This window comes from Cygnus atratus, chromosome 1 (assembly GCF_013377495.2).
Source record: "Cygnus atratus isolate AKBS03 ecotype Queensland, Australia chromosome 1, CAtr_DNAZoo_HiC_assembly, whole genome shotgun sequence".
In the NCBI taxonomy this organism is placed as follows: domain Eukaryota; kingdom Metazoa; phylum Chordata; class Aves; order Anseriformes; family Anatidae; genus Cygnus; species Cygnus atratus.
Genome location: NC_066362.1, coordinates 45,227,760 through 45,479,355, shown reverse-complemented (window position 1 = coordinate 45,479,355; position 251,596 = coordinate 45,227,760). Strand labels below are relative to the sequence as shown.

Sequence of the window (251,596 nt, the reverse complement as noted above, 5' to 3'; positions counted from 1 at the left end):
AAGCACCCCTGACAGAGATGGGGCTGTGGTGTTTGGACAAATAACTTGCCCCATAGTCTGCTCTCATTTGTATATGGAGGATCTTTTATTAGGATGACAGTAAGGAAGCAGGTCACGAACTCAGTGAATTTTTCTGGATGGCAGATGAAGCCCTGATCTACATGCTTCCTGAATGGACCCTCATATAAAGATTTTGGTTAATGTTACCTCCGTTGTGTTGCTAAGTGGGAGAGATTAGCAAGGTTCTGCCTAGGTGCCAGGCAGCTGAAATTTACATATGGGGAGTGGGTTCCTAGTGGATCCAGTACTGAAAGGCGTAATGCTGGAAAAGGGCTGGTCTGAATACCTAGTGCTGTCCCAGTTCTTAAATGCATGTAATGCTTGCTGACAAAGGACTGAATGTGATCTGCAGTAAAAGTATAATCAAGTATATATCATACTGTTGATTGTATTACTCTTTTTTCATTGTAAGTATTGTAGTACATAAATATAATTTACTGTAACTGATGTAATCATGTTGACAAAAAATAATGGGCTTGAAACTCTGTGTTGATGCTGAAATCTGAGCAAAACGGATTTCTTACCTCCCAGAGCATTCTAATCTAATGGCTCATCCTCTCAGCCTGGCTGGGTGCTTGTAGCAGCCACAAGTCCCAGGATAAGCACCATTCCTAATGTCTACTCTGATGGTGACACTTATAAAACAGGAGTGCTATTGCAAATTGCTAATCAGTCCATGCAAAGGTAAATGTGATTTTCATTTATCTATATTCCTGGTTCCGGTTAAGAGCAGTGTAAATCTGCACATCCTGTGCACAATTCAGTATCCTTTGTATGAACTTCATGACTGTATTCTAGAAGCTTAATTTATATATACATATTTTACCCCCTGTTTTAGTGATAGAAATAATGAACGTGCCATGAAATACTTCTTATCTTTCCCATGCAAGGAGTGATGACTCCCGTTTTAATTGCTCGCATGCTATGAAACACCTTCTCGCTACTTTAAGGTTCACAAGCACCTGCCACCTAGAGGTGATATTGTGGAAGGACGGAAAAATACTAAATAAGCATAGTAGCATAATAAAACTGTAATAAAGCCCGATAAGAAACTGCTAGCCCTGCAGAAACAATTTCCTGGGTCTGAAGCATGGCTACATATAGCCATGGGTGTCAGCGTGATCTTATATTAGCAAGTCAAATAAATATGCCCTAAATATGTTCTTTATTTAAGATGTTAGTGTCTTTGAAGAGATCATGGTGAGATGTTTAGAAAAGTATTACACTGAAGAGCAGCATAGCAGCCTGGCTGGCAGGGCAGCACAGTTGGGTTGAGGCAATGTCCATTCCCAACAGGGTGGGAGGTGCTGGTGCAAAGTATGACTCGTGGCCCAGGGAGATACAGCCTTCATCCTGAGTTAATTTCCTGATTTCTAAATGCACTACAACAGCTGATAATCCATGTGATTATTTTAAATCTAGATGCGTGTCTCCTGCTGCAGACGTGAGGGTACTTCGTGTGAGCATGGTGAAGTGCTCCTATCTACTGGTCAGTTGTGCTCTGCCCTGCTGCCTGGGGGCCCAAGAAGTATATGGTGTGACTGGATGTTGTGGCTGCAACACCAGTGATAATCCTTACCTTATTATAACACTTCTAACACAAAAATTTCTTAATTTTTTTAAACATTACCAGCTTTCAGGGACTGTCTTCCCATGATTAAGAAGCTTATTTGCAGCAAAGATAACAGCTGTTCAACAGCATACAGCAATTCTCTGCAAGTTCAGGCAAGAGTACTGCGTCAGCTGAAATGGGTGATCTTTTGAAAAGACAGAGGTAGATTGATTAATGAGGTAGAGTATATCCTAAGGCTATATCCAGGCTCATTCATGTCCAAGACTACTTGATCAGCTTATTTATAGGAACTTGATATGAAAAAGAACACCATGCCATGGGCTTGCTGTAAAGCTACTCTCTTGTGAATTTATATCAAATTCTCTAACCTTAACATTATCAAAAAAGCAAACCATGTTAAGCCAGCAGTATACAATGGATAGATGCATTGTCATTTCAAAGAATTATTTTTTATCTACTGATGCTGGGAAAATTCTGGCTGCTTCCTCCGCATGTTCAGAGCCTTGTAATAAGCTGTGCTTGGGAAGTTTGAGATGAATTTCAGTGTCACAATAAAACTGTGCTTTAAGACACTCAGTATGAAAGATGTAGAACTGCAGCTAATAGCATTTGGGGAGCAGATTTCAGTGGGTGCTTTGTATACTACTTTGAAACATTACTTTCAATTTGGTACATTTGTTGCTTCACAGTATTCTGTAATGATAGGTTATCTTCAGAGTAGTGACAGATTTTGTCCTTGCATATTGGAGTATAATTGACATCAGAAACAATTTTCTGTACTTTGGGAAGGAAATCTTGAGCTTTTAATGTTCCTTATATTTTGAAATAACATTTTTGAGAGGATTGCACTGATTAATAAAAAACATACTTCTGCTTCGAATGGGACAAAACATGAGGAATTATTCTGTACTCATTTCCCGGCTCAGAAATCTTGTCAGGAAGAAAAGAGAACAACTTAGTTTTGATAACTATTTGATAACAACATATCAGTTTTTGAACTGGTTCCCAAAGAGTTTCTGTTGATTAACTTTGTCTGTTATTATGTTCGTTATTCAACGCTTAATACATTAAACAATATATTTCAGAATACCCAGAAAACTGCTAGACACCACCAGCTGGATTCTGAGTGATAGATTTGCACTGAGCCAAAAAGAATTGGGAAGAATTGGGAGCTGAACATTACATTTATTATGTAAATTTCTGGTTGCAGATAAAAAAAAAAATATATATATAAAAAAACCAACATCAACAACAACAAACAAAACCAGCTAAATGTAATCCACTCTGCTATTGTTGTGTGGGGCGGGACAGGAAGCTGACTACACTAAAACTGGAAATGCATGCATGCATATAAATTTAAATATTTTGTTATTCCCTGTTGCAGATATATGTTTAGTATCCCTTACACTATAGACATTTACTAATATTTATCCTCAATCTTCTTGGCTTCAGAGTTAATCCTGATCAGTATTGCCTTTCCTCTCCTCCTTCAGTAGACTTGGGAAATACCTCACCTGCTACTTGCTGCACAATTTTTCAATGATGGGACATTGTTTTCATAGCCAAGTGTAGTTGTCTGTTTCCCAAAATTAACAAACCTGATCCTCTTCCCATAGGCTGTTTTATTTAAACATTTTGTCATCATTTTTGCCCTTTGCTGAGCTTGCTCCAGTTTGTCTTCATTTTGAGTGTTGTGCCTAGGACAAGGTATGATTTTGCAATGAAAGTACAACTAGCACTAATTAGTGTAGAATAGTTACCTCTTCAGTCTGTTACAAAGACACAAATTAGTATTTCCCTAGCTAAAATGTCTTTTTGAAGAGCACTGTTACTGACTCTATTTGCATTTGTTTAGCAGCACAACCTGCTAATTTCTCTTCATCACTGATATCATAAGCATCTATTCTCCTCTAAGATTCTTCTAATGCATTTCTATCTTTTTTATTTTTATTGTCTTTGATCTTTAGGCCATTCCTTCACCTTCATGTGGTTCATTTGAAATTCTGAACCTGTCCTACACGTGGCTTACAATACCTATCAAGTTTTGACCATCTGCAACTTTTAAAGAAACACGGAATACCATAATTCACAAAAATATTCAATATAACAAGCCTCTGTCATCTTGAAATTATTTCTCAATATTACTACTTATAATATAAATCTTTTCTTTCAACCATTTCTGAGCTGAAATTAGTGCACCTTCATCTGGACTGAATTTCTCTTTTTTATTATAATGACTTGTCCTCCTCATATACTAGGTCAGCTGTTTTGAAACCAATTATATTGATTTACCATGTATTGTTCCTGACAAATCTTTGTTATCATCTTGTTTTCTTCAAGGTGCTTACAGACTGCTTGATTTATTACTTGCTTTCTAACCTGTCATCATTTCTTTTCAAATATTGACGTTAGGCTGACTGCACTAATTAACTTTATTTTACCTGTACTTTATTTGCCCTTTTCCACTGTTAGGGGAACTTACCTCATCTTTCTTTGGCTGGAGTACTCCTTAAAATGTTTATAGGTTCCTAAATCCCAGTGAGACAACTGAAACGTGAAATAGGCACCTCTGTGCCTTTCCTGGTCTGTGCCTGAGTCCCTACTGTGTGAATGTACAGAATGGAGCACTTTCAAGAGAACTTGTATTCCCAACAAAGACAGAGAAAATGCAAAGGATGCAAGTCACAGGATCCTCTTCAGGGATGCACCCATATTTGTCTTGTAGCTGATGAAAAAAAATAATAGAATTATTATGCTTGTGGTATACAACTTTTTGCAAGCGTAACATGAGAACCTTAAAGAGTGTTCCAGCTTCCTTGCTCAAAACTATTGGAAGGCTGGTTGGAGCTCAAGTCCACTGTTTCACCTGCATTCTTGCCACATCCCTGTTTTATTTTACCTGTGAGATTATAGCATCAAATATTTTCCATTTGTATCTATGCTGTAGGATGTAGTTTCACAGTAATATTGCCATCTGCTGTGAACACTGTATGTGACATGGACAAAACTCAAATTAACTTAGGTGTTTCTTGATACTGTGCATTAAGTGCATGCTTAACTGGATTATTTGATTCTGCAGCTTCCATATTTTTTTTTTTGACAGAGCTATCTTGTCTCATGCAGCTTTTAAGGCCTGTTTTAAGTCACACAATAACATTAGGAAGCTATATAAAGAAATAATTTGTGACAGTGACTCCTTCTTAGTATGGTGCAGGACTCCAATTTATTTAATAAGATAGACATAAAGGAAGTGAGTGCAATTGATCTAATGTTAGCTAATTTCATAATTCTGCTAATTCAGGTAATATTGGACTACCTAGGAAGTTTTTGTTTGTTTGTTTTTCACCTGGAGAAAATCAAGGCTTAGAATAATTATAATGTGAATGAGGAGATAATTGATGGGGAGATGACAACAGTCTTGGAAAAGGGAGTACTAAATGGGAAGAAGATTAACAGTAGAGTTTCCCCAGTATTGGTCCTGGAAAAGGTTAATATTTTTATGTATGATGTCTGCCTGTAAAGGAGGAATGCACTGATGAGCTGTGCTGGTGAGTCTAAGCTGGAGACATCATTACTGCAGAGGAAAATCTGAATATTGTGTGGGAAGAAACGGATGGCTTTGGGGAACAGAAAAAGAGAAATGTGATAAAATACAACAGTGCAGATTTCCAGATTGTACATAAAATGATTTATTTATTTTTTATTTATCCTGTAAGCTGGGAGTCCTCAGCTGGAAATGGCTGAGGAAGATAAATCCAGCTACTAATCAGGAGTGTGCTGCAGCTGTGAAAAAACAAATGGAAGCCTGGGATGTCTCAGGTGAAATATTTGCTGCAGAGGGAGAGATTAAAGTTGTTTATCCAAATTGACTGCTTATTTTCAAAAAGGATAGAGATCTACTGGAGCTTAAGCAGAAAAGAATTACTAGTACAATATGGGAGAAGAGAGCACACCTAATAGGAAGAGAGTAAGGAAGCTTACTGTATTTAGATTAGCAAAGCAAAAGCAATTAAAAGTGAAAAATGAAAAAATCTCTCCAGTAGGTTTCATTTTCTGCTTATTTAATTATTTACTGATTTTTTAAGTTTGGGAAATAACTATTACAAAAAACAGGCATCTGATATGTTCATTTATCCTGATCAGCAGCTTTCTGAGTTTGATGAACCTGTTAAGTGACCCCAGCGACACGACTGCTGGTGTTAGTACTTAGAAGTTAATGGGTTCCAGTTGCGAATCTTAATTTGAAGGGCTCATAAACTGTCTGGCTTCTTGGGACTGCGTACAAAGGTGAAAGCCACGAGATGGTGCTGGCGCTCCTTATCACAGCTGGAAGCATTATGAGAGCAACGGAGCAATGTGTTGGCCTTGGCGTAATCGTTCAATGCGGAACTCAGTGCTTGTTATCCTGTCGTCAGTGGCTCAGTTTGATCTGAAGCTCGTAGTTATGTGCTGATTCTTGTTATGGAGTCTGAATACAAACTCTGTATATCACAGGAAAAGAGGAAGACAGAAAGAAAGGAATTGGAAAGGTGACAGTTATTTCTTTTGAAGTTGTGCCTTCTTTTTGCTTGTCTTTCAGCTGCAAAGAGATTGATGAATTTACAAAATTGAGAAGTAGAAAGAAAATACAAGTTTCTGCTTAGACACATGGGGATTCTGGTTAGAATCCTCACCTGAAGATCCAGATACTACCTGCTCTGTCATGTGTTGATGCCAATGGTAATATATGCTGTGCCTACAGTGGTCCTGACTGCTTCTGCTTCTTTGCTTATACTCTGTATGCTTACATCAAACCAGGGACCATTTGGGGAGGTTTGTTTGGTATTCTTTCTACAGGGTCTTTAGAGGGATTGAAATAGAAATAGCTTTCAGCAGTCTGGGAGCTCTGTATTAGACGGTCATAAAGATAGTGAGGTTTGTAAAGAGGAAAAATACTACTTCCAAAAATGCAAGTTGGAAACTCTGAAGTCAGCTGAACCCCAAAAAACAATGCAGGGCAGGTGGTAACTGGTGCCCTCACTGACAGAAACCTGCCTTAATTACTGTTGTGTCTGCTAACACAGGCATCATGTCTCTTTTTATTAACCAGTGTGGCCAGGGGACAGGTTTATCTTTCTCAATTTTTTTCATCCAGCTGCCAGCAGAGTCTCCCTGTGTTACGAATGGTAACTGCTAACTACTTTTATCAAAATTAGGGGGAGTGCAATTTGTTAATGGAATACCTTTCCCGCAATGCTGTATTGTCTTTTGTTGCTAAAATGCACCATGCTTTTTTTTTTCCCCTGCGTAAAATGAGACCAGAAGTGTTTAAAAATGTAATGGCTAAAAAGCATGCTGCATTCAATAAGCATGACAAATTAGGATCTGAAAAAAGAACATTGAGTATTTTGGTAACATCAGCATCCTTGCTGACTCTCAGGACACAGAGTATCGTTAAGTCTATATTTTCAAATATCTGAATGTGTGTATTTAACCAGTTTCAAGATCCTGTCTACCAACAGAATTTCTTTTAGAATTCAAAGATGTGCAATATTGTTTCCCAAAATTCATGGCTTACAATAAGTTCACAGATGATTCTAAAAAACTCACATTTACAGAGAAGGAAAGAACAATTTTGAACCTTCATTGTCTTCTGACCTTATCATAGGTTCAAGTCTAGAAGCTGCTGAGCTCCCTGGTTCTGATCCAGCAGAGCATTTAAGAATATGCTTAATTTTGGACTTGAGAGTTATGCCACTGAAATCAATTTATCTACTTCTCTAATGGTTCTTCCCACATAGCAATGGGAAATTCAAATTTGCTTAAGAACAATGAGTTGAAAATTCCTTTTATAAGGTATATTTTTAGAAATGCTAACCAACATGGATCATGCTCTATTGGTTGAAGACGTTTAGCACAGACAGTGCTAACACATGCCTCTTGTGCTGTATCAGTGCTTCAGTGTTGTTTTTTTAGTGCATCTTTAGAGCTGGAAGTGCCTTTACTCCAGCCTTTTCTGCTAATTTTTCTTCTGAAATTAACTACAAGGCCTTTCTTTTTATCTGGAATGTGGGTATTTGCCTTTTTTGCTGATCTGAGGTTGGCCCATTATTGCACAAACTTAAACTGATGCTATCACCATTTGCTCGTTGCTGGTGCTTCATGTGAACTTAAACTCAGTAGGGTCTGGAATATAGAGTCTCCTTCTAAAATTTCTACATGGCTAACACTGGCTTGGATTTACAAGTTTTCATTCCTTTTGCTTGACGTATTCTTTGTTGCTGACATCTAACAATGTCTATTGACCACAGGTGATGCAAAGAAAAAAAATTACATTGAATTTCAGATTTCATGGAGATACCTTTTCTCTGGGCAAACAATATTTTGTTTTTGTATGGTAGCTGGTCAAAGTAAAAAAGTGTTAGGATGGAGTTATGAATGGTACCAGAAGAATGTGTTTACATAAGGATGTCTCTGAACCACTTTTTCAGTTGCAGTCCTGTAGCACTATGGAGTCTTAGTGCAAGATGGAAGTGTTTAATTAGCACTTTAAATCTGATAGAGACTTACTGATGGTCTGCAAAGCAGCAATCTGTTTCTCTTTTCTGTCAATGACATGCCTTTCTTTGTGAACAGTGTGCCTATCTTGCATATTTTATAATCAAATTAATAGTGCATAGTAAAAGACAAGCATAAAATTATTATTTATGTAAAACGTTATTAACTTTACAGAACCAAAATGGTGCATTTCCCTACTATATCTCCAGAAAAATTAGTGTCCAGAAGAAGAATGTTCTTTTTTTTTTTTTTTTTTTGCTCATTAGTGAGTACTGCACAGTTAAACCTTGAAGTGTTGTATCTATAAGTAGCTGATCTGTCCTTCTTCTGGAAATCTAATATAAATAAAAAAAAAAAAAAGTCTAATGTCTGTGTTTGATGTTCATGTTGAAGAGAGTGAGCCAGAAGAAAAAATAATGGCTAATGTGGGAAAACTAGAAAGAAAACACAAATTCTTAATGATTTTTTTTCTATTCAATATGGGTAATGAAGTCTCGGTCTTTTGAAAGAGAAAGGATGTGTCAGAGTTGCAGATGTCAAGTAGGAAGCACTCAAATGTAGCACTACAGTTCAAGACTGAGACAGAGAGCAGGAGCCGTATAATTAAAATGGAAAGAACTATGCAGATTGAGCTCCAATCAAGCCCTCATTTATTTTGTTCCTCTGTCTTTACAGCTTAGCTTAAGATAACTTGTTTTCTTTCCCCTCAGTCCCCCAATTAAAAGAGGGATTATCAATTTCCTGAAAAAAAATGAATATGCAAATTTGAAATATGCAATTCTGTCTACTTTCACCTACTTCGTTTCCTTCTCTTTGCTTATTTTTTCTTTCATTTTGTATTTCTCCCTCTTCAGTCTTTTGCCTAATATTTATTGCATACCTCTCAGAATCTCTTCCTCTTCTCCTTGTCCTTCCTCTCAGCTTTGTCCTCTATGTATACGCCCTGCGAATTTGTACACACACCCCCTTTTTATTTATTTATTTATTTATTTATTTTGCTTTTTGTCTTTGATTGCCCTCAGCATGCCTCTGCTCAGCTCTCAGGAGCGGACAGCCTGGAGGAAGCTCCATGTAACACCTTTTCTCTTATGCTGGCTGCTGCAAGAGAAGTGGTTTCCCAACTCCTGGCTTACAGTCAACAAGTTTTGCTTTGCTTGTGGCTTCAGGAAATTAAAAGGTTAAGACTGAGAACAATAAGACCAGCAAGCCATGGTGCTGCCTGTGGCTCCTGTGTAGTCAGGATGGACGTCCATGGGCCAGAGGAGATGGCAGGCTGCTGACCTAGCTGGTGAGGGTTGAGGGCAGAGCGGGTCACCACACTCTGTGGCAGCTGCCAGCCTCTAGCTGGAGGAGGGAAGCAGGGGGCTTATTTGCCACTTGCTGACCTAGTGTCCAGTAGACTATCTACTGCTTTGTACTTGTCTGATCAGTTCTAATACTTCCATGGCATTTATGCTGAAGCAATGTCTTTTGGTTGAGAAGGCTGAAAAGTGCTTATTTTGAGGGAAAAACCCCAGACAGACTTCTGAAGTCTACTGATACACTTGTGGTTAAATCCGTCTTACCAGAGTGCAAGAACTTCTTTACTTTGATTTTCAGTTTGAAATTCAGGGCTCTGTTTAAACTACTTTGGAATCAATGGGAAGACCAACTTGGGCTGTAGTGTAAGGTAATATAATCCAGGATGAGCAAAACTTTTACTCAAATTTAACCTAACTTGCTCAAGCATATGTTAGAAGCATGCCCTGCTGCCTCCTGTGTAAGTTCATGTATTTGAATTACTGTGTTTATAGAGCAACCTCTATTTTGCTGTTACACAACTCCTCTCTCTGCATTGCCTAAGATTCCTTTTGCCCACTTGTTCCCCTATTAACCTAGAAATAAAGCTGCAGAAATCCCCTGAAAGGGGTACTTCTTTCTTGTTGTCTGCATAGAAAGAAAATGTACATATAGGATACTACTCTGTGGATACGGAAGTAATTGCTGCATTGCAAATGACAAGTTCTCAAAGCCCAGTCACCTTTTGTATGTCGAGAATAAAAACTAGAAACACACCTGAGGCACAAGAAGTTGCACACTTCTTTCTTCTAAAATACTTCACCGTGATGCTTCTTTCTCTGTTGCCAAAAATTACACAATTCACATGCTTGGAAAACTTCTTTCTTTAAGATGAAAATACTGCAGAGGAAAAATAAGATATTTGAGAAGAAGCTTGTGGGGGAAGGGAGAACATCACTGCAGCTCCATACATAAAGATAAAAACAAGCTGCACAAAATGCTTGCTGAAAATAGGCTTCAGGGTGTTTTTTTCTGTTGTTAATTTTTTTTTTTTCTGCAGAGGTATTAAACTGTGCCATTATTTAGATGGTAGGTAAGTGAGGAAGAGACAGAAAGGTAGAGCAGTTATCAAAATATTCTGCAAGGTCACAAAGGTAGTTTTTGACAGAGGCTGAAATCAGACCCCTGTAGATGATCTTTAGGATAGTAAACAAAATATTGTCTCTTCTGTTATTAGTAGAGCTAATAGTTTATAACCTGCATTAGTAAACACCCTTTGTTCTGATGAAGCAAAAGGCATCTCTGCTATAAATTATGAGCAAGCAATGAAACTGTAACATAAAAATTTCTAGCTGTATGTTTTGTTGGGTTGAATTATATAATCTTGAACTGAGACAGCAAGACAGTGAGGATGAAATTAAATGAGTCATTGTTAAAAATAGGATCTGGATCTGAATTAGATGTTGAGTGAGCTGGGTAGCTGAATAGAGGATGCAATTTGCTGTGATGAATAGGTTGTGTCTACACTATATAAACTCTGAATGCTACGTAAGCTCATAATTATTAGGGGGTTAGTGGCAATTTTAGTTGTAAAAAATAAAATAAAAAACCTTCTTAAAATGAAATAATCTGGGAATTGTGGGTATTGTTACAACTGATCCAGCAGAGAAAGAAAAGCATCTGCCTGGTCCACTGTTGCCCCCTGCGCAAGATTATAGAATCATAGAATCATGTTGGAAAAAAACTCTAAGATCATCTGGTCCAACCTTCAACCTAGTACTGGCAAGTCCACCACTAAATCATGTCCCTAAGCTCTACATCTACACGTTTTTTGAAGACCTCCAGAGGCGGCAACTCAACCACTTCCCTGGGCAGCCTGTTCCAATGCTACATGAGCCTTTCAGTAAGGAAATTTATCCTAATATCCAACTTAAACCTCCCCTGGTGCAACTTGAGGCCATTTCCCGTTGTCTTATTGCTCGGTACCTGGAAGAAGTGCCCGATCCTCACTTCACTACAACCTCCTTTAATGTAATTGTAAAGGGCAATAAGGTCTCCCCTGAGCCTTCTTTTCTCCAAGCTAAACAATTCCAGTTTCCTCAGCTGCTCACAGAGCACTTTTTAAATCGTTCTTTCTATTAAATATCATGAGTAGCAAGTGTTGAGATAGTGACTAAATAAGTCACAGAGAAATAGCAAAAATAAAAAGCAGCTATATTGGCAAATACAGGAAATCATGAGCTCAACTTGGTTTTAAGCTATAGCTAGTTAGAATGGAGGTTGTCTCACGGCTAGGAAGATTCCATTAATAGGGTGTGGGAAGAAGAGATCACTTCTAAACACAGCAGGAAATGATGACCTCTGGCTATTACCGTGGACAGAATGCTCCAGCAAGTGGATTAGAAATGCTTCTAGTCTGACCCAACATGCCAAATCGTAGGTTATATTTCTACACTATTTAAAGCTGTAGCTCTATGAACTTGAGTAGTGGTTCACCTGCTTGTCACTGTAATTCAGGTGACTTAAAGAAAATTCATTGAACATTTTCCATAACCATAATAGAGTAACTAATAGTAACTCTGTTGCATGTGTAAGTATTCATAATCAGATCACATCACTTTGGATAAAAAACACCATGTATTATGCCAGTGCTGTGTAGGTATCCAAGTCCTCCACTTGGTTTAGATACTGGAGGGGGAAAAAAGTGTGTTTCTTTGAGCTTATTTTGCATCCTCACTGTAGAGATGGCTGTAATTGAAACCAAAGTCTTGAAAAAACAAAACCAAACAAAAAAACATCAGAGGACTTGCTGGTCACCTTGGAAACAAGACTTTTGATGAAGAGGTTGTATATTTGGTAATACTTTTTACTGACTTCCAGTTACAATAAACATGCACGTGTTTCAAAATGTTTATCTCCTCTTCAGTGCTCTAGTTTGATTTTCATGTGTTAGAGAGGAGTAAACTTCTCAAAATACAAATAATTGTCTTTAAAGCATAGTAAAGTAACTTAATAAACATTATAAATATATAATAATACTATAATAATAACCCAGTTTGCTGAAATCAGGTTTTTATGTAAGGTTAAAACATACAAATGAGGGGTATACCAAAGTAATTCAGTGCTTAACTCTTTGGACATGTGTCAAGGTTAAAGGCCAATTGCTTCAAAGCATGGTGGAGAACTCTTTCAATTAAGCAGTGGCTAACATTAGTCATCTGTAGTAATACCACTACATTTGTTTGTAAATATCCAGACATCCTACACAGGGAGACTCACGAGCTCAGTAAAATTATTCACACACTTCTGCACACTGCTGGCTCTTTAGTCCAGAAATACAATCCTTGCCTAACTTACTTTTATTTTTGAAAAGTTTAATTTTCCTTTGTTTTTTAAATTAAAATATTATTGAAACTTGCCATTAATGGTTTTTCTCAGTGTGGGTGTATAAATCAGTCAGTGCATAATCAGAAACTGAACCAGAAGAATTATCAATGATTGAATAAAGAGGGCTTTGCTTAAAAACCTGAGGGTTGACTCAAGTGAGCATCAGTGAAACAACTCCAGATATACTTTGGAATAACATCAGATCAGGTTATCTTCACAGAAATGGGACCCTGAAATTCTCATTTATTGTGCTTATGTATAGGAGAACCAATACAGGACTAAAGTAGTTTCAATGCGTATTTTAGGATACAGTCTTTCCATCATCTGTAGTTTCACAAGCTCAGTGATATTGTCCTTGGACCACGAATATACTGTTTGCTCTTATTTAGAGTGACTAATTTTTGTGGATAATGTGAATTGTGGATATTAAAGTGATAGTAAATCTACCTTTGAAAAATTGTAATTGCAAACTCTAATACATGTAGACTTGACTAGTACTATACACGTCTATAAATAAGGAATTTATGTTATTTATTTATAAATTCGTTATCAGTATCAGTGTCAATTAAACTTATATTTTAGTATAATTGTAACACATTAGTGTAGTATACACTAACCTCACCATGTGATACAATTCTGATCAATGCTGTTATCTGACTGTGATACCATCGTATTCCATTACTTCCATGCTAGTAATCAAACATTTTTATTGGTAGAATCCTTTTTAATGACAATGTATAGTCCCTTGTATAACAATTATTTAAAATATCTATGAGTCTCAAAGGCTGCATTTTTTTTTGTTGTTTTCAAGCAGTGTTTAAAATTCTCTTTGGCAGCTGAGGAGAAGCTGCAAGACTTACTAGATGTATTTTATTCTTAATGTTGTTTTATGGTGATTTAGGTTTCATCTGAAACCACTTAGATGTATTTCACCTCAAGCATGCCAGTTGTCTAGAAGTTGTTTGCATGCATGAGTACTTGCAGATTTGGATATTTCATTTAAAATTTGTTATATCTGTTTCAATAAGTGTAATAAACATTCAGTTGACTCTGCAGATCGTGTGCATAGTTGCTTAAAATGAATCCTCCAGATCTGTATGCAAGTCTGTACAACTGTATTGGTTTTATTGCATATGTTTAAAACATTTTTTTTGTTAAATTCCTCCCTTTCTTTCAACCTGTTACTTCCATACAAAGTAAAGATATTCTTGCTTTCAGCAGTGCATTTGTTTAATTAATTCTGAAATTTCTATGATGGTGACAAACGTATTAATTTAATGAAGTGGGTTAAATTTGTATATTAATATGTTTATATGCAGAGCACTTAGGAAAAGTAAATAATTAATCAGTGTAAATGTGTTTATAATCCATTCTGAAAACACTAACATCGAATTATTCATGCTTATGTTTTTTAATATTATTAGAATAGTTGCTTTTTCTTTTCTAACCAAATTAAAAGATAGGTATATCAGAGACCCTTAATTTTCTTAGCTAAAGAAGCCAATGGATCATGTGTCCTTCTAGTAATATAATGGATGATCTAGCAAAACATTTTAGCTAATGTGTGCTTTTGAGCATAGGACTAATCTTTTGACTTAAGTGGTGCTTTCTTTTTCTTTAGGATTAATGTTAAAACATTTCTGTTTGATTGGGGCTTGAATGCTCAATATCTTAGTTGATATTTTTGCAGTGCTGGCATTTAGTCTCCTGTGCGCATGACCTCAGATTACACCTTTGCTAGTTGCAGGGAAGCTTGTTGGTGTGAGGCTTTCTGGAGGTTTCACTCAAGAAAACTTGGTCAGCATTGAGAAAGAAAAAAAGTCCTTCGGTGGTGCTACAAGTTTGCCAAGAGGTAGGACTTAACGTTCTCAGAATGCATTTATTCGTAAGGAATTTTGACATTTTTTAATGTTGGGTACCTGTCAAAACACTTTCAGGCATTTAAAAATCTCTATATGCCTTCTGATGATTGACTTCCACTTTCAAACTTCAGAAAAAGTGTTTTTTTTTTCCCTCATCTTATTCAGTAACAGCTTTCTGCTGACATACTCTGTGCTGGACTCTGCTGGTGGCCGGGGGTGTGCTGAGGAACTTAGCCTGTGCAGGGAAAGCAAATTTCTCTGTGGACCCTGTTCAGCAGGACAACTGTAAGACTGCTTTTGCAACCCAGATTTTATTCTGCAGTGTGGTCACTATGAGAGGACAAACTGCAAAAGGCAAGTTTTATAAGGCATGTGTATGACAAACATTTGTGATGGTTTGCTATATATGAAAAGGCAAAATGGTCCTGAGCAGTGCAACCACCTGAAAAGCTAATCTGGCTAGGAGAAACATATTAGTATGATGGCTCTGTCTGATCAGAGAGGCTGCAGGGACAGGAGAGGTCTCGCTTCCTGCACTTTCATATCCTAGAATTTGGGGCTGAGACTTGGAAAATGGTAGAACAGTTGTTGAAAAGGGGCATGAAACCAGGGGTGGCTTTCCTGTATGTTAAGAAAGTAGATAATACCACCAACAACAGAGATACTGTGAACAAATGTAGGTATGAGAACAGGGAGGCTTCGCTTGAGCAGAAAGGAAGTGGTCTGGTGCCCCAGCCCATCCGCTATCTGTAGGGCTCTGCTCTCAGGGGATGCAGTAGCCCCACTTTTTTTTTTCCCCTACAGCAAAAGGGGTGCTTCAGGAGTTTCAGGTGACAGCTCAGGGAAGGATCTGTCAACATATAAAATGGGTTTTGGTTCTTCTGTTCTCTTCAGCACCTTTGTCATCAGGAACAAGTCTTTGGCTCTGACAGAATGAATTTGTACTGGTTTCACCTTTTCAATCTTGTTATTGAAAATGAATCCCAATGAAGCTGGCAACCTTAATGTACGTTACGCCTCCAATTACAGTGAGTACGTATAGACAGCCACTTGGGAGGTGCAAGAGGAGGGAATGGGCGACTCATGCCAAGCTGCAAGGGCAGTTTAAGGACTGATACTATGAGACGCCAAGTTACCGGGAGAAACTGGGAAGTCTGGCATAGATTAGTGTGTCCTCACAAGGACAGGTGGCCGAGAAACATTCTGACCTTTCCTTGGCCACCTCATGCCGTGTTTGACAAAAGGTGTTGTAGAAAAAAGGTGTTGTAGCTGAAATGGTTTCACTTCCATGCCAGGCTGTCAAGAGCTTTTGATTTTTGCACTGAGGAGACATTTGTGCTGTCCTGGTTCTTTTGTTCATCCTTTTTTCACTGCTATGCCACTATTACCTTTCCTAGTAACTGCAAAAACCAACCCTGTTTGTGGCAAGCAGAGACCGCTGAGTTGCCAATGCAGCAGAAACTCTGGAGGTCCCTTTTGTGCTATGCACTGTCACTGCATCGCTGGCAGCAGAATATCTTCAGTGGGATTTGTGCCTTGGAAAACTGTAGCCCTCTTCTGCCCAAGCAAGTCCTGCTGCCTGGCCTCAAGAGGCAGGGAGGCAGTGGAGGCACTCAGCAGGGTGTGCCCAGAAACGCCTCTGCACAGGAAGAGGGGCAGCGCTGTGAGGAGGCACACACACTGGCCCTGCAGCATCCACAATGCAGATGGATCCATGGCAACACGTCAGCTTATTTCCACATCTGCCTAGAGAGAAATAACAAAAACAGTGTTAAATGTGAATGTGTGCAACGGGCAGGGTGGCTAAGCTCAACCAAAGGAGAGAACATGGGCACTTGGTTAGCGTGAAATGGCCAGGTGCAAGGGCATAGTGTTGTGCTGCTCTGTACATCCTTCTACACTTAACGTCTGCATCCAGGTTATCAAAAAAATATCCTGAAGCATCTTCAGAGTTATGAAATACCTTATTGTCATTGAACGAACCCAGAGGCAGAGAGGCAAGGTGCAGCTCTCGGCTGAGGCCTGCCAAAGCTGAGGAGCTGGATGCAGGACACTTAGCAGACACCTGCATCTTCTTGCTGAAGGGAGGAAGGGAGATGGGGAGCTGGGTGCTCTGTGCATTGCCAGCAAGCACCAGAGCCTATGCTGCATATCAAATTGAAACCTGAACTTTCAGAATGTTTGTATTATTTTCACTGGCTGATAGCGTTCCAAAAGATAATTAAAAATAATAATATAAAAAAAATCTGTGCAAGTACTTGCATTATCAGGGAAGTCGGGGATTTAATCACATGCATTCAAGCAGGACTGAGCACTTCGTGATAAAACTGAACGTCCTGAAACCCAGCTGTCTCCTTGGGAAACCACCTTTCATATGCCCAGAGATGAAAGAGGGGCTCCCACAGGTCCGTCAGGGCAAGGCCCTGCAGCCTGTCCCACCACCCAGCGGGGCAGATGGGGGTCGTGCACCTCTCTGGGGACAGGCTGAGCTGGGACATCAGCCCAGGGCTGGGGCCAGGATCAGGCCCAATGAGGACCCTCTGCAGGCTCACAGGCTGGCCTGGGTGCTGTCCCTGCAAGACTCCTGGTGGTGATCTGCCACCTGCCTTCCTCACTGACCTGGCTTCAGTGTCAGGGTGGTTTTGTGACTGCACCAGTCGAACCCTGGCTGGGATTGGAACACGGAGGTGCTTCTGTCCTCTTTAATTATACACAGACTCCAAATGTCTTTAAACTTAGCAAGATGTGTTTCTGAGTTTACAGTTACGAGACTAACTGTTCTGCTGCTTCCAAAAATCTTGCAAATTTTTTTGCTAGCCCCAGGCAATGAAGCAAATGAAATGTGAGGGAGGAATGTGGAAGAAAATAATAATAATTGCTATAATTATCTGTTTGGCTTATTTTCTGTGTTCCTTAGCTGCTTATAGCGATCATTCCTTCATTTTCTTCTTACATCACATACTTTGCAATGGACTTTTAGTGTAGAAATGTCCATTAATCTGAAGAACTAAACAATTGCTTCTTCCAAGGCCATACTAGCACTTCAAATCCACGCCTGATAAATATAAAGATGAGCCAAAATAGCAAGTTAGAAAATTGTTGTTCTGAATCTATGGTTTTGGAAAGTGTTAAACATGTCAAAATGTTGGTTTGGGAAATGCAAGCAGTCTTTCTCAGGGTGAGATGGGAAAAGAGAGTCAGAGCATGTCTGGCTACAAAAATCTCATCCTCCTTTCAGGACTGTCTTCAAGTTGTGTTTAACATCAGGTGGTAATAGTATTGAAGGTGCAAAAATATAAGAGCAAATGGCCACTGGTACTTCCAAGTATGCACTGGCCGTTAATCAGTCTTTGGTGGTATTGGAGAACTGATGGTGTATCGTAAGCAAGAAGTGTTTTTGTTTATATTTCTAGTCTCTCTTGCCCAATTATCTCCTGTACTGTGCACAGGATTTCCCTTCACAGTGTGCGCATGGGGAGTTGCAGATGGAGCATTGTGACATATCATTAGTGCCAGCTGGACATGGCTGCTTGCATGGTGCTTTACTGCTGTCTTGCAAAGTAATCATCACCAAAGTCAGCAGTCTTTTGACCCAATGTTAGTTTCATGCAGTAGCAGGAGTAACAGTTTCTCATAATAACAGGGGAAATTTTATTGGTTTTATTTAGGTATGAGAAATAGTTTTATATGTCTGCTGTAATGGTGATCAGATAGCTGCAGAACACGAAAGCCATCATATTAACAAATTCCTTAAAAATGGAATGGCCTGGATTGAATTAAACCATCACTTTAGAAATAAAGAAGGTATGCCTCTCATTGCATTCAGGTAGATGATTCATTTCTCCCTTTCCGTATCTCATTTCTAGATGTTCTGTATCTTTCTTAAAATGTGTACCTTCCTTCCTGATTCCAAGGAGGTATATGAATTTAAAACCTTTTTATCAAGTCAGTTGTATTACTTGCATAGGCATGCCTAAAGAGTATACCAGCCTTTAAAGTGGATAGAAAGTGTTTGGCAAGGAACCTGTTTTGCTCTGCGGGGGCTTACATGGTCTGGCCAAATGAAGAAGGTGACTTGCCCAGAAGCAGAGGGAATGGCAAAAAGCATTTGACTGAGGAATACCCATACCCAGCATCAAAGGGCTTAAGAAATTGAGCCTTTCCAACTTCTTTAATTTTCCAAGTTGTTCAAGTTGCAGAGAGATTCTCATCATTCTTACAGCATTGTGAAGGCACAGATGGGGAGGTGGAGTAAAGTAGAGGACGACATTGGTGTCGTGCTCTATCAGGTAATGTAATGGTTAGCTTCCTGCATGTGAAAAAGGTTCTGAGACATCTTGTACATGAAAGGAGAAGAGGCAAGCTGAAATCTTTACCGCTTTACCAAGTGCACCTTCTGTCTGCTTCAGCAGAGAAAGCTGCAAGTTCAGGAAACAGATAAAGCCAGATTATTATCTTTAAGTAATACAACAGCTTTTTTTTTTTTTTTCCACCTGGGATGTCCATGTCCCATGATTCTTCTTTCCTTGCATATGACTTATTGGTCTTTCAAGAAACTTGCTTAGAACCTAAAGCAACATGAATCCCTGATGTCAATATAAATTCTTTGTAGATAGTAACAAGGACAGGCCTGTTGGGCTACATCTGGATTTTCTTCCTGACTCTTTCTGTTGAGTTGTGTAGGACTTCATACTCTTAGCATCAGAAGTATAAAATGGCACATGAATGTGTAGCTGTCTTCCACATTGGCAGCAAGTGTCCAAGACTGCAAGATTGCACTGATTCCTGATCCTTCCTACAAATGAGAAGCCGTTCTAGAGCGTTGGTTTTTTTGTTGTTTTGTTTGTTTTTTAAATTAAAAACAACAGCAGTTACAATGAAAATAAGAAAATTGTGAACTGTAGGTTTACATACACAGTAGATTTGGATGTATGCATGGGGAAGATAGGTCTGGAACTAAAACTGTGAATTCAGGAGAAATTTAGTGAATAATCTTAATCACACAGAGCTGTTGTAATGTCAATGTTTTTTGCTTTTGTGTTTCATTTGGGATATATTGAAATTTCCCAAACTATTTATATTTTTGTTGTTGTCGTTGTTTTGTTTTTCCCTGGACTAGTTATAGTTTGGTTGCTTTTCTTTTTCCAGATTATAACTTTAGGCATGTGACAGTGCTCCCCAAACCTCCCTTACTTGTCCTGCGTGTCTGAGCAGCAGCACAGTAATTAGGTGCAGGACCCTCTATACTGCACATTTAGCTTCTTTGTGCCCTGAGCCTATTGGCTTCCCACCAGACAGGTGTTGAATGTGTATATGCAAAGCACAGTGTTACACTACAGACATTCTCTTTTAAGGTCTCTCTTCCAAAAATGCATTTTGAAATTTTGAAAACTACTTGTCAAAATGCTTTTCCTTTTTTCTTTTTTTCCCTGCTTTACAAATTGTGTCTGAATAAAGAGAAGAAAAAAATCAATACTGGGTTTCATAAACACAGAACTAAATAAAGCACTTCCGTCTGCTTCAGTCAAAATAGCTTTCACTGTCCCAGAAAGATTCTTTACTTATGTCAGAAGAACCTGTAAAAATAATGCTGACTCTGATTTGAATAACCCCCCCCCCCCCAAGTAATCCTTCAGTTTACCTGCTTACAACCTGAGAGTTGTGTTGACATCTTTAGCCTCTGGTCTTCTTTGACTTTCTATGCTGGAGAATCAACAATAGTCTAAAAATATTAAATTGTTTATTTTGGTTCACAGATTTTCTTATCACATGTAGACAAAGATGAGTAAACACAGGCAATCTATTAAGTTAATCACAAACATACTCATTTTATTGCATTTTTCCATTATATTGTGTCTTATGTGCATAGTATACCATTTATTTCTTGGTGGGGAGCCAGTGTTTTTCAGCTCTTTATAAAAGAACTCTTACAAGGGGATACAAGCTGCTATTAAAAGGTTTTGTTGAAATACTCTTGTCAGTGGCTGGCACTATTTGACTGTGGCCTACGGTGATGTATTTGGAAGTATAGTTCCAACTATAAGAACTACTTCAGGATTTCTGTTTACATTTCCTCTTTCTTTTGGTAAAACACAGATCCAACAGGATTATTGATTGTGATATTTCCAGAATTTCCTTTTTTTACATTAAAAATACATTAAAAAATTAATCTCACGTAAGTCACAAGAGAACACATAAATAATCCCATTACTAAGATAAAATTAAAATGTTTCTGTAGAAGAGAAACGCCTTTAAATTTTGATTAAAGAACTAGAACATGGGGAACTCATCCCAACCTTAGTAGGTATGGCTGGCTTTTAAAAGGTCATCATTAGGTGGAGTCATTTTCCCGAGTCTGATCAGCCAATTTTCAAAACTTCAGTGCCTGAAATCCCAGTGAGTACTATGGGGAGGGAATGAGGCATGGAATGCCTCTTGTGTCTGGGATTTCTGGTTTCCCTTTTGCTGTTAAATATGTTCAGGCCTTTTATTGTGATATGTGTATGTGTGTGTATATGCATCAGTGGTTATGACTGAGCAATAAATTTTGCAGTTTTATTTGTATGTAAGAGAGAGTTCTTCAGTGTCATAGAGTAATTTAGGTTAGAAGGCATCTCAAAATGTCACTCCAGCCCTCCACTGAAAACAGGACCAACTTGTATCATCTTAATTAGTTTAGGATTTGGTTAGTTCAAATTAGTTTCATACCTTTGAACATGGAACAGTAGACTTCAAAACAAGAGTTAATAAAATACTTTGTTGTTTCATGGAGATCTTACATTCTCAGTCATTTTTTATTATTTTAAATGATTCTTTATATAAATCTCTTAAAAATAGCAGTGAAGGTGCAAAGCATTTAGATGCTCAGCAGCACTTTCTAAGTTAATATTGTAAAGTGAAATGTTTGTCTCTCATGTGCATGTCTGCACATGTATCTCCTAATTGGTAATGTTCTTGTGTCTGCCTCCTCGTGTTGTGGTGGGCTGGCATACTATCCTCTTTGGCTTGTACACCAACTTTTGGATCTTTAGCAAGGAAGATGATCTAGCTTCTGGCAGTAGAAGATAAGTGGACCTCAGTTTAATCCCTTATTGGACAGCCTGTCTTCTTAGTACTGTGGTTATCTGTACTAGGAACTAACATACAGACTGGGCTTTTTGAGATTATGTCTTTGTGTATTCTAAATCATTGTTCTCCAATGACTCATCCTGGAAAAGTCAGTCTTTTTTTTTTTTTCTTTCAAATGAGCAGCAAACTTTTTTGTTTATTTACAGTAAAAGCACAAAGATGTGTGGCAAAATAACTTCAGCGTTTAAAAAAAAAAAAAGCCTTTTTTTTTTTTTTTTTGGTCTGGATTATCTCCTGACCATCTGTTCTGGGTTTATTCTAGATAAGAGGATAAATGCTTTGTTTAAAAGAGAGATGTAATTTTTATGGCCTATTATAAGTTTGCTTTATTGTTAGGAGTTTATTTTTTTTTAATTAGGGAAATCAGAAATTAATAGAATATTCTGTACCATTAAAGTATGATCTGTGAAGAGTGCTGTAACTGCTTCTTGTGCTGTCATACTTGTGTTTTGATATTGTCTGTAGGATTTTTACATTCCCTGATTCTACCTACTAGTTTTGGCTTCAGGCTACATGGCTGTGGTTCTTTTTTGTTTGTTTGTTTGTTGGTTTGTTTGTTTGTTACAGCCTTCTTGTAGATGCATTAATAAAACCCATAATTTGTACTTTAAGAAGCATTACATGTATAATTTTCTTACTTGATTTATAGAGAGTCTTATTCTGAGGTCCTGAGGTAAAAAACAAATGTGATACTATAGATGGTAAAACTGGTAATGGTATATTCTTGGTATAAGTTGTATCCCTCATCTGCCTCTCCATAGCTTTGATCTTCCGGAAGTAGGTGAGGTGGTGGGGGGTGGAGGAAGAGACCTTATGTAGGTGGAAAAATATTTATGGTTAAATGTTAGAATTTATGTTTTTGTTTGACAAATGTGGGTGCAAGCCTATCCCCTTTTCCCACAATGAAGCTATCTATCAGAACTTTTTATATGCAATAACTAGAAAATTCTACATGACTGGAAAAAAATCTGTGAGGGGAGTTTACCATTATTCCCTAGATAAATTCCCTTTATTCAGTCTCTAAAATAAAGACATGGATATTACAGATTTTTCTGCAAAATTATGTTTTAAAACATTGTTTTGTTTTGTTTATTTGCTTTTTGTTGGTGGTGGTGGTTTGGTTCGTTTGTTTGTTTTTGATGAACTGCTTTTCTTCCAGGGATTTTGGCTTGATCATTGAAAAGTTCAGATTTTCTTATTCTTATAGAATACATCTTACAAACTCTTTATTTAGAATTAGAGGCGGCATACACAGCAGCAGTGGTTTCTATCCACACAGTCTTGTCAGTTACTTGTACTGCTTCCCACCTGCATTAGATTTAAATTTATGTTAAGGAAATGAAAATCTAGATGACAAAATATTCTCTTCTTTTCCATCTGGTTATTTTTGGTATTTTTGGTACTTCAGAAATTGCTGTATGGATGATTTTAAAAAATATTTTTTAAAAATTCAAGGTAGAAAATATTAGTGGTCATCTTGATTTTTCATTACTGGCATCTTGTCTTGAATTCTGTCATGTTTTTCATTTTTCTTTCCTTTTTATCTGCATGAGCAATTCAGAATCTCCTTTAACAAATTCCTAATGCTATATTAGGAATGTAGCAAAATTACATGTGTGAAATTACATGTGTGAAAGCTTGTGAACTACTAGTTTTCACTTTTCTAGAAAACAAGGATAGATAAAGTTTCTCTCTGGACTGATATTGATACTTCCTGATGCATTGTTAAGAGATTTGAAAAGAGGAAGTCACTTTTTTACAATTAGGAATTTTTTATTTATCTGAAAATCATTTAATAGCATTTAGTTTATCCAAGTAAGGGATATTTTGAAGAGTGAAGTCTTACAGTTGTAAAAGAAATATTTTTCCTTACTGAGGAAAACATAAAATAGAAAAAAAAATGAAAAGAAATAGAAAAAAAAACCATAAAATATATAAAAAAAATGCTATTTTGAAAGCCATGAATATTAATGTGCAATACAGTAGAAAATAGATATGGTGTCTCTTATAGTCAGGAAAGATTTTACAGTACACTAGGAATTGAATTTTTACTTAAAATGTGTTGGTCTGTCTCAGTTCTTTTGTAGAAATCATAGGGTAGTCTGTAATAATCTTAAAAGTAGAGAGATTCAATAACTATTTCTGTTTTGCCTTTAGGAGAAAAAATATCATAAGCTGAGATACTTTGCTGCAACATTAACTCGATAGTTTTCTAACTAGAAATGACAAAGCAAATTGTTTTAGAATCAACAGAAAGATATCTTATTTTAATGTGTTTTAAAAGAACTGCTTAAATTCCTACCTGACCTCAAAAAAAAAAAGAAAAAACGGAAGATCGCTGGCAAAAGATAACCATCATGTGCCAGGCTAATAGACCAGACAATATCTTAAACCTACCAAGAAGATGACTAAGGAGAGACTTTGTCACAGTGCTCAATGATCAGTGTAGAGGTTAAAGTTTTGATAACTGAAAACACTTCAGTGTAATGGATTGTAACAGTTACAAAATGGAAAATCCAAAAGTTGAGGGATGTTTGAACTGGGCATTACCAAGTACTAATTTTCCTTAGTGACTGTCACCCAAGACCAAGTTAGCAGAAACTTTTCTGCTTTCCATTGCTCTTGTCAAGCACCTCCAAACAGGGCACCAGGGCTGTGTCGAATCCAATGGAGAGGTGAGGTGCCCAAGCTCTCTTAGCGAACGGGAGGAAAGTTTTATGCATTCTTACATCCTTCATTATTATTTCTTTCCTGTCTGCTTCATTTAATTCAGAGCTTGGAAACCTTCTGCATGCAGGAGTGATCCTGAAGGCTTGGAGAAACACAACACTTGCACTGAAACTACCTGCTGAAAATTTTAACACTGAAATTTGTTTTATTCTTTTACACTCAGTTCTGCTTCTTCCCTCTCCTCTGTGCAACATTCACACAGTCAGCTGTTAAAGGGCACTGCAAAGCTAGGACCTGCATGCTCCATCACCCCTCTACCTTCCAAAATTTTTCATTTTGAGCAGCTGGCGGATCAGTAGAGGCTCCAGTAGTGAGACCGGAGCTTTATTAAATCCTGGGTGTCACATTTACCTGCTGGCTCAGAAATGTTGGTTTGAACTGTTGTTACATATGTTGAGGAGGAATAGAAGGAATGGCTCTGAACCACCCAGTCCTGAGTTTGTTTTGCTTTCTGGACAAACATGTAAATAGGATAGGATAGGATAGATATAGATATAGATAGTGTAGGATAAAACAAACCTCAGTTTTGATTGACATCACACCCTTGGCTTTCTTTCACAAAAACAAACAAACAAACAAAAAATGACAAAGTTTTTCTTTGCTCCTTTAACTAGATGTAGAAGAACAGCCAGTTTCAATATGTTTTTCTCAGGTGGCATTGTTCTACTGGAAGAGAAGAGAGCATTAATTATCTTCTTTCTGTGGACATCTATGTGTTTTTACCCCCATTACTCCCTATCCCTGAAATGGTTTGAAAGATAACATTTAGGCAGGTTGCCAGTGCCCCTGGCCCATGGTTATGGCCTCACCAACCACAGTTCCTGAGGATTATGAAGAGGGCCATCTGCAAATGAAGGGGGAGAGGGAAAATCAGGTTTCCAAAGGAATTTACTGTCATTCCCTCAGCTATAATAAAAGGCTACAAAGAAATTGGGATCTTTTGTTCACCAGAAATACGGATTCTGCACTAAATCCACTCTGAATATCTATCAGAGACTTCTTCCAGATTCTTGAAGGTGGCCTCTAAAGGAACTTAAACCTAAATTACCTGAGTGCTGAATCCTTTGCTCTTAGCTGAAAGCTTGAATTAATTGCTCTATTGGCCTTTCTTCGTGCCTTTTGGGTCACCATAGCTGTCACCAGAGAGCGTCTGGATGGCATCATGGCAACTCTTCCTGCTTCTGTGGGCAGCTTCTTCTGGCACCTCACATGTTTACATGGGAAAAGTTGGGGAAAGACCATGCAATCCTTTCTTTTCACAAAGATTAAACCCAAGTTTATTTGTTAAGAGACTCACTGGAAAATGTTCATGGCATTGTCCACTAAATTCTGCCCGTGACCTTGCTTTCTTCTCTCCAGAGCTGTTGTGCCAATGTTTGGTTCTGTATGCATCTTTACAGGAGAAAAATGGAATTGAGAACTTTGTTTACAAAGGATTTGTCTCTGATTTTTCCTCTGTGTATTGCCTAGTTCAAGGCTTTGTCTATATAATGTGGGGGGAAAAGCATTATTTTTTGGCAGTGGAATGAATATTAAAACGTGACCTTAGGGGTGGATGTGAACAGGCTTTCTTCTGTAGTGGGTGTCTTGAGACACTTTTTGAAGGCCTCAGTTTCCTGATAATTTTCTGAAACAATAACTCACCTTCTTTACCAAGCATGTGGTGTGTCAAATAGTAATCTTTCTGCTAGCATTGCAATATGTTTTGAAAACCCTCTACCAGGTTTAAATTTATTTTCTTGTGCTGCTTCCTGCTTTTTATTGTCCTCCATTCTGTATTGGATATATTTTTAATTTGGTTGTTATGTGTATCTTCCTATGTGCATCTTTGTATATGGTCATTTCCCCTCTTATTTGTTCTCTTGAGGAGCTGTCCTTCACCAGTGCCTTCTATTTCTCATGCAAACTTTATCTTTTTCTGTTTTATTTTATTTTAAATCTTGGTTTTGACCAATCTGGTATGTCAACCTGGCATTCTTCTATGGTAATCACTGCTGCCTAGTAGTGGAATTTGTATTCTCCTTCATTATATTCACACTTTTAAACATTTCAGAACTGACCTGCTGTATTAAGTCGGACTTCAGACTGTTAGCTTAGACTTTAGGCTGTAGAACCTCTGATTTTTATTTGTTTATTTATTTTATGCCCCAATCCATTCCTCAGTAGGTTTGTGTTGTTGTTGCATGGCGTATTTTACAAGTATGAGACACTGCACTGCTGGGAATGCTTTGAGGTTCATTTTTCTCTCATTCCCCCATTAAACTACATGGCCTTTTCACCTTCTGAAAGGTGAATATCAGCTGGGATTGGCCATTTAAAAAACATTTTTAAAAGGTGAACATCTAACCTTGTGTGTCTACCAGCAGACCATCTGTTTTAATTAAATGCAAATTGCATGCTGTATTTATGTCTGCTCCACTGGGGATGGCATTGTGCAGTAGGACCAGCAGAATTTTTCCCCATAGTCAAATGAAGGCATTTATATTTTAGAAGCAGGAGCATTCTCTGGAAGTTGCAGTGCTTGGCAGCTTTAATATTGACTGCATCAATTTTCTGATTGGTTTGTTGGGTAAAATGCCATAGAACGTTTTGTATCCCTATTTGCATCCCTATTGCAAACTAGGTTGAGGTCTGTCTGTGTTTGTTTATAAAATGTCCAATGGCATGGTAGGTAACAGCACAAACATCTAATGCTGTTGTCATTTGAGGGGGTTGCTGGAGGAGACCTTGGTTATATATTTTGGGGGGATCTGCTGCTCTCAGGGTTTCATGATGTCATGTCAAAACCAGCGCTGGCTTTTACAAGGCAGTTCACAGCAATGGATCTGTGCTGTAAAATCTCTGACAGATTTCTTTCTCTTCCAAAGAGAAAACTTTGAAGAGGAAGGAGTTTAATGTGTGTTTATATATGGAAGCTACTGGGTAATAAATTGTAAAGTCAAATAATGCTGGGATTCAAACCTCCAAACTTTTCCTGCTTTTGTACTATTGCGCAGATGTAGAAAACAGCATATCAGAGCAGCAACCCAGGAAAAACCTTGTAGTTTTCAAAACACTGCTCCTCGGAGGAGAAGACGCAGTGCAGGGAGATTGTTTGTGTGTGGGCATGGGAAAGCTTGCAGGGGTTAAGCAGCAGATTACCCTAAAAGTCTTCTTGTGCAAGCAGGGACCGCACCAGGCTGCCGTGCTTTGGACAACTGTCACGCTGGCACAACTCAGTTCCTCTGATTGGGTACTCCCAGGCACTGATTGAAAATGCTGATGCCGTCTCTACGCTCCTTTCCACTTGGAGGAGAAATCTCTTTCCCCACCCCCAAGCCCACCTCTAGCATGTAAGTAATGGTGAGAAGATGAAGATGAAAGCAGTGCAGCCTGAGTGACTGGAGAAATACAGCAGTCTGCCGTAGCTGCAGTGTTATGTAGGAGTCGTCTTCAGACTTCTCACCGTAGGTTTTTCAGCACAAACTGCTTGCAGGTTTCGGAAGGCTGTGAAAGGACTTGCCATTGGTGCGTTGGTGTTTTCTGTGTAGCATCATATTGCCTTGCTTTTCCCTGGACAGCTGTGTTCAGAACTTCATGTGGAAATCTTTCTATTGAAGAGAGATAAAAAGGATCCTTAATCTGATTCTCTTTGGATCTTTCTATTTTTATGGTAAGTGCCAGCATGTATTGGCTGAGCATAGCTTTGCTGCAGTGCTCGTGCTCTCTCCCTCTTTTTCTCTCCCTCCCCCCTTCCCCCGTCTGTTTTTCTCCCCCTGTGTTCTTAGATAAGCCTCGTGACCTTCACTCAATACTAGTCATCATTTTCATCTACTTCACAGCAGATGTTAGCCAACTAACATACAAGTTTTCTCTTGATTTTGCTCTTTCCCCTCTCCAACCCGGGGCTCTGAAGTATTGATTGCAATCTGAGCGCTGCCTCTTTGTCCTTGAAATGGGAGGCTTGAACATTGCTCGCAATTGCCCGTGGCAGCGATGGGATAAGGTTTTTGGGAACCAGAATGAAAGGTTGGGTAAAGGTGTGACTCATTTCTGTAGGTCTGCACCTCTGTGCTGGAAGGGCACAGAAAGCCCCTGCTTAGCTAGCCATCTAGAAAACTCTGAAACCCCTCAGTGTTCAAGTGTGAGGAGTACCTGTGGTTTGTGCCACTGTTTGTTACTGGCGTAGGAAGGACCAGCTTTTTCAGCATTTTCAGCATAAGCCTATGTCATCAGGTGCTTGTAAATTGGACCCATTGCATCTTACAAGTGCAGACTGGCTAGGATGAGAAGTTACAGCATAGGCAGCCCAATAACCCTGGTCCCTCTCTGATCTATACAATTGCAAATTCTTAGCCTTTTGAAGTGCTTTTACAACTTTGCAGTAGAAAAGAAGTGCATTTAAATTAAATGTTTGAAAATCTGGGCTTACTTCATCCATGCTTTAAGTCATTTTAACAGCTCTGATTTTGTAATTAAGAAAGGTCGTTATTTAATCTACAGTCAACTGTGCCCTTATATATCCTTTTTGTTCTAGTTTGTTGCATTAGATTTAAAGTACATGCAAATATATTTCTTCTGATAGATAGATATATTTCTTCACTTTCAGTATGAGAGAGCTGCAAATATATTAACATATGTTATATGTTTCATATTGTGAATCCATGATCTGGGTTGACTACGCATAACACTTGCACACTGCAGGAATGATAAGACTTTACTAAATCTCCAAAGGTCTGCTGAAGGCAGGCATGTAACACCGGATCAGGCTCATCCCAGGCTGATCTGCTTTCAAAGCAAGGCAATGAGGTGATGTGTTCGCATACCTTTGTTTTACTGAGGTAGGATAAGAGTAAAGCTTTTGTTCTGTCTTTGCATTGCCTTGGGTTTAAACAAGAGAGATAATGATATCTGGAAATTGTTTTCATTATTTAATGTGTCTTACATTGTGGCTTAATAACAATTTTTCTGGTGATTTATTCTGTAATTCAGAAGATACTGCTTCACTTGAACTGCTTAGTTCAGCAGAGTTTGTGTACCTCCTTCCCTCTCCCAAATGAGTAAAAACTTTCAAACACTGCAGTTATTTTTGCATCCAAGTACAGAAAAGAAATGAAGGGTATTATGTCTTGTTGTATCGATAAGTGCGTGCATTGTGGGCGGGAGGACGCTCAGGGATCAGAGCAGGACACGCTGTGCTTGACACCTGCAAGGGGCACTGGGGAGAGGAGGAGGGCTTACACAGATCTGCAGGTAGGGGACTTCATGGTGCAGTGAGGTACCTGCTGCATTGCCTCCAGGGGATAGAGAAAGACATGGTAGGGGCCAGCACATAGCCCCAGCGTCAGTGGCCCAAGTCAGCTGTCTCATCAGCCCATGCGTTTTGGCATCACGCTGTACCCGCTGGTGCAGCAGATCTGAGACCTGTTTCCCTCCTCAGTGATCTGTGAGGACATGCTGCAAACCTGCCTCTCCTGCTCTCTTGGCATCTGTACAGCTCAAACCACAGCCATCCCTAAAGCAGTCCTCCCCACTGTCTGTAACAAAAAGGCTTTGGCACCCTGTGGGGTCTGTGTGTTACTTAATTTTTTTAAATTTTATTTTATTTTTAATGGGTAACAAAGGTGCCTGTGTTTGTTCTCTTCCCGGTTCAATAAGTGCTGACACAGTTGCAGCAGCAAAGAAACTTTGGGTTGTGAAGTAGGAATATGTCAGTGGTCTTGTTAGCACACGTGCGGCAACAGTCCTAAGTGCCTGCAGGTCATAGCACTGCTTTTGGGAGACCAAGTTTAGTCTTCTCTGGATTAAATGTAACGAGTAATTATGTTTGTACATCTGCATGTGGAGCTGTTTACTGAGCCCTTTTGTTCCATAGACAATTATTGTAAACTTTAGAAGCAAGGGGATTTGCAAAATAAATGCACAATCTAAATAATTATGAACATCAGTTAAGTATGGTATGGCGTTTTATTTTTTAAATGCCTATTTTGAAAATCCGACATTCCCATACTTTAAAATTTACATTCTTGCCTAACATTTAATCAAAAGGACTATTTTCACTTGAAAAAATGACTCATGTCTAAAAGACTATCTTATAAAAGCAATTTTTAACCTAAATGTATAATCACATTTGCCTTTTTCAGTAAAAGTTTAAAAGCTGAAATATATAAAGCAATGTGCTTTCTGAATAGTCATGAGGCAAAAAGGAAAGGAGAAAAAACAATAATCTTGAAGTGTTTTTTTCCAGTTTAAGCCATATGCTTGCAATGGGATGTTTATGTTTGGAACCTGATGTCTGTGTGATGCAACTGAGATGACTGCACCTAAAATCTGCCAGCATATCCTGTTGCAGACTCAGGGCCTTAAAAATAAAGATGCAATCTCCCATAAAAGCATTGAGAGGTAGAGAGAAGAGTGAAATCCCCCAAATAACAAGAAATCCAAGTAGGTAGACGTGCTTTTCTGTTCTTAGGAATCCCACGAATGCTCAGCTACAGGAATGCATGCATAGTACTTCCTTGTTTCACAGCATGGTGTCATGTTAATTCCTTTGCAGAGAGTGTCTGAAGACTGCATAGAAAACAACTGCAGGGAATAAAAAAAAAACAAAAAAAACAGCTCTGTTCCTTAGCCAGCCAAAATCACCCAATGGTCTGATGAAGTCACTGCACTATTTTTTTTTTCCTGTGTATGATCAGTATGCATTCTTCACTTGATTTGTCCATAGAACCAAGTTCTTTAAAACTTTATACTGCACAAATGCTCAACTGCTATATACTTTTATGTTGCAAACATAAAGGGGTACATTTTGCAGAAGGCTCTTTAATTTTCCATAAAATTACTACGGTAGTTTTATGTTTTCTATGTACTCATATCCTTTCGGAGAAAACCTATGCAGTCAGCTGTTGATTATCAGTGGTTGAAGAATGCAGGGGGTGGATTAACCATGTCCCAGCTTCCTTCTGTGCCCCAGACTGGCATGGGACAATGGGCTGTGCATGATGCAGAGCTTGCATCATCAGTACCAGGCGGTGCACTGGTTAGTGGTTTTCAAAGCTCATTCTGAAAACTGTTTACAAATGTTTCCAAAGGTACTGTACTACATTATATTTTTATAGACTTCATGTAATTACACGTTATAACATATATTATAGGCATATATCATATAATATATTAATTGTGGTTTTGTATGGTTGCTTTTTCATCCCTACCAATACAAGGACCTTAACAGGTGAGCTGTCTTCAGTCCAGGTGTTACTGGATGCAACCTGGATGCAGTGGATGTCCAGAAGTCCTGTGCTTGAATGCTGTGCTACCTGTCAGGAGAAGTTTGGTGCTTTGGGAAATATTTTACAGATTTTGTGTGTTGTTTGTTTCCTCTGTGCCTGTGTGGAAGGTTTTGTTGGGCATCATTAAATGTGCCTAACAGATGTTCTGTGGATATGTTGCCCTCTAAGTAGGTGCTTGCACTCTATGCCTGTCAAATCTCAGGGCGTCACTCTTTCTCTGTCTATGCAACAGTATAGCACTTGTGTAGATCTGTCTGACTCTTCCTTGGAACTGTGGGCTTTCAGTTCATGCCATTCAGGTTTGCTCATGTACAATTTCTGCATAGGAAATACCAGACAGTAAGTTGAGGGTCTTCTGTATGTTAAAGAACTTTTTCTTGCATAGCATAAGTCACAACCATGCCATTCCAGACTCAGTGGAGCATCATTAGGCCTGCTTATTCTGGGAAAGATCAAAGAACTGAGGCATTCCTGAGGGACCACTCTATCTTACAGGTTTCTTCACATGTTCAGACACATCTGAACATAAAGTTTAATAAGAAATTGTAAATTGTTTACTTTCAAGTGACTCTGGAAACATTCATAGCCTTTTTCGGTGGAAGGTGGGGAGAAGGCAAGACTACCTAAAGTTGGGTCAACCGACTTTAAGTGATCCTGTTCTGGCAATCTGTGATATCTCAAATCAAGAAGTTTACATTGTTCTGTTTGCAGAATAAAATGAAATATTAATCTGGTTAAAAGTTATGGGATAGCTCCTCAGTATCCCAGTGGAAGGGATTTTCGTACTGGAGCATGTTAATGCAAATGTTCAATCTCTAAGAACAACACCTCTGAATAGGATGAATATCACTGAAGCTTCAATTAAGTCCCCTAATAGGGGTGCTAATAGCACACAGCTTTCTGCACGTGGATGGATTTTGCCCTAGGATAACACAAGTCAGAGAGAATATTTTCAGGAAAGCCTCATGTTTCTGTAGAGCAAAGACAATGGGATTAATTTCTAAGAGCTGGATGTAGACACAATGCTGCAAGGCTCATCTCTCAAAATACCTTCCCTTTCCTCTACCACCTCAGAAGGAATTACAGCAAGCATGCCTCCAAATCCAGCCCTGAGAGAACTCTGGTCCCCACCAGATGGTAAAGTCTGAATTTGATTCAGAGATTTCCAGACTCTGCACTTAGGATTTAACTCTCCAAAGGCAGGCTTGCTGTCCAAGAATTTTGCACAACTTGGTCATGTGAAAGCTCATACTACCATTGGATAAATGTATTGTTTATTTGTTTGTTTTTTCTTTATTTATTTATTAAATAAACCCTCTGAATTATTCTGAATGCACTCTCTAGAATCACTTCAGTACTGGTTCTCTTTGTTCTTGTGGTTAAGTGTCAGATCTGAGCTAGCAGGTCACCCATGTGCGATTAGAGCCAGCAGAACAAGTGGCACCAATCTTGCAACGTGAAAAAAAAATTAAAAAAATTTTTGAACAGTCGATATTTAGATGACACCAAGAAGGATTAGGGTCGTGTCATGCTGGCTATAAGTGTGATCTAAAATCTCTGGATTATGAAGGTATGGATGCTGATTGTAGCAGGTTGGCTCCTCATGCTGTCTGCATCAGTGGAATAGTAGAAGTTAAAGATTCTAGATTGTGGTTTGAAACACATCTAAGATGTCTATCCCAAATCTCCTAAAGGAGCCTATTCCAGTTTGATGTGAAGCTAGGAAGAGAAGCTTCTGTATAATTTAGGCTATCTGTAGGTTTAATATCATCACTGCTGGTAGATGGGTGGTATAGATGCCTGTTTCAGGATAGATTTTTTTTTTAACTTAATCCATTTGCTCCTGCTTGTAGACCCCTGCAGTACTGATTTTAATTCATTGTTTTATAGGATGCTTACAGCAAGTTATTTTATACGGTGCCTTTAAATATAGAAAAATGATTGTGCCCCCCTTGTTTTTTGAAGGAGGAATTTAATTAACAGAATTACCTGGGAAGAGCAAGACTGAATCTCCTCTGAGCCAGGTTGCTGTAGGGAAAAGCTAGCCTGGGGATGATCTATTTTGGCTCTCCAAGAGATTATTCCTGTTTCAGTTCTTTTTCTTTGTCAAAACTGTTTTTCATGAAAATTAGTCACAATATTCCGTGCCATACTGGAATCCTGGAGACTATTTCTAAACAAGCTTGGGAGTTCTTGGAGAATCAGTTCCTTTAAATGCAGACTGAAACCCAAGGCTTTCTGAAGTGCGTTGGTATGTCTCTGTGTATCCTGGCAGACCCGTATCCTCTCCATGTTGTTTATCTATCCCCCAGGCTGGTTTTCTTTTTTTCAAGAAACAAGATCTTTTCTTGTTTGTGCTCCATCTTGCTGTGTCTGTCACAGTTTTCCCTTGGCACATACTTCTTTTGCCTTTTTACATATTGGATTGCCTTCATATTTTTCTTATTTTTGGTTTTCCTTTGTTGGTTCTCCTTTGTTCTTTATAGGGATGATATCAGTGTTAATTTTGGGGTTTTTTTTTGGTTGGTTGGTTGGTTTTTCTTCATACTGATTGTCCTCCTACATGTGTTTTTTTGTTTGCTTTTTGTTGTTGTTGTTGCTTTCTGATGTATTAGTTGCTGCCCTATACTGTATTCAGTTCAGGTAGAGTCCTTCTCTGATTCAGGCCCTGGGAATCAGCAAATATTGTGTTTTTCCAAGAGACTGTTAAGCTTGTATAGAAAACTGGAGAACAGGAGGCAGCCATAGGCAGGTTTAGCAAGACAAAAGAATTGGAACCTAAGAGCCAAATGAAATGGCAATCTCATTAGCATGAATACTGTTTTCCAGAATATACTAGGAAAATAGCATATTCCATAATTATGGACTCTTGAGGTCAGAGAGCCATAATGAAGAAGAATTAGGCAATTTATACTGGCTAGAGTTATTTCAATCTTTGAGGATTAAAGCTGGCAGCACTGGTTTGGTTTATGCTCAGTGTTTTTGAGGCTACTGCCATAAAAGTCCTTTATTTTAGATAAGAAGGGGAAAAAAATTGAAGGCTGTCCTGCCCTCAGGAGAAGAAAAAGAACACCTCATCTGATTTCCTATTGTCCCCATAGAAACACCTGCAGTGTTTGATTTTCTAACCTATGTCATTTAAGTAACAAACTCTTCTAGAAATAGATAGGGAGAAATTCCTGATCCCATTTAGATTAAATCCAAGGTAGTATAGTTTCCACCCATACAATTATTTTTGTTTTGTGTGGTGCCGAGTATTGATAATTGTCCCCATTTTTCTCTGTCTGCATCTTTCTATAGACCACTGGGTCAGCTTAAGTTAAGAGGTTCTTTATAACTAGTCACACTGAAATTATTGTTGAACCATGGCTAGACTCAGGAGAGGTCAAGAGGTAGTAACAACATACCATATGGCTAAAATCAGAACAATGCATTTCCTTTTTCCTTTGACAATATAGAATTTGTGACGTAGACTTCAGAAATGCCTTGGCAAAAGATTTGATAACCCTCTGCTTCAGCATGCTTCATGCAGCCTATTTAGTTTACATTCATAAAAACAATAGGCTTTCAATCATTTTTATTACTATATTATGGTTAAATTCTGGCTACACAACTTTTGCAAAGCTTACATCAACATTTAGTGCCCCATGGTGAAGTTGTTGCTGTAGCTTAGTATTGCACTATTGTCACCAGAAACAACTCTGCCAACAATCTAAATGCTCTTAAAAAAAACATATTACTTTAGTTTTCTTTTAAACTAACAAGCAGTGACACTCAATCATTTTTGTATTATTACTGAGACTTTTGCACATTAGCGTACTGCAACATAATTTATTTGTGAGAAACTTCGAGGTCTTTGCTTTCCTTTAGGGCTAAAACTCAATCAGATCAGTGGTCAGGTAACTTTCTCTGCTGTTTTAATTCTTCCTCCTCTCTTTCAACTTCTGTCTCTGATCTTATTTTTTCTAAGTCTCCACTCTGTGTTTTGCCATTTGCTGGACATGCTGTATCTTGACTCACTTCCAGGTTCTACTCCATTTCCCCTCCAGCACTTCTTCTTGCTCTTTCTGTTCTTTACCCACTCCTGAAACCTATTTCTGTGTCCAGATGTCCCACTCACATAACAGTGATTGTTTTTCCTCTCCCATTTCAAGTTCCAAGCTGTGAAAAAAATGTACCCAGTCAGACCTCTGAATTACAATACTTCAGCAGTGCTTCTTGTGCAGATTAACGTTCCTTGCAACAGCAATAGCAAATAATGATTTCCCATTGATTGTTTGGTAAACGATACAATGACAGAGTTAAAGGTCACATTACAATGCAGAGGCATAACAGAAGTGCAGTGTGAAATTTCAGTATGATAATCTAATTTCCTAAACTCAAGGAAAATGTCAGAAATGAAATTCAATACGTGTTACAATGAGGATGTATGGCAGGCCTCTACTTGTCCTCATGCTCCTTGTGTGTCATTGTTTGCTGAAGGACGCCTTGGCTAATGGGTTACATACAAAAGAGAAACGGTGAGGAAAGGGAGATGGGTTTAGGATATTTGCTTCGCGTGAGTCCCAAGAGGGAGAGGAGTAGCAGTAGGGAGATAGTGTGATGGATGTGACACAGATTCACTCAGTTCCAACATTTTCTTAAGGTCAGGTTGTGATGACAGAAACTTTGTAAATCCAGGATTTGCTATGACCTTTCTGCAATCATATGACATTTGTGACAATTGCTGCACAGAAACTTGTTCCTTGTCAAAGATTTACGTCACCTGCTCAAGATCATATAGAAATTTGTGTCTTTGTTGAAACCAGGGCTCATGCCAGGCAGGCCTATTTTTCCACAGAGACAGTACAGGGGAAAAAGGGAGTTTCAGAATAGATAAACTACATTCAAATAGGCAAGGTAAAAAAAGAAAACTTATTATCTTCTGGGTTCTGAAATAGATAAAAGTCCTTAGAGATATTTTTAACAGAAAAAAAAATATATAGTTACAGAATTTGGAGTAATATTTAGGGTATTTGCTAAATAATTTTCATATCACTGCTGCTTGTCATGGCCTGTCTAAACATTCCCAGTTGTTTGCTTTCCAGGGCATATCACGACGTCTGGTTAGATTTTTATGTGCTCTGAAGCTCTCACTTGCTGTGGTTGTGGTGCACTCTGGGCTAACTGACTTGCAATTGAAGTGGTGTTTCTGCTTCACTGTTGTCAAACATATGTCCTCTTTGCTTTATAGACTCCAGGGGAAAACTATGTTCTGAGGCCACGCTGTTAGCACTTAGATCTTTTGAACTGCATTTTTTGAAACATCTGTAAGCCTGCTAATAGATGTTATGCCTCAGATATGGCTTTGTGAGTACTGCAGTGCATTCTTGGGTGCTAGCATTGCACAGTCTAGATATATTTTATTATACTAAAAAGCATGGGAGGGTGCAGAATCAATGATCTGAGAATTAATAAATGTCAGAATTTGGCTGCATCTATGCTTTATCCTGTAGACTTTAGTCATATGTTCACATGCAATGTTTTTCATAGATTTTCTTCTTTCTTTTTATTTTCCTTGTTAAGTAGTTTGTCTCATCTTATAGTTAGTGTGTATGATTCAAACCATTCCCCTCTTCTCACAAAAAAAAAAATAATAATCTTGTTAGATGTATTTTTCTGGCCATCACAATAACTTCTGCTAATCTCCAGATGGCAAATATTTTTTCTTCATGGGAACTACGACTTGCCATATTATTATTTCCCTTGTTGTTGTCGGTGGGTTTTATTATTTTATAGATAATGAGCTGAGATTTCACATGAGAGTGAGAAATGTCCATTAGCTTAGGCTACTGAATTTGAAATTTTGAGGGAATGATTTTTTCCATGCCTTTAGCACATTTTAGCATTTCATATAATCAGAATAAGGCTTAAACTGACACCAAACAGAGATATGCTTACTGTAACTTTGATTAGGTGTTATAAGCTGGGTATTTGGACAGCAGCATATACCCGTTGAAGTCTTTAGTTAGCAGCATTGAAAGCAGAGGTATACAAGTACCTCAAGATAAAAATTCCAATTCTTCAAACCCAAGACAAACATTTCTCTTCATGCAGATTCAGACTGCATTTCTGTATGCAGGTTCCCCTCTGCTGAGGGAGAGTCCACGTGGAGCTGACGATTATCTCAGAAGTGTGTCCCAAGTACACAGTCAGGATAAAAATTCTGTGTGGTCAGGAATTAAAACCTGTATCATATTGCATAAGCACAAAATGCTGAACATATTTCACAGATGCAGCCTTAAACCTGGCATTTCTTTAAGTCTGATGTCTTGATATTGCTAACTCAACACTCCTTTGATTATAGCACTTTTAACATGTCAACAACTAAATATTTTAAAAGGCAATATAACATCCAGGAATTTTGTCCTCTGATAGTGAGAAAAATGTTGGACATATATGGAGGACAGATATTTAAGAGCTTTTCTTCTTCCTGGGCATGAGCATACTGTGGAGTCAGCCTGGAGCTGCACTCCTCGTTCCCTAGACAGAGCAGTCACAAGGGGGGAATTTATCTATTCCTTCATAATGTGTTGAGGTTTGTATAAAGGTAGAAAGTATCCTCTGCTGCCTTTCTACCTCGCCATCAGGGTTGTTCTTCCTTTCTTGCGATGTGGTGTGGCTGCCGCCCAGAAGGTCACAGGAGTCTTTGCTCTCTTCCTGCTACTGCTGCAGGGATTCCCTTGAGCTGTAACAGGGTTAAATTGGGGGGGCGGGATTGGGGGGAATTGTCCTTGTTAAAGTGCTCTTGAACACAGCAGAAGTGTATTTTCATCAGTTGTCAGGAATTAACAGCATAGGAGCATGGCATGGTCAGGGCAGGGGAATCTTTAGAGAATTTGGATGCCAAAATCCAATAACCCTAACTGCACATGACAAACACTATTTCTGAAATTTTTATCGTGTGAAAATTTTGGGTAGATTTCTCATGACTGATTAAGGTCTGCCTTAATGGGATAATGAGCATCTATCAAATATTAAATCCCTGGTCTAATGTACAGAAGATATATATATGTATATTTTGGCATATCAAAGTACATGTCTTCTTACTTATGTTGTCATAAGCAACTGAGTATATTTTGCTGTAGAATTAAATAAACCAACCTACAGTAAAAGCTGGAATTTATTATTTCACCCAAAAGATATTTTGACAGATCTATTGTTGAGAGAAAAAAATGTAGCCTATAACATTTAGTAATGTTATTTTATTTTTTTACTGTAATCTCTCTGTCTCTCTAGCTACAGATGCATAGAGTTTGATAACATACATCTTCAAATCTTTGAAATTTACTAGTGCTTTTTGGTAAGTAAGATGTTATAAAAGAGCCTGAAACTAAAGTTCTCCCTCTAAATTTCAAGCAAAGTTGCTTTTAAATGCCTCATAGCAAATGTCCCAAGTCAGCAAGAGCATCTGAAATTTTGAGGAACCTCTGTTTGTATGTGCATGGTTAGTGATTTTATAGTGTATTCACTGATGTGATTAACGCTTTAAAACTGCCGTTTTAAAAGAAAAATCAATCTTGATTAGCTATTATGTGAGCATAAATTCTATCTTTACAGTTTTGGCATTATATGTAAATCCAATTAAACTGAAAATGTTTTCATTCCACCTCATTAACATTTTTAGTAAGGGCATAATATAAATAGTGTAAGTAATAATTGTAATCAGTCAAATCCAAAACTCCCCAAATCTTTTTCTGTCCTGTTGTAAGTGCTTTGAGTAAAGCAGCTAAAACTTCACTTGTGCGCCCTTGAAACTAACACAGGCATGGCTGTGTTTCAGAAGCTTTGCCAGAGGGTCTGGCCTGTGAGCCAAGGTTATGGGAATGCAAATTTTGAGTGAGAAATGACTCTTAAATGCTGCTGGAGCGCAGTTTGCAGGGAAATGTCACAGTATGGCATCCTGCGATGCCTGTGGCTTTGTGGCACTTCATCACCTGCGCATTTCAGTCCCAATGCAGGAACAAGAGCTGCATTTGATGCATGATCCCAGGAAAGAACCTGCCCCTGTTTCTACCTGTTGGGCCTCTGAAAATTGTAAGTTAAATTTCCCATGCTTTAAAACAATTTCTTTCAATAGCTTTAGATTGTTTCTGGATTGAGACACAGTAGATACATCGTGGACTTAGTACACTTGGTAGCTGAAGATGAAGAATTTCAAAGCTAAGGAAATGCAAGTGAGGATGCTCCTTCAATCACTGTTTATCACTTAAAATAATAACTTGAATGTATCATAAATGTTTTTACATGTAACCACACGATTGTGTGATAAAAATACAGTCAGAAGGTGGAGGCATCCATTTGCATAAATAGAAACTTTGAGAGCAAGATGGTACGTTCAGTTACTCTACAGGGCAGTTTTCAGGCAGTAAGTACCTAATTTTGTGTCAATGAAATTAGAGATTTATTGATTTCCATGGAGAACTCTTGGTTTCCCACAAAGACCATTTCCTTTCTGCACAGCCAAGCACTTAACAGTTGATCTAGAAAAAGTCAGGCTTGCAACCTTCAGTACTTTTGCAAAGGGTCACTTCTGTGTTAAATTTTACATTTTGGGAAAGTGGAGAAGTTTTACATTACTCCCCTAATGAAAAGTCTAACACACCAATAATGTACACTGTTAACTGTAAAATGCTGAGCACTTTGGTACAGTGTTAATCCTTCTGGATTTAGTATTGCTATTTTGCTGAGCAAGCTCAGACTTCAAGTGGGATGAAATAATTCAGAGGCAGGTGCTTTCAATAAATGGAGTCATGCAAGAGGCACTGCAGAACTTCTGATCTCACATAAGAACATCAGCAGGAATTGATGTAATTGAAATCTTTGGTAAAAGAGGGAAATCGAATCTAGTGGTGCAGTTTGTCAGGAAATCAATTATAAGTAGAAATGCATGCTTTTTTTTTCATCCTGCTTTTGCACCAGGGTGTCGCCTGGCTCAGGCAGAAGCTGCTGTTCAGCTGCAGTCAACAGAATCCCTCAATTAGTGATAGCTGTCTGGAGGATGTTAGAATAAATTTGCAAATAAGCTTAAAATTCAAAGCCTGATTTGGTGTAATATTGTTGATTTTAGTCACATCTTCCTCATGGAATGGTATCAGTTTTTATGAAGTACATTTTATTATTTTGAAAGTTTTAGTAAATGGCCCATACAATTGAGTCATGGGGGATGAGTGAAGCAAGCAAATTAAGTTTGTTCCAATTCCTACTTATTATATTAAGCACACCTTTTTTCTAGTTTTGTCCCCTTTATACAGACTGTAAGCACTTTGGACAGGAGATTTTTATTTTTATTTTTATTTTTTAAAACACATGATGTCTGGCCCCTGATATTATGAGATTCTGAATGCTGTTGCAAACCAAATAACGTTTGCTGCGCTGTGCAGATTTTTAAGCTCCTAATTTGTTTTCTAGGCTGTTTTGGATAATACTGATATTTATTACAGAGAAAGTCCCAAACAATACAGAGGTCAGCACACAAACCTACCAGGGGGGACAGGGAGCAAGTTCCTCTGTGTCTGCTTTGGAGAGTGGACTGTTGCGTTACAGACAATGGGCTGAAATTCTTTGTGGAGATGAGAAGCAAAATATCCCCTTGTTTCCATGCAACTTTTTGGCCAGTTCTGGTTTGGAGTGTTTGAAGAGGAATAACTCTGTAGAAATGAATGGCAGTAACAAGTGGAAGTGTGAACGATGAGAAGTAGCAGAGTTGAGTTCACCTTGCACAGTTCTTGGTTTGGAGCTGGATCTTACCGAGGATGTTCAAGAAACAAAGTAGGCAGGAAACAGGCAGGGAGTTTTGCATTTCTCTTGCCCATGCTGTGAGGATAGCTGACAGCTGTTAATTAGCACTTACTCTTGGTGATGATTGGGTCTCAGTCCATCACTCATCTGTCCTCCAGGAGTCTCTGGGACTCCTCCTAGGTTAAGATGCAATTCAGCCTCCTGTGCAGCCCTGGAGGCAGGACGCTTTCTGATGCATACCAGCAGTGTCTGCACTGAGCAGTTACGGGCTGCAGGGAAAGCATCAGGCCAGGAAATTCAGAAGTGTATGGTTTTGGTTTTAATTAGGTTTTTCTATTTTTCAGGCTAGGAAAAGGAAAAAGGAAAAAAAAAAGGAAAAGGGAAAAAAAGAAAAAGGAAAAAAGGAATTTGAGTGTTTTTTCCCTCTCTGCCTCCTTTAGAAAGAGATGTGGCTTTTTGTGTTAAAGGGGAATTGAAGGGCAGAGAGCAATGAATTGGGATAGGAAGCATGTATAGCTTTAGCACAGAAAATTTGTAGAAGAAAGTATGAGGATAGGATATAGTATGCTGAAACTTGTTCACTGCTGTGAAGCTCTAATTTTACTTGATACACTTTTTTTTTTTTCATAAACATATTCAAGCCAGCACAGAGAAATAAATGGTGTGTATATTCATACCATAATCACAGAAGACCCATAGATTTCATGGGCTCTAAATCCAGTATTGAATTTGAAGGCTAAATTTCTAGAAATTAACAATGCCTTGCTTAAAGTTTATAGAATGATCAACTAAGAAAATAAAATAAATTCTGTTTTACTTTTTTTTTTTTTGAGGATCATTGGATAGAAAGAGCCTGGAATAAATAAACAGATTAATTTGCCAATTAATTTTTAATGTGAGACATTCATTTGCAGGCAGAAAAAGCTCCTTGGTTCCAGCTAGCTGATTCCCTGGAACCATTCCCTACGGTTTCCATAGTCGTTTGTATTGCAGTTTCCAGGAGTTTCACATGGGGCAGTGCCCAATTCAGGTTTGAAGTGGGGAGTGTTTCTTGTTGTGGCTGAACTTGTGAGCAGCCAAGGACTGCCCCTGGCTTGTTACAGTGGAGTCTCTGAAGAGCCTTTAAGGGGATTATAGTGTTCAGGAGATTGCAAATGAATGAGCTGATTCTACCATGACATGAACCAAGAAGAAAGGTGTCCATCTAGAGCTATGGATGCCAAAGATGCTCAGTGAGAGAGTCAAGATACTTCTTGAAAGTTCACAGGTGAAACTACCTTAGCAAGTACAAAAGCATTATTCAAACAGGGCACCTTTTCCTCTGGCAGTCTCAGTGCTTATTGATCCTACGAAAACCAGCATTCAGCTTGCATGGTATTAATTTAAATAGAGTAAACTTAAGTAGTATCATGAGGAGCCTAAGTTCATTTTATTTCTTAGTCACTTTTCAACAGTATCCATAATAACATTTGGACTGTATCTCCTACTTTGTTAAGTCTTTTTCATTTTTATACTGGCAGTTGTGAAAATAAATATGTAGGGATAAACCTGACACTAAAAAAATGTGTTAAACAGCATCAATAAAAAAAAATATTTTCTTCTTCCTTCCCATAAAGAGCTCGAAGAATCTAGAAAGGAGTTATACACTTTTATGTCTCTTTATGCAGTGAGTACCCTAAGCACACATAAAAAGAGAGAAATGTGGAAGACAATTATGCAGTTTTTAAAAGTACCACAGTTCCCACACCATGACCTCATCATAATCATAATAAGATGGCATAAAAAAAATAAAACATAAGTGCTAGTTTCAGGATGATGGCTCTTACAAATCAATAAAGTGAATGTTTTTAAAAACCTAGATTAGGTGACTTTTGGTTCTGTAACATCTCACAGAGCACTTTTAATTAAAAAATAAATAAGTAAATTGCTTTTTTCCAAAATTCTCACTTTGACCATATGAACTAGTTTTGGATTATCATATCTGGAAGTGAAATTCCCTTGGATATGGGAAAAGAAAAAAGAAAAAGGAAGAGAAAAAAAGAAAGAAAGAAAGGAAAGAAGAAGGAAAGAAAGAAAAAAAGAAAGATGAAAATTAGAGAAAAAAAGAAAGAAAAAGGAAGGAAGAAAGAAAAGAAAGAAAAGGAAGAAAGAAAGAAGAAAGAAAGAAAGAAAATATTGACATCTAGGCAAGGAATTAATATAGTCAGTGTTGAAAGTGTTTTTGAACCGCTTAATGAAACTCCTTGTGAGATGTGTCTAGATGTATAGGATTTTTTTTGTAGAGAAAATAAGGCAAAACCCTCTAGAATGCGATGAATGCAACAATCAAGGAAGCCCATCAGCAGCGACCAGCAGTGGTCTAGAGAGTAATCTCATTTAGGGATACCTAAATGAGACAAGAAATTGATACAATATAAGCTTACTTTAATAGTGTCTGCAGTGTTTATCTGTTTCTGAACAGCTGCAGTGCAAACCAGCCCGAATGCTTACCCTGCTACTGAAAAAAAAAAAAAAAAAAAGAGAGAGAGAGAGAAGTTGCAAAGTCAGTGCACAAGCTGCATACAGACATGGGGAGGACAGCACTGACGTGGCTGAGTCCTGTCAATGACAGGTAGTTTATTAAGTTACATTGAGATATGTTATTTGGGTTCTATTAGCCAGAGACAATGTACTTAATCAGAGCAAGTGTATGTTTCTGTACCTTCTTCGTTAATACCAGAGTTATAATGAGCAGAATGAAACCATCAGTATAGGATGGTCACAAACCCACCGTACTATTTCTGCAGATACAGGAAGATCTTGAATTTTTAAGCATGGGCTTCCTTGAGCTACTTTAATAGAAAGCAAGTATTTGGAACCAAATTCATTGCTGCTAGAATTCTTCAGTTTGATTTCCCACTTTAATGAGATCAGTGTTTGGAAGTGTAGTGAATCTCTGTCATTTTTCCTAATTATTTAACTTTAAAAAAATAAATAAACAAACAAACAAAAATATTCTAAAGAAAAGCAGAAAATGGTGTTAGTGTAATGATCTCAGCATAAGCAAATGTGAAGTAGGGGGATCTGTCTTCTGATTCTGCCAATATTTTGAAGTCTGGCTTTTGGGTGAATCACATGGGCCTTGCTTACTGCTTTGCTGATTAGGCTATGCTGCAAGCATTGCTGTGACTCCAGCAGATCTGTATAGGAATGAGTGGCACATACAGGCAAGATACAGCTTTTCATGTCATGAGGATCCATCAATAACACTACACTGATGACTGAAACACAGACAGCCATCCATATCTTCTTCTCTTCTTGTGTGTAAAATAAAATTTGTCTTGTGGGAGAGGTATCAAAGATGGATTAGCCAAAGGTTGGAAACAGATGATAAATGTATACATTTAAAGCTCTACATTTCTACTGAAATTTACTTTGGTTCTAAATTGAGGGGAAAATAGCATAAGGTTTCTTAATGCCTGACTCCAGGCATGGTTATCTGTAACAAGCTTACCTGACTGGAGCGTAGCACCTGGGGCAGGGGATGGGGCTGAGAGCTGGCAGCAGGGCCCTGGTGGGGAAGCGATACACACCGTGCAGTGTACAGTGCTCAGGTTTAAACTGGACTTCATCACTTCCCTTTCAGTGCATTTTTACTTCTATTTGCAAGTGAGTTAGAGAACTGCTCTGCTGTGCTGTCAAGCCAATGACATCCAAGAGCTTACTGAGCTCCTGATAAAAAAGGAATTGAAGGTCATTTCTTCAGATCAGCAGGTTTATCTATAATCCACTGCAGTAAACTAAATTGACTGTGTATTTTGCAACAACAGCAAAAGTTTCCAAAGAGCTGCAGTGTAGTGTCTCATCCATTGCTATAATAATACACATTTGAAGGAACCATGAGGAAGGGCCACAAGATTTACATGAAGTCTTAAAACTAATGAACCTCTAGGAGAACCAGGTTTTGCTTTGATTTTCTGCTTAGTTAATGTCAGAGCTGTTCTGACAAATTCATTCAATGTCAGTTGCTGTGTAAGGCCATACTGTTGTTAAGACCTCCATCGCTACATCATTGTTACTGAGGAAATATTGAAGGCTCTGTCTTTGTCGTGCTTTTGTATTCTGAAGAAAATATATCCAGAGGCATTAGCAAACAAAATTTCTTTTACAACTCAAGCCAATTGCTCAAGCGTGAACAGATTACTGTCATCATAAGAAGGAACATTATTGTCTTCATAAGAAGGACTGGTGTTGGTCCAGATTTTCTCCAGTTCCATTCTGTGCTTGGAAAAAGGGTAAAATTAGAAGCAACAGCTCCCAGTCCTTGCACAGCCCTGTCCTGATAGTTGGCTTAGCAGGTGCCCCTGCTGCATCAGCACAAGCAGACTGCAGGCAAGGACCTCTGCTTTCTTCTGACGCAACCCACTGCCAGTGCAGGGCACAGCCCTGGCTGCCTTCCTGCCTGCTGAGAGTTCCCCTCTCTTGCTGCTAATCTCCATTTGGCAGCTGGAACCAAGTTATGTCCTATGTGTACTTTCCAGATGATGCAGAGGGGAAAGAACTGACACTGAAAATTTATACTTGGTTTGGTCAGGAGCGCTGCAAAGCCTGACATTTATGTTCATTGATAATACCAGTGACAGGGGTTCTGACCATAGCCGAGTGCTGCTACCCTAGAGACTGATCTAAAACAATTCTTATTCATTTCCAAAGTCAGTTAAAGAATTAACATCCTGGCTTTTATCAGTGCACCAGAAAAAAATGGTGTTTTTTCCCCCCATTTGGATGCAATGCAATTAACTGCTATCTGTCTTCTCCTTATATCCTTAAAAGTGTAAGAAAAACAAAGGAGCACATTTCCAGGCTCTAGGTGAGTATATGCATGATAAGCTCATGTTTCAGGTTTGGATAGGTGTGGTGGTTACCACATTCATATTTCTGAAGCCTCACTGATCAGGGAGCGCTGGCAAGATTTGGAAACAGGGATACTCCCTGGAGAAACAGTTCTGCTTCCATCAAACATTGATGGGGCAGCAAGGAAAGATAGTTACAGGCAGTAAAATAAAGAGGAATTGACTCAGTAATGCTTTAAATCTTTAAATTTAGTTGTGGCAAGATGCAGTCATGAAGCTGCAGGAAAAATGGCCTGTGATTTTTATTCTCCTCAGTTTCTTTTGCTCTTTTGGATGTTTTAATGTGTTGCCCTAGAGGCAATGGCAGCTTGAGACAATATGGCAGCACCCGTGAAAACATCCATAGTTTAAAAACCGGTTTCCTCAGCCAGTTCATGCAAGCGAATGGGCCTAGCAGAATAGTTAGCATTTGTGGGCAGGTGGCAACTGGTTTCTGAGACTGTTGCTGTTTGTTTGAGCCCTGTAACCTAGCCCAGGCTGGAAGTCACCTTCCTGGTGGTAGATGAAAACTGGATCGGTGATTTTAACCTTCCCCCAGCTGTGTTAAGCCCTATGTGGTCTTAACTGAGAACCCAAGAGCTGCCCAAACACAGACATGCCTCCAGACTGGAGCTGGTGAACTTGAGCATTGGTGCTTATACCGCAGTGCGTAGTCTGTGACTGCTTTGACATCACTGGAAGTTGACAACCAGGAGGGAGAAGGCAGTAAAGCGCTAGGAAGTCCCATCTGTTTCATTGTTTGTCTGCTTGGAAATGCAAGGCAACTGGTTTGCATGGTGTAAGATAACACCAATCCCTTTTGCTTCATGGGGTATTTGGGCCTGTTCGCCAGCCTTGGGAATAAGTTCTTCAAGCACTTGATAAAGCTTCAATTAAGTGTTCATCTTGCAGCCAAGCACTAAATTACCTGTCTTTCCAGGTCACTAGCTATTTGCTGATTAAGCCACGCTCTCCATTTTGAAAGAATTGCTGTCTTTGAAACAGCCACTGCGTCTCCTGGTAGTTGACATAGCAGGGCTTCTCCTGTCCCTGTGCTCTGCACAGCTCCAAGCAGCAATCGCTCAGCAGGAGATGGAGGGAGAGCAGAGCACGCACACACTCCGCTAGCTGCTGGGAGCTGCAAGATGAGGATGCATCCTCCCACATAATGCCCCTCCTGGCACCTCCACAGGTGGTGGAGCTCCAAGGAACCACTTCTGTATAACTAAACTTGGGCTTGCTGCATAAATCTTGCAGGAGGCATAAATGTTTTACAGAGCCATAAATTTAATAAATAAATAAATGAAGTTTTGCCAAATGAGAGGGCTGCATCCAGCTGTATCCTATCCAGGACAGCAGCAGCTGCACAGGGAGTAGGACTCACAAGATTGCAAAGCAAGATTAATGCAGAGCATAATGTGAAAATGGGTATCAGCTCTACAGGGAAGAAAAACATACATGAGGGCTGTCCAGTGCAAATAGAATAAAACAGCTGACTAATTGTTTCCTTCCTCTAATCCTTTTCATCTTCAGTAATTCCAGGCATGGCACAGGGCAATGTCAATATTTTAAGGAAATGTCAATTTTTAAGGAAAGGTTGGACTTGGTGCTTAGGGACATGGTTCAGTGGGTGACATTGGTGGTAAGGGGATGGTTGGACCAGATGATCTTGGAGGTATTTTCCAACCTTAGTGATTCTATGATTCTATGATATAATATACAGCAGTGTAATTTTTTGGACATTGTCTCCTTACCCAAAAAGCCAGGTCCTGATGGAAAAACTAAGATTATCAAGTCACTACAGCAGATTAAGCAAGCCTGTGAATGATTACAAAATAGAATAGAATGTGGTAAATCAGACCATTTCTTCATCTACTGCATTGCATTTGGAATGGGCTGCTCTTAATGCTGAAGAGAACAAATTCCTCATGGTCGATCTGGTCAATGTAATACTATGGAGATAATTGAGGACATAAGGCCAATTTTTACCCCTTTGAGGTGATTAGGGGTTTTTTTTTGTGTGTGTTTTTTTTGTTTGGTTGGTTGGTTGGTTTTTGTTTGTTTGTTTTTAATCACAAGGTCTGCTTTCCCATGTGACACTCAGAAAATGCAAAATTACAAATACCTTGAAATGATCAAGTAGATGTAAGAATCCTTTAGTGATGTTGGCATTGTTGGTGATTGTTTCTCAGTAAGGCTTGCAGGTTGACAGTGTAATGGATTTAAAATGAAACAAAAAGCCCTTATTGATCCCAGCTGTTCTTAGTGTTGTCAGAAGTGTAAAAACCAGGCCTGGGAAAGGAACAGGTGACCAATGATGACTTACATGAACTGTCCTGTATTTGGCACAGCTGGTAGGACTCCTTTTCCTTGAGTCTTTGCTCTGAGCTCTGGACAAAGTGGGTTTCTTCCTCCTCATGTTTCTGTAAGATTTATGCATGCAGTTCTGAAAAGTCTTGAGTTGTTTTTCTTACTGCTCCCTTGTACTGAGCTGAATAATGCATCCTATCTGCAACCACACGCCCCTGGCCAAGAGGTGAGAGACATGGGTGCGTCCTTTCATCTCTGAAAGCCCAGCCCCAAGGTAGAATTTGGCCTCTTTAACCCCACACGCCTTGCAGGGAGCCAGGAAAATGAGAGAACAGGAGTCATTACTTAGGATCTCAGAATAAGCATTTCCATGCAGGGAGTTATTTTAGGAAGAGCTGTTCTCCCTCAGTAGAAAAGCTCCCACGATGTGTGTTTAGGAAAATAAATGATCATCTGAAGTCTGCGGAGCTACTTTTGTAAGTCTTCAACTGTGAATGTTTAGGTTGTGAGGTCTATCGATTTTTGTCAAGTAGCTGTTATACCTACTGTCACTCTTGTGCTAAGCATATTTTGGTTGATTTTTCTTGGCATTATGTTTCCTATGTTACTTTATTATTTGAACATCAAAATTGAATGTAGCACTGTGAACAGAATAAGGTATTCTGCTGCAAGGAACTTATAGTCTAATTCAGGCACAGTGACGCACAGGCATACATAATGTATAGGATAAGGATGCAAATTCAAAGTAATAGAGGTGTCTGGGGAAAAATCAGTGCTGCAGGCTAATTTACTACTTCTGAAGAGCTACTAGGCTACAGAGCATAGAGAAAATATTGAACAATACAAAAGATGTCTTTTCCCTTCCTTTTTATCTCCTTACAAGAAGTTAGTTCCTAATGTGTCATGAAATATATGGGAAACACCCAAAGGAAACAGAGATTAAGGTAGGGATCCTTTGTATGTTCCCATTTTCTGAACTATATCCCAGAATAGAATTGGAGATTTCTTGAGTATGCCTTGTGAAATAAGAACTTCATTTAAAAAAAAAAAAAAGAAAAAAAAAAGATAAATGGTGGATTGAGCCTGGATTATCAACCACTACTGATGTAGTTTGAGCTCTGTTGTCAACATACTGTGAGCTTTTGGTAAAACACTTAGTATCTATTTGTATTTGAACCTTTAAGAGTAAGACACTGACCATAGGTTGTCTTGCAGGGTGTACCTGCAGAGGTAATGATCATAAAAAATCAGTACCAGAAATACCCAAAGTGAATGCATCCAGATATTAATCTGTCCCCAACCCAAATATTTAGTGGAGATCCAAGCAGTTATACACATGAGCAAGAACATGAGAAGCTGAGATTCTATTGAATTTTCTGGCAGTCTTTTGCTTTGCTTGTTTAAGCCTTGATTTTGTGCCATTTGTTGTTCTTCTGTTTCAGGAATTGTGTCCTACATTTCTTAGGCCCAAGGCATAGTCTTTCAGTACTAAGAGTGTTTGTGGGTCTAATCCACATGTCATTTATGTGGTCAGTGATGGCAGTGAAGGAATTGTCAGACACACATATTGAGCGTATTAATGTCATGTGGCAGTTTTGTCATTCCTAATTCTTCAAACTAGAGCCGTGTCCAGCAGTGACTGGAAGGTCAGAAGAAGCAGAAGGAACACAGTCCAAATGTGTGTGAACAGAGAACTTCTCCACAGACTTGCAGGTGCTAGCTGCAACTGCTGATACCATCTGCGACTCTGACATGCAGTGTGGTCTCAGACAAACCACCTGGCTTCTCAGGAAATATGCTGATTTGGTGAAAAAAATTATTAAATAAAGGAACAACCATCTGTAATGCAAGTAGTTAAACAGGCACGGACATACAAATGTGTATTTGTGGATTGTTTAAACACAGAAGCATAGAAGAATAAATTACATTAGTTAATTCTCTTATTCCTAGAGAAGCCAAGCACACTGGTATATCAGACTTTTAATAGTTCTACAACCAAGACTACACAATAGGAGACAAAAACTGCTATGTTGTTGTGCTTTCAACTCTTGACTTTTGTGGTAGATGAACTATTAGCATCACACAGCCATCAAACTTTTTTATATTTCTGAATGTGTATATATTGTGTGTATATATATATAATTTTCATTCTGCTAGATCTGTAGGCTGAAAGTGATAGATTTAAAAAAGCTAGGTGGACAGGTCTTTACTGTAGCTCTGTCTGGACTACATGTGTTATCTTCATGTGACCTTAGCCATATCACAAGCAGTGTGCATCCCGTAGGATAAGGAAAGTAACTTTTCTGTCTCGTGGTTTGGCTTTTTTTGTTTGTTTGTTCGGTCTTTTTTTTTTTTTTTTTAAATGAGGATAAATCCATAAGAGACTTTGAGACATTCAGATCCCATGGGGCTGATCCATATACTTTTCAAAGAAAGATTTATGCTAGGAAAATGAGCAATATATCTCTCTGAGGCATCATTTCATGAGGTTGCAGTAATTCTATCTTTTTTTATTTTTTTAAAGCGTAGTTAATGCGAGTTATTAGAAAGCCCTCAAGGTATCTTTTCTATTCATATTTTCTTATATGCACTTGCCACTTCACATATATCATGCTGTCAGAGAAGTACTCCCATCTTTCCTCAGGAGTAAGAAGAATGTTGATGACACTCTGGTCAACGAATGCCAGATGCTAAATACTGATTTGAAAGTGTTTGTTTTCTTCTGTACTTCCCACACAAGTGGCAGTGTCATACCGTTGCATTTTTCTGTTAGTTCACTGGTAAGTATTTTAGTACTGTGAAAACTGGAGATTGAAGAACAAGTGGATAGGTGTTCATACATGCCTTTGAAAATAACAGAGTTGGCTTTCCTTTATTCGGCTGAAACAGCATTTAGAAAATCGGGGCTCCGAAGTCTGTATCTTTGGAGATAAAGTAAATGGTCTGCTTCTCAAAAGAACGAAGCACTTAGAGATTTCCACAGATTTCTGCAAGAGAACATCTAGCTCTGTACTGTGGGCCTTTCTGAGACCAGTCTTGTAGTCTGAACACTGCCCTTGGCAAAAATTTGCCCTAAAGTTAATAGTTGTTTTTTTTGTGTGTGTGTGTGTTTGTTTTTTAAGTGAGAGCAAAACAATGAACAACAACTACAGACTCCTTAGCAGCCAGGCAAATTCCCATCTGGTGCTTTGCATTGTGTGAGGGCAATGTGCTGGAATTTTGTGAACAGAACATTTTTATTATTTAATTGATCTCCAAACCTAAGTGATTCAAAGAAATTTAGTCTATGAATTGAAAAAAGAAAAAAATTAGTAACAACAAGCACAGTGCCTAAGGGCCTTACGAGTGTAAAGTGACCGGTTTTGTTACCAGCTGTGTACTCTGGTAAATGATGGGCTTGTCCTTGCAATTCCTTATTCATGTGAATATTTCCTCTGCTTTTATGTTAGGCGAGATTACTCACATGTTTACAAGTTGGCAGGACCAAGCTTCTTCCAAAGCTGAACATGATGGGAGGCAGCATGCAGAACCTTGCCATCTGATGCTGTGAAGGGGAGCTCTGGGTTTCTGCCTTTTGTTGAGGTGTCTTCTTGTGTTGTGAGGCTCCGTGTGCCCTGCTTGGTGTGTGAAGGCACTGCCGTGGGGGATCAGTGTGCTGGAATGGGTTACCTAGAGCTTTATCATTCTTGTAGGTTTCAAACTGAGTCAGCTTCTAGGAAAGAAAAATCTTGTTTACGAGTATATGCATGGCATGTCCATCAGGCTGAGGTCATAGCAGCCAACGGAAAGGAAGCCAAAGGAAATGGGTCACTGTCTTCAATGCAAATAGTGCAGCCACTGGAACAGTTTTACGTACCTACTGTCTAGTTTGCAGCATGTAAGGTAAAAACAATATCAGTTCCTTTCCCAGACTACTTCCAGTAGGATTCCTATTTTTTGTTGGCTTTGCAACTCTGCTGTCAGTTTCAGGGACTGGTGTGGCAGATACATGTTTGAGCTGTTTGCCTATAGTAATGAAGCTTGAATGTGCTGAGGTTCCTCACCTAAACAAGCTATAAATTAAGAGCAAGAAAAGCAGCACTTTGGTGTTTTTGTTGTTGTTTTTTGGTTGTGTTTTTGTTTGTTTGTTTGTTTATGTTGTGTTGTTCCAGCTGTGAGATATTTCAGGATTAGGCAAGCTGGCAAATGCCTGCTGCTTTTTGTACCAAATATTCATTATGCGCTTTGTTGTCCTTGGTCACTCATACCTGAGGGAGCTGACCCAACCTCCAAGAACAGGAGACAAAGGCAGAAGTAGCTGGGGAAAGCGCACTTCCTTAGCCCTCAATGCTCAAGGACTGCTTTCTGAAAGTCTTGCCTCTTAGCACCAAAATTATTTTCAGGTAGAGACTGTGAGGATCCAAGCATGGCAGCTGTTGTCAGCAGTGGATGTAAGGTGGGCAGTTACTGGTGCTGCTGATCCCACTGGTGCAGGTTCCCAGACACCCCTGGAGGCGAGGGCAGTGCATCAGACCCTGGGGTGGGCTCAGCATCTTGCTGCAAGAGTGGTGCAAGCACACAGCTCTGCTGACCAGACAGCCTGCCTCAGCAGGTCTGAGGCTCTTGTCCACATGGGTTGTGGTGGGGGCTGACTAAGCGGGTCAAAGGTGGCCCTTGTTTTCCTCTACATTTTGTTTTGCCTGTCAACTTATTTGTTGCACTCCTCCAAAACACCTTTTCAAATGCTCTGGTCTTACAGCAATTCTTTTTTTATCTGGCTGTTGTATCCAGAAAAAAAAATGAAAAAAAAATGCATGAAGAAAGAGAGGGTTGAGGTAAAAACTGTATACAGGCTAAAAATAAGCACCAAGAATACTTGTGCTGTTTGTTGGTATTGAGTATATACATGGTGTAGAAGTGCACTGCTGGTGGAAAGAAGTTTTTTCTTAACACGTTCAAAATTTTTATATCTTGATACTACTTACATGTTTTTCAGTATAGTCTTTCTGAATCCCCAGTGACCCTACTGTATGCTGTGAGTGGATCATATATTTAATGCAGGATTGAAGAAAACCAACAGTAATTAGAATATACTGGAAACTGAAAACTCTTTAAATATTTATTTAGAACATGAATATATTAATCTTTTTTGAAGTAAAGCAGCGGCGCCATAATTTACCATAATTCATTTGAATACAGCAGAGCTCCCTCTCATTTCTGCTCCATAGCAAAATAAATGCTAATGGCATCAAGAGGGCCAAACAACAATGGAAAGACAGTTTAATTAGTACCTTGTTCCTCTGCTCCCCTAATTCCAAGAACAGCATTTTACCTTGCTACTTAATCTTTGTGCCATTGGGGCTTTCTGAGATGTAGTGGCACTTTAGTGAGGCAGAAGAGCGATTGCAGGAAAAGCCCACCAGTTATCTAAGAGATAACCCAGGGAAAGCCAGCATTGCTGATGTCTCTATTAATGCCTGCATCATCTGCTTATTTCAGTCTCTCTTTTTAAAATTTGTATTGGAAATTTAAGAACTTCTGCAAATACTTTCTCTGCTTTTTTGATGACCAGATTTCCCAAATATCTTTTGTGCAGGTGTGCCTGTTGAAACATAACATCCTATCTCAGAGACTCCAGTTTCCTAAGTTCACAAGTTTGAATTTTGTTGTAGTGTTAGTACAGTATGTATCATCTTGATCAATTGTTTTCTCTCTCTTTCTGGAAGAAATGTGTATGTAACAATATTCTTAATATTCTTAGTCCATCACTACAGTAATCACATTGCTATTAAATCATATCTGTTATTCCTTTCATGTGTGGCAAGTGTCATACAGTCACATTCGTTATCTTTCCCCATTCACTTTTAGTTTTACTGCCCCCAAATCCCATGCCAAGGAATTATCCATGACATTCCAGTTTAGTGATCAATATAAGGCATGTAAGGCTCAGAACAAACTTGTCATACTATGACCGGAGATGTTTGACAACAGAGCTGAGCATTGCTGAAGTCTACCCCTTATTCTGCAAGAGCAATTTCTGTATTTCATTCATGAACTGACAGAAAACAATTTGTTCTCCCACAAGCTGTCCTAAGGAAATATTTGGGAAATATTTAGAACTGATTGAGTTATTTGTTTGGATTAACTATCCAAAAAGTTTACTTTTTTTTTTTTTTTTCACATAATCCTGAAAACTTGTAATTATAGTAGTCAGTCTTTCTAGTTAAATGAGCCACGTGCCGCAGAGTGCATGTATATGAAGTCAGGAGGAAAATGAATCTATTCTATGAGGCAGCTTGGCTGTAAAGAAATATATGGTTATATATGACATTGCAGAAGACAAACAGATTACAGCTTAGTGAGTGAGAAGTAAAATAAATAGGGAAGACCATTATCTCTTTGGCAGTTTATTTCTATAACTTCAAATTAATATAATGTAATGAGGATGAAAATGGCTTGGGAGGGAAGCTGTGCAAAACCAGCCACTTTTGAAACACAATTAAAATGTCTGATGGAAAAGATTAATGCAAAGTATCTGAGCTAATCCAACATTTACTAGGAAAATTCAGGTCAAACCCAGGATTAGTGCTTTGTGTGCTCTACTGATAACCTTGATGTTTCCCTACTTATCTCTCTCACTCTCTTGTAGTTACTTAAGCCCTATAGTTTTTTATATTAAGGAGAAAAGACGTGTCTTTTACAGCAGCTGTCTTTTCTGTTAGCACTGACAGAACAGTGCTAGCCTGGTGCCCTGAAATTTTGCTGAAGAAAACTCCAGATGAATAAGTATCAGAGCCAGCACTGAACAGCTGCTTCTCTGGATAAAACTCATCTGTGCAGAGTCTGAGCAGTTAGGTTTTTTTGTTTTGTGGCATCTGAGTGGCAGCAGCAAAGTGAGGGCCAAGAAAAAGGGCAGGTTATAAAAACAAAGACAAAAACAAATAAAAAAACACCTGAGATTTGGTGTTTCCATTGCCAGATAGTTTTGACTCTCTGAAATTTCTGTTAAAGCATTTTAGTTTTTATATACCATTATAGAAATTTGTTCTGCTAATGTTAGTAAGATCTAGTTATCATATTATTCTGTTCAGTAGCTGTAGCAAATCTTTGCTTTACAGCAAATATTTTTCAGCAGGGTGAAAAATCTTTGCTGTTTTGATGAAAAACTATCAATGTTTTGCCAAGATACAAAACCTTATAAAAAGCAGAATTAATTCAAAGACAAAGTGATAAAATTGTGTTTTGACACAGAAAACAAAGTGGCATATAGCAAACATTTCAGAGTGTTTATTTGCCCCCGCATAAACAATAACATATGTAATTGTAGGTTGATTGAACTGATTTGCAAATTTAAGTCAAATTCAGCAATTAAAGCCTCATGAAACAAATAGCACTGACACTTCTTCAAATATTTTCTGTGTTTTGGCATAGCTGATGCACTTCAGTTTTGCCTCATTCACTTCAGCATCAGAGCAGTGCACCCTTCTCAAGTGTAACAAAGATAATCTTTACACATGTTCCCACTCCCAAACATTCCCAAACACAGGTCATCATATAAAAAGGTTACAATGGAAGATAAAATGTTTATGCAAAGGAAACCATTCATCTCTTTTTCACCTGTCACACAGAATCGCAGACTCTCAATATTCTGGCACTCCTAGGGCAGGGGCTATGTGTAGGACTTGTGTGAGTTAAGTAAAAACACCTCTGAGCAAACCAGTGCTAAGCCAGACTAAAGGACCATAATAATTGAAGCTCTGGATATATGCAGCCACAGCATCAAATGAGCAAAACTCATCCCACTAGCCCTGCCAGGTCCCCATCTAGCAGCCGCTGCTGGCCTCAGATGTTTCAAACCAAGCATGCCTTCCAGTGAAGAATCCCACTAGAAAGGGGTTACATTTTAAGCAAGTAGGAGAGAGACATTTTCAAAGGCAGAAGGAACAGAAAAAGGAGAGACTGACTTAAAAAGACCTATTTAGGGTAATGAGAGGGAAAGAGCAACACTGGCAAGGCTTCCCTGTTTTACAGCGCTGGCAAAGGACTTCATTTGACCTTAATATATTAGAAAGGAACTATGGTTAATCAAGACACTACAGGACAGTTTTACTAGCAAAATACAGATCTAGCACCTTTACAAAGGAAATAAAAAGAGGAGCCAGGAAATTATTGACTAGTTAGTTTGGCATTCGTCTCTGGAAGAGAATCCTGGGAAAAGCCACTAAGCAAATAAGCTTTTGATTCATACGTAGAAGATAACAAGAAGAGCAGCAGCTCTCAGATTGTCAAGAAGACACGGTGTGAAAACGATCTGATTTTCTTCTGTGACAGAGTAACAAGTTCTCTGGATATGGGAGAAATAGTAGCTGATGTATTTCTTGGCTCCGGTAATGCTTTTTGACAAAGTCTTTCATGATGTTCTCATTCGCAAACTACTGAAGCCTGATACTTATGAAACTCTTATAATGTGGGTACCTCATTGTTCTGTGGTGAAAAAAAAAAAAAAAAAAAGGCAGTCTCAGAGTAGATATTAAACCTGTTACCCTGACAGGATGTTTCAAACGGGGCTTTTTAGGAAGCCCATCTGGTGTTTGGTATTGAACAATAATATGTTAGAAACTGGGGTGATAGAATATGCTATACTATGAGAACATTTACACATGACACAAACCCATCAGGAGTGCAGACATGTCAAAGAGCAGGAGTCAAGCTCAAAATGATCACAGTAAAATGGAAAAGTGGTTTGAAAAAAATAGGATGCTATTCAGTCAGGGCGACTGCATTAAACAGAAAAAATAACTGCAGCTGTGGAGGATCGGGAACAAGAAACAGCCATTTTCTGGAAAAAGATCCAGGGGTAAGGGGGTTACAGTAACACAAAAAGTGAGTATGAGACAATAATTTTGTACTGGTGGGAAGAGGATAGCTCTCTGGAAGATAACTGGAGAAAACCTTCTGTTGCTGGCGCAAGGAAGATCACAACTGCAGTATTTTACCTAGTTTGGGGCAGTGAGTTCTAGGAGGAGGTGGAAAAACTGGCGAAAGAAATTTTGGCGTAGATTAGCAAGGGCGTTAAAGACCTGGAAGACAAGGTCTCCAAAAGTACACCCAAAATGCAGCTGATGCTCAGTCCAGAGGAGAGCAGGTTGAGAGTGTGTGTGCTTGTCCCTTTGTCCCTGTCAAAGGTGGTGGCAGACAGGAAAGGAATAATCTGTCCACAGTGAGTAGATCAAGGAGTAAAGACCTCAACCTAGAGCAGAGGAGCTCTAAATGTTACAGATAACTTCCTAATTGTGACAAGAGTGGAACAGTGGAAGAGGCTGCCTGGGGCAGAGTAGGGGGGCTGTGTAATTAATCCTGGAAGCTTCAGTGTGGGTTAAACTGCCTTGTGTCCTCATGGCTTTGGTCTCCCAATGTAGAGGGTAAAAGAGATGCTTGGAGCCTTTCAAGTTCCTTGCAGCCCTGCTTCCCACATTGCTGAGACGCTTGCCCTGACAAAGCAGGATCTGTGCTGCCCAGCTGAGCTCTGAGTGACTCTGCTTGGTGCAAGCACCCCACCCAGTGCTATTGGGGACATTATGGCACCAGATTTTGGACACCTTTCTAATGTCATTGTAGGCATTACCTGGTTGTATTAAGGGAACAAGGTCTCAGACCATCTTTTACAGTGCTGCAGAGCTACTGTACATCAGTCTAGGCTCTTACCTTTTGAGGCCAGACAAGCTGCCAGGCTTTGGGCTAAGTGTACGTTCATGCCTGCAGTCCTTGTGATGCTTTGTTCCTGTTGGGATTAGGGCTTTAATTCCTGCCAATATTTCAGATTCACAAGGCCACGTGTGTGACTTCTTTAAGATAAATGTCTCCAGGTAATACTTTAAAAGAGTCCCAGTTACTAAGAAACCTCATTTCAGATAATGAGATTTATCTTTCTTATGTCTCACTTCTTAAATATCTCTTGCTATATGAGAACAGCTGTGGACTAAGAAATTGTGTCTTCCTGAACTGCTACAGTGGAACATCTCAGTGGCAGCCTGACTCCACTCACAGTCACTTGCACCTTGCTGCTAAACCACCATACAACAATCCTCTGTTTTTTAAGCAAATATCACTTGTGTTTCAAAAGGGTTCGTATGGGTTAGAGTGGCCATATTTTAATGGGTCAATTTCAAAAAGTTCATCATCCCATAAAACCCAGTTATAGCGTATCCTCAGTAAAACTGAATTGGTTTAAGCAAAACGATTAACAATGCTTATGTGCTTTAAACAAGAAGGGGGAAGGATTATAAAGATGTAAGGTGGTAAATGTCATAAAACATAGTGCAGTGAACTTGTGATGACATTTTAATTCAAATCTGCACTGAGAAAAAAGGTGAGCTCGCTTGCCATCTCTTCCCTGCCTTCAGCTCCTGTATAGGCTCAGTATCTGCTATTAACTCTGGCTTGCTATTGTGAATGTGAAGGAAAGTTTTATAACACATAGAATTAGATAAGCAATGCACTGACATTTTTAAGAACTGTATAGCAAAATCATGCTAAAGGCAATCCAGGTGGTAATTATGTAGTCAAAAATCACTCCAGTCAAACTAAAATTAATCTTCCTCTCTGAGGCAATTGATGACTGAAGAAGGCTCCATCAGTTCATCATGTTTCATAGCTTCCAGGTAACAGTATTTTTCACAAGGAAATTTGAACTTTGTTGTAAAGGACTTGGGAATAGTCATTTTTATTCTATTTACAGTAGCTACAATTGTGCTAGAGAAAAAGATGTGCTTGAGAAGGGATGTCATATAAAAAATGATCTCTTCTCCCTGATGCTTTGGTACCACATGAGTGGATTTTATTTTGTTGTCATTTCAAATTTTACATCTATAATCAAACAAAACACTAAAGGACATAAAATTTTGTATTTCTTTTTTAGGTAAGGGCCAAAGGCTAAGATGACTTCAACCAAATAATAATAATAAAAGGTTACTATATAATAAGACAGTAACCAAATAATAATAATAATAGGTTACTATATAATAAGACAGTAATGTTCTGTGTCTTGTGCTGGGAAAACATGGATTTATTAAGATAGAATCTTTGCAATGACAATTTGGAATCCAGCCAGATCAACCTAGACTTTCACAAAGAACAGAAGAGAAAAATAATATTTTTGTGCCTTCACTGAGAGTCACGACATGCATGCTGCGAGATATCACAATGTCATTTGAGTGCTTTGGATATTTCCATCAGGTTCCTATAAATATACTAGGTGAGTGTTCAGCTGCTCCACATGTGTGAGTAGTGTCACTGGCGATGTGATTGGGGACTTTGCAGCCCACATCACACTGATACCATGTGCAGTAAAATAAAGCACCGAGTTAAAAAATGTAATGAAAAAAATGTAATGCAGACAAATAATGTTTGCCATTGAGGTAGGACAGGATCAAGATATCCACGAGACTTACTGAGGCTTAGTCATTTTATACTGAAGTTGGTATTTGAGTTCATTTCCTGACATTTTATATCTTTTATCTCCTTCACCTCTGATAGTGTTTAGATAGGTATATTTCCCTCAGTTTATCTTAAAGAGAGGAAAGCTTTTCCACATTTATACAACAAAAATAAGAAATACGTAACATAGTATGACTGCAAACAAAATTAAAAGTCAGTGTATTTAGGGAATTTGCTATAAACAGAAGATGCAAAAGAGCTAATCTCTTTCATGCTTTCCTCACACATGAAACAAACAAAAGAAAATGTGTTTTCAATACAAATATTGTGCTATCTTTCTTGGTAATTGAATATAGCTGATTCTTCAGTTTAGTTGCTAACTAGCTGACCATTAGAAAAGCAGAAAAGAGAATTAGGAAATAAATCTCTGATATTCTTTGACCATCAAAGAAAAACTGTGTGTTGAGAGTGAAAGATTAACTTTGAAGTAAAAGATATAAAGATTCACCTAGGCTCTGGATTGTCAGAATATGCTAATATTAGATTGCTGTTGTGCTTTTAATAGATTGTGAGTGAAGTGTGGATGCTAGAGAAGCATGAAATCTTGACAAGAGTTTGCATGGTGGTGCTTCTAAATGCCCTTTCCAGTTTTGTGGTTTTGGCATACTGTGTGTTATTTATCTCCATTACCTGTGGCCCAGAGTGTTGCTGCTCTGCCCCACAGCAGATGCTCCACTTCAGCACTGTGCTACACATCTCTCCTAACCCTGCAGGGCAACAGCTGAGTTGCAGCTTGACTTTATTCACTTGTTAGCTTGTTCACTTGCTGCCCTGGCTCCACTTAGCCTTTTTACATTTTATTAGCTTAGGTAAGTTTAGCTATACATTGCATGTTTCTCTGCCTTGAATTTACTTTTATTTCAGCTGGTTACTCAACACTCTTGAATTGAAAGCACCTCTGGCGTTCAAATCAGGCTGCTTGGCCAAGTACAACACAAGTTAACAACCTCATAGGTAATCTTCATGTATCCTTTGTAGTTTTATTCCAAAGTGTTGCTATACCTTCCTTGTCATTATATTTTCTTTTTTTTTTTTTTTTTTGAAACAAATTGCCCTGAGGGAATCCTGCAATATTGCTACGTGTTACCACTGCCTTCAAGATCTTTCTTACCGTGCTGTTCCCAAGGGAAATCAGGACTGTTAAAGCTGTTAGACTTAGAATATCACTATAACTGTATTTTGCAGAGATGGCAAGTATGAGTATTACTGTTGTAATAGTCATGACAACTTGTTAAATATATAAATATATTTTTAAAATATATATATATTAAATATAGAAAGATATATATTTATATATACACACATACACAGTATGAGAGGGAGAAAAATCCTTGTTCTGCACATTTCCTTGGGTTTGGTTTTCTGATTGATCTCCTATGAGTAGGACAGGCATTTTAGTAGATGGTTTTTATTCTTTAGTCAGTTTTATGTCTTTTTTTTTTTTTTTAAACCAGCTGGCTTTTTATTGCTTTCATTTAAAGAAATGTCAGTAGTGCAGGTTTTCTCTGGAGGCCAAGTGAGAAAACATCTCCAGTTGTTTGAAGATGACTGCTGAATCAAATACGTTGTGGTTGGAGTTCCTTGGAGCCCTGCAGACAGGGAAATGTCTGGTACTACTATTTGTAACATTATAATATCTGAAACGTCACTAGTTTAAGCAATGAATGTGAAACATTTTAGATGGTTGTAAGACACTTAAATGGTTTCTGCCTGCAATGACAGAGGACTGCCACCACATTTCTCTGACAAATAAGGGGGGTGCAGTTGTGGCCCCCAGAAATGAGCTGAGCAGAGAAGGCAGGGATGAGAGGGGGGAGCACAGAGCAGAAGCCATGAATGAAAACCACTGAAATTTGTCTCATGCTTTGTCAATCCAGGATTGCTTTTCGAGGAAAGGGAGACAGTTCATAGTAAAAGGGCAAACCAAAAAGATATCTTTCCAAGGTAGTTTAGGGTAAAGTAAAAGGTGCAAGGCAAGAGGAACTTAGTCATAACTGGATGACAGAGGCTGTTGTATGCACAGGGGAAGCATGAAAGAGAGCAGAGACGACAGTTGGGAGAGAAAATTGAAAGGCTTTTTGTATGGTGAACACCAATGCAGCAACACTGGCAGACAATAAAGAATTACTTAGGAATAGCAAAACTAGAAAAAAATTGCAAATCCCTAGTGGGACACAACAAAATAAAGTTAATGGACAGCACAATGGTAGTTGAAATTCTAAGAAGATAGACCCAAAATTAGATATGTGGTGGGAGAAATAATTTGAATTATTTACAAGATGCGATGTGCTAACCCAACTATAATTAGTCAACTCCTTTGAAAGTACTTTAAAGCAAGATTTTCCTGGGTTATTATTTCTTTTGCTTTTTAAATAAGAATTTTACCTTTACCATGAGGATAGCAAAGGAACCTTTGCTTTTAAAATGTCAGGAAGAAGTTGATATTTAAATGAGGAGTCTGCACTGAATTGGATAAATCTGGCCTTCTAGAATAACTGATGCATTAGGTAAACCCAGACGCAAATTGGTGTGCGATATATAGAAACCTGAAGGTGTAAACCATTTAGCTGTTGTAGAATCCTAGTCCAAAAAAGTACTGGTTAAATCCTCATATCTTTCAACCAGTGTAAACTATCAGCAAGTAACCAGAGTGACAGCATTGTCACGGAATTCCTGGCATCCTGCAGCTGAAATCCACAAATGAATACAATATTCATCCTTTTTTCTATATCTTTGTAATTGTGGAGGAACACATTCTGGTGTTAGAAGTTTGCTGACTCTAGCCAACAGCATCCTGCAACGCACTGGAAATAAAATAGTAGTGGTTTTTTATCTTCCCTGCTTTCTGCTGCAGCCTGAGATAGAAATGCTTTGCATGGATTCACTACGTAACAATTTGCCTACACTCCAAGATTGTGCTGTCACTGTGTGCCACCACGCAGACTGGAGAACAGACCTCAGTCCTATGTTACACCAGTCCCAGCAGTGCTATTTCCCAGCTGTTAGAGCAGAAGTAAGGGTTTGCTTTCATTAAACACTATGCCTAACTATCATTTGGCATACTGGAATATTGGTGAATGGCGTACAGTTTACCACCTGCTGGAGCATTTTTTCTGAATGCTGATTTTAAAATGTAATTAATAGATAATTTTAGTGGGTGAAATTATGTGAGGATGTTTTTGTTTTGTTTGGGAGTAAACTCTTTTTACTATGAAACCTGCATTCATGGTTTTGGCAGTTAGGTTTTGTTTGTACCTTGGTATAAGACTAAAACAGTGGATTAAATCCACAGCGTATTTCACTGCTGCTTTCAAAATGACAACTTCATTTCCAGTGTAATCTAAAATGCTTTCTATAATTATATGATGTCTTGTAAATAAGCCATCTCCAGAACGCTTTAGAGAATTATAAGATAACTGAAGCAATGTACAGTACAGAAAATAGCGCTGCAAAGACATTGTGCTGCAGTTGAACAAATGAAAGCAGATTAATTAAAAGATCAAAGATAGAGGAAATGGAGAGAAGTATGGTTTAAGGGAACAGAAAGGAGATGGAGAGTAAGTGTAATGAGGATCTTTTTAGAAAGAAGGTAAATCTTTGAGGGACCAATGAGATTGGGTGGCAAAGAGGGGGCAAGCACCTACAAGCTCCTCCAGCTGCTGAGAAAGCCTAAGCAGCCCCAGAGGTGGTGCAGAGTGGGCTGAAATTTAGCAATGATGGAGTCCAAGTGCCAAGAGGCAGGGCCGGCTCCTGGCAGAGGTATCCCTGGCATCTGCTGTGAGCCACAGGAGAGAGCAAACAGCTTTGCTCTTTTGGTGCTTATGCCAGCAGCCCGGAAAGGCAGCCTGGCCACTACTAGTGAGGCAGGGGGAGATGAAGCAGCAAGACTTGAGGTTGAGAAGTCTTCTCAAAAATGAGGTGTTACTCCACCCCTCCATCCTCAGAGCAGCAGATCCCATCTCTTGCCATTTTGGGAGGATTTTGGCCCTGCCCTAGCCCAGCCCAGCATCACATCAGGGATGATGGTGTCAATCTGTAGCCAGGGCTGCACAGCATTGTCACCAACTCATTGCAATGTCTCTGATACGTGACAGCTTTTTTTATGTTGGGAGTGGTTAATGAGCCCCCCAGAGTGACACCAACAACTTCACTTTTTAAACCGTATTACTTGGGACTGAGCTGGTTAACAGGAGGGGGCATCCTTAACAGCAAGACCAGGTCCTCTTCTGGGAAATGTGGCTACTTGCCACAGTGGCCATTTGCCCGTGATTTACCACTTTCTTTTTTCTTTGTAAAAACCACGGTTTGACATTATTATACCATTAGCATGAAGTAGGTCAGTATGAAACCATAAATGTCTGCATACAGAGCGAATTACAGTGTGTCAGTGGTACTACGTGATCTATTACAATGTGACATTGCTTATGGCGTAACTCTGCTGAGGAAAAATGACTCTTCAGGAATGAAAAATGATTAATAAGCTCTCAGGCTACAAGTGAAATTTCTTAACAAAACATATGTCATCATAGCCAAGGATTTTGCTTTTTTTGAGGCTTCCCTGTATTTGTGGGGAAGGGAACCTCCCCTTTCCGCTTTGAAGGTGGGTGACTTTCACAGGCAGATATTTAAGTGATAAGTGATAAGTTATTTAAGTGATATCTGATAAGACATTATCAGATATTCACCTTTGTTGTTTTCTTTTTTTCATGATGTGCAGTATCATTAAAATGAATGAACACTTAATATGAGAAAAGTTTTTGTTACTCTCTCTGTCATTATACATGGTAAGTTGTTTTATTTAGTATAAAATCATTGTAGCTCCAGAACTGCTAGATGCATGACTAAAGTTTAAGGCTGCATACATACTTTTTATTATCTTATAATACATTAGCAAACAAAAAGAGCAGGGCAGGAAAGCTTTTATTTTATGAAAAGCCTGGAGAAGAAAAGTTAAAACTAGACAGAATTAAGAGTAAATGATTACACAAGTGGAACTCAGAAGGGAAAATAAAAACTGTTTTTGAAACCTTGAGCTCACTTTTTTTGTTGTTGTTGTTAATAACTTCACTATTCCTTGTATTGAGAATATATAGAAATAATGTTTTAATCTTTTTCAACAAGGAAAGGAAAATCACTACGTTTCATGAGTCATGTAACAGCGGGCATCTGAATTAGCTATTTGCAGAGGTCCTGTAAGTATAGCTGCAGTGCTAGCCACAGAGACACATTTAGACTGATTGGTACTCAACCTGTGTTCTCTGCAAGACCTATTCCTCCCTCCAAGCACTGTGCAAGTTGCTACAGGTTTCCATTTTTGTTTTTGTCATTGCAAGGTGGTATTTATTTTTGCAAATGTTTTCTCTTTTTTTTGAGGCCAGAGGTTGTTAGTGCCTTGCCTATCAGCCCATTCTACCCGGTAGGTTTCGTATTCCTCTAAAGAACCTCTTACTAACCTCCCCCTTCTAGCTCCTGTCATTACAGGAGGTGGTAACATTCCTTCTCTTGTATTTGAGTTTGTCTACTGGGTTGCATGGTGCGGGGCAGCTTCCCACTGGCCCCTCGTGGGTTTGAATTGCCTGTGTCAGATGAGCTGGCTCTAGTTTTACCTGATGCAGACATGCTACAGCTACTATGCAGCTACTTTGCAGTTGTCTTTCCTTTTGTCTCCATCTTTTTCCTGCACTAAGAGCCGTCTCCTAGTTCCAGCATTTTAGAGCATCGGTTTTCCTTTCGTCCACACAAAAGACTTGGACTGATGCATCTGCGTGTTGTGGCCTCCGTCCTTTGTTCTCTTGTTGTGATGGTCTGCCTGCCCAGCTGGCACTCCTTGGCTGTCCCTGAGGTGTGTGCTTCACAGCCCAGCACACCTCCCAGCCCGCCGGTGGCCTCACTTCTCTGGCTTGTGCTGAGCTGCTCTGCAGAGCTGGGGAGGTTGCAGTAGAGTTGTCCCACTTTAAAATATGTTGGTGCCTTCCCACCTGTCTTGCCCTTGCCACTAAGCTCTTTTTAATTGCTGAATATCCAGGTGAAGAAGATGTGTGCATACACTTCCCTCTGAAGTCGAACTGCTTTATTGTGTTTATTCTGACTTATCTTTTGAACTTAATGTGTTGGATGGTAAAACAGCTGCCTTCTGTTTACATACAGTAATACTAGTGAAAGGATCACAAGCCATTTGCATAGCCTGTGTCTCAGAATTTGGAAGAGTCATCTGCTGTGATTACATGCTATCACTGAAAGTGAACAGACCTCCTCTGTGTTCTCCGAGAGTGATAAATCCCCCTCTGATCTGTTCCTCAGCTTCCACTGTATGAGGCAGGCATATGTTTAAGCCCCAGGACTGGTATTGTGATATACAACTTTGCTTTTCTCTGTCCTTCCATGAGAAATGTTGTTCATCTCATGCTGTCATCCCTTAATTCTGCTGGGACAATATGGAACTCCCTTCAGACAGAATCCAGTCTTGAATGGGGACCACATCTCTCACTTGGCAGCAGGAGGTGCAAGGAGATACATTTGCCCCTTGTACTCTGCCTAATCAGAAAAATTGCCTGTGAATGATTTTTGAGCGCTGTAGAAAGTATGTGCTTTTTGGTATTTCTGCTAGCATTAGCAACCATCTTGTTTTCAGTCCATACAACTGCTTCTGTTTTGTCAGGTCTGCTATTATGTATTCTGGGCTGATGGGACTGCTTGAAGGCTGCTGTGGTTGATGTCTCCTGCTCAACGGTGCAGTTGTGGCTGGTTCATGGGCCATCTCTTCACTAATCACTAATTAATCCTGTACTAATATGCTAAGACTACTGCTTTGCTTATTTCTTTACTTACCCAGTCAAATGTCTGTTCCCAGGCTTGGACTATTGCCACTGGTCACCAGCTTTTGCTAGCTGCCTTGAGCACCCTCAGGATGCTGTGTGAAGGATAAGGAGGTATAACTGATCATTACTTGAGTCCTTTTGCCTCCTTGGTCTGAGCATTTCCTGCGCTTGGGTAGAGCCTTTCCGATGTCCTCAGATGTTTGATGTGTAGGCAGCTTCCCCAGTATGCTGCTCTAAGTACTTGCTAAGAATTGGATGCAGCTTAATGCCACATTCCTGGATTGTCTCTGCCTCATCTGAGTTTCTCCTACAAAAGCACTCCTTGCTGAAATGTTGTTACTTGTTGGTTCAGTTCACACTTCACCTCTAGACCCTGGTTGATGTTTGCCACAGATCAGAGTCAACAGTACTTTAGACCTCTCCATCAAAGACACCAAGGAAGCTAATCGCCTTCATTATGCCAAGACTTCTTAATGCCACAGGCAGTGGATAATTTTGCCCTAGGTTAAATGGGTTCCCATGTCCTTCACAGGTACTAAATTGGAATGATTCCTCCTAAACAGGAATTTATAGTCAGTGCTTTTGTCCATGGGTCTGTGGAGGCTCCTGCCAGAGGGTTTTGTCCCTCATACTAGGCTGTTGTTTGTTTCAGTTAGGCACATTTTCATCACAGTCAGTCCAGTTACTTTTTCAATGACTCCTCTGTGGGTAACATAATCAAGTATTTCAGGAAGCTTGGAGCTGTACAGAGGGAAACCAGATGATTTATTGCTCAAGCTCTGAGCATGCAGCACTTTGGGAACATCATGTGCAGTCCTCTCCCAGTACTGCTCTCCGACCTTGGCTTACACTGCCCTTCTGACATGCAGTGTGGAAAATGTCCCCAAAGTCTGCTTCTGAAGGCTCTGAACGGCAATGTCTGCTCTTTCATAGATATACTAGATGCCATACATTTATGTAGCAGTCACAGATTGCTACTATGGCATATTAATATCCCTTGGCCACAATTCCTCCGTCTAATGGTGCCACTTAGGAGTGCTGCAGGAGATTACATTGCAGTGACTCCCCCATCCAGCTGGAGCTGAATTGGTCATTGATCTCATAGCAAAGTTGCAAATTTAGCAGCTGAATTGCTGGCAGCTTGATCTGGTAATGCAGGATACTGAGTTATTGAATTCGCTATATTCACACAGCAGCTCTCTCTCATCTGGAAATGATGGGGAAGGTAAAACTGGACTGCATTGGAAGGGGGAATACTGACCTGTCACTCTGCCCCATGATAATGAGAAAGGCCCTGGGTGAAGGGAGGAACCTGTGTTTTTCTTCTCCCTTTCCAAGTAAATTCTTTTCTCTTTTCTGATTTCTGGGATCTGTCAGTTAAAGCCTTATCTCTTTGTTCTGTGCTACTAGCACACATCATTTTGATCCAGTCCCAGGATAGCTCAGCTGGTCTTACTATCTGGAAACCTGTCTTGATGTTTAGATCTGTGTCTCTGCAGTGCCTTCTTGACAGCTGGAAACATCCAGAAAAGTTTTTCTGTCTAATTAAAAGAGTCCCTTATGTTTCCAAGGCTACCTATAACATTGAAATTCCAAGTTTGTAATGAAAGTATCTATTTCTCATGCCGTGTCTTCTCCTCTTTCTGAGAGGAGGGCAAAAAAAATCCATTTTTTATTCCCATTCTGTGTAAGATCAAAAACTGTACAGAACTTTTACCATGTATTCACGTTTTGGATATTGTATTGGGCAGCTGTGTCTTCATTTGCTTCTTACCTTCATTTCCTAGGGAGCAAGCTCCTGGGAGGACCTCAGATGTGCTCTAAGGAGAGAAAGGAGATTACAACATGTATCTGAACTGACATATGTCTGCCCATGGTGGCCCAGGGATTTCTCTGGCTTCCTCCCCTGATATCTGACCCTAGGGCTTTTCCCCCCTCCTTAATGTGCCTAATGTGCTAGAATCCCTTGAAGTGTGGCTTAGGTGAAAACCTTGTTTCCAACTCCATGGGTTCCTTCTCTTTCACAGTGTCAAGAATTAGCCAGTTAGGCTCTCCTTGCCAGCCAGCATCCTCCACAGTATGTTCATGTATTGCCTGCTTGTTCTGAATGCTGACACTATCCTAGTGAAGGACCAGAAGGGCAACAGTCAGTCATCTGAGCACTTAGTTACCAGACAACTTAACTTATAATCACCAAAAATTCCATCTGTGTGCCTTGGACTCTTCAAAGACAACAGTACCTCTTAAATTAAGTTTTAAACTAAAGCTTTCTTGGCATTATTATTTGTAAAGCTCAGAACAAATTAAAAATAGAGGATAGTTATACAGAATGTGTTTGTTCATTTTTCATGTACTTGTTCAATTGAATGCCAAAGCTTGAACAGATCAGCACTGGTTATATCCTTTCAGGATATCAACAGGCTCACATCACTGTGTGAAGAACTATGAAATAGCTCCCACTTTTTCTTCTGGCTGTTTGTGGTGGTTAGGTCCAAGTCTTGCAGGAGTCCCAGGCCATCATGTAAGGCCTGATCCAGTAGCTCATTCACCTCTCCATCAATGCCAGCTCATACAGCTTGCTGAACCATCAATCCTGTCCTCTTTAGGGATTTCCTGCCTTCAAAGTGCTATGTCTGCAAGCTGTGATCTTGAATTCATGCATAATCCAATGCCTGTTGCAGATATGATATTGCCTTTCAAGTAGAGTGGGTGTTACAGGCTTCACTGGCCAGTATTCAGACTAGTTCCCATCTAGTTTATATCGCCCCTAAGCTGTAGTGTTTCCAAAGCCATTCACAAACACCCTAGGTAGGAAGAAATTGTTTTGCAGCTTCCTGAAGCTGAGTAAACAAGAAAAAAAATCATAGTCTAAGGAAGATGCTAGTTCAAGAAAATGAAACATAAAGAGGCGAAAGGAAAGAAACAAAAGTACGAAGCACATGAATGATGTTTCAGTACTGTTCTCAGTTTGTTTACTTTACTCATGGACACAAAATTCATCTCAACTTTCACAGACATTTAATGGAGTGAGTTAGTTCCAGTGATTCTCAGTTGTGTTTTTGTTGTTGTTGTAGTTTTTTTCTTTTTCTGAGCTAAACAGAGACCTCTGTCAGCTGCATGGAAACCTCCATCCACTTCTCTGCTCCCAGGTGGAATTTGGAGGTAGCAGGCAAGGGCTACACAGGTTTGTAGACCACTGAAAATTATAGAGGTTTATAGAGGATTATAGAGGAATATTAGCAATACATAATGCTCCTCACCATCTCACCTCAGTGTCTTCCAGTGACGTATGGTGCTTTTCAAGTCCAGTATGAACATTCATACCTTTAAATGAAGATAAACCAATAACTTAGAAGTTAGTCTTTGATGGTGCAGAGTAGCAAAGCTGAGCAGTGACTGGCGTGATTTATCTCTCTTCCAGTATCTCTCAGTTCCACCATTTGTGTGCCCAGTACTGTGTGTGCTTAGTTTAAAAACATACACTGTTAGTAACATGATGTTGCTGATTATCTCTCTAAAAAGCTCTTCTGGGACAAATATAATTTCTTCAAGATAAATCCAAAAACTGAGCAATAACTTCTCAGAATGTTCTGTCTCTTGTGACCCAGAGGAGTTAATATTTCAAATTCCTGCTTAGTTTTCACATATCTCAACATTTTTGTTTCTGTGGCTTTGTAGAATTTAGAATTCTTGTGCTCTTTAAGCATGTGCTTCCACTTCTGTTGCATGAATGTGCATTCCTGAAATGACTTTTTGATAATAAGTTTGTGTATATTTATCACTGAGTCAAAAGCTGTGTATGTGTTTTCAGTGCAAGGAACAAAATCTCTTTGATGAAAATCAATGGAGGAAGATAGTATTCAGGATATGGTTGCTCTTGTTCTTTTTTTATTATTATTATTTTTATTTTTTCCCCATCAACTGAAGCTGGCAAAAGCTTGTTTTCTTACCTGTCTGGAATAATCTTGAGGAATCCTGGGCTTATTTCCACGAAAGTAGACGAACACTGGAAATTATCAATCTCTAAGGAGATTTGGGAAGATTGGATTTCTGAAGTGTAGTTTGTCTCTGTGGTTCTTAAAAAGACTCTTATTCAGGAACGAATATAAGGAACAGTTAGAGGTTTCATCTATTTGCTTTCTCCGTAAAAGTTAGTGTGTAAAAGAGTGAACTTAACTGTTGATAACAGACATAAAATCTTGAGACACTTGTAGCAGTTTAACTGTTTGCACTTTGGACTCCTGTTTTCTCCCTGCTCAGCAAAAACGGTTTTTGTGTTTAAAACAGTTAGCTGCTAAATACAGTTCTTTGGCAATTCTTGTACATTGAAATCAAACTGGACTTTTTTTAGGGAACAGGGAGTTACTGAGAGGTGTGATCCTTCTCTGTATGAAAAAGCAAAATGGCATGTGCTGTTGTACAAGTGATTTAGGAGCACCATTGCTTCTCTAAAGGCTGGGGGCAGAGGTGATGCCCATTTCCTATCCAACTTTCATTTCGTTTATACCTGTAATTCTGGTGTCACGCAGATAACAGTTTTTCCCCTGGAAGCCATAATAGGTAAATATGAAGCATAAGGATTTATTAAACATTATGGTTAGTAAAGATAAAGTAGTAATAGTGCCTGTTTGTCTGTTCTGCCGTTTTAAATTGTTGATTTGTTTCATTGTCTTCATGACCATTTGTTTAACTTCTTAAAATCATTTGCTATAACTTAGATTATTTTTTGTTTACTATGACTGGTGTGGTAGTAGATCAAGTAAAGTCTTTCCTGGCTAATCATTCAAAGTAAAATGAGTGACACCCAGGCACCAAACCTCATGAGATGCAGCATGCTTTTTCCTTCTTGCCATTTAAACTATAGCTTTAAGGTCAAAAAAGTCTTTGAAAAAAATTTTTGATTGTTTTAAAATCAACTTTGTCTATGTCAGAAATTTTAATTGTGCTTGTACACATCTTTCTGTCTAGAAAAATAAAATATTAAACACATAATGAATAATGCAGCTGTCTCACAATACTGTGAATAAGGAAGTCATAAATTGCCTGGGTATTGAACTTGCACAACATTTACTATTATTTCTGGAGTGACAGCTTATGCAGGTACAAGTTGCATGATGTAATGTTGAGCATTATATATGTTTTTAGAGAAGAAATTGTACTTTTCCATCTCCCACTGCAGGAGCAGGGCTGCATGCTTGTCTGCTCCCTGCAGTAACAGAGTTGTGTGGAAAGCCAAGGTTTAATGCAGCACTGTACTGAGGAGGAGTCAATAGATGGAGACATCCATGTGAAATTTCATCTTGAGCCATGAAAAGAAAACTGAAGATACCTTAGGTAAAGAGTTGTTGATGACCTTTGCCTTCAAGACTCTTCTTTGAGTATGCACTTCTGTTCTCTCTCTTGTCATGCAATGATGCTGTCTCAGTTGACTCTGCTTCACTGTTTTTGCTGCTGAGCACCAGTTACCACTGCTATTCCCTCCTTACCTTTTCTCCTTCCTTTCACTAATATAACCTGGTCTGTTGGCTGCAGTTGGACCTCTGGAAGATGCTGCTTTTGTCCATCAGTTCTTTCTTCCATTAATATATTTTTCTTTCATTTTTAGGTAAAAATAAATGTTTCTAATGTTCTTGTTCAGTGAAAATGTCTCTGTTGCTGAAGTTTCAGTGGCACAGATGCTCTATCTTTTAGTCTTCAAGACAGATTTTCATTCCCATTTGCCTTGCAGAGGACTGGGCCCTAGTATGGAGCATTTCTTCTTTAAAGAAAAAACTTTAAAAGGGGAGAATTTCACTTTTAAAATTAATCACCATGGCAACCCTTACAGTGAATTTCCAAACATAGAAAGTTGCCTTTAAGAAGCATGGTTCTCTAAGAGAAAGGTGAGTTTTTACAGCTTCTAACAATGTTCCCAGAGAATATAAGATTTTACACAAATCAGTTAGAGGGACTTTTACAGAAAGAAAGGAAAAGTTATATGATTGTGGTGGTTGTCTTTTTTATTATTATTTAAAGAGTCTGCATGCTAACTAATTTCATCATAATGCTGGCTTAAAATAGACTTGGAGAACTAGATAGAGCCTAGCAGTAATACTTGTGATAAGATATCGCTAAATATCATCTAGGTGAATTTATAGTTAACTATTTGCTAATGATTCTCTCATATATATAATAATATTTTTCCTAGTTTTGGACTTTTTTTTATGCATATCCAGAATCCTACTAGTAAATACTAAATACTGTTTTTAAAATAAAAAAAAAATAAATTAATTAAAAAGATAATAATAATAAAAAGAATGTGAAGTAATAGAATAAGGGGGGGAAAAAGCCATTCATGCACTAAAAGCAGAAAATCCCTCACACATTACAGTTCAGTGAAATGTAACTTTAGTAGTCATCTCTGTGTTCCTCCAACTTCTCTCAGTACTCAGCTGAATTATTTGATACCCCTATATCTGTGTGTATTATATCCAAGGAATATGGAATTTCTTTTCCTACTGGAAATTCACCAGTGAAAATATTGTTATGCACCATATGAAATCCTGACTTTTTCCCTGAAATGGGAACTCTGGTGTTTCATTGTGAAATCACCTGTTTCATTCTGAATCGCAGTAAGAGCATTTTACAGTGAAACTTTTAATGTCCAAAGGTGTGAGACTTCTTCTGGGAGAAGGAGCTAAAGAAACTCCATCTCAGCGAAGATTTCAGAGGGTGGTACAGAGGCTGATGGACTGGCGAGAGACAGTTTTAATCAAATTGCAATTTTACCATGGAGAATGTTTTTTGTTTTTTTTTGAAAAAAAAAACAGCTCTACTGAGGGTGAATATAACAATCAGAAAGTGTATGTGAGAGTGGGGGAGCGTTCCTGCAAGGCACATAGGGTGCAGGAGGACAGGTCAGCAGAGGGGTGTCCTCATCTCCTTTCACACCATCTGGGAGCGTAACTGCAGGGTCTGGGCTGCCCACAGGTGGGTGGTTGAGCCACACCGCTGATATCCGTAACGGGCACAGTGGGCTCTGGCTGTGTGCTCGCCACCAGGTTTTACTTAGCTGTCTTGCTAAATAGAAGTCTCTTGTTCTGTTGTATTACACTGGTCTGGTCTTCAACATGGAGAAAGCAAGGAGATTCTTCTGGGGTCAGGGATGGGTGATGCTGTCAGTGCTCCAGACGTATTTCTCTGTGCATTGCCTATCTGGAGGAAATAATTCACAAAGCACCTCCAAGCATGGGAAAGTTCAGGAAAGACTTCTTTTCATTTTATTAATGTAACAAGTCATTTAAAAGTGACAGCCTTAAGTTCAATACCTCAGTAGTTCAATTAAAAGGAAATGCAGTTAAAAATAAGCTCAATTACTGAATTATTCATATTATGTAACATCTTTAGAAAAGTCTCACCTTTACAGCAAAGTTAGCAGTAAAGTTTGTTATCTGAAGTGTATGCTCTTTTAAGACGTCTCTGCCACCATACAGTGGTATTCTTAATTCATATGAAATATGAGTAAGCAAAAGATTGCCTGTTTAATGGAGGATATCATCAGTGTGAGCTGAAGGGTTGCTTCTTCTTGTGTGTAAAAGTCCTATCAAGAACTTTATTTTAAATTCCAAAGTCAGCTGAAAGCTTGACAGGGTGTTTGGGCAGCGAGCAGCTCAGCAAGCAGTACATTTGCAAAATACCACTGAGGCATGGGATTGTGTCTGTAAGAAAGCCAACTGCAGGTTATACCAAATGACTGCAAGTTGAACAAGAGGGTTTCAGAAAATAAATAATTGTCATGAATTACCATGACTGAGTTTCTGAAAAATTGGCCGAAAGACTGACCTTAAGCAGGCTGTCAAATGCTTTCCTTCCCCATTGCTTCTGATTGATGGGATTATAGGTGGATCAAAATATTTCTCATACAATCCATCTGCATGTAGTAAAACCTAGAACATACACTTTTTACCGAGAAAGTTAAATTTGGAATTTGCAAGTATGGAAGATGCATTTTTATTTTCATGTTTTTAAAGACAATGCCTGCTCATTTCTATAGAAAGGGTGAACATTAGTCTTTATGCATCGTAAATAACAACTGTAGTTTTATAACTAAGGAGAAGAGATGAGCTGCGACACAGACCAATAAAAAAGGTAGAACTTTATTTTGTGCATTTACAGACTCTTGCACTTGTATAAATCAGAAGGAAAGTACTCAGGGAATAATCATTATGCAAGAATTAAGAACATTTATGGCCTATATTCACTGAATGGGAACTTAGTGTCAGGAAGAGTAATCACTGAATTTTAATTGTGGATATTCAGAGAGATTGGATTAAAGTAACTGCTTTTATTTTTTTTATTTTTTTTTAATTGAGGATAATATATAAGATATTCTGACATAAGTAGTTAAATTCAAAGAAGGAAAAAAACAGGGAGCGAACAGACAAGAGCACCAAGTAGCTTAAGTACATTTGGACAGCACTATTCGGGGTTTAGGAACTCTTATGACTCACCATTGTATTTGGTCTAATATTTAACTTCTGATGTACTTTCCCATAAAATGGGTTGTTAACTGAGAAAGCTGAGAAGAAAAAAAGGCTCAAGATTGTAAATGATGGAATTTTCTTTATCTTGGTTGGTTTAGGTTTAGTTTTTAAAGGACCGGGTAAAGACTCATCATTAGAAAATACATTATGTGAGGAATGAGTTTGAGAGTTGCTGTCCTGGTTGTACACAAAACCAGCCGTTTGTGGGGGGGGGAAAAAAAAAAAAAAGGAATGTAATAATAATAATTTTCTTACCATGGCTTGATTACTGAAGGAGATAGCAGCAGCAGCCATAAAATGAATACCATGCCGTAAAATTAATACCAAGTAGAGATGTCACATAAGGAGACTGAAAACATCATGAATATTGTCAGGAACTGAAAGGAAATAGTCTACCATATTATGTTCTTACTTGATCCTCATTTTTCTCACAAAACTTCATCCCTTACAATTCTAATTCATCTATTTCTTTCACTCCTAGGCACATAATATACTTTATTGATTGAAGCATTAAAATCATCTTTGGAAATCTATTTCAAGACTGCAGTTAGTGCAGTTGGAATTATGACTGCTGGAGCAGTCCTTTGTAAACAGGCTCATATTGCTTTGTAAATGAAGAAAAATGTTGCTGTTTGGCTAGCTCCTCATGCAAATTTAACAAGAGTATCTCTTGTTAAAGTCCATCCCTTTCAGGACATAGATTTGTGATCATAAAGGTATTTGAAGAAAGAGATGAGTCCAGTGGGATCCATGATTTTTTAGTGCCATTTTGATTCTAGGGCTGATATCTAATACAAAGAGGTACACATTTCTCTTTCTTTTAGAGACTTTCTAAGACAGCTTTCCATAACTGTGTGTAACCAGACATTCACCCAGGGGCTGAATTAAGGAGTCCATGTGTATTTATTTTTTATTATTGTTTTGTTTGATTTTTTTTTAATTTTATTTTATTTTTAAAGAAGGGTCTTTCATTTGGAAGGCATTGATGTTATTTTGGGGTTTGTTAGGTGTTTTTTGCTTGTCTTGTTTTGATTTTTTTTTGATTGTTTGTTATTTCCCATTGACTAGCAGACCCTTCAGTATTTTTAGGTTTAAGTGCCCTACTGATGAATTTGACTATTCTCTTGGTTTCTAAATATGCTGCTACCTACTGTATTTGAGTTTTCTCTTTGTGGATGGTACCATCTTAGCAGTAGAGAACACAATCATACTTAACCACTCAGGTGCTGCATATTTTTCAAAGACAGCCCTGGTTAATGACACATTAGGCTCTTCTCTGAATTATTACTAACAAGATTCATGATCGTACAGGTAGTTTTGGTGATGAAATTTCACCTTGTGGAATGTTCATAAGGACTGAATTCTACAAATCTCTTTAACTGCATGGTCTGGACTCAGAGGAATGGTATCTGTGAACAGGAACAGTCTTTCTTCCTTAACTGTCTGCTTTTTTTGAATACTGAAATGTTCAGCACTTGAGATATTCAGAACAATTTAAACATCATTCTCAGATTGGAATGTCCTGACAAAGATAATTTAGAAATGTTTATAAAGTTTGCTGCACATGCTTTGTGATTTTATTTATTTATTTATTACTTTCTGTAGGAGTTTTTTTAAACGAATCATCAGTAATGGGACATTCGGTGTCAGAGGTATGAATGAAGACAAGGAAGTTTTCTAGGAATAATATTTGTGAGTGTCCTTTCACTGAAAAAGATGGCAGTCATAGAAGCTAACTCTAGGCACAAGTTTCTTTTTACAGGTTCTCTCTATAATCAGATTTTTTCAGGTGGATTTAGAAAATTCATGTCTATCCTGAGCCTTTCTTTAACCTTTAGGAATATACAACTAACTTCTTATATATGTTGTGCATAACACACACCTTAAAGTCTGTCATACATTATGTGGTTTTCTGAATTGTTAGTGTCAGAGAATTATTCACACATGAAAGAATGATGGGCCTTGCCCTTGCACAAGCTTGTTATTCAGTAAATGTGTTACACTGACTGCCTTTTACAAAAGAGAATCTGTATATTATAGACCTCACATCTTATGATGTAGTTACTGGGTTTTTATTGCTTCCTAACATTTTTTTCTGATCCTGCTATAAAGAGCTTCAGAAATTAAAATGGTAGTGGTCAGTACAGCACTTTTTCCCCATCTCCACTCTGACAAGTTCAGACAATCATTATGTGATTATTGCTTTGTTTCAGAGCTTATTGGTCTTCCACCAGAAATATGATGTAGCTCAGAACAGAAATAAGTATGACCTACGCACTTTAGTCAGTCCGGGTTGACATAAGTTGAGAACAATCAATTGGATCCCTCTGAGGAACGTGTGTATGAACATGGCAGGTTTACATACTCTTTTCAAGAGCATCTTGTTATTGTTAATTGCCTAGAGTCCTGACAGAAAGATGAAATAGCAGATGAACACAGATTTTCACTGGCATCTGCTGCACACTACAGCTGCCATCTCCTCTGGGGATCACCTTCATTTTATGACCATTTAGAAATCTTGGCACCATAGGCTTTATTGCAAACAAAATGGTTACTTGCCAAGAGAGTGTGCTGGAAATTAATGGTGCACGAGAGAAAGACATGCACCACACATGCCTCAACATTTTTTATATAATTGGCCCTTGATAACATCTTTTAGGGCCTAGGATGTGTCCACAGTTCCCAGATATTGTGAACAGCCTCTATGTCCACCAAGGACAGTCGTTCCAGAGGGCAAAAACCCTCCTAGGCACTGGACTTAACCCAGCACAGGTGACCTACGTAGTCAGATGTACATCAATCCAGATACCTATTTAGTTCAAAAGTGTTTTATTCAAATGTATTTTATTCAAAAGTGCTTTATTCAAATTCACCTTGCTGCAGTATAGGACACAAGATTTTTTTTTACCATCAGGGAGAGTTCATGGGGCTGGAGCTGTGTGAGGGTGGTTTCTACAAGTCAACATGAATTCTCCTCATTTTCTCCATCCTTTTTTTTCTACCCGAGCTGTGTAAGGGACCATGCTGTAGTGCCCGAGAGTATGGATGGCACACTGGTCCTCTAAACGGGATGTAAAAAAGACAGTTAAATTAAGCCTAGTTACTGTGCTGAAAATTGTTACTGACTGCCCTGTGGAGGCAGACACATTCAGACATATCCTGAGCTATCGTTTTCCCCATCTGTGAAGTCTTCTGGGTTTTTCCTGTTCCACAGATGATGTCTCAGATTGATTGTGCTGTTCTGCATTATAGAGAATATCCAATTAAATAAAATAAATTGAGACTTACGATATTTGAAATGTAGCAGTTGGTATTCAGGCAGCATATTATAATGTAAAAAGAGAGAGGGGGAGGGGGAAGGTACGGGGGAGGTGGTGGGGAGAGGGAGATTGAAAAAGAAGGCCCTGCTTTTAAAAACTACCTACACATGAAGTATATCTGATGGTTAGTACTTCACTTCTTTCTTTGGTCAGTAAAAAGCCTCTGGGACTTGTCTTAGTGTTTGGTTTCACTGGATATTGTGGTTTGCCCTGATGTTTGTACTGCCTATTAGAGCTGTGTGTGCTGTTACCTTTTACTGTGCGCATACAAGCAAAAGGCTAAAAATCGGTGCAGGCTGGCTTAAAGAGGATGTCCTTGATTTTAGAAAATCGGAGAAATAGCTAGTTGTGAATGAAGAAAAAAATTTTGAACACAGCACTTAACGCAAGTGACAGTAAGTTTTAAATGATCTCAACGCTGAGTCTATTTTTGGCAAGTAAATGGTGCACATATGTAGTAAAATGAGTGAGAAGAGTTACTGTATAGTTTCCAAATCAGTAAGTGCCACTTAAGAATACAGAGCCAATCTCCCAATTTCTTTTAAAACATAGATATTGCCTCAGAAAATGAAGAGCTGACACAACGTTATTTATTGTGACAGAAACAGAGATCTGAATCTGTTGCTTTCTGTATGAATCTACATTCATGGTAGTGAGAGTGGATCAAAAGCCAGAACACCCAATCAACAGAAATTCTGATATTCTTGAATTTTTTTTCTTTGAATCTCTTTTTGAGCAATTTTGGAAGTCACTTTTGAACACATAGCTTAAAATATTTCTATCAAAATTAGCTTCTAGACGGATGAAATATTTCATATTGATGGGATTCCTTGTTTCACTGTATTTTGTTTTATTTTGTTGATGTGTTTTGCCCTCTGGTTTTAGTTTCTATGTTTAAATTATTTCTTACTCTTTGTATATTACAGTAAAACATTAGTTGATGATTGGTATTCCAGATGGTGTTTCAGTAATTGATACAATAATTGTTTTTTGGCTTGCTCAGAGACAACTGGTATTCTAATTGGTAATTTATATTCAATTTGATATGTTAGATTGCATTTTCAAAGTAACAAGTCATTACAATATAAAAAGCCAAGATATTCCAGTCCAGATAGGGTCGGATTTATTTTCTAAACAAACTTTTTGACAGCACAAACAGCAACATATTTTTTTTTCTTAACAAAATGACAATTTTTTTATAGAGAAACAATCTACTGAAAACTTAGTTTTCAGTGTCTACTGTGACTATCATGTTTCAGGCATTTCAGGGCAAGGTGTACTTTCTCACACCTATTTCCATATTAGAGCAAGCAAAGGAACTTTATCCTTTTTTTTTTTTTAAACAAATTATGCTTACAAATGGTACATATGAGTATATATGGTTTTAATGCTGTTGAAAGTTACAGGTGCAACAATAGAGTAAATCAAAGTGGATACTAAAACAAAAAGAGTAACAAAGACCTCAACACAGTGAAACCCAGTAGGAATTAAGTCAGTGGGAATAGTGACAAATGACACTGGCAGCTTGCTGGGAGAACTGATGTGTGGCATGTCTTACAAAATTGTTAGGCATATATCCTGACAGTCTTGAAAAAAAAAAAAGAGAAGCTTATAGACACTTTTTATTTTTTTTTTAATTTATTTTATTTATTTTATTTCACTTTTTTTTGTAGAGAGGAAATAAAAAGTGAAACATTAGACAGAAATGATAATACAAGAGTTAGAAATGCATCAAACTAGACATCTTGGGGAGAAAAAAAAAATCAAAAAAATCCATTTACTCACTTGGGCTCATAAGCTTTGCATAAGCAGCACCTTGCATTCAGTACCATGGTCAGTACCTGAGACAGTACAGGTGGAAGCAGCCCAGCTTCAGGGACATGAAGGGACAGCTCCATGCACCTCTGTGCACTTGTTTTATGGTTATGCCCTCCAACAAGGAGTCCCATCATCACTCTCAAGTAAAGCAAAGGTTCCTCCTGCAAGCTGCCTGCAGCATACCCACGACAACAACCAACAAGTCAAGAACAACCAAAAAAAGCTTTATATTCACTCAGCTACTCTTTTTACTTCATTCATGCCTAAAGACAACAAATAGTTTTTCGGCCTGTCATGCTGGCTGTTAAAGTAGGACTTTTATGATTCTCTCCAAGGTATTTTCATGGCTTTGTCCTGCTTCTCTTTGAGCCCTACAGGAATTTTTCAGTCATGGTAGATAATCACCATCAAATATGGTTGTTATACTTTAATATACTTTAAAAAAAATGTTATTAAAGTTTGTTATACTTTTTATATACTTATTAGAGCTTGTTATACTTTAATAAACTACATTCTAGTCTATAAAATAAGCCTTCTGATGATGGGCCTAAGGTAAGCATAAACTTTTTATTCATTAGGGATTTGTTTTGTGTCGACAGTTAAATTAACACTGGCTCTGGATTGCAGGTATACCACAGGTAATGTAGCCACTTCTGTTAATGTAGGGAGAATAAGCTTTCCTGGCCTAAAGCATATTTGCAAGTGTAAACCTTTGTCCTCCTGGAGTCTGTGTCATTTTAGCTATTCTTTTCTAAATTGGTGCAGAGAAATCTGTGCAACCCCAGCGGGTACACAAGCTCTTTCTTCCTGGAGTCCTGTTTCTAGTTCAGACATCCTTTTGATCACAGTTCACAACATAAATCTTAACACTGATAGTGACTGGCAGGCACAGGATGATGCCAGCCATCTAGTTGAAGGAGGGTAATTGGGGAAAAAAAAAAAAAAAAAAAGATGCTCTGACAGGTAAAATGCCTTTGTGAAGATTTGATTTGCTGATACAGGAAGGCTATACAGCAATGCTTTTACAGATGTGATAAATGTGAGACCTGGAAAGCAACTCGGTGGAAAAAGATGCAACTTGCCCATGAGAGAGGGAGCACAGTATTGTTCCCAGTAGCCTTTGCTTGACATGAGGACCTAGAGCAGGTGGGTTAGGAAGGAGGTCCCTGATTCACTAGAGGATTGCTTGAAGAGCTGGCACATGCAACACGGAGGCAAAGCCCATGTACATCTGTGTCTTGGGGCAAACAATGTTACAAGGGAAAGAACAAAATTGGAAATGTATGTCAAAGTGTCACTGTGTAAACCTATGTTGAAGCCACAGCCTGAACATCATGTATGTTGCTGGTCCTACTTTTTGAAACATTCTTCATGTACATTTCAGGCCCCCCATCCTTAAAAAAGGAAGGGGACAGAGAAGGAATAGCCAGGGATGCTCAGAGGTCCACAGCAGCCTATCTGTGAGGTGCAACAGTGTAAATTGAGTCTCCTAAACTTGGGAATAGAAACAACAGAGAGAGGATAACATGGAGCTCCGTAGTATCATGAGTGGAACAGAGAGGTAAAATAAAATAGTTATTCATGATCTATCCCAATACATGTTTGAGGGTGACAGGTTCCAGACGGAGAAAAAGAGTTATTCCTTCAGATTGTATATTTAAACTGTGTAGCTTCTTTCCATAGGAATTTATGAATGTTAAAACATTTACATAAATTCAGAATTCAGCTGGACAGATGAACTCAATGATGAGTTCAAATACTACACTTCTGCCTCAAAAAATCCTTAAGCTGGCAATTTGTTGGAGGCTTGGAGAAAGTGCTGGGAAAATATCACCATGTTCACCCTTTTCTCCTATGTAATTTCTATTGGTCACCAGTAGTGATAGGATGATGGGCTGGATGAAACTGTATTCTGACCCCCTACAGTTTATAGTAGTTATATAAAAACAAAAGCAAAAACAAAAAAACAAAACAATGGAAATGGGGTGGATCGATGACATCTCTCTTCCTTGGCTTCCTTAAGAAACATGAAAGATCATGAAATCAGGTTCATGGCGAACATAGAATAGTTCTGTATCATGTGCCACAAGGCCCAGGAAGTTTTAAGGAACTTTAAGGCAGAACTTTAAGGCCTTTGGAGGATAAATGGTGAGGCTGTCTGGCAGAGGTGGGGGGTAAGAAATGTAATTTAAAAAAAAAAAAAATATATATATATATATATATACATATATATATATATAAAATTAAACAACAAATTAGTGCATCCTGCATGTTAAACCACACTGAAAACCAAGATACATACACCATGTCTATATCCACCATGGATGTGTGAGTTTTTGAGAGAAAATAGAAAAAAAGTAACATTCACAGAACATTTTCTCAAACTTCTATGGATCTTGACAATTTTCATTTCTCCAATATATAGGGGAGAAAAGAAAAGACTATGCAGAGCAAAAACATGTAATTTATCAAAATGCACAATACTATTAAGCAGTTTTCTCTCCAGCCTGTCCTGTTTCAGGGAAGTTCTGTAACTAGAAGCTTTTTTGTTTGTTCATTTAAAGGTTTGCTCTTGTGAGGAGTTTGTTGTTGTTTTTCATCCAATATATCATCCAATATAGTCAGAAGTATTTCAACATTTTCAAAGCTGTACTTGTATAAGTACATATACACAGTATAATCTGTGTTTAGATATGATTTGTGTTACCAATGGCAAAGGAGTTGATGCTGTGTTAGGCGATATTTAAACCTATGAAAAATGATTTAATCTCATGTAGGAATCCTAATGCTGTTGTAACATTTTTCTCCAAGGTATAGAGAAAGATAGCTATGCTTTTCTGGATGTGTTTGTTATCTAAGTAGAGCATAGGAATGGAAGGAAAAAAAAATGATCTACCTTTAGACTATGCTTTCAGGCATGGGTACAGAGGGCAGCAGTGAATTTTTCTCTCCTGCTCATTCATTTCCACCTAGGATTCAGAGTAAGCAGAAGAGTCAATTGTGGCATCCAGCATAGCTGTCTCTCTGCTGAGCCTCAGATGAAAATGATTTTTCATGAGAAACCTTTTATCTTGCTTCGCTTTCTGAGCTCCTCCTTTTCAAGGCTAACTTCAAAATGTGAAAAAACTGAATATGTCTGTGGAGCATCATTGACTTTAATAGGAGATGTGGCAATTTGTGCAAGCCGAGGACCCTAGTTTTTTAAGGTGGACAAATTGGCTCATTTTCTCCTTTACTGAGCGTAAAAGTCAAAAGGAATAAAATATGCAATTTGCCTATTTATGTATCACACCTTAATGCCCCATTTTTTGCTATCTGCCCATTTTTCCAAAGTACTTCCTTATGACCTTGCTCATCTGTGCCTTGATGACTGCAGACTCCCCAGAGCTGCCTTGCTTCTTGTGGACCTACATAACACTGCAGCTGAGATTTTCTTCCTTAATTCTTGCTCTGTGCAACCCTCCATTTGCTCTGCTCGGAAAGGGACCTTGAAGAAAGGCTATGCCTTGGTCTGCTCTCAAGGACTCTGCATAGGGCCAAAACAGAATAAAAGACCCACATAAAGAAAAGAAATAGCTGAAATAATTTGTCTCTAGCATGAGCGCTGACATGCTGATAATATCAAATCGAAAGTCCTGCCAGCCTCAGTTTGTTATCCCAGAGAAGATCTACAAAGCAGGTCAGGGCACTTGAGGTTAATTAAGCACTGTTAGCTAATGGATTGTTTATACAGCTTTGCGAGCCTGCATTGCACTGTTGTTGTTTATTCATGTTCATATTATCTCTGTCTAGAGAAAGACACATCAGGAAGGAGCCTGTAAGTACTTGACTGTAGCTAAAGGTGGTGCAGACTGGAACAGAACTGGGGCTTACCCAAGCCTGCCTCCCCAGTCGGAAAGACTGTCTCAGTCCCAGCACAGCATAATTTGGACACAGTGCTTTGCTGACCCCAGCTCTGGCATTAAAGTCCTCTCTGTCAGTACCAGAGCTGCTGAATTACTCTCAGTTAAATGGTGCAGGATGAGGCCAGCTGGTGGCAGGTGTTACTGCATGCAGAGGTGCGTGGTGCTCAGTGCCCGATAGCCAGGGCTGAGACATGACCACGGCAGATGCCCCATCAGATGCCTTGTCTGAGTGATTTCTGTGCAGCACAGGTTGATGTTCACCACAGTAGCATCTGAAGATCCAGCAAAACAAATACCATTGTCACATAAAGCTCTGCACGCAGGCTAGTTCTAAGCCACAGGCATGCTGTGGTGTTTTCTACTTTTAGTAATTTCTCCCTCCTTTTTCTTCTTTGTTTGGTTTTATTGCTTCCTGACTTTGAAGTACTAGTACTCCACTTTTAACGTGCTCATATACAGGTTTTATCTGGAGCATTATAAATTCTCTAGTTTCATAAGCATACTGTGGCTTTATATAAGGCAAAATATGCTCAATATAAAAGAAATGAAGCTTTGGAAAAAAAAGAATTATCATATAAAGACATAACTGGGAGCAATAAAAGTTAGCCAGGAGCAGGATGGAGGCTGTTCATCCCTGCTGGCAAACTGCACAGCTGAGATGTTTTTTTAGGAGTGAAGATGTTTCTCTTACATGAACCTGCAAGCTCAAACAGAGGCCTTACAGGAGAACAAAAGAACATCAAGAAGAGCAGCTCCTCATGGAGACAAGAAGTTTGTACAAGAAAAAAAAAAGAAAAGAAAAAAAAAAAGACAGGAACATAGGTAAGGAAGAGAAAGGCACATGAAGATTGAAAATACAGAGAAGGATCTCTATGCTCTATGCAGGAAATGAAAAGGACTGACTGATGCATACAACTCTTGAAGGCCCAAATCTCATCCAGCTTGAAAACACTAAGGTTCTACTGGCCAGCATGTAAGACTTCCACTTACATCTGCCATGCAAACCTAAGTTGAAATGGTTCTTATGATCTGTTTATAATAAGTCAGAGGGAAAAAGCAATAAAAGAAACACCTGCAAGTTTTTTGGTGTTTTTTTTTTTAATGTTTGTTTCTGTGATTTTTTTTTGTTTTTATTTTATTTTATCTAATTTTAATTTTTTTTTTTTTTGTAGCATCTCTACTACCTGTCAGATCATTTGAGTGTGTTCATACCTCCAGCTACTGGTGTTGCCAAACTCACTTACCAATGGCCATGCTGCAGGGACAGGTGCAGTCAGGCATACAGCAGCACTGGGATTTCGGTGGTCAACCACTATGTGGTGCCAAACCTGAAAGTAGGGGAAAACTCCACCAAGCAGAGTTAACTGAGGATCCAGTCTGCAGTGTACTGCTGGAGAGCTTGTCTTTCTTTCTAGATGTCTTGCGTGGGTATTGTCATACTGTAAAAAGTAATAGGTGTCAACTTGATTATCTATTCTTCAGTTCTCCACACCATTTTCTCACATCACTGACCCACAGACTCCATGATTCAGCAACAGTGTGGGTTATTCGCAGGAAGAATAGGGGAGTTTGCACTGGAGTCTGCCTAGTGCCAATAGTTCACCAGGTTTTCATCCCCCATAAGCTATATGCACTGTTCCTAATGGCTTCTCTGCCTCTGATTCCACCTCCCTTCATCTCTGCTTTTATGCATGTTATCTGGAGATGTACTTTCAAGTGCCAATATCTCTTTTAAAAGGACTTTCGCCCACATGAAGACAAGGTAATACCTCAACTTACTGCAATATTAGTCTTACATTTTTGCAGACATTTAATTTAACAAAAGAAACACACAGAGAAAAGTAAGATCTGGGCTCTCTCTGGAAAAATCTGAAATACTAATTAAACAAGAACACTTGGTTCTCTTGAATATACAAGGGAAATTCACTCTCCTAGTCAAGAGAATGCCATATGTGGAGATGATAACTGCAGTGGCAAATCAGGAGAGTGTGTTGAACTCCCAGATATACTGAATATATTGGTGACACATCTTTGATGTAAACTGTGGTACTTTCTGAACATTTTTACATTATAAATATGTCCAAGGAATACTCTGTAAAATTTCCTGTAATGTCGGCACATTCTTTCTCACATAGTTCAGTGTTATCACTTTATAGTGCCACTTGTAAGTGGAAACAAAAACAAAAAGTTGCCTGTAATCAGAGTTAAACTGTAGATTGAACATCATTTTGGATGTGATCAATCTGCAGATTTTGCAGTCCTTAGGAAGAATGATCAGGCTGCAGTATCCTTTATTTGGTGGCTGCACAAATTGTTTAGGAAGCTGAATCACAGCTGCACAACACTTTAAAGATGTTTTTTTTTGGAATGCAAAGAAGCAATTTACTTGAACCTCAGGGAAATGTAGCAGTCAGCTCATGTTTGAACCAGTTCCTAAAACAGATACTTTGTTTCATGATGAAATTAAAGTACAGCCCTACTGAGGTCCAACCAGTATGGATGTGCCTGTGCCAAGTTCAAGTTTAGCATTGGTAGAGTATATACCTTGACTCCATTTTAAACTTCAGAGAGGTGGTGGTTTAAAATGATGCAACAAACAATTGTTATGCTAAAAGGAATACCTTTGTTATACCTTAGAGATCATTGCACAAGAACTCGAGCATCATGAACTTCTAGTGACTGCGTGAGAAGTAAAGAGCTCATTTTACAGGTGGGGCTTATCTTTCCATTGGTTGAAGCCCATTATAGCTAAATTCTTTATTCAAATATGCTGTCCAGGCATACTCATTGTCGTTCTGCTCATGTGGCTTATTATGCTGGCTTTCACAAGATGAATCAACTGAATAAGGTGACTGGGATTTGCTGTCTGTGTTAACGAAGATGTGATTTCAACAGTCCTTAGAAGCGGGCAGCAGTTACATTAGCGCTGTAACTGGGAGGTATGTGAGCAGTTGCTCATAGGAGCACTCTTCCATTTATGCTTCCTGCAGGAGATCAGCTCTGATGAAGTGCAGGCAAATGAGGTAGCGAGCATGCAGCTTCTGTTTTGAGTGCACAAAGCCATCTCAGAGGAGAGCAATTTGCACAACCTTTTGTGTATGTGTGCAAACCCACTTTTTCCACCATCTGCCTACAGAAGAAGAAGCTCTCTTCCCCATGCCAGTATGTTATGTATCAAAGTGAATTAAGATGTCAGAGTTTCAAAATCTCTTCTGTGGACTGCAGATTAGTGTCACATTGACCTTCAGTGGAACTAGAAGATTGGAGTCACCAAGGCATTCTTGGACATTGCAGTAGAGAACGCCTTTCACAAACACATGCAGTCTAGTCAATGATGTCTGGGTGACCAGTTTTACTATTTACAGTTCATGTGCTCACAGTATTTGGATTTCCAGTTCTTAGAGCCTGCTGTTTCCGTCTGCTTCTCAGTTTACCCATTTATTTCTGCTTAGTCGATTTCTTTTTCCTCTCCTTTCTCCTTTCCTTTCCTTTTTCCTTTCCTTTTTCCTGCCCTTCCCTTAAAAAAAGTGGTTGATGATGAAAGAAATAAGAATCACAATTAAATTAAGTTAAAACAATATTGTTGAATTATGTACTGTTCAACTTTGTTACCTAAAAGAGTTTGTTTAAAGGTTTTCAGCAGAGGATACTGAGGGTAATTCAAGTTAAGCTGGAGCAATTGCATTAATATCAACATAAGAAAGTCAGAAGCAATATTTTCTGCTATAAAATAACATTTATTTCCGAAAGTATAAAACAGACACAGAAAAATTCAACTTTGTTATTCTCTGTGGAAAAGTAAAGTCTGTTTTTCATCATAGACAGCAATTTCTATTTAAAAAATAGCTATGTGACAAATTTGAGAATGTTTGGTGTGAAATAATTTCCAGTGTTGCAGGGAAAATTTTGTGACTGGTGAAAGTGGAATTGTTTTTCAAGCTTAAGGTCATGTTGTTGTTGGTTGTAGCCTTGCTGTTTTCCTAAAAACATACTTTTTGTTGTTGTTGTTAAAAACTAGTCACTACCTGAAGTGTAGCATCTTTTTTATATGATGAGATATTCTGGTACATGTGAATGCTCAGAAGAGAAGAACCCATTATTTCCACGTTTTAGTCCATCAATCAGAAAACTGTCATTTAAAAAAACTCTGTGGTAGTTACCTCATTAATATTGTCCTGTGTGAGCTGTGTGGGTTTTTTGAAGGAATGGAAGATAATTCTTCCTTCAGGCAAGTAATGCAGTAAGCCATGACTTTGTATTAATTTAAATATCTATTAGTGTGTCTGGTTCTGATGTCCACAGCACAACAGCAGGAAAGACTTTCACATTTTTTCCTTTTCATGGAAAATTCAGTTTTTTATAGTTTTCTTCCTTTCCTTTTTTCTTTTCTTTTCTTTTCTTTTCTTTTCTTTTCTTTTCTTTTCTTTTCTTTTCTTTTCTTTTCTTTTTTTCCCTTCCTTAGGAAGGCATTTATAGCTCCGTTTTATCCATTGCACTTCTTATATTTTAGTTATTCCATGCTGGTCTCTTGTATCTAACAGTACTAATTCTTATTCCTGTCAGGTATAAGTTTATCTATTCATGGGGCTGAAAAGCGTGTGCAAATCTGTCAGAGGAGAACTGCAGCAAGCTACCCAGTGTTACAGCATCCGCCTGTGGTTGGGCAACCTTCACTCCCACAAGTCAGAAGGTCAATAAAGATGGAAGCATCGTCTGCTGGATCTAGTATTTCAGCAGTCACTGGTGGAAAAGCAAAACCCCATCAGCCAGGTAACCGATTTGGTCTGACACCTTTTTCAGTTCCATTTCTTGTGTGGTGTGCCATTGTGTTGTGAAGCTGGTACTAATAGCATCAGATTATGCTTGCATGGAGATCAATTTATTGATCATCAGAGCTACAGATTGATGTTTTGTGTATGTTTGGTATGTTTTTGACAGTTGTATATTTCACTAGGAGTAACAAGAGTTGGGACAGCTGAAACTGGGGAACAAAAATGTAAGTTTAGTCACTAAAAAAAAAAAGCCATAAAACAATCAGTAGTCGTGTTCAAAATGTTAATGCAGAAAGAACTTTGGGCTATTGTTTTTTGATACCCTTTCAATACACTTAATTTGGATAAGCCCTGAGCTGATGTCAATGCTGTAAAGGCTACGGGCATCCCCATGGAACTCCATAATTGACACCAATGTTGGTTTTGAACTAAGGATGTGGCATGATGCAGAATGCAGATCAAAGTCTTGCTGCTAGAATGAAAACAAAAACTTTAGATCTGAAGGAGATTTTGCAACATATATTAAATAGTTAACAAAATGAAACTTTTTAAACAAAAGCCAGAATCTCCCGGGAACCGTCAAATTCTAATTGACATCATGAATTCATTCCTTCTTATGTTAATTGCCAGAGCTATTTTAGAAGTATCTTTTCTTATAACAGGGGAGTATATTTGTGTTGGCCACGTTCAGTTGTTCTTCAGAGTGAAAATTAAACTCCAACTTTCTTTCTTTCATGAGTAGAGTGAATTAAGGCTGCCCATAAAGTCAGTTTTGTAGCTTTTATATTGAAGGGTTTCAACAGTCTCTCAGCTGCCCAGGAAAGGGCATGAGGCATCCTGTAACAGCTGCTGGGGTGCCATGGGACAGAGTCCATTTGTGTGAAACAGATCGCTCTGTCTGCAAACCCCTCATGTGTTTCCATTACCTTGCAGATCTAGGAAATGCCTCAATTTTTGTACAAGTTGAAAATATTGAGTACTCATTTTGATTTGCTATGCAGGTCTATTGCCATGAGTTTCATACACCGATACTATTCAGTCACCATAATCTTTGTCAACGTGTATTAATTAAAAATTTACAGTGACTTGTAACCATTTGCTTTGTTTATTTCTTCTGTTCACTTGTTTGTCCTTCTATTTTTTCATCTTTGGTCTTTTTCCTTTGAAGTACAGAGAGACTACTACTACAAAATGTTGTTGCTGCTAAAGATATGTAATCATGACTGCAGCATGTTAAAATACCAATTAAAAGAAACAGTACCACTGTTTGTGAAACAAGTATCATGAACATGCACAATAGGTAACACTAGCTATTCTGAGCTGCTCATTTTGAGCTGCTGCTATGTGTTAATAGATATGGCCTATGTTTTAATACTAAATAATGCACAAGCAATATAGCTGGTTTCTGACTGAGAAAAAGACGCCTTTTTGGGTAGACCCCAGAGGTTTCCTAAAATGGAGCTCATTAGTGAGCATCATTTGGATGATGCTTCTCAGAGGATTTTAGCTTTCACTACAGTCATATAAGATTAGCTTTGTCTGTCATATCTTCCTTTTTAGACAATAACAGCATCTATGACCTTCAGAGAGTTTGCTCAGCAGCTTGGTTTAAGGAGGCATTTTCTATCATGAGTTTCATGGAACTTAATAGAAGTTAATAGAACCATGAGCCTTAAAGGCTGCAGACTTTTTATAAATAGGTTTCATGACAGAAGTATTGTCTTAGACAATTTACAGTGTCATTGTTTCATCTGAAAAGAAATAATGATTTTATCATTTGGATCTATTTATTATTGTTATTATTTTCAAGAACACTAAATTTTTTCTCTGTCTGGGGTGAATTACAATTGTTAGAGCCGTATTCTCTGTATATATTGGTAGTCCAAGAAAGTAATAATAGTAACTATGCAACAATTGTAATAAGTGGAATTACTAAGAGAAAATTTTAATTTAATATTGAAATAATATGTTATTAATTCCTTCTCATCCACAAATTAACAGCTCTAACTTCATTAATATTTTTTCTTATACACTAATTAGCCAGTAACAGTACCTTATTGAAGGCTGTACATTATAAATAGTTTAGTATAAAATGTTTTGTCTATATGAATTACCCAGGTAAAAGATCTTGCACTATCATTTTCTAAGCTATCTTCCTGCTGTTTCATGCAGTAGATTCCTGAGGTTTTTGTTCAGTCTCATTTTAAATATCTTATACAATTTGAGTTCTTCCTTACATTGGAGTGTTGTTATCACAATCAAATAGGTATTGCTGTTGAAACAGTATACATTATATTCAGTCTGAAATTTCCTTTGTCCAGTTAACGAATATTTTGAACATGAAGACAGTCCAGCATAATTGATTGTACAGAAAAGTATTCAGAGGATTTAAAATGCTATTGCTAATTCTTATCAACCAAAGAAGTTAGAACCATGGAAAGAAAAGGTTCTTGATAAAGTGACAGAGAAATGATCAAGTCTATTTTTTCCCTCTGACAGCACACTACTTCTGTTTTCTGAGTTCTACTTTGTTTCCCTTGGACACTTCTTTTCAGAATGACATTTTTTATTATTTATTGTGAATTCTTTCTGATTGGCAGCTGTTTCCTTTGACTGTGGTTCATAGCTAGCTACAGTCTGAGGAGGAGGAACTAGAGATATTACTCAGCATTACAGCATTCCTTTTCAGCTTGCTTCCCTGACAGTTTTATTTACTGCTGGTCAGGAACTTGAAGTTGATGACTTCTGCTATTACTCTGGGTGTTGTAAGTGGTGAGAGTGGCTAATGAGCAGTAAATTGCCCATGATAAGTCTTTAAAATAAAATAAAATAAAAAATCTTGTGCAAACTTGCAGAGGTACTGACTGCTCAGCCACAAGTGGAATCCCAACTTCTAAGCTCTGATATTAACCAAATCAGAAGGTATCACAAAACAAAACTGAAACAAAATAGAGAGGGAAATGGAGAAATAAGTGGAAGAAAGTTATTAACTGTGTTGTAAGCAAAGATTTCTGATACCTCTGCATATTCACCTGTCTGACGAAAGTTTCTCTTGGAAAGGAGAAGAGCAAAGACAAGTAAAACAACCAGGTGGTAAATATAGGTAAATATAGCTGCAGTGACTTCAGCATTAACATATTAAGGGCAAACGTGCATTCCTGCCAGAGTCATGGAAGGACAGTATTTAAATTTTTGAGAAACCTTCAGTTGTCATCTCCCAGTTATCTGAGCAGATGTGGTGTATTGTGGCTAATGGGATACTGGATTCTGAAGTACAGGGTTCAAAGCACCTGCCTGGTGTAAATTGTTACAACTCTCCTGAAGAAGGTTTATGACCAACATGTCTGTGTTGCACACAGGAGGCTTATTTTGAGAGCTATAGTAAACAGCATTTAGGTTGTCTGTAACAGCAGAAGGTCCAGGTACCAAATAATCCTGAAAGTTAGTCTTCCCCCTCTATTCCCTCAATGAGGCAAATCTGTGAACAAAAAAATCCTCACTTGTGACTGCATTGTACCTTTGTTATGGAGTGAGCAGGATTTCAGTTTCTGATTTTCTACCTGCCGTTTCCATTGATACTGCTTATTTCATATAAGGGTGATGTTACCTTACTTTTTCCTCATGGCAATGAATTTCTTTATTCTCAAACTCTGAAGAACTCATCAAACCTATTTCCTCTTGCTGTTGTTAAGTCTGCTGGCTACCTTGCTCAATACTTCTACACTGTTGTATAGTGAATTCTTCATTGTGTAGAACACTGGAAACTTCCGATGTCTTCTCTACTTGCAACACTTGCTAGCAGTTAACCACTTCTGCAGTAAGAAAGATTTGAAGGTCCTCCAGAAAGAGGACCTCTCTTTACTTTCTGTGAAGGATGAAGGTCTCTGGGTAAGCCAGAGCTTAAGGAGAAAAAAAAAAAAAAGTAACTGTAACTCTGTAAGACTGCATAATACAATTTGTTATTGTGTTATTGAAGTTATCTTTAAATTCCACCATATACATAAGCCCATATCTTACATGTATAATAAAGTAGATATTCTGTATCAATTGTAAAATTTAGTTCTTCCAACAGGAAGGATGGTCTTTGAAATTCTTTGTCTTCAGAATTTAGTATATATGTAAAGACTTCACCCCAGGAAATGCATAAAAATTTCCTAGATATTTCTGCTTTCAATAGTTTACTGTTCAAATAGACCTCCTTCAGTGTCAGAGAATGGTACATTTTGGAATAGGGATTGCTTGCTACCTGAAATGATAGAGGCATATGCATGGTATATGAATGAGCTTTATGTTCAATAGCAAGGAAACACCTCCTGAAATGATTGGCTTCCGGCGTTACAATGGAAGTTTAGTGCAGTCATTGGAATTCAGAGAGAATTTTTTTTTCATCAGTCTCTTGCCTTTTACCACAAATAGTACCTGATAGAGAGGCCATGATTGTTAAAGGAATATATGTTGTCTTATGCATGCTTTCCTTGATTTTTGGATCCTTTTGTTATTTTATTATTGCTTATTGAACTGCATCATTTTTATTGATGCACTTAGTTGTTGGTTAGGAAAGAATAAGCAAGATCTAAAGGCATTGGCAAGCAGAACAACTGACTTTAGGAAGCAAGGAAAAATGCACAGTTCTTGAAGCTATGGCAATCAAAACTAAAGCAAAAGAGGAAATGTATGTTTAATGAGCTTAGTCACCACATAATGAACTTTGAATCATCAAGGAAGCTAGAACTGAACCCTATAAAACTGATAATTTATTGCACAAACGATAACCTTTTCTCATCACAAAATGTGCATATGCTTGTCAGCATTCACATTTGGTGTGAATGTTCTTCAGAAGATCTGTGTTAGTTAGATGTGATTTCTTGGTTAAATCACATTCTCTGTTCTTTGCTGACTGGCAGGACGTATGTCATATATCCCTCTCAGATAAAAAGAATAAACTCCTGCAAATAATTCTGCCAGAAAGCTCTGTCATGCAAGTACTTCTTGGCAGCAAATGCACACAGTGTATTGGGAATGGCTGATGTCAACTCACCTGAAAATTTGTCTTCACATTGACAGCAGTGCTTTTATTCTGCTTGTCGAACACTCTTAGGGACACAGCCTTTTTCAATGCCTTCCACCAGGTGTATATAAGAACTTCCTCTCATGTGGAATGAAGCATGTGAAAAGCAAGCAGATTTCAAAGAAGTTTCACATTCTCTTCATTAAGCTTATTTGCACATTACAAAAAAAGATATGCTTACAGATAGACAGATACTTCTGTGCGGAAGTATCTCGATTAATGTCAAATTAAACAGCCCTGGATATTTAACTTTTCTCTTTATCTACGGCCTGTATTCCATACAATGGAAGTCCAATGCATCCAACTAAATTTCTCCCACATCTCTACCTCAAGTGTGAGATGGAAATAACTTTTGATGCACAAAGGGACACTTTCTCCTGACTGTTGGAGCTCTGGAGCCTCTGCAAAGCTGCTAACAGGGATTTTGCTTCAATTACAAGGAGGACATTTTGTCCCTGGGCTGAATGACAGGTCGTCAGATGGTGATTATGCAGTACTTTGAATTTAAGGGTTGAACTAGCTACTAGATGATGCAGAGCATGAAATGTGAAATCTTTTTTCACTTTGCTTAGTCATTCAGCCTGGTTCATTCATCACTTTACTTTTCTCAGGGCAAAAGCCAGTTATTCGAAAATACCTGCACCCAAACCAAACCAAACAAACAAATAAACAAACAAAGCTAGAGAATAAACTGTATTTTTCATTGCCAACTCTCTTGTTTAATTTTAAAAGATTTGGTTTAGGCACAAATTGCACCCTTCTTTTTCAATTTGTTCTCCACCTGACACAAAAAATATTGATCCTGCTTGGGACCTGTGCACGCCCTCAATAATGGCCTTCAAAAATAATAATTTTAACTGGTGGCTTTGAGGGTGTTCTACTTCTCTGGGGAAGTATGTGTTTTTAAACTTATCTCTTTTCAAATACTTCTTTTTTTTTCCCTTCCTGCTTTGATCAGCCTCCTGTTTGCCGTTGTAAAATGATCTTTCATTCACTCTTGCAATCAATTATGTATGCTTGCTTTAAAATTAGTATGGCTCACCCTCAGATTTCAGCTCTCATAGCTGTTAGTTTACAACGCAGTCAGCTCACAAAGGCTGCAAAATGGCAGTCTCTCTGGGTGTTCTTGATCATTCCACCCTCAGACAGTTTCCTCGCAAAGGGAAACATATCTGAAATAGGAACCAGCAGCCAGATGTAGCTTTGCACCAAATACGGAATATTGCTGATTCCAAGGCAAGGTCATAATGTCCTAAGACCAGTGTACCATAACTGTCTTAAAACAGTTAAGAATATTTTTGACCTCAGTAGATTTTGCTGAAGAAAAATGACAAGACAATAAATTAAAAAGAGAGAGAAAGAGAGAAGGGGGGGGGGAGAGAAAGGAAGGAAGGAAGGAGAGAAAGAGAGAGAAAGAGAAAGAGAGGAAGAGAGAGAAAGAAAGAGGAAGAGAGAAAGAGTGAGAGAGAGAGAGAGAGAGAGGAAGAGAGGAAGAAAGAAAGGTGTGTTTCTGAGAAATTAATGACCCATTTTATTAAAAGCAAATAGCTTATCATTCAAGGAGCAATCAGGGAGACTTTGAATAATCAGTTATTATATTCCTGTATTGCTTTACTGAAAACATATGGCTTTTTCATAGACAGAGTCCTTACTTAAAGGGGACTAGGTATTATGTAAGCCTCTATTTCTAATGTAAAATATGCTTCATATATTCTAAGGAAAGCTTCTTGAGGCTGACTGTCAAAAATGGAACTAACTAGGTTCTACTTTGACAGAGATGTTTTTGAGATCAGGAAATGTATTTGTCTGTAACATGACTGCACCATTTTACTAATTTCCACCAAAGGTTTCCTGCAGTCCAAAAAACAGCAAGAACTTTTTCCAAGCCTGTGCTTCATTCTGAAATCTCAAAATTAAGCCAAATCTTTATTTATAATTCAGGGAAAAAAAAAAAAAGTGTGTGGGGGGGTGGAATTTGCATGGACAATTAGACATGATATAAGTAAGTACATCTATGTATCAGAACCCACCAAAAAATCCTACTACTGCAATACATGGAGGTGGCAAGCCTAAAAGAATTGCATGAAAAAAAACATCACTGCTTACAGCAGATATAAGGGTAGCAAAGGTGGCATCATTTTTGATCCGTTCCTTGTTCCAAGAAACGAGCAAACTCCTTTTGGGACATGCAGACTGCTACCCTTCCCTGTGCCACAAGTGGCTGAACATCTCGGGGAAGCAGATGTGTTCTACCACATGCTGGATAACTCCATGGAGGCACAGTATTTGCTAGTTACATACTTGGGGTATGCAGTTCTGTATTGTGCTGTGCTTCAGAGGTCCAGCAGAATATGAAAGACACACTTCTGAGGTCTTCATTATGATATCTGTGTGGTGCACCAGGCATGAACCTACGGACAACGGTTTAGGGTGCTTACAACAGAAAAAGAGAGATAGCACTACAGGCTTATTGCTTTATTTTGACCTTACTTTAGGAACATGCAGCACAGAAAAGGAATTTAGCATCTGGACTATGGCATGAAGAAGTAACCTGAACTTCAAGGAAAATGGAAGGTTTTTAAGGGTCATCAAAACTGCACATAATTTAAAGGCCCTTTGTGCTGCCAGAATGCCTGAAAATGATGATCCTTGAGGTTCAGACACTGTCTTGCCACTTGTGAAGAAGTTTCTGCTTAACACTAATTACTGAAAATTCTCTCTTTTGGACAGGCATCCTGTGTGAGCAGCCCAGAGCTAGTCCATGCATTTTAATGGTGAAGCGCTGTATTTCTCTTTGGTTACTCTTGGTAATTTTAGGAGGTCACAGGGTTTTATAAGAAAGGCCAACTGCACCAGGTTTAGGGACAGGATTCCTGTTGCTTGTGAGATACTCTCAAAGCCATTGAGACATTGAGGGGCATTGGTAGCCATTAATTATTATTGTCTAGATTAAACCTTCCACTCCAGAAGCCTCTAAATCTCTGCAAATTGGAAGAGATAGACTGGGGATAGACTGTATTTGCTTACTCTGTTCATATTCCCTTTGTGAAAGCATCTGCTGTCAGATGTAGGATCCTGCACTGGATACACCTCTATTCTGCTACCATCTATTTAGGATAACCATTTTCACATTCCTTTGCTACGTTAATTCCTCAGCAGTTTCAGGACAGCTGAAGTTCCCAAAATGATTTAGCTGCTGGTGTTTTATGAGGGAATGAATTGGCAGGATGTGTATCACTGAAAAGGCTGTGATAGGCTATGGTATAATGTGAGTCTGTATAAACGATTGTTACATAAAATACCCCTGGAAGACAAGTTGGGTATCTTATAAAAGCTATCTTGGTATTCCATGTTATAATGAAGTAAATCTTTGGCACACTAAAGTTATCTGTTAGGTCATGCCCCTTACCCCTGTGCAGCCAGCTTTTCTCTTTTTCTCACCGTAAACTAGTGACTTCAGAACCAGGCAAACTTTGCAATGAACAGTTTATTCAGCAAATGTTTTCTCCCTCTCCCCTTCCTGGATTGCCTGCTAACAACTCCTGACATTGTCAGGAGAGGAAAGTTTTCAAAATATGAGTTTGCACCAAGGGCTATCCATCCATTTTGTCAGTAGTTGTCTTTGGAAAAAGCATAGGCAGCATGAGAGACACAGAAAGAAAGGGCATGCTGAATGCAGGACATCCCACTTCTCTGTGGTTAGTTGGCTGAGAGGACTTCTCTGCTTCTGATGCCAACCAGGGTTTAACAGAGAGCAGAATGGACACCATAAATCTTAAAAATACCTTAGGCTGTGATAATTTAGTAGTATTAGGTGTTTAGAAATTCCCTCTTCACTACTGCTGCTTCTGTAAGATAAGGAAAGAGTTTGTGTTAACAGTTAAACATATGACATGCCTTACAGTGTATTGCAATGCAAAGGGAAACTGTTTTTAAGTAGCCTTTCAAAATTAATTCCAGTATAGTTATTATGATACCCTTGACATGACCATGCACAGAGACAGCCATTGCATAGATTCTTTATGATAAATAAAATGACATGAGTTTTTTAATTCTTTTTTTTCTTTTTTTTTTCTAGCGTTGTTTGGACTTTCCTACGGAAAATGTAGTCCTATGTATTCATTCCAATCACTTTCAAAGCATTGTTGAAACTAACAAGGCATTTTTGTGTTTTTACACTCAGCTTTTGATTCTCTCACACTAATATACAGACACACTATTTTGTCCATAATCAGTGAGAAAACCATTAAGAGAAATGATGTTTTCTGCACAGTGAAATATTCAATTATCTATGTTGAACATTGACAGATTATACTATTTTTTAAAGTAATTGGTAAACCAATTAAGACTACCAGGAGTTATGGACATATGTAGCAGTCTACCAGGTCAGAGGCTTTTCAAAGGTCTGCAGATATTTCCACAGAGTACCCAAATTTTTCTGTCTTGGAAACACATTGTGTATTAATGCTGCAAGGATAGAGTGCTTTGACTTAAATTAGAAGTCTCTAAAGGTCTCTCTTTCAACATGTATCATTACTTAGTATCTATAATTCTTCCAGAACTGTGCTTTGTAGACAGATAGGGGCAAATCCTGTGACCTACATAGGTAAAAATAAGTACCTCAAATGAGGGAAAACTGTATAGATAGCAAAATTGGGCTTTACTGATACTCCTGATTTGTCACAACAGGTACATATGTGCTGGTACTGTCCTACCACACTGAAACCACTGCAGACATGGTAGACAGATGGTTTTGCCTTGTTGTATCTTAAATAAAAAGATCTGTCAACAAGTTCTTAGAAACAGAGAATTAAACACATACCTTTTCCTGTCCTTTCGACTGCAATCTTCAAAAGTAACCCAAGATTGGAAACAAGCATCAAAATGAAAGAAAAAGGGAATCTACACCCTGTAGAAATTTGAAATTGTGTTGAAACTGCAAGATAGAGGAAACTTAGTGCTACTTGTAAGGATCAATGAAAGCTCCTAAGTAATGCTCTTGTTCCAGAAAAGAGAAAAGTGTTGGACCAGTGGGTCAAAAAGCTGCAGGCTTTAATGTTTCGAGTTTCAGTAACTGAACCAACATGTACTTCATACTTTGAGGTTTGTTGTCCAGTATAATCCTGGGATGGATACTGAGAAGAAACACTATGGTGTACATTTTACTTTATTTCTGTCACTGAAAACATGATGCCAGAATTGAGATGAGTAAAGCTATTGATTTCATATGTGTGTGTAGCTCTAAGATGTTTAGATAATACTCTAAACAATTTCCATTTCAAATTGCACTTTTGCTGCAGCCGACCTGCCTAACGTTCAGAGTAAGAAGACAGTAGAAAAAGTACCTGCATGGGTGATCCTTCACCCCATATTGACTGGGGTTGCCTTTAGTGAAAAGGGCACCATGTGCTTTGGCCTTCTTAGAAGTATGACAGAATCACAGAATAGCTGAGGTTGGAAGGGACCTCTGAAGATCATCCAGTCCAACCCCCCTGCCAAGCAGGGTCACCTCGAACACATAGCACAGGATCACATCCAGGTGGGTTTTGAATATCTCCAGAGAAGGAGAGTACACAGCCTCTCTGGGCAACTTGTTCTAGTGTTCTGTCACCCTCGCAGTAAAGAAGTTTTTCTCATTTTCAGATGGAACCTCCTGTGCTTCAGTTTGTGCCCATTTCCTCTTGTCCTGTCTTCAGGCACCACTGAAAAGAGTCTGGGCCCATCCTCGTGACGCCTTCTCTTCAGATACCTGTATACATTTATAAGATCTCCCTTCAGTCTTTTCTTTTCTAGGCTAAACAGGCCCAGCTCTCAGCCTGTCCTCATACGACAGGTGTTCCATCATCTTAGTAGCCCTCCACTGGACTCTCTCCAGGAGCTCCATGTTTCTCTTGTACTGGGGAGCCCAGAATTGGACACAAAACTCCAGGTGTGGGCTCACCAGGGCTGAGCAGAGTGGGAGGATCACCTCCCTCTACCTGCTGGCAATGCTCTTCCTAATGCACCCCAGGACACCATTGGCCTTCTTGGCCACAAGGGCACATTGATGGCTCATGGTTAACCTTGCTGTCCACCAGGATTCCAGGTCCTTCTCCATAGAGCTGCGTTCCAGCACATCAACCCCAACCTGTAATGGGGCACAGGGTTATTCCTCCATAGGTGCAAGACCCTGCACTTGCCTCTGTTGAACTTCCTGATGTTTCTCTCTGCCAAACTCTCCAGACTGTCCAGGTACCTCTGAATGGCAGCACAGCCTTCTGGTCTACCAGCCACTCCTCCCAGTTTTCTAGCAAACTTGCTGAGGGTGGACTTTGTTGCAGCATCCAAGTCACTGATGAATAAGTAAATGGTTTTCTGTGACAGGAGCATATACCCACGTGGCATACTAGGTATTTACCACTTGTATTCCATTTCCAGGCTAATGTACAGTCATTGTGAAAGTACAAGTTTGCTGCCAAAATGATTAAAAAAAATCGTCTCACTGCACTGATAAAAGTCTCTGGCTAGCTGCCTCTTCAGAAAGATGTTTTGAAGCTATAAATTTTTCCTCTGCAGAGACTTCTAGAGCTGTAGACAAAACATTTATTTGCACTTGCTGAGTTAATTGGAATTGAGGGAGGACAAAGAAGAAAGACTATTCAGCAAGCAACTGAGTTAAATATTTCTATTCTTACCAATGAGCAGAACCTAAGTAGGAAAATTCTTCAAGAATAGGAAAATTCAAGTAGTAAAATTACTCAAGAAACCTGACTGCCTCAGCAAATTACAAAGATGTTCTTACATGTCCATTCAAAATTATTGAGTAAATATGAAAACCTTACTGTGCCTTGAGAAATAGAAGCACTTGCCCCATCAACTTATTTGCATGATCTTTATTTTGGTGCCATATACTGAAACTCTGCGCATTTTATGTTCATCCAAATGCTGATGTTCAATTTCAGAACACTGTGTGAAGTAACTCATTTGCAAACATGGTTTGCCCATCACAGAAAATCACATGTAAAAATGTGCAGGCTTGGAAAATCTGGCTCCAAGTATTTATTGTTCAAGAAAATAGTCTTTTGCTTTTCAAAGCTCATGCTTGAGATGCTGTTTGTGATAATTGAGTAGATACTAGATGATACATGTAGCAAGACTCTCATCCAGCAAGGTGCTGCATATGTTCATAATTTTAAGTAGATACAGAAACTCTCTCACCGCAGTGGAAAACTTGTTTAACATCAGCACCATATTAACTACCTTGCCACACAATTTGCTTATCTGTTACATATAATTTTAATAAAATTCCACTTTAGAACAAGCCATTTCATCCAGCCTCAAAAATTAAATGCCTTTTAAAAAATCTCATATGTTTTGCTATCTGAATTAGTAGAGGCCCTTCAAAATCAGTAACAGTATGCTACTTATTCACTAGTTTAAAGAGTACATCAAAGTAAATGTAATAAGCTAATTTAAAATGTGATCTCAGATGAACTACTGTCTGAATAGGCCGAGGAAAATCTCAGACTGACCTTTAAATAAAATCACTTAAAGTTTGATAAATCTAATATTTACTTCATTTTTATTTATGTTTGCTTATTTCTCCTGTTTCCATAGATAGAAGATCTTTCCCTCATGGCCTCCTGGGCAATATTTCTTACAGTTTAGTCAGTGAAACCTGTCACTGATAAAGTATGAATCAGCAGCTGCTAAAGCAAGAAGGATATGCTAAAGCCAGGCTAGTTATCCCTCAAAAGCAACAGCAGCACCAGGTACTACCTGGTTTGTTGTATTGGAGAACACTGTTAAGACAAAAGATGTAGGAGAGAACACTGCAGCCTGTCCAAACACCTGCTGGAGTAAAACCTCTGTCCACCAGCAAATCAGAAATGATTGAGTTGGCCAGTCCATGACCTAACACATAGGGGTTGTTTCTCTAAGGGAAAAAAAAAAAAAAAAAGTGTTCCCTCTGCAAAGTGGGTGTAGAGAGAGAGGGAGAAGGGAAGAAACAAATGTGCCCTGATTTGACTGTGTTTATTGACACCATGAAGATTGTGGGAGAAGAGTATTCCTGTAACCGCTTATTTAGAGACTATGTTGCTGGCAGATGCATTTCTTTTTCTCTTTGTGTTGGAGGAGGCAAGTTTGTGATTAGCCATGTATTAAATCACAAAGGAGTGGTGGAAGACTGCCTACAGTTTTGAGTGAAAACAGACTGGCTGATATTGTTGGTCTGATACTTGTGCAGTGAATCTAGATATTAAGACTCTTGTATATCAGATAAATATATGAGAATGTCATTCATGTCTCTATTGGATTGCTGGAAACTCCCTTTACTACAAATGGGTCAAATACAGCAGAGATCTGACTGTAGCAAAACTTGTATTGGCTTCATAGGTTGTGTTTGGCTGAACAACAGTCTGGTTTAGACTGGACACTTTCTGATGCCTTTCTAGACAGTATTTTTCATTAATTAAAAGTGGTTTTGAAGTGGAATATATGAATTTTCCAACAGCTTCTTTTTATTAATTGGCTTGTGGTTTTCATCTGATGTCAGCACTTTGGGACCTCCATTGTTGGTTGGCTGTCATTTCCTTTCTCTCCCACCCAATTAGTTCAGATCTGTTGGAGATGCTGCAGGGATCGTGCTACCTTCATCTGTTCTGGGGAGCAGTGATTTGAGTGTGACAGGAATGGAGGCTTTTGGGGAAGAGGAGGTATTATATATATACCAGTAGCATCATTATTTTGCTCCAGCTTGGGTTCGAATGAAGACAGGCTGGTGGATTGTAGATTCAAACATTCATTTCTATACGTTTTAAAATGATAGTTAAGTATTTAACAGGAAAATGAATGACATCACTGACAAAGCTGCTTGACTGAATTGCTGTCCATTATTTAATTCTATCCTCTGCTTATATGTCTTTTCCAGCAGCTGCAGTATTTTTCCTTAGTCTCCAGAATTCTTCTCTGGGGCAGATTCTAGACTGCCACCTTTGAGGCCATCTGCAGATTTCCCAAGGCTGCTATTGTATGAGTTATCAGCTGTCTCACTTAAGAAATTCTCTTTGTTCTACATCATTAAATGCTGACTCCTGCTGTTGCTATGACAGATCACTTTACAGGAATCTATAAGGGGAGCTGTGTCTCATATTAACAGTGGGTATTTACCGTGGAACAAATGAATATGCTGGGGCAAGAATGAGAGAGTTTGCAATTTATAATATTTTAGCATTGGCAAATTAAAAAAAAAAAAAGACTGAAAATGCAATATACTCATTTTGAGGTCCATATTTCCAGAAAGTGAATTAGGGTCTTTAAAATAAGGTTGAGTAATTTGGTGCCCAGAAATATAATTCATCACTCACATCAAGGCAGTGGTCACTTGGGGAGCACCAACAGTAGGTCTCTGCCCCTACTGTGACTACAGTAGTTTGGGAGGGAATTCAAAAGAAGACTGGATTGTTATAGACAAACTGTGTAAGAAAGGAAAATGCTTCCATCAAAAGCATGAGTGATAGCCTCTAGTGGAGGCAGAGTAATGGCCTAAACAACCTGACATTTCGTTCCTGTACCATGGCCTTTTTGTTCTGAAGTCCTTTCTCAGGTATCTCCCTGATCCCTGCAGCTCTCTGCTAAATCTTTGTACTAGTTACTCAAGAGCATCAATTCTAACAGACGCCTTTGTGAAATGTCAGGTTTTGCTGTCACTCTAAAAACTGGCCATATGCCCAGTAGGTCTTTCTTTGTCTCTAGCTGCATCGGAGCACCCCAGAGCCAGGAGTTTAAGCCCATATGTATCTTTTCCTGTCTGCTCTTGACATGCAGCTTCTTTTTTTTTTTTTTTTTTTTTTTTTTTTTTTTTTTTTACATGGAAAGAGTGTTTTTTGAAAACTTCTTGGTTTCTTTGTTCACGTTGAAAGAACCTTGATTTTTGAGAGAGGTGCAAATCTCATGCCTATTTACATGGGCATTGAAGCTGTCGTCCCCGGCCTATTTTTTTTATGTTCTGTTATGCTTTTAAGCCAACATCATGGCATTTAAACTGACACCTTTACATGTCACTGTGACCTCCTTCGGCAGGACTGCAGTACTGGAGTGCTTCCTAGACCATAGCACACCATCATGTCATGTGAGAACATATGGTCTCCTGTGGCTGAAACATGTTGTCCATGCTCTTTTTATCCTAATGGTTGTTTCCTGTCTTGAGATTTATTTTGTTGTTTGTGTGTTAGTGTGTTTTTTATTTTACTACAGCTGTTCCTGTAGTGTCATGTCATTTGTAAGAACACCTCTTGTCTGTTTTTGTATTTTGGAGTTAGTTTTCTGGATGGTATGGTGAGGGGATGCTCATGGCATGGTGGCGTACGTTCTTCTGAATGAGCAGCACACCAATGGTGACTCTGCATCATTGCTGATAGCAGGAAATGTTGTTTCATTCTATTTAGCTTTAAATCAGTCCTGGCTGTATTGAAAGCTGCTTGAAGAAAAATTGTTTCTGCTGTAGGAAAAAAAAATAGGTAGTATTATCCAACGTGTGTGTTCCCTCACCTGAAAGCCCCTTGGCTGGATTCTCTACTGTACTGTCACAAACCCCATCAATCTCTTCAATTTCTTCAGAAGGAACAGAGGATTTGCAGGTTAACCAGTTGGAAACGCAAATATGGATAAAACCAGACGTGCAGAAGACAGATGTGGACTTTTCAGAAATTCTTAATGCAATACAAGAAAGTAAGTTATTACTTGGATGTAAAATCAAGTATACAGTCAAAGAATCAATTGCGATGCATTGAAATTATAACTGAAGGAACATACAAAGTAAAAAACTGAATGATAAGTATGTGTAACTAAAATTAGTGAGAAATTTCAATAGGCTATTGAAGGACAGTAAGAAATCTTAATATCAGAGAAGTCATAGTAAGATCTGGATTACTATGTACCTAAGGAATCCAGCAGTATATATTTCCGATGCAGAAGTAATGAGATATATTGATTCATGTTACTTTAATCCATTCTTGAATGCCTGTGTGAATTAATATTAACATATACATGCTTCTGTCTGGGATCTAAGACTAGATTTGAAGTTTTATCTGTTACAGAGTATTGTGGCATATTCACATTTTTGCATCCAGCAACTTTGGGGACCAGAAATGATAAGCTTAACATGATAACCAAATGCCTGCATATCTTAGATAGTGTGTGGAACCATCTCTTTTCACATGTGGTCTGAGAAGTGATTAGTCCACCCTTCTCAAATTTAACTGCATTATAATCTCAAGACTTATGCTAGAAAAAAAATACTAGTCTGATTAACAAGGGCTGAAGACACCCCACCCCAAAGACTGATGCAAATCTGGAATCCAAATGAATCTGGAATTTCAGTGAGAATTTTACATAATAGGTTGAAAAAACAAAATGCATGGCATGATGACATTGGTAGCTAGCTTCCTACTTTCCCTTTTTTGCAGTTTTATTTTAAATTGGGGGTTTTATGTAACAATTTTCTAAAGCAAGAAATAGCAACTTACATTCTTGAGTGCTAAAAGGCGTATAAGAATGTCTAAAACTCTGCGCTTCTTCTGATTTTTATAATGAGAATCAGTACTCATGCACTGCTAGAATCAAGGCATTTGGCGATGGTATTAGTTTGGGTATGGTAGGGAAACTCTCAGGTTAGTTAATGACAGAGGTAATCATTCGAAAAGGTATCACCTGGTTATTGAAGTTGTATATTTAGGATGAACTCTGTTTTTTCTACCTTAGAAAGCTTTTCCCATCTGGAAATGTTAATATGGAATTTTGCTTTCTCCCTTCTTCTCCTCACCCCATTAATATGTCACAGCCCAAATACAGGTCTGGGGCAAGTTGTGGGTGTGTACTGGAAAGGCTGAAAAGACACTATAATCTTTCAGAGGCTGAATAGACAAGATAGATGAAAAAGGATAAGCAGATTCTGTTTGGAAAGAGACTACATCTGAATACAAGAAGCTATTATCTTCTCCATTTCAAGCATGTGGCAGAGTAGAATAAAAATGCATGATTTGATTAAAACAATTAGATGCCAAGATTATATTTATTAACAATGCTTTTCAAAACCAGATTCTTATTTAAATGGCCAGACCTCATCTTCCCTTGGTGCTATGCCATACTTCAATAGCATACTCTCTGGTTATATCCCTGTGCTGAATAACCTGAAATTTCTATTCAACAGGGAACAGATTTATTTAAAACCTCAAATGTTTAACTTCTAGAAAAAACTCCTAGTTCCTTTTAAAAGTATGCCATTTTTCTGTGATTATAAAAAGGGGATTAATCTGACTCAATCTCAAGGGTTTGCAACGAAAATATAAACATCTGCATTCATTGCCTAAGATCCTTTGACATTCAATAGAAAGTAAAAAAGGTGTGTATATCCAGTTTGTCTCATTTTAAAGTAGGTGGCTAATATAGATTACATGACCTGAAACTTGAAAGTGGTTATTTCTCTCTGTTGTCTGAAGATGGAATTTAAGTAGATAAGCTACTTTAAATCAGTCCCATAGCTTAGGCACAAATTTCTTCACCGTGGATATGCGCATCTAGTTGAAACCTACCTTATGTAAAGCAAATATTTGAAAGTGAGTATTGGATATAAACTGAATAGAAATAGGCTCTAAATTGTTTTAGCAATTTGAATATAATTTCAAAACTAAATGGCATTACGCAAAGAGTCTTAACATTCTTAAAAAAAAAAAATAGCATTTTGATTTAAAGATTATTTTAGAGCCATTTGAAAAGGATGCGACTTTTACAGGCTTGATATAGTGTTTTTCATTTATCCAGAACAGACATATTTACTGTTGGGAAGTTAACCTCTGTAACCTTCAGATACATTCTGTTGTGAAAAGATGAAAGCATCACTATGGCTGTACAACCCGGTTTGCAAAGGCTTGCTACATGTCGAAGGGAGTATCTTGTCAGCTACAGTCTGTTGTGAATAGCAAATAATTAGGATAAAACAGGCCTAAATATTCTTTCCAGAGTAGTTGCTCCAAATAGTCATTGTTACTTTTATTCCCAGTGGTTGTTAGTACTGAATGAAAATTTAAAAAGGCTAGTGATGCTTTTAAAGATCACATTTTTTTCTTCCTAACATGAGTTTTATGAGCATTTCACTTTTCAGGAGCTGTGTTCTGTAAATTTAGCCAGCTGGTATATCTTTCTGTTTGGTATACTGCCAAGAGTGATCATTCAATAGCAGAGATTTTTTTATTTTTTTATTGCCTAAAATAAACAGTTTGGTCAAAAGCTATCTTTTTAATTTCTGTCCTGAATCTCTCTTAGACTGCAAATGAAGATGAAAATTTACCATTGTATTATTTACTTTTATGTGAATATAATATTATAAAAGAATTAATAGTCATTTTTACTGCTTCCGAGCTAAATTTTACACTTGACTACCATAGTTCGTGTTAGAGTCTTACACACATTTTTCCAAAGATTTCTGCTAAGTCTTTATAAGTTTCTTGACCACAGTATACTCAGAAATTATCAGTAGCCTATCAGAGAGAGTCTGGAAACCATAATTACTAATCTGAAAATGGCTATAAACATGCACTGTAAAATATAGGATTGCACTGGGTGTAAAACTGTCAAACAGGGTGATGCATCTGGCCTCGCCTTGGCTGAGGACGAGCCAAGGCCTGGCGGGGCAGGGCTGTGGGGATCTGGAGCTCAGCCCTGCTGCAGCCTCGATGGTGCAGGGGTTGACAGGCCCAGAGGTGACATGGGGTTCTGGGCCTGGGACAGGGTGGAGGGAGTCCTGGTAGTCTGGCCAAGGGCCATCATGGCTGGGGGTGCCCTCAGCACCCTGACAAAAGCTGGCAAAGGCTTTCATGGCTGTTTCCTAGTTATTATCCTGAGAAGATAGACTTCATAGTGTCATGGAATCATAGAATCAAAGAATCATAGAATGGTTTGGGTTGGAAGGGAAAACCACTTTTCTTATGGAGAAGTGGTAAACAACTGTGTTAATGAAAAGACAACTCTGATTTCAAAGCTCTTTTCATGAATCCCCATAATTTGCTTCAACGTATGAAACTTCTTTCCACTGCCATTGCAGTAAAGTCAAAACTAAGAAATTTCTGGCTTTTCAGAATATTTCTCAGCATCCAGTTTACACTGACTCCCACAGTGTTTAATAAAAATAAATAAATAATTTTGTTATGTCATTTTTCCTCTCCTAGTCTGGAAGTCAGAAATCAGTGAATTTCCTGAGACAGGGTAATTTATCACTGCATAGTTACTGAATTTAAGACTTAACATGAGAAAAAGTTCGGGGCTGTGGTCACTCTAGGATGCCCACCTTGCAAAAACATTTTTGTCTTGTACCTGGCAGGCTACTGAGTTAAGGAAAATGTTTGTATACAAAAAATCCACCATAATGAAGTAAAAACATAACATGTAGCACAACAAGATGCAGAAGGAGTCTTGGTTTTTCATACTCAAACTTTTCTGCTTCCCAAGTCTCTGAAAACCAGGTATTTTTTACTCAGGGTTTTTATTAAGGAGTATTCTCCAGTACTAGTGGTTTTAAACTCAATGACTTTCACCACCATCTACACATAGAAATGCTCTCCACTTATAAACATCGAAAATATGAAGTTTTAAAGAAATTCATTCTTCAGTGTTACTGGTAGGCCTAAAAGTCTCCAAAGGGCAGCTTCTGCAATATTGATCTACAACTTGCATTATCCAAAACTAGAATGTACTCTGTGGCATGGTGTGACAATTGATAATAGAAGAGATGTTAATTAACAGAAACATAATACTTCCATCTTGTCAAGTAATAGTCAGGTCCTATTTTTGAATGAATGTTCTTATTTTGGGTTTTGAGTGTCCATCCTCAGAAGGTAACGGTATTATCTTACCTTGCTTTTGAGCACTACCTAAAGCAGCCTCTTGGTCCAAAGAGGTTTTTAGAACCACTGAGATTTCTCACAGGGACTCTTGCTCATAATTTCCTAGTGTTCGCTTTTCAGAATGTGTGATTCTGCTACGTTTGGTTTAAAAATATTTATATACACTAATTTTTTTTAACTCCTCAAGGTATTCTGAATTATAAAGTCACTTTGATTCTTTTTCCTCCCATGAGAGAGAGAAATGAACTTACATAATGAAGCTGATCTAAAGTTGTACGTGGGGTTCTTGATTTCTCCTGTAGTAATATACATGCTGCTGTGCATTGCTGTTAAATTTCATTGCCTAAAAAGTCATGACTGGATACTAGCAGCAGTCTGTCTCCCAAATGATAGGTCAAAAGCATATATATAATATAATTATTATATATCATTCTGTTAAGATCATTTGGGGATATCTATGTATTTATATTGTGGTCTGAGGGGAACAGAAAAAGTGGAGCCCTGATTTTGACTTTAGCAGCGGTGTTAGACTATTCACGTTCATTGGAGGGGAGTGGCTGAGAAAGGTACAGCCAGCAGAAGAGTCGGATTTGAAGTACCATCACCGTTATTAAAGTGATGCAACTAGAATTTGCTTTTTTAATTGTTTATTTGGTTTTGTGGAACAATATTTTTTTTAAACAATATATTTAACTGTCCGATGAGATTTGGGGTAGAAAGATGTTCTCAGCAAATGTTTCAGCCCCATGTTTAGGGCCCATGACTGAAATACTAGGAGTTTATCTTGGAGAAGCAGCAAGGGAAGTGCATTGTACAGATCTCCACATTCTCACCAGTAGCGTAACTTTACCATGACTGGAAGAGAGTCATAGACACCTTTAGTGCTGATAAGGTAGTTCAGCACATCTCTTATCATAGAATCATAGAATCATTATGGTTGGAAAAGATCTCCAAGATCATCTGGGCCAACCATCCCCCTAACACTCTCCACTATCCTGTTTACTGAAGCTACCAACCTGCATGCCAATTATCTGTGTACTTTTGATATAAGCAGTTTTCTACTACAGGCTGTCTGGACAGATCCCAGTAGCTAATTTCACTAGCCAGCTGGGATTCACTGCTTCCACAATTTCTACTCTCTGCTGAGATGGGCTGGTTTTTAAAATGACCTTGAAATAAGATTTTGTGTTCCTCACAAGACCTGATATTAATCCAGTAATTCTCTGCTTGAAACCCCCAAACATATTCACTCTCTTACACACCAACTTGTGCATCTCAAACACCCACTTAAAAACATCTGTTTTGCAAGCCAAAGCATTACTGGCACTTCAGGAAGCAGCAATTTTAGTATCTCAAATGTCTCATCAGTTATACCAGGGCAGTCTTCACAGCAGGAAGAGCATATAGTTCAAATTCCCTGGAGGACAGCATACAGGCAAAACCTCTTTCATTTCTACATCTTTCATTGCCTCTGTCTGCAACAGATATAGGTCTCTCATAATCTTCATAGAGTTTCACTGTTTAATTATTTTTGTGGGTTCTTTTTCTCACAATTCTTTTCAGACTATGCTGAGGTGTTGATCATATACAGGTTAATGCGTCTCTTTTTTTGGAGGCGCTTTTCTGGGTTTCAGTTCACTGAAGTTTCAAATTAATTCAAAATTTCTTCTATTCCAGTAGTTCTTTATGTTGAGCATTGAGATGAATTCTTCTCATATGAACATGTGTGCAAAAGCTGGTCATGAGATCTACATCCAGATTATTATTTTACAGGGTGAAATGTTCAAATTCAAAATTGTTAAACTTGAGTAGTATGTTATCCTAAAAACAGTTAAACTGGCACAGAATTTCTTATTGTTATGATGCCTAGATGGAAAAAAAATGCTGTTAAAAGTATTAAAAATTCTGACTTTCAAATTATACTGCTCAGGTTGGTTCATTAGCCTAGTATATAGGGTGGATTAATTTGGATATGAATACTTTTCTGTTGCTGCTGAAAATATTAGTGGCCTCACAAGCTAATGCACTGCAATCTAAAATACAAGGTATGTTCTTGACACTGTCTTCATTATGTGCATAAAAATGAAGAAGAATTCTTGAATTTTTAAATAGAGTTTTCTTTTTTATCTACATAAAGCTGTAATAACAGACTTTCGATACTGTACAAGGCTGGTGCAAAAAGGGAGCAATGTTTGTGATTGACAGGAAAAGAATAATATATATAAATTGCAGCATATGTTCATATCCAGGACATCCAGGACAAATATTATGAAGAAAACTTTCTCTGGCTTGTGATAGTGAAGAGCAGGTTACCTGCAGATACTGTGGAGTCTGTAGCACTGGAGATTTTTTTAAAAAGATTTCTTAAACTAGGCTGTAACCCCATGAAAAAAGGAAGGGTGAAAAGGAGGCCACAAAGTGCTCATGATGTCTGGGTAACAGTTAATGGCCTTTAATTTCTGGCACCTCTTCAGTCTCTCCACAGTGAAGGAATGGGAATTTACACCTGCAGCTAGTAGATAGAAATGGAGCTAAATTGCCATCAGCAATTAGGAGATTTGGGGCTGTTCCCTGTTAATATATATTCACATCAACAGGAATTACAACTGCCTGTCACCTACTTAGGGGAGCTGCAGAAAAGCAAAAGGACCAGGAGGACATTGCACAACAGAAAGAGTCCAAAAGTCAGTCGGGTTTGTAAAACAATGAGGAATAGTGGGCTAGACAAATTTCTGCCAGGAATGATGATTATTTGATACTGCCTTAGTCAGGGAAAGAGGCTCAGCAGCTGACCTTGCAGGTTCCCTCCAACAGTTGTGACTATCCTGTCATAATTCTGAATATTGCCTATGAAACATGAGGCTGGAGAGATGAAGTCTGCACAGCTAAGTCTTGGTCCTCAGCAGAGACATCTTTCTTCTCCCCACACGCATCTTTTCACCATCCTTTCACCCCAGATCTGCAGCCTCCGGGGTGCAGCAGTGGACCATTCTGACTGCAGCCTGTTTGCCCCGTATCTCCCATCCAACAGCTACCCAGTCTTTGAAGCCATGACCCTTATGTGGTACTGCAGATGTGCACGGCCACTCTGCCCATAGCTTCACATCATCTCCTTACTTAGCAGAGCAGGGAATGTCACCCTAAAGCTAAATCTGCTCTGATCTTGAGTATAGTGCCAGCATCTAACACGTTCCTAGCCTTCCTTTGTTTGTTTGGTTTTGTTTGGGGGGGTTGTTTGTTTTGTTTGCTTGTTTGTTTTATTTGGCTGGTTGGTTTTAATTAAAATAGCGTCCTAGAGACTTAAGCTATTGTTTCATGCATGTCTGAGGGCTGTGCAGTAGGTAGATCTGAATGTGCTAGCATTACATGTACCAAAAGATATCAAATTGTACAAAGGCAATCATCTGCTCAGGCGCATTTATTCAGTGTCTTTCAAGTAGTAGTACTTATCTGAGGTCTTCTGCCACAGATCTGTACAAGTTCTAACTGGATACTTTTTGTAGTAGGTTAAAAATATCTTCCTTATAGAAATAAATTTTCAGAGGCCATAATAATCCAGAAAGCAATTGTTTTGCTACTTATCCCAAGAGAGAAGCCAAGCAGATAGCTACTGTATGTTTTACTGTGACAGATGATTACTTATTTGACATCAGAGAGGTACTATGGTATCCTAAATCTCCATCAATGTGCATCAGGAGATTTTAAGCTTAACATGGTAGATACTTAGAGTAGAACTAAAAAGTGGGGTTGTTGATGTGTTACACTCAGTGTCTTCATTTGGCTCAAATGTGATTCGAACATGTTTTTATTTTTGTTTTTAGTAGCTAAGGATGTCAACATTTTTTTTGATGAGTTAGAAGGTGTGAACAGCCCTTCCAAAGATGATGACTCCCTGCTTCACCATGGTAACTTGACCAGTACTTCTGATGATGCCAGCAGGTTGGAAGTAGTGGGAGAGGTAAGAACACAGAAAATTATTAATATGATGGTCATTATAAAAAGGGAATAAATGTAGTTTCATTTAAAATCTCATTCTCTGCAAGACACCTTTTATCTGACCTTTGGTAGGGGGATTGTTTTTCCATTCTAAGATTATAAACTTCGTTTATAATTTTAAGATTACAATCTTAATTTGAGACATAAAATATCTCAAGCTCAAAATAGATTTTACTGGCTTCATGCATACCCACTGAAAAGTCCTTTGTTGTCTACTTGTTTTCTGAACCAGCGAAGTCTAATGTTTTACTGCTTCTGAAAATATTGGAAAATATTTGCCTATGTTAATCCCTTAGGCGAAAGGAAGGAAGAGAAATTATCATAAATCTCTTGTGAGAGGTACTTAGTGTCAAATACATAGCACATTCCCATCCAATAAAGAACAGAAGAGACTTGATGGTGCATAATGGTGATGCAGAGAACATACCGGGCAGGTATGTTCATCGCATAGTCCCTTTTAAATAAAGTCTTAATGGAGGCAAAATGTTATAGGTTAAAATATGAAAATTTGGGCTGAAATTCTTTTTTGTTTCCTTCATGCAGAAAAAACATGGTACCCTTTAGCTTTACTTTGACTGTTCTACAGCTCATGGTTGCTAGGTCTGTCTCCTCAGGGAGTGAAGAGTCCAGGGACTCACCTCTGGCCCTGAGGCCTCCTTTCCCCTGCCTCAGGAGTGTGGCTGTATCCAGACTACTTACTTGGGGTGGTCTGTTGTTACCTCCAAACTGTGCCTGAGGATTTTTTGGCAGAGCACTGACTGGTGCAGACCAGAACTGGCAGGAAACATAACTAACAATTAAGAAGCATGGAAGACCATAAGATATTGTCGTAGCCCTGGCCCTGACTCTCTTTTGTTTACTGGTTTAGATAAAATTTAGGAGATATAATTACAGACAATGTCTTTTTCAGGAGCTAAAGTCTTTTGTGGTGCAAGCTATTTTGTAAAACACTGCTGAGGAGAGAGTCAGAGATTTTCCTTGTGCTAGAATTTCAGCGTTTAGAGAGCTGTGCTCCTGGAATGTTTAGACAGATAATTAAAGCAACTAAATTCAGGCCATCCAGAGATATGTTTGACCTTGCTCACAATTTCATCTTCCCCTTCTCTCACTGCTCTTCCCCAGCTTCCCATGCAATTTACAAAGCCCTATTCACCTGCTTGCATTATAATAGGGTAACCTGACATAATATTCCTGTGTAGCATTTTGTGATCATGTACCATATGGTGTCTAACTAAAGGATGGGGTGAAAGGCATGTGGTATTTGCATGTTGAGGAGGAAAGCTAAAGAGAAGATGATCAAGAGGACAAGTGATGACAGAGAGCAATATATGCTGCTGTTAATTTAGCAATGCTGCAAAACCTCTTTTCAACTGTTTGATGTATTCTTTCTTACTTTTTAAAGGGAAAGTGAAAATGTCTGAGGAATTTCCTAGTTGAACAGATTTATTTTTTTGTGTACCCATAACCGTAGAAAAGAGTAATGTATATGTATAAGAGAAAAAAAAAAAAAAAGGGCAGGGGGGGAGGAGAGAAAAAAAATACCAGAAAATTGAAAGTCTTAGTTGGAGCTGAGGGATGCTGTAGCCTATGAAAAATATTTCAAAGTCCATGTAGGTCCCTGATTAACTGCAAAATGAAATGATACTGTTTAGCTGTTGCTGTTTCAATCCATTAAAATGAATTTATATTACAAAAACTTTGGAGAAAAAAAATACGAAGGTTTCTTTTCAGTTTGTTTAGCTGACAAGATAAAATATTGTTCGCTTCAGTTGTTAATGCTTGACCAGAAGATCCCAGGAACAGTTTATGGATGGAGCTTTATCAAGTTCCTTCACAGATACAGAGCCAGATAAGGATTTGGCTTGCCCTTTGGCCAAAGATACGTCATTTCTTAGTTTTATGTTTCATTCGGACACAGCTGAATTAAAAATTACATGTTCCCATGTTTGCATTGATCAAAAAACATTAGGTATTAGGTATTCATTTTAAAACCTAAATCCTAGGACATATTGTCAAAATGCAGCAGAAAGAAGGTAAAAATTAAAGGTAAAAATGGTTTAGGAGCTGTACTCCAGGTATGCATGAATTCAGCTTTTTGTTCTATGGAGTATTAAATTACCCTTCTGTATTTAAGGAATGGAGAATAATGGAACTGGTATAAAATCTGTCTTCAAGTTAAATTAGTGTATATGCCCCATTCTTGAGATTCCAGCTAATTTAAGTAGTTTTGATATTTAAATTGTAGAAGTCACCCCTACAGTCTTCACTTTAAACTCAAAATTCTGATGATATTTGGGTGTAGTGTTATTAACATAGTGCAAAATAATGTTAGTTTTAACGATCTTTGTTATAAATTGGAAATTGCACTAGAGAATATGGCCAAAAAACTGTTATTCATATTGCAGATAAGAATTCTGATGTTCTTTATGGCACTTCTGATACCCAGTTTCAGCTCAATTTTCTTGTGTGTATTTACCAGAATATATGCTAACTACATCATTTTTCCATCAAACCCCTGTCTTCTTCAGTGATGAGGATGGCTATAGAAAAACACTGTTTAAGCTTTCACAGAAAACTACAAATCTGTTACTTTTTAACTTTTAGGCACTTGATTTTGCAGCATAGATAATTTCATTATTTAAAAAGCTCCATGTAATTAAATATATTATGATGTCAAGAAGAATATACTGACCAGTGAGGATATATGAAAAAATACAGTTGCAGTATCCACAAAATTATAATCTAAAGGGTAGAATGACATTACAAAAAAAAAAAAGAAAACATGGGGAAAATATACTTCTATTTTGATTAGAACTGTGCTGTAAAAACTGAGTAGTTCTGGCTTCTTCTATTTCCGCATAAGTTACCACAAGTATTAACCACTTCTACCCATTGTGAAGTTGCATGCAGGGCACTGTAATTTCAAGTAGCCACAAACAACAGGAAAAGATGATCTCTTTAAAATTCAAGGATCTAATCTTAATTGAACACTCATATTGATAATAACTAAGTACCAAAATAACTAGCAATGAAGAAAAAATATAATCTGTCATTAAATTAGCAAACACCGGAGTCCATTCTGATTTATCTTTTAGAAGACCTGCAGATAAAACTTTGAATTTCCTTATTTTCTTAACTACACTTTTGTTTAAAAAGTTTCATTTTATGTCTCTATAGCTGTCAGGTTTACAAGTTCTCTGATTTGGGGTACTGAAATATTTGGAGTAAACTTTTAGTCTAAAGACCTCCAAGCATGTATGTGTATATGAGTCATATGCCTATGAATATCAACAGCTGCCAGTTGAGGGTCTGAGGATATGGGAACTAGTGTGTTCCTTGAAAAAGAGTTCCGAATCACACAACTTTGGATATGCATACTGCAATTAAACCTGCAAAGATAGCCAGAAATACTAAACTTATTGCTAAAGTGAAGTCTTCCCTGTTCTGCCACTATCTTTTGGCATACTTCAGGTGAAGGAATGGAGATTTGACATACATAAATAGATTACAAAAGTGGGACTATAAAAGCTGCAGTCAAACCCAGCTCTAGATTTTATTTATTTATTTTTCTTAATCAGTGCAGGAAAAGTGAATTTTGAAGTCATGACAGAGGTAAACAAGAGGCAATGTCTGGAAAGGGTGAATTCCAAGATGGCAGAAAAGTCTCTGTCTAGAATAGTGGAAGCCAGGAATACTGTGGACACTGCAAAAGCCCTGCAACTGCTATTTCCTAATGCTGCAAAGCCAGCTTAAGTGTCTCCATATCATATAAGATCTCTGCATCCTCAGAGTATTTATAAGTACAAGTTCGGTCTATAAATCCTCTTTACAGGCTAGAACAGCTATAAGAGGGCAACAGCAAGAGTTTCTTCTCGGAGTCCATACCAGTCAAATCACTCTGGACTTGGCATACTATATTCTTAAAATAAAAAGGACTTCCAAGTACAGACAAGGGTGAGATGTACTCCACCTGATAATGGCCAGTGAGTCTTATGAACCAAATTAGAACTGACCCAAAGTAAGCCCTCAAGCCTATATGGTGTGGACAGCAGGCCCTCTGCCCAGATTATTTTACTCTATTCTATGAGCCTATTCCTATGGCACTGCTTTACTTGATAAAATACACATAGTGTCTGTGGGACTTACAGAACAGGAAGAATGGCTCAGTAGAAGGCTTAGCAATCAGAGCAGGACCACCAAGCTGCCCCCAACTCTAAATCTCCTGCCGCACCCTTTTGTTTAAATAACCTTTTGGGTTTTTCATGTCTCCTCAACATAGATAGCTTACAGAAAAGAAAAAAAAAATGACTGTGCTTCCTGAGCTATTTTCATATTTAATGCTCTGTGAAAAATACTTCTGATATCCTGATAATAACATTTGTCAGCATGATATGCAGTATAGATATAAATGGTTTGTTACTGTTATTTCCTTAGGGCTTAAATCTTTTTTCTTGCCTTCATTTTCAGCCCAAAGAACTGCTCCCACTATATCAAGTCTGTATTAAGCTGTGTCAGGAGTCAGGAACTGTACTAAAAAATCTTAGAAAAATTTGCCTTTCTGTCTTCAGTAAACAGGGTGTACCAAAGGGATGGGATATTTAGGGTGCTTTCATTCATGTTTTTTTGTTTGTTTGTTTGTTTGTTTTTAAAAGAAAATGCACACTGAGAATCAGGAAAGCAGTTTACACTGAACTCCTTGAATGGGAATATTCTTTTCTTTTCATTTTTCAGTAAGAACACTTGACCTATTATTATTATGGCAAATATGTTCACGTTTTGTGATTTAAATCAGAAGGCAATTCTCCTAAGAGAAAGTATTTTCAGAATTTCCTACTTTTCCTACAAGTGAAAGGTGAATTTTTTTTTTTTTTTTTTCAGAGCTAAGATCCTATATTTTTGGACATGGCTTTTTATGGCAGGAATGATTTAGCAAATTGTAGGAAAAGAAAGAGGAATTAGCCTAATCCTCCCTTCAGCTTGGAGTTCAACTCATCTTAAGATCCCTGGAGTCCCTGCCCATTATCCTCCTCTGAGGGAGAGCTGTTTGTTTCTGTGTATATCAAGTGCCATATATTCCATTCACTGTGTAAATTTCTTATATGAAAAAGTCCAAATTCACAAACTGACACACAATTTCAACTTGTTTGAAAGCAAAAGCTTAACCCCTGAGCAAGATTTGGATTATGTGGAAGTAGTGTTAAATTGTGAGGAGAAGCTGTAGAGAATTTCATTTCATGAATTTCTAAAAAAGACCAGGTGTTTGCCTCTCAGATCTCAGGAGAGGGACCCGCCTGACCTCTTCTTAACAGTGAAATCGTCTTGCTTCTTTCTCTCAGAGCAAACTTTTGAACAGACACATTCTTTGCTGGAAATAGCCAAGAAATAATATTTAATTTATGTACTGCTAGACCAAACACTGGGAATTATTTTCAAATAAATTCAGTGGGTTTTCTCAGCTTTTTCATAAGCCAATAAAATTCTGTAGTTCGTTTGATGAGGTATGGTGAGGTAGGTACAAGACTTTCATCTCCTTTTCTGTGTCCTGTGAGGCAGAGGAACTACTGTTATCACAAAGCAACGAGAACCTCTGCACCAGGTTTTAGTGTTTCTCAGCACAGTGAATGTTCAAGCCATTGTTTATTTTTCTAATGCGTATTCTACCATACTAAGTTCTTTCAAATTTAAATTTCAATTATGTTATTCTCTGCTTTGTAGAAAACTTCTCTGTAAGTTATTCCTCATTTTCTGGAAAGTGACAGGGGAGGAAGGTTGACTTGCGTTCTCTGTTCTTTCCTATCCCTATCTCAACAAATATCTACCTAAGAAGACCTCCTGGTTTTGAACTGGGGAAGTCTGTAGTCCTTTCAGACAACTTCAGACAACTGTATGCAAAACACTGAACGATTTTGAATGACTTGTTCTGATTCCTTATCTCTCCTTTTGAGTATTACTGAAAATTGTTGATGCAAATGGTGATACAGCAATTACCAAGGCTAATTAACATTACTGAAATGTTTAACTTTCTCTTTACAGGAAGTACCTGACAAAAACAAAGCCAATGGACTATATTTTAGAGATGGGAAATGTCGGATTGACTACATCCTGGTATATCGAAAATCCAATCCACAGACAGAAAAGAGGGAAGTATTTGAGAGAAATATCAGGGCAGAAGGACTTCAGATGGAAAAAGAGGTAAGAGAGTTTCCCTGAAAAAAAAAAAAAATCAACATTTAAAGCTGGGCAGTACATGGTTTGTATTTACTCTGAAACTCCTTTGTTCTGTTGTAGTAGTGGAAAAGTGCTTTTAAACATGCCTAAATATAAACTACTTATTGCCAGAGCAGCAGGAAAGCATAGCTTGAAGGAAAATCAGACACATGGACTGAAGGCCAAAACAGGCCATTACAGTCATCTTTTTCAACCTGATGCACAAGTAGGCCATAGAATTTCATCCACCGAGTTGTGCTATAGAGAAAACAAGTGCTGGGTTTGGATGGCCTACATTCTATGGAGAGCAATCTGCACTTCTTCACATCATTTTCCTTTTAGCCACCTTCCTGCTCCACTCCTTGCTGAGGTTCTTGGTATTTTTTCCAAAGACCCCTGCATTCCTTTTCCTGTCAGCTTAGGCACAGGAACTTAGGTGGTATTTTGGTAGCTTGAAAACAGACTAAAATCTCTCCTACTTCCATAATCCTAAACATCAAAATAATTGAACAGTACATATGAATCTTTTATGTCAATGCTATTTCTAGCACAATGACCTAAAAAAGTGAATCTTTTCTGGACAGGAGTATAAAATGAATGTAATCTGTCTAAAAGTGTATTGACAAGATAGGTAGCAGGAACAGGACTCAAAGAGACTCTTTTTTGCCTATGTTCTTTCTTAAACTTTCTTGTGCGTGTTTAAACAGGACCTAAGTCTCACTTCCATGTAGAATAGATATTCTGAATACTTAGCTTTACTAGTGCTTGACCAACTTACACTGATATTGATATGCATTGTTGTGCTGTCACTGATGCAAATGGCACAGGAATTTTCAGGTTACAGGCTTTGGTCAACTATGTAAGTGCTGTACATTTTCTCCCCTTCTGTCACTGAATACTTGGTATATGTATAGATATTCTGCCTGTGTGCTTGAAAGGCACACTCCTTCGCAGAATACCAGGGGAAGGAATGATGGAAGGGAAGCTGTTTCCCTCCAGTATAATGACAATGTTTCCTTTCTTCTTTTCCTTGTTTTTTTTTTTTTTTTTTGCCTTTTTTTTTTTAATGAATGAATGAACAGTTACTGGTAGATATAACTGTATAAATACATGTCACTGTTTACATCAAATAGTTACCATACCATACAGTTACATTCCTTGAAATAACCTGGAAGTTAGCATCTATGATGCTGCAGTAGTTGCTAGATGCTTTAAATGGCAGCCATCGTTCCCTTATTACTTTTGCTTCCTGTAAAGGTACCAATGTCTGTAAGAGTTGTGACCTAAGACCTAAGAACATGAGAGCATTTCTGTGGTTGTTCAGCTTCACATGCTAGAATTGTGCTCTACTTCCACCAGGAGAGACACTGAAAATGTCTCTGAAGTTTGGACTGAAAGTGAACATGGAATGAATTTTCCTAATTAATAAATCTGTCCAACAGTTTTGAATCATTCTTTTGCTACTTTGTGATTTTTGCAGATCTTGCCATTTACTACTGTGCTAAGCTCAGCAGTGAAAGTTATGAAATCATTTTATAATTTAAGTATTATGAAACTTATTGTAGCATTCTGTACAGAGAACTTTTTCAACTTAATGATTTAAGTGCTTACTATAGACTTTTCCTGTGGCTTTCAAGCCCATTTACTTGGAGTTTGCTGCCTAGGCCGCATGAATGTTCTGCCTATTTGATTATTCATTTCAGTTTCTATTATGCTACTGACATGCAGTTTTATTTCTTGTTAATCTCATTTGGCCTTGGTGTGACTTCTTGCCAGCATCAGTAATTGTACATTTCCTAAACTCAGAATGATCAAAATGAGGCTGTGCTACATGACTCAGGCAGGATACCAATCTTTTTAAACGTATGACTCTGACCTAAAATTAAAACCTAACGTGTATATTTTATGACCATTTTAGTTTCCAAATTGAATTATAATCCTGAAGGAAATAAGTACATTCATTGTACACTCTCTCTCCCTTTCTGTAGAGTAAAAACGGTGCTGAACAACATTTAGATTTAAACTAAGTGGTGTGATTTGTTAATTCCTAGATTATTTTCATGATTTCTACTTTTCTTTTTTGGTGAGACTACTGACATGAATTTCAGTTCTGGAATATTTTAATAGCAGGTCTGTTTTCTAATTGTTGTTCATATGAAACATATTGCTTCCACTGGGAAAAGTTTGCTTACAGATAAAATGAGAGAATTTTCTGTCTCTGGCCAGACAACTCATACAGAGGCAACAGGTTGTAATTGCTGGACTGAAAGAAAGAAACTTTTAATATTCCATGAATTTTGTGTGGTGCTGGGTTCATTCTCCTTTGGCTTCTCGCTGCCTATATATTGACATTCAAACACGTTAGTCCTTTTTTTTTTTTTTAAGTGAAATCAGTGGCAGAGAGGAAAACCTAAAGAGCTATTCACACAGCTATTTTGTAACCACATTCCTCAGTAACAATGCTGTGACTTGCTGAGAAGCATAACACAGCAAAATACCTAGGAAATGTTGGGTGCAGGGAGTGAAATATTTACTTAACTGTATGAAATGAAAAAGTAAATCTGAAATGAATTCATGACTGTTGAGATAACTTGAGGCAAAATAATAGGAACACGTAGCTAAGAAAGAGCTGAACAGGTATACGTTTCTGATGGTAGAAAATGGTGATAACTTTTTGGAGGTATTGCTCAATGAATTCACACTCAAATTTTTTGTCTGTACCACAGCATTATCCTATGCAAGTTCCTCCAGTTTTTGTGCTCTGTATAACCAGTGGTAAACAACAAGGGGATCTCAAAGCAAGGAATAGATCACAGTATTAGTGAAAGTATGGAAAACAGTGGCCTAAGAATGAATGCTAATGTAGTGGAACAGCATAGATCTTTTTTGTGACCCTTCTCCTTGCTTTTCTGTGTATATTGAGTCCATTTGTATAGGATTTACTGTGTTGTCCCAGCCCAGTATGGATCACACCAAACACATGTGATGATGTACACAGAAGCTCTAAGAAAGTTAATGCAAAATATAAGTCACTCTGGGAAGAGAGACTGTGTTTTCTTTTCAGTGAGATATAAAATTTATTATCTTTATTTGTCCTTTTTACAGCCCCTCACAAGAGAGGTAACTAAGTATGATATCCTGGCTCTGGGATTCCTGAAGACCTCACTGTTTTGATTTTTTAATACTCTGAAACAGGCTTGTGTATTGGGTAGAATGGAGAGAACGGTCTTCAAATGAAGCAAGTTCTTACCAAAGATTATAAGATTGCAAACAGGAATTGGTACTTTCTGTAAATATTATGTGGGACTCATGCCTGCCAGAGTTAACTGGCAAATGGTTATCAGGAGACAGAGAATGAATGTCCACATTCTGAGGGTATGTTTCATATTCATCCAAGTCCAGGATTACCCTGAGACTAAGATCAGCCTATTGACTCTAAGAAAAAAAAAAATTTACTTTTCTCTTTTATGTAAAGAGAAAATGCAGATTGTCTCTGCCATTCAAAATACAGCATTCATCCCTCTGAGATAGTAAAAACCCAGCTTTTTTTTTTTTGTGGAAAGCCCATCTTTGCAAGAGGAAATGAAGAGTCAGGATTACACTGGGCACATGGATATTTCATAGGAATAAAGATTTATAAATTCAACCTCTTGGTCCAGATCCAGTTTAGTTCCCCTAACCTAAATTATTGCTACAGCTTCAACTAATATATTTTAGCTCCTATCCTAAATGGTGAAGTAGAAGTAAGTTGTAAACAGTAACTATGCTGTGCTGATATGTGGATACAGCTTTTAATAAGGTACTTTAAATCATACTACACTAATAGATCATGCACAGAGGTAGCCAGCATGGAACAGTTAACAGGCATTGCTTGTTCACCTGTAACGTATTTACACTGGACTACAATGCAATTCAAATGCAGGACAGAGATAAGGTACTGCAAAGAAATCTACATAGGTTGAACAAAAACAAACTACCCTTGGATTTGTAGTTCTTGAAAGAGAAAAAAGAGGGTCATTTTAGATTTAAGTAATTACTGTATATAGAAAATGAATTGATGCTGGATAGGATCTAGCCGTGTAGCCCTAGGAATAGACTACTTTTAAGTTGAGCTTGGCATGATCTCTTTTATTTTATTTTGCTTCTCATGACTGCACTAAACTACTTAATATAGAGCAGTTGTACCACTAAATGTACTAAATAAATTTTCCTTAATAATTGTGTCTCAAATTTTTACTTTATAATTTGTAAATTGATTTGATACAGACTTTATTTGAAAAGGCATTTGACACCCCAGTAGAAACTGATAGATAGAAATTTAGTAAAGGGAAACTATTCACTTAAGTAGCAAAAGTAGTATTCAGGCCCTGTCTTTCATATATTTCATATATTTTGCATATTTATGTATACTCATATTTCAATATAAAACCAATGAACTGCTTTAAAGCAATAGCATTGCTTACCACCCTAAAAAGCAAGTTTTGTCACGGTTATTGTATGTGGAATATGTTTCAGGAAGTAGTTTATGATATTTTACAGAAAGCAGTCAATCTATTTGGGGTTCTGCCTGTACATTGATCTTTGTGTCTCCCACATGAAAGATGTTACTTTAGTGTGCTGGTCCAGTTTTCAGGAACAATCCAAACAGTATGTTTTTTGTGTTGTGTGCCCGATTAAAAATTTAAACATTGCTACCATAAGTGTCAAGCTGTCACCAGGGCATCCCTAATTGCATTCACTCCATGCCTCAAGCAGGAGCTGACATTTCTGGGGCAACACCTGGCAGCAGATATGCAGCTGGTGTATACAATAGGTTTTCTCTGAAGAAAAAGAATAAAATAGAAAGGGGAAAAAACTCAACATAAGCTTCACTTTTGTTGTATGAACAAATATCTGCTATCAGGCATAAGCTGTACCTCAATGTTTGTTTTAAGATCTTTTCCAGTAGTTAATGCAGTATAATTAGAGGATACTGTTATTTTATAATAAACTTTTCAAGTTTGGAGACAGATATAGATTACTTCATGGTGAGGTAGTAGGAGTTCTATAAAGCAGTTTCTCTTAATGTGGCTGTAATTTTGCGCTAATGGGGCAGGACTTTAGGGGCTAGAAACATGTATTCAGTAAGAGGCATATATTTAGCAGCAACTTGAAGACTGGTTTAAAATGATGAATGTCGTGAGAAATTACAGATGACAGAAAGAGCACACTATACAGTGTCTCTGTGACTCTTGGCTTGTCCCTGAGTGTAAAACCAAAATAGACTTATGACCATGTCAAAGTGAGGTAAAAGTTAGAAATAACAAGTATGAAAAAAAACAGGAACTTCAAAGACTGAAACTTTAAATATAGTTATGCTCAGAAAGTGATGATGTGAATATGAGATGTTACAATCAAAAGCTGTTCCTCTTGAGCACGGTCAAATATTATCATCTTTCTTTCTGGCAAAAAAATGACATCTACTACTTTTCTTCTTGTTGCTGTTAGTACTGCAGAGCTAGAACAATTATGTCAGACTGATCCACTTTTTTCTAGCTTGTGCGTCATCACTGCAATTGTTCATGAGAGTCATGTTACATAAATGTTGCTGCTGATTGTGGTTCATGGGCAGAAAAGAATTAAGCTGACTCCCAGGCCCCAAGTGGCTGAGTGAGAAAAGGTGTTTTATAAACTTAGTTTATGTAATTTGTCTCTCTCCCTGAGAAGCAGTGCACAATAAAGTATCAGTGCCTTCTGAGTGACTATAAGTTTCTTTTTCAGTTATGACTTCAGTTTATTCATTTACTGAAAGGACGATGGTTTGTACGTAATTTATTGCTGCTATAGATGGTAATTTAATCAAGGCATACAGTTTACAACAGAGTGCTCAGCCTCTGGCCTAGTAACTATCTGCAGCTTGCGAGGATAGTTTATGTGATGGGCAGGAGCAGGGCGTAGGTCAGGTGAATCATTCTGCCAGGTAATCCTTTTTCCTAGCTGTTATTTTCCTTTGGTCTTCATATCTTCATATCTCTCCCCTGTCATGTTGAACTTACTCTGCACATACCAAAAAACAAAACAAAACAAAAAAAACCACTATCCATTAGAGAAAAGGGTGTCTAGGGAAAGTTTCCACCACGAATGTTGTGTCTGCTGTTCTCTGAGCCTTTTTTTACAGAGAGGAAGATCTCTGTGTGCATGCACAGTGTGATGCTTGTGCAGTATATACCCTGCCACTAGGAAGCACCAGGACAACTGTGTGGGTGATAATCAGCCATACTGCACAGCCATGGTAGGTCAGGACACATGGAGGATGTCACTCACGGCTACCAGGATTCCTTTTAGGACAAACTATATAGCTCCAGCTAGGAAAAAAAAAAATAAATAAATAAAAATAATTTTTAAAAGGGTTGCTGACCTAATGAGTCTCTTATTTCTGACACAGTTCATATCTTCCTTTTCTGTTCTATAATAATGTGTGACTTCTTTGATTGCAATGGGGCAGATTGCTGGCAGTCACCTTATCATTTAAGTCAACAGCTCTGCAACTGTTTATGTCAGCTGAGGGATCTTTTCATGTTAATGCACTTTAAATTACACGGGTTTGTATGTATTACAGTTTATACATTCTTTCTTTCCATGCTGATTTAATTTTAAAACATACTCAAGGATATTTTCAAGAAGAAATAAAATCAAATTATTTCCCATTCTTTTCTCTTTTTAATAAGGATGGAAGACCCTCCTTCTTCTAATTACTCCCAGTGCCTCCAGTTGTCTGTAATTACCCATATACATCCTTGGGCACACAAACATGTGCACTCATGTATAGGCACATTGAAAACAAGGATAGCTAGTATCAATCTCAAGATAATGCAAAAATACTATGTAGATGTTCCAGTCACTTGACATATGGGAGAGAATATCGTTTTTGTACTAGAGCTACAATGAGTGTAACAGTAAGCTGTGAGTAACGGTGGCATGGATATCCTCCAGTATGAATAACTTGCATTTAGGCAACATTAGGACTTTTCGGTCTTTGGAGAAGATCAGGAGAAGTTCAATGTTAATCTACTACTGTAACTAATACCAACCATTCATGCACTCTAGTGCATAGTGCTTTCACGCACTCTAGTAAGTTATTTCAGTCTCTCACTTCCCTGATCCTATTATTCCATATGCAAATAACTACAGCTAATGAACTTACAGTACAAATTACGCAGCCTGCAGGAGCTCAGTTTCACAAACAGCATAATATCCCATCATTAGCAGGTGCAGTTTGTTATTTAATGTTTAAGCACTGTGTCTGATTGCATCCCCAAATCATGGATGGAGACATCAAAATGACATAAACTATTCCTGCAAAAAGGGTAACAGGCTGAAATACAAGCCCACCACAAGCATTACGAGTAAAGTGCTTCCAGCTATTTAATTTAAACATAACGCTGTTCATTTCATCCAAGTTCAGTCAGAACAAGTTATAAGCAGACTAGTCTCCCAAAGATTTATTGTGAGTTAATTACCTAGTGCAAATAGGAAGTGGAGTCTCTTTTCAGCAGTGTTCTACAGAAAAATGTGTAGGTATGAATAAACAGATGTCTTTTTCCAGAGAGTGCTCTGTACCAAAAAACATTGTCACTGAACAGTGGATGTGTTTCCAGCTACCTGGGCCTCTGAGGGAAATGATTTTAACTTTCAGATACTATGTCCACTGAATAGCACAGTGACAATCTTGAATAGAAATTTAAGGAGTTTCATAGAAGTCTGCATGGAGAGAGTCTGAACTCAAATTTCAGTGAACAGTTTTTAAAAAATTACCTTTTTGAATGATTGAGGGAGCCCTGAAATATATATGTTTTGAGTTGACAAACTCCTTAACAAGACTGTGTAAAGCTAGTAGACTAAGAAATTGGATGTAACTGTTGCTGAAAATTTGTTTTACATTTGAAAAAAAACCTATAGCTTTTGCATGAAGTGCAGAGGTAACATAAAAAATATGTTGGTAACTGAAAAAGGATATAAAGGCCTTTGAGATACTTCTTTTCCTTCAGAAATGCTGAGTAGGCTTTTTTGTCAAAGAGTTTCTTGTCATCAATCTTTAAAAATCAGGATGTCAAAAACCTTTTGAAGGACACCAGGCTCAAGGGAAAAAACAGGCAGGAGATAGATTAAAAAACACAGTACATGTTTCATATGAGATGTCCCCTATATGTCAAAAGTCACCTTTCCCTTTACAGTAATTGCTCTTAAACGGCAATTATTTTTGAGATGTTATTTGCATGCCAGTGGCATCAGGACCAAGTTTAATCCACAAGGCTGCAATCACTTAATGCACAGTGAGAGTTTTTATTGCCCAAAGGTGACATGACTGGCTTGCTGCAACTCTCCCTGACCGTGCTGTCTTAATGAGCAGAAATCTAGAGCTGTCTGTAGGGAGCAGAAAGAGTATATGGAAATGCCAGGAGTGTGTTTCAGGTTCTCATATTGTGTTGGTGATTTTGGCATTGAGCTTGTTTTGAAAAGATGGCATTGTATCTACTGCATTATGTTTCTGAACAAATAGTGATAATTTCAAATATCTGTAGTACCCTCATGGTTAGGGATTGTTTGGGTCTTCCCCTGCAGCACGAAGTGGTGTAGGTCTGCACCACTTGCAAGCAGTCCCAGGAGGGCAGCATGATTCTGGAGAGGAAAATTCCCTTCCTCACTGTCTCTTGGCACAGGGGCTCCAAGTCCTCTCATCGGCCACTTTCTTTCTTTGGTATGCCAGGTTAGCTCAGTCATGGAGTGAGTGGAGTACTGGTGCTGTGCGCCTTGGATTAACTGTATTTAAATTGCGGTAGCAGCCTCAAAAACAGAGCTAGTCAAATGACCTCAGTGCTCAGACTTTATTGACAAAGATGTTTCAGTTTATGGCTCTCTGGACCCAAATTAAAACCAACATTATTCACTGTGTATATATGTATTCGTTTCTTGCTGTTTCAGACTGGTAATGAAGTGATGTTGTAAATTCAGCTTAATAAAGCTGAGGAAATAATGTTTCTGAGATAGCCCATTGACTGAAACCTCTGTCCTAATTAGTCATGTCCCTCTGTTTAAAGTCCTATCTAATTTACAAAACTCTCTTCTGTGTACGGACAACTTGTATTTATACATGAAAGCTTTTGAAAGAATCTATGAAAGTGCCTTGTAGGTGGAACAATTTAGAAACCCATTTCTTTCCTCTTGAAGAGTTTCATGGTGCAGTACTTACTACTTTTCTTAGGTGTAGCTTGTTGTTTCTGTTAATAGGCTCAAGTAGATATTTCCTTTTATAAGAAATAAGATTGATTCTCCTTTCTGAAGTCTCCATTGTCAAGCACTAATATAAGACCTTTGAGGTTACTTTTGTAACAACCATCTCTTTAATCTGTTTAAAATTCAAAACTATTAAAAAAGAAGAAAACCTCCACACTGAAAATGAATGAAGACAGAAGAAAACAATAGAGACATGTAAATTTGGAATTTCAAAAATATAACTCCATTTTGTAATATGCAAAATTACCATTGTTTTTAATGACTGTTAGATTTGGGGAAATTTTCTCTTTGTTTTCTGTGTTGTTTTTTTTGATGGTAGTGGTGTGAGTGGGGTTTTTTTGTTGTTTGTTTGTTGTTGTTTTGTTTGTTTTTGTTTGTTTGTGGTTTTTGTTTTTTTTTTACCTTCTTTCAGATTGGTTTATAAATATCATATTTTGAAAAAATGCCATTATATGCTGGTTATAAGGGTTCAATAATCAAGGATTTTCACATACTTTTATACATAAGAAGTAGAAGTATATAGTTTTCCTACATCTTTCTGTGTTTCTGAAGTGACATACCTACCATTGAATATAAACCTTTTCATTATGTAGAAAATGTAAGGGTTTGAATTTAGGTTTTAAAATTAAATTGGTTGGAAAATTATCTTTCATAATGAGCTGTTACAACCCATTCATCTGATTTTAGTGTATTCTTTTCACATTTTTAGTTTAATTGGCTTAGTTTCAGAAGGAAAAATGTTTTTGAAAGCAGTATATCAGCTAGTTTATTTGCTTGACTGGTAGTGACCGGCAGTTCCTAAATTCTAATGAATATATTGTGACTTTCATCTCTTTTCTTATTATTTGTGCATGTGTGAGAGAGGAAAATTACATGAAGTCTTTTTAATCAGTCTAATACTACCTTTTTTTATTCAGGCCATTCCCTTTAAAACATCGATTTAAATGAGACACTTAAGACATTCTTATGATTCCAATAATTGTTCGCATCTGATTTTCTCAATTACCAAACATCAATAAAATACATTACTGTAATGCATTTTTTTATTTATTTAAAATAGAAGCTGTCCACATTTAGGAGAAAGCTATGCAGGCATGTTTACATGCATCACTTTTTCTGATCTGTTGTAATGCAGGCATATGAAACTGTTTTGAAACAGACCTTAATTTGATGGCCTTATGGGGATTTAGCAGCTCTAGAGTTATTCTACTATTCTACAGATTAGGCTTGTAAATCCCTTCACCAAGTAACCTGAAGCATGCTCCAGTTAAGGACCCTGCACGCTATTTTGACCAGGGAGTGAAAAGCAGAAGGAAGTTTTTTCTCCCTTTGTTGCAATCCTGTTTGTTGAAAAGAAATGTATAAAGTTTCCTTAGAGTCTGGTGGAATCACTTGGAAGATGCTTTATTTGCTCATAATACTGAACACTTGTCAGCCAGCTCTGAGGCAAAAAGTTCTCTCTCTAAAGATTTTTCTTAGGATCATTTTCTTCACCAGCTCTGTTTCTTTAAAATTGTGATTTTTTCCTCCTCCCAGTGTATGCACATCTACCTCTTCTGACTAGGTGAGCAGTGAATTGTGTCTCTCAAGTTTGTTTGCATATCACAAAGCTCTCATGCCTAGTCCAGAGGACTGGCTCTTTCCCTGCCCTTTCATAGAATTATAGGATAATTGGGTTTGGAAAAGACCTCAGGAGGTGCGTAGTCCAACCTCCTGCTTATTTTGCTCATTTTTTCCTTTTTTTTTCTCATTTGTTTTTATATATATCTATTCCAAAGAGGATCCCAAATACTTTTTACATTTGTCTTAAGTGAAAGGCAGCTATTGACCCAGTTTTAGTATATGTTAGCCTAACTTCCAGAAATTCCCAAAACCATACACTTCTTTTTATATGTTCTTCTCCACTTAGGAACTTGTCTTTCCATTACTAAACTTCTGTGCCTATGCCCTTCACAAATTAATAATCAGATCTGTGACCACACTTCCTGGGTAATATGGAGAAGCTCAAGCACTCTTACTGCCATAGAAGAGCTGGCTGGAAGTTGTTTTTGTTGTTGTTGTTGTTTGTCTGTATATGTAGCTCAATGCAGAGTACAACCTGGCCCTTCATGTTCTTGATTTTGTACTATGAGTGCCACTGCTATTGGAAACTGTGGCTTTCTGAGACAGCACTGGGATAAACAGATGTCCTGAAACAGCAATTGTCTGGATGGAAGCTTGTACTCTACTCTATATAGAGTACCTAGGGTCAATAACCCAGTGCAAGTTTATGGATTCATTAGTTTCAGAAATTCATAGGAGAGTGAATTAGAGCCACCCATGAAGGTGGAGTTATAGAAACTAGCGTATCTACACTACTGCAGAAGTTGGGGTGGATGATGAGGAAGGAGGGTAATGGGGACCCAGTGAAAATAAGGTACAGAGACCCAAAAGAGGAAGAAAAAAAAATCTTCTTGACTGTGGCTGTTTGCAAAATAGATATCTGGCTGGGAAGTAACAGGTCCTTCTGGGCAGCAATTCATTTCAATCTAGGATGGAAGGCTAAAATAGAACAAGTGAATTGTACCCTGAAGGTGCCTGTTCCTCTCCAGTGCAGACTTCTAAACATAGTTGCCTTGAATCACACCTGTGATGTCTGCTCTTCGGGACTAAGCCTTCAGGCAACTTCTCAGGATTAGTGGGTTTAGAGCCATGATAGAACCACAGTTTTGATGCAAATATATCAGCTTGCCAGTGTCCAGCAGGGGAAACTGGGTCAGATATATGGCACACAACATAGCTTTAAACTGCTAAAGATACACATTTTTGTTCTTGTCCCCAGGTGATATCTGCAGCTTTACATGAGTAGATCTATGGATTGTAGGGTCACCCCCGTACTGGTAGAGTGTAAAACAAACAGCAAACAGAATTGTGAGACAACTGTAACATTCAATTCTACACCCATCCCCCCAAACTATGCTTCTACAGATTTTCCAGTCTTTGACATCTCCTATTCTATGCTTTTTTGACTGTGAACTGATGAGTGCTTTCTATGTCAATTTACATTTAAATATTGGACTTTTTTTGTCCATGCTGCAAAAGGAAACAGAATCCATGTGTGTTTCTAATGCATTACACCAGCCAAAAGGCACAAAGTGAAAATGATATGGGGAAGATGAACATATTGGAGTTTTGGAGTAGAGGGGGGAAAAGATAATGGTTATTAAGCATTAAGAAGCTAGTGTCAAGATATGGAGGTATATCTTCATTAAATCAAGGCAGACAAGTAAGAAAAGACATCTTCTCACTGTATAGCTCCCATATAAAAAATCTGAGTATAAAATACATTTAGAAATACTGCACAAGCCCTTACCATCTTAAAACAAATCTTATATATATATGAAGTATGACATAACTGAAGATAGTGAAGGAGAGAGGTAATGAAAGTCCATTTCCAAATCTACTGTTTGCAAGATGGCCCTCAAAGCACTTACAGAACATCTATTCAGGGTCTACACATCACTACTGTGGGGAAGAAAGTGTCATTCCCATTTCAGTGCTGAAGAAAAACTGCACAGAGAAAACATCCACTTGCCCAAGAAATCACTAGCAAAACCAGAGATGAAACATACATAACCATAACACTGCACATCACTGGATATGTAATATCACAGCATTAAAACTCAGGAGTGATGCCCCAGGCTGGGATTGCATTCTTCTTCTGGACATGAGCTAAAGAAGTTGATGTTTCTTTACAGCAATACACTATAATGTGATGCAGGTAGGACAGCCCCACTGTAAAGACAAATCTGTTAGTAGTAAATCAGGGGGCAACCAGTTTTAGCTGAGAAAAAAAAATGTGAAAACTTTTTTGAATTTTTAAAATTAGGTGTTTGATAGTTTGATACCATGATAGTTGATTAGAAAGATTTAGATTTGTGAAAGAGAAAATGGGGGGAAAAAGACAACGGAATGTTTAAAAGTGCTTATATAATCCAGAAACACATGAAAACATGCTATTTCATGTGGACTATGACTTTTGAAGTTAAATCAAATTGAAGTTTTTCATGTGTTTAACTACACATTTTTTAAAATTGTGTTCAATTTTCTTCATTTTCATATAATTTGTTCAGTTCTGTGTTGTAATAAAATGCAGTTCTCTTAAATGTCATCACAGCTGATCACTGAAATGTTCCTGTAGGACTAACTATGTATACCTAGCAAAAATCTTTATTTACTGATTTTGTTCTGAATTTATTTCATAGATTACCTGTAAGGATATTTTCCATCAGATACTGTTTAATATAAAAGAAAACCAAATTTTCTAAAGCCCTGACTAGAACCCTGATGCAGAAAAGAACTGACAGCAGCCTTTGTAGTCAGGTTCACTGCACTGCCATTTTACTTCCTGTGACTACAGGAAAGTACAATTAGATAAGTAGTCTGAGGTACAGTGCCAGACCCACAGTTTGGTACAGATCTCATCGGAGTATACTTGGAAGTGAATGAACTACTTGCACATCCATCTCTCATTCCATGTTCAGAGGTTGTCACATTCACATCCTAAAAACTTGCAATGGAAGCATGAATATGTTTCAGGTTTTCTTGAATACTTACAATTTGTATTTTCTAAAAAGTGCACATACACCTCTCTGAAGGCTGGAAAAAACATTCTCACTAACTGTCCATAAAGCCCTGGAGCACTGTCAACAAGCTATATCCAAACAATATCCAAAAGCACTGATCTGTTACATTGTGTTACTCTTGAGGTCCCAGCCTCTTGTAAATTGAATTGTTCTCAGTCAAGTGTATGTCTTTAACAAAGGGAAGATATGCTTCTAATGACCTTAACCTCTTAATTTTGATCTTGAAGCTTATAAAATGATATCTTTCTAATGCCCTTAACCTCTTAATTTTGATCTTGATGCCTACAGAACCTGGAGATCTCAGAAATTCATTTTGATTGTAAGTAAAATAATACTATATTCCACAGAAAGTACTGCAGACAAATAATGTTCAAAAATTAGATTTTAGAATGGTGAAAGCAAAACAATGGGGTGGATGGCTGACAGTTTTAATTTCTCCAGAGTCAAGAGTTCTCTTTACTTCTGCCTTCTTTCCAGGACATATTATGTTAACAGCCCCATGGGAGCATGATATAGGATTTTTTCCCCACATTTAACACTCACAAGCACTGTATGATCCTTCCAGCCCCACATCCCAACTCTTGGAAATCCCAGGCTGGTACTAGATGGGACATGTGGACCCATTTTAGTTGCATCTGTTGCCTTTGGGAAGGTGCTATGCCTTGGTCTTTTCAGATTCACCTGAGGTTACTATAAATACCTAATAATAATAATAATAATAATAATAATAATAATAATGTGCAAACACATCCTACTTTAGCAAAGGATTAGGTACTGGAACTTAAGCAGAAAATATGGCAAACAATACTTTTAGCTCATACTTAACACTTAAAGGTCTTCCTGCTTGAGCCATTGTTTCAGCCACACCGGGGGAACTAAGGAATTCTTTTTGTCCTGCTTCTCTCACTCTGGGTCTCCCAGCACTGGCTGGTCCTGTGGAGCACTTTGAGTTTGCTTCTTAGCCCTGCCTTTTTCTCAAGGCTGAACCTCTCATCCTCTTTCAAACATTCCCACATTTCTTCTATAGCCTGTTCCTGGTAGGAATGTCAGGGATTTATACTAAATATACCAGTGATGTCTCAGTCCCCAGCACTGCTCTTTATTGTTCTGACTCCATTTACAAAATTCTTTGTTTCCCTTGCCAATGGAAAACCTACTTATTAACTCAGCCCTAACAACACTTCAGGGCTTCACAGCTTTTTGGCACAGCTAAATCCAAGAGGTAGTTGTGCTGAGCATAGAACCTCCCTTTCAGATCTGTGGCTTTGAAAAGGAAATTTAACCATTATTTGCTCTCTGAATTGCCTTTTCTTTTTTTTCCTAGTACTTGGTTCATGCTATGTTCATGTTTCCTACTGTATTATTTCTTATGATGACATACTCTGTTTCATTGACCTTGTATTATCACATCTTCCAGGGCAGAATGAAGATGAACAATGCCAAATAAGAGAGGTTTGATTTTATAATGTTTTAAAAACTACTTGATCCTCTAGCAAATTGCAGTAGAGGAGACTGGAGGGCTCCCACAGCTCCAAGGGCAGGACAGTGACACACTGCCAAGAGTATGTCTAACCTTTGCCTTAATGTCAGAAGACTTTCCTTACAAATCACTCTAAAGTTTCAGCACTGTTCAGCCTGATTTTTTTTTTTTTGCTGTATCTGACCTAAATCTTATTTGCTACAATTTAATCCTGTTATTTCTTGCCTCATTCAGAAGGTGGAGAGCAGTTCATTCCCTTCCTAGTCACAACTACTTGTTACATATTTTATAAATAAAAATAAATAAATAAATAAATAAACAAACATACTGTTACGTGCTTAGCATTTTCTTCTGTATTTTGAATCATCCCAGTTCTTTACATTTTTTCCTCTAGGTCAAGTTTCCCAAAATTCGTGATCATTCTTATTGTCCTTCTCTAATCCTTCTTTAATTAGTCCATATCTTGGTAGTTTGTGAAATTTTACATAAGTTCATTTAACACAATTTTCCTCCAGCTCAAAAAAAAATAATAATAATAATTTATTACACTCTGGAGGTTGTAATTATGTAATTAGAAGAGGTCTGATGTTGGAACTGCCTCCTTCGTGCATCTGTTAGAGTTAATGGTGCAGTCAGAGAGTGATCGGCAGGAGAAGTAGCCTGTGGTGGTGTGAGGGAACGTGGTGAGAGAAAAGTGACACAGACTGATGAGGAGGAGACAAGCAAGACAGAGAGATGGGATTCTGCAAGAGGAAACTAATATATCAGTGGGAAACATTTGTCAGGTGTCGTGTGTGTAAGGCAGAAAGGTGGGAGAGGAGCTGCTTTAAAATGTTACACTGCAGAAATCACTTTTTTTTGTTTTTTTCATTATTATTTTATTTTTCTTTGAAAAGCAATATGGCAATTGTGGAAAGTAGGGCAAGGAGATTATTTTAGGAAAGAAATTCATCAGTTTTATTACTGAGATGATAACAATTCAGTCGTACACCTTTCAGTAACTACTAGCAAGAACAGAGAAAGGTATGTGCCATACAATTTTAATACCATTTCTTTCTTAACAAACTCACTACTATATTGTCATGTGTGAAAGATATCATGCCTGAGGGTATAGGTGTTTCTACAGCAGAAGTATAGTGTCTCTATAAAGTTGAATCAAAAATGGTTCAAAATACAACATTTCTACACTGCATTTCTTGGACATACTAAAATTTCTGTATTTTAAATATGTGGAAGGACAGCCTGCAGTGTATTAACAATTATAATTCCTTAAGTGGTGATATATTGAGAAAGTTTTCTGTAGTTTGGATAATTTCTTCCCATTGTCTACTACTGTAACACTAATGGAATTTTCCCCCATTTTTAAAATATATTTTCCAATATTCATTAGGCCCAGCTTTTGGTTTTAAACAAATTCCTTTCAACAAAATGATTGAATTATAAGTTACAGGGCCCTTGGTGTATGAGTCATATTGACTCTTTTCAGAGATCTAATCTAATGGAATTGTAATTTTCCAGTCAGGAAATCTTTGCTATAGAAGAAGAAGTCTAATTATATTGCATTTACAAAGTGTATAGAAAGACTGGGATTATTAATTGAAGTGGGATTTTATCTTAGTTTCCTTTTCAATTTGCATTTTTACACTTCCCCATACAAAAGAATAAAACAGATTGCTGTAAGTATACCAAATCTATTAGTTTTAGAGGTATGATAGGTGGTAATTTCAATTCTACTCCAAAGTTCTACTCTGAATAAAAGTATCCAAATAGTACTACAGAGATAAAAAGCACTTTGATGTCTTCTGTTCCACCTTTGGACTGTGATTTTTCTGCTGCAGCCCTTAGTGACACAGCCCCGCTACGTAAAGTGGGCAAAATAAAAGATTCTAGAAAACTTTACACATAGTGTTAATTCTCTCAATAGACAAAAAAAGATCTCAATAGATAACAAAGATATTTGCACTTTCCTAATCTGAACAGTCTGCCTTTTGCTAGCTGAAGACTTCTTAAACAGAATGAATATTTCTTCATCTGTAGAAAAAGATTATACTGTCTGTTAAGCAAAGATATTTTTATAGTGGTTTTGATGGAGCAAGAGAATTTGGAGGGGGGATTCTTTGCCACCGTATGTATTACTTGAAGACTTAGTTTCACTATGTTATAAGGATCTTAAATTTCAGCATTATTCAGCAAAAAATTTTAGGGTTAGTTTCATCACATTGAAACATATGCAAGCAGATCAAAACTAACATTACCTCATTTGATGATGATGTTGGCCTTCAAGAAAAAAAAAAAAAAAAAAAGACTTATTTGTTTTCTACACCTCTTGCTATATCTTCATGTAAGAGCTCTGAACTAGGAGAGCAAATCATCCTTGTCCTCTATCCCATTTAGCCAAACCATTAAAATACTGGGCTCCATATGGTGCTGCTTTGCTTTTCTGTGTCATATGGGAGGTGTTTTCATCAAGCACCTTATGCCAACAGGCATATTATGAATGGCAATAATTGTTTAGAAGTGGAGCTACTGTTTAGGTGTCTGCCTTGTCAGTACCTTGTGCCATGAAGGGATGTTGCCTTATTATGACAAATTAGAACAGAGGAAAACCATAATTTGTCCTTATCACATATTTACCCTGTTTCATTCAAAGTACATCTAGCAAATGAAGGGATTTGTACAGAAATGCACAAAGGATCCAGTATTCTCCCTTCTAGGTTTAAAGATCCTATTACATATTTCAATTTCATCTTCTGTCTCCAGTTAAGTTCTAATTATGCTGTGTTTGCTTAAGAAACTTTTATTTTTCTTCTGTTTCCAGTGTATGCATTTTTAACATCAGATGATTTAATTAAATATGGAAGCCAAACTACTATGAACCTAGAGGAGCAGAGACAGGTGAAAAATCGTGTAGACTATCAATTATTAGGAACTTCCTCTCTGCACTAGACTGTAAAATTTCATTTTCATGATCAACATGAAACTGTGATGTGGTGAAGCCAGAACATTAGGATGGATTAGCCTTTAATTCTTGTTGTTTTATATGTATTTTTATTTTTTTGGTAGGAAGTCTTGCACAGTCTGAGCATGGTTTGGGACTTGGAAAAAAAGGTAAATCTACCTAAGTGCAGTAATCTGAATTGGGACCTGAACAGCAGTAATCAAGCCTATTCTCACCATCATATTTTGCTTTGGAAAGCACTTCCCTTTCATGTAGTAATGGTGTTGTATCTGGAGAGTCAGCGGTTCTGTGATATGCTTTTTCAAGTTTCCAAAACAACTTCCCTTGTAAAATTGTTGTTTACACCCTGTCATTGTATCAGATAACTTGAGTACCTTTAGTAAGACTACAGAGTGCAGTTGCTCAGAAATTCACTATAGCCATCTCATTAAAGGATATTCTAACTATTTGCATAATGGCAGAGAGGAATGGGAAAGTGGCTCGCTCAGTGTCTGCCCACAAATGAGCCAGACAGAATAGTTTTGCATCGAGTTAAACAATGCAAAATGACTTATCAAAAGATGGTTCCTCAAACTCTTCCCAGTTCTAATAATACTAGCAGTAAGATAAAGCACAGAAAGCTGGGATGTAGGCTGGGGGAACAAGCATCTGAGCTGCCCAAACTCTCAGAGTTTACGGACAGCTATAACTGGTAATTATTCATGTTCTTCATGGGCATCATTCCCCTTCATTTAACTGGATCATATGTTTTGTTTGGTGCTTTTCCTTTGTCTGGCAGAATGGGGACCTGTGTTACGTCTGAGAAGGTACTGTCAGAGTGGTCTTCTGAGACTTTCCCTTTCTTGCAGATCAGAGGCAGGCAGCAGTCTCAGAGCACGTGTGCCCTACACAACCAGGTGCATGCACTGACTCTGCTACTCCCTCGATGTGAGGAATATCATATCACATTGTGAGTGTGCAGCTGACCTGAGTAACTTGGGGCTACATTATGGCATGAGGTCTGCACTAAAGCCTCTCTCCTAACAGTGTAATCTGGACTAGGATCTTCCTCAGCTGTGGTCTTGCTAAGTTCACTGGCATCTCTCTTGAGAAAGAATTTTGCACTACACTGGCAAATACAAAGGTATACAGACTGCAATTGAGAACTGCAGGGAAAGCATTGACACCAAAAAGACTTTGGTGTCCTGGTTGGCAGTCATATGAGTAATTCTTATCTTCCTTGAATGTGTGAACTAAGAGAGCCTGAAAAGGACGTTGAAAAAACAAATGCCTTCATCTTGCTGGAGCATGAGCAGGTGCTCAGAACCTGTGCTGCTGCAAACACTTCTGCATCCATGTGGAAGGCCAGTAATGGTCCTTACACCCAGAGTGGCTGTGATGCCCAGAGAGGTTGTGAGGTGTCCACCCATGGAGATATTCAACCACAGTTGTGGTTGTGGCTGTCCCTGCTTTGAGCAGGGTTTTGACTAGATGACCTCCAGAGGTCCCTTCCAACCTCATTTATTCTATGATTATGTGATAAGCATCTTGTTCAGTTCCTCTAGGTTATTTGTATGCAAAAGCTATAATAAGCCTGCCTGCACATTTTGTTTGACTGATTGTTAAGTTTGTGAAATTAACTGTTCGACAAAAAATAAATTGCCTTTTCTGTGTCAAAGCAATGTTTCTCCAACAAGCCTCTAAAAGAAAATATAAATATTTAATAGACAATTCATTAAATGTAAGCATTTTAAACTTCAAAAAATGATTAATGAGACATATATCTATATTGTGAAAATATTGTTTTTTTATTTTACACTTGGGATAAATCACTGTGGAAGTGCCTGATAAAATGTAATTCAGTTTTACGATATATTTTTCACAGCCCGTGGTGCTAAAAGTAAAATATTGTACTTAAGGGACCTTTCTTGGCCCGTAATACAATCAAAAGGTTTGATGATCTCAACTATCACTATATAAAATATTAACATTTTAAATCTAAAATTGCAATGTATAACTGATCTCTCATGTAAAGAGTTAATATGAAATAACATGTACATAAGTAAAAATATATTCTTCTACTCAGACGTTTCACCTATTTGAATTTTTAAACCTGCAAATAATTAATTTCACGTTTGTACTATCTTCCAGTCCAGAAGAATTAAAAGATGCATCCAATCAACTGTCAGATGAAATCCATGTGATTAGCTATTTTGTCACAGAAATCTTATCCACATATGTCAAACCTGTACTCAGTATTTACTAATGGGATTATCAAGAAATGTTTTATCATTGCCTCACAGACAGTTCAACCTCTTCCATTAAGATGGTCATGCTGCAGGTATTTTTAATCCTTTCTCTAGGAAGTAGAGTCCAAGTCAGAATATTGTTTTCATGGTAGATTTACTACGTCTATGTTACGGTATGTTACATTCACACTCTCCACTCTAAGTGAACGCAGATGACATTAGATAGGATTAAAGGCATCCTTTCTCACACTGTTTCTTAACTCTAAGCAATTTGTATTTCTTTCTTGCAGACTCTAAGCTCATTGTTGCACAGTAAACTTGAGCAATGAGATAATATTTGCATTTTGCTTCTACTCAGGTAACCTACCCTGTTCTTTAAGTTCCCTCTCCACTCACACTTCTGTCTACATGAAAGGATATTTGCAAACATTTCCCCTTGTTACTAACTCTGTTCTGTTCCAGCAGTGAGATTCTGTCAGATGATGCCAGAAATTAAGCACTGTAACAATGACACCTGCTCTGAGCTGGATTAGATGACATTGCCTGAATGCTGGCAATAGCGAGCCACCTGCTTGCATTAACAACTCCAGTGAGGCTGAACCTCTGGAAGTATTTTGCTAAGTAAAGATAAAGCTTTACCCTATCATCAAATTTTCATATCAAAATCATATTAAATTGTAATCACTTACCTCTGTCTCCTTATACCAAGTCATTCTGTATTTTATACATGTTCTTTTATGTAAAAATTATATTATTAACAGCTTTCTATTGATTAGTTAGGGCTTCCTTTTTCTTTCTTTCTTTCTTTCTTTCTTTCTTTCTTTCTTTCTTTCTTTATCTAATTTTCATCCTTACTGCTTTGCCCTATGGTTTCATGTAAGCCAAAAGCTTCTTAAAATCTTGGTTTAAATGTGAGCTGTATATTCCACTTTTCAAACAAGCCTGTGCTGTGATTGAAAGGATGTATTTGAAAGATATTGGCACTATTATTTACTACTTTCCTTTGAACATAGAAGTTAATGCATTTGAATATGTAATATTTTCCCTCAAACTGGACATATATTAATAGTATGTAAGTACTTACCTAGGGGTAGTGTATGCACTTTTGAAAAGTATTGGCAGAACATCACTGCTGCTTGTCCAGTTCTACGGAATTACCTTTGTGAATTTACATTTACTTTGTTTTTGCAGAGGAAGAATGATTTAATCAGCTATAATTTGGTGGGGTTTGGTTTTTTTCCACCTAATTCACTTGACATGGCAAATCAATCTGTGCCATTAACATAACGGAGTAATTTTCCAAAAGTGGGACTTATGGAAGTTACTATTTAATACTCTGCACTGAGACATCATATGGAGCTTGATATAGAGAAGACTGTTATCAGGGGAAGGACATTGATTTTCTCTTATTTTCTGGATTTTCCTGCATGTTGTTCCTAACAAGAATAAGCTGTTTGCCAGTAATTATGGCACTATTCCCATTCTGGCTTTTTAAGTTGCCTTGTTGTGTCTTCCTAATGTAGGTAAGATTTAAGTCTGGTTGCTGGGTCTGTTACAAAATCTTTTCCTCTTCTTTTACTTTGATAATGAAGACTAAAATGTGGGAGGAGTCCCAATCTTTAGTATTTTGTTTCCTTAAATTATGTTAAGGAAAACACATTAATGGTAAATCCTGGTTTGTTTTCCTTTCACATCTTTTCCCTGTTGATGTACATACATAAATTAGAGCATTGATATTTGCAGTTGTCTGCCTAGTAGCCTCAAGGCAAATAAACAATTACGCTCACCCAAACGTGAGTCCTACAGTTGTTTTTGTCATAAAATGACTTGACAGTATTATTGATAATGAACAAAAATGTCTTTGTTGTTGGAGGAGAGTGTTGAAGAGTATATTTGACAAAGGACACTAATCTCCAGCCTTGATCCTGAGAAACAGCCTGCAAATACTGCAAAATGTGGGCTTTTCAAGAGATGATCAATGTCAGCATAACTTTGCTTCCATTCAGACTAACAATGATAACTTCAGTGTCCTGGTTTCAGTTAGGACAGAGTTAATTTTCCTCCTAGTAGCTGGCAGGGTGCTATGTTTTGGATTAGGATGAGAAGAGCGCTGATAACATGCTGATGTTTTAATTGTTGTAGAGCAGTGCTTACACCAAGCCAAGGACTTTTCAGCCTCTCTCTGTCCTGCTAGCGAGCAGGCTAGGGATGCAGCAGGAGCTGGGAGGGAACAGACCCAGGACAGCTGACCCAAACTGTCCAAAGGGGTATTCCATACCATCTGACGTCATGCTGAACAATATATAGGGGTGGCTAGCCGGGGGGGGGGGGGGCGGCTGCTCGGGGATAGGCTGGGCATCGGTCAACGGGTGGTGAGCAATTGCATTGTGCATCACTTATTTCATACACATTATTACTATTAATACTATTATTATTATTATTATTACTATTATTATTATTATTATTATTTTTCCTGTCTTAATAAACTGTCTTTATCTCAACTCACAGGCTTCACTTTCCCGTTTCTCTCCCCCATCCCGGAGAGGGAGGGGGGAGGGTGAGCGAACGGCTGTGTGGTGTTTGGCTGCCAGCCGGGCTAAACCACAACATTCAGAAAGAGAAGAGTCAGGTCAATAGTGAATATATATTTTTAAGTCTTGGACCTAGAATGCTTGTGGGAATACATGTGACTTTGATGGCCAGAACTTAAATTAAACAGCAGTTAACACCACTCTGTTTCTAGACATGAAAGCCTGTTTTCAGAAGAAGAAAAACCTGCCCTTTCTTTACAAATTTTCCTTGGCCTATCTGATGACTGTAACTCGCCAAAGATGTTTATACTTTTGGAGTTATGTAAATGGCCCCGACATTAGTCTCTTCCACTTCTCACATAGTGATACCCGAGAAATATGGTACTTACTTTTTAAGCACATCTATGGTAGATTTGTTTTCTTTGGGAACACAGTATCTGTACAAACTTAGTGGTATAAGAGAAAGATAGTCTTGCTAGTCGGGCAAGTCTATTATACAGGGCCTATGGCATTACCTGTATTCTGAGATTAGCTGCAATGATAAAGTGCTAGAAGTGGTTTGTCAGTGAAGCCGGAAAGGTTGGGAATTAAGGAATATCTCTGATACTGAAGTATGGGCTACTAAAACATCTACTTGTGATTATTCAATACTGATACAGTATTTTCAGGAATTACATAATATGATTGTTTCAGATCAACTGAAAAAGGAAGTAGGCGAGCAGGAAGAAGAAGGAGGGAAAAATTACAGCTTGTGAAAAATAGTAGATGGATGAAACTGAGGACTGAAACTCATTATATATTGTACATCTGTAAGCCAGACTGTGGTGATTTTAATTCTATCGTGCAAGACATTCTATCATGTTTAGTAGTGGACTTGTCTGTACTAGGTTAAAGGTTGGACCAGATGATCTTAGAGATCTTTTCCAACCTGAATGATTCTATGATTCTATGTTTTGAAGATCAGGTTTCAATTAAACTAAATACGCCTTGCTAGTGTGTTTAACAAGAATTTTAAAAATACATTCCTGTAAGAAATTGTTTTATTAAGAATGCCTTCTTTGCACTGAATATTCTGAACCTTATCTTTGAGAGCAGTTTGCTGTAAAATTTTAGAGTAGCAGAACTTAGTCTTGTTTTTGTGGTATCTACGTGCTAAAGTCTCATAGGCAAATTAAAGATAATTTGCAAAATGTACTTATAAAGGAAAACATCATTAAGGATCTGATTTGGAATCCATAGAAGTCAATGGAAAGATTACAGCTGAATTCATTGTCTCTGATGCAACTCTCTTGAGGGCATTTTTTTGCTGTTCTATCATTTCTTGTTGAAATATTTTGCAGGAAGTTACCAATAGAACAGTAAGATATTTTTTCTGAAGTTTTTAATACCAGAAATTCACTTGTTCTACTATGCACTACATCTATTTTTTTCTTGCAGCTTAATAATAATTTGGATACAAATATTTCTGTGTCCGTTTTTGAGGACTCAAAAAATTCTACTTGTTTTAAAAAATGTTATCTCTGTAATGACTCTTTTGTTTTGTTTTGTTTTCCTGTTTCATTGTTGTCATTGGTTTGTTTTGTATTGGTCTGTTGTTTTTGTCTGTGCTGAGAAAAGTCATATATATGTATCTTAACTGCTGGAGTTTTAATTCCTGTCACCCTTCACAGACTAGTAATAATGTTCTGGCTACTCTAAGGATATGAACATGCTATGACAATTCCAATGATTTCTACATCTATCAGAGTAGTGGAGGGAAGAATCAAAAGACATCAAAAATACAAACGTCAGCCTTCCACCCTTATAGTCACTGCAGCTTCCAAATAAGTGATACCAGATTTAAGAACCCCCAGTATGTTGTAATAGCTAAGAATTAATGTGAGAAATATTTAATATACTACAATATTATACTAGGATACTATTATACTTATTAGTATATACTATATATATATATATTATATTATATTATATATATATATATTATATTATATTATATATAATATACTTATATTATACTTATACTAGGATACTAGGATATCATCCCTAAAGCCTAACTAATCTCTAAACTAACAAATTTCTTGCCTAGTTTCTCAGTCCTCACACTTTCCTTTTCTTATAACCTGTACACCTTCACCCATTTCCTCGGTATTCCTTGAATTCAGCCAGTGGTAGTTGTCCCTGTTAATGCGATCCATTTAGTTATTGCAAGCTGTATTAAGTGCAGATTTATGAGAATATCATTGATTTTCATTAGAATTTGAAAAATTCATCTTTCAGTATTAACATTTGACTGTCAGTGTTCTCAATAAATACAGCTTCAGCTGACCCTGCTGTAGCTTTCTTGAAAAGTACTATTAAAAAAGTACTAGATATTCTGATGTGAATATCCTGCATAAAAATCTCTATACACTACATATAACCCATAGGAAAGAAGACAGTATCAGTGAATGTGTGTACAGGCCAGAAGGGAGTCACAGGGAAAACCAGAAGGAAACCAGAAGGAAAATAAGTTGGCAAAATCCAGATAGAGCTCCATGTGCTTGACGAAGAATCAGGAAATGGGAGGGGTGACACAAGACAAGAATAAATACTGACCACCGCCCGTGATTTCTCTCTTTCTTGCCTGAAAAAGTAAGCCGTGGTGGCTGTTTTCTTTTTCTTTTGCAGTCATCTCTAACAAACAGTGACATCATCTTTGTGAAGCTGCATGCCCCTTGGGAGGTCCTAGGCAAATACGCTGAACTGATGAATGTAAGAATGCCTTTCAGGTAGGTGTAGCTGTATTTTGTCTTCACACTTTACTGTAAAGCTAAAGTAAAAATAACTCCGAAATGCACATGGAAAGCTCGTCTGTAAGATACCACACATCCTTTGAAAGTATAAATGGAGTGCCATAGATACCATAGTCATTGTTCTTTCTTGTTAATGCCTGCAATTTCAGTAGAGTATTGGTTTGAAATTAAGGTGAGCTGTAGCAGTGCAGCTGTTTTCATGGGGTATTCTATCCTTAGGCCCTTTAACCCCTTCACTGCTGGAGCCCCGTGCATACTTGTGCGCTGCTGTTTTTTAAATGGACATTTCATTGAAATCAATGGGAGGTCAAGAAGATCCAGGTACGTAAGGCAGCACAGAAAGTGCATGTCTGTTGGACGTATCTGGTATGTTCAGCACCTGTAAATTTTCTGCTTGTATAGTGCATAATTATGGAAATGCAAGTTATAAATAAGTATCACATCTAATAAGAGAACAATTCAGACTATAAGTGCTTTTGCCTGTGGAGAAAATAAAGAAATTGTATAAAATATCACTGACAACCAAATTAATTTCACATAATCATTCAGATTATTTTTATCATTTATTTAATATTATTTGCATGTTGAGCTATGAAATTTTCTCTGTAAAATATCTATTTTACTCTGCTGGTTACCAGAACATTTAAAATAGCATAAAGATTTCCACTCGAACTGACCGAAACCCATGAACTGAGAGGTCTTGATTCTTCTTTCAATTAGCAGGGTTTATAGATGCATAACTCCATTGATTTTAATGGAATTACTCCTGAGCAAGAAAAGGATCAGACCCAGAATATGCAACTAGTGAGTCTGTGTCCTTTGCAGGATTTCTATTCCTGTTTTCTTCTTACTTAAGGATGACAAATGCCTCTGGTATGAGACAAGCTGTAGTATTACAGAACTTCCTAGGAAAAATGGATATGAATTAAGGACAAAATTGCAGACGTATTTTCTATGTCTGTATGCTTAGTTTAGTTTTGTTTTGTTTTCATTTACACAGCAAATCTTCAATTGTTCTTATCTGGGCTTCTAGTGCTAGAGAAAAACATAAACGCTATCACGGATCATTACAAAACATTCATATTCTTTTAAAAAAAGTGTTCTAGGAACAGAAAAGACGGACTGGGTCAAAAGTGTACCTCCTTTATATTCCCTGGCATTCCTTGAGATGAACCTGGCCCAGTAGAAGGATAAGGTCCTATGATTAAGAAGTACACCAGGAACTCAGATTTTAGTCACTGTGATCAGCTTGTTCTTTCCTGATCTGAAGTCCCTGCTTTGAGATCTATTTCTCAGCAGATAGCAAATCAGGTGCCATACAGAAAGACGTGCTTCATGTCCACAGCTTCATTCTTTTCTTATCCACGGTGTTGCTAAGAGGAAATTGTGGTGATTTCTTTTTTTTGTCTGACAGGCAGGCTCTTAATTTTTATTTTAAGGGCGACAATGTTGTTTACCATTTAAAAACAAGAATCAGCATTTTTAAAAATGTACACTGTTCTAGACTGCCTGTTTCCAGACACCCTTGTCTGACCCTTGTTTTAAGGGTTGCTGATTGCTTACAGCTCCCAGTAAGTTTAGGTTGAAATTGTCCAAGGTCCACACATCACTGAATAAAAAACTTGCTGTTTCAAAGCAGGGGTCCCTAAGCAATGGATACCTCTGAATATTTGAAGCAAATCAGGGGTGGATGTCATCTTCAGTAACACTTGTCTTTGACTCATCTCTGCTCCTGCTGAGTAGGGCAAGAGATACAGCACTATCTTATGGAGGATTTGACCAAAGGATGCTGACCAGCGTGAATTTCTCTTCAAATTTTCACTTCATCAGCACAATATGGGCACTAGTAACAATAATTATGTCAAAATATTGTGTGTTAAATCTAAGTTCTGAAAATTAACATGGAAACTAACCACTTTTTTTTCTATAGTTTATAGAGCATCGAGGTTGTCTTATTCTAGAATGCTCTCAACCATGATTGCTTCCAAGGCACCAGCAGCGTTACTACACTGTATTTAATATTCACAAATATTCAGAATGAAATGTGTGGCGTGGCCCTTCCTTTTCCAGAAGTGATACAGCTCAGTGTTACATGATGGCACCTCTCAGAATACACCACCTTGATTTAGCAATAACCTCCAGTGGTTAGAGGAAAGTCAGAGGAAGATACTGACATTCAGGCAGGCACACGAATCTTGCTGTAAGGAGTATTAGTCCCAAAGCCACACCTAAAGCCCTCAGATTTTCTTACCTCTCATCACGATGTGATCTCTGCTGAAGGTGATGGGTCAAATCCTGACAGCTGTGGTGCTATAGGCACATAAGAAGAGAGCAAGAGCAGCAGAGCGGGACAGGAGGTGGACAGCCCATTCTGGATCTACACAGAATGGCTTGGGGACACTCCACCTGCCCTGGGTGATGTGAGCCCTACAGGGCCCATCGGAAAGCCAGCCAAGAGAATGTGGTCAGCATGCATCTGCTTGTGCACCCTTGTCTGCTCACTGGCTCCCCACAGGCACTCCCATACAGCTTATTGCACTGACAACAAAAATCAGCAATGCCTGTTTGAGGGGCAGAGGGGGCGGCTGTATCCTGGGGTGGGTGCTGAGTACATACTAATTTGTTTGTGTAGCCTATATTCTGTTTCTGGGGATGTTTCCAGCAGCAAACACTGGTCCTGGTTGTCACTACATGTGTTATTGGCATATTGCAACATTAGGCACTACTTCCCTGGCTTTTCTAAATGATTTCCCTTGCATTTTATCAAATGCAGTTTTAGTAATTCACTAGTGGATATGAGATGCATAGAGGATAATTTATCCATATTAGTATTGGTCCTATAAAATTCCTGCAACTGTTTATGGACATCTTGGAAATAGAAACATCTTTGGGTCCCTGTCTTTCACACATGACAAGTAGCAGAAAAAGAGAAGACAGTACGAAAACGATGACCTTCTTGCAATTCAAGTGCCACCAGAGTCTGTGTGGCTTTCCTGTGACAGTTCTGTTAATCTCTCTTTTAGTCTCTTCCTCCACCTCTTACAGGCTTCTGTCTTCAATCTCCTTTCCTTCCTTGCTAGTTCATACTGTAACTGACGATGGGTTTTCTTCTCGACTGGCTTCATTTTTGCTGTTCTTCCAGGAGAAAAATCTATTACCTGCACCGCCGATACAAGTTCATGAATAGGTGAGTACAGTTCTTATGTTAGTTCAGCTTATGTTAATTTGAACCCGATAACTAAAATAATTGTGAAGGTCAAGCTGGAAGTAAAAGGTTATTAGCTGCATTTGTAGGAAGGTTGGAGGGAGTGATCACACACTAGGACATATGCAAAAACAAATACAGCAGTCATATTTTTAAGGCATTTGCTATGTGAAATTCATTTTACCAGTGTTGCCTTTTTTAGGAATAAGGATATGTTTTCCAGCTGATGGAGTCTTTTTTTTTAAGGAAGAATAAGTGAGTTAGTGCAAACACTATCTTTTCACATAGCTCATTAGGGAGTTTCTAAGGGTTAAAATACCACAGGTACTGCTTTTTTTGCATTTCCATACACCTTGCCTACTTCTTACAGTGATGGCATTATTTATTTATTGCTTCCTCTGTGGGGATGCTTAGTACTTTGTTGGTAGATAGGAAGGTAATGAACCAAATTCATCTCTGGTGTGAGCTTGAGAGATGAGTACTTTTGAAGAATCTTTGAAGTTCTTTCACTCAATTATTAAATATCTTAAGGTTGGGTTTGATGTGGTTTGTGCCTGACTTTATGGAATAAAAAACTTCCAGTGCCACAGTTTGCATTTTCGATATCTCAGACAATTAAATGAAAATGTCTCCAAAAAGACTAAAATATATATAAAAGCTTTGCAAAGACCAGCTCATACATTGGCATTTAATGCCACAGTGCTGTTGATGCAGTTTTCAAAAGGCTCTAATGTTCGATTTACTGTCTCACTCTTAAGTCAGTGGAAAAACTCCCCTGAACTTCTGAGAGAGAAGAATTAGATTTGAAAAATCCGCGTATTGGAGTAAACAGCTGTATCACTCTGCAGATAATATCACTAAATGAACATCCATGGGAAAATAAATGATGTATTATCACTCTGCCAGTGTAAAAAAGCATATACCATAATGTGAGATCAGTGTTGGTACTCTCAAGTCACCAGCATAGTGTGATGGGATTTAATATATGAAATGCTTTTTAATATGCTCATGCAGCAAACACCAAATGGGCTCTTTATGAGAGCTAAGAAACACATGCTGTTCTTCTGAAGTTTGTCAATGTTCCCCCACTTGCCATCCCCACCTTACAATGAATACATAGCACCTGTCAATTTCAGAGTTTGTCGTGATTTTAGTTAAGACATGGCTGCTTTCACTACAGCAATAGATTAAAAGGAAGGAGTAGGTAAAGATTTTAACATTTATATGTGGCATATGAAATTTTGCCTTACGTTCATTTTCTCGTGAATCAGCATATGATTTGAAGTCAGAAATAGTGCGATCTTCTTCTGTGGGTTTGTGTTTTTTCTTGCTCCTGAGTGATGACAACACTTGACTAAATTCAATTTTTATGTTCAGGTCTATGAATAGCTACTTGAGGCAGAAAATCTATAACTGAATAGTTCCAGTGGGAAAAAAGGAAAACATATTCAGCTCTATTTTCATTTATGTAAAATTCAGATTTACAACTTCAATAAAACTGCCTATTTCCTCTACCCTTAGTTCAGTGAAGAACAGAAGCAAGTGAAGCTTTGATCCATTTTTTTGCGCTAAGCTAAAATTAAATTGGCGTTTAGGCAAAATTTATTTTAAAGAGGACTTTTGTTACAGGGCAAAGTCCAGAGCAAATCTCTTGCAACTTGTCAGTCACACTTGAATTTTCTTTCTGAAAAATTCTAGTGATCCCAAAGTTTTAAATAACAAAACTCCCCTAGTATAGTCTAGAGGAAAGGATGGGTATCAGGTGCATACACAGTATCTAGAACTGTACCTGGGCTGTGGTTAAAAAATAAACTAAGACAATATCTAGCACTACAATATGCATAAAGCTCTTTCAAAGTTGAGCGAAAAATAAAATCAATCTCAATTCAAAGAAATTGTTTTATTTTCCCAATTTCCTCTTTCTTTTGGAGAAAAATTAAAAATAGAAATAAAAATAAAATAAAAAAGAAAAAGAAAAAGAAAAATATTCTATCTCTACCCTACTTTCTAGCAAGTAAAGTGTTTCTTTGAAATTATTTGAGAAACCCTTTGTGTGATTTAAGTAAAATACCTGTTTTCACAAAGAGAATACTGAGTAAAGGCTAGACCTGGAGAGCAGAGGCCAGGTCAGGACTGAAATGGAACAGACATGTCTTTGAGACACCATGTGAATTAAGACAGTGCATTTTGGGCATGTGAGGCTAACAAGTATTTTAAAATGGAATTTAGGAAGGAAATGTTTCCACTCTCCTCATTCATTCTGGCTGACTGCAGTGCCTCCTCACTCCATGCGCTATACTGCTCTTGTGTAGGTTGTTCTGCTTTCCAAACACCATCCCCCTATACAGCTGAGTATATTAGCACCTGGTGCTTCTCTGTAAGGGAAAGTGAGGCCTGGATTAGCCTTGAAGAAACAATTAAGCACAATATGTTTTTTAAACCGTGCCTCTTTTCTTAAGAGAGCGGCTCGGGTAGAATGCAAAGCCTGCACTGCTTGCTCATGGCACTGTTGAAGTGGCCTGGATGCATTTTAAGTTTGGTCATTTTTCTTTTCCAAGGAAAAAAATACATTTTTTTTCCTAGGGATGGCTTTGCTGTATCCTAGGATGCAAGCTTTGCAGAAAAGCCTTGCAACCTTTTCAAACCTGGTTGCCAGCAGGGAAGGAGCATGCTCCCTTAGCGTGCCAAGTAGTCTGAACCTTGCAAGTGGCAAACCAGTCAAATTCTGGGTATGCTCGATGAGAAGCTGACATGAATAATGTAGTTTTCTCAAGTGGGGAAAGCACTCTGCGCATGCCTGCATGTGCTGTGATAAACCTGCAGTATGCATATCTCAAATGTGCACATTGACTTGCAGGGTGAATGGGAAAGGATTGCAGATTAGCAAGGGTGTTAATAGCTTAGAGAATTCAAACAATTTTAGTCAACAAATAAGCATGGACCGGGATATTTAGAAATTCCCTGATTCCTCTTCCCTTTTCCACACCCAGGGTCACTAAGCCTGCTGAACATATTGTTATGCAGAGCTTGTAACCTTTACAGAGGAAGAACTGAAGGCCAAGAAAGAGGGAATTCCCCAGGAGATAACTTACTTTTCCCTTGTCATTCCTATCAGTCTCCACACAGACTGGCTCAAGGCTGGCAGTCTTGAAAGGACAAGTGGAAACTTATAATAGGTCTGACCCTTTGCAGTGCTGGGATCTGACAACGTCTCACCTGCATTCAGGCACACACACTTGCAAGCTACCTCCACCTGCACTCTGAACTGCTGGGTTGGTGTGAACAACGCCCATTGAGAGTTTTTATTAAATTTTGTATAAGCCTTATGTCATGCTCACATACACATTGCCATTCTTCTGAACAGTCCCAATGGTAAGTTGGAGTGCCTGCTCCCATGCTATTCACAGACAGGGAATACACAAATGGTACCAAAACAGGTAGAGCTCATGTGGTTAGAATTTTGAATGCCCATATTTAAAAATTAGCATTAGCTTTCCTATCGAAGATAACCTGAGCGGAGAAGGTTGAATATTCAAGGAAATATATGTATTTTAAATGGAACTATATCATAATTTCATGTCACTGTCCCACACACTCAGTTATATATCAGTATATGAATTACCCTCCTTCAAAGTGACTGTGCAGGACTTACAGTGTTTGTTGGAGTCAAGGAAGAATGTGCATGTCCATAATTTGTTGTCTGATTTTTGGAGGCAGAGATCACTGGTTAGTAACTGAAGGTGTGAGGGAGGGTAGGTTTCATTTTGACAGACCCATCTCATCTTTGTCATGTTTTTTCATTATAATGTTTTAGTTTGGATGTGAATTTGTTTTAGATTATCTTCTCCTGTCAGCTCTAATTCTTCCCTTTACAGTAATTTCAGTGCGCATCTTGGCACAAGTGCCCTTGTGATTAAATCAACACTTTCTCCAACTTAATCTTAGTTTGCTTTCACCTTCTAAATGTAAGGATCTTTGCAGCTGTCACCTATTAATCTATACACTGAGTATTTTGTTTTTGTGGAGGCAGTAGTATTGCAAGACACAGTTAAACCAAATGAACAAAGTATCCTCTTTTGTATACCATCAGCTGCAAGGTAAGAATCTGTAGAGAGCAGAAGAAGGATGCAGTTTGCTGGGGTTTAGGTTCCAAAGCTCTCTGTCACAATCTGGGTTATTCTAAGGTTTATACGTCCAAAGTCTACTGTGTAGTTAAGCCTGAAATTTAAAGTAACTGAAAAGCTGAGAATAAAGGTTTAGAGAGTAGCCAAGAGCTTAATGAGTATGGATTTTTAGGAGTGTGTAACATTGGCATTGCTTTTCTGTTGAGACAAAATAAGATGTTTCTCCACTAAAAGCTTGTTATTAATAATCAAGTTCAGCATGTATAATTCAGTCTGCCTCAAAAATGTCAGACATTGCTTCTTATGTAGTTGTAAATATTAAGTGGTCCAGTTTGCCAACAGATGTTCTTTGTTAGAGTTCTGCAGTGTAATGAAAAAGTAAGATATATCTCATTCACTGTCTCAAATGCTCACACTTTTCATGTTCTGCAGGATCGAGAAACAAATAAGCAGGTTTCGAGGATGGTTACCTAGAAAGCCAATGAAACTGGATAAGGAGACACTGCCGGATCTGGAGGAGAATGACTGCTATACTGCACCATTCAGCCAACAAAGGATCCATCAGTGAGTACTTTATTATCTCATAGCATCATAACTTAATTACAAAATTAAATTTTTTCCTTCTGGATTCACCTTGGAAAAAATCAATTTCCTAGTTCACGTCTTAAAGACTAGTGTCTTCAGATTAGTTCTTTGTCACACAAAGGGAGAGAGTCTTGAGAGAGCATAAAGTCTGCCTACATTTCTAGTAATTAAAGGTCCAGCTCAAAGCTAAAAGAAATCAATGGAAAAGTTCCTTTTGATTCACTGGAATTTCAGTTATATACTTAAAGTAGTCAACTGGCTAATTCTCCCTTGGGTCAGAACTACAGTTTTTCTTTGTGTATTTAAGATGTGATTAAAACTTATTCAGCATTTCTGTCTTTCACATAATCAATATTAGTCCTTCTAACAGTGATGGTCAAAATAAACTGATACTGCATTTCATTCCTAGTTATGTCTGTAAAACAAACAGAACTCTAAAAAGAGGACAGTGTTGTTTTGTTTGAATTTCTCTGCCTTTTACTTCAACAGAAGCAATGCTGCTGGCATAATGCCAGTGTTAAGGTCTATCAGTTGCCCTTGTCCAAGAATACCAGTGGTATCAGTATTGCACCAATGTTACAAAAGAAATCATTTGACTAGTAGAAGCCTTTACTCTCTTGCAAAATGCAAAACAGAAAAAGGCTTAGCATTGTTTTCAGATCCCATGTTGAATTTTTAAGGCTGGCAAACTTTGGAGAAAGAGTGTGTCGTATGGTTAGTTACTGGGCCTGTGATATTGGGAGCAACCACTGACTACCTCAAAACAAGATCACAAAGAATAGGCAGCAGTGACCAAGGTACTAACAGAAAACTCGTGATGTGGAATGAGTCACAGGCAGATCAAAGACTAAAAATATGAAATATGTGATTTTATTTAGGGAGAAGACAAGTATAGTTACTGCTCTTTGAATAAACATTTCATTCAAATGCCTCACTTTGAATGAACAGTTTTTCAGGGAGTGGATTTATTTACTGCAATAGGAGTGAATAAAATAGATGTCCTCTGCTGCAAGTAGTGTCTTTTCAAATACAGCAGAAAAACAAAAACAGGTGAAAATCTCCAGGGAAATTTCAGTAGAAGTGTGCTCTTAGCACCAGTCACCAGCCAGAGTTATCTCCACTAAACGTCTGTGCCCTGAACAGACATTGGATTCAGGCTAGAGAGCCTTCTGAGATTTAAGCAAAAAGATGTTTCAGTTATTTCGCCCTGCAATAGGAAGAGTATGTGCAGACCAGTGGTAATTTAAAAAAAAAAAAAAAAAAGATGTCTGGACTTATGTTTTTATTAATATTAACTGTTAACTGTCCTTAAAATTATGGCATGTGACTTTGTGTGTGTGTGTGTGGCTGGAAGGAGAATTGGCATATATGAACCAGAATATTTTTTATAAACAATATAACAATATATAAACAATATAAAAAAAATTGTTCTGCCTTGCTTATATTTGAATTGGTAAACTAGCAAGCTTTTTAGTAAATGCTGGTCATTAGCATTCCCGCTGTTGTTTGGCGCTTCTTTTATATCATTACAGACTTTAAAGCTCTACCCCACAGCAGGTCTGATATTTTCGGTTTGTTTCTGTTTAGTCTACCATTTCTGCTGTGTGGGGACTGATATAATGCTGGCTGAGCTGCCCTCCTGCCCCCCAGAGGTGCTGGCTCTGGCAGGTTTCTTGTACTCCCCTTATGCTCCAGCCTGTTGCCTGTATCTGTCTTATTATTCTTCACCAGAATTTTGAAATCTAATGACTTGTTCAATATTTGTCAAGTGAATTGCATGCAAGCTTTTTAATTGTTCCAAGAATTTCAGGGGACGTTGGTAAGCAGAGCATTTCAGGAACATCTTTGGTATATACTTCTTATCTTTGGTGGTAGAGTGTGAGTATCTAATATTTGGAAATGTAGATATAAAATGATTTTAGAATTCTTTTTAGAATTATTTTATTAGCATCAGTTACCAGTCCAAAAGTGTATTATGTTGAGGTTCACTTACTTTATATAAGTTGCTGCTTACTTTACGTAAATTTCTGTTTCTTCCAAGGTATAGATAAACATTCTGTTGAAAAACCTGTATACAACCAGCCAGAACATCAAACATGGGGAAAGTACGAGTAGAAATTGTTGGTTTATGTATTAATGTTGATGTCTATCTCAACACGTATTAACTGATGTAACAAATACAGTGACTGGCACCTTCATTTGTCTGGGTCAGTTTTGACAGATGGGGTTTGATCAGTAAGAAAATAATTTCTCTTTCACATCTACCCACTGTTATGTATTGTAACCTTCACAAAGACTGCACTGTTAATTGTCCCCTACTGAGAAGAGTAACAGAAACCCTCCAAAGTTGATAAACGTCATGCCTCCGTATTAAATTGAAGCTTCAGTTATCAGTTGTCACTGATGTGTTACATAAACTTTCACTTGCTTTTTAATAACAAAAAAAGCTGCTGATTGAATTTAATGCGATTTTTTGAAACCCATCAGGTCTTTTATTTAAATTTATATCCCAGAGACCCACAATGCTCTTTTAGGAATGTGAAGATACATAGTGAAATTCTTGAGAAATGAAAATTGCTATCTGCAATAAAGTTATGATAATTTAGCTTACAGTTTGTTGATGATAGGAAAAGTCTATGCATTTTCATATTTGGTGTAGTTAAAGTTTTGCTAGAGTGCTGTTACCACACCATACTGCCATTACAACTAAATTATCTCCTAGCATTATAACGGGGCCTACATTATTGTCATGGGCAATGACATGTGGAATTCACATTCTCTTCTGCAGGTACATTATCCTGTAGTCTAGAGTATCAGTGACAGTCTCTTCCTTACGCTTGGGCTTTTAGATACAGCTCTGCTTCTGTTTCTGTCACACATGTCCCAAAACTGATTCACACAGAACATGCAGAGGACGTGGTGGATCCCAATACCATACAGATGCTCAGCTGGCTGACCTCAGGTTTAAGACCTTTCAGCCAATGCAGGGCCATTTTTTGAAGTTCTTTAAGTCCTCAGAAAACGGAGAATAAATGCAAGTCTTGTGCATTGTGTTAAGGTTGTAGCTAAATAATGTCATTAGTGTCTGCTAGTGTCTGGAGCGGTCCGTCCCCACGTGCCCAAAGACGAGCCGGCGTGGAAGAAGACCGGCCTGGCTGAACAGAGAGTTGCGGCTTGTGCTTAGCAGAAAAAAGAGGGTTTATAATCTTTGGAAAAAAGGGCGGGCCGCTGAGGAGGACTACAAGGATGTAGCGAGGCTGTGCAGGGAGAAAATTAGAAAGGCCAAAGCTCATCTGGAGCTCAACCTGGCTACTGCCGTTAAAGACAACAAAAAATCCTTTTACAAATATATCAATGCGAAACGGAGGACTAAGGAGAATCTCCATCCTTTACTGGATGCGAGGGGAAACCTAGTTACTCAGGATGAGGAAAAGGCTGAGGTGCTTAATGCCGCCTTTGCCTCAGTCTTTAGCGGCAACACCGGTTGTTCTCTGGATACCCAGTGCCCTGAGCTGGCGGAAGGGGATGGGGAGCAGGATGTGGCCTTTGCTATTCATGAGGAAATGGTTGGCGACCTGCTAAGGAGCTTGGATGTGCGCAAGTCGATGGGGCCGGATGGGATGCACCCGAGGGTACTGAAAGAACTGGCGGAGGAGCTGGCCGAGCCGCTTTCCATCATTTATCGGCAGTCCTGGCTATCGGGGGAGGTCCCAGTTGACTGGCGGCTAGCCAATGTGACGCCCATCTATAAGAAGGGCCGGAGGGCAGACCCGGGGAACTATAGGCCTGTCAGTTTGACCTCAGTGCCAGGAAAGCTCATGGAGCAGATTATCTTGAGGGTCATCACGCGGCACTTGCAGGGCAAGCAGGCGATCAGGCCCAGTCAGCATGGGTTTATGAAAGGCAGGTCCTGCTTGACGAACCTGATCTCCTTCTATGACAAAGTGACGCGCTTGGTGGATGAGGGAAGGGCTGTGGATGTGGTTTACCTTGACCTCAGTAAGGCTTTTGACACCGTTCCCCACAACATTCTCCTCAAGAAACTGGCTGCTCGGGGCTTGGACTGGCGTACGCTTCGCTGGGTTAGAAACTGGCTGGATAGCCGGGCCCAGAGAGTTGTGGTGAATGGAGTCAAATCTGGTTGGAGGCTGGTCACAAGTGGTGTCCCCCAGGGCTCGGTACTGGGGCCGGTCCTCTTTAATATCTTTATCGATGATCTGGATGAGGGCGTCCAGTGCACCCTCAGTAAGTTTGCAGATGACACCAAGCTAAGTGCGTGTGTCGATCTGCTTGAGGGCAGGAAGGCTCTGCAGGAGGATCTGGATAGGCTGGAGCGATGGGCTGAGGTCAACTGTATGAAGTTCAACAAGGCCAAGTGCCGGGTCCTGCACCTGGGGCGCAACAACCCCAAGCAGAGCTACAGGCTGGGAGATGAGTGGTTGGAAAGCTGCCTGGCCGAGAAGGACCTGGGAGTATTGGTTGATAGTCGGCTGAATATGAGCCAGCAGTGTGCTCAGGTGGCCAAGAAGGCCAACAGCATCCTGGCCTGTATAAGAAGCAGTGTGGCCAGCAGGTCTAGGGAGGTGATTGTCCCCCTGTACTCGGCTCTGGTGAGGCCGCACCTCGAGTACTGTGTTCAGTTTTGGGCCCCTCGCTACAGGAAGGACATGGACGTGCTCGAGCGAGTCCAGAGAAGGGCGACCAAGCTGGTGAGGGGTCTGGAGAACAAGTCTTACGAGGAGCGGCTGAGGGAGCTGGGCTTGTTCAGCCTGGAGAAGAGGAGGCTCAGGGGCGACCTTATCGCTCTCTACAGTTACCTTAAAGGAAGCTGTAGTGAGGTGGGGGTTGGTCTGTTCTCCCACGTGCCTGGTGACAGGACGAGGGGGAATGGGCGAAAGTTGCAACAGGGAAGTTTTAGGTTGGATGTTAGGAAGTACTTCTTTACCGAAAGGGTTATTAAGCATTGGAACGGGCTGCCCAGGGAGGTGGTGGAGTCGCCATCCCTGGAGGTCTTTAAAAGACGTTTAGATGTAGAGCTTAGTGATATGGTTTAGTGGAGTACTTAGTGTTAGGTCAGAGGTTGGACTCGATGATCTTGAGGTCTCTTCCAACCTAGAAATCTGTGTCTGTGTCTGTGTCTGCTTTTCCTTTTTATCATATCTTGCATACAGATTTTCAGTTTTAAGTTTATAGTAAAAAAGATGAAATTCTCTTGCAAATCTGGAATCCTAAGTGAAAAGTATATTAAACCTTTCTTTAAGAAATATGTACAGGAGCTTAAAATATATGATCAGTCTTTTAATTACACTAAGGAGGATTTTGCTGGCTATTGTACAAGTATTTCTCAAGAGCAAGCTATGTTCTTTTGCCAGTTGAATATGTCTAGGAATTCTGTGTTATCATTAAACAATGTTTGTCCAAGACATTCTGAACTCTTAATAATCACATAGTAAAACATTCACAAATGCTACTGTCCTGGAAGTATAAATCTGCATATCCTGAGTTTGCTGACAAGATGTCCATGTCCTCACTGTAGGTTTCGCCACATACTATGGCTGGAGGTTGCAGAGTTCTTCCTTCTAACCTTGTCTTATGTGCTTTCAATTTTCTAAGGTATCATTCCTTAAATATTCACGTGAGCTTGTTCATATCTGATGTTTGTCTTGAATTCCTAATTTCTTCCTTTCTTCACAGTCTCAGATGTTTTTCATCTCAGCAAAAAAATAGAACGTTTATACTTTTTTAGATCTAGACACAGTTTTCATACCCAGGTCTCTGGTCTGACACAGATGATGCTTGAAACATGGTATGAGTACAGTCTTCATTTGTGATAGTCACTGTTAAAAGCATGGAATGACAAGTTTCCTCCAGGGAAGGAAAACAGTAAAAATAAAAATAAAAATAAAAATAAAAATAAAAATAAAAATAAAAATAAAAATAAAACAACAAGGCCTGATTTGGCCTTGTTTCAATAAGAATTAATACTTTTGAGGTACTGAAGTACAGTGAGCAACTTTAAAGGTTGTTTTCTAGCCTTGTTCCTTCTTGAGTATTTCATTCCCATTCAGATGGAAAAAGGCTAACTTGAAAAAACAAATTTAGATGTGTTTTCAGAGACATAGCAAACCCTCTGTAATATCTCCAAAACAGGCAAAGAAAACTGTAAGAATCATATTTGTAAGATGTGCCTATAATTTTTGCAGCATGGGTTCAGGTTTCCTTTTAAAGAGATTATTAGTATACCTTATAGGGTATATCGTAGAATTGTCAGTACAAGAGAAGACCAAAATTCATCGTATTTCCTAAGCAATAGGAAATCTTTTCTTTTTGGAGGAAAGAAGCTCTGTCTGGCTGAGGCAAGCATTTTGTTGGAATTTTGTGGAATACAAAATCATAATTTGCAAGATAGTCTTCAGAGCAGTATCTCTCTTCTTCAGCCACAGCTAGGGAAGGGTTTTTTTTTATGCCAAACCATTTCTTCTGAAAATTATCAGTTACAAGAATGCACAGTTCACAATATCTAAAAAATGTTTTCCCTCAGACATTTTGACAATTAGTTATTTTTCTACTACATCTTAGTTATTTTATGTAGTGAGCTGCTAGTCAGCTGGGAATAGTAACAGTGGTAATTATCTGCAATTTCTTTGATAGTTGTATAGTAGCTAGGAAAATGCTTTTAATTGCTGCTTAGAGATTTCAGACTTTATCAGGAGCAATTTTACTTTTTTTTTTTTTTTCTTCCAAAGGTGATAAACCCTCTGGTTAAATATTAATATAATATATAATTGAATAAGCCTCTTTAAATAAATATTTATTACTTCATTGAAAAATAGATAAATACTTTACACAATTTGGAGACTGGGAAAGTACCTGTATTAATTAAAAATCAATTAAAAAGTAAAATTAAAATATATACCAGAGATTAATGCGGTTGTTTTCATTTGTACCAAATCCCCTTGTACATATTGTCCTGTATTTTTCTCAAATTTCCAAGATATCTGTCTGTCAGGGTGGAGTTACATTTTACATTTTTTCTGATGCTCAGATTGGCTCTGATAAATGCTGTCCTCACCAAGATGACCTGTGACTATGTCCCGCCAAGCTGCTTCACACAGAGATAGATCATGGACGCGTCAGGAAGGGACTGCATGGACACTTACATGGTTTAAACCAGGCTGGTCATTCTTGTGTTTGTACACATCTACGGTGTAATAACTACACATTTGCAAATGGCTTCTTATAAGCAGGGGATCATATATCTGTAAGATTCATGCTCCTAAACAAATCTTTGCCTGACCAAACCTGTAAGTACCTTGCAATGGGTTTCTTAAATTCTCTTTGATTCTGAAAGTTTTAATTGCCTAGCAAACTGAATAAAACAAGGCTAAATTTAAATAAGTTTAAAAACTATTTAATTTTTAAAATAAATTTTAAGATTAATTTTACTAAAAATTAAATAAATAAAGCTCATTCTATCTCTGTTTAATATTCCTGAGTGAACTAATTTAAATTAAGAAGTGATTTAGGGAGCAGGGTGATTTGGGAGAGGAAGGTGGAGGAGAGGTTCAGCACTTTCAAGGCTCTATTTTCTTTTAGCAGTTTTGAGGCTGTGATGTGCCAGATCTGAGACAGACAAAGCCACTAATACATTCTTCATCCCAAAGAGAAAAGTGGTCCTGGTTTAGGCACATGATGGGAAAAATCACTGATAACCACTAATAAACATTTTATTTTGGATAAACAAAAAAGTCTCTCACAGCCTTGTAAGTCATGCAAAATGAAAATAAACAGCAAGTAATCATCATACACCCATTTTCAAACAAATAAACTATAGGGATGTGTGGTAATATTCTCACTGTGATACTGCAGCCTCATCTTGTTGCTGATGACTTTCTTTCTCTGTTGTCAAATGAGGTAATGACCTGCCATTGCCTCAGCCAACAACAGCTAGCTAGCTCCAGTGTTTTACCTAGCAGTGCAGAGAGGTGGGCATTCTTTTCTGTACAGAGGAATACGCTTCTCATGTAGTGATTCCTAAGTTCAGACAGCATCTGTGCTTCTAGTGTGTAGTGCTTCCAGCACCAGATTTGCTTAGATCATACATTTTAATATGGTGAGTGTCAGACATTAAACTTTTCAGTGTCTGGGGATACCATGGAGCAAAGATACTCATTGGGTATGCACCCATGCTCAATTGTAGTTTTGTAACCAGACCATGGGTGTTCAGCTTTCAGCATGTATATCTCACCAGTACAGCAGAAAATAGCATTTTCAAGCCTTTTGCTTCTCCAATATAAACTGAAGAGTAAGCACAGATTTTTCAAATTATTAGACACATATTCAAGACTTAATTTTACCCCCAATGGATTTGTACAACCTGCAAAATGAACAAGGAGAATGTAAGAACAGGAATTCATTGGCAGTTTGTTGAATTCACATTCATTTGAGGGCCTTCTCTAGATGATGGTTGGCTTTGCTGTGCTTTATCCATGGAAAGACAGTTTGAAATCTCCAGTTCAGAGTCTAATTAAGAAAGCTACAAATATAATTTCAAAGCAATTAACCTTCAGTGACTCGTCATGTCGCTTACAATAGGAATTTAAGAGCAATATTTCCACAACAACATTTTTAAAAGGCACTTTAATTAAGGATAAGCTCTCGAACCTTTACTGCCAGAAGTGCTCTCATTATCTTCATTGGGATTCTCCTTTGAGTAAGGACAGCTCACACAAATATGGTTTACAGGACCAGGTTAATGGGTGTAACTGTTGTGGAACAAATCACTGGTTTTATTATTTACCTATGCATTACCTTCACAGGGAATAAAAATATTAGTGTATTAATCCTTACTTATTTTTTTTGTCCTACAGAAGAGGTGACAAAGTGACCAAAATCTTCAACTGAACTGTCTCCTAAATAATGCCTGAACCCTCACTGATCTTGAAAACAAGCTGCATTACTCATGAATATTCAAACCTTTGTGTGTATTGAAATTCTAACAAGGGCAGTAGAAATAGAACAGCTGAGGAAACTGTTCCATCTGGAAGTAGCAAGGGTTAAAAAGTTCCTGACAAAGCCTCTATTTTGTGTATTTTGTAGCTCAGTAATGTCTGATGAATGTTTTTCTACACCTAGTTTGGAAATATTTTCAGCTCTGACCCCTGTGCAGTGAAATTTGAAGGGTGAGATTCTACATAGACTGAAAAAGACTTTCTCCTCTGAATTTGGATGCTGTAGACCTTGAAAGAGCCCTGATGATTATTCTGTGAATATGGATTTATCACTCACATTCAGAAAGGAGACAACCTGGAGCACAAAAACCTTGGAGGAAGGAAGGCCCAGAAAGTCCAGGAGAGAAGGGTGTTGATAGAAAAGGATAGATCCTGCACTGAAATGCATGATTCTCAGCACACAAGGGAAACCCCTGTGATTTTGGGGACAAATTTGAACCTCCCCCAACATGGTCCTGTCAACCTCTAACTGAGATGTTGCAACACATAGTTAAAACTACTTAAGATAGTTTCAGTCTTTCAGTGCCTCCCAGTCATGTCTGCCTATTTTTATTCCCTGTACCAGAGCCCACTGCCCCTTTGGCTGTGCTGATACTGCTCTGTCTGGGGCTGTTCTATATACGATTATGCATAAATTATCAAAATGGCCAAATGACCAAAAATAAAAAAATATATTTTTCTATTAAAAATAGGCAAGGATTTATTTTAACCTTTACCATGTGCAATTACTCCCCAAAACTGTGACATAGGAATAGTCCAGGACATCCAGAGGACTCATGTTTGGCACTCCTCTCTCACCTTTGGTGAACTCTAGTATTTCCTCCGCACCTATGTCTCTGTGAGTAATGCTGGAAAACACTGAAGGACATGTTCTTGGCCTGCTCCAGCTGGGGTGACTTCTCCCTCTCCTCTCCCCATCTTGTTGACAGGTGCAGTTTAATGGCACAAAGGATGGGCAGGGCAGAACCTCTACAGCTGTCATATTCACATATGTTTTAGGACTGTTTCAGTTAGTGCTAGAATTGGCAGTGTTCTTCATGGTAGTTATCATACTGAAGTGTTGACATCTGCTTCACAGACACATCTGCTTGTTCCTTTGTGGCCAAGTGAAATCAACAGATACAACAATACTGTTGCTAAGTTTACAAATGAATGCAAATATCTAAAGTGCTCTTTAAAACAAATAGTTCTTATTTCCTTTCAAGATCGAACAGTGTTTGGTTTTAGCCTTTTTTTTTCCCTACTCATGACTCACAAAGATAGAAGCAACTAAATGTAGAAAGGCTATTAACCTACTTATCCAGAAAAGTGGGTGAAAGAATTACCTGTAGTTGCAGAATGTCATAGTCATGATAACAAATAGGTAAAATAAAATTATATTTCAAAAATAATAGATAAATGTTATTTTTTTTTACCATTACCTGAGTCAATGTTGCTGGTTTCCCAAATGAGTCTATTCCATTTGCAAGTGAATCCTGCAAGAACTCGTAGCTAATGAAAATTACTGTGCTGTTTTGATTTCAAAAGTTACCTTCGTAGATCTTTAACATTCGATGCTACCTGGAAGGTGAGATCTTAGAGATGAAAGTCAGACATTACAAGAAAATGAAATAAAGTGGGAAAATTCATAGCTATTCATTTCTGTTTCACCACTGTCTTTTAATTTGTTTCTGCTGCTATGAAAACAGCCTAATACAGAGCTCCAACTTGGAGTTTAGGCTTTTTTTAATCTGATCTGATTTAATCCTTAAACACTAGGCATTCTATGATGGCAGTGTTTCCTCTTTTTTTGTCAGAATCCTTCTACTAACTCTTGTTTTACATACTGGTTGTTTTCAACTACATTTGGTAAAGGTGTAGCTGTCTCAAAGATAAGCAGAATCTTATTTACTTTCTGAGTATCAGCTGATAGAAACAAGACAGTGGCCTACAATTTGTGCCTATGCAGAAAAGGCAGCTGATGCACACCAACTGTACATGGTGTTTGGTACCAGCCCACTAGTAAATGATCACACACATGGTAGTCAGCCAATATGCATATATCATGGTAGGTACTCTAAGGCACATGTAGGACCCTGGGATGTGAGAGGAAGCCAGAAGTGCAGTAGTGAATATATGGCGGACAAAGAAATGACCCGCGAGTATTTGGAGTGGAGAGGGAAAGAAGCCATGAGACAGTAATCTCTAGAAAACCAGGTTCCATTAATTAAGCTGCTCGTGGAGCAACTTGTCTTTTATACCTTTACTTTTGATTTTTTTTACTATGTACCTTTGAGGCTGAGCATAATGAATTTACAGGCTGTCTTGTATGGAAAATTCCACAGAGATTTTTGGATAATAAGGAAGGAAGGAGTGCATGGAGTCCTTGAAGTCCATAATTTGGACTCCTCACCTGGCTTTCCAAATGAATGTGGAGGTGCAAAGCCATATCTCATTTCCCATGGGTAAAGATTCACTCTGAAAAACAGGGTTTTCATTTGGGAAAATCACCTGAGGGGAAAACTGAGCAGTGAATCCCACGTTGTGCAGAAGAGAAGGTAACATAAATATATGCCAAGCTCCCTATTAAGATTTTCTCTTTTTATGTCACATCTGTTCAGCATACAGGCTGGCCTCTTTATAACATCTCTATGATTTTACCATTTTATTTATCACCTTATTCAGTTCTCTAGAGCTCTTCACGAATACTGAGGAAGAAAACAATCTTACATCCTATCCACGGTATTTTTAAGAATATGAACCTTTCCATTCAGTCAGTTACTAAGGACTACATTTTCAAAAATATTTAATTTGTTTAAATATATGCAGAGGCCTACTTCATCAGAAACTCCAACCACTTATATGCTTATTGAAGTATCTAAATTACTTCCACAGTGTATTCTGAAGCCCCTACATGACTCAAGCAAAATTAAGAATTCTTTAGCAGTTTTTAGCTGACATGTTGAACCAGTATTTCTAAACTAAAACACTTATATTGTTTACATTTTTCCAGTGACTATGGTGATATGTTAAAATATGTAGTTTTCTGCAAGTATGTATGTTGTAACTAATAAATCTATATAAAATATATTATAGCAGAAAATCTAATAAATATATTTTGTGGCTATTTTTTTTAATACCCTAGACTCCTCACAATTCTGTCTAAACTATTGAAACTGCATTCATACGTAATGCCATGAATACCTTCTGAAATCTAATTTTCTACTCTATTTTAGCTTCCATCACTAAACATAGGAATATCTAATATTTTCAGTTTCTATCAGTATTTTGATTTTCATTAAGCATGGTTAACAGTCATTTTTTACCAAGTGGATGTTTCCATCCAACTTTTAGTGGTAAAGCATAATAAAGAAGCCTGAAATAGAAATCAAATGTGATTTCTACAGCTGCACTTATAAATCTTTTGCTTTTGCAAATTTTTGTACAAGTATTTGGTAGTTTTCAATGACTTATCTAAATGTGATGCTTATCATAGTGAATGCATAAATATCTTTGATCTTTCTCCAGACTCGTTCATGTCATTCTTTGCTAGGAAATGAATGCTGTTACTGAGATCATCTCATCTGGTGAATCATCTCACTTAATCTGATGTCCTTTAATCTTTCTTGCACTTGCTCTTGTACTGTAGATTTTTAATGTGCTACAGAAATTAATGGAATTTAATATTTGCTTTAAACATGATACTATAATTCCTGAAATGGCCTTGTTTGTGTTTTTATATAGCTTCATCATACACAACAAAGACACTTTCTTCAATAATGCTACCAGAAGTAGAATTGTACACCATATCTTACAAAGAGTGAAATATGAAGAAGGGAAAAACAAAATTGGTAAGTGATTTTAATGTGGGTGCTAAATTCCATCAGAAAAAATAGGAGGAGTCTGGTTGGGCTGATTACACTCTCTTCATTTTCAATGGCCTCAGTTTTGAACTGTGCACATCTCACCCATTGCTGTGGTAGGGACTTGTCCTAGGAAACTCATCATGCTTATGGAGAAAAGCATTTACTCCTTCATAAAAATGTATTTGGAAGGAAGGCAAGATTTATGCTGCTGTACATCCCTGGATATCTGTTCCTTCCTAAGGGAGATGTGAGGTCCTGTAACTCCGTAGCTGCCATAGGTCAAAGGGGAGTTCACCAAGATGTCCTCAGTGCAAAGGATGCCGTGCATAGCTATGGCATCTCTTTCAAATAGTGGGTGGAGTGAGCCTTTGGAGTAGCACATAGGTGGATCCAGGAAAGCAGACAGTGATGCAATCCCCATAAAAGTCTACAGCACATTTCATTTCCCTGCTGTTTAAACCCCATGCATCTTCAAGAGGTAAAGAAGTATACCAGAATTTAACTTGTCTCTTCCCCAGATCCTGGAATGAGGGCAGTGATAGCTCTGAGTAATGACGGTGTGCAGAGAGGAGAAAAGAAAGGGGACAATTCATGCAGTGCATCCAGCTATTGCATGTAGCACATACATCTGCAGTCCTTGCCTGCCTCAAGATCCCAAGTTCCCTCACGTATCTACTTGTCTGGTACCCACCATGAACAAAAGATTGCACAGATCACTGGGCTGAGTAGAGCCCAGCTCAGCTGTACAGGTTTTGCTTTTCTGCCAAAGATACTTCAGGAGAAAGCGTATTCTGCTAAGCAGATACTAATGCTATCACTGAAAGTGCTGTTTATGTTGAATTAATACTTCTCATTGCTGTGTTGTCACTGCTATCATTCCTCTGTGAATTAGGAATGGAATCATGATCCTTTTCCTTTACACCAGTGGGGTTCAACTACCTTCAGGCTGTTAGTGCCAGTATTTAATTTTGCATTGCCATATAGTCGTTCAGTCCTATTTTGGTGACTTCCCAAGTGAAGAGGGCCCACATCTCAGAATCATTCATTATTTCTGTCCTAGTTCTCATTAAAGAGAGTCAAGACCTGACTGAGTGGGTCGTATGATTACTTTTTCATGACATTTTGATTCAGGTTCAAATATATTTCCTGGTTTTCTGTTACTGCAGTCTGTCTTGTTCCTGTTCTGTCTGTTAGTCCAGCAGCTTTCATAAGACATAAATTGAACATATTTTACAACATTGTCATCAAATGGAAATTAAAAGTTTCTGTTGTTTTACTGGCCTGGAGTTCAGAAATATAAAGATCTTCCCTGAAGTTTTCAGCTCCCAAGAAATACTGCCCTTCCTCTGTATAGCTTCCTTAGACCAAAATACAGGGCATCAAACTGCAGTCTTGATGTGAGGTCCCTAATTTCACTGAAGTTACACTAAAAAATGGATTTGGCAAATGAATCTTTAAACATCAGGCATAATAAATGATAGGTTGTGGTTAATATTAGAACAAATCTTTGCTTGTGTTATATCTTAGTTCCTCAAAACCTATTAAAGATGAATTTTTTTTTACTTGTCTCTCTTACTGTCAATGAGCTTCAAACTTCACTTAGCAGTATATCATGAAAATGTACTTTGCTTTTTACTTAGCAGTTTTACTGGTCTTATTGGTAAATAACTGGATACTTTTGGTTCTTAGGTCTGAATCGATTGCTCAGTAATGGCACCTATGAAGCTGCATTTCCTCTTCATGAGGTATTTTTCTCTTTTTCTTTCTTTTTTGAAGAGATGCTTCCCACAAAATGAATACTTAATTGTGTAAATATTCTCAATCTTACTAATGTTATTATTCTCTTTTACATTCTACAGCTGCCTCTGGCATCTCACCATTTAGTAATGCTTTTTTTTTCTGGAAAAAAATGCTTTTTTCTTATAAAAAGAGGAGTAAGAAAAGTTGTTCTGGATTTGTTTCAGAAAAAGTATTTGCATGTGATAAATCAGTATGTTCTCAGAAGGGCAAAATATGTTGTGGTTTTCTCTTTGAAATTCTCCAGTTTATACCTTTTGACTAGAACACCAGTTATCATAACACCAGTTTCTTAGGAAGAAAAATCTCAAATCTCACTGTGGGCAGAGGAAATATTCCTTCTAATGTCATGTTTAGCTTTTGATGCACAGGTATGGAATTTGCATAAATTGTGTTATCCATACCACTAGTGAAAGAGATTTCTTAGGTATTCTTTGTTGTTGTTGTTGCTCATTAATGTCCAGATCTGTATTTTAGGGAAGTTACAGAAGCAAGAATTCAATAAAAACCCATGGGGCAGAAAACCACAGACACCTGCTCTATGAGTGCTGGGCTTCCTGGGGAGTCTGGTATAAATACCAGCCATTGGATCTTGTGAGGTAAAACTTCCCTGCTTTTAATATGCTGAATTATAGGTCATGTGGGCATAGATTATCTTCTCACAACACCATGCATGTTTGTTTTTAATTTCCACGTATACAATAAGATATCAATGTCACAGTATAAACAACTTCTCTTTACAATGTTTTTTAATTATTTGCCCATGGTTGTCAAGTCTACTGTTCTTCATCAGCATTTCTTGTTTGTGAAAGTGCTGTCGAGCAATATCAGGGTTTTAGTTTAATTTGGTTTGTGAGTGTGGTCCATCAGGCATCTGGAAGATTTTCTAACTGTGAGAATAAACAAGGTTGGACACACAATTGTACTGGGCTTTGGTAGCAGCCTACTTAAGTAGTCCAACTGTGATGTTTAACATTTTGTAAGAACCTCCAGCTTTTCATCAGACAGTAACATGCAAAGATTTTTCCAGAACTGTCTTACGAGAGAAAATAAGCAAAGTAGCAGACCCCTTAGCTATGGTCATGGGTGTCCTGTGGTGGTTCAGAGTAGGTGCCGATCCAAGGAGGAGAGGGGCAAGGAGAGCTGCAGGGCTCTGACTGTTCACAGCAGCATGAGCCTCAGCAGCCATCAAGCTCAGCAGGGTTCAAAGCTGCAGCCCCAACCCAGTCTTGCCATTAGCTTCCTAGAGTGCGCTGTTGGCTGCAATGAATTCGCTGAAGGAGGAGTGATAGAAAAGAGGAGGAATGCCTTTTTTGTCTCACTTCATGGATACTAGATCCCTTACATTTCTCTAGCCCCTGCCACATCTTTCCTATCTACTGCCTCAGGAACTCACATGTATAGTGATATGGAGATTTTTACTTGAAGAGCTGACAACACCAGCAAGACCTGTTGTTAATTTCACTTGGAAGTATCTCAGCAAGCATAGATTAAACAAAAGCTTTTTTATACCAGTTGTGCAGCAGAGGCAATTTTGTATGGTTCTGTTTGCTTTTTTTCCCCCCAGAACAACTATGTTGGGTGTGCTTGAAGGGCATAGTGTTGTCATCTGTACAAAAGGAGTGAATGGCTGTTAATTCTTCACAGACATCTGGCCAGAACTCACTGCTGCTAGCTGATATTCCCCTTTACTACATGTTTTAGAAAAGCTAAGCAGTAGGTTAGGTGTAGATAATAAAACAACATAAAATCTCATTAACAGACATGATATTTCCACCTTAAAGTCAAGTGCCACAATGGTAAGTGAAACTGTCCATACATACATTGATACTATTTTGTTTTCCTTAGCTGTTAAGATGAAGGCTCACATCTCTGCTGTTGTTAATTTGGTGCCTTCCAGATTTCATTTATTCTCATCAGCTGGCTGTTATTGGAGATACTAGTCACTAGAGATGAATGAGAAAAAGTCATTTGAGGGTAATTGCACGATTCTGCTTTCACTCTGCTTTGAAACACACAGCAATATGAAGGTGCAGACTCAGCACAATTGCAGAGGCACCATTATGAATCAGGATGTGGCAGCATGATTTTAATTACACTTCTGTTGGAGTTTAGTATCAGTAGTTACTTAACAAGAATAATTTAAGATCCTTAGAACTCATAGCAATTGGAAAAAGGCAGGACTTTTTATATTTATATGCTCAGGGATGACATACATCAGTGAAAACAGTTGCAGTAATTCCTAAGGGCGTTGGATCGTTTCCTTCACACTTTGCATAACTGCTGTCCCCTAGACTTTTCACAGATGATTCCTGCTGCTGCTTGTACATGCCATTTACAGGACAAGAAAGGATGTGAAAAAGCTATATTTATAAATTGATTATAAAGCAACCTAAATGAATCTGAAAGCAAAAATAATGCCTGAATAACGTGCATTATCACTTAGTACATTAAATGATTTGATTGCAACCTAACTTCTTTTCAAACCCTCATCAAGCCTTCCTCCCCACCATATTGCTCTAGATATTACAGAGAGCATTATGTATCCAAAACATGTTAGAAAACTCTAGCTCCTTCACAACTTGTTTCAGTGTTGTAAAAATTTCTGTATCAGATTTCATTCTGACCTGCAAAAAGATTAATGAAGATAGATATATTTTTAGCTTGAGACCAGACTTGTCTATATTCTAGCTCTGTGACTTTTTTCTAGGCATCTTGAAACAAACAAATAAAAAAACTATATAATGAAGGTCAGTAAACGTAGAAGAATCCAATACACATTTTGTGGGTTTGAAATCAGATTTTGTAGTTTACTAAATTTCAGAAATGTACCTTAATGATAAATACTGAAATCGAAATCTTGGCCCAATCTGTGGCAGTTCTTCCACTGGAATGGGGTAAAGAGAGAGACAATTTGATGCTAAGATAGGTTGTATTGGAGAGCTCATAAACATCGGCATAAAACCAAGAAACTGAGATTTCTTTTTTTTTTTTTTTTTTTAATTCTAGTGATACAGTATATATGAGCATAGGAGCAATGGGTTATTCTATTAGGTGCTTGGGAGTGATTTTATTTCTCTGCTTTTAAGGTTTTATGTAGAGGAAAATTTCTGTGGGAGAACCATAAAAGATACAGAACTTTTTTTTTCTATTATGATTAACAGCCTGAAAAATTGAATGCTAATGAGACAGCAAAATTAACAAACATGCAAATGTCATCAAGGCTGGAAAAATGCAAAGAGGCCTACAGTGAGCAGGGTGATAACAGGTGAAATTCAGGTATAAATAATGCACACTGGTACACCCTAAAAAAGAGAAGAAAAAAAATCCCTGGAAGTCTTTATATACATTGCTGAGTTTTATGTGAAGTGCCAGCATCCAGGTAAGAGAACTCCCATCACTTCGGAGAGGTCTATGAAATTTATTTTCAGTATATACTTACCGAAAAGATACAAAGACCTTGCTCACTATATATGGTACAAAATGAGTGGCAAAGGATTTTCTAAGCCACCTCCTCCTGAGGATGTTAAGTGTGTTGGTGAACCCAATTATGGGTTGGAATACATGTGGAACTGCTCTGAAAGTGGTACCTGGGAAGGTCTCCAAAGACCGTGTTATTGACATAGTTTGTTTCTACAACACTCAACCTAGTAGCATCTAAGCAGAGAGTTACAGAAAAAAATATATATATGTTATCTACAGGTTCAGAGGAAATGAAATAAATACTACCTTGATCCTGATGTTCGTTATAGTAGTACAGCCTGTGGAATACCTGTTGTGAAGCAAAGGGTGATGGTGAAATATTGAAGCTGTTCATAATTAAGCCAATAGGCACAAAAGTAAAAGTCTGCATACAGCACTTATTTTTAAAACCAGGTTCACAAGTGGCCTCACAAAAAGGAAACGTGCCTTTTCCTTTCATTGCAGACATTAGGGGAAACATTCATCCCTGAATGCAGGGAATGAAACAAAAAGATAAATCTTGATGAATGTTAGGTTTACTTTGAACTATGTACATGGAGAAAATAAGTCCATAAATATTAATTGGAAGAAAGCTTAAAATATGAGCTTTCTTTTTCAGTGGAGCAGACACAGCTTTATATCCTGTGTGTCAGACAAAGAATAAGGCCAAAAGGTTCACTAACTCTCCTAAGTCAGGGCTCAAAAAGCAGTTTCCAGTGTGTCTGTTTATAACCAGACCTGCTGCCCTTGTCAGAACTGAGTATGTTATTGTTAGCTTACCACCTCTTTAGCCCCAAAATTTGTTTCTCTGTTGAATGACAGAAGAATAAAAACAACATGACAGTATTTGGCCTCTGATGTAATGTTGGTAAACTCAACTGATAATAAACAGTGTAGGTCAGTCTTCTTCCTATCATCCAGCGAAGTGTGAGCTGGGCTCTGACAGGTATTTCTTATGCTGGAAAATCTTGACATTCATTTGAAAACTGATGATTTTGTCTATTCCAGACCAAGTGTTTCTTTCTCTTCCCCATTGCCTCCAGCCCCAAAGCCCATTGTGGGGCTCTTCCTGACTTTGAAAGTTCTACCAAAAAAAGTGTGTTCTGGTAGCATAAAGGAGCCAGCAATGCTAGCTCACTTCACTTTTTTTCCGGAGAGATCAGAAGTTTCATCATTAGTGTAAATGTGGGTTTTCATCAGCAGCTGTTTTCAAATTCACTTGACATGCACTTTTAAGTTGTCCATGAAGTCTCTGAAGTGCAAGAATATCATTTTACCTATTTTACTTCATTCTTTAAAGCTATTCTTGCAAATAATCTCTTAAAAATTCCATCATATTCATGCTCATTACATACTAATTTGTAAAGCATTCTAATCTGATCAGAGCATATGGTACACATAATACCCAAACACAGGACAACACATGCAGACTGCTCCTATGCTGATAAGTCCAGAAGGTTTTTTACGTGCTGGATGTGTTCATTGATACATAAAGTGTGATTGTGTTTGGGAAGAGGAAAAATACCAATGAATATGTCACAAATAGGAAGTTCCTGATCACGTTGCTGTTAGTTTTTAAACAATATAGCTAGCAGATTAGTGTTGATTCAGACTATTTTCCTCAAATCAGTGTAAAATGAAACATAATTTCTTTGCATTGCTTGCACTCTACTCTACACCTGTGTTACAGTCATGAGATTGATTTTCCTGGAACTGAGATAAGAAAAGAAACAGGCAAATGAAAATAAACTTGATTGGAGAATAACCTCTGGTTAATTAATTGCTTAGAAATAATTTGGGCTCAAGTCTTTTTTTTTTCTGTTATACCATTTTTAGTGATGAAACTGATTTCAATGAAATTACTTGGGAAATACAGTTACTCAGCTCAAATTCATCAGTTTCCCAGACATAAAGAACTATTTTTTTAATGTTCTCAGTGTTTCCTCTCCAATGTCTCCAGTAATTTCATTATGAACTGCGTTTAGTGAATATTTAAATTCATTTTAGAAATGGGCAGATTCCTCAGTGTGGATTGAGAAGCCTAATTGCAGTCTTTTTCTTTAGGAAGGTCTGGCTCTGCTCTTCAGGTATAATAGAAATATTTATTTTCTATTAACAAGAATGATTAATCAGATTTATTCTAATTGACAGGTAATTTCTCTGTGTTGTATTTTAAAACAGACGATACTTTGGTGAGAAAATTGGGCTGTACTTTGCCTGGTTAGGCTGGTACACAGGGATGCTCTTCCCAGCTGCCTTCATTGGATTGTTTGTGTTTTTGTACGGAGTCACCACTTTGAACCACTGCCAAGTCAGGTAATGTGGACACTTTCATAATAGAAATTACAGCTTTGGGATATTATGAATAATGTAAGAGATCTTAATACGAATAGTCAATTATTTAATTTTGAACTGTTGAATGAATACTCAGGAAAAGACTCTTTGTTACTCGTAAGATACCCAGTTTTGAGCTTCCCTTGTTTTGTGTTCCTAAACTGGAATGGGAGGCAATGTTTCTAGCCCAGTTCCAGTTCCTGATGGTGTTGGCCTCAGCATGAAGTAGGAAAAGTAGAGCTTGAGCTCCTTCACTGCAGTTATAACAGACCAGGTGAAGAGTGGGGAATTTTCACTCTCTTCAAGGTCTTTTCCAAAGGTCCACGTCAGTGAGGCATTTTTCAGACAAAGAACCCCCTCAGTCTTCTGCTGAGTGCCCCACCTCTGTTTTCTTGCCCACTTAAAACAATCCTTGAGAGAATCTTTGAGTCAAACTTACCTGCGCTCATTCTCACCCTTGTCCAGCTGAAGGTCACTTCTGACTCAAAGAGAAGCTGGAAATGGTAAAGAGCTACTGTTGAGTTGGCCTTGAAGAACTGTTCCTTGCAGCTAGGACTACAAATGCTGAAGTCTTGGACAGTGAACAAATCTTAATTATGCACATACAGTTGTGTACATCTTGGCTTCGGTTACAGAAAGAACCAATATTGTTCAATAAGTAACTGACTTTTATTAGTGAAACCTATCAATCTATTCTATGACTGATTGTTGTGCATCAAACTATTAACTTTTATCTTCTTGATTTTTCCAGTAAAGAAGTCTGTCAAGCTACAGATATCATAATGTGTCCTATATGTGATAAATACTGTCCCTTCATGAGGTTGTCAGACAGCTGTGTTTATGCCAAGGTACATTTTAAACTATTCAAGTAGAAATGTTTTCCTGGTAATAGAATTCCTTTCACCTTTTGCATTTGTCTTTAGTGAGCTTGGGTAGATAAAGTCTTCAAAGGACAGATCAAATTCAGCCAATGTTAACATCCATTGTCTTTTACGAGGACTCAGTTTGGGCTGTAAAACACTTGAATGCAATTTGCACTTACAGATTCAGCAGTCCCAGAGGTCACATCCTAGATGCATGTGCTACGGTGTCCTTGGCATCAACTTTTATCTTATGATCCATCCTTTGTAAGTGGCTCCATAAAATGAATGCTTTGGGTCTGAAATTATGCTCATGCTTACTGTTGGCAGGGGTGAGTCCCAGGCCAGGCTGGTGACTAGTCAGTTGATATGGAGTTCATTGACAGGTGCATGTCATACATCAAGGGAAGGGTTTCAGTCCTCAGGATTGTCAGGCCAGCTGCACTCATGATTGTGCTAGTTTTATTAGGGGAAAATAGAAAATAAAGCCATATTATCATAAATTGATCAGATTATTAATATCCCCATCAGGTAACACACCTTTTTGACAATGGAGCTACTGTCTTTTTTGCTGTTTTCATGGCAGTGTGGGGTAAGTTTTTGTTTAAATATGAGTGACTGCAGAATGCTTTTCATAAACCTTGTGATGCAACATAGGTCTTTGTAATTTCCAGCACACTTGTTTTTATTAGACACTGAGGAAAACAATATAGGCTTGCTTATTTTCTATTTCTGCAGAAGGAATATGGAAATTATTTAAATCATTTTTTATGTGATAATCATTTTAATTAAAAAAAAGTATGCAACATACAGTGTCTGTGTGTGCAGGTAGTTATATTCTGGTTTTGTGTGTGTTTTTGAGGCCTGCTAATACTTAGGGCTTCTCTTAGCTTAGGGAAGCCCAGTTTACTGTCTGCACTAAAATGTATTAATGCATTGTTTTACCTTCCCTGCAGAAAGGCAGTAAAGCTTAAATATATGTGAGCTGGCTGTAATCAAAGCAAGAATCTGATGAAATAAATTGAAAATTAGTTGAATGACAAACTGATCCGAAATTGGTCCAACTGTTGCCATGGAGGCTGAATTTTGCCCATAGGACAGTTCTATTTTTGACTCAACTATTTTGCCTACTGTAGTCTTGTAGGCAGAATTGAAGACAAGAAACAGTCATTTCTAGCAACACATAAAGTCTTTCAAACATGCCCTGAGCATGCCAAGATGCTTTGCTGCTACTACACTGTCTTGAGAGAAGGTTAACACCTTTAGAAAATGGCTTAATGAGGTGCCTCAAAAATGGCTTCCATCTCACAACTCCAGGTACTTGAGCTATCCTGACCTAGTCATTGTTTTCCAGTTCTTATTCACATCTTAAACTGCTTGGGAAAGATGTCAAATTAATTTTTATAATCTCCATTTTAATCTGTGAATCTCTTTACTGAACTGCAAGAGAGATCCAAAAGACAGTGCCAGAGCCATCAGGAGAAGATAAATTATCTTAGTGGTCTGTCTTAGTTCCTTCCTCCAAAACTATGATTTTGTCTAAGTCGACTAATTAAATTAAGTCATATTCTAATCAAGCCTATTCATGACATTTCATGTAATATTGATGCTATTAAAATATCACAAGTTATATTAAGGGAAAAACCCACAGAATGTACAGATTTTTTCTTTCTCCTTGGTATTTCCAGCTTTGTTTTAGAGCTTCACTAGAGCTGAGCATCACCAAAAATTTCTAAGTCAAGCCTTAAAGAAATTTTGAGGGGCATACCTAGTTTTTCCAACCTCTTTTCCACATGCTTACGGAAGATGAGAATTTCCAAGACAGGGACTTTCATCTTGGATAGGAAAATTGACAGGTTAGCAGAATGTGTATACCGCTGTTTCTAATTGTTGGTGAGTGTGTCTTTGGAGTGAAGCTTTTTGCACCAGTGTTTTTGTTCTTCCTTAGTAGTAATACTGCTTCCTGGAAACAACTGTGCACCTATGTCTTAGCACTGCCCATAAACAGGGAAAAAGCAGCTCTAGGGAAGGGAAGTCCCTTACTCAGGTAGCCATGCCCGCTGTCTCCCATGTCTGGGAGAAGGCTGGGCCAGCTGAGCATGCCTAGTCGAGTAGGCTTTCTCTCTCTCCTAGCTCTAGTTGACAGAAGCTGCACCCCACTTGGGTCAGCTTCTCCTTCTTCTCTCTTCTTAGGCATCACTGTCAGAGTACAAGCCCCAGTGCCCTCGGGGGTTGTCTTCCCACCAGCCTGTCAGGTCTGGGGATTGCACTGCCCATCCATGCATCTCCAGCACCTAAGCACACAGGGAAGAAAGTAAAAAATACAATAAAAGTTGTCCTCTGTGTACTTTTGACTAGTGGAGAAGAGACTATAGGACAGTAGCTAGGGCAAGGACTTTCTCCCCCACTTTCGTTTGATTACACTGTGCTTGTGAGCTTGCCACCCAGAGGGATGTAGAGGCAACAACAGGAAGGAGGGTGTGAGTATAGGGTGATGGTTTGGGGAATGGGCCAATGCTATGGCTCCACCCAAAATCTAGTCCCTTGAGTAACACTTGGCTGAGACAACAGTGAGATTATGGAGATATTCTCAATACAGTTAGGGCTAAATCTGCATGAGCATAAGTAAAACCACACTTCTCAGTGATTTTATGGTCCTGTGTTTATGAGTTGGCTTACCTCCTGTCTTAAATAGATTCTCAGTCTGCAGTAAGCCTACTGGCAGCTGCAGGTGTTACCATCATTTCAGTAAATCGTAGGAGAAGAGAAGAAGCAATGATAGCATTTTGATCATGGAAATGATTTTTCTGTCAGAGTGAAACAACTGGCAAGCAGGTGACAAAATGGCTAAGAAAAATTCAGCCTTCTGGATGATCCAGTTTGACAGAGAGTGACATACAAAATGATGATGGCAGTGCCACTGCCTTATTATCCAAAGAACCTTTTTCACCATCTTTAAATACATTGGTAAATTCCCATCCTGAGGGAGAATTCTCAGCCATTTGCATGGGGGTTTCAGAAACCAGGCATGGTTGGGCTTTCTTTGAAGAAAAAGTGGTTTTCTTCCTTTTATTCTAAAGTCATCTTTAGTTGATGGACAAAGCAGGCTACCTGCTTGCTTTATAAATAGAAATAAAATGCATCTCCAGATGATGAAAAAACTGCTGTGGCTAGCCTAGGGAGAGAAATCACCACCACAAACATCACACCCCACAAGTGGATTGCTTGAGCAGTGGAGGAGCAAAGAGCCTGGCTGTAGTACTCTGAAGCACAGGTACCCATCTTTTATAATGCTTCATTGTGAAGGAAGTGGGTCCCATCAGAGTAAGGCTGGAATTGCCAAGTGCACCAGGAAATACTGGATGAGAAACACACTTTTCATCAAAAAAATATTTTGACCCACCACTTCACTTGTTGTATTTCTGCCTTATTTAAGCAAAGTACTATATAAGAAGTGAAAGTAAATCATATAATAGGAAAAAAAATACACTTACTAAAGTATATAAAAAGACAAAAGACTTAAGGTAATTTTTATTTTAAATTGATGGAGCAAAGAACAAAGGTCTTCCTTTAGTACACTGAAGGAATTGCCTGGTAGTTTTTCTAAACTTTTGTGTATTGGAGCTTCTGTTGAAGGAAAAAATCCTTCCAAAATGGTCAAAGCTATAAATCTCTGCTGTTTATAGGAAACAGTAAGTCCCTATAATCACTAATATTCTTTTTCTTGGTGGACAGACTGTCATTGATGCTCAGAGTTTCACCTCAGAAACTGCAGAATAATTTTCCTTTTCAGAATCTGTAGTCTTAATAATGTTTTCCAGATGTTCAAAGCTTTCAAAAAGAGGGAAGCAATAGTAGTTTTTGTGTTTCTGTGCTAGAGGGAACCACCTACACTTTGCCCTTTACGTATGCCATGAGATATGTCAAGCTTGACAAAATCATAGGTCCAGTTTCTGGGAAAGACTCATTCTCTGTTTTTTCTATCCAAACTGGATTCATAGCAAAGACAGAATATGAGAGAAACATGTTCTTTCCAAATAAATGTTGTCATTTAAAGTGCAGAAAGAAGTAATTCTCAGAAAAGAAAAAAAAATAGGTAAATCATTTGACTTCTACTATACTGTTGTAAAGCCAGACAAAAAGTAGTTTTTGCTTTTTCCAGTTGGAGGAAACTTTTGCTTTTCCAGTACTGGAGAAAGCCAGTGCAAAGATGTCACTGTCTAGACATTGCCTGAAGCTCAACAGCAAAGTTCAACTAGAAAGTCCAACTATTTATCATTTCTAATGCTTTGCTAGAGACACAGTGGACTGATGTTGGTTCTTTCCTCCGCATATCTTTGGGGGACTATGGGATGCAAGAAAAGTCCTTTTTATAATCTCTTCTTGTCTATCTACAAGCATGTTTCCTTTGATAAAGGAGATAGCATTAGAACACTTGCTGAAAGACAAAGTGAGAGAGAGGAAAAGAGGCCTTACATGAAAAAATTAACGCTTTTTTCCAAGCAATAAGAAATGCCAACATAAAATATTTTTCTAAATATATCAGGTGGTCTAATAAAAGATACTACATTCCTAAAAACCCTGCCTCTAGCATAAAACATTCACATTGATGTGCTCTCTGAGGAGACAGAATTTAAGGAGGTCCTTTAGCAGTAGTAGTGGCATGTAGAACATATTCTAAAGGTGAGAATAGATATATTAAAAGGTGTTCTTAAATACGGTAGGGAGAGAATTTCTGAGAGAAAGTCAGGACTAAGCTACTTGCTGCAAAAGGCCATTTGCATTACTAGACAAGATCATAACTTGGTTCAAAAGCATCAGAGGAGGTGATATTAAGAGAGCTGTTTATTCGAGTGGATGCTGAAGTTTGAGTTGCAAGACTGATCTCTAAAGCAGGGCAAAAATAATATACAAAATATATATATATATATATCTCAAAAGACCTGGGAGTTAAGGCCAATGAGAAATTCAAAATTCCAAGCAGGATTTTTGGAGAATTATTAGCATCTGGTTTAAATATACCAGTTGGAAAATAGGAGGACAGTAAGTACAACTGTGTCATGTTACGCTGTCAAAGTCAGAAAAGAATGCTGAACTGTGATATAGGCTATTAGTGGTTACTTCAAAAGAAGCAGAGAAATTTCAAAATGCAATACTTTTGAGAAGACATCAGTAGTACAGTGAATCAATCAAAGATGATTATTTATAGCACATTTTATAATATCTAGCAAGGGACAACTGCATATGACCTGGATAGAGGGAAGTGTGGTACAGTAAAAGCTAGAACAGAGCTGTAGAGCTCATCCTACTTTATACTTAATGATTTGAAAATAGCTTTCAAAAGAAGCTTCAGGAACTGCACCTACTAACTCTGACAGGTGCTAAATATTCTAAATATAGTATGAATAGAGTCCTCACTACAGGTGAGTGAAAAACAAGAAAGAAAGAAAGTATAATTTGTCATAGATGTATCTGAGAGGTTCAGGCCTGTGTACTCATACACCCACTTAAGTTCTGCTTCCAGCTGCTTTTTGGTATGGAAGCAGAGTGGCAGTAGTCAACCAGACTTGTTTCTCCCAGAACTCCAAAAAGGGCAGGGCTACTTGCTTAGCCTGTACAAAATAAATCAGCATGAGCTGATAGGAGAGAATCAGCTCCACCAGAAGACAAGTCAAGGAATGAACCAATGTGGTAGTTCAGCAGCAGCAGCAGCAGCAGCAGCAGAGCCTCATTAGCACTTAGTAGTTTTGTTGATCCCAACCAATCACGCTGCAATTATTGTAAGAAGTCATAGACATTAGGATCAGGAGATTAACTGACTTCCTTAATTATATTAAAGTAGCCGGCTACCTGCTGTAACAGGACTACAGATTTCAGAATGAGGATGGCATGATATATGAAAATGCCTTCAAACAGAAAAACTGCCTCCTTAAACATGCTTTTTGATATCTTTCCTGACCTGCTTGCAGTGTTCATTTTCTAAGCATATCTTAGCTGGACTGACTGATTGACTGATGCATTAAACTATAATAATTCTTCCTGGCTAAAAAATTCACCAAACTTATTCCAGTGCTTAGTATGATAGCATGTCATTATCAATATGCTGCAGTAAGGCAGATGGTCCATTAAGGAGATCCTTTAGAACTGGATGTGGGACATATTGCCAGGCTATCATGATGCTGTTACAGCAGATACTGTCCTAGTTCATGAACAAAAAGGTTTATGTTCTTCATGGTTATCAGTCAGATGCTTTTCACTGAGCAGTAAATGCAAGATCTAAACCTCACTGTGGGAGCTCATATATTCTTTTAACAAAATAATTTTTTAAAAGTCTAACCATAAATAGTCTTTCAGTATTAATCTCCAGAATATGAATGTATGATTGGATGACTGAGAGCTTCCTTGGTTGTTCTTTCCATCACAACGTGGAAGCACAGTCATGTACAAGAACATTACAGCATCTTGAACTCTGTCATTAAATGCTATTCAGCACAGAGTGTTTAATTGTCAGCTGTGTGACACACTATATATACACAATCATGTAGGGTAAAAGACATCATCTGGATTAGAAAAGTGTAAGACAAATATCCCGTTTTCTTCAGTAGTAGTCAGCAGATTTGCACATTCACCTGAATAGGCTTCCCCTGGATTCCATTTCCTGTGTATTTTAAATCATGTTCAAAGAAGGAAAGTTACTTCTTTATCTACAGTAGCCTCGGTAAACATTTAGCTTCATCAGAAGTCTGCTGTGTTTAGTAATGATGACTCACAGAACAATTTTATTTTTTGAGAGTCCTCCCTTGGTTGGTTAGAAATTAAACATTTTCATTTAGCACTAAGTGAAATCTCTAAAGCCTCAATCATACTTGACACAAGCAGAGTAATCCTTAGAAAGCAATACGTTTTAAAAGCAGTTTTGATCATCAGCCTGATTTCCTGTTCAAAAGAACCCTTTTATGCAAAGAGATGAAAGTAACACAACAGCTTCATTCAACAGTTCTGTGATAGTACTTAACATTTTCTAGTCTTAATAACAATTCTGTGTGGTTTTGTTTTTGTTTTTGTTTTTCTGTTTGCTTCAGCTACTGTTTTTCTGGAGTTTTGGAAAAGAAGGCGAGCAGTAATTGCTTATGACTGGGACTTGATAGACTGGGAAGAAGAAGAGGTTTGTATAAAAAAATGTACTCTCTAATCATTAATACGAAAAGATTTGGTTAAAAATGTAAGAACATTTTTCTTTTGGATTTATTTTTAATTCATTCTTCAAAACTTCATAAACTAGAAAATAAGCATTTTTTTCCTTAGATGTTTCCTCTGGAATGTGAAGAAACTTTCCCCAGGGCAAACCAGCCTCTCTTTTACACCTTTGCAAATCCAAACTGAAGGAGATAAACCAGCCCAATGCACTTAATTCATTCCCTGCTGGCAGAAGAAGTCCCTTAAAGTAGCAAACAGTGAAAAGCGATCTTAATCATTTCCCGTGGTGGTTACTAGAAAGGAACACCGTGCTCTTGGGACTGAGAACTGATGTCTAAGGAGAACTAGCAGGTTTTATTGTGCAGGAGAAAAGCAAGATTCTGTGGGTGTGGCAGGAAAATTGTTCCTTGAGTGGGATTTGGATGTACAGGTGTCCACAGTTTGCTTTCCTTACTCTCCAGAGACTGTACTGAAGTTCATGGAGGGACTGTAAGAGACTGCTGGAGTGGTGTGAATACAGTTGAACTTCTATATTGCTGCCTCCATGGAAAGAAAATCTTTTTCACTAGTCTTGCAGCAGAGAAGCAGACTTCTGAGTTATGGGCTTTTTGTCCATGAGGCAATGTAGTTCATTGAGGCCATGACATGGTACAATTGCTCATTTGCTGGTAGGATGGTTTTTGTGTCTGTGTGTTTTTGTTTTAATTTGGTTTGTCTGTTTGTTTTTGTTGGTTTGTTCATTTGTTCATTTGTTTGTTTGTTTTTTGAAATGCTTAATGACTAGGAAAATAAGCCAAGAACCTGAAGTGAAGTAACTTACACAACTAGATACTGGTTTCTTTATATCAACAGGAATATCAGTATTCGTGCACATATGCTGCCAAGTCTTCGTCACTTCAGGACTTTTCTGGTATATTTAAAGAACACTGATGCTGATTTACCTCTCCTGAGATTAGCAGCCTGCTCTTGCCAATGCTGATGAATAACAGAGAGAGGACACTGATACGGTCCTGCCTGAGCTTCAGATATTGATCACCATTGAATTGCAGTGATCTTGTCCCTCTTGACTAGTTGCAAAAAGGCCACTGCTGCTGCTGGCAGGTAGGGCAGAATACAGATATATCAAACTTTAAGTCAGGACAGGATTCCAGTTCAGTGTCCCACAAGGAGAAGAAACCTTTGGACTGAAAAAATACACCACCAAGTCTTTTTTTTTTTTTTTTTTCCCCAGGAAGATGGGTCTGGCAGACATTCATGGAATGGGATGTTATATGTCTGCACCTTTTGCCATTTAAGCTTCCTGGAATTGGGATTTATGCAGATTTATAAAGCCATCCACCCAATTTTTTATTTTTTATAGTCAATTTATTTACAAATACTGGATTCCCTAGTAAAGTTATCTTTAGGTGATGCCTTGCTTTCCCTTTTCTTTTTGTTTTCTCCTTTTCTTTTTTTTTTCAACTTTTCTTTTTTCCTTTTCCTCTTTTCTTTTTTCTTTTCCTCTTTTCTTTTTTCTTTTTTTTCTTTTTTGTTTTTTCTTTTTTCTTTTTCCTTTTTTCTTTTTCCTTTTTCCTTTTTTTCATTTTTCTTTTTTTTATTCTTTCCTGTAATAATAGTACTAAGCAATATCTGTCTGCTGTGGTAAGGTTCAGAAGAGCCTTTTTCTTAGGAGTGAGCACCACAGGTCCAAGCCCATTCAGGACCAGTCCTTATTCTGTTTCCCTCTCCTCTTCATGCACATGCCCACAACTCTACTTGCAACCTTGCTGCTTCCACTGAAGGTTCTTGTCCTCTTGCAGAGGCTGGCAGAAAGATTTCCTATGTAAGATTTGCTCTCTGATTTCTAAAAGCAGTACCATGTTTATGTCTTAGGGAAAAAAAAAAAAAAAAGAAAGAAAGACAAAAAAAAGGCAGCCATCCCATCAGCTGGAATAACTGAAAAGACAGAAGGCAAGCAACAGAGTTTGATTTTTTCTCTTCCAGTCATAAAGACTGTCCGAGCTTCTGGTAGTTGAAACTATCCTCATAGAAATGTGATGCATTTATTTTATGATGTTTGTCAAATAACATTACATTTTATAAGAGATGTTTATGTCCCACTGGCATATTATTTCAGTCTGGCCTGCAGAATAGCATATGCATATCAGTGATTTTCAGAGGACACCTGCTCCCCGGTCAGCTGGTCCTTTTTTCTCACACCAGGCTTTTACCAGTGAGGTCTGTCAACAAGGCCATAATCATGTATCCCAGGGCAGTGTTGAGTGTACCTGCTCCACAGCTATTCACTGAGCCATTCTGGAGGGAGTTTTTTCAGTCTCTACATCAGGAAGCAGAAGCCTTTCAGAAGCAGTGTGCCAGATGGTACTTTTCCCTCCTGAATTAGAGGTTAAACATGCCAGTAAGAACTCAATTGGCTGCTTCTCAAAGATTTATGTGACCAGACATCAGAGCATCAGTATCCAATTGTCATTTGAGACATCACCTCCTCCCTTCTACTTTGTTCAGTGTGCAGTGGGGTCCCAGAGGCGGGAGCTGCTTGCCTCCCAGAGGTGTCTTCTCTGGAGATGCTACAGCTGCCAGTGCCCAACCCTGCTGCACTCAGAAATGTTCTTGCTTTAAGGTCAGCTCTACTGATCACTGACTTCTCTCCTAAAAGTATCAGATAACGCACTTTTCCTTTGCCACCGGGCTCTTTGCTGGACATTGACACCAAGACAGTCACAGATTTGGAAGCATGTGTCCCAGGGTGAAGAAGTATTGAGATTATTTCCCTGTTCTGTGGTTCAAAGTCCACCTTCACTTTGCAATTGCCTTCAGCTGCAAGCAGGATGACATGCAAATCATGGCCTTCGCAAAGGAGACTTAGTTCCATGGGTGGCTCTGCTGTCATTGTCCCAGTAATCAAGATTCAGACTTCGGTAGTTTTTTTGGTTAATCCCCTTTCTACATCTGGGATAAACAGGACAATATATACTTGGATTAGGAAAGATTGGATTTCTACAAGAATTCACTTGTTGAAGAACTCAGAAACCTCCTGAAAGAAAAGGATATATTGCAGAAAGAAATTTAGAGTAGATCTTCTAGTGCAGAAAGGTCTGGGCTAAGGCAGTACACATTAATCTGTATTTGATATTCCAGAAACCAGAATAGTTTCTTCTGTGGGGAAAAAAAAAAAAGAGAGAGAGAGAGAGAGAATTTGAATGATGCATGTTTGAGAAGGAGGGAAGGAGAACAGCCTGTTTTATTGAAAAATGTCTGTAGATTGAAAAAGTCACATCTTGTGGAGTTGATCATGATGATGTACGTCAGTGAAACTTTGTCTCCATAAGATGAAATGTTACTCCTAAAAATCCTGCTTTCTAATAAAATCTCTGGCAATTAGATTTCCTCTCTCTATTCCATTCAGTTAGCACTGGACAAACCAGCCAACTTCTTTTATTAGCTATGTCACAGAAATCAATTAAACAGTTCTAATTACCATTCTAAGTCACAAGCTTCTATTAATGAAAATTGTTGTTTTTATTAACATTAGCTGCCATGTCTAGCCTTTGCTTCTTTCAATTTTCATTGTCAAATTGAAAAATGTTCTGCTACAAAGGGAAATTTGCTAATTCCTACCAACAATAGATTGAAATTTAAAAAAAAAAAAAAAAAGATTTATAGGGCTTCCTATCATGTTACTGTCACTTTTCCGTTCTAAATGAAGAGACAAAGAAATGAAGCAATTAAGACAACAGGAAGGAGAATTCAAACTATTCACATACATGACCTTGTGAATTCCTGACCACTACAGCTTTTCACTAAAGGAAGGCATGCCACAGCCCCTGGAGTGTCTGGGTCCCCCAGCCTGGGGACATGGGGACAAGATGTACTGCCTCCTTCAGCCCTGCATATCTGTATTTTCTTTCCTTGTAAATGAGATGCAAGGTGGGAAACATGGACAGTAACAGGGTCTTGCCTTGGGTGTGCAACAAGAAACCAACTGCACTGTGTTCCTGGGACTCCAAGCTACGTCTTCTGTCACTATTTGCAGTGCACTTTTCGTTTTCTTCAGTGTCACTTTCTGTATATTGTTAATGTGAGGCAGATACAGGACTGTCCGCTTCCTTCCCAAAGCTGTGCTCAGCATTGCTGAGTGTCATTAAACAGGTATGAAGGTTCATGCCAGAGTTTCAGTTCTGTGTGGAGATTTATCTATAAAAATAGCATTTGCATTTGCATTATCTGAATTGACTGGAGATTGTAGAAGATACCTAGATTTATGGACAGGTGTGTACAGTAAGAAAACTTCCTTATAGTGCAGATCGTAAAATGTAATCAAGCCTTGGCTTAGAAAGGGCTGCAGAAAAGAAAGGGTTTCTTGCATATTGCTCAGTGGGTCAGCTGGCAGAGCCCTTCCACAATCTGCAGAGCTCAGTTCTCGAGTGCCCTGCTTCAATGCCATCACACTCTGTCGTTTTGGATGTCCCTGGGCACATGGTAATATTACTTGTATTGTTTCTCTTGCTAGATTCTCATCTTCTCAACAGCCTTCTGCCCTGGTATGGCAGAAACAATGTGAGCAGGGCAGAATAAGAGCGAGGTAGTACCCCGCCTCCACAGAAACATGCTTTGCCTTTGTGAATACCCCAAATAAGTTTTGCTCTGCCAAGGTTCAGAAGGTTATTTCCTGTATGCCATGTTGCATTCTCACTTTCTCTATTTTTTTTTACACATGCAGATTTTTGTCTGTGTTTAATCATAGGGATAGGCAGAGAAAAGAGATGATAGCTTGTCTAGCTTAGCCACTAGCTAATGCAGTGCTGGTTCCCTCAAGCACATACTTAGACAAACATTGCAGCCAAGCATATATGACTCTCATCTTTATTTAAATAGCATGTTATCAGGTTGCTGTTCAAATTTGGAAATTAAGTGTATTGAGAAAGTGCCTTCAAAATTTAAGACTGAGAATGAGACTTTTTTTCTTTCCCCAGAGGAATTTTATTAAAAGGATGTAGGATTTTAGGATATCTTATTTTTATTCACATCTTAAAGGCTTGCATGAGCAACTAACATTCACCAGTTTCAATGTAGCCATTTAAGGTCTGCTTATTTCTAAGCTATTAGAATGATTAACCTATAGCCATAATCAATAACTTTCAGTCAGGCAAAGTTCAATTAAGAGCAGCTGAAGTGTTGGAAGTGAATGAAATCGGTGCATTGGGCTCTTAACTATTACAACAAAATGCACAGCAGAAGCCTGGCAGAAAAGCTGCAAAAGCAGTTGAGAGGTGCCTCTGTGCTTCCTCATAGCCAGCTGTACGATGAGCCAGTCCTCCAGCATGCACCAGAGCACTGTAACACTCGATCCGATGTGTATGGTCTGCCAGCAGCTGCCAGAGTCCATCCCAGCAGCCTGGTGCTTGCGCTTGTCTCTGGCAGCATCCCTGATGTCAGACTTGGGAGACGTGGCCCAGGACAAGCCAGGACAGGCTGGTGGTGAACCTGCTGGATGGCAGGGCGGGGGGGGAGCTGTACTGCAGCTGAAAACCACACAGTCTCAGCTGAACCCTGTCTTCTAACACAGCTGTAAAGGGATGTAACCAAGTTGCAGTCTAAGAAATCCCCAGGTTTCATTTGAGAAGAGAATATTACAGCAAAGCAAGACTTTAAATGTCTGCTGCTGAAAGCTGCTCCTGCTATTAGTATTGTCCAAGCTAGAAAGGAATTGAGCAATACTGGATGGCATGGCCTCTCTAAATAATGAGAGTCTTTTGCTGCTGTTACCTAACTATCAAGCAAACAGCAATTGGGTTTGGAAAAAGGAGTATCCTCCCATCATTGTTGTAAAGTTACAGTATAAATAGGATAATACCAGTCTGGAAAACCCTGTGATATCGATGTTGAAATGACATGGCTTGCAGCCATATAGTTTGAAAAAGCATTGTTTAGATAAGTAGCCAATTGGGGAGTTCACTAAATGGTTCCAATATGGTTTTATGGGTATAGTGGTGTATTTGAGTCCTCATGACGGATACCTGATTTCCCACCTCAGCTTTTATAGTAGCTGTGCCAGCTGCTGAATTCCAAGGTGTAATTCTCGTTAACGGTGATCTGAAAAAAAATGATCTGAAGTTTCCTACAGAGTCTTTCCTAGCTGTACTGTACATGAACATTGTCTGTCTGTTCTCTAGGAGGAAATACGCCCGCAGTTTGAAGCCAAGTACTCCAAGAAAGAACGAATGAACCCCATATCCGGAAAGCCAGAGCCTTATCAAGCATTTGCAGATAAATGCAGCAGACTCATTGTTTCTGCATCTGGAATATTTTTTATGGTTTGAGAACTTTTATTTCTTTTCCTGTTTAAAATAATACAAAGTAACTTTATCTCTGATGAGAGAGTATGGAGATACTGCATATGACTGCTTGAAAGTGCCATAAGCTCTATCATGTTTACTGCTGACTGGAAATCTGCACAGAGCAAATATCCTGAGTTTCTGTGAAGTCCCGCACTAGTTTACTCTTCACTGACTCTCACAGTTAGTTAAATCTTTCTTTCGAGGTCCAGATTCCGGAGTATTACTAAGGCTATATGCATAGGGCTATGTGTAACTATACAAGTGCTGGAATAGTGATATTATCACATTTAGGCACCAACTTCAGCTGAATGAATTTCCTTACACTCCCCATGTAGATAAGGCAGAGTGATGAAGAGGTACCATGGGGGAGTCAGTTGTTCTTTGTATACTCTACAGAGAATTTAGCTTAGGTGACTAAAGTGATTAAAGATATTTGTATCTCCTATTTTTTAAGTGTACTGCAGGGGTAAGAAAAGAGGGCTTATATTCCTAGTGCAATTGAAACAAAGAAACTGATGTTCCTTCTCTAAAATGAGGCATCCCTCCCCCTTCCAAAGCACAAAGCTACATGCATCAGGGAAGTCTCTCCTAACAGAGCAGCATGCATTTCTGCTAAAATGCTCCCTGTCCCCTAACTCTACTGAATCTGTTATTCACTATTATTCACATGACAGCGGTAGCAGTAGGATTGTCTTGAAAACACAGTTGTCATCAACTTGGACCCCAGTGGAATTTACTAGTGCTTTTCCAGGTGTGTTTCTATATTTTGCCTATATATATATATTTTTTTTTTTTTCTTGAGGGGGACAATTTTCACTCTCTACCCTTTGAAAAGGCATTCATTAATCTTCTTGGCCTAGTGGTAGATCTTGCTCAAAGTGCCAGAGAGAGTAGCCTTGCCCTGAATTTCATGCTCTACAAATTGTCTCCATAATAGTCCTTGAAACAAGACAAGGATTGTTTTCACTGAAGATACTTTTTAATGTTGGCATAACATGGGCTTCCAATGAGTTAGAAAAACAATGATTTTTTCCCCTTTTAGGTAAAAAATATCCCTTAAAAAGAATAGATTTAAGCACAGGAGATATGCTTACCAAAACTTCAAGTTAGAGCTTTTCTCAAAATCTCACAGGACTGACTCACAGTGCAGTTATAAATACAGCTTCAACTGGATCGGTGGTTCCTTGTTACCAAAGGAAAGGGGTCCTTCCTCTTGGCACTATGCAGGGAATCCGGAGGCAATCCTCTAACTCAGTAACTCTGCAATGTTTCTACGTGCTGCCAGTGGTAGCAGAGAATGTAATAAACTGCCCTTCACATTCACACACACCTAACTTTTTTTGTTCTTCTGCACTGTGATTATGTCAGACAGTGTTGTCGCTAATAACATATGAAAGCAGCTTGATTAGCACTTAGTGTTTTCAAAATCATTTTTCCCATCCAATTACCTTAGATATGCTTTGGTTTTGACAGGTTTCAGTTGTTTTTGCATAACTTCAGTATACATCTAGCTTTTGGAAGTACTATCTGTCTTTTACCGAAGAAACTCTCACTAGCTAATAAGATAGCTAACGGGTACTGTGTCAGCATTTGTATGAGATGAGTCACCCATACTAATTCCCAACTGTTTGTCCTTTAGGTGGTTTGCTAAACTGTGACATAAATTGGTCACGATGGAAAACAGTTGTCATTTAGTGTTCAACTGTTGCATATGGAACATCAAGCGATTTAGCAGGCTGGCTCAGCTGCATGGCTCTCACATTATAACTGTCACATTTGCTGAAAGACTCATCAGAGAAGAAATTACCAGGGCAATTGAATTTGTTACCTTCCCCAGATAGAATCTTTACAGAACTGTAGCAAGAAACAGCTTGCAAGGGGAGCTTGCCATGGTTGTTGCCAAGGCAGTGCTTACAAATGGAGACTTTTTCCTGCAAGCGTGAAGCACAAATTCCACCCCAGATACAACACCATCACATTGGGACATCAGTTTGAGAATAGCCTTTGTACATTGTCAAACATGCGTGTAAGAAAAATTCCCAATTCCCAGAGCTGGCAATACTGTTTTCCACATTAATGCTGTGGAGCAGGTACATTGGTCAAGAAAATGCTTAAAATGAAAAATTATTTTATTATGACTTTATAGGTATTTTGCATTATGGAAATAAAAAGGAATTCAGAATAAGAGGAATGTTCATGTTGAAACTTTTCTCTAGAACCAAAGTTGGTGTATATTTCAAGCCTTTCTTTTCATTGGTACAGTTTTCAGTTTCAGAAAAAAGTTAACGCCTGTTCTATCTCTCTTTTTTTGTTTTGTTTTGTTTTGCTTTCCTCCTTCAGATATGTGTGGTGATTGCTGCTGTTTTTGGCATTGTTATTTACCGTGTTGTGACTGTCAGCACTTTTGCTGCCTTTAAGTGGGCTTTAATCAGGAATAACTCTCAGGTTGCAACTACAGGGACTGCAGTGTGCATCAACTTTTGCATTATCATGCTACTGAATGTGGTGAGTAAAACTCATATATCCAAAGTGAGTCACCAGATTGGTAGATATCTCAGCCTGCAGAGTACTGAATACTTTCAAATCCTGACTTCAGCAGAAACAGAGGTTACACGGTGCCTTGCTAAGCTGGACATGACATTTTTGTTTATGGACATGTCACTACTTATGTAAAGTACAATTCTGAAACCAATACATTAAGTAAAGCATGTTTGATTGTTCTAAAAATGTTTTAGGAAGACATGTCCATGCTTCTGTTTTATCCTTTGCCTCTTTTTTTTTTTTTCCTTTTTCATGTTTGCAGGTTTCAGTCTGTTTCATTAATATCCTTGTTTTTAATAAGTGTTTGGTTGTTCTTTTTTAAATACAGTGGCCAAGCTTAGCTCTTATTTAAACTAATTTCTGTTATTTCAGCTTCAGTTTTCATGGTAGCACCAGTCAGGATATGCATGTACAGATACAATGCCCATATGCAGAAGGAGTGAAAGCTTCACAAGGCTTGAGCAGACATGACTTGTTCCATGAGCTGCTTATGGCCTTTTCAAGGTGACAGCAGCAGAGATGTGATCTAGGTGCATCTGGGGGGAAGGGGTTGCTGGCTGGCTGAGGTTAGCCTACTGTGGACATGTGAAATGGTTTGGGACTGGGCTTGGGCATTTCCAGGTAGCAACAGCCCCAGTAAGAGAATTTACCATAGACTAAATAGGGGAAGAGTTTCATCCTCCCATCAAGATGCAGATACTGCTGTGGTAGCAATGTGCCTTCTGTTAATTGATCTTGGCAAGAAATGTATGGCCTTTTACTCTCAGATAAGTGAGTTTTGTCACCTGTCATTATAAGAATGCATTTTAAGGGAGAGGAGGAATCAGCCTATGAATCATCCAGGTACTGGAGCCAGGGCCGAGTATCTCTGCCCACTCAATGGCAAGAGTCTTCTGTCAAAAGCATGTTAGGCTTTGCTTCAGAACATATGCTGACTTGCCTGGGCAACTTATAGAGGAATTATAAGGTGTTATTTCAGGCCTGCATGCTTACAAGGGCTGGCTTGGAGATTATTTTCTTACCTGTGCAATACCCAAGCATTTCCATCATCTAAAAAAATAATTCTAACAGCCCATCTTTTATACAGCAGTAGGTTCCAAGAAGTGTTGTGGCAGGACTTCACTTCTCCCTTGTCATAGGCAAGACTGGATTGGTGATTAGAACAGTCTATCAAGAACTATTGACTATGTTTCCCCTAGGGTGGAACAATAGGCTGAGAAAGGGCAGAAAGAAGAGGTGGAAGCTGTTAATTCTGTTTGAATTTGTACTGAGGGCTCTCTTCTTCTATGCTATTTTTGATTTATTGTTTGTTATCTGCAGCTTTGGGGGATTTTCTTTAATCTACCTAGAGCACACAATAAGCATAGAAGAAATAAAAGAAAACTATATATATCTATGTCAGTACAGCATCTGTTTCCAAGTCCTCAGTATAAGCCATTGTATATGCAGTGAGGCAGCAACAAAGCAATATTGCACAAACAAAAATATTTGGTTCTCAAAGAGTTCTACAGCTTAGAGAAATTTTTAAAATAATGAAGGATGGCTTGAAGTTGCCTTTTGAGAAACTTTATTTCCCAAAATATATCAACTTAATAGAGCACTGCAAAGATGGATTCCTTAAGCCTTGTGCACATTGCCATGCAATAGGCACCGTATCCTTAGAACTGGATATCACTCATGGAAACAAAAGATCCCCAAAATATGAAACTGCATTAGCTGCATTAGTAAGAGGAGTTACAAACATAAAACCTCACTTCCTGTGATGGATGAATGTAGTTTACTGAAGGACAGTAGTGCGGTTTCTTTTGAAAAAAAAAAAAATCTTTTTTTCCCATCAGCAATCAGGTAGTTGAATCGTGTACAAACTGTGACTCAAGAAAAACAGCAGTAGAAAAAGCTAAGACAGCGTAATAAAACCAGAATGGACCGAGACATATATAACAGTAGGGAATTCACTGCTAGGAAGCCTGGAAAACAGCCAGTGATTCTAATACAAGTTAACAACCTCTCTAATCATCAGAGGAAAGGTACAGACCACAAGTAAGTTCTAGACTGGATGCTCTGAGAGCTAGGTAAATACACTGATGCATCCATCATGACAGAATGATCTGATCTTCAAGCGTAAAATCACCCAGACAGTCATGCTGCCTGACCTGGGAACAATCATTGGCTTTACTCAGGTTAATAAAAGCTCTTAATTCCAGTGACACTGTCCACAGAAAATAAGAACAACTATATAATCCTAAAGGAGGTCCCTTGGGATGAGTAGTGATAAACTGCAGTAGCAGGTAATCTGGTCCAAATGCTGTTAAGAGAATCTCTAGTGCAGTCTTACTGTTCCACGAGGAACAGCAACAACATACAGGTTTGATACCCACATCCACAGAGCAATGTACATTTATAAAATAGTGTACTCCCTGCTGGGATCGAGATATAAACCATCCAGACACTTAGCACTTTTACAGTTGCCCTTAGGAGATGCTTTTAAGCCTAGAAGAAACCATCTTTTTCATTACTTGAATCAAAACCTTTTACACCAAAGGCAGCAAAAAGCTGTTCATAGTAAGAAGTGGTTGTTAACACAGATGAGATAATTCAGGATAACTTCAGATCTTAAAACAGTCAGTTTAATCTATAAATTGTACTTACTTCAATTTAAGTAACAACAGTTTATAGGGATAACTGCAAATAAAAAGAAACATTGCTTATATGAACTTCAGAAATAACTAAGTACTTGAGCCTGAAATATGAGGAGTTTTTTACCCCTGTATGCATCAGTGAGAATTAAGGACATTTAGCATTTTGTGGGAGCAGGCCCTAGCCTCATTTGAAGCAGATGGAAATGGTTGTATTAATTTACATGAATAATGATGGTGGTGTGCTTTACAGGTTCAAAAGCTCTTTGCAAACAGTAACTGTGGAAACACTCCAAGTTAGTTTTTGTAAGCTTTATTAAGTTAGCAGTTTCACAGAGAATTTGAGATCTTGGTACGTGTTAATCTCAGCAAGTGCCACTTAGGATTTAGAACAGCATCACTGACACAGGGTAAAATATGTGTCTGGAGGTAGGGATTATGAAAGGCTTTCTCTGAAGAACCCTGACTCCCCAGTGACTTTCATTCCCTTCAGCACCAGAGAGAAAGAGAAAAAGAAAACAAAAGGAAAAAGAAAAAGGGGAAAAAAAAAAGAAAGAAAACAAAAAAGCACCAGAAAACTGCATCCCAGAGCATAGAGTGGTTTTCTTTGTGAGATAAATGTTCCATAAGTAACTAAAACAAAAATCCCAATCTACAATTCTGCTTTGTGTTTTGGAAAAGTTGTCAAACACTTTTTCACTGTGTACATAAAATAGGGACAGTGATAGCTTTTTTTCCACATGTATTGGGGATGAAAAGCACTGTGTACAAGCTTTACAAATATCATTATTCTTTGATTGATTCTCTGATTATTGTATTATTACTGTATAGTTTTATTATCCTCATTGCCAGAGCATCACAGGGATCATTTGAATGTCAGATTTAACATGTAAAAGCAATTACTTAGAAACAGTACTATAGTTTTTGAATTGGCCATGTTCTAAAAGGCTGTTTCTTCTCTGTTACAGCTGTATGAAAAGGTAGCTCTTTTCCTGACAAATTTAGGTAAGTGGTGTTAAATACACAGTTCAATGATATTGTGCTGATTTTTTGTCCCTATATTGTGACAGCATTCAAACTGTCTGTATAGATATGAAAAGTCCTGATTAATTTTATATCTATAAGAATGAATGTTTTTCTTAAGTTTAATAAAGAAGTGTATCAACTAAGCTATAGTGCGATTGAATCAGCAGTAACAAGAAACCCACCTGCAGTCCTTGATTCCTGTTCCAACCCCTTACCTTGTAAAAAGTTAAACAAGTTGTTACCATGGGGGCAGAAGCATAAGTTTTCAGAGAGACTGAATGTTCAAAACTCCCAGATTTTGCAGAAACCTGGAAACAAGGGAATCACTTTTGGAAGCCAGATTCGTAGCTTGAAACTGAAGTTCTTACTGACTCTCAAACATATCTGTGTAGGAGGGTCAGTATTTGGGAGGGAAAATAACAAGGTGACTTGTCAGCTTTGCCAACACCTGAACTCTAGCGGTGCTCTAAGTTTAAGTAATTTTTCAGGTCAGCCTTAAAGGTGATCTTTATGCTAGGGTAAGGTTGACATATTTCTTTGGTTTTACAGTCAGCTTGTACTAGAGTAGCAAATCACTCATCTACCTTCAGCTCAGGCAGCCTCTGGAGATCTTGATCACACTGGAAGATTGCAGTGGTTGGTGGCAGTTGGCAAGGGCTCCTTGATGTCAAGAAGCCTGAAATGAAATGCTTGCTAAAGTCCTGCTAAATCAACCATGTCATTGAATGTGCATGAGAAGTTGTTTTAGGAGATTATTCAGAGTTTGTGGATTATCTGTGTACATTGCTGATGTTCAGTAATATATTTTGGACCAGGACTACAGATTTCCACCTCTGCTTAGAGGATAGAGGAACAGCTAATGTTAGCTAATGTCAGGGCTTTTCTACATCTGGAAAGTCCTAGGTGATGTGTTCAAAGTGTGTCGGTGTGAGGTAGCATTTTGTTCTGTTGTTTCTTAAATTAAGATTCCTCATTTTTATGTCTTAAATTTAAAATATTATTGCCATTCTGCATCCATGGAAAAGACACCTACTAGTTACAGTTAAGAAATACAACTTTCAAGTATGTGGTTTGTGTAGGCTATGCACTTTTTTCCCTTTGACATCCTGGGGACAGTAAGACATGGTCTAGAGACCTTGAAGTTTGATTACTTTCTGCCAGGTTATCATCAAGGTAGGTCTGCTTCTTGTAGCCTCTGCAGATAGCGCTTGTGTTGAGGACTCAGTGGGTCAAACTGTTCTGACCATGTTCAGCCTTTATTGTGCTATTTACTCTGGTGGCCTAAGTAGCTGATTTAATTTGAATGATCTTTATCAGTGTAATAAGCTCAGAGTGGATTTGGCAGCAAAGCTACATTCAGGATGTCCTTCTTCGTATTTTACATGACCTTTTTGGAGCTCATGTCTGTGTTACTCCAGAGTTTTGCCATTCACTCTGATAGAAGTATGAGCAAAGCTTCAGCTGCAGCAGCCCTATAAAAGTCAAACTTATCCTTTCCACAGACTGACATCAAAAATACACAATGCTTCATTTCTTTCTGCTTAGCTGAATATATATGTAGTGGCATGCACAGACTTGGCTTTCTTGACAAGTTACTTCCAAATTTATAGAGCAGTTGTTAATTAATAGTCTATTTTACAGTTTTGTTGAGTCATCTATTTGAAATTTCCTCATGGGTAGTGTGGCTCCAATTAAAGAGAATCTAGTTTATCATTTTTGTGATTGTACACCCTTTGAAGTACATATACAAGTACTACCATTATGATGCCCAGAACTGTCGTAACTACCTCTACTTCTCTGATTACTCCTGTTCATAGCAATGTATTAGTAACAAACAGGTTCATGACTACTGGAAAGTAGTTGCAGGACATGGTAGTGGTGTGTTGGTGTAGTAGTTATTTTGTTAACTCCTGCCTTGATTACCCTGTAGATTAAGGGCCAAGCTGAAGTGAAGGCATATGTCTTCCCCTTTCCTGTTTGCCTACCCATCTATTGCAAAGTATTTTTTCTCTATCTTCTGTGAGGAGCTCCCTGGGACAAGGAAAGTGGCACTTTGCTGATACCTGTATAAAGTCCTTAGGTGCCAGCAAGGTAGGCACATCCATGAAACAGAACCAGAAGGAGGATTTACTTCGGTTCAGTGTGACGTTTGTAACAAAAAGGCACAGCTTATAGTGACAAGCTTTGCATCTGTGTCATCATGGTAGGCTGCAGAGCGGGAAATGAGAGAAAAACCTGAGTCTGTAAGAATATACATGTTATCTTGCAGTCTCCTGGAAATATACGTATCCAGATACCTAAACAGGTTTCTGAGACTTTACAAGCTAGCTTGCTGTGTGCTTCTTTTGGATATAATTTCTACTGTCAGCTTATATATTGAAATCAGCAGGCTATTTACAAACACATTGCCAGCTCAGATAGGTGCCTGCAGCCTTTGTGCCCAGTGAAATTGTTAATCTGATTAAGCCTCTCAGGCTCTGCTCTCTTTCTTCACAGAACAGCCTCGTACCGAATCTGAGTGGGAGAACAGTTTCACTCTGAAAATGTTTCTTTTTCAGTTTGTCAACCTGAACAGCTCTACCTTTTATATAGCGTTCTTCCTTGGAAGGTAGGATTCATATCTTCAACCTCATATTCACAAAATAAGTAGAGAGAGGAAATAAGATTGTCAGTAATGAAACAAAATAGGACCATACTATCTCACATCTTAAAATGCAAATTTCTTACTAGCAAAGTGGGCAAATTACAGTTTTATTTTCTTTTCAAAGGCTCAGAAACAGACATGTAGTTTTCATTTCCTAGCATCATATTGACTTAATGCTAACTCTTAGCAATTTCACAACTGGGAACTGATGCCACCCCCAATAATACGCATGCAGGCCACTTAGCTCTCTCTTCATGTGTGTAATTTGTATGGTAAGTAAATAATTCAACATTGGGTCTTTTTTTTTCTTTCTGAGTATTGAATACTTTGCTGCTTTTATTATGAGATTTGAACTGTTAACAATGAATTAGGAGCCATCAGATTTTTTTTCCTAGGGAAAACTAACATTTACACTGATTTCATGGAAAGGCAGATACCACAGCCTGAATAAGAAAATGGACTGGCAGTTGAAAACCATTTTTGACTGACATAAGCAGTTTTATTTACATTTCCTCTCTGCTCTGCATATGCTGAACATCAAACAGCACAGTACTTGGTATTCACATAAAACTTGAAGTAAAAATATATTTAGCCCTTCATGTGAATTATTCCAGGAATCGCCAAATCGTTTTTGCTGCACAACATCTTTTATAGTTAGTCATGCTAAGGTGACATTAGATTAAAACAACAGTGTGAGCTTTCTTCTACTGCTGTGAACAGACTGCTCATACAACATCGTTGATGTATATTTGTGTGTTAAAGATTTACAGGACACCCTGGTGCCTACCTAAGGCTGATAAACCGGTGGAGACTGGAAGAGGTGGGTGCTTGCTAACTCTTGTGATACTGAAATAAGGTACACACTGATTTATTTGCTGCCCACAGATGCAGTAAATGCAAGCAGAGGCAGACACATAACTCTGTCTAAGTATTTTTGAGTGTGCTATTGGGTTTTGAGATGCTTTCTGACTCCATACTGCTGACACTCTACCATCTGCTACAAAACCATCCTTATATTGATATATGCCCTTTCAGTGCTAGCAGTTTCAGTCTGTGCATCACATTTGTATAGTTTAGCCTTTTCTTACATTTTTGTGTTGGAAGGCTTTCGTCCTTAAAATGAATCAAAGTCAGATATGAATCTGACAAATTTTTGCTTCTGAAAAATTCCTTCCTTTCAGCTTTTCTAGCCTTGCTGACCAGGGAGCTATATTAATAAAATAACAATTTAAAACATAGATACATAAAATGTACTTAAAAATTGACCAAAACACCTGAACAAACTTCCCGAAAGAGTGATTGACATAATGTTGGATGTTTACAAAGTCATATGAAATTAGAGAGAAGTGAGGGATTGCTTTTGCAAGTCAAGTACCAACCCCTTTTTTTTTTTGGCAAATACATTCAGAATTCAAAAACCAGTTATTGAAGGTGAACAGCAGCAGTTTCTGTATTGGTCCTGTAGCATTCAGTGCTGCTGTTTGTACAGTCAAATCCTGTGGTTTCTTTCCTGCTTTGCAGATGAATAATGGAAACAGCTTTGCAAATACATGACAAACGGCAAGTGGAAAATGCAGGTCTTTACACTGCCAACATGAATTTACAAACACTTCCAGATGTCTAAATATTTTCATTTACAGAGGTCATCCAAACATTAGCAAAAATGAATAATTTGAAAAGGCTGTCCTAATTTTGAAGTAGTGAATTCTGTACATTCAAGGAAAAAGTAATAAATGGGCAGATAGACTGAACAACCGTCCAAAGTCTGAGGGGGACCAAGTTGACCTAACCTGCTGCAAAAAGAACATGATATAGCCTAGGCCGGTGTCCCTGGTTATATTCAGACCACAGTGTACATAGCACATTAGTGGTGTTATGGCTGTAACATCACTGCTACTTCATTAGTACTTCATCTACCTCTCTTAGGCTATATTTGCTTGTGTGATGATTCCTAAAAATAGAAGGATGATGATTTAATAATAATGCTAGTGAAGTTAATTAAAAAGTGTTTGTGCTACCCTGTTAATCTAAAAGAAACTCAATGAGGTCAACAGAAACCTCAGCAGGGACCCTGATTATGAGGACTGTATAATGCAGTATGTATTAGAAATTCATATTATGTTTTGTTACAGGTCATAACTAATTTCAGTTTTTTTCTCCCTAAAAAATAAAGAGAAATAGTTCCAGTTATGTGACAGTAATCTGCTTCACTTACCCATAATATCCAGGATTTAACGATACATCTTGGACTCCACTGTTTGGATCTGCAAAGTCAATTATACAAAATGCTGTTTGAGGGCAGAAAGTTTTGGGCACTTTCTGTGTCTTCTTTATGGCATTGCCTAAATTTTTACTAGCTGAGCATCTCTCCCCAGACCAACACCATTTCTTCAAGGCCTGGACCTATGGCTAAAACAAGTAAGCACTCAGAAAGAGACACTGAGAACTGCTGTTTGACAGTTAGGGACTTTCAGTTCTTCAAGAAGAGAATACTTTCAGGAATCTACTAAGTCGTATACGTTATAAGTACTCAATAAACAGTATTAGGATTATCCTCTAGGCATAAACTCTTTGCATGTGCAGCCAGGAGAAAATTTTTCTTCATTTTTTGACTTGAGGCATAATCAGACTCCTTAAAAGCTATTGTAATCCTTGGAGAAATTTGGTAGCCTTTACCTCTATCCTACCTACAATTCCATAACATACTGTCCTGGTTTCAGCGAGGATAGAGTTATTTGAGTAGCTGGTGTGCTGCTTAGCTGCTGGCCAGGTTAAACCACAGCACATATTAGCAGTATTAGTGTGAAAACCATATTTGTTTCAGCTGATTCTGTCCCCTGCAGAGAATTAGATGATAGGCTTACAGGGGTCATGGTATGATACAGTTTTGTATGCTCCCGTAAGTTTATATTATAAGAAACATTAAAGAGAACAGCATTAAATTTCCTTTAAGTAAATTGTCTAATATAAGTGTTTGCTCTTTAAAAAATGCTTAAACTGAGCATTATTTCTACTTAACCTTTTGTTTCTTTTTTCTGTAGTGTCACCCTAGTGGATGCCTTATTGATCTCTGTATGCAAATGGGTATTATAATGGTGCTAAAGCAGACATGGAATAATTTCATGGAACTGGGCTACCCGTAAGTAAACATAATGTCTATGCTTTTGTAGGTCACAGAAGGATACTAAGTTTATTGTTTTTTTATGACCAGTTACATAAAAGCAAGGTACAGTAGCCATTAATATAGAAAATTTCCCTTAAGACAGACAGCTCTTAAGCTAGATTTCCAGACTTGTAGAGATAGTTGTTGTTGTAGGTTTTTTATGTTGGATACGGTTTGAAAAAAAGGAAAGTGTAATATAGATCTTAACAAATATTATGTGATAATAATATTATGTGAGAAATACTTGATTCCATTAAATCATATTCCCTGTTTCAAAACTCCTTAAAAATAACTGTAGGACCACTGTATTCCTTGCACAGGCAATATTGTATGTATCATTTTTTATCTATACCAGGAAATTCTAAATTGGATTTCTCCTTGCTGGGTGATAAAAGATGCCTGAAAGGGCAGGTATGAGCTGGAAAAAATGCATTGCTGGCATATTCGCTCTCAGAGATAGAAAAATGTACTGACTGGTATGTAGACAAATTCCCTGGTGATCTTCTGGGTATTGTGGAGCTGTGCCCTAGCTACAAAGGTTGACAGTTATTCATTTTCTATTGGTTCATTTCTTATTGATTAGTATTTAATAAGCATGATTAATAGAGACAGTTGATGCTAGAGACTGTGGCAGATCATCAAGTGAAATTAGCAAGTGTGAAAACATTAGAGAGAGTTGACATTGTCAGAAAGTTTGCCCTTGCAAAGTTCTGCAGTTCTGAGGGATTTGCCTTGCTGCAGGATCCGCAGCAGAGCTAGTGCAGAGGTCGGTGCCTGAACTGCAGAACGTGTCGCAGCAGTGATTTCAGGCAGCCTCTGCGGTGATCACATCCAGCCGTAAGGATGATGGAGTAAATGGTTTAAATGCACAGAGTAATGGTCAATCAAGGTACTCAACATTCACTATTTTTCTGTCTTCCCCAGCCAGTGCCTAGCGCGCTTCTCGCCAGGATTTTGCAGCTGTTAAGGGTGGAGGAATTAGCGGAGTGGGGAGGGGGGAACAGCAGCAGCAACATTGATCCTTCTTTTTCCACTCCCAGACTCTTTTGTCAGTTTTCATTAGATCTTTCTGCTACCTACTAATAGGGATTTTGAAACCTAATAATAAACACTGAAGAGAATTAAAGAAGGTGACAGAAGTAGATAAGAGGGGGTTGTTTAAGAACAAGTGCTTTAATAGGAATAAACTATTTTAAGTAAAGTCAGTCCCTTCATTTAGAGTCACAACACAAATCACACAGTCACAGCAATGTGAGAAGCTTAAACCTGTTCTACTGGGAGATGTGTTTTCTCTCCAGCCCTTTCACACTACCTCTCTAGCCCTGATATGCTGCAGGCAAGCACATTTCCTTTTTGTATGAAAAAACCACAGTTATTTCTGCTAGGAGCATGACTGGAGCCACATGGATGGCCAGAGGATTTAGAGGCAACCCTGCAGTCTAGAACATCACTGCCCCTCCGTGCATACCCTGGCTATTGCCTGCCAAGTCCCAGGCAGTGCCAGCACTGTGCCACTCCAAAGCTGATAGTGGGGAGTACTTCTCCGTAAGATAGTCCTAGGAGAGATGCCACAGCAGCCTGTTTTGGAGAGTGCTATTTTGCATCATTTCAGGGTGGCAGTCCAGCCCTGGTGCTGGTGTGTGCTCCCACAGGGACCATGGGGGCACACAGCAGGAGTCTGCCATGCTGCCCAGGGCTCCAGGTGTTCTTTAGCAACAGGAACTCCGGTGCCTGCTGTTTCATCTCACACTGATATGTATGGCACTGGCTTGTGTTTTGAAATTTATAACTGAAATTTAAAAACTAGGTTTCAAAGGTATCAAAGAGAGGCCCTAGGTTTGGTGTGCAAGGGCCTTTATTGTTTCATAGTTCCATGTGTTCATACAAATGCTGGCATGTCAGTGTGGTGCTTCTGCTTCATACAAACACCACCTCAAGACCTTTGAAAGTATTTTACAGTTCTCTCCTGCACTGTATGTACATTTGCAATAACTAGGAAACAAAGTATAAATTATTGTTTCATTTGGAGGTGGGAAACTGCAATTTCTAGTTGATATTATTCCTGGAAGAAGAACACATATCAATATTAAAACCTTATTGCATTACATTGCTCATATTTTGCTCAAATATAAATCAGAAAAAGACATCGCTTCGAATTGTACTGTCAGTCTTCAGCATTAGTAACACTGGTTATGGGTTTCTGCTCACACAAAGGAGGAAATAACTGGGATACATCTCAGAGTACAGGTCTCCCACCCACCTCATCCTGCATTTTGCCTTTTTTGCAGGAATTCATTTTTCAGCCCTCTCACCTTCTCATAGTCAGGACAAGAGAGGCAAAGCCCCATAATCATCAGTCACAACCATCTTTCATTCACAGGAATGTCCTTTTTAACCAGTTTTCACATTGATGACTGTCTGAATTATTTGGGTGAGTTAGCACCTTCTAACTTGCTGAGATGAAGGGGCCCACCACATTTTTGGAGAAAAGCTCTTGTGTTGTTTCGCTTTCTATACTAATTATAGCTCAAGTCCTTTTTGGCCCAGTAAGTGCAATTCCTTGACCTGGAGAGGCAAAGGTGTTTACTTCAGACGTGGGCACTCATTTCCATTCTGGCTCAGTCTCTCCCGTGCCCCTACACTTGCATTTCTTCAGGAACAGCATGTTTCCTCTGAAGTCCAGTTCAGTCTTCCCCTTCCACGGTGGAGAGCTCTCTTAAGTCTGCTGTTAATCTCTTGGCCACCACATGTTGTCAGTAGTCCACACACTTCTTTCTGCCCCTCATTTCTCTGAATGTTTGGCTGCAGACCCTATAATTACGTTCAATGTATTTCCTTCCCTTCCAGGATAGCTCAGGGACTGCCACCCCCACACAGTGTAGAGCCATGCAGAGATACCATCACACACAGGAAGGGATCAAGCAGCATTAGCACTCTGGTTACTGGTTTCTCACTTAGAGCTTAACTGTCTCCACACAACATTGTGTCCTGCCTTATAAACAGACCCTGAAATGATTTGCCATTTTGTATAGACAAAAATAAGCTAAATAAGTAATAAAAAGATGTCAAAACCCCTTTTTCATTTTAGTAACATCCCACTAGCCTTATCTGTTTTCATACCTATTACACTGTGTCTTCGGCCACATGCATTACTAATGCTCTGTTTTCCTGTGCATTGGAAAATTCGTTCTGCAAGGTATGTTGTGCATGCTCAGCCTCTTCCAGTTTATCAATGAATAGCCAATAACAGTCTTTATTTGTTTTCTTTAATTTATTTGAAAATGTAGGCTAATTCAAAACTGGTGGACCAGGAGAAAACTACGGCAAGAGTATGGCACACAAAGAAAAACAAGCTTCCCACAGTGGGAAAAGGACTACAACCTGCAGCCTATGAATGCTTATGGACTCTTTGATGAATACCTAGAAATGAGTATGGCACTGACCTTAGCTCTCTCTTTCACTAGATTTTAATGGTATTGCTTTTTTTTGATGTGGGCTGGTGTGCATTTTAAACTATTGCTGTGTGGAGCTAAAGAGGCTGCAAAACAGTTCTTATTCTTACAAGTCAGGTGAGGAATGGGAGTGGATTTCTAAGAGCCAAACCAAGTCAATGCAGCTAACCACACTGCTGCTGGTTTGCTAACCCCGCATTTATGACATGCTTCTGAATCTGGCTTCATATGAGGAAGGTTGTTTTCTAAATAGCAGCCCATCTCTTCACCTGTATATGTTTCTGAAGAAGTTTGCTGCGTTTTGCTTAAGGAAGTTCCCTTGGGCTTTTATTTTAAACTGAATGGAACAGACTTGGATGATTGGTTATGTTTAAAATTCACCATCATCTACTGCCTCATGTTTACAAATTAGCTTGCTGTCAAAAGGCATTGCTTTATCCAGAGGAAAGGGGAGAATAACTGCTGTAACAAATGTTAAAGAACAAAAAACTTTTGCCCTGTGTGACCGAACTGTGTTTATCATGAAAGTTTTTTTCTTTTCTCCCTCACACAATTCTTTTCGAATTAATGGCAAATCTGGGAGTCTGAAGACCTGCCTCAGGAAACTTACATAAGGTTTCAAACTGCTGCCTACTTGTACAGTAAACCCTAATCTTTGCAAATATTGAGAGATCCTAACTGGTGCTGGAATAAAAATGTAAATTTCTAAAAGCATAGATTGTCCACCTCCAAACTCTTCTCCAAATTACAAAATCTAGATGTTGAAATCCATTCTGGTGATTGATGTGCATTTGATTTGGTCATCCTTGCTCTGAGATTTGGCAAGAAAGTTCTGCATAATTGTCACAAGATTATTGTATAGTACAGCACAATAAGGAATGTTCGTACATGTGATACTTCAGTATCTGAGAACTTGGAATTAGAGCTCAATAGTTACACTGTGACCTTTCCCTTTCTTTCCTAGTTCTTCAATTTGGATTCACAACCATTTTTGTGGCAGCTTTTCCACTGGCACCACTTCTGGCCTTACTTAACAATATTATTGAAATTCGGCTTGATGCATACAAATTTGTCACCCAGTGGAGAAGACCTTTAGCTTCAAGAGCCAAAGATATAGGTGAGTTCTTTGTTACATGTGTGTGCTATTTTTAGGGCAAAATACTGACCACTTCAAGAAATTTTCAGTCGTCTTCCACATTAACAATACACAATTTGACTGTTCCAAAAAGCTTTAAACATCTATACAGATACCAGTCTATTTATGCAATTAATAGTCAATATTGGGAAAACAAACAAACAAACAAACAAAAAAAAAAAACTTCCTTTAATGACTTTCTGGGTGACTTAACAGCCAAGATGCTGTAATGAAGTGATCAATGTTCTCTGCAGGTTTCTTCTTGTGGCAGACACACTATCTGAACACATGCCACTGCTCAGTTTGAATATAACAACTAGGGAGAGCAGCAGAAACATCAAAGTCAAATTAAAGCAGCCACCATTTGATAAGATTATTGTGTGTTTTCTATTTACCTGACCAAAAATCTCGCCTGTGACTCAGTGGCTATGTCCACTAGGTCCACTCGCATGAGACAGGATGGGTCTAAATCCCAAGAGACTACTTGTCCTCAGTGAGGAATGACTACACTGCTAAACACAGGGTTTACATAACTTTGAGGTCACTCATCTATACATTGCTGCAAGGGCTCTCTGGACACATATTGATTATAAATCTCCTCCATCCTTCCAGTGTGCAAAAGCAGAAGGACACAATAAAGCAAACTTATTTGCCCAATGCTGAATCCCTGGTGCACTCCAAAAAAGAGCAGCACTTCCCGTGAAATAGCAGAATCCCAGTCTTTCTGCTGTCAGAGAGCTCTACCATGTACCTCAAATCTATGTCTGAGTAAAGCCTTGTGTGTGAACAGTGTCGCTCTATGAGGAGGTTAGCCAGTACACAGCATACACAGAAGACAACTTCTGAAAAGACGGTTATATAATTTAAATAATAAAAGCACAGAAAAACAGTTGTCGGGTTTTTGTTTTGTTTTGTTTTGTTTTTCAGGCAGATTCAGGTATTATTTCTCAAATTGAGTTGCACTTGGTCCCTATTCAGAAAAGTTTTTAGGGGTAGCATGATGCCTCATTAAAATCAATGGGTACATCTAACCTGCCTTTCATGTATTCCTCACTGATGGTCCTCATGATCAGAGTTGTTGTGTCTGTACCACAAGATCTGTCAGGCAGATAAACTGAGCATACTGGGGGCCATGTACCGCTATACAGCATTAGCATGCTGTGAAGATTCTGATGCAGAGAGGTACGTGCTGGCCAGCCAAACACAAGTTATATGCAAGGCCTTTGTGGCCTGCAGATCATAGATTACATATATTCACAGCAGACACACTGTGTGAACATATGCCACTGCAGATCCTCCTCAAAGGCTGGATAGCCGTCATCATAAGCAAGGAGGCTTACCATGTTTAAAACTGTCCACATGGTTTTGGGGTTTGCTGGAACCAAGATCTTCATGAGCATTGAGATAATTTGCAGGATAAACAAAATTCCCACCCAGTGGGAACATAAATCTTGTCCACTGAGGTCCTGCTGTTCAATAAGAAAAATAATTTTCAGTCAGTGACTCTAATAGAAACTACATAAAAAGGTTTTGGGTGGTGGGACAGCTGCTTCAGAGGATGCAGTATTTGAAGTATTTTGGACCTTGTTTTTCCCGGAGCTAACATACCCTCCTTGTTATACAGGAATCTGGTATGGGATTCTGGAAGGCATTGGAATTCTTTCTGTTATCACAAATGCATTCGTTATAGCTGTGACTTCAGATTTCATCCCTCGACTTGTTTATGCTTACAAATATGGACCTTGTGCGGGCCAAGGAGAAGCTGGACAAAAGTAAGCTTTTCCTTAGGAAAACAGTTGTGCATGAAAAATCTCTTACTTCTTGAATAGATGCAACAGTACCGTCTGTGTATGTACTGATTACACTAACCCAAATGTATTGTTTGTGCTTAGCAGATACTAGGCATAGATATTGACACTTTGCATATTCATAGCGTGGCTTGCTGAGTGACTATAATCTATGACATTAATTCAAGGAAAACATGGCAGAACTGTTGCAGAAATTTGGCATGTCTAGTAGTATGCTGCACAAGTTGCATTTCCTAGCTGGTGTACATGGATAAAATCCTCTCTTCATTCTGAAGCTGTGCAGATATTTATCAGTTATGGATTTGATTTAATCAGCATTTAAAACTTATTCATTAAGCTGTATTTCCTGTATTCAGTATGTCTTGTTCCAAAAAGTAGTGTCTAACAAGATGAAGCAGTTACCAAGTGATAAATCAAGATATACTTACAGAGCAAAGTAATTTGTCTTTCTTCTAAAACTAGAGTCCTTTGATTACATCTTTCAGGAGACATTTGTGAACTGAACCCCTGCTGCCTAAGTAGATTTTCTTTCAGTGTTGGTAAACACTGAGATTACTTTAGAGTGTGCACACTGCCAGCAAGTATGAGTATAGCTGCTACACTGCAACTTGTAAAACCCTGGCTGTTGAGCAGAGGGAAGGTCACTGAATCCAGCTGACCACAGATGGACACATTTTGCAAACAATCTGATAGCTCCATTAGTAAGAACCTGCTGTTCAAAGAAACCCAAGCTAAACAGGAGAGCTTACGTTCTGCTGTTGGGCTTAAGGCAGATTGATTTTTCTTCCTTGCTATAGAAAGTGGTTTCTCCTGTCGCTGCTTTTTTTGCCATCTTTTGGTTGTCAATACTGTTTAACTGTACTGACAGAAGAAGAGCAGCTGGTGTTGCAGTTCTTGATTAGCAATGCTGCTAACTTGCTGTCCTACAAGGGGTCTGGCATTTTAGTAGGTACCTGGGGAAACGTTCCATTTATTTTCATGAAGAGTTAAAAGTCCCTTTGCTGGTAAGGTGTTTGGTCTGGTGCCAGCTGTTGCTGAGCATGTGCCTCTGCTTGTGCTGTGATGAAGATCCATAGGACACTGAGGCACTGTCAGCAATTTTCCTTGCTACTGATTTTCTCAGAGCCACTGTGCAGGACAAAAACAATGCCTTTAGAAATCTGACTTGTGTAAGGAATTAAATGACTCACTGAAACTTGTTTTGAAACTTGTTCTGCATAGGGGAAGTAGCTTGGCTCACAGGGAAAGCTCTTAATTTTTTACAAAACTCTTGTGCAGTGTTATCACACCTTTGCTGCTTTTCTGAGTGAATTTCTCAGCTGAAACCACCAGATGTTAATCCTGTGGAAGAGCCAACTAACATAAAAACTATATATGTCACCATTCTGGATATTGTTATTCATAACTCTGTTACAAAAGCAGGAAGCTACTAAAAAATACACAGGAATATTGAATTTTCTCAAATTAAGGAGTCAAGAACACCTGCTATTAACTAACCATGAGAGAGGTTCTCCTTTCTTTCCCAAGACATCTGTAGGTATTAGATCTGTATAACACCCAGTGATACTAGAAAAATATTGAGATTAAATTAAGTTCCAAATCCAATCACTATGGAGATTTTGACTCAAAGCTAAATGGTACTTAAATGCAATTTCTGAAAGGTTAAATCCATAGTTTAAAAAAAAAAAAAAAAAAAGTCAACTCTAACTGTACAGAAAATGATATAATGGAGAATTTCTTAAAGCTTTTTGAATCTCTGGCAAAACAACCAGAAATAATAACTCAAATTTAAGCTTTCTGGTTTGGTAGTGCTGAATTTTAATAACAGTATTAGACCAAGTCCACCAGATCAAGCCAAAGTGGATTTTTAAACTTCTGTGTAGATCACCCAAGGCTGTTGATACCTGCAGCAGTTCTTGGCAGGACAAAATTGATTTTCAAATATACTTTAAAAGCAGCTTTCACATCTCAGTTGCCTGACCTATCATTCCTCAGTTCAGATACTTGTCTAAATAACTGTAGAATTTTTCTAGAAGTCAAAGCAGTATTATAGCAGATCTGGTTCAATGGATATGTAAGAATCACTTTCTCTTGCTATCTTAAAAATCCCTGTGGGTCAGAACTGCCTGGCAAAACTGTACCAACAAGGGTACTTAGAAGCTATCCTTATGGTAGCTAAATTTGTTCATTGATTACAGCTTTTTGAGAGAATTAGCTGTGTTTTGTGTGGTAATTATATTCATCTTTTGGGTTCTAATACAGTATTTAAAGACAGTGTGCAGTACTGTTTCATGGATGGCTAAGATTGTACCTCTTTCAGTGTTGCAAAATAGGTTTTAAATATCTTTCTGATTTGCTCAGTTCAGCGTATAGGTTAGGCGAATGAAGATAGGTTGATTCAATCCGTCCTTCACCCTCGCTCAAAATCTGGCAACCCTTTATAATTCTGTTGATGGTCTCTAAGTTTAGATTTGTAGATGCTTTGGGTCAAGTATATCAGGAACAGTGGGACAGCGCTGAAAACAGATGGCCACAGTGGTGATGTGGCTGCTTATTTCAGGTTTTGCTAGCTGCAATCTTTTCTTAGTTGACCGGAGAATTTAGCACTTTCTCATCCCCACAGCTCTGCAGCATGCTGAGCAGTGTGTGTAGACTTATATGTGCTTGAGCAGTACAGAGTGAAAAGCACAATGCATGTGCCATATCTCTCCTCAGCCTTATTAATACTAAATTTGAGCCTTCTTGTGACTCCTACAACCCTTTATCAGGCAATGCACATTCCCCTACTCAGTGTTCTCCAAACTCTGCCTAACCTTCCCAATGCTCAGCCACCCTGGGATCTGTTAATAATGAGTTCCTCTGATTAACTATACATTTTGTAAAAAAATTTAAAAAAAAATCATATTTCCCTTAGCTTGTTTTAGGTGTATTGCTATTCCATTTAATTTAATGTCCCTTTGTGCTTGTACCAAGTGGGTGACAGTGGGAGTATTCTAATTATCTTCCAGGTGCCACTCATTATTTTCTAAGCCTCCCTTCTTTTCAAAGGTAACCAGTCCCAGTCTTCACCATTATCTTTGCCAATAAAAATCTGTCATTGCTTCACTTTTATTGTCCATCTGATCTACTTCAGAATTCTTTTATACTGCCTCAGTACCCCTTTCAAATAGTAATAAGTATCACAGTTAAACTGTGGATTTCATGAAACCCAGAGAACATCCTCCTGGGTGTAACAGTTAATGGAAAAACCTTGCTGTGTCTTGTCTAAAGGATTTTTCCCCTCTAGGTGTATGGTTGGCTATGTTAATGCCAGTTTATCAGTATTTCTGGTGTCTGACTTTGAAAACCGCTCAGAACCTACATCAAATGGAAGTGAATTCTCTGGTTCACCATTAAAATATTGTAGGTAAGTATCTGATCAAAATACCTTTCTGCTTTAAGACATTTTAAAGGGGAAACATCATGGTACATTTTGGGTTGAAACTGCTTTTCAGAACTTAAAAAAACAAACAAACAACAAAAAAAAAACTGTGCTATTCAAAGATGCACGTGGCATATGTCTTGGTTGTTACCTGCATGATTCCTTCCTTAGATGCTGGAGAAGTTGAAAAGTGGATATCTGGGAGATGTTCCTAATACAGGATTTGTATAATGTCATGGCTTGAATCAGATGCAACCATTGTGGAGAAATATGGTATCAAAGGGCCAATAATGAGTGACTGATTATATCAGATGAAGTTGTAATTAGATTTTATCATATCCTGTACAAGGAAGTCAACTAAAGATTGCATAGAAGTGACCACATTGAGTTATTTCACGTCTGTCTGGCATAAACAGGGTCTGTCCTAAGCTACCTTTATGAAACCTCAAGTCTATCATTTCCTAACAGATGAATAGTTAATATGTTTGTCATTGCTTACAGGTGTAATTATTAGTAGTAATCATATGCTTCTGGTTTGAATCAGAATAAAATGAGCAGTTAATCATCTTTGTGTCTTCATCATTAGCCAGTAGATTGGGGAAATAGCAGTCTGAGAGTAGCTTGTGATGAGACTTGCAACTGATTAATTTTAATGGTCCAGAGAATCAAAGTCTTAAATGGAGTCCCAGGCAAAAATAGCAAATGACAAATACTGTTGTCATTTTTCTATGGCAATACTACTTTGCCAGCAAGAGTCCTGGTAGCTGCAGGTACAGGTAGCCCCAGTATTTTTCACTTTGAAAAATTAATATGTATTTTCATGAGTGCCTCAAGAAAAAGATTCTCTGTGATACACCAAAAGTCACTGATACCTTGTGATATCGTGGCATTTTTATTTGTACTTATAAGATCAAGTGGTGTAGCATAGTGCTTTCACTTAGATTAATGCTTTCATTTAAATAACTGATATTTAGGACTCTGTTGAGACTTATTTTTCAGAAAGAATATCCAAATGTTGAATCTGTAGATAATATTTTCTGTGGAGCAGACCTGCTTTCAGAATACTTCATTCCCCATAGTTTGCCATGACACCTTTTGATAGTGTTTTTGGATTCTGATCATTTTCTTCTCCTTCTTTAATTTATTTCTTCCCCAGCTTCAAGCATGAGGTTGCTGCTACTTAAAGCTGGTGGTAGAAAACCCATCAATAAATGCAAAAGTTGTTGCCTCTATATCCCATATATAGAATGCTATTAAAACTGTTGCCATAAATCTCTAGAAGATAAATCTGTTTTTGGAGGGACACTGAATTGTTATGTATACCTACCCTTGAAAGAATGTGAACATCTTACTTACTTTAGCTTCATTTATCAGCTACTTAACTCATCTGCTAAAGCATCAGCCATTTTAATTGCATTTTAAGCCAGGTATTGATAGTGAGGTAAGGAAATATGTCCTGCTGTAGTGTAGGCACTTTTCCAGGAAGGCAGTCTGTCTGAACAAAAAACAGTGGTTATATTCTGTTAACTCATCTAGAACCCAGATAATGCCATGTTATTCTGGTTGTTTATAAAATGTTTCCCCATTTCTTCATGTGTAGTGTGTGCTTCCTAACATGGAGACACACTCTATTGACTTGGGACTTTTGTCCAGGGGCTTCTGTTTTCAGGATGCTTAGGATATTGTAAAACATCCTAACCTATGAAGTCACAGTGCCATTTGCAGAAGGGCAGATCATCTCAGATTTAAGAACTTGCACTGGAGATAATACGATTTGATAGGGTTTTGTTCATGACTTAGACATCAGGACACGGTGTATTTCATTTAGTGTAGCACCCTCTGCAATCTAAGGTGAATCTTCAGGGAGAAATGTGCATTATCTCTCATAGAGATGAAATAACCATTTGTTTCTTTTGTTCATGTGTGTTTTCTTTAGTTTCTTAAAACTAACTTATATATGGGATTTGGGGAATTTTTTATAATGAATTTTCTGTCCCATGTAGGAAACAAATTAAGGAGAATACAATTTTTCCACTACTTTTAAATTGTTTCTGCAATAATATTTTGGAATTATCATGTTGTTAATAGAAATATGTTGCAGCAGGGCAGGTATTTTACTAAATAAAATACTTTGCTTGTCTTTCAGGTACAGAGACTACCGAGACCCTCCTCACTCCCCAGTGCCCTATGGCTACACGCTGCAGTTCTGGCATGTGCTAGCAGCACGGTTGGCTTTCATTATTGTATTTGAGGTCAGTGACCATTCAGGTGACAAGTATTTATAACAAAAACAACAAAGTGAAACAGATTTCCATTTTAAGCTTTTTCATTGGGCTGTTCCATGATGCCACCTCTTGAGCTTCTTGTGTTAGTTTCTGCTATTTGCATTGTGCTTTATATTCTCCTATCTGTTTTCTGAACAGTCACAAGTATTTAGGTTTTAACAAGCAGGAGAATGCAGCAATTTAAAAGCTGTAACAGTGACATGCAAAGGAGAAAGAAATGATGCTTTTAATTACTTTTTGAGTTTGGGCATTAGTACCCTAGTTAGGCTGGAAAGATGTATGTGGGCTAGTGAGTAAGTATGGAACATAATAAGAAAAGATAAAATTTGAACAAGTGAAAAATGAAGACAGTTTAAGTTACAGTGTTTATTCATTTAGCTTTTTTCTCTATTTTAAATACCAGTCATTTCCACAGAATGATTAGCATCACAAAGCTGAAGATGATAAAAAAGATTAAATACCTTTGACAGCGTTCATAATATTAGTACTTACTGTCACTATCTCAAAAATATTTAAAACAAACCAGAGAAAACCCAGCTTCACATGGCTGGTATTCCCATCCTGATTTTGAAAAAGAGAGAGAAGAAGGTAGATAAATAAGCTGTGATCATTTACAAAAAAAGATGCAACTCATAAGGCCTAAATTTCAGGTGCCTGAATATTTCCTGTCAGAACCCAGCTGCTCAGCACAAGCAGTTTGAGATGCATTTTATACTGTGAAGAAGCCAAACAGGGAACAAAAAAATTTTAACTACTCTTTACTCAAGCCTCTTCTCTGAAATCATAGCAACATGGTTTCCAACACAGATATGGAAGCTGTAATCACCATAAATTATTGGCATACTGTTCATGAATACATACTGCATTTCTGACTCACATTACTGTGTAAATTAATTCTGAACTGAGCTCTCAAAGCACCTCTTTTAGACAGAACATTTGAGTTTCTGAGTTAGAAGAAAAGTGAAGGGGAAACCTTTTCTAGATTATTTCTTGCCTTGGGTTGTCTTGGTGGCTCAGCAGAAGTCCAAGTGAATTCCCCTGACTGTAGTTTTCAGCCCTCCCCAAATAAAGGTGGAACACAGCATCACAGCATCACATCTCTCCTTGCCCTATGCTGGGCTAACTAATTGGAGACCAGTCCTATGTAGATCAGCTCTTCTGTGACCTCTGCCATGCTCAAGGAAACATTAGGGCAAAAAAAGATTTCATAGAGGCCTGGTGGGCTTCATCTCTTTGTTTCCTGAGCTGTCCATACTGAGAGCCAGGGTACCCCTTCCCAAAAAGGACTACAAGAATGGCCTTGGCAGGTCAGCCTAAGGAGTTTTAAAATTGAAGAGAGCCTAGTTTTTTGACACAAATAGGCACTTGGTATATAGGTCATTGGAGATCTTCAAAAGCCACCTGGACATGGTCCTGGCTCCATGGGCCTGCTCCAGGTGGCCCTGCCTGAGCAGGGGGGTTGGACAGGATGACCTCCAGAGGCCCCTTCCAACCTGAACCATTCTGTGATGCTGTGTAAAGGCAGCATGGAATAAGGACAAAGGTAACTGCAGCAAGATGAATCAGTCCTGCTGAAGTATCAGTGCCCAGCCAAATGTGCAGCCTGTTGTGGAATAGCTTTTTGGATCTGCCCAATGCTTGCACAAGAGAACTGACTTTGTTTTGCTCCAGCCAAAGCCATAGACTGGCTCATGGCTGTCTCCCTCAGCAAGGACCACACCATTTCTTGGCACTGCAAACCACTTCCTTAACTATCTCTGTGAAATCATAAACATAATTGCAGCAGAAACGATGCCTGTCTTTCACTATAGAAAACACCGATAGATGTATTGTGTTTGCCACAGCAGTTACAGTAGAAGATTGCACTACGAGGTAAGAAATTCAAGACAGGCTGTTGTTGTTGTTTTTTCACAAATTAAGTAAATACTTCAGCTCAGACAACCATTTGACACTGAGCAAGTGGATGTAATTATTTCTGGCTATCTTGGCCTCCCTCAAAAACAAAAAGTACTTCCTATCACTGTAAGAGGAATTATTTGTCCAGGCTAAATGGAGAATGGAGAGTTCAGTGAAAATGCTATGAAGAAGCTGAAATGATGCTTTTTTTTTTTTTTTTTTTTTTTTTTTTTTTAAGATTTGGAATACAAACAGCAATTAAGGTATTGCAGGTTTGAGTTTTTGTTTGAGTTTGTTTGTTTCTCATGAGGGAAGAATATATGGGAAAATATGTTACATTTTTTTTTCAGTGCCTTTCAAAGGAAGAGGTCTGTTTGGAGAAGAAGTACTTTTATTTCTCCAATCTGGAATGAGTGTTCTTGCTGAGATAGAGGATTTTGGTTTCTCAGCACCTCCTCTCAAGTGAAGTGTGTAAATCTCCTAGCACCATCTTTCAAAGAGGTGGTTTCAAAGAGGAGGTTTCATCAAAAGAGGACGCCTGAGCTGTCCTCCCCCATCACACTCAAGCTTTGCTGTGGCATGCCTAAAACACGAGGGACGAAAGATCACCTTGTGTTTAATTGGGATGTTTAATAAATAGCAATACGCCTTTGGATTAGAGATACGGAGTGTAAGGAGGAAAAAAAAAAAAAAAAGCTTTGTTTTGTATGGGTAACATTGCTTCCAGTACTGATGCAAGAGTTTTCCAGCAACAGGAAAGTATTATATCATTTGATCTTCCTTCTCCTGCAGAGGAATCCACTAATACCAGTCCCTGCCCAGACAACCCTACTGTTTGAACACAGAGGTCATACAACAATTTCGAGGCTTCATTTGGACCCAGCTGCTCTTGATCTTTGCTGAGATCCATAGTCCGTTGACTTTGGCTGGAGTTTTTGTGGGGGAAAATCTTCATGATTTGGTTTCTTCAGATTTAGTAATGCTTTAGTTCTAACACAGCATCTTTGTGTGAATTGGAAGGAAGGGGTTTTCAGGAGGTATGGAAATTACTTGTTTTCTTAAGATTTTCATTCTTCAACTTTTTTTTTCTTTTCACAGCACCTTGTCTTTTGCATAAAGCACCTGATTTCCTACTTAATCCCAGATCTCCCAAAAGACCTGAGGGATCGGATGAGGAGAGAAAAATACCTGATTCAGGAAATGATGTACGAAGCAGAATTAGAACGTCTACAGAAAGAACGAAAGGAAAGAAAGAAGAACGGAAAATCTTATCACAATGAGTGGCCATGATGGGGTGAGGAAGAAACTGCTTAAAAGAAGATAGGAATTCAGTTTATAAAAAAATTCCTGGTTTTCTGCAGTGGAGAGTGCAGTGAAAGAGGATTAGTTAATCACTGTTGTGTGCACCTATCACAAGTGTGCCCATGGTTAATATGGTGTATACTGTGGTAAATCTTTCGAAGTTAGGAGTCTTACAAGGCTTAATCTTCTCCAGAGCTAACGTTGGCATGAGCAGAGCAGACCAATGAGTAAGTCTCTGCACTCTTTCCAGGAAGCTCCCATGCATGACTTAAGTTCAGGGCCCTGAACTTTAAAGCAGTTATATCTTACAGTGCTTTACAGAACCATGGCTCCTGCTCATGACCGAGCTGCTATTTCATAGCCAATGACTGCACATTAACAACAAGACAGTACGTGTCCACGTGTGTGGCCAGCACCCACAGCATATGCATGGCAGTGATGGCCTCTCCCATGGTGGACTAAGATGTGTTAGCTTGCATTTACCATCAGTTAAGGTCACATATGTGAACTGTTTCTATAACTTCAGCAGTACCTAAGTATTTTTAGGAGGATATGCTTGATCATGAGGACAATCAGCTTGTCTGACAACTTTTGTGTGCAGAAGTGCTGGCAGATAGATAAGCATCCAAATGTGGCCAGAGGTTACTACTAACTGTAGTGTCACTTATTTGGAAGTATTATTGTGAAAGGTTGGTAACAAGTTTTAAATATTTGAACAGTGCCTTTTCAGCGACAGGACTGTCTGCTCTCTGAAGGAAACAAATCAAGATAGGACATCTTGCCCAAAATTGCCAACATAGTTGTATTGCCAGATGACACCTGGGCCCCATCAGGAATTAGGGTGTATGATACATATAACAGCAGACAGTCTGTGTCTTAAAGACCTAAGTGGGGGGGGAAAAAAAAAAAAAGATGAACAAGGTCAGCAGAACAAGAGAACACAATCATTCAAAATCTCTGCTCTTGTAACTTTTTCTTTATTCCTCTTCGTTATCTAAGGAGGGGAGGAGTGGGAAACAACCAGACTGTGGTCACACAAAATGGCTTGAAATCCTTCATGCACAACAATTCTACACAGGCTGTAGAATTAGATTTGGCTGAAATGGGCCGCTGTCTATATCCTTTTGCAAATCATTTAGCATTAAGAAATTAAAGAATTTGCTGACCATTAGCCCAAAATAGGAGAGTTGTAAGTCTGAAGACTGCTGAAGTGTTGGATGGAGCAACATGAATCAAAATTCTGAGTGTTATGAAAGCCCTACCACCTCTTGTCTCGAAGTGATAACACTGCAATTCTTGCAGAATGTGCGGAGGCATAGTCAGCCACAACATGAAGAAGGAGGTTCAAAAGCCAAGACTGTAAGAAGACAGGTGGAAGTAAATGTATATCTTGGTGATGATACAGCAAGATACAAAGTCCCGGAGCTGATCAATTCACTTTACCCTTTTCTATATAACCGGAGCTCCATCAGAAATATCAAGGAATATTGACCTTGTTAGTCTGAAGGTGTTTAAAAAGGAGGAAAAATCAGCAAATTGTTCCTACAAGTTCCTCTAGAAACCATTTGACAGAAGGGCTAGAATTTGCCCTTCTGGAGTGACCACATAGTGCATGACCCTGTGGACGGATGCCTCGGACTCCACAAGACATCAGGACCACTTGCACATATTGCCAAATTAGATCCATTAACTTCTTTCCACTGCAGGGTAGAACTGTGCTACTTCTATGGGGAAGAAAGTTTTAATAAAAGGTAATATGTCTTAGTGGAAGAAAATGTTTGCACCCTGATCTCTGTAGAGCCACTGCCTGCCTACCCTTTGCTTCCTTGCAATAAGGTACATCCTCCAGTAGTGACCGTCATCCTACTTGAAGAGGATAAATGCCACAGCAGCTCCCATTATCAGGTGCTCCTGGTACAAGCTTGATGTTCCCATGAGGCAGTGTAGTCACTGAAGGGGTTTCAGGATGAATCTGTTCTGTGTTGACTTTGTGCCAAAATAAATGAGGAAGACAACTAACGGTTATGGGGTGTATTTCTGCCTAACAAGCAAGTGAACTTGTTTGTTCATCTTTGCTTCAGCAGCTGTGGACACAGCGCATATGGGCAGTACAGAAATGGGGATATTCTGTCTCTGTAAATAGGGGATGGAGGTTAGGCAATGGCATCCTTTGATACACACATGCCAGATGGGTTAGTATCTACCATCCACCACCTACGGGTGTCTATTGCACTTGCAATCTGGATACTCTCAAGCAGGATCACCATGCAAAATCACATTCAGACCAAATTTACATGATCAATAGGATTAGATTGCATACCCTCTGTTTAATATCTAAATTAACAGATGACTAGCTTAGGAACTGTTTGCTAAGTAGTAAAATGAGTTGTGAGTCATGCATAAAATCAGTCTCACCCAAATGAGTGCAAAGCTTTGCCAACTCCTGCAGTAAGATAAAGCTTTGTCACTGGAGATCTCAGTAACTTCCCAGAACTGAACTGAAATCTAGTAGAATATAAGTTGACTTCCACTCTGGAGGAATCACAGCAATATAATGTGTCAAAACAAATAAAGTGCATCAAAAATACAATACATACTAATTGCTTTTGATAGAAGTTTTCAACATAGCTACACTGTGATGAATTTTCATGACACTACCTTGCTAGAGGTTGCGTCCTGTTCTGTTCGAACCGAGAATGTGAGTTGGCTGTTTACCAAGCTTGTGTTGAGCATGATGCTGAAAGGGGCTCTGACCTCCCTGGCAGTTCCTGAGTATATTTCTGTCACTTAATGTTGACCAGTCACCCCACTGATGTTTCAGTGCTGCAGAATAGATTTCCCTTTAGTCCTTCAAAGCTATGTAGCGGAACACTCAGGAAAGACAACCTCTTTCTATTTATTTCATTAATTAGGAAAATATAATACAAGCAATAGGCTAATAATAATAAATGGAATTTTAAATGGTCTCTAGATAGCAAATTTATGTCATTCCCTTCTTTCTGATCTGATGATGGGTTTTGTTTAAACCTCCAGGTGACGGTCCTATATGTTGTTTACTTACTCAAGCTCCACGAGAGCACTACCTTCAAAGGAATGAGAAAAAGTGCAACCTCAATGCATGTCACAAACATTTTCCATAGCAAGCAGGACAGCACACATCAAAGGATTTACTGTGAAATCATCCTGCAATCAGCATAGATTGATCTCAATAGACCACTCTTGACAGCAAGCATGTACTTCATGAGCAGTTACACGCCAGTTTTTAAAACCAAGGAAAAAATTGTATATTGGGACTGTTTTTCAGCCTGTTTGCTACGTTTTTTGCATTCTGTCCCATATTGGTTTTACAAATCTTAGAAGAAATGTAAATGAACAACCTGGATACTTTGACAAAAGAAAAAGCCTAAGTATAGAACATCATCTGTGTTCAGATCACCAAATATTACAACTGAAACCCTGTTTACAAATCAGTTCTTTCTTTATTTAAAGTCTTTCAGATGGAAGTTATGTTATTTACCATATATATATAATATATATATAAAGTATGTAGAGAGATTGTTTATTTGTAAATAGAAAAAAAATCCTATGAAGAAGAATGTCAAGTTTTCACACTTTAAAAAAATCATCAACATAAAGCCATGTTTAATGCTTGTATAATGTGACGCAATAAACTTTAAAATAAATTATGCATATGAAATATTTGCTGCTTGGCGTTCATGATTTTTTTTCTGTTTCCCTTATTTGTTCAGAAAGCAAACAGACCAGCTGAGTACAAGCAAAAGTAAATGTAAAATAAAAGGGCCAGGATCCATCACTACTTTCTCTCTGTGAATCCTTTGTGTATTTACATAGTCAATTATTCTTCCTGTTGTGTATTTAGTTCACTTTTTAATGTTCCCACTTGCTTTTTCTCTTGACCCTGCCAGATGCTGCATGTAATTTGGACATTGCGGAGTGCTCCCACTCCTGTGGAATTAATGGGCTTGGCCATCTTTCATTTCATTGTTGGGTGAGTTTTTAGCTGGGAGAGATGAAGGATCAAGGTGCAGGAGCGTGATGGAAACCCTGAGAATTGTCTTGCTGCTTTTACACAAGGCCCTGGCTCTGTGTCCAACTAGCTGAGGACAGTATATAATCCCAGAGAAAATATTATTCAAAATTAACTGTTTTAATTAGTGATGCCAATTAAAGTAACAAGCATATAGAAAAAAGCAAAGCAGGAAGAGTCACTTTTGAGCTCTGCAGCAATCACGGGAGGTGAACTAACAAGAAAAGGGACAGTTGTAAGGGTCATCTGCAAAGTTTAAAAATGTTTGCCTCTTACAGCAAGGTATTTTCCCCAGTAAAAACTCATCTTGACATGACTGTGGACCCACAGATATCATCTGGCCCAAACTTTCACTTCATACCAAAATTAAACAACTGCTCAGTGCTCAAATAGTAACTTCAAGCAATGACTTATGTGCTTTCTCTGTTTTAATAAATTATGTGAATTCAAAGTACTGAGAAAAAACTCCATGATGCTACATTTTTTTCTTAACTATGATAACTGCAAAGATTAGTCTTCTCTCCATGAACAGAACAGGTAGAAGCCACAGGTCACCCAGGACAGTTTAAGGCAGTATCAACAACAGTGCAAACAGGGATCTCAGCACAGAGTAGTGCAACATAGGCCATACTGATGCTGTTTAATAAAACAGCAATTGGTCACCCTCCTGAGGAACAGGTTCAGATGGGAGTTCAGCATGTGGGTTGGGAGTGCTGTAGCCATACCAGAAGGTACATAAGACAAGGGCTTGCAATAGGCTTCTCTTTTGTTCATGGCTTACTATGTGCCACTAAGCAGAGACACACAGAGGGACACCAGACCTTTTCACTACATTTTGTTCTCTGTAGCAGAGTGGAGATACCACTACTTACCCTTGATCAGATCTGTGGGCCGAAAGTACCTGGTAACTACAAATTATTTTACTCCAAGACTCAAAAACTATTTTGCAGCACAAAATGAAGTCAATGTCATGAAGTCAAGACACAAGGCTGCATGGGCTGCACTTAACCATTTGAGGTTTGGGAAGCATAGCCAGCTCATTCACTCAGTGGGCTAGTTGTCAGGGAGACTAGGACAGTTCCAGAACAGAGGCCTCTGTCCAGAATCCCAGAATACTTTATTCAGCATGCTATTGATCATCTCACATCAGATCTTAGATATGGGGACACAAGATGTAACACCTGGGATTTATTCTGCTTGCTCACAGCCCTTCTGCACAGTGTTCTGACACTAACCTGATCACAGCACTGCAGCAGAGGAATGAGAGACAAGGGGCTGGCCCTAAACTCTGCACTGGATTGTGCAAGCCCATGTTTCAGGAGGCAGAGAGGAAGCCTGCCTTCATCATGTCATTGTGCACTGGGTTAGCTGATGGAGATGCACTCCTGGTGGCAAGCCATGCAGGGTCTATCTGGTCTGTACTCCTCTAGGAAAGGTCTGCTCCCATTTTTTCTTCCTAATGTTTTCTGATCTTGTCAGCTCATCTTATGCAGGAGATCATCAAATGCCCACTGTCACTGGGGCACAGAATAGATTAAGAGCTAAAAGGCCCAAATCAGCATAGATAAACTAGCACTGTGTCAAACCCCAAATTATAGCAGCTCAGCACAAGGTACAACTGTAGCATAACTTCTAGAGAGTGTTTAAGACACACTGTCACTGTTTGATTTAAGTCTCAAGCATGACTGCTTTATAAGCTTCACAGCTGGGCTTTCCTGCAATGACTTTTATTACCCAACTTGGTTCCATTGCTGTAGACAAGTTTTGAACACCTATGTATACCCGTAGCAGAAAGTCTGCAGTGCAAAAACAACACAGTGGGTCAAAGAGTCTAGTCCCTGTTGTACCAGAAAGCAGACAGGATAAGGAAGCTATGGTGGTTTTTACCCTTCCAAGCCAGAAGTACATGGTCAAGGATGGGTGTGCTGTTCACCTCCTCTTGGCAGCCCCGCCAGAGGATGAGCCATCCAGTGCCCTGCAGCCATGGACGAGACTTTACCAAACTACAGCCTATGTAATCCCTTCCCTACCTGGGGACTGCACAGTGGACTCTGCCCACGACAAAACAAACAACGTGCTCTGGCCTGATCTGGCCCAATCTTGCAAGTGAATCCCCAGAATGACAACAGGGACTACACGAACACAAACGGCTATAGCAGGTTTCAGCTCACAGCCCCACACATAACAGCAGTGGCAACTGCAGGTGCAGCCTTCTCTCTTGCCCAGTACAGCAAAGAGGGCCATCTTCTTCCATTTACATCTTTGCCACAGTACACCCAGCCCAGTACAAGAGTGGCCTTGGGCCAGCAAGTGGTTCTGCTACATGGCACTGAATAAAGAGCCCAGATAGCTCACTTCATCATGAGGGCCAGATCCGTAAGGGGAAGACAAGGCAGAAGAGTGAGGCAGGGAGTAAAGAGCAAGATATTAGTGGTTTGCTTTCACCCATCTCCAAAGACACTCTTGTAGCTTCCAACAGTGAGCACACAGGAGTAGATGCAGGTAACCAAAGAATGAGTGGCTTAATGAAAGCAAATATATACGACAAAACCAGCAAAATAAATATGCTCTCAGGCTCAGTTCTGCAAAGCAACCAGATGAAGATAAGTACATCTCCTGTGCTACAAAAAAAGATCCACTGTTTCTTTCAATCTGATGCACCCTGCAATGATCCTACAGTACCTACCTCCTTGTACGTTTAATGACTTAAAAAAAAAAAAAAAAAAAAAAAAAGGAGAACAACAAGCATGTCCGGGGGAACAGTGCTCTTCCCAAATAAAAAATTTACCCCAAGAGTGAACTGAAATTCAAAGCAGTTATTTTCCAGGAGGCTCAAGAATATCAGGCAAATATTTCACATTGAACCATCACCTTAAGCCCTGTCACCAAGATCCAGAGTGAGAGAGAGAGCAGCAGGAAAGACCTGATTCCTTTCTTGACTCACGTCAAAGTTGTGCAAGGGTAACAGTACCACAAAGCTCAGCAGACTCCTGCCTGTAACCCCGGCAGGGCTGGTAACTGACCCAGCACAGAAATGTCAGCGGTGCTTCACGTCAACAAGACTGTCCTCGAGGGCTGACATGGCCCCATGTCATATGTGGAGGCCATTGACTTTGTTCTTATCGCTTGCTACGTCCATTTCGATGTGGCTGAAAGCAGGGTTGTCGGTTCCTTCAGCTGCATTAGTAGACGTTTTCCAGCTCAACACTACCACCTTCTCTGCCTAAAAAAGAAAAGACAAAAGCCGTGCTGTGAAGAAGAAGAAACAGTTTTCCTCTCTTTGACCTGTAGGAAGCAGAGTCAGGCCTGATTTACAGAACGCCTTGCAGGAAAACGCATGTCAGTTGCTGACAGAGCATAGTTATTCTTTGCAGCAGCTGGTATTTTTCTAGGGGTATGGAAAATTTCTTATTGCATAAGACGCTAGTTGTGTAAAATGTTCTTGTCACATAAAATGTTCTTGTCCTGTAAAGCATCTAAAGCATTTTTGGGTGTGCAAAGTTTTAATTGCTGTTTTCATGTCTGGTGTTCTGTCACCACCACGTCCCTGAGCTATTGGATCCCAACCCTTGGTCCTTGCCCCATCTTTGACACGAAAAGCAAATTAACATGTATCATTGCTTTGATGCTCCATCTTCACTAAACATAATGAGATGTTGAGCTCTTCATGTGCAGAAAGTTGCTTAGTTGCCCCCAATTTATTCTCAGTAATTAACTTTCTGCACTAGTGGTGATGCCAACCACTTGCTACCCAGGCAGACACTTGTTTCTGACTCCATACAGAAAATAGTACAGCTGTGAACATTAGCTTCCATATGTTTGGTGTTTTTTCTTTTTTTTCAAAAGACGTCAGAGATTAAACTCCCTGATGGTGAAAACAGATGCTGGTCCATTTAAGACTGAATGACAACAGCTGGATAGCTGCTGTCCAGTTTTGACATGGGCAAATAGAATGGAGTGTTGTAAAAAGTCCCTCATTTCCCTGATGTTCAGCTAAAATGGACAAGATCACACTAAAAGGTGTTATTGTCATAGGGAGAAACATTTTGCAAACTGGTCCATCTTAAAAATATGACCATTGCCCATACTACAGTATTCAAAAAGCACTGAGCAAATCTAAACTTGCATGTTCAGCATCCTGATGGCACTAACTGAGGGGTTATTTCTAGTTTATTTTAAAAACTATATTTCCCCTATGTTAGCGTTTCTAAGGGATGTTATTCTGCTCTACCCAATAATTTCTCCCCTTTTCTTGTATTATAGGGAGGGAGGGAGGAAACAGATACACCGTCTATCTAGAAATGCTTTCTCTCAAACAGTAGCTGATGTTGCAAAAAAAAAAAAAATAATAATAATTTAGAGAACAAGTTTACAAACAAAGGAAGCTTTGCTGAGTCCAACGTGTGCCTTGGATCAACTTCCAAAAGACCAGTGAGGGAGTATTTTGGCAGAAACCTGGAGAACAACTGTCCCTTTTATCTCAGTTGCTGCTCTGTTGTTACTGAAGTCAAGCTGTGGCCAAACACAGCTTCCCTGTCTGTTCTAGCTGCTTTTCTCTCACCCGCCTTGTGCTCTGCTCCTGCCTTAAAGCATCAGGTGCTATTCATCCTGGTGGGAAAAGATAAACCAAGGATTGCTTGCCTTTGTCCCCAGGAGGAGAGATTACTTTAAATTAGAGGATGCATAAATAACTACACTTACTGTATCCGATTTAGACTGTGAGAAGTTGGAAAGGAAATCTTCTTTGGTCAGCAGGAATTTACGGTCTGTGTTCTGCTTCAGTCCTCCTACAAAATAGGTACGTTTCAATCAGCCAAGTTTACACATGTGAATGATGTGTCAGAGCCGAGCTATGGGCACCAAGCCAGGTGAGCAGGACAGTCATGCAGGAAAAGCCATCAAGCAGTCACGGGCTGGATGTTACTTTCCTTAGGGATCATTTCTTTACAATGAAGTGTCCCCTGCATCTTTCAAAATATGAAATGATCCTCAGGATCTACTTGAAATGCCTCAACCCCTCTTCAGAGTTTTCTAGGTCCTCCCCAGGTTTCTCTATGAAATATATGTAAAATGCTGTGACAACCATCTGAGGTAGGTAGGGGATTAGTTGGATGTTTGGGCACTTTTAGGGCATGGAAGATGAACTACTGTGTGAGTACGTGCGTGGGAAAGAGAGGAGAGGTAGGTACTGGGAATTATCTCTATCACCTGAGAATTAAATGGCATCTTGTTCCACAAAGACCAGGGTGATGTTGAGTTGGTTCTCTGGAGTTTCTATTTCTTGGGCTGAGGACTTCTCATCTGGATTTACTGAGTTACTCAGATTTTACACTTTGTTTTATGGTCCAATGGAGAGGCTTTCAGTGGAGTGACTACAGGTGACCTGATCCCAAACTAGTAAGAAGTGGAATATGTCTACAAGCATCACTGCCAGAGCTCAACCTTGCCTTTGCAGAGAGGAGCATGTCAGTGAGGGAACTAAGGACAGAATGGAGGGAAGAAAGGGGAGCAAATCCTCCAGAAGTCTGTGAGGAAAAGAAAATGGTAGAAGCATATCTTGTGCTTACTAGTTACAAGGCACAAGGAATGTACTGGAAGCCAATCTGTCCGCTGAGTTTGGAGTTTTGTAGTCCTGAAGAAAAGAGAATTCATCCCTGAAGTAGTTATAGGTCAGGCAAGTAGGTCTGAATTCTAACAGCACCAAAGTCTGATGAGTGATATAGCAGGCATCTGGCCAGGCATAGTGGGGAAAGCTGTGAGAGCAGCTGATTTTGTGCTATTCCTGCCATGCACAACGCAGATGACAAGTGCAGTTTGCATCTCACTTAGCTGCAAGAGCAGAGAGGCCACAAGCTGGAACTGATGTCCCTGCTCTCATTCGTTGCTTTTATCTCTTCACAAATAGTACAGAGCAACTAAGAAAGGAGCTAACACTGACATGCACACAGTCTGCAACTCTTTGCTACATGCATGGGAAATGTGGTGAAAAGCATGCAGTGCACAGGTGCATGCTTGAGTGCTTTGAACTCACTTAAAGTAAAACTGTTTTTGTCCTCTAGAAGCATGGGTACATCTCCTTGCTTCAAGTTGCGGCCATGTTCAGGGACTACCCTTCAACCTCAGACCCTGCTGGGATCTAACAGGACAGGAAAGATAGATGGAGGTTTTTGACCCTCGGGTTAAAAAACTGCTGAAACTTCTTTCTCCTTAGAAATTTGAAGTAATCTTTCCTGTGATTAGAGACCAAGCATAGAATGCAGAAGGGCTGAGAGGAGGAAATGAGAGTTAGGATGGGAACCTTTATGCAACAGAACATGCAACAGTTGGAAGGGACCCACAAGGATCAGCAATTCCAACTCCTGGCTTCACACAGGACTACCTAAAAATTAAACCATTTGTTTGAGAGTGTTGTCCAAATGCTTCTTGAACTTCAGCAGGCTCACTGCTGTGACCACTTCCCCGGGTAACCTGTTGCAGTGCCCAACCACCCTCTTGGTGAAGAACATTTTCTTAATATCCAGTCTTTGCAGTACGGTCACTGGCATTGACTGCGGAAATGACAGTTCTCCATTTGGTCATCTTAGTTTGAAACAGATCTAAGACTTATGTTCAACCTCAGCTGTGGAACTAGTACCTGTTAGGAGGCTGATAATCATTCCCACAACTATTGTGATAAGTGTCCCAAGTGTGCTGAAGTAGAGATAGGACAAGGAATACCAGCGGTCTGCCAGGACAGGCCTGAAAAGGAGCAGAAAAAGAATTAACCTCTGCTTTCTTCTTCCAGGCAACCTGAAAATGTTGTCTGTTTCCAGACAGAGTATAAATAAAGAGTTACTTTCTGAATGAAATGAGCTGGTACTCTTAGTACTGTACCTCCAAACAATAAAAAGTCCATTGAAAATCTGTTACAAAACTTGCAGGAGAAGTGCCCTCACAGGGGAGGAGGCTGGTCAATGCAGTAGGCAACGTGGGACTGAGCAGGTAAAACAGGACAGTCTTGTCTCTGCTCAGAATCTAGCGCAGAGCTGAGCACTCCAGCTATACAGATGAGGGGATATCATCTTTAGAATGTGCTGCATTATTTAAAGAAAAAAATATGGTAGGACATCAGCCATGTGCTGCTCTAAACAGCCAGAAATAATAGGGCAATTCTCACACCTCACGTTACATCTTGTTTTGGTCACCTTGAGGATGTGCTCTGCTGCTTCCCTACAGCCACAAGTCATGCTGGAGGTCTTGTGTGAGAGGTACAGTCTGTCAGACTGGATGTTGGGCACCTGTGTATGCACCAGGGTATCCACTGCTGATTATATGATGCTCTGAGGTATAATGATTAAGAATCTCTAGAAGTATGTTTGTTTAGCTCCTGTTCCAGCTGTTCCCTGTACTATCATTTGTAATTTTTATGTTTAACTGTGAGTGCCCAAAGACAGACATACAGCAATTGCAGAGGGGAGAAACCCCCTTATGTTTTTCCCATTACACCAATCATAATCTCTCCTGAAGTAACTCAAATGCTAGGCAGATGTTCATGTTGCTTTATATCAAACACATGCTGCGGATATTGCTGATGAGGAATTCGTATACCTTTCGGGAGCTTGTGTGCTGAAAATTGTTGTTAATGGATTTGCTGTTGATGTAGTCAGATTGCTTGAAATGGATATATTACAGCCTGCAGTTGAGAGGGGCAGTGGCAAAGTCCTCTCTGGGAGTGGAGGATAAATCTGAGAACCAATTCCAACCCAAAGTGAAACGACGAAGCCAGTGACAAGACCCACAAATGCACCCTGCAAAACAGAAGACAAAACTTGGACTTACAAGGAAAGCAAAAGTATATTTAAAACAATATCAACAACAAAAACTAGATAAATAAGAGACACTTAAAATAATCTAAACTGAAAGCTACATAGGAAAAATAAAATATACAGTTGGGGAGAACTGGGAATTTACTTCATTTAACTTCTGGAGAGTACAGTGTTTGCTTGTGGCTCCTGAATATACCACTTTTTATTTTGCCACTGTGAATTTATAATCAAAGGATAGCTTTGGGTTGTTTGGTATTGGGAAAAAGCTGGTTTGAGGCCCTCCTTAAATGACTACAAAAGCATTTTCCCCTTTTCTTCCTGTGATTTGTTTTTGCAAAAGTCTCTTCTGGGTGGGTTTGCTAGCTGACAGCTAGTGATTCTTTTTGCAGCATATAATTAAAATTCGCAACTGTAAAAACGTAAAGGTTAGTGACTAGCACATCTATAACAATCCTTTCAGACTGACCCATGGACCATACTCACAGAGTTGGTCAAATACATTTTTGATGGAGTAGCTTTTTCCTCTGGAAATGCTGATATCATGATACTGAAGCACTCTAGCAGAGCACTCCAGTTGAGCCTGCCATTTAAAGAGGTTCATCACTTCATTGGGATAAGGTGGAAAGTGAGAAAGGGTAAAGATCCACATGGAAATTAGCAAAGACATATCCTTGCTGCCCAACACAAAATTATTAGGGGTGGAGGGGGAAGGACAAACCCCAAATTATCAATTAATTTTGGTCCAACAGGGCTTTAAATTTGTACTTACAATTCCATTTGCAAAGGAGCAGAGGATTCCCAAGGCAAAAAGTCCTAAAAGGGGGCCACCGATCATGCCAAAAATGCTGAGTGCTGCCTGTGGAAGGAAGAGAGTCTATTAAGTGCTGTGCAGGAAAAGTTAAAGCTTCCAACAGGGCAAGAAAGGAAGCTGGTAAGAAGGATATTATGGGTTTTTAATTGTCCCTCTCAGCTGGCAGGACTTGGTATAGTGACACGGGTGCTCAGAGTGGAAGCTTAAGCTGTTTGAGGCCAGTACCAAACAAAGAATAAAAGCTAATCTCATAATGGTATCCAGCAATTATTTCCTTACACAACTCATTCTGGATTATTCAATGCAGGCATGAAAAAGCAGCCTGACACTCACCTGCAGCAAGGCTCCCAGGAGAGATGCCAGCGCAGCCATAGCGATGCAGACTCCACCATAAAAAAGGCCTGTGTGGGAAAGGCAGAATGATGTGCATCTGACAAAATGTCTACAGATGGAGAAATGCTTCCTTCTAACCCAGCAGGGCTCTGACATCCCTAAAACAAACCTGCTAGCATCTTTTTTTGTTTTGTTTTGTTTTTTCCTAAAAGAGCCCAAATGGCCAGTGTTCTGTTTGTATTAAAAGGAAATGATGCAAACGTGACAAAATCCTATTCCTGTACACTACTAAAGATTACTTAAGCACTTGATCCTAGATGGATTGATCCATACGGATTAGTCATAACGGCAATACACCATGCATTGTTCACATTTTTCAGCTTATCTCCTGTGATGTGGTTCTTATTTTGAATGAATAAATTTGCTTTTCTTTTGAGCAAGAAAGTAAATGATGGCAGATTACCGGGAGCTAGCAGTGTGACAAAGAACATCCTGGGCTACCAGGACATAGCCGCTCTTGTCAGCACCCACAACACTGGCTCATTTGTTTTCTCCACCTCCACCCCTGTTAAGTTACACTGCACAAGGGCACAAGCAATGTTAATGTGATAGCTCAGGCAACTCATGACAATATCAGAGCACCAACAATGTTGGCATAAACACTGCTTGCAAAAATGTTTAAGAAACTGCTCTTAGGTGAAAATATTTCATATTTGGCACCTGTCACCAGTCCGCTGTGCTCTGTGGTAGGGGCTATGACACTGTGCTGGGACTGTGTTTTTTCACACCTATTACACACACTGCCTTGGGCCACACCTGCAGCTGGTATCAGGCTGTACAACCAGCAGAGACAGCAAATGTACGTCAGAGATGTAAGCCATCTGCTCAGCCCAGTTTTGACCCTCTTCCCTGAGGAAGGTCATTAAACATAGGAGATTATCAGACTGCAGGTCCGAGGGTACATCAGGGAAGACATGAAGTTGCTCATTCTCTGCAGTGCTGTAGTTCACATATCGCTCTGTTCACAAGGTTTGTTACAAAACTGTTTCCTATGCTTCTAGGTTTTGACAGATTAAAGAAAAACAGCACCAATTTTAATCCAAGATATTTGGTTCTGTACTATTGTAGATCAATATTGAATACAGAGGCAGTCTGGCTTTACTGCTTAAACATCAAATGATGGATTTTTTCTTTTTTTTCCCTAGAAATAGTTTGTCCCCCATTCTGCATAAAACTTGCACAGCTGATCTCTGCTCCCCCTAGTATTGCACCAATGTAGTCCTACTGGTTTGAATGCACTTACTCTTGCCTTACGCTGCCATAAGTGAGATCTGAATCAAGCCCTCACTTTGTAAAGCAAAAGTAGAAGAGATTTTCCAGACATACTCATCCCCATGGAAATCCATGACAGCTTCTTTTCAGAGAGCGATCTGAAGTATGGCCTAATGAGGTCTTCAACAGTCACAGCAGCCAGAGCATTGATGCTGGAGGACACTGTACTACAGAACACAAGATTTATACATTTCATTGTTTATCTTAGATGCTGAAATCACAGATAACAGATGGATTACTGGCAGAGAGAAACCGCTGCTGTCTAGAACAGTGTCAGAGAACAAATGTAACCACTGTATTGGTTGAAATGACTTATTGCTGCAGGTGATGCAGTTAATAGCTTACAAAAATCATTTAAAATAATTGCTCTTAGTGAAGACAAGGCAAATCTTAATGAAAAGATGGGGCTGGAGAAGTCAATGAAAATATCTGTTACATGTGGTTATGCTATAAACATTACTGTAGCTATGTTGTACAATTACATGTTTATAATATTTAAGAATTCCTACAGCAGAGGGGCTTTAAAGCACAGAGAGGCAGGGCTTGTTAGCTCTGTACATCGCCTGTGGCTAGCCATTTCTTCATGCTGTTAGTAGGGAACTCCAAACAGCTTTGAGTCTTAGGACCTCGAGCACTGCTATTGAAAACTATGAATTTGTAAGATGCAACATCAAACAGCTCATAGTTGTTTTCTTAAAGAAAAAGGAAATGAAATACAGAAGTTTTAGTATAAATGCACCTTTAGTGTTAACAAAAGAAAAAAGAAAAGAAAAAAAGACTTTAGAATCCAACTTACCTTAATGTCCCACTGTAGGCACTAGCTACAAAAAGCCCTGGCATTCCTGGAAAATCCTTGAAAATATCCAGCACTAGGTAAGGCATTAGCTGAAAAAATTCAGAGTGTAAGAATTACTACTATCTTGCTGTAATTTTTCTTTTTTTGCTGTATTATTTTTTTATAACCTTCTCACTGGCATTCTGCCTAGCTCTTCTAACTTTGAGCATCCCATTTTGCACTAGTTATTGGTTTTCTACAAAGAAAACGATTCTTAAAACATCCACTTGAGATACAGACAAGTCTGTTAAGACAACCTAGCAGAGGTGAACATATCCAATGATGACAGTATAGGTAGCTAGCACTGACCAGCAGGTAGTCTGGATTGTACTTCACTCTGTCAGTAGATTCTTATATCTGCTGTTGACACCACAGAAAGGTTTTAGATACAGACCAATAACTTTAAGGTACCTTAGAACTATTTCCATATTGGAAGCTGTGTGCCATCTGTTGACCTTTGCAAGATCGGAGTGTTGGAAAAAGATACAGATTTTAAGATTTTCTACCTGTGAACCATTTTTTTTTTTACCAACAAGTTGGTCTTGTAGTATCTTACTTCTTGAAGTATCTTACTTCTAGGTTCCACCAAAATAATTTGACTGAAAGGAGGCACCTAAGAGTTTTCAGGTATCCATCTTGGCCTTCCATACCTCATCTTACTCTATCCTTAAGTACTGCCTCCAATACTCCATTATCTCTGCTCCTTTCCTCAACTTCCAGCTATTGTCCATGGGGATTTGTCCAGAGCCTGCAATTATCTGAGGCATAAACAAACAAACAAAAAGATCTGCAGGTCTGTGAGAGCCAAGGAGATGCTGGGACTGACTGGTCCTGAAGACAGGTCTGCTGCCTTCTCCAGGTATTCCCTCCCACCATGGTCTAAACTTAATCCCTGTATTACAGACTCACACAATATAGACTTGGCATGTCCTCATTCCCATCCCCCAGCTCTTGAACCCACCGGAATGGTTACACATGCTCCCTTATCACCCTTCCTAAGGGGAAGGATGCCCCTGCCCCTTGCTACCTGCTGAGATGCGGAGCCATACCTGGTCGAGTGCCGACACCTGCTTTGCCGACCAGGGGTCGCAGTCCTTGTAGATGGAGTACAGGGACAGCCCGCAGAGCGTTGCACAGACCAGGATCGCCCAGAGGCCCACCAGGTTGATGTAGAGGGACCTGTGCCAACATGCACAGACACAACATGTTAGAGCTAGACGTCCCCCCATGCTACAATTGAAAGACTGGACCACAAGTCCCCCCCAGAGCCAAGCAAGCAGGTGCCCATGCTTCATGTGGCTGCCCACCTGAAAGGGAATCATGGCATGGCTCCATGTGACATGATATTGTTCTTGGTAGCAGTCTCAGCGCCTGTCCTCTGACAAGGTCTACTCGAGGGATGATGGCAGTGATATGGCAATCCACATATTTCGTCATGTGCATGAGTTTTACTTTACCAGCAGCTGGCAAGAAAACACTCTTTCCCCCGCACCACGCCCCTTGGCAGAGACAAACCCCAGATCGATTTGCAAGGTGGGGTGCCCCAGATCAAAGTGTTGGGTACCTTTAATCAGCACCAGCAATCATTTGCCTCTGGAGCTGCACTACCACACTTACACAATGCTAGAATCATGCTCATAAAGCAACAAAGTCACCGTTTCCTCCCAGCAAAGCCTCCATGGAAGGCAGCAACAAGGCATGTGTTCCCTTCTCCAGGGACCTGATTTGGAGCCACTTCCAGATTCCACTTCCAGAGATTCAGAGATCAGAGATCAAGATCACTGACCCCAGAACTTCCCCATTACTAATTTACCCCCTTGGAGCCTGACAGAGTCAAAGAATCCTGTTCCCTCTCCATGTCCTGCTGGGAGCTACAGCTGACACAGAGACAGAGAAGAAATGTGTGGTTGTGATGCATTAATGTTGCTTTTGCCACACACAGCGGGCAGCCTCTATGGGTCATGAAAAACAAATCAATCTCCCAAGCCATTCCCCCCGCCCCATGAAGGTTTTTCCGTTCTACCTAACTATCCCATGTTCTCAGATGTTTCTCAGCTCTTGTTGACTCCTGGTTCACAAAGCTCTTCAAGCTGTGGCTCACCTAAGGTGGTCAGTTCAAGCAAACACACCCAGAGGGAGCCTGGCCTTGAAAAACAGCGTTCCTTTCCAGCAGTGGCCTCCTGGTTATCTGCGTATCATTCGCTGATAGAGATTGAACTGCCTGACAGATCACATACACTAGACCTGTGCAAACTAAGACCTCTGCTGGGTGGATCCCTGGAGGACCTTTGGTATCCGTGCAAACATATCCATGCCTGCACTGCTGCAGTGGGCCTTTTAGTGCTTTCAGTTTCCAGGAAGGTAAGGAGCATCAGCCTTTGGACTGCTCCAGAGGATCATCAGGATGAATGAAGAAGTAAACATAACTTTATAGACCTTGTTAGGCATTGAAACGTGTATTTTTAGAATGCAGTAGTATAGGTTAACTAGATGAGCCAGCAGTTTTATACCATTGAAAAATTATTGGCAAGCACAATGTAAACTCTTAAAAAGACCTATGTAAATAAAGGCTGATTGGATAACACAGATGGGAAAACTCTGCATTTATGCTTCATATTTGCAATTAGTGCTCGTTGAAACACAGCACTAGCAGCACTTTAAATTTCTCTCTAGGCTAAGTAGGTAAAAATGAAGTAGTCCCCTTCTTATAGACACTTACATATTGGCTGGATGTCTAGCATCGATTTAGCTGAAGCTGTTCCTGCATTGGCATGGCATAATCTACCTTGACATAAGGCACTCAGAAGCTGATACAGCTCAAAATTTAACCAATGAGTTAAATCAATGTAAAACTTTTCAATAGATGCAATAGCAGTGTTAGCCTAAAGCCTGTAGTAAAGATTAGAAAGTCAAGAGAAACACATGAAAGCAAAAGAAATTGTCTGCATCCAGCAATTCCCGTTTTTAAATTGCGTCAGTGTTTGACAGTGAAAAGAAAACAGCGTTTTTCATCTGATTTACACCTCTAGCTCCTGGTACACCCTATGACTAAGCACTGTAGTATAATAATTGTAGCAGGAGGGAGGTGTTCCCATTAATTCTGGATGAGTAACATGAGGTGGAGTTTGGGTGAAGAAGGTACTGTGACTGTGCAAGGCTTATTTTTGGTTGGTTGTTTCAGTCTGTCTCTAACATTTTAGCACTGCAACATGACAGCTGATGACCTTGAAAAGAAAGTAGAGGAAAATATGCTAGTAGACTATATTTTTCTGAAAGTGTAGCTCTCCTGCTCTGAGTGCCTGATATTGCTCATATTTAAGCATTATCTTTGATTTGCCTAGTCACTGTTTGAGGATGACAGCACATGTTCATACCTACTGGTTTGTTTCTTGAATGGGGTGAGATCCTTTCCCAAAGGCTGAGAACTTTTGTGCCATCATTTAAGGCCTCCCTACAGCCCACAAGTTGGGACACATGGAAGAATTACTTCCTCAGATCTGATTTATTATTAAGTAAAGCCTTACAATAAATGCCATGGAGGTGCAAAGCCTTATTATTTTGACCTGATGACACTAGACACTTCTATGTACAGGTTAAATGGCAACAAGAGGTGCAGGCCACCAATGTAACTTGCCAGATGTGTTTAATTATGTTTGCAAATGAACTAGATTATCATCACAGAATGACAGTGTTTACAACTGTAACAAACTGTAAGCATTATACAAAAAGATTTCTCCATGCAAGGGAGGCACAAGCAAGATGCCATGCAGTTCAGCTGCCCACGCCAGCAGGAGAGGACTCCAGCAATTAAGGCTGTGCCAACGCTAATATGGTATGAGCTAAAGAGTCATAGCATCATAGAATCATTTAGGTTGGAAAAGACCTTCAAGATCATCAAGTCCAACCAAATAAATGTGTACTTTTATTCGTAACTCTTGAATCCCATCCAAACCCTCCAGAACCAGACAGCCTCCAATCTTGGTCAAAGCCACTGCAACAGCCCAGAAAATCAGCCCAGAAGCTGCTGTGGTGTCACATTCCCCTCAGCCACGCTGCCTCTGGGACGCCCTGGAGTTGTCCTCCTTCACAAAGAGGGCAGGGAGGGTGTAAGACAGGGCCATAGTCCTAAGTGGAGCAGGTGCTTGGGAAGGACAGTCTCACTGGCACGCAGATTGGGCACAACGTATGCAGCTGTTCCCCTCTACGCAGTCATGCCAGGGGCTGTGGAGAAGCCACATGGTGTGCTGGGAATGTGGCACTGCACACTGGAGATGTGGCTGACGATGAGCCATAAATGTCTGCAGCATAAATGACCGGAAAGCAGATTTCCATTATTGCCAAAACCAAAAATATTTCAGTTCTAAATTGTACATGATTTTGCGGGCATTTTGCTGACTTTATGAAGTGAAAACCCTCATAAAATTCCTTCTCTACCACATATCGCTGCATTATGGAATATAGGGACTATAGTTACGATGTGTATTTATATATTTCTCCTATAAATATACTATATAAACTTGGTAATAATTCTTACATCCAGAGTTGTGAACTATGGGAATGACACTAAAGATAAAGGTAAGATAATAGAGTTAGTAAATATACTCTGTTCTAGAGTAAAGACTGATCAGAAATTTATAAACTCAAGGAAACAGAACTCTCTGACAGTGTCCATAATGAATTCCCATCGAAAAAGTCAAGACTATTGTGAAAACAAAATATATGATTCCCCAACAATTTTATCACTGAATAAAACATTCCTACATTTTCTCACATTTACACCCATTGGTATGGAAAAATCTTTTAGTTTTTACTTAGGTAAAATTCCCCCACACTGGTTTATATTTAGTAGAGTAGCAATTCAAGATGCTGTCTTGATAAGGCTTCAGCACAAGTAAGTACTATATTATTTGGTCTTTAGGTTGCATATAAACTTAATGCAGCTATTTGTATGCAAGAATAGTGGCACAGTGAAACAGTCTGGCAGAAAGCTGAACGTTAGAGTCATTTATATGTAATTAAAATACCAGCATTTATTGTGACGATTTGTATTGTACCTGGTCCACAAAGCAGAAAGCAAAAGTTGTTGCCTTTTACAAATAGGTTTTATAGAGGCAAAAAAACATATTTATAAAAAAAAGTCTCCACTATAAAGAACAGTCATTGCTAAATTAAGACATTAAGAGTTACTGTAGGCAGACTTACATTTTTGCGTGGAACCTGCTTTTGCATGCAATGTATCTCTGTACTTGGGACTGGTTGACGCCATAAATGCCAGTCCATGTGAAGGTCCCACCTATAACAATTGTCCAGAAGGTATGCCTTTGCAAAGGATTAGGATTAAAGCTACAATGAGAAGGGAAAAAAGAAAAAAAAATTTGAAATGGAACTTGGGAAAAAAAATTGATGGAAAACTCATTATCAGAAGACCTTAATGACTAGGAGAAAAGATTTCCTCTAATTCTAAAATAAACTCTCCTAATTTGGCCAGATGTTGAATATTCCGATATTCCACCTTTACATGAAATCACAGAAAGCAGATTTTAAACTCGGAGCTGAAATCCTGACCTAGTGAAACTCTGATCTATCCAAAGGTGAATTTTAACTAATTTATTTGCCTATAAACTCTAGTTGTAAGTAAAGCAGTATGATTTCTGTGACTATTGTGATGAAATGAAGTTCCAGTAGAAAGTCTAATATGCCTGCTTATCTAGAAGGACATGAGTCTAACACCAATACAAAGGTGTGTTTGCATGCCCAGCCTTTGTGGACAGACTGTAAAAAATTTGCTGATTTAGCTCTAAGTGAAGAACAGATTTTAAATGGCATGAATACTTTTTAAATGACACTTTAATAGTGTTATTTAAACATTAGAAAGTGCTTAGCTTGGTGAATAATGTAATATTAATTCACCTATTACATGCTTTTATTCCTTTTCTTTTTCCATCTGTGAACTCTATGACTGGGGGAAGAAGCAATGCTGTATAACACTGCAGTTCAGCCAAAAAGGTTGAAAAATCCCTGTTCACAAGAAGAAAAAAAGTATCCATAGATAAATTATTATTTACTGAAGAACTTGGGGAAGAATTTTATAGAATGACCTGATGAATATCCCCATTCACATTTGGTGGAACCCAAAATGCGTCCTTAAGACACCTACCTGACGAAGTAAAAAGATTTTGCTCTTCACAGGATTTTGCATGATGTAAACCCTAAAATATCTCCCTCAAACTACATAAATTTGTTTAAAAGTACGTAAAATTTGGGTCCCAACTCTCCTCCCCACCTTCGGTAGGAAATTAATTTCACGGTTTGTCACATGGGCTCTACTTGTCAGAATAAAAAGGCACAACATCTGCAAGTACAAACTCACTCCCAAAAGTTCAGTCTTCCTCCATGGTAGGAATCATTTACAATGCGTCCAATTCCTTCCTGTACCACCACAGCTCGTATAATCACAGACGAGAATCCAGCGACCATAATTCCAACCTGGAAAACGTCTGTCCACACCACTGCCTTCAGACCTCCCTGCATGAGGAACAGCACATATCAGGTACAACAAGGCAGCCGTGCTCTTGCTTTACACTTACATGCAGCTAAGAGAAATATTACTATACAGATTATGCATGATAGATTAATTCCATCTTACCCCTGAACAGAAATAATTCTGTATCGGGATGTTCAGAAATTGCATCCTGCAATCTGTTCAAGACATGCTGGCCTTTCTGTGAGGTGCACTAAAAATTACAGTGGCCATACGCATAGGTTAAGCCAGTATTTCCTTCATTATATCCCCCTGATTCAGAAGTTTGTTTGTATCAAAAGATTAATGATCAGACTGTATTCATCTTTCTAATATAGTAAGACTACCTCTAGAAGGCATACCATTCACACATGTATTAAAATATACAAAAAAAATATGTCATGGAGGTTCCATTTACACATTTCTAGGCATTTGGTCAATCAGCAGTGATCTAAAGACCTATTGTTTCATAAGGCACTTGCTATTTTCAGTGGTTCTTGTCCATATGAGCATGCACTATTATGGTTGCAGTGAGCATGTGCTTGACAAACTACCTATCTAAACTCTACAAGACTAGCAGAAAAGTCACAGGAGGATCGTAAGGAAGGAAATCTATCTTTTTGCTGTTATTTCAGCAACAACAGCATTTTGAATGTATCAAAACAGAAAAGGTTTGAGTCACGTTGTAGCTGCCTATGCATCCAGGGAAGTCCCTGGGTGAAGTCCAGGCCTACAGCTGTGCTGTGAAATGGGGCAACCCAGTTAGTAGGTGACTTTTCAGTAAATTCCACATTTGATGTGAATGGTGAGAGGAAAAGACATTTCTCTCAGCTGAAGGGCCAACGTACCAATGTGCAGTAGAAAGTGCAGACCACGCCAGTTGCCACCACGGCACCCCACAAGTCGAAGCCTGTGACTGAAAAAGAGTGAAAGGACATTAGTACGAGGGAGGCACTGGGGACAAAACACTTAAGGTCGATTTTTCACACCAGTCTGGTTACTGAAGACAAATGGAAATAAGTTAAATGCAAAAGCAGAAAGTAATAAAAAATTGCAATGAAAAGATTTGCATGTCTGAACCAGAGGATTCCCATCAGTGCCTGAGCTTGACACACTCACGTGCTGTGCGGCACGGCTCTGTGGGGCTCCCTGAGAGACAGCCCCGGCTAACGGGAAGCACGGCAGCAAAGCTCACGGAAAACATTGCTTCTAGCTAGGTCATAGTTTGTTATGGCCTGTAATTACAGGTCAAGTATCAGCATCAAGGACACAAAACATGTGGGACTCATACGCCGGAGGAGACCAGTGCAGACAGCGTTGGTTTTTTTTCTTCCTTTTTGTTCAACGAACAAGCCAAAAACAAACAAACAGACAAAAAAAGAATGATTGTGATTTTCATTCTAGCCAAAACAATTAATTTTTCTATTTTCACTTTGTTATTGCCTTTTCTTGCCAAGTACACAAATTAATTGTGCCTAATTAAAAGTTTCATTTGGCTCCCTGTGAAAGCTTTTCCCCCATTTAAAAATAAATGTAGCCCATCTTCAAAGCAATAAGTCATTCTGGAACAAACAATGGCAATATTTCATTTTGTAAATATCACAACCAGTATCTTCAATTCAAAATGTCATTGTTCTTGAATTTTTCTTTTTCCAGGCAAAAAGATAGGGTGGATTAACAGTTCCAGGCAGCCCCAAAACAGATTTGTATGGAAAAAAAATGCAGAACTTTTCCCTAGCTGTCTCCTTTTGATGAAATGCACTTAATCAGGGGGATTAAATTTGTCTTATTCTGTCCATTCCTTCAAAATATACTTAATTTTTCATAAGTTTTCTGAGTGTAGCCATGACCTAAGGACAGCATGAGAGAGCTGGAGTAAGTGAGAGCAGATTTTTTTGTTGAGCTACTTCTGTAATTCTTTACAGCCAGGATTAGGGAGCAGAATTACAGCTGGGAGGCCTTCTATCAGTGTTCCCATCAGGATCAACAAATCCTGGAAGACTTCACAGTCAATCCTTCAGCTGTATCTTTCGGTGAGCATTACAAAAAGAAAAGCACGCCAGTGCTACGTGCAGAATAAAACTATAATTTAGAAAACAGTGCAGTACAGTCATCTTACCTTGATTTAGTGCTAACGCTGGAGCGTAAATGACAATGCCAGTATATAAAATCTAGATGGGGAAAAAGAGATATAAAATGAAAAGAAGAACCATAAATTCCTGGAAAAGGTGACGTTTCTGAGATGGTTTCTCTTCAAGCACTTATGCAGCCTGTATTTCCTAAATTCTTAACTGTTGAGAAATAATTTAAACTATTAGAAGATGCATGTCTGATACTAACCAGCACTGCAGTCTCACAACTTAGTCTGCTTAAAACAAATACCACAGTGACTCTTAAATATGCAATTCCTCTTCAGTTTTTCCTGGCTCTTATAATTAACTTGTTTTATTGCTTTAAAACTGCAGTCATACTGCAGAAACAAGAGCAAAAGGAAATTGGTGAGGTTTACACATGGTTTGCTAAGGAATCTATTACAATTTATTTTCTCAGTCTTGGGATCAATATGCCTCTCAGTATGCAACTGCAATGCACATGAATAAGAACAAGAAATACAGCATTAGTTAGGCATTATGGATTGCATTATAAGGGTTTACAGTCCTTGATGTAAGATGAAGCCATGCATGATCAGCTGATTTTCACCCAATACAGGAAGATACATACAAATCAAAGAGCTACTCTATCCACTTTTAAGAGCACAGCGGGATTCATACACTGGTATCCTCTATAATTTCTTCATGTTTATTTTTTAAGTGCCTTTTCACCACTGTTATTACTGCCTTGTACTACCAGGACAAGCTCAGCAGTGGCATGGATCTGAGCAATACAGCTTGCAATGAGCAGATGACTTCTGTGAAGGTCAGCAGTCTTGATTCAAGGGATCGAAATCCAGGCTGAGCTGACTTGCATCAGCTTTTCATGATTGAACTCTTTTGATTCCCTGATTTATACCAGTGGGACCTGGGCATGGAAGTGCAGCAGAATCAGAAGTTATCCAGAATTCAGCAAGCCTTTGCCCTTCCTGCAAATATGGAGTACAGCCCAGCTAATCCAGCACAGGATAGCTAACTGGTGGACCACTTGCTGTGGCTTTTGGGCAGGAAAAATCCAGTCCCCATGGCAGAGCTCTGCCACATGGCCAGCAGCTACGCTGAGGTGAGCCAGGAGGTACAGGGAGTGGTCATGCAGCTGTGAGAAGCAATGAGCATGGAGGGGCAACTGCACCCAGCATTACCACATCACCCTGGCCCTATGCTGCGTGCCTGGTACAAGCACAGGCCAGAAAGGGTGGTGGGACTGCCATGGAAGAAGAGATCAGCATCTGCCCCTGACTGGGACCACCGGGGAAGAAGAGATCAGCATCTGCTGATGGTGGGAAAACCAGGGAAATAGTCTACAGCTGCCCATGTGTGTGTGCATGTGCTTGTTTCTCTCTGTGCTCCGAGTCCTCTCCAGATTTACACACATAGCTTGTACGCCCAGAGAGCTCCCAGCCCTGACAAACCTCCCCTCAGCACCAGCTGCATCACTTCAAAACCAACAAGTACTGACGCTTGTCAAGTGCCGTGTGTGACTTCTCTCCGTGTGACTTCTGCCCATGCAGTGACCATCAGCATGGGCTGCTGAATCCCACTCACTCAGAGTCACCACAAGAAAGGGGCTTTCTTGTATGAGATGAATGAGTGCCAGAAGCTTTGAACCATCAGAAATTAATTTTTATGATGCAAATACGATCACATTTTTGTGTCAATTGAAGCAAAAAAGATAAAACAATCTTTCCATATCTTCAGTGTTTTTTTCAGGTTGTATTACTATATATCCTCATTATTTGTATTTTAAACACATGCCAATAGTCACAGAACAGTTAAAACTACACCATTAGGATCTTAGGGAGTTCCCTTTCCTCACTATTCTTTTAATGATTCAGGTTATTTAAGTTGTTAGTGCTGGGCACAGAAAGACAGCTATAGATCATTAGTTAATTTCCTTGTACACATATTTAAATTGTACAGAATTATTTTTCTGATCTTTACAAGATTACACTTGGTTTGTTCCAACTTACTCAACTGTGATGTCTTCATGTCTGCCCACGAAATACCACCATGATTCATGCATGCTACCACTCCACTTTTCCTATGAATTTGTGTATCCACAAAATCCAGCTAAGCAGCACTGTTTACATAAGAAAATAACACTTCAGTGATCACTATCTTAGTGGTGCAACTGTGATTGCACTAAAACTCCCGTAGTGGGTCTTAAAAATACCAAAAAGGTCAACAAGCAGAAGTGTAACTTGAAAAGCCTTCTAATTCTATATTCATTCTTGCTTTGAATTCCACAAAACATCCACTTCATAACTGTGAACAGAACACATTTTTCTTGCTGGTGTTTCACAGCATCTGGCACACGCTCACTGTACGTCTGAAAGCTGTGGTCTCACACTGACTTACCGAATGGGCTGGATACAGCAAACCGCACCAAGAAAAGCTGCAGGGACTGCTTTAGTTTGACATTCCCTAAGGCAGTGATTTGCAACTTTTGTTTGCAGATGCCCAGGTTTTTCCCAGCAGTGGTGCAAACCCTTGTACCGCTAGTGACAGGCTCCTGACAGCTTGTTTTCCTTGTCACCTGTCACAGACCCTTGGGAATTAGTCAGACTCCCAGAATCCACGGACCACAGGATAAAAATTGACGCTGTAGTTAACAGGGACACATTTACATTTTGAACCTGCTGTGGGCTTCTCATGAGGGCAGCCAAACAACTCCTTTACATGCTGTTTCCCTGCCAGGAAGGGTCACTCGTCTCTTGGCATGGGCGCTGATGCCAAGTGACTGCTCTGGGTGCTCAGCAGCACCTGGGGAGGCCACTGGGGCAGGCAGCCCAGCATCCACTGCATGCTTTGGAGCAGAGATTTCTTTGTCTTGCTCCCAGTCACCTGTGCACTGCGGTGACCTCGTCAGCTGCTCAGAGAAACAGCCAGCTATGCTGAGCTGGACAGTCCTGGTGGCTACAAGGACCACGGAAGTGCTCTGTTTACTTGCCGTTTGTATAACGAAGAGGACCGTTCCACAGAGCCGCAGGTATTTATTAAATCGAAGCTCTAAATACTGCAAAAGAGAAGAAAAAACAAATGTTTATCAGAACTTGGCATTATCGGTAGGACTACAGTGAAGCAATGAGCAATACAAAAAGGGCATAGTGTTTTTTTTAACGTTTTCATGAATGGACAAAACTTAGTATAATTGTGATGGATATCTCTTTCAACTTCATTTGATATTTCTTCAGACCTCACTGCTAGGTAACCACACCTGAGCAGGTGAAATAGACATCAGCTAGTCAGTGACAGAGCCCCCCAGTGGAAACTGGTGCTACATTGCTGCCTCAGGGCTCTCCATAGGCAGGGAGCTGCGCACTGGGACTTGGCAAAGACCAGCACCTGCAATGCACTCTGCAACGTTCACAACGACGTTCCAGCAAACAACAGAACCTGTTTGCATTGTGAAATCAGAGTGAAAAGAAAAACATTATGGTTATGCCTGAGCTTTAGTCAGTTTGGAAACTCCGGCATTATGCACATCCATCTAGACTGCTGAGAGAGGGCAGAAGGTCTTCAGTGGCCAGCGGTTTCTTCCTCCTACGGTAACCTCACCTTCTGCTGCCCAAGGCAGCTCACCATTTTCTACTAGTAAGTGGAAAGTTTAGCCCTTCTCAAAACAGGAACTCTCGCTTTTATGTCCAGCCTGGGAGCACACAACCTCTGAATGAGTTTGTCACGCTGTGGGGCAGATTTCGTTCCACCCTCTGTCCTAACAACCCTCTAGGGCATGTGGTGGCACAAAAGGGATTTCCTTTACCTGCCAATCTGTTAATTTGACACAGACAAACACTGAAAAATCTAGAGTGCTCACTCATGAGGTGAGCGTTTAAATTGTGATCTGTAAGCATGTTCATGCCAGGAAGCAATGCTGAACCCCCAGATGGACGTAAAAGGTTGTCTGATCTCTGAACTCTGTCCGCAGATAGAATGTATATCTTTTATAGGTGTGTTACCCTGACTAAACCCTGAGATTATCAGTGAGTTTCTAGTCATAATTAACAGCCTTTAATGAGAAGGGACGTATTTTAAATAACACAAGTGACAGGTCCAAAGATTAGTAGTTTAAAATGCATTGGAAGCCACCAGTCATTTCTGTTGGGGAATTCTTATCTAAATCTACCAACAGAAGTCTTGTTTTCAGCCTTCAGTGCTGCAACGCCCCTGCTCAGTGTAATAAAATACAAAAGACCAAAGTAGCTATCCAAGGACTTTCACCTGCACTGATGCCCCTTCCCTAACACCCTCTGTGAGAAAAGCAATTTGTCTCCAAATCTGCAGCTAGCAACCATCTTCCATGCAAGATCAAGAGGTTGCATGGACCTTCTATGCCAGAAGAAAGCCCTGACCGGATACTTCCTCACCTAAAAAGAGTCAGACCTGACCTGCGATGCATCTCACCACCCCAGATTTCTTTGCACTGCTAGCTATAGCTTAAACTTACATTCTGGGCTGAAGACCAGTTCAGCCATATTTTGGTGAAAGCAAAAAAACCTTTGCAGACACGGAGCACTTGCTGACCTCACCATTCAAGCAATGGAAATGACATTTACTGCTGCAGCAGGTGTCTCCCCAAAATTTCTAGGAACAGCACAGACATATACTCTGCCAGAGGTGGACTTTTGTGGCTGCACCTGAGCTTAGAAACCTACCTGGAGGGAGCATGAAGTGAGAACTCTGGTTACTACGTTAGATGCTGTTGATGTTGGATGCACTCTGTATGTTAGACGCTCTTGGTATATTAATTACACATCATTAATCACACATCACCACCCAAGCTGCACAAGGATTAAACCACCACTAAACTGAGCAGCTGGAGTGAGGAAACAGATCTGGCATGGTGCAAAGCTCCTGAGCTGCGACAGCAGGGTGAGCATCTCCTCTCTGCGGAGGCAGTGTGGGCAGATCTGGGGACAGAGCGTGTTGCAGCCCGTCCTTGGGAGAGACACGCGATACGGGGCGGCACAGAGCATGGGGAGTTGTTGGGAAAAAGCGTGAGAGAAGTCACAGAGAGAGCAGTCGTGAGAAGGCCCCCAGCTCCCTGAAGGCTGCGGAAAGGCTCCTGCTGCTCCACCTTACCTCGTAGGTGCTGGTAATGCCCAGCCTGTAGAAGACGGGCAGGAAGATCTCAGCACTGCACAGCACCACCAGCGCGTAGGTGATGGCGAAGATGCAGAAGATAGCCCCGTAGCGGTAGATCTCGGCGGGGGTGCCCAGCACCGTGACAGCCGACATGAAGCTGGCGGTGAGGGACAGCGCGACGGGGAGGGCGCTCATGCTGCGGCCCCCCATGAGAAAGTCCTTGGACGTCTTCTGCCCCCCTCCCGCAAACGCGTAGTAGATGCCGATGGCAGCCGACACCAGCAGCATGGCCGCGAAGACCACGTAGTCCCACACGCTGAAGCGCCCCATGCCACCTGCCCTAGCGCCCGACGGCCTGACACAGACCCACACGGGGCTTCCCCGGTGTTGTGTGTGTGTGTGTGTGTGTGTGTGTGTGCGGCGAGAGCCGGGGCCGCGCCGCCGGGACGGCCTTATAGGGCCCCGGCTCCCGCTCCTCCCCGCGGCGGTGCGCGCCCCCGCCGAGCGGCAAGGGGCGGCGATCCCGGCGGCCGGGGCACGGCGCGCAGCTCCCGCCCGCCCCGCGGGGCCGTGAGGCGGGGAGGCGCGCCCCCGCCGCCCCGGTGCCCTCCTTCCATCCTTCTTTCCTTCCCTCCTTCCTTCCCTCCTTCCCTCAGCCCCCGCAGCCTCTGGGTTTCGGAGGGAAGGCAGCTCGCCCCACGGGGTGGTGTCCCCTAGCTCTCTCCGTTAGCACATGCCACAGTCGCCCCGCACGAAGACGGCGAGAATATGTTTTATTCCATGCGTTTTCTATGGGTTGAGCAATCTGGAAGGTAAGCTGCTAACTGGGATCTCTTGGCAGACTTGCCAAGGCTGTGTGGTAGGGAAGCCCCGCTACCTGCGTTCCGCCCACGGAAGCGTTGCTCTCGCTCCTCAGCTAACCGCGGGTTCAAGAGTCAAAGTGCGCAGGGGTATCGCAGATGGAGCTCCGTTTATCTGATCCACAGGGTAATGCACCAAAACCATCTGGGGGATTTCAAGGCCAGGGATGTTGTGCGGTGGAGATGTGCGCCTGGCTCCGCAGCCAGCAGCACATCCAGGACTAAACCAGCCGACACTACATCTGGCCACTGTGCCATGTGTCAGCAGCCCCCGAGGGAGGACTGAGATGTAAGGATGCCAAAGGTGGCCAAGGTTGGCCTGGCAGCTGGGCAGCTGCACGCCTTGCAGCAGGGCTCGGCTGCTTTGCACAGAGGCTTTCAGGCTTCCCCTGTGCTTTGGCAAAGTGCTCCGCTGGAGGCGATTTCCTGGCACGAGACGGCACCAATTTGAGGATAAAAATCCCAGAGTTTCCTTTTATGGCTCTTTCCTGCTCAGCCTTGCCCTCCTCTAATCTACAGCTGGGTTCGCTGGAAGTGGTCTTTGATGCAAATTCTCTGGGTTCAGCACAGGGCACGCCCTCCTGCCTGAATCTGACCAATTTGGGACCGTTTTTAGCAGGCTTCTTCCCTATGGCAGACCAATGATTGACCAGACACCCGACAGCCAGCCCAGCTCACAGAGCTCATTTATCTCCTTGGGAGTTCTGCATCTGGCAGGCCATTTGCAGGTATTTCTGAGTGCATGTTGGAAGCACGGGGTGCAGGTGGAAGGCTGGGCTGGCAGGGCTGTTAGGCTGAACTGTGCTGCTGTGAAATCGTGTGTGAGCTGACCTGGCCTCTAGACACCCATCTGGGAGTGTAAGTGTCCCCGAACATACAGAAGCCAGCCACTGTGGTGCAAGCAGCATGTCCTAATCTCACCGGAGCAGGTTAGGGCGTCTGTCTCTGGCCCAATTCCTCTGTAATTACTTACACAATGAGTAACAGCTTCCAGATGGCCTGCTGGGAGAGAACAAGAAAGAAACTTACCCTGTACCCCTACCAATTAGGCTATTGAGCTATTGATTACCTGAGGTGGTTGTCCTCATTTGCTGTCAGCTTTTGACCACACGGAAAATGAGAAGCCTTGCCAGCAAAACCTCAGTGAAACCAGCACCTTCCCACACGGTGCAATGAACTGGTGTTGACCAGCATAAATATCCGATTTCAAAAAACATGAGGCACATTCATGTAGAAAGGACAGAAGCAGCCTTCTGCCCAGATCCACGTCTCGTACTGCTCAGCGCTTGGTGTTAGTTGCTTGCACTCTTTCAGGTGTTATGTTGCTCAAACCATTCAAACAATAACATGTGTTTAAAGTATTAACTGCACAGGATTAATACAGTTTTGATTCTGCTTCTTTATCATTTTTGACATAGTGTAAACACAGCAAGCAATAACATGTATTGGAAAACAAACCGTGTTTCTTAACTGAAACGCAAGCAGTGCTATAAGGAAATACATCACACTCAGTGGTTTCAGGTGGCATCTTTGATTCTTTTATGCAGTGTTATGCAAATTGTCTTTCAAATGTCATCATGAACGATACGGCAAGTGAGGAGGCTGGATCCTCCCTTTGGGATGTTTCTGTCTTAGGAACCAGCAGCAAAGCTGTATGACACCCATGTCCTATATCACAGCAAGTGGACCTGGAGAACAACGCTAAATATTTTTGTCTGGATTTTTTTTCACACAAAATCAAATCAGTTCCATGGAACACAGTGGACTTGTGCTGTGTAGCAGAGAACAGCATGTGTTTGCTTTTTCTCAGGCTACAATAGATATTTAAATGCCTTCCAAACTCACAGAGTGTATTTCATTGTTTTCTTGTAATGCCTGCCCCCATCTCCATGGGCTCTTATGTGCCCCCTCAGCTCACTGTGACTCCGCTCTTGTTACAGCCACTGTCATCAGTGGAATTTTGCGTTTAATATTGGGAATCATGAGATTCACATCCCTCTGGCATCTTCAATTTAAAAAAGCTGTGAACAAACCCCAAACCGCTCTATTTGGTCCAAGCAATTCCTTCCTTTGAGCTGGGAAGGGCTCGTTTCCATCACTGGACATGGCTGTGAGGAGTCACTGGAAGTGTCTGTGATGTTGTGAAGGACAGTCCCTCACGACTGCTTGTCACGTGGATAGGCATGGGTAGGAGATCAGTGAGATGGGTTTCCCTCTATAGACAAGAGACAAGAATATCAGGCCCTGCACTTGATATACTGCCCACCTGTCTGAACTGACTTGTGGAAATACACTTTGAGGGATTCTCCTGCTCGTAGGCACAGGCAAAAGCTACTGCAAGTGAGGTAGGAGAGCACCGAAGGCTTGGTGATGCTGCTCAGCAGTGCTGTGAGGCTCTTTGCAATTTGCCCTGATAGCCTGGGAGCCCTCTGACTTCCCGTGGTTCCGTTCTCGAGTATGCAGTTTTAGGCTGTGTGGGGCTCAACTGCACCTACAGCAGCAGAGCTGAGTGCAGATGATGTTCACACCAAGCAACAGTCCTGTGTAGTGCAAGGGCTGGGTTAAGAAGTCTGAGCTCTGTTCTCCTCTGCTTATACAGAGATCTGTTTGGAAACCTTCCCAGAGAATGACTTGGTAAGATAAAAAATCATTTCAGAATGAAAGCTGCAAAAAATAATTTTGATAAGAAAAAAATGTTAAGTTTGGCCTTTTCTGGGAACAACGTGTTTTTATTTATTACTTGGAAAAACTCTGTTTATTTTTGTTTGGGTAAGTTGCTTAGGAAATGAAAGGCATGGGATCATGCCGTCTGTGTATACACATCCATGTATGTAAATGGAAGGTGTTTGCCCATTCTCCGGTAACCATTGAACACCATGACCAAATTTAACAGAGGGGTGGAGGCCTCAGAGGTAGTAAGGTTCTACCAGTTTTATCAAAGTAGATGGGCAGGAAAGAGACATCCTGTAAATGGACTTGTTGAAAGGAAAACTGCAGCGGGAACTGAGCCTCTGTTAGATAATAGTGAAACCATGTGAGAGAAAGACCTTAAAAACACCCAGCTGCAGGCAAAGCTCCTCATCTTCTTAAGAATGTGCTCCAACCAACACTGAGAGCTGTGGGGATCCACGTTCCATTTACTCCTCTGTTCATGGAGCTAACTGCTTAATTTTAGTCATCATTATTAGCAATAACTTATCAAATTAGTTTGATTTTTTCTCCCAATGCTTCTAGTCAAAATCTCTCTACAACTACCCGAAGGGCTCTCCAAACTACCTGAAAGAAGGTTGCAACCAGAAGGGTGATGGTCTCTTCTCAGGTGACAAGTGACAGAACACAAGGAAATGGTCTCAAGTTGCACCCGGGAAGGTTTAGATTGGTATATGATGAGGAATTTCTTCCTGGAGAGGATGGTCAAGCATTGGAACGGGCTGCCCAGGGGAGTGGTGGAGTGGTCCTAAAGTGTTTTTAGGACACAGAAGAGAGCTGGAGTGACTTCCAGAGAAAGAGAGTAACAGAGGCAGGGCATCCCTGCCCACAGCAGGCGGGTTGGAACTAGATGACCTTTAAGGTCCCTTCCAACCTAAGCCATTCTATGATTCCATTCTAAGAGCCAGAGAGCTCTTAGAGCTCTTAAAGTTACAGAAATAAATCAAGTTCCTATTGACATTTGAATGAAGCCTCCTTGACTGTTTCTTTTTTTCTATTTTGCATTCAACAGAAATGTGAACGAATGCAATTTGCGAGCAAAATGATTTAAATGTGAATGCTTAATGGTCCTCAGAAGAAACCATATTAGGGGGTTGTGTAACCCCCTAATACCAACACACCTTTTAAAATCAATAGGCAGTGTCTCAGGACTGAAGGAAGTACTTAAGTTACCCATGAATGCTGAGTATTTAAATCTGACTGATTTGGAGCCTATAGTTTATTTGCTAGAGAATTCTGTTCTTTAATTTAAAAGAACAAATTTCACAATTTATTTGTGGACTGTTGATGCAGTGAGATGTGACATGCATAATTATTTGCTCAAGAGAATAATTAGTTTGGGAATAAAATTTTGGTACAGATGTCCCTTCTTTAACTGAGAAGGATAAATAAGTTACATGCTTGAACTTTATTCTCATGGCTTTGGGATCTTTTGTTTATCTAAGGTGTTCAATTTTGCATCAACAGAATTACAATTCAACTAGTTTGCTTACTCGCAGTTAATGTATGAGAAAGGGCTGTCGAAAGTTCACCAGAATGATCAAGGAAAATTGATTTTTTTCTGAGTAGATCTTTTCTGAATTACCTTGTTTTATTTCTGTTGTTTTCCCTTTTTCCACTACTTGCTATCCAAATGATCTCTGTTCACATGTCCTAGCTGCTGTTATTTTGCGATGTGTTTGCTCTAGGTACACGGTGTAGCTACTGTGGTTGTGCAGCTTGGCTCCCTATGTTTCCTCTCTAACCAGTGCAGAGAGACAGCCTCTTCAGAAAGAAACTGCTTGCTGCTTTGATGTGTTCCCTGGAGGAACTTGTCTCTTCCTCTTATCTACAGAGGAAGCCTCTGAAAATGAGCCTCCTCACCTTGGCACTTAAGAATACTTTGAAAAATGTTCCCTGCCACTATCCCAGTGCCCTGAGTAGCTCTTCTTTTTGATTATTTTGATGTATTCTTCCATTCATACTCAGGAGTCTTTCACCAGTTCTGGCACCTCCCTTGATATCTACTTCCCATCCTTCTTTGTAATTCCTAGCGCTAAATCCTTATGCTCCCTCATTCCTTTCATCCCTTCATCTCCTCTCTTTCTCTTAGCCCAAACATTTCTTCTGCCAGAATCCCTTTTTTTTGAACCTCCGTCTTAAGAGGCATTTCCCCCCAAATTGCTGTTTGTTATTCAGTTCATTCGTCCATTTTTCAAGTCTCTCTAAGAGCTGACTGCCTTGCCTCTCTTTAAACCCCTTTTTGATCCTCTCCAGTCCCTCTTCTACTCTCTGTTGAGGCTGCCCATGCAGGAGATCACAGACACATACACTGCTTGCAAATGTTTCAAGGCAGTTACACATATTTGCACCAGCTCTCTATGTTTATCTAATTTGCTTGTCAGACATCCTCAAAGATGTAATCATCACCAAATGCAGATCAGAGAGGAGGTTTTCCCTTGGGTCCAAGGGAAAACAGCTGTCTGCAGCTGTTGGCTTTGATTTAATTCATTTCTTCTGTTTTCCTCCAGAACACAGGACTCATTGCACCTATTTCTGATACTGTCTGGACATTTCAAATAGCAAATCCCTGACATTTTGGAGAGCAGAGATACTGCCAGCATCCTTGGTCTCTCCCTGTATCCTGCTGGGCCACACCATAGTTTTTGTGGTCTCTTGGACTGCAGGCTTATGGCTGTTGCAGGATGTTGGTGAGTGGTGAGTGAGGTGTGGAGGGCGGAAAGCATGATTTTCGTGGCCAAACTCCATGGGGGTGGGACTTTACCAATCCCAGCACACTGGGACTTTTTACAGTGAATGTCTATATTATTGTAGTGTGTTGGTTTTCAGTGTTGGTATGCATTCAAATAGACGGGTTGTTTTTGAGGAAAATGAGGATTGTGGCCTAAGGCAAGGGGGAAGAAACAGTAACTTTAATATGCATTTCTGAAGATGCAAGAAGGAATGGTGCAGATCCAGTGCCACAAACCCCACATAGCTTCTGCACATGCAGGTTAATACCCATCGTGTAAATGTCATGTTATAGTGTTAGCAATTCACAAATCATCGAATGCAATGATGTACAAAGAAACACAGAGGTAGAAATGGCAGTTTTGGAGGAGCACTTTGGTTGCCAGTGGGTTTAAGGGAATCCATCTTTTCACTCAGCAGGTACTCTGTATCTGTACAGTAGCATTAGCTGATCACCATTTGAAGAGAGCTTCTTTCATTTTGCTTCAGAAAAGGCACTTGTGGAGAACCTGCGAACTGACCCTATAAGTATTGATGCCATATAATATATGGCACCCTGTAAGTATTGATTGTCTTCCACTGGCTAGGAACACTAGGTCAAATGCAGCTGTCCACACAGCAGAGAGCCGTAGACGGAGAGATGCACTGCACCCTTGTGTAAGCAAGCTGCTTACCATTACAAGCAACGAGGACTTAATGTGCCTCAGTGTCATCCTTTTCCTCACTTGGAAGGTGATGTCCATGACAGTTTTCTGTTTCTGAAATGCCAGTCTCCACATGGATATCTTTCACGCAGGGATCTATCATTTTAGTGCATGTTACTTGTATCGGTTGCTTTAATGGCTCCTATTTGATTCAG

The 251,596-nt window shown here is 38.9% G+C and overlaps 2 protein-coding genes across 2 annotated transcripts; one reads left to right on the top strand and one right to left on the bottom strand.

Annotated features, from left to right (window-relative positions):
• Window positions 1-71,174: 71,174 nt before the first annotated feature.
• On the top strand, window positions 71,175-215,507 carry ANO4 (anoctamin 4). Its single transcript, XM_035551662.1, has 28 exons — window positions 71,175-71,637; window positions 72,257-72,411; window positions 89,206-89,412; window positions 113,183-113,319; window positions 119,391-119,549; window positions 145,328-145,428; window positions 145,672-145,773; window positions 148,595-148,639; window positions 153,214-153,345; window positions 166,101-166,207; window positions 167,912-167,967; window positions 168,497-168,618; window positions 173,663-173,797; window positions 174,567-174,663; window positions 175,207-175,267; window positions 181,758-181,840; window positions 188,046-188,186; window positions 190,551-190,715; window positions 194,356-194,392; window positions 196,910-197,021; window positions 197,820-197,877; window positions 200,099-200,196; window positions 203,508-203,650; window positions 204,637-204,789; window positions 206,432-206,579; window positions 209,902-210,021; window positions 212,183-212,288; window positions 215,316-215,507. The coding sequence occupies exons 3-28, from the start codon at window positions 89,343-89,345 to the stop codon at window positions 215,505-215,507; spliced, it is 2,880 nt and encodes a 959-aa protein (XP_035407555.1). The 5' UTR covers window positions 71,175-71,637; window positions 72,257-72,411; window positions 89,206-89,342.
• Window positions 215,508-222,658: 7,151 nt separating this feature from the next.
• On the bottom strand, window positions 222,659-244,768 carry SLC5A8 (solute carrier family 5 member 8). The gene is made up of 15 exons (XM_035551907.1): window positions 244,436-244,768; window positions 242,304-242,369; window positions 239,323-239,374; window positions 238,052-238,119; window positions 237,054-237,208; window positions 235,886-236,026; window positions 231,733-231,862; window positions 230,645-230,733; window positions 229,903-230,015; window positions 228,517-228,584; window positions 228,142-228,228; window positions 227,155-227,354; window positions 226,202-226,305; window positions 224,269-224,354; window positions 222,659-222,790 (listed from the first exon to the last, which is right to left on the bottom strand). Exons 1-15 carry the CDS (start codon window positions 244,766-244,768, stop codon window positions 222,659-222,661), a joined length of 1,824 nt encoding a protein of 607 aa, XP_035407800.1.
• Between the last annotated feature and the right edge of the window lie 6,828 nt (window positions 244,769-251,596).

What these genes read in the sequence shown, in the direction of transcription:
- ANO4 (XM_035551662.1), top strand. Translation starts at nt 89,343, where the DNA reads ATGGAAGCATCGTCTGCTGGATCTAGTATTTCAGCAGTCACTGGTGGA. An exon ending in AGCAAAACCCCATCAGCCAG is followed by an intron (nt 89,413 to 113,182) that starts GTAACCGATTTG and finishes TTTTGTTTTTAG; the next exon opens with TAGCTAAGGATGTCAACATT. An exon ending in ACCGGTGGAGACTGGAAGAG is followed by an intron (nt 197,878 to 200,098) that starts GTGGGTGCTTGC and finishes TTTTTTCTGTAG; the next exon opens with TGTCACCCTAGTGGATGCCT.
- SLC5A8 (XM_035551907.1), bottom strand. Translation starts at nt 244,768, where the DNA reads ATGGGGCGCTTCAGCGTGTGGGACTACGTGGTCTTCGCGGCCATGCTG. An exon ending in GCCTACAGTGGGACATTAAG is followed by an intron (nt 230,016 to 230,644) that starts GTAAGTTGGATT and finishes TGTGTTCTGTAG; the next exon opens with TACAGTGTCCTCCAGCATCA. An exon ending in AGCACACAAGCTCCCGAAAG is followed by an intron (nt 226,306 to 227,154) that starts GTATACGAATTC and finishes GCTCCTTTTCAG; the next exon opens with GCCTGTCCTGGCAGACCGCT.